This window comes from Fusarium poae, chromosome 2, assembly GCF_019609905.1.
Source record: "Fusarium poae strain DAOMC 252244 chromosome 2, whole genome shotgun sequence".
NCBI classification, from domain to species: Eukaryota; Fungi; Ascomycota; class Sordariomycetes; order Hypocreales; family Nectriaceae; genus Fusarium; species Fusarium poae.
Genome location: NC_058400.1, coordinates 2,535,001 through 2,758,396, shown reverse-complemented (window position 1 = coordinate 2,758,396; position 223,396 = coordinate 2,535,001). Strand labels below are relative to the sequence as shown.

Genomic DNA, 223,396 nt, shown 5'->3' with positions numbered 1-223,396 from the left:
CATGAAAGCTAGTCTAACGTCTTCACAAAACGACCAAAGATAGTTAGGTCACCTAGCCCAAGAGAAGCTTGATGATGAAACGCCACCAGGAACGATCGACGCAGGGATTCATTTTGCAGATCTGTACCGTTTGCGGCGCGTTGGTGTTGGAAAAGACGCTGGTACTTGCAATGATGGCCAGGATTTCAGATATAGATCCTGGAGCGGTTTGGAATTCGACGTAGCATAGGTACTCTATATGATCATCAGAGAAAACCTGAGTCCATGGGAACGATCGTCACTTGTGACAACTTATTCCCCCGTTCGTGGACGGAGATTGCCCCAAGGGAAGTGACTTCTACCTAGTAACTAGTGTTATATTCTCAAGATCTTCGTTAAGGTCTGCTGCAAGAATAGTTACTGTTTATAAATGAACCTTTCTTTAGGCACAATCACATACACCAATGTGTTGACAATCCAGGCAGTGTAGCAGAGACCAACGCATGTCGTTCGAGAGGTTCCAATGATGTGGATCGGATCAATATCTCAACAGGTTATCGCTGTGGCATGTCTAAACCCCTGACCGTACAACGGTGACACTACGTGTATAGAGTATAGATGGTTCAGCTGTCCCGACACAGCCTAACAGTTTCCAAATGATTTCGCCTTGCACAAGCGTGAATGTTAATATCGTCACATATCAGATTGTCTTCAGAATCATCTTCGTATCCACTCCTGTCGTGCAAAGTTCGCTTGCCGTGATGACTATGACCAGTCTGGATTGTCTCGGCACGGTAAGTACCTTCGCATGTTCCCTAGAAGAAGCAGAAGCGTGGGTCGAGTTGCTGAGCTCTTGGCCGAACAAGCGTAAGACGCCATCATTGTGATACGTAATAAGTCGGCGATTTTAAATCTCTTGCTACGATTAAATCTCTAGTAGCCTTGGGTATGGTGTAAAGAAACTCTCTGCATCCGTGCAATATGGAGGAATGGGATCCATCACGTTCCGTACTACCGGGATGGGCGAGGAATTCAGTCTGATAGACCAGTGGGATGGGGGGATGAATGGTCTCGATCTCTGGTTGCTCCGCCTTATGGCACGATTCCCGTTGCGTCAGTGCTCAGGCTAGACAGCCAGACAGCTTGCATTGGCGTGACGTTTATGTTAGCCTTATCATCAACCTGCCTGGCACGCCCGGCGAGAGGCGCAAGGGTAGGGCTCCACCAGCAGTAGACGCCATCGACCTGCGGCCCACCGATTAATTTGGCACACGGATGGCTTGCGGTTAGTCTGTTGGTGCCCCTGGCTTTTGAGGATCTCGTTTTCCAGCACATGGCACCAGGTTTCGCATCGACGGGGACATATTGCCACAGTAGAAGATCGTCAGCTCACTCGCTCGTTCTGCATGACCAAACTAATAGTTGTGATGGCTATCCTCTGCATAGATCCATGGTTTTGTCTAAATAGATGTATAATGTTTGTCAATTCGGCAATGGTGTGATGATGTTCTGTTGAGGGTGGGGTTGTGCTGACTGTGAGGTTATTGGCTGCTTGTGTAGTTGGTCGGCCATCAAAAACATTGATTTGACCAACTTGATCATACCGACTGCTCGAAGGCTTGTTTAGAGACAGACTGGAAAGTACTGTAGATTTTTTGGTGCATAGCATCTGCCGCTCTCCCCCTTCGTGTTCGAATACTGAGTCCGCAACCGTCTGCCGGGTGGTTGTCCTCTCCGGCTTCGTTTGTGAAAGTATTAGCAAGCAGACAGGCTTAGACCCAGGTTTTGGTAACCGACACACTTAACGACAGATCCATGGTCAGGTAGAGTTTGAATCGACAAAATCGATTCTCTTTTTTCGATTCTGCGATGGTCCAGACGGGCTAACTGTGTCATAGCACATGGGTCAAGTATAGATGGTGCCATCCCCGCACACCCCAGAAAGGGGCTCTTGTGAAAAGCTTTTAGCTTTGACTGTGGCGGCAGGATTCCGCAGCCTCTCGACAGTGACAAGCACTTGTAAAAGGAAGATCTGGGTATCCCTATCAGTAAGAGCTGTGCTAATTGCACACAATATTATTGCTAATTATATATAAGAAAGTTATATAGGTAAGATTCTTTAGTTAAGGCTATTAATCTTTATAACTTTTCCTATTAATATATATAATTTAACTATAATTAATAGAGTTTATTAAAAAGTAATTAAAAAGCTAGATTTAATTATAATTTATTACTAAAATAAAGGTATTATAATAACTTCTTATATAAAAAATATAGGTATACTTATATAAGCCTAGCCTTTTCTTTTTTCTTTATAGTTTTTATAGCTTTATCTTTATATAATTAATCTTTATATATAATTTATAATAGTATTTAAATAATCTTATAATAAGAATAAAGTTAATTTTTATATATCTTTTTTTATTAATTTTAGCTTATATAAAAGAGTAGTATATACTTAAGGCTAAAGGCCTTTATAATAATAATAACTATAAAGATAATATATTTATATTATATATTAAATAATATATATATAGAGATATTTTTTCTTTTATATTATATACTTATTAAGGCTAACTATATATATTAATAATAATATAAGAATTAAAAAGACTTAAAATAAGCTATTTTAAAGTCTATAATATAAAAAGTTAATTAAATTACTTATAAAAAAAGCAGATTTTATATTAAAGGCTTATTAAGCTATTACCTTATATATATTTTACTTATTTATAGGCTCTTACTATAGGTAATAACCTCTTAAATATAGTATATATAGGGTAAATTATACTATAGGTAGAAAGTATAAAAGTCTTTTATATAAAGTAGTAAATATATAGGATTAATATATAAAAGAGATATCTCTATATAATAATACTAATATATAAGTAAAATAAGAGTAATATATAATACCTATATAATAATATTTTAAAGCTATTAGTAATTAATAAATAGCTATAATTACTATATATTATTATTAATAGCTTTTTAAATATAAATATACTTTTTATCTTTAAATATTTCCTTAATTATATAATATAAATATAATAAATTGCCTATATTAATTATAAGATATAATTTTAATACCTTATAAGCAGTCTTAATAAGGCTATTAACCTTTTAATTAAAATTCCTATAATACTTTATAAAGTAAAAAGCCTATTATTAATTCTATTAAAAATATTTATTAATAATATATATAAGAGTATTATATTAAAGAAAGAATTTCTTATATAGCTTTTACTAATAGTAATTAAATATCTCTTTAATTACTATATAAATAATATATTTCTAATATATTATTATACCTTTATAGCTATACCTAGGCTTATTAAATATAGAGGTAAAAGTAATTAGGTAAGAAAATAAAGCTATAGTAATAGCTTATAAAAGTAAACTCTCTTTAAGTATTAAAAGTTTATTCTTAAGAATAGAAATATTATTATTATTATCTTTATTAAGGTTTTTAAGATTCTATTTACTTTTAATTTTAATAATAATATTAATATTTATATATTAAATATAGACTTATTATTATAACGTACATGATAAGCGGGTGCAACAGACAAGCGAGTGCAACACAACATCACAACATCTCAGATAGAAATAGCAATAAAAACACAACAGACTATTAATTAAGTAAAATTAATCGCTATATTCTTCCATAGACATAGCGACAAGTATCTGACAGGTCCTTGCATTATGTCCTGTCTTGCCGCACGCTCCACAGCGCCTTTCCTTCATTCGCGGAGGCCCTCCTTGACCACCACTTCTCGATGGTCCAGCCACCGCCTGCGCATCAACATCCGTTTGATCAATTACTTGCCTTCCTTCCTCTACTGTCATCACCCCTCCTTTCTGTAGCCGGGTTCTTTTTGCCCTCCGCCGCCGGCTTAGTATCTTATTTGCCTGTTCAAGATCTTGGACCCTGGCCTCTAATAAGGCAACCTTATGCATAACTATCTTTGTTCCCTTGGAAGAAGACCTCAATGCTTCTAGAATTGACTCTGGAGAGCTACTTTTATGCCTTTTGATTCTCTTTTCAAGATATTCAAGCTGAGAGTCGGCTTCAAGGATAGTCTTTGGGGTCTTTGAGACCCAAGGGGTCGAGGGGCTAACTACCTCCTCCACAGGCGTTGGAGTCCGCAGCTGCACATCGAGCTTCGAGATTACACTTTCTGGGTCGAGAGGAGCAAGTCCGGCTCCTCTAAAGGCTGCTTTAATATTTTTCTCTGTCATTGTGGCCTGGTAGGCGGTGTAAAAAGCCGGCAAGAACTCGGTTTTGGAAATGTGGGTTACGGAGCATCTGATCAAATGCTCGATTTCTCGCCCGTAAGCCTTCTTAAGCAGGCCAAAGCACCCGACATCAAGAGGCTGCAGCAGATGAGACGAATGAGGCGGTATACAAAGCGTGATGATTTTATTTGCCTTGCAATATCTCTCAAAGTCGACCGAGTGGTGACTTTGGTGTCCGTCGAGGATCAGGAGACGATAGCGATTCTTTGATTGCTTGGTAGTACACCGGTCGAAGTGCTTTAGCCACTCGAGGACTATCTCGTTATCTGTCCAGCCATTAGGACTCGTCGCAATAGCCCAATCGCCCGGGAGGTTGCTTTCTCGGTACCAGTGGGCGAGGTGATATTGGCCCGCACCTATGATGAACGGCGGGATCGCTTGGCCCTCGGCATTGATCGCCTGAATGACTGTAATCCATTCCCGGTTTCCAGGCTGCACTGATTTTGGTCTTCCACGCCTTTCAGCACCTGTGACGACCATTCCGCTCGCAATAACGCCCATCATAAAGCCAGTCTCGTCAAAGTTGTAGATTTCATCAGGTCGGATGCCATACTTCGCAATTACATTTGCTACGAGCCTAAACCAGTTGCGAATAATGGTCGGATCTTCACATTTGGCTCTCTGGTAGTCATATTTACGGGGGAAATGCGTCTTGAGGTCTTTGTGTCGCTTGACGAAGTTAGAGGCCCAGCGCTTGCCGACAGGCGGCGTCTCGCGGTCGGCGAGCAATCGGTTAGCCATCTCCTCAACACAACGCAGTCGCGGGGGAAACCCTCGCGAATCCAGATCGAGAATGAACTGAACTATGATCTGTTCTTCTAGATCAGATAGTTTGCGTGATTTTGGGATAGAATCACGCGTAGAAAGGATACCCTTCTGTCGGCGATATAAAGTCCAATAACGGACCTGGTAGATGCCTGCGGCGCGTCGGAGACTTAATTTTGGGTCATTTTGAAGGGCACGAAGTGCAAGAAGAATCCTAGCCTCAATATTTGGGTCTGGCATATTTGGTGGTTGAAAATTAATTGATTAAGTTGAGAAGATGTAAATTGCGGGATTTTTTGTTGCACTCGCTTGTCTGTTGCACCCGCTTATCATGTACGTTATAGCTAGAAATATACTTTTTAATATATTCTTTAATATTATTTCTTTATTTATAATAATAACTTTAAATACTAGGATATTAAGGCCTTCTTATAATATATTAAAGTTATTATAAAGCTATTAATATAACTTTTCTTATTTATTATAAGTAATATTAAATATAAATATAATAATTAACTGCTAATTTATAATCTTAATAATTTAAAATAAAGGTATTTTAAACTAGTTAATTTTATATATATTATTAATACTTAAAATATAAGAAAATTACTTTTATTAAGTTATATACTAAGAATAAATTTAAAATATACTTTAAATATAGTTTTAATCTTTATTATTATAATTTATATAATATAGAAAATTTAAAGCTCTTAAGATTATAATTTAATATTATATTAATAATAAACTATATAGTATAATATATTATATTTACTAATAATTATTATATATATCTTTCTTTATAAAAAATATATTATTTATATTAAAACTATATATAATATTAACTACTATATATATAAGGAGTTCTTAGTTTATTATAAAGCCTTTAATAATATTATTTTATTATTTTATATATTTATAATATATTAGATAAATTAAAAGGTTAAGACTTAAAAGATAATTATAAATACTATTAATTATATAGATTTAATTAAAGATAATTTTATATATTAATTTAATTATAATTTTAAATAGGTAATTAATTTATCTTATTTTTAATTTCTATAGCCTAGTAGCTATAGATTTATATTAAGCTTTATAGTTATATATATTTTATATATAACTATAAGTTATAATACTATTAATAATATACTTTTCTATAAATAATCTCTTTATAAGTATAATATTATTATTATAATAAAAGCTTTAAAGGAAATTAAAAAGTATATTATATAAAAAAAAGAATATTAAAGATAGTAATAAAGAAATTATATAGCTTAATTATAAGACCTCTTATTATTATATAGAAAGTAATAAGCTTTTATTATATAAATTAATTACTAAGGCTATTTAAATTAATAAGAAAAATTTAATTAATTTAAGATTAATATTATTAATAAATAAAGTATTAATATTTATAATTTTTAATTTATTTTAGTATTTTATAATATATAAATATTAATTAATTAATTAGAAATAATATCTATAGACTAAATATTATAAGAAGCTAAGTATAGTAAAGTAGGGCAAAAAAAATCAGCTTATATAAGCTCTTTGTATGCAATTAGTAATGTTGTTATGTGCGATTAGCATAGCTTATCAGTAATACCTGGGTATTGTATGGAGGTAAATAGATTTGTCATGTGGTGGGCACCTACAGAGGCAAGGTGCAGTGAGAGTGCATCAAGAGTTCCCTCCTTTCGTGTTAAATAAGAGCCTTAAGATAATAAGTATCTACGGCTCTCATGACCACGACATGGTTTTTCTCTTCCTTGACTGAAACGAACGGTGCTATCGCTTAAACCCGTTAACCCATACTGATGGAATGCATCTGCACACACTACCTAGCATCATCTCCAATAACTATAGTGCCACTTGTTTGTAGTTCCCGTCCATTTGAGTCGTCCATCATCTTGATCCACCGCAAGTGAGTAACGGTCCCTTGAAGATCAGTTCATTTTCGAACCAGATCTCATCACTTTTACCCCGCACACCCCGAAGTGTAAATTCGCAGATGACTCTCAATTGCGCATGATGTCCCAATAATCAATAGTGATAGATAGCCTCGCCATTGTAAAGAAGGTTTCTTACAAGAGGACACAGACAATTGCAACTACAGTAGGAGACCTACCTTAGTAGGTATCTAGGCTTGAGAGGACTTTGCTATTCTGAAATGTACCCAGATGTCCGCTCGGCACGAACACACGGCCTTCCAGTCTAAACCACGCTCCATCAATGACAGGCATCCCAACCGATGAATAGAGTCTAGAGAAAGCGGCTTTCTGAAAGTCTCAAGATAGTAACATACTGATTAACATTGCTTAATTGAAGCTCATATCGCTATTTTGGACATTATGACTCCAGCATCAAAACGCTATTTCATCCCCGAAACTCGCCCCCCTTCAATCGGGTTTGCGCATCTTGTTCCGCGATGGGGCGACCCAGCCTAGACTCTGTCTGCTATTCGCGAGTAACACAAAAACCGACGCCTCTAGAGCCTCATCTCCCGCACTAACTAGTCTAGAAATAGATTAATGTCAAGACATCGACTTCTCCGCCTTGTCTAAATTTGGGGATGTTAGACGAGTACAACCATGTGAGGGAGTTGCTACGTAGCCAAGCTCCTGTCGTCTTGCCGAGTTGGTCATATTTTCCTATTCTATCATCCAGCGACCGTAAAATCTTCAAGCCAAGACAATGATGGCCCAGCATTATTTGTCTTGCTCAGGGCCGCCCTGGCAGAAAGTTATGTGCGGCATCAATGATGAGAAGGTAGCCTGATAGAGTTGTATAGCATATTAAGATTAGGAAGTACGGGGAGGTATTGAGTTAGTACTTGGTGGCTACCAAACAACGAGCATGGATGGACATGGCGGATTGAGGGTGTTATACTATCTTACAGGTGTTGAAACAGTCTCCCTGGTAGGTAGATTCATAATCCTGCCGGAAATCATGGTATATGATAGGTTCGTTCGCCATCCTGGTCCCAGCGTCCAACTTACCAAAGTTACCTGAACTTGCGGGCGGCCCAAAGTATGGATCTGAGCTGAGTCTGGGCCGTGTTCTACGACCGAAGCACTCTCTGCATCCAAGTACTTCGGCACCAGTGGTTTGTTGTTGTCGACGTACGCATTTGGTCATGGTTTTGTGTTTTGCTTGGCAGCCTAAAGCAAGGCCTTGCATGAGTGTGAAGACAATAAATGCAACGGGAGAAAACCGAACAAATAATGACAGGCAATGGAGCAAGCATACGTACCAGTAACGACAAAGCGGTTAATCAATAAATACTAAACCACATACGCATGTTCAAAGGGATGATTGTGGTGTATCGCTAAACTCAATTGCTCAAGATGACTGGCTGCATCATCAACTCAGGGATTAACATGGGTCAGCTCACGGCAGAGTTGGGGGGTTTAATTACATTGGAAACATGAGACAGTCATTTCCTCGCAGCAGAGCGAGTAGTCGTTCCTACCAATCCAGCACATCGTTATCCTCTCGACGAAGTTTTTGCTAACGAGAATCTCTCGGGGCTTGTTTATGCATCTCCTTCATGGAGTGTAGACAAACTGGTCAAAATCACATCTACGAAACCGTTGTGATAAGCTAATAAAAAAACAGCAAGCTGGAGCTGCCTCCACCAACAACATGCATGGTAATGAGACATACTGTATTCGCGTAAGGTATCCGTAAGGTACGTCTTTTCTAGTTACATGCAGTATGTAGTTTTAGGGCAGGGCTTTGCTCGTGCAGAGTCGTAGACCTAATATCCTTGTCTCAAGCGGCCTACTGGGTCCGAAATTGAGACTTACATCTGAGACCACGATTCAACATGAGAATCCTGTACCGTTGCATCACCATGTATCCAGATGGATAGACTATGCGAGGGGATGCTGTAGCTAGCCCGTGTAGAAGCTAGCTTGCTATTTGATAGACATCCTTATTTCCTGCCAACTACCATGACGACTCTAGCGCGAAGCAGAACGTTGATCCAAGACATGGAGAACCGTTCGAAGCAGTAGAGTTGCGTCAATGCCAATCACGTTCCATTCTTTTTTTTTTCTTTTTTTTTTCTTGGCAACATACTGACCGAAAGACATCTAGTTGGTTAAGGGCGGGCGACTTTTCCACTTATCGTGAGGATGGAAAATTGATGTACTTAGTATTGTGAGGCCTTGTACATATCAGGATATGATCGTCGATTTGTGAGGATCTCAATGCAGCTCGACTCTCGAGATAATAGATATAAAACGATATTCGCCTATGGATAGGCGATCGACTGGACCGGCACCTACATATGGTGCCTTGGCAGCTCTGGACGTGAGTTATACTTTCCATTTCTTTCTTCCTCTTTTTAACCCAGCCGGGGATGACGCTCAGCTAACCGAGGTTGAGATACAGTACACAGCGTGTGAAAATGACATTCATATATTTTTCACCCCTTGATATCATTGTCAATCATGATAGTCTACTCCCAAATGCTGCATATAGACTAGAATACGTACTGTACTGTACTGCGTCTAATCTAGCGAAACTTGATGGGGCGTCTGCTAACATTGTGAACCTAAAAACATTCATGTCGAGGACTGGCTTGGCATTCCAACCCATTTTCATTCCAACCTGTTGGTTCACTTGATACTTACTTACCCAGGACGTGTATATGGCTTGGCCGCCTTACCCGATAAGCATGATGAAGCAAACAGATCAATAACAAAACAGTGGCAGCGCCGCAAAGCCCAATGCCCAAAAAGGAACAAAGTCGGGGAAAGGGCTACTGCTAACAAAGTTTACCAGTGATGACTTGCGTCGTTTGCCGGCGGGAGTTGAGCGCCTCTTTTTCTTGATGCGTTCCCAGGAGCTTGGTTGGCATGGCTGAACCTATCCGTTGATGGCGGCGGAAGCGCGAAAGGAGCGAGGGACAAAGGACAAGGGCAGGACAGGGCGAGGTGTTTGCGTTTGCGTTGGTGTTGGTGTTGGCGTCGGCGTCACGCCCGGGATCCACGATGGTCTCAGAAACTAAGCATTCTCCCCGGTCGCTCGACCAGCATTAGCCCCTCTTGTCGGTACGAGTGTCAGAAGAGAAGGGGCGTGCATCTGAGACTAGGACAGGGGTTGCGATGGAACTGTGGACAAGGGGGGGGACATGGAACAGCGATCCGGTGGAGAGACGCCCAATCTCTTTCCATAGCCTTGTTCACTAGTGTAATATGTTCAACGACTTTTGGCTCTAGGGAAAATGGAAATGAATACGGCTTCTTGCCAGCTGAATGTTGTCAGCTAGGCCGTCTCTGGATGGAAGAAGTGTAGAACAGGAAAATGACAATGCGGGAACGCAGATGAGTAGAGACTTTTGCTTATGCCAACCCGCTTACTGAGAATCAATCACTCTCAGTCTCCGGCCATTACAAAGTTCTATTTTCCTAATACAGGACAGGATCAAATAATCAAACCTGGGGAATGCTCAAGGGGTCCATGACGGTGGGTGGTTACTATTAGAAGGCACGGACAGGTGAAGGGCATTCTCTGTACATCAATCAATGGGTCACAGTGCAGTAACGTAACTGACAGGGGTATCGGAGCAATCAAATACCTCTGCGGCATGTTGTGTAATGATTGTTATTGGGTAACCCGCTTCATGTATCTCTCTCACCTTAGGTACCCACGACCTGTAGGCATCGTTAATCGTAAAGAATTGAAAATAATGGCAATTGTGCTTTGTCTTGCACTTCGCAGGCCCAGTACTCAAACTCCATAACGCTCTGCCATCGCTGATGTTAGGCAACACCAAGCAAATTCCCAATATTTTTTTTGATCTGCACTGCAACTCGAACCATGGACACGGGAGTGTAGCAGGGGGACCCTGACATCCCAAGTGGACACGCTGACACGGAATTAACATGCTTGGCAATAGTGCTTCACATTACAGCTGTTGTTGATATTAATTCAATCGATAAATAGATATGTATGTATGTATGCATCTGTACCCTGCAGAACGGTCATGTTCAATTAAAGCTGACGAACAAGCAATTTACCCTACAATACGAGCGCAGTGCAGTTTAGTACTACTGATAGCGCGCACGCACTTGCACAGGAATTGCAGGTGAGATCAGCGGTTTCCTTCCCTCAAGTTATCTTCTTTTCCTGGAACAAATCTCAGGACGACGAATGTATTTCAGATCAGCCATGCCGTTAAGCCGGGTCTTGACATGTCGGGATAGCAGAACACTACAAATCTTGGCAGGGGAGAAGCTGGATGTGGCTTTTGAGGCTCCTCTGTTGGTGCCTGCCCCCCTGCTGACAGTTGAAAGTCAGAACATATCGCCAGCAAGTGTATTTATATTGGATTTGCAGAGCAATACGCGGACAATATCAGAAAAGAGACAGACTGCATGCCCATCCCCTTTAGCGGAAGCCTCAGTGCCGACGCTGCGTCAAAGACAGACACCCTTCATGCTTCTTCTTCCTTTTTTTCTACGTCTCTTTTGCTTTTCTCGGTTAATTTTTTCCCTTTCTTTCTCGTGAGATAGGCCTGTCGATCAACGAACTACCTACCATAGACTTGAACGCATCGAGCCATCAGATGAGGGACGATGTTCTAGACCATGGCGACCGAACCTCTATCGGGACTGACCATTCCCATGCTGGAGGTTCCCTCCGTCAAGTTGTAGGTAGGCTTTTCTTGTTCGGCGGATTGGGTAAATCCAACGTGGACCCGGCATATTGGGTTTGTCAACAATGGTCTCTGTTTTGTCAACGACGGGTTATTCTCACTTTCGTTGTTATCAAGGGTGTCAAGTTCAGGGTCCAACTTTAGACTAAAGCCTTTTCCTCTCCCCCTTCTTTACTTTTCTCCACGCATTTTCGAAAGTCTTGGTCCGGCCTTGAGTCCTTAACAACCTTTATTTTACTTAGCAGCTCTTTGGTAACCCAAGGCCCGTGTGTACCTGGTCGCTAGCGGGTCCCATCTGCAAAGGCGCCTGAACTGTCTGACTGTCTCTTCTGTTGGAACTCAGTGAATAAGCGAGCGAGCAAACGTAAGAAGGAAAGAGGTGTTCACCTGCCACGTTGTATGCGTCCACTCACACGATTAATATTAGCAGGCACAGTTTCCTTATTTCACTGTTTTATTAGCCGTTTTTCTTTTCTTTTCTTTTTCCTTTTATGACGACTGCCAAAGTACTAAGACAGTCAAAGAAATTGGTCGCAACCCTCTACCACGTACAATAAAATGTACTTCTACTGTAGGTGGTACTGTGCATCATCGACATAACCATCAACACCACCACCATTTCTGACAAGCATCATCTGCACTCCATCTTGGTACCATCAGGGACGCCTTCCGGACGCCGTCCCCGTTGTGCTCGACGCCTTCAGGGGTCACAAAAGAAACAGAGTCCAGCTGGTCGGTTTCCGCCACTGCCACAGCCGGGGGTACTAGTTAGGGTCAAAGACAACCTCTCCCGAACAGCCAACAAAAGCAGCCGCCAGCCCGCAGTCGGGACTGCATTTCTTTGCACCCCAAGAAAAACCATAATAAATTGTTTTACTTGGAGAGGCACGGACTGCCATGCAAGCCCGGCGGCTCGACAGTCTAGCCATTCCCGGACTTGGGAGACGACACCTGTTTTCATCATGATGAGGCAGGGCCCGTCATCTAACGGAATAACCCGAGGGTAAAGACCATCTAGAAACAGAGCCACCAATGTAAGTAGTGAGGAGGGAATCAAGAAAGGAGTAGTGATTGAATAGCGAATTAATCGTTCCGAGTGTACAAAGGTATTCTGTGAGGGCGATTTGCGTGCCATTCGCCCAGGGCGGGCGTCAGCCGCTTTCCCACCCCTGGTTCCCGATCTGGCCCAAGCCACGCAGTGAAAAGTAGGGACGGGGATGGAGATCCCGTGTGCCAGAGCACAGTAGACGAAGATCAACAAGGCCAGACAGCCAGCTAGATCCAACCGAAGAGAAGGCTGGGAGCTTGATCCATGGTTATCTTTGATGCTGATGAGCGAGGCCGACCCGGGCGAACCGTCAAGTCATGGCAAAACTCCAATTCACATGCCTGTGATTTCAGCGAATGGCGCTTCTATATCGAGGTTGTTGCTGGGCAGCTGAATAACATATTTGCAGAGTTCTCGGCAGTACTCGCCTACTTTTCGATTGCAGCAGGTCGTGAGAACATCTGTCTTTTCAGCTCACCTCTTACCTCAGCGGATACAGTACTTGCAAGTACTTCGGCCAGTATTATTTTGTACAGCAGCTTCGTTGCCTCTTTTCTCCACAGCCGAGCAGAATAACCTTACTACCTAGCACAATTGCTTCTGAAGACGTGGTTTGTGTCTTCAATTGAATGTCTCGCACCCCAACTCATCCTGATCCACACCTACAGAATGCAGACACATTACACCCCTCTCCCCATGTCAATCTAGGTGCCACCCCTGTTCTTCTTTCCGGCTCCAGCTCCGGCCTACTGGTGGTGGTGGTACAGTGCCAGGGCCTGCACCTGTATACCTAGGCCTCTGCATACTGCACTAGACTTACCCAGATCAATTTGTTGGTAGGTCTCCTCTCCTGCATTGTCAGTGAGTCTTCCAGCTGCCAATACGTAAAGTGGTGGGCATCCTCGTTTAGAGAAATGATTGTGGTTAGTACTAATGTTGTGCTAATAGAAACTATTAATGTACGAGAATCGTGATGTTATCTAACTGCTGTTATTGTCATTGGCTATCTCAGCAGTCCCGCCTCCGACTTTTTGGATTTTAGACTTTGGTACGGTAAAAAATGGCACTCTTGTTCTCGACATGGCTCCTTGGGATACGCAAGTCCTCCCGCTTCGTCAGAGACCTTGGAGTCTGTCTTGGAACCAACAACTGGGCCCATGATTCTCTTTCAGCCCTCCCACGCTAGTCGTTTTTAGTGTCTGGTGTCCTGTCCTGAGAGATCCCGTCTCAAGAGAAGAACTAGCAAGGATACTAACGCAGAAGGATGCCAAGGCGAGAAGCTGTTCAGAGCAGTCGGGAGGGGCCTGTCTAGCTCTGTTGGGGAGAGTACGTAGTCTACTCTAGAGCTCTGATGGTGCTTTAGTCTCACTCCGTTTTAGCTGGGTTTGCTTCCCAGAGTTGGCCTTACCTCGACCCAGCACTGACTGGTCTCTGCGCTCATTCATTTTCATCTCGTTCTCTTCGTCTGATTCTGCCCGTACTGGGGGTGCAAGTAGTAGAGCCGAGAAAATGCTTCGTGTATCGGGGTTGGAGGCACACGCCACTCTGTGCAAAGAAACCTTATTGATAGTCTGGTTGTATGTAAGTAAGTACCTCTTTCCCATTGATGACACCCCAGTCGACCCCATTATCCCGATCCAAACTCTACATATGTACATATCGTGACTGCCTTACTCTAAGGCTCTTCATTCATCTACCTTGATCCTCCTCCATTTTTCAGCTCTCCCCTTCTCCCCTTCTCCCCTTCTCCTCCTTTCAAACCCAACTACCCAACCCAGCTTCAAGTCATTCTATCACATCTCGACGTCGCTGTTATACTTCTGTTTCCGTCTTACCGTTTGTTGGCGCCGTCCATTAGATCACCCTACTTGCACAAAACTGCCGTATCATCTACACACTATTGCATATCAACGAGGAGTTACAAACTTCTCCTAGCAGCCATATAGTACATGACCACGATATCTTTCTGAAAGTTCCAAAGAAGCGCCCCCTCACACGACAACATAGCCAGGCTTAAGCTTCGCCAAACTAAACTTTATTTCTGTCGACTGGGCTGCGACCAAACCCCAGCGAAAATCATTTTCGCCATTGACTTCGTTTATTATCAGGGACGCCTTGCAGAAAACGTCGCAGTCCCCTTTTCAACGCCAGCAAGCCCCGGACCTGCGAGGGAAACTACCGGACTAAGCCTCCCCAAATTGACTTTAGAGCTGCTGTAAGGCATACAGCTCCCGGGGAATAATGTCAGGGGATCCCGAAAGCTTCACATCGCGGCGTCCTGCTGCAAATTCACTGCCGGCTTTCTCTCTGCCGCCTCCGAATGTTGATGTACCAAGTATGGCCAGACAGCCCCTCTACCCTCTTCCTGCAGGCAACCAGTCAGACTCGTTTCACAACCCTCGGGATACCGACTCGGTTGGCTATTCCTATCATACGTCTTATTCTTCCCAGCACGGTTCCTTCCCTGATCGCCGCGTTTCGTCTTCGCCCAGTATTCTGACCCCTTCGCCAGGAGCCAGTGAAGATCTGAGCCCTAGTATCTCCAGCGTCAACACGGGCAGTTCTCAGGGTTCTCAAGCACCAGGCGGAATATATTCGTATGGCGGTCTTCAAGGCAACTGGTCGGCGGCGAACAGCTCTGCCTATACCGTTAGTTCTGCGACCCAGGCCCCGCCCGCCCTCGGCCAGCAGCATTTCGCTCTTCGAGGTCAGCCCTTGTATAGCCAAGGCCCCGGAATACATCAGTACAACCATCCGCGAAGCTCACAGTCGCCAGCTACTGGAGCTGAAGGCCTGCCGGCGCCTCCCTACGATCAGGTGCACCATCCTTTCCAAACTCCCATCTCAGGGGGAGGCGGCCAGGCCACTTCACCAGGATTATCGACAACCCATCATACTCAGAATACGATTCTCGCCTCACAAAACTCGGTTTCTACACAATCCCCCGCTCCTTCGAACGTATCGACTCATGCAGACTCTTATACACATTCAAGACCCCCGAGTACGTCGAATTACTACACAGCTTCCTCTACGCCCCAGCAGCCAAGCTTCTCGTCCTACCATGCTCAGCCTTCGCCGACTCAGCACTCACCTCCAGGTCATGGGCCTGTTCCCAGAGGCATGGGATCAGCTGGTATGGCGCCCCCTGGCACCTTTCGACATTATCCTCCCTACCAATCGCTTCCCAACATGGGCGGATCAGCTATCATGTCCAACATCCACCAGCCCGGTAGTCAAATGTCGATGATTCCAGGAATGGGCGTACCTCCGTATGGCCCTATGATTTACGGCGGACACGGCGCACCTCCTGCTCAATCTGAGCGTCCTTTCAAGTGTGATCAGTGCACTCAATCGTTCAGTCGCAACCATGATCTGAAGCGTCACAAACGAATCCATCTGGCCGTGAAGCCCTTCCCTTGCACATTCTGTAGCAAGAGCTTCTCTCGCAAGGACGCCTTGAAGGTAAGAAACACATCATGCTTGCGGAGTTAATTTCTCCGGTTAACGATTGTGTCTTGACATGATTACTAACTCTGATATAGAGGCACCGACTCGTCAAGGGTTGCGAGAACAAGGCCAACGAGGCCATCAACGCAGACAGCAATGCGACAGATCGAAGTGGAGAGGAAAACGACAGTCCCATCAAGCGTGAACAGTAAAGAAAGAGTTCCTCTATCGCGAGATGGCAACTACGCCAAATTCCATGGTCTACAGAGGGCCTTGATATACTTTGGCCATAGACTGCGTACAACGATGCCTATTTAGAGGCAATAATCGACACCACTGGCCAAGGCCAGAGCGTTCGACATCCATCGGGAGTTTTGTCTTTTCTTTTCCTTTTGCATGTGTTACGGAGGACGGGAATGTTTTGGAAACGGCGTCAAGGAATGAAGCAACCAACGTGAGCTGGAACCAAGGCCTCACAAGGGGTTTGCGGACAGGAAAGCTTTAGAAATTCAGGGACCAGGCCAAAACTAGGACGGTATTCCGTCTTTGTATCGTTTTTCAGCGATGGGTGTTTAAGGAACAGGATAGGTTTGGCTGGGTATAACGGAAAGGGCAACGGTTAGCTATGGCAGGTATGAATTTGTAAAATCAGGGTAATTCTGAAATCCATGACATGTGTGTATTCAAAAGCAATTCGATTGATTCTGACTTGTTGGAAACCTAACGATGCTATCCATTCTCTAATGAGTTAATCGTCTCTTCCACTATTGCCAGATTGTTGTACAACTGAACGACAGCCCCGACACAACAGCGCACGAGGATCATGCCAAAAGCGGGCCTGGCCGATTCTGGCCATGGTCCGTCCCTCTTCGCAAGTAAGTAAAGCTATTGAAGATGGGTTCCGGAGTGGGAATAGTTTGGTCGAGTAACTAGGTATGTACTATGGGGGTTTTAGAGCGCACGGAAATTTGGCCAGCCAGCCAGCCACAAAAGACTACTGTTATGCCTATCAAAGACGTGCAGTAGCGGAAATCGAGTGTTCCTCTGGCCAATCACCAAGCGCAAATAAAACAGCTACCATCATAGAATCTTTCTCTAGTTTAAAATCTGAGTGTTGAGTGATTGGGTAATGCAAGGAGATAACCGAGAGCTCCCAATGAACCTGGATTCAGCAAACACTTTGGGTACCATACCGCGTACTATGGTGCTATATCTTTGTGTTGATATCAATGATGACCAAGAATTTGAATTGAGTTACAGCCTCAAAAGCTCATCTCGTTTATCGAGGTGGTTGGTGGCCGAAGAGAGCTTGGTGACGGACTGTCACTCGGAGTCTCGTTCAAAGATGACCAACACCACTTACAAACAATGTGCAATAACTACCGTGTTCATTTCTTGTATTAAAAATAAGAAGAAGAATCAAAACAAAAACAACAGGATCAGGTATGTCGATGTTGCAGAGCTATTCTTCCAATTTGCTTCAAAAGCGCACCACTCGTACGAAGACATGAAACAAATGCCTTGAACCTTATCATCCCGCTGTCTGTCAGCACTGGATTCAGTCAGCATGTGCTGATGGGCAAGGCGAGACTATTCCGTTTAGGGGTCTGCCCTCCCTGTCTATGGTGCCCTTGTCCTTTTGGGGATCAAATCCCTGGAGCCTGGCGTCTTCCAATGCTGAGACCAGTGCTTTGACTTTCTGGCCTCAACGGATTCGGGGCTGAGTCTGACTGTCTTGCAAAGAAAGGGGATGAGCGAAGCGAGATGCTCCAGAGGAAGTTATGCAAACTTATGCCGAAGCTGAAGCAGGCGTATTTGTCTCAATGTATGTACAGGGACGTTGATCATGAGGTAGTGGTACCTAGAGCAGCGAGACTAGCAATAAAGAATTAAGAATATGCACAGGCATACATGACCAATGGCATGAAGGTGGGAGCGATAAAAAAACCATGTTTTGGACTGGTATTACTGGGATTGTGGTCGTTCCTTTTCCGTCCACATGTCCTGTACAAGGCTCAATGAGCTGGGAACCCCTTCAACCCCCCCAAGCTCTCATCAACGTCATGCCATTGAACCATGTTCTTCTCGATTATATCCTTTGATGTAGAGAACAGAAGGGTACTACATGGCTTAGTACCCCTTTAGCCAGGTAGGCTTCGCTAGGTTTGGGGCGTCAGATAAGGCAGAAACGTCAAACCTGCTGGCCGGGACAGGCGCCGTATCAAGCATCTTCTAACTGCAGCCCATGGGGCGTGTGGCTTCTGGACTGACCTGAGGTAGGTACTTGAACACATTCAATACCAGGGCTATCTAGATGACAGCTTGCCACCAAAGTTTCAACATCAAGAGAGAGTGGGCGCGTATCACCATCATTTCTCTTTTCCGGATCCGACCAGTTCCCCGATTTCCTAGTGATTCTCATCTACGGTAAGAGTTCATGCTACGGCGTTTGAGTATTACGGGGAAGTGCACAAGTGTGAAGCTGAAGAGGGTGGTCACGCAAGTCCTGGAACTGAACTGGTCTAGAGCCTGGAACGGCGCGTAAAGAAAGGGAATTAAAGTATGTGGGAGGCGAAAGTCCAGTCTATAAGTTGCAAGGGTGAGTAAAAGAGGCGTCCGCCAGCGGGAGTGGATGGGTTTTGTGGAAGCGTAGAGGTACAGTACAGACTGCACATGCAACAGGTCACGTAGTAGGTGGCTTCCCCCTCACTTCATTGCCTTTTCTCTAGAAGGCGAAACGAAATGTAGCCAAGGGCCGAACTTGAGTTCGGCTTGTGAATCAGGGCGTGGTCTTACCGCTGAGATCATGAATGAGACGATGTGGTTCTAAACAGCCAGCCACGGATCTGATCTGGCATCAAGGCTGAAAGTTCAGTATAGGATTTGGACTCTATCCATCCATTCATATTGTATGCCACTGTATGTACAAGATCTTCAGAAGAGTCCATACCGGAATACCAACACCAGCACTGCAGACAGGGTTCTGTATACCCAAGAACAGACTCTAGCCATCATGTTCATTCATACAAGACCCGGCAGCCCGGACACGGGGCCTGGAGAGACAAAAACCACCAGATTCGCCTTCAGTGACATGCTCACTAAGGACGACAACCAACAAAGCGGGGAGTGCAAAGATGTTGAGGACCTTCTCTCGAGGATGACGATCCAACTATCGGCTTGTAACTTTACATTGACCCCCTAAGGGAATCTGGACTCGAGTCCAACTCTCTGTGTTGCACTATTGAGGTTTGATCGTCTCATCAACATAGCACTACTGTAACTTGATGTATTTCGTTCTCAATGATTAACATGAACCGCCGTTCACTTACCTTGGCTTTTTTCAGCCTATACACTCCCAAGGAGCCCTCTCGTCCACATGCCTGAGTTGAGGATGAGGTCAGGTTATGGGTGTGCCTCAGTCGACCCGCACATAGACGGAATTTGACATATAAAAGACATAATTTTCGCTTGAACCACATAGTAAACCGTCACATCTCCACCTCTGCATCCTTTCTGACTAGGCAGCAGGTGTTCTCGAGCTGAACTTCGTAGGTTCTCAGCAGACGCTTCTTCGTCGCCGATCCGTATACTCCATGTTATCTTGATAATTTTGCAACAGGGTGAGTACGACCCCCATTTTATGCCCCTCGCGTATTTCCGATTGGTTTACGCATCAGCTGCCGTTCTTCCCAAACATATATGGCAATCTGCATATGTGATGAGGGACAGTAACTCACTTGTAGCTGATCCATCTTGCAGCGAGCTTCATGCTTATGACGGCTAGGAGTAACCAAAAAAAGTTGTCTGGTCAATCAAGCGACTTCTATTTTGATGCTACTTTAAGTGCATGACTTGGCTCAGCCTTGATCTTATTGTGTTCCTACCTTACTCTTGGTAACGTCACTACCTTTAACTCCGGAACTTCTCTCCATTATCCTGATATGATTTATATCTAATTTACATATATTATCATCGGAACAACCGACAGATATCGCCATGTCGTCTTCAATCGGTCCAAATTCCCGGTCGATTCCGAGCGCTGCCGTCTGCAGCCTCCCGCCAAGTTCTATATCAAGTTCAGAAGCTAGACCAGATCATAAGGCCCATGCAGTCTGCCGAGAATTTATTGCCCGCACGCTGTGCTCCGTCTTCAGGGAAACAAATGTGCCGCTCTTGTGCATCGCAGAAGCTGAGCAATGACGACGAGTAGCTGTGTAACACAACGGTCGAGTCCACGGGAAGAGGCATCCAAGAGGGGGTGTAGATCTTCCAGGCAACATGCTATGAGGCCACTGTGAAAAGAAACCAATTGTGTTGTTCAAGGGTATTTGTGCTGCCTACCTTGCTTCATAAGTACAGTTCGGCTGTCGACCTGAGTATCGACAAGTACATGCATTGTGTGACCGCCACCAAATTATGCCATGAGGCCGGACCACAATATTAAGGAATAAGTATGCTGTTTATTGAAATTTGGCTGATGGTATTGCAACTCATCACTAGATTTATTGCACGAGTGTATATTCATCGTACAATTGGATACGTTCATGGGATGAGAAGGTATATGGGATGAAGGCAAATTTCAACTCAGACTACCTTGAAAGTACCTACTGTTATAAACCATGGTCTAAATATAAACATTCCTATTTGTACTCCATATAGACACATATGGAAGTTAATGGTAAGCATCCCTTAGGTTATACAACAGCTTTAACACAAACCTGACTGGTATTACCTCCTTGCCTAGGTAATTTTGCTATCTGCTTCATGTGTCCCTTGATGCTCTATAAGCCAGGGAGAACTTTATGGGACCTATTGATAGATCTTGGGTCTTATAACATCTCTGACTCTTTCCAATGTTGTGGTGATTTGCCGTGTGGAGGGGAATGTTGAGTTCCGATTAAACCTCTGTAGCATTGTTGATATTTGGCGACCTTGACGAGCAGCGAGCGGCAGCTAACATGGCGTTTGTATAGTAACTCATATGCTATATGACATCCTCATTAGTATCTGTGAGTATATAAGTGATGGCTCCATGTTCTGTGTCATTACTAGGCAGCATGGAACACTTACACTTGTTCATCACGGGTGCCGGAGTTATTCACCATTCGTTCTGTTGGAAGCTACTTCGCAGTCTTAGTGTCGTATGTTACTGTACAATTAGAATTCCTGTAGATATATGGAAGTGGCCGGAATCTTGAGCTGCCAGTTTGATCGAGGTTTCATGGGTAGTTACAGGATGGTCACGGATTCCAACTTCCGAGTTAATATCCCATCCGTTGTATAAATTGCTTCTTAACCAGACCAGGAAAATAAGCATATATTAGCCTTCTAAAGTTTCGCGTCGTAATGGGGCGTCGATGAAACCGATCGGGTTCTGTACGGTTCACCTGTGCCAGGAATTCATGAGTGAAGGCATTCCCATGAGGCATACGCCGTGCTGGAATGTGGGCTGGGATCTGACTTTTTGGTGGCATGTTCTGCTGATAATTACCTCGATATAAACTTACCAAATATACAAAGATGATGAATCCTCCTGGTTTATTTTGTGATGTATTTTATTTGGACACGAGTATGTCGAGCATCTATCTGTTTGCTGTTTGTTGTCAAAACGGTCTGTGGAGTAATATGTACTGGTACTTCTACCGCACGGGCTGCTTACACGGATACCCGTGGATTCGACCTAACGGAGACCCCACTCATAGAGTGGGCGGCAAAATTCTGGGACAAGGGCAAAATTCTGGGACAGCCGGATACCCCGCCCTGTCGGAACTTCATTAGAATCACCCGCCAAATCCAATGAATTCCAATACACACATACGTATAATTCAGTCGACTCTCATTTATGAAGCTGCCTTTTTGATCTAGCCGATAAAATGCCGTATCCGTATCGCGTCAACGATGCTGTACGAGCCGCCCGGGAGGTCCTTGTATCACAAAACCGCCCCAAGCGTAACGGAAGAAAGCCTATCACTATAAGGGATGCCGCCGTCAAGCATCACACCTCCAAGAGCGCTGTAGGGAGGCATCTTCGATCGCTGAAGCTCGCTGGAAAGCCGGCTTTTAGTGATACAAGCGTTGGAAGGCCAAGGAATCTCGATGAAAGTGAGGAGCGCGCGGTCGTTGCATACGTTATGTGGCTCGAGAGATGTGGATTTCCTGCAAATCAGTCAGTTATTGAAGCAGCCGCAAACGAGTTGAGGGCATCACGAACTCCTCCATTGCACCCAGTTGGAGAAGGATGGTATAAACGCTTTCTTGAGGATAATCCGCAGCTACAGAAGAAGAAGTTAGTACGGGCATTTGATCGTGAGAGAGCAGAATTCGAAGCACGCGAAGTTCAGGAGGTTGAGGATTTCTATACTAACCTTGCTGATGTTGTGCAGAGAAGAGATATCGGGCCATCTCAGATCCTGAACGCCGATGAATGCGGCATACGAATAGGCGTTGTGCGTGAGCGGCTTGAGGTGGTCATCGTGAGGAAAAAACGCAACACAAAACACGAGATTGTTGCTTTTTCGAACCGCGAGTCGGCTACGATGATCGGGGCTGTAAATGCTGAAGGATGTGAGTATTCTCTTGATTCTGCAGTTTATTCTAATAGTACTTAATAGATACTATCCCTCCGTTTATGATCTTCAAATCGTGGCCAACAGAAGGGTGGGATGTTAATGATTTGGATAAGAATATTCGCTTTGCACGCTCTGAGACCGGCTTTTCTAATGCAGAAATCTCAATGGATTGGATTCGTCATTTCAACCTGCATTCCTTCTCAGCAACAGCAAAGGCAAGAGCTCTTGGTATAAACTTTACTGATTGGTACGGCTGTGATGAGTTTATGAGAGATATCGATAATCCTGATTTCATTTGGGAAAGGCCTTACTTTGAGCGGCCTGAGAAGGAAAAGATTTGGCGACTTCTTGTTATCGATGGCTTTACAGGCAAGACTTCCTTGGAATTTATGAAATATTGCCTGCGCTTTGATATCGAGATCTTCGTGCTTCCGCCTCACTCAACGCATCTCACACAGCCGCTTGATGTAGGAGTCTTTCAGCTTCTCAAGCTTGCACATCAGAAGGCACTTCGCAAGCACATCCGCGAGGGATTTCTGAACTTCAAGCGCTCGGATCTTGTTGCTCGCTTGCAGAAGATCATCGATGAAAGCTTCACAAAGCACAATATCATTAACGGGTTTGAGAGAAGTGGAATATTTCCTCCTGACGGCACAGAAGTCATACAAAAGCTAAAGGAAAAGCAGAAGTCTATCCTCTCTCAAGCCTCCCCTGCAATCCAATCCCTACTTCCCCAAGAATCACGATTCCGAGATGCTCGGGAGATTTCTCGTCACATCAGGCACAACTATCGTGAACGATTCAGCTCGCCTACTCGCGAGGCATACAGCACTATTGACGACGTTCTCAACGAAGCAATAGTACTAAATTCCTTTGCCGAAAGTCATATCAAGAACCGCCTTGACCGCATTTCCGCTGCAAATAGTCGAAAGATGCGTAGAAGAAGAGTTCATCCCACCGGCCTCTACGTGAACAGCACAACGGTGCAGCAGATAGAAGAGCAAGTTGCCACTACAACGCAAAAGAGCAAGCAGAAGAGCTTCGCCGGCAACATCGCACTTGGAGGCAACTGCAGAAAGAAGAGGATGATCGCCTGAAAATCGAGTGGAAGAAGCAACACAAATACGATATCAATAACAACGGGAAGCCGATTCATATTAGCTTCAAGCGGTGGAAGGAGTGGAAGAACAAGGATATACAGGATGATGTTATTACTATTGCTCCGGCATCACGAGAAGCTTCGCCTGCAACGCCTGGGAACGGATTTTACTATGATACGAGCGGTTCCTCTGCTCAGCAGCGTTTCTACGAGCGCCTTCGTGGTGCAACAGCTGCTGGTGTTTATCGCAGCCCGTTGCAAGATATGCCTGCACTTCCTTCGAGCGATGGAGTTGAATTTAAACTCAGCAACACACAAGAAGATGGGTTACTTGAAAACCTCGTCACAGGAGAATCAGATGACTCCGATTTCAATGAGGAAGTCATCGAGGTAGTTCGATCTTACGCAAGAAGAGCCCAACCTTCCTCCTCTCCCTCCTCCGCCTGTTGAATTTGAAAGGAATTTCTCCTCCACATATCACAGAATCATGGATACGCTTCGCCCGCGAAATACACAGTAAATTATATCGTCGGCACTTTCCCTGTTGGGAGGGAGGCCGGGCAGGTAAGTCACAAGACCTTATGCCGAAGGAAGCAAGTCTGACGGTTCCTCAGTAATCACATCAACTTTCGGCCGCAACACAGCGAGAAATATACATCGCATAATAAAATGCTCTTGGATATAGCTTTAAATCAATCCAATACTATCATTTTAGCAATCTCTATTTAATTCGGACCAAAAGTGACGAAGACTGAATGAAAATACCAATCTTTTGCACCTATTTACACCTATTTGGCTGTCCCAGAATTTTGCCCTTGTCCCAGAATTTTGCCGCCCACTCTATGAGTGGGGTCTCCGTTAGGTCGAATCCACGGGTAGCCCCAGACCGTGTTTGAGTAGGAAACTCTCTCAAAACACCTACTAACTATACCTTAATTGCTTTTCCCAGCGGCCGTTAAAACGTTGCATTACTTAATCCTCAAGAGCTTCGTATTTGAATGTGCCGGTTTCCGCTGTTCTTTCTTAGTACCTTTCACTCTGTGCAACCCCTCCAATATTCTCTGTCCTTCACTACCTCTTCTGGATCTCTGGTTCACCAAGCCTACATCGACGCTCCTGTATCCGCCAAATCACGATTTCGGTTGCCCGTCTGGTCGTATAATACGCGCGCCCGTATCGAACATAATCCGTATCAACTACCACCACCAATATGAACTTTCCAAGACACGGCGGTATGGACATGGGCGGCGACTCGTCTGGCTCCTCCTCGCACTCTGACTCTCACAGTTCGAGCAACATGATGACAATGGTCTTCCAAACCGAAACCCGCACACCTCTCTACGCAAATGCCTGGACACCAAACAACGCCGGCGCCTATGCAGGGACATGCATCTTTCTTGCTGTCCTTGCCATCATTGCACGAGTCCTTGTTGCTTTGAAGGCCGTCCAAGAAGCCCGCTGGCTTGACCGCGAAGCTGCACGCCGCTACGTCGCTGTCAATGGCAAAATTCCTCTATCGGAACAGATAGCCTCTAGCCCGGACGCACGCCGCATGACCCTCACGGAGAACGGAGTTGAGGAGACGGTTGTCGTTGTTGAGAGGAAGAGAGCTGCGGCAAGACCATGGCGTTTCAGCGTTGACCCTATTCGCGCATGTCTTGATACTGTGATTGTCGGTATTGGGTATCTACTGTATGTCCATCTATCTATCTATCCCTGTCTGATTTGCATAGTCTTTTTTTTTTTTTTTTTTTTTTTTTGCTTCAGTGCTAATTCGCTTTCGCAGTATGCTGGCTGTCATGACAATGAATGTCGGCTACTTTCTTTCAGTGCTTGCTGGTGTCTTTGTCGGCAGCCTAGCAGTTGGCCGATACACGTCAGGAGTTGAGCATTAAATATACCCACATCAGTTCTTCCACACAATTACTGGAATTCGAAATATGGTATTACGAGCGATGTTTATTTGGCGTTTGAGGGTTTGGTTGTCATTATACATGAAATCATCTAGGTCATACGTTATCACATTGGCGTCTACTCATCGAATAGAGGGTATTTAATGGGTCTAGGTCATTGATTTATCATCGCCGTGATTTCCTTTGTCATCTTTCTTTGCGTAGGTAGGTTAGTAGGTACTAATTCGATGATTCTGATGAGATTCGAGGTTCAGGCAGATACCATTTTTCTCAAGTAGCGATACCTACCTACCTAGCGGGGTCTGGCATGAAAACCTTCTCAAACCTGCTCACTTGCGCGAATGTCCAGGCTATGCCAAAATGGTATTAGCGATGTTGTCAGCATAAGATATCTATCTATCTATACCTAGGCACCTTCCTTGTCGATCAGCATATGTAGATGGAACTTACCAAGGTACTGTACCTCATTAGTAACCCTCTATCTACTAACTACCTACTAACCTACTAGGTAAGGTAATTCTATGCCTTAGTACCTTATCAATATGTTTCTGACAGGACGTCGCCATTGCTTAATGATTTTAGTGCACAGCTTAGTAGCTGGCGGTCTTATCACAACGCATTGGATTGTAAAGCTTTCAACACTGTCATATTGCCTTCGACAACAGGACACATCAAATTTCTATTACTCCTTCTGGCTTTCTTCAGCTATCAGCAGGTCTTTCTGTGTGTGTTGCGTGTGTCAATGGGACCCTCTTCTGTTCTGTCTAGTCTATCGTCTCCTATACCCTCTGATGTTAAAACGAAGCCCAAATGTGAGTAAAGCCTAACAACAGCTGAAGAGTTTATTCGAATTCCTCAAAATAATCAAGTCTATATTGTGTTGTTTCTTCTGTCGCTGCCTTAGAGGTTGGTAATTGGCGAAAACGGCCTATACAAAATGTGCAAGTGTTAGTGCTGGCAGTACGAGAGTATGAAGACAATGTGAGCAGCTATGACTCTGGACGCTTCTGAGCGGTTTACAACGGCGTATAGCAGCAGTAATAAAGATGATATCCCATTTAAACCATACTTTGCATGTCCTGCTTGTGGTGGTGCCATGGCCAGATCCAAAGGTTGCTAAGGTTGAGACTTCGGCAAAGTGTCAAGATTATGCATATTGACAGATCTAAATGGGGACTCAAAATACGGAGCCGCTACTGCCCAGGAAATGTGAACATCTTGCACTCCTTTCCTTCCATATTTCACATCATCAAGACAAAAGTGGTGAGCTCTCCTCAACGACAAACTCCGCTACCAACAAAGACTCAATAAGGATACAAACATTGAAGTGAATGCGAGAGGTATTCAGGGCAACATTAGAATATAATTTACTTCTTAGCATTGACGGATTCATCCATGGGATCGAGTGTCAAGTTGCTTCTACTATATGCACTTGACATTGTTAGTATGCACAGTGGACTACATATATTGGGCAATAACGGTGAACCGACAGCTTTGGATAGTCGGTCAAAACGTACCAGTGGATCGTCCTTTGAGTGATACTGATCAGCAGAATAGTCGGGGCTTTTGAAAGATCATCATGTTATCACGTTGTAGCCGCCGTTTAGGGATCGGCGAGTGGGTGGCTTAGAAGCAACAATAAACCTACAACTTCACTGCGAATCTACTACCTGGCTGCGTCAGCATTGACATATCCTACCATTAACTAACAATATTTGAGCTTAACAACAGCTTGTCCAAAATCATAGTCACGTTTGCACCTCATTCTCATCCCAACTAAACCCACCTGATCCCTCATCCCCACCTCACCTCCAAAGAAGGAAAAGGCCGACCCCAAACCCCTTCGGTCGTAGGTGATGTGCTCACTTTTCTCTAACCAGACGTCATCTCGTCTCGATCCATCCACGTACAAATTACGTGCAGGAGGAATAAGAAAATAAATTATGACAAAAACAGTAAAGCCTCTCCGCCCACAGTCAGGCACAGATGATTTCCCCTCTCCACGAAACCTCCCAATCATGAGCGACCAAGTCACCTAATGCGGTAAGAGATCCATCGCGATACGCGTTCACAACATGAGCTTTCCTTCTTTCTGTTCTAGTCGCGAAAGAGAACCCTGAAGTTTTAAAAGAACATCGCAATTGACGTCGGTAGTGCCGATTTGTAGTTTAAAAAATTTCCTTATTTGGCAGCCAAGCAAAGTCGATTAAAGTGACCCAACTTGCATTTTGGCTGCTTAAAACTCTGGGGTATTTTACAAGTGGAATAGCCGCCTTGGGCAGGTCCGTCGTCAACTAAGAACTCCGCGAACGATGTTATTGCGTTCGTCGTGCCAGACTAGTTCCTGATTTACACTCATGATCGCTTCCAAGATTTACAAAAGATCATTAATGTTGATCTGCAGAACCGGCACGTACACTACGCAACAGTCATGCGAATAAAACATCCAGGTATCGAAACCTCTCGTGTAGAAGCATCCTTTTGTCTCTTTATGGCCCATGATAGACGTCAAATCTGCATAAGGTTCCCATTCCATAATGTTCGTGCCTTCATCCCATCCATTTCAGTGCCATCCCAAACACTCTGCAGTAATTCACAAGCCAGAATCGCGCCCCTTATACTCTTCAGTGACAACATGTGTATGCTCAAACATGCCTGAACCACGTGCGAACGCCCTACGAGGATATGTCCGCTGCCACAAAGTCTTTGGCCGCAAGAAACAATGATATGTAAGGCGAGCCGCAACAGGCTTCCCCAACGTGGGCTGTATGCCGGTGGTTTCAAGCCTGAAGCGTGGAGCTGTCTGGGCCACCAAGAACAAGCACTATAGCCCACAAGCACACCGCTACCAGATGCTATTATTATAATCCAGTGAAGCGTCTCGTCAGACTTCGCTGTGGCTTAAAAGCCATGTAAATTGGAGATAAAAGAAAAATCAAAGAGAAAATGCAGGTGGCAAATCAACACCAACCAACGCCTTTTCACCAGGTCCTCATAGAACAATTCTCATGCCTAGGAGGGGCGTGCAAGGTCGAGAGGCAATGTCTCGAAAAAGCATTAAGCGCCGGGTATCAGTGACCAAAGACCATCTTTGGAGTCGAGCGTCATTACGACTGGTGGTGGCTGTTGGCGGGCATACCTGGCTGAGGAGGTATGCCGGAGCCGTAAGCCTGATTTCGTTGCACGTAGCTTTGGTAAGCCAAAGCTTGCTGGGGATCCATGGGCATGTTGGGCATATAGTTGTTGGGCGGCATGTGAGGGTTCTGGGGCATACCAGGTCGGCTGCCCTGGGGAGGAAGGTGTTGGTTTGGGGGCTCTTCGGGAGACTCGACTTGGTCGCCGCCGTCAACACCGTTCTCGTTGCCTGGGGTGGGCTCGGGTGCATTAAGGCATGCCTGATAAGAGTCAGTATATATTGCACAGTACATCTGGGGTTTCTAAATCGCAAAACGCGACACGAATAAGAAAGCAGCCGTCGCGTACCTGAATCAAGTTCTTGCCTTCAGACTTGGTCACAAGAGGCTGAAGCTTAGGTGTGGTAAAGGTATAGACGAGACCAGTTTCGGACACGACAAGAAGTAACACCTGAGTGCCTGTAAGAACAGAAAGCTCGTAAGCCTAGGGAGTAAGCAACGTTAGTGATCTGTGCATTGAACGATGGTCTGCGACGAGCATAAGTGAATTGACGCGGAAGCTTGAAGAGCTCGATTTGGACGCGACAGAGGAGTTAAGACGCCATAATCTGTTTCGCGCAGGCTGTTCGTGCTCAAATCACGTCGGCAATTGCGCGTGGTTGGTTTGATGCGCATTGTGCCGTGATTTGCGGTATCTCGGTCGTTGCAGCGACTTCTTTCTTTATTGGGTTGGGAGAACATCAAAGTGCAAACATACCTTCTTCATGATTCCAGCCTTACGCTTGGAGAATGTAATATGGCGGCGAGACTTGTCGCTGATGAACTTGATCTCAATCTTGCGACGCTCACGGCTGCCCTTCTCATCATCATCGTCGTCGTCGTCGCCAGCTGAAGGACGCTGGCGCTTGATACCGCGAGACTCTGTGGCGTTGCCATTGCCAACGTTCTGCTCATCGAGCTCGGTAGGAGAGGTTTGGTCGTGCTGATCTGTGATGTCGGCCATGGCGTCTGAGAGTTGATAATCGTCTCAAATGGGCTTGGATTGAATTATCTCAAAAAAGGAAGAGCTCTTGTTTGTATTACCACGAACAACCGCGACAGAAAGAACAAAAAAAGAGTGGTGGAGATACTGCTTTGAGCGTGGTGCCGATGGATCTATACTGTATCTGGAGTGGGAGCGGAGAGAAAATGGAGGGAGCTGCGGTGCTCTGCGTTTATTGTCGCAGAAACCTGGTTGGGTATTGCTCTTGCTTGTTTGCTGCTTCGAGTCTGGTCTGGGTGTGTCTGGGTTCAGGTCGGGGGGGCCTTTCCTTTTTCTGAGTGCGGGCTGTGGAGAACGTGGGTGGCGCGGACGGGAAAGAAGCGAGGCCAGGCGAGGCAAGTGCAAGTGCGCGTGTTCTAAGGGTCAGTGTGAGAGTGCAGGGGGCAGGAGCAGAATGACAGGGGAGAGATTGCTGTATGCAGACGAAGACGAGGGAATTTACCTTAAGCAAAAGGTTCCCCAACGTTGATTGGCAGAGCTAAATGCAACCGCTGGACACCGCATGCAACTGACGAGGCGCTTGGCCGGAAGCGGAGATGACAGGGTGTGGGGCGGGTTCAAAAGCTTACAGCGACAAGAGTCTAGCCAGGCTAAAAGTCCCAGCAGCTGCCAGGGTTCAAGCCGATGGGGGAACATGGAGCGGGGGAATCTGAGCAGATGGGCCTTCATTTCGTTCACTGTGTGAGTTTGTGCTAGCGACGTGTGGACAGGGGATGATAAATTACAGATACAGATAAAACAACAAGGTATGTATTCCAGTTTTTAGCTACATATATCCGACAGTGCATCGCTACTGCCCGGGATGGTGGGGGCAAGACTTGCTGTGCTTTGCTGAATTACGAGGGCTCTGCAACGTCTCAGCAGGTAGCAAGCTTTCTGGGTGCTGTAGCGGGACGGCGTGCAGTCTCCACGAGCGGAATGGGTACAAGATGAGAGCAAGGTGGAAGGGATGTGAGGTCCAGCCTTGACCAACCACAGTCTTCAAATTAGCCTGTTCGTTGCTGAGTTAGGGAGTCACGATTGAATTGTCTGGTGGGTTGCTACGTGCAGCGCGCCATTGCTGGTGCGACTAGGATTGCATGAGTGGACTGTGGCACGCGTATGGTGAATATTGATGAGAGCATGCGTGAGAATTTACATGGGCTCTTCCACTTGGAGCCCAAAGTGTCGGCGAATGCAAGTGTTTTTCCTGAGAGACCTGAATTGTTGGAATGAGGTTGGCGAACAAACATGTCTGTCATACAATGGCTGATATGTTTGTCACCTGTGCATCATCTTGACCAAAAGTCGATGATACCGTGTCATTGGAACAAATGTAAACAACGAAGTATACAGTGGGTAATCTAGATGAGCTATCGCTATTTGAGACTCCTTGTCTTTGCCTTTTTTTTTTCGCTTGCGCGCATTTGCCCTTTTCGTTTGGATTGAGAATCGACAATTGGCTCATAGCCGCCCGTCGAATCTGGGGAGAGCAACCGTGATCACCAACGTCATCAAGATCCGACGATGAAACGAGGATAGTGATGTTGTAGCCGTCCTGCACACGGACTATCCTGTGGACAATGGAAAGATCGTCGTGCCCTGGCAGAAATCCTCGCTGATGTTGTTGATTTCGTCAATCGACGCATTCATCACTGATCGAATGGAGCCATTTGCAAACCGCTGTTATCAGCAGGGTTCTTCCGTTTCGATCTTGCTTGGTCAACGAATTTAACTGTCCATCCGTCATCTCGACCAAATTCGCACCGGCCAACCTCCGTGCCAGGCAGAAGAATCTCAGGTTGATGACAATAAAACAGCAGGGTGGACGTCAGTGATGACATACAGCACAACTTGTACCTAGTAGTGTCTTGTTTCGGCTTCTCAACCGTTGCCCAAAGTGTTCTGTTCAAGCGGAGCGTGGGAACGACGACCGTTACAGCTTGTGCAAGGACATTCATTATTGACTTGCCTTTCTGGGATGGCATTTCGACCTTTACTGGAGTCTCAACTGCAATCTTGACACAAAGCTTCAACAACGTACATAGTGGACAGAGAGAGGTCTGTCTGGCTTGCTGTGGAGACAGAGGTCCGCGACTCGGCCCATCAGGTAGAACACTCCACTGTTACTAGGAGTAATCCTCTCCGGTCATCCATCTTTCAAGCGAGTGACACAGTGTTGCCCTACCGCAAAGAGTGCCGATGCACGTACCTCTCTACACTTCGCGGAAAGATCCTGTCGACCTCACGCGTTGACATTGCTTCAGAGGAAAAGGCCTCGGCCTTATCCAGGATATCCCAAGCCGTTGAACGCGGTGGGCCATTCTGCGCCGCACGCATGCTCCCGCGTGACGAACCATACAACAGCTGCAAGCGCGGAAGGCTTTCGCACTTTGTACTCGCGTAAGCTATGCAATTTAGAAAGGGTCTTGCTTGACTAGAGGTAGTATTCCTGAAGTTCCTTAACCAAAATGTCCGGTGCTGGAAATACGAAAACATCAAGGCTTGTCCCTGATGTTTGTTTCCTATTCAGCCGCCAACCTCCAGTTTGCAATCAAATCTCGACTAGTGCAGATCTGTCGCACAGTGTACCCCGTCCTCACAATCCTGGGGACCAAACTGAACACGAACAGCACGAATTGTTGGACTTCGATGGACACATGGTGCTACTCCCCTGTAGCGCGTGCGTCTGCACAAGGCCTCGACCTGTCGCATCATCCACTTTAGTGAGTGGGGCTATCTAATCAGTACTGGGATTAATTGATCATGATGAGAACGCTCAATGGTATATTAAGTACGTGCTTCACCAAGCACTCGTAATAGCAGATGTTGTCAAGAATCGACGACACTTATCCTATCTCAAATGCACAATGTCTCTTTCTTTCCCATTGGCATACATCAACGAGCTTGAGAGGCAAAGACGAGCTATGGGTGTCTGTGTGCGTATCGCATATTGATGAGGCAGATGGGGATCTCAGGATGGACGGCCCTAATTCCTCGGCTCTGAACCCCTGGCTGCCAGGGATACTTGCAGAGTCGCAGTGCCACTGATCGAGACCATTAGCATTGTAGTCCTTACTCAACCCCATCTGCAAATATGCCTCACAGTTTAAAAGACGTGATTGGCGGGAAGCCTCGAAAACAGTCTCTAAATCTCAATTTCTAATACTAGTCTTGCTGGAATAGCTAATGCGCTTGCACGAAACTACCGTCAGGATGGTGGGGCCGAGTCTAGCAAGAGGTTGAGGACGCCTAGAAGCATTCATGTCATCCATCCCATTATTCCCTGGTTGAAGGAGGGTACAGAGACTGTGGAGTAATTGTGCCAAACAAATTAACGGCTTGTTATTACTTGTTGGCCATGAAGGGGAAATCCTGAAAACATCACAGAAATGGCCCGGGGATTGGTGGACGAAGTCCTCGGCTCCGTCGGAGGGTGGCGGGAACGGCTTCAGGGTTTGTTTGTTCCGTGATAAGGGGCGACATTTAGGCCGGAACCGTGCTCGACATGACGAGATGCTGTAACTCGAGTCGAGTCGCGCTGAGCTCGGATTCGGCAAGATGGCAACAGTACTGCACAAACAAATGTTGATTGATCGTTCTTCAGGCTCATCCCAGTATCAGCATCTCACATGTCAGACAAATTCGAGTCCAGCCTCGCATTTAAGGCTGGGGACACATATGGAACCAGCAAGGCTTCATTCTGCAGTGGGAAAGGTGCAGCAAAGCAACTCTCGAATAGCCATGAACCCAATGTCCGAGATGGGACTTCCAGCGAGCCCTGCAGGCTGAGTCTCCGGCGACTCAGGCGCACGGTCTCGAGATACAGTACGACAGGCGGGGAAGCTCATGCCTCGGAGCTACCCAGCCATCCATGCAAATGACAACGGCGAGTAGCAATTAGCCCAGGTCAAAGCTTGCTGGCTAGTAAGCTAAGGTTCTGAACGGCCCCTCCATCATAAGAGACCACGCTTAGCTAAAATAGGAAGCTCACCAAGAATGGCACAGTGTCAGCGTGGAGTTTGTCTTTCTCGCGTTAACAATATTATACGTACTCTGTATCTTGAGCACGATTGCACCATACCAAGTGTGAACATGAATCAAGCAATGAGTTGAACGGATTCGTGTAGACGTTGGAGTTGAATCATGCCAAAAATGAATGCATGGATCTCGCTTGACGAAAAGCTCATTGCTGATTTTGCCGAAGCCAATATTACCTGGGTACCTACCTAGGTAGGTAGTATTTTACGGTGCTTATCGGGGTATTATCTTAACGAGCTATTAAGACAGCATCGTTAGTTGCATAGTCCTCCGATGTGGAGACTACCTACCTACCATGTAGGTAGGTATAGACGCTTGGGCCTCCTCACAGTCACAAAGCAGAATTTATCAAAGGAAATCGATAGTTACGTTCCCTCCCTCCTTTCGAAATCTGTTTGACTCACCTACTATGTCTCCATTCTCACGTGCAGTATGACAGCATCAGGTATCCCTCTTTTTTTTTTGTCTTTAGAAATGCCTTGATCCTCACAGTCGCTCACTACACGACCAAACCAAAGAGTGAGATCGTTCGATCGCTCACATCTAGAGGATCTATGACAGCATAGCATCCTGGATACCCTCCATTACTAAAACTCGATGTCACCCAGTAGTAACGTAATGGTTCGCCTGATTAACTCTGACGTTGAAGCTGCAGGGCGAGTAAAAGTCAGAGTGCTCTCATGACATGTCTTCTGCACGTAATCGAAGATGAAGCAGGTTATCGGATCTTGCTGTGTTGTAGAGAGGGCCCGGGGACATAACATTAGCATGAGAGAAAACGAATAGTGAAGCGAGTCCCTGGGAAGTAGCAAGTTGCCGTCAGAGCAACGGTCGATGGATGTATGGCAATGATATGGCTTTATATCAATTTTCTATCAAATTGATATGTGGCTCATTGTCAACCAACCAGTATGACAACACCATCCCCCAAGGGGTTGGCTTTCTATCACCATGGTTAACAGAATTAAGCTCGTCTGATCTAGCGGCAAGCTAGGGTTTGCACCCGCACATTGTATGTAACAGTGAAGGCATCCCTCAGTGAACCTTTCCTCAAATCCCCTAGCCTCAGGGAGTTGAGCCTCCCTCTTCAACTACCGAAATGACTGATTGACCGTTGTATATCCGTAGAGATGGATCATGTAGAATTCCACGACCTGGGCTAGGGCAGCGTCGAAACGTGCCAGTGATTTGAGACGTCGCAGATCTTGTGAAAAGAAACAAAGTCACGCCATAAATCATCCGAGAATTATAACTTGGGCGTCTGCTGCCACGAGTTTTCTTGCAATTCTACTCCTTTCAAGTGGTTCTGCCATGAACTTGAGCCACGCTCGCCACCTGTTGCCGAGTCTCAAGTTTCTTGGCTCCAACGGCCAGTGTCCCGAAGAGGGTATTCAACCACGGATCTCGGGTCTCTGATTGGCCACCGCCCCAACAAGGGGCCACAGCACAAGGGGACCGTTGACTTTGGCCGCTCAAAAACCACCTCCTGAAACGTCAATTGGTAGAGAATTTGTCCGTTATCAGCTGTTTTCCGAGACGTTTGGGTTGACGTCCAGTTTCATGGTACGGTCTCGGTTTGGTTTGGTTTTTGCTCTTTCTTCGTGACTCTTTGGCAAAGGGGTGGTCTGTTTCTCTTGTTTGGTACAGCTTTCTCATAGTGGTTATTCGTCATCTTTTGATCTTCAACTCTCTTTAATACTATACGACTTTCTCTTTGGCCGGATCTTCTTTCCGTGCTCGCTTCGGCGTTAACCAGTCCTCTCTTTCTTTGAACATATTCGTTGAGCACTTCTCAAGGGTTGATCTCTTGGGGCCGCTCCCTTCATTCATTCATTCATTTCCATCTCTCAACGAGATCTCAATATCCCAGACGCTGGCCGTCTAGAAACAGCACCTCCCAGTAATACGACTTGGAGTGCTTTCAGTACAACACTGAAAAAGAAAAAAAAAAGAAAATACACATCGATTCTTCGCTACCGATTTCATTTACTCGTAATTATCGCATATCAAACACGGCATCGTCAACATGGTCGACAAAATCTTTCTCACGACGGTCTGCGCCGATATTCTCTTTCTAGCATCGGGTGTGATGGAGTTGGTTTTCTCGCTGGTCGTAAAGAGCCAAATGAACGACATGGCAACCGATGGAGAGTCTATCACGAGGAATCTGTTGTATCAGAGGTTCCCTTTGACTGCGGGTATCGTCAATGCCATATTTATTCTCGTCACTTTCGCCGCAACCTTGCCAGGACTCGTCATGCCCGCTCGCAGTTTTCTCAAGGTTTCAGGATACATGGTGACGGTGTGCTCGATATTCACCATGTGTGTGGCTGTATTTCTCTGGGTCATGACGTTAAGGATGAAGGAGCAGTTTTTCGACATCTACGTTGATCAGGAGCCGGAAGTGCAGAGCCTGATCCAAAACTCTGTACGTCGTCTCACCAGGAAGCCACAGAATGATACCATGTACTGACTCGCGATTCGCAGTTTCAATGCTGCGGTTACAACAACAGCACATCGCCCGCCTTTGTCATGGACTCAACATGTACCAGCCCTGCTAGTTCAGCTCTATTACGCGGGTGTGCCACGTCCATCTCCAGTTTTGCCAATCTGCATATCGATGGTATCTTTACTGTCCTCTTTGGTCTTGTTGGTAAGTTCTTAAACTACTCCTGGTCTCAAATGCAATATCTGACTTTCTCCATAGGCATCGACGCTATCTTTGTTCTATGCATTGCTTGTCTACTCAAGGACCGCAAGGAGCGTGAGCGTTACCGACATATCGACGAAAAGTCAGGCTACCGACAGATCTAAGACAAAGCACGGCACAGCTTCACCATTGACTGGTGTGCTGAGTTGTGACAATCTTAGAGAACTCATTAACTTGCCCATTTTCTATACCTCTACGCTCACATGTAACGAATACAAGCGATTGATTTATAATTTTAATAATTCATTATTTCGTTAAGGATGTGGATTCGATATGCTTTGTTCATTATACAGAACTTCAGATCGTATCAACATCCTGAATTCAAGATTTTTTGGCATTGGCCATGTGGCAAGCGGTTATCTATCTATTCTGTGACATTTTACACGATCGACAATGCCATCAAATGACTCCAAATGTTGTCAAGCCTCCACTGTTGTTCTTCTCTCGTCGAATCTCGACCTCTTCGAGTTCAAGGCCTTCGCCCTCTTCCATGATTCTCTCCCGGTGCCAAGGTCCAACAAACATGCCCTGGGGATCAGCATCACTGCGCACTGCTCGGAAGGCCTCCAAGCTTTTGCCGTAGAATGCTTCGATTTCGGCCCGTGACGTTTCGAAATTTTTAGCCCAGTGAGGTCGACCTCCAAGATCCTTCATCAGCCACTCAAATCCCTCGTAGTATCGTTCGTGGCATGGGGGATCCATCAGGTAGGGCCGGTAGAGCGTTGCGTTGAGGTACAGGGTCGGCCCATCATCAACAGTGATGTCAAGGTACGGTCGTACGTTGGATGTGAGCGAGGTGTCGCTTACACGGACCTCGACAGGTGCGTGTACGTAGAGTCCATCGGCAGAGAAGGGGATGTTGTGAGGGACGTAATCAGGGTCGTTGGGTGTCAAGTGGTTGATCCATGAGCTGAGACGTCTAAGAGCTTCCGGTCCCTTGTGAAGAGGAATGGCCCACTCGTTGACAAACTGAGAATATAGGCAGTTCATGAGTAGAGCCTTGCCACTGGGCTGAACAGCAGATGAGGTAGTGCCATTGCGGAAGCCGTACTGCATCCCAAAGACAAACCACTCGACCCAGGGCAAGATTCGTGGAACATACTGTGCGAGATACAGTAGGTTGTGGTATACATAGTAACCGATTGAGCCATCGTAGCCACTTTGAGGGGGGTCACGAAGTTCCTCTTCGGTCTTTTCGGCGTTCCAGATGACCGCACGTCTTGTGTAAGGAAACCACCAGACCCTAACGAATTCACTTTGTGTCCAAAGATCACCGTTCCAAGACTTTAACATCTTGTAATCTGTGTCCACGCTTTGCTGCCACCTCAGAGTGAAAGACGGAACTGCTTGGAAAGTGACTTCTGTGATGATACCAACAGCACCAAGAGAAAGGAGAGCAGCCCTGAAAAGGTCTGTCTTTGTATCTTTAGAACAAGATACATTTTTTCCATTGGCCAGTGTCACCTTGAGAGAGATGATATTCTCGGACATGAGGCCGTGACGCAAACTGCTACCATGGGTACCTGTGGAAATAGCACCGCTAATAGACTGCTCGTTGATGCTTCCAAGGTTGGGCATTGTGAGTCCGTGTTTCTCAAGCTCTCCACAAAGAGCATATAGCCTTATTCCCCCTTCCATAGCAACGACGCCAGTCTGTCTGTTGACTGAGATGATCTTGTTGAAGTTGTCCAGATTGATAAGCCAGCTGGATGTGCAAGTGATATTGGAAGGCGAGTGGCCACACCCAGTCGTCACTAGACGCCGGCGACATTTCCTTGCCAGATTCACAATCTTTTCGATTTCGGCCAGAGATTCTGGCTGGATAAATAGTTCTGGGAGGGACGAAAATGTGCGCGCCCAGGTGTGGTGAACATGTTGTGGCCGTGCGCGGAATGGCACGCCGTCGTCCAGCTTTTCCAACTCCGAGGCCACAAGAGGATCCATTGCAAGGTGTAAATCACGAACGATCACGAGTTGACTTTGGGGAAAGAAGATCAAGAAAGTGGCAGGATTAAGCTAGTATATCAAAAAGACGAGTGAAATATAATTGCTTGATGCCGAAGTGGGCGTAGTCACATCGAAGTTTCCGGCGGGTGAGTGGGTCAGTATCGGAGTCACAAAGTTGAGCCTCGCTGTTTTGGCAAAACCCATTTGCATGGGGGTTTTAATGAGTGAGTATTAACCACCTCTGTAGGTAGCGATGCAAGAAACTGTGTGCATCACAGGAACGAAATCCGGAGGGACCGAAGCAACCCATTTTGCAGAGTGGTGTAGGTCGTTGGCGGCATGAAGCGGAATAGGATCACAATCGAGAAATTAAATAAAATTAATGGCCGATCGCAGGTCCCTGGATTGTTCTGACAGGGTGCTGTTGATCGAACATTCAGCTTTGATTGGTCGCACATGCAGCATTCTAGACGTCTAGTCGTCAACGATATTTATCGGATCAGGCCGAGACGATAATGCTTTCTTAACGATTGCAGGGATAATCGGTGGTGTCATTAGGTCTCAAGCCACCGTCATTTGAACGTTCAGAGCGACCTACCCTACGACAATGTTGAAACTTTTTTTTTGGTCATTAGTTTGTATGTGATGGAAGACGGCCAAGAATCTCAACGTGCTAGAGAGTAAGGGAAACAATATTTTTAGGCTTTGAAAACCATGCCAAGCCACGAGATCTTGCGTATACATGTATGGACTGTGACCAACTCACTAACAAACCTGATGATTGAAAAAGATAAAACCCTCAACGTCTAGCGGTTGCCGAATCGCGTTATGAATGAACGAAAGCAAATAAAGAAATCAAAAGCAAATAGACAGTTGGTCAATACGAGGAGACTTTCTTGTGGAGGTTCTTCGCTTTTTTCTAATGATACCACTTGATGTGTTATTCTCTTAACGTTTTTGTGATAAGTGAGTGTAGGGTGGAAGCGACCTGAGATTGAATACTGCGACAGCAAGTAACTTGATAATCACGTTCCTGGTGGTCAGATTAACTACCTGCCCAAACCATGATAGTTGATATGCTTGTTTCATCACTTATGCTATTATCAGTCAAGTTCTTTGCCTCTTCGAGCAAGTCTAAGCTGTGTATATCGGTATTAAAATAGCTGTATATCGTCTTCTCGAAGGTATCTTTTCTATATGGTGGCACGGCGAAGCTCAGTGCTTGCTTCACCGTCAACATCCCTCTTCTTCTCATCCACTAATCCTTCGTCAAACATCTCCGCCCATCTGGCTGCCAGAGACACCATATCCCAATCATCCAATCGTGATATATCGCCTCTCTCTCTCAACTCGGCGGCCACGGATGTTACGAGCTTGCCTTCAAGGCCACATGGAACGAAACGAGCCCAAGGGTTTACATTTTCAGGCCCTTCCACAGGAACATCTATATTCACGGCGATACCAAGTGCCGTGACGTGTCGCCGATGATGGACGCCCATAGCCGCTATCTTGCGCTCCGGTTGACCAGCAGAGGTGTAGACCCAAACTCCAGGCTCATCCCGTGTTGTGTACGTTTTTAACCCGAATGTATCGGCGAGGAGGCGACGCGTAGTAGCCTCAAGATGACTCGCATAGGACATGACCGAGTAGTGGGAAAACAATGGCGAATGCATATCTAACACAGGCCAGAGCACAAGTTGCCCCGGGCCGTGGTATGTCGTTAAACCGCCACGACTGGTTTGCCTAACATCAGGAGTAAAGGTCCGCTCCGGGACGGGGCTACGTCGGTTGGGGAGAGTGACAGAAAGGGGCGCCTGAAAACGGGACGTCTGGGCCGGAGTCAGAGGCGGTTGACGACGCCCCAGGGTAAGAGTTGGTGTAGGCTCAAAAGAAACAAGATGAGGACGAGGTACTTGGCCCCTTTGCTCTTCATCAGTCAAACCCTTCCATCGGAGAAACCGAGAGCGTAGGTCCTCCTGAGCAGCGTGGGCAGCGTCATAAGAGACAAAAGTATCAGATCCTGTTTCCGTGAGATGTTGATGAGCAATAAGCTTGAGAGAGGTTTGGCCAACAGCACGTGTAGATGACCATCGACCGGACGTTGGCCCGGCCCCGGAGCGGAACAGGGTGGATAGAATGCCGGAAGACGGAACGGCATTGAGCCGCATACTGGGCGACATTCTATATCCTGGCGTCCAGGCAACCAGACAAGCCTGGAACGAGCCGGTGGAAGCACGAGCACTTTAGAAATGACGATGAGTTGGTTGGTCGATGGGATCCAAGCAAGCGTGGGTAGTGATAGTCAGGATCACACGGGGACAGCCTATCCAATGCGTCACGACCAACAAAAGACAATGGTTGTTAGCAAAAGTGAGTTTCTGCTCCTGGACGATCCCGTGGGGCTAAAGGGAGACGGTTGACGGTGACGTCGGTCAATCAGGGCCGAAGATTAACGGAGGCAGCCCGAGAGTCAATTTACAGTCGTGGACTCTGCCGTCTCTGGGACGCATGTGAATATGAAGCGGCTCTTTAATCCCTATCAAATTGATGGTGTTTCGATAATGAACCGAAATTTTTGTTGTTGTGCTACAGGCGTTACAGTTTCACAAGTGGCTCAGCATTGATGTGGTAAAAGCTTGCAAAATTCCTCATGTACAACAGCTGTCAAGTGATGGTGACTAGTAGAGTATGTAACATCGGCTCACTAGGTACCTACCACTTACTGCGCGATGGCACAACAAAGTACACGGTGCTAGCTGAAACTAATTCAACCAAGACACAGATCGAGAGAACCGAGAGCTGAAATGCGAAAAATGCCCACCAAACAAGCGATGGCTATGTAACAAGCAATGGAAGTTACTTGGAAAGTTCCGTCAAGAGCAAGTCTGCGGCAAAGACCCTGTCTCAACAGCACATCACAGCGCGAAACAACGCAGCATTGTGGACTTACAAACCCATTACATAGCTAAAAGACTGAGGAGGACCCATGGTTGGCGAGTCTTGGCTGATCGTAGTGTTGTCGCCCCATTCATCATCGACAATCACTTCCTTTTCACGAGGATCGCTGTCGCATCATTCATTTTTGTGTCTCATGACATCAGAGGAGACGTGCGCTAAACCCCAACAGAGGACAGATGGTTGCTGCAGCTTTTCCCCATTGGGTAAGATGTTATTGGTGCTTTGGTGCTTAACTTTCATTTTCTCCATTACCGCCAAGCGTCGTCATAGCCGAGCTGCTGTGCACTCGGAACATTTCTTGGTCTCTATCTCTATGTACCTCTTTAGCGACCACTTGGGAGGGAGATTGGATTGCAGGCTAGACCCGTTGGACGATGGTAGAGAGCATCGTCTGCTGCAACTTGGGCATCCAATCTCCACTTGGGGGTCACTGGACTGTAATGGATGGATGGAAAATCCGGGATCAAGATGCCCTGGGACCTGGGCGATTGAATGCCTGAATGCCATGGAGGGCAGCCACAGACACTGGTACCCTGGGGTTGCCATGCATGTGCAATGTATGTGCCGTGACTACGTAACACCCTCTATGAATGTGAATTTACGTGTGAATGAGGGCCAAGTTGAGTCTCTTTGGATCATAAGCAAGAACCCAAGCCGTAATACAAGCTATTTCTAGGGTTGCTACGTTTATCCCACTCTCCCTTCTATCCTCTCAGAAACTTATTGTTACCCATTTTAACCAGAAACTCGGTGTCTCTCTTCGCCAAAGGGAGACGAAATATCTCTGTCGTCGTCGTACAATTTGACAAAGACAGAGACATACTCCACACCGACAGGCCGTCTCCCGAGCGAGCGAGCAAGCAAGCATCAGTCCATCACATCACCCCTAGCTCTTAGCTAGAAACTACCATCCGTAGTCGACGCTAAGAAAAAAAGCTCCAGAAACAAAAACAAGAAAACCCTCCACAAGAGCTAAACAAGGTTCATAAGGATCGTCAATCTCCCCGTCTCAAATTTCCCTTTTCTTTTTGGTTCCCTCCTCCCATCTCTGTTTGACCTTGATATAAGATCATTCACCTTGTCACCCTATCGCACCACCTGGTCTGTATAATACAGGACTTGGTTTGGACGAGATAACACCCGACGCATAATCCCATTACCAGTACAGTAGTGGCCTTTTTTTTAGCTGCAGCCTTTGGCTCCCCTGACAGTGATCCTGGGCGTGACGACACCCAATTCCCGGGCTCCATCACAACGACTTAATCCCTACTACCTACTCATTTTTTTGGGGGGGGGGCGACAGTGCTTGCATCAACAACTAAGTTTTCCGTGATTGAAACCACCAAATATCATCATGGCGAAGAGTAAGTTCTCCTATCATGCTCGTGATTCGTTGCCAAGCATAGGAACGAAGATCATTCCCATTGCTGCGTTGCTTTTCATCATATCATCTCGGCAATCTTAGACTAACATGCTGTAGACGCACCTCTCGGCCTTGCAGGCCTGGTCCTCATGGCAGTTTCACTGCTCCTCCTCTGGTTCATTGTTCTGTCTGGACTGACCTCAACCACTCCATTTGACAAGACGTATTTCCTCCGCGCCGACACGAGCGATATCACCGGAGCTCGCGACACCACGCAATGGAACTTCTTCTACATTTGTGGCGCCGGTAACAACGACTGCGATGGTGCTCGCGCTGCTCCTGTCATCGGTCGAGCTTGGGACTCTAACCCTCGCAATGCGCCCAGCTCCCTCGTCGGCGGTCGCGCTGGCGACACTACCTCCAACCGTCAGTTCTTCCTCTGGAGGTTCGGCTGGGTCTTCATTCTCATCACCCTGTTCTTCGAAACCATTGCCTTCTTCACCGGCTTCATTGCCTGCTGTGGTCGCCTCGGCGCTGGTATCTCTGGCTTCGCGTCCATGTTCGCCTTGTTCTGCTCCTCTGTCGCCATGTCCCTGATGACGTATGTTACCTCACATCACACAAATTCAATGACTTTATTTATTAACAATTTGGCGCAGTGCTACTTGGGTTCTCGCCCGTAACGCTTTCAAGAGTGCTGGCCGTTCGGCCTCAATCGGTCGCTACGCATTTGGTTTTGCCTGGGCCTCCTGGGCTGCCCTTTTCATCGCCACCGTTCTATTTTGCCTCGGCATGCGTGGTGACAAGGGCTCCAGCGGCGGTTACAGCGGTCGCCCATGGCGCCGCAGACGTAGCGTTCGCAGCACCAACGGTTACGAAGGACGCCGTGTTAAGGACGACTACTCCTAAACTATCACTCGTCAATTGCCACTTAGGACTTGTTTAAGCGAGCGGTTTTTGGGGGCGTTGGCAATGCGTTAATTAGGAACGAGAAAGTTCAACGTCAATTTTGCAGAATCGAATTGTCATCTAGCCGACCAACTGCAATGCCGCAAATGCGGCTGCTCAAGTATTTTCGACAGCTTGATTTTGTCTGTTCATATTTGATTTAGTCACTGGCCTGTCGTATTTGGCAGGCTTGTACACATGAAACCTTTTGGGGTGAAGCATTGGAATGCTCCAAATAATGTTGAAGCGAAAGTTACGGCGAGTTCTACGAGAAGCTTGTCCGTCAATCGCGTAATAGTTATGAATATATGATACTGCACCAATACAAGTATTTTCAAATTATATCTCGTCTCGATATACAAATTGTCCCCAATACACTTCTGCAATTCCAACTAAGCTACCTCCACGGTGTTTCGTTGGTTTGATGTTTCACAAACTCACAACGCCTGTGCTACCTATTCAACACAAAGGTAGATGATACCGTTGTTGCCGATACGTTGCCAAAACATAGGATGAAGCAAAATCCGGCATGTGAATGTCATGTTTTCGTTGATTGTTCGTTCGCTAACCCCTCGAAACACGCCTCCCTTGCCTCGGCTTTCCAACGATTGAAGCCTGAAGTCGCTTTCGTAACCGTCTCTCCATCCTACCTCACTCCGCCACCTTCATTTTCGGCCGTACATGCTTGAAAACCCAAAATGCTGTCCTGATGCGTCTCCCCCAAGAGTTCTCACCCCGTTTTGTTCTTCCGTAATACAATGCCAAAATCTGATCCAGGTTTATCTAAAGCCATCCTAAAGCGTGTACAGGAGTGTTCTCAAAAGAAAGAAATCGCAGAAAAGAGCGATAAAAAACAGTACAGATAATACATGCTAGTCGAAAGACTTCGCAACGTACCACCATGTGGTAAGAAAAGACTCGTTGTTAGCAGCCATCGTAGCAATTTAACAGATGCCTGTAAATGTCTTGGTTCTGTAGCCAACTAGATACCTGCTCTGTTGACTGATTGTCGCGTCCAGTCAGCCTTGCCTTTGAGAAAAATGTGCGATTCATTCATTCCCAAATTTCGGCCTCTAGACGTCATTCGGGCTTGATATAGGGCTGACGCTGTCGAGCGGAGCAGTGTGTAATGCTGGCCTTAGAGGACCATCCACCTTCAGACCGTCTCTCTCCTTCTGCAACACACCGTTTACCCAGTCAGCCACTTCTGCATCTTCCGTTGTGGAGTTGAGGGCAATTTTGCCGACAGCTTCCGCCACCTTGTCAGCCTCATCACCGTCCTCAGCTTCTTCTGCGATGGTCTGGGGTTTTGTGAAATCAATAAGCCAGGGGTGTTTCAACAGCATTGCGTAGGTTGGTCGCTGTTTGGGAATCTTGTGAAGACAGCTTCTGACAAAATCCGTGGCTGTATCCGAGTAGCCCTCCTCGGGCATAGCAGGTGGTTCACCCTCGACAATAGCCTGTTCTCAGTTAGTAAACCGCACTCACATCTTTGATAAAAAGAAGGCCGCCTTACACTTAACTGACTAAAAATGGTAGATGATACCTCTGGCGGGTAAGGGTATGCACCTTTGGCACACTCGATGACCGTTAGGCCCAGACTCCAGACGTCACTCTGAACACTGTAAGATCCATCGGAGTTTCCTGCTTGTGCGTATCCACCGCCTGAAATTCTTTCGGGTGCCATGTAGCTCTGACAGCCGATGTTGGTTCGGGCTATACTGGCGACCAAATTACCACTGACGCCAAAATCACAGATTTTGACTTGACCTCGTGTGTTAACTAGAATGTTTGTTGGTTTGACATCGCGGTGGATAATACTGTGCTCCTCCTTCAGCGACTTCAGACCCATCACTGTGGAATAGGTGATCTTCCGCAACACGTTTTCGGGGATTCCTCCAGTATATAGCTTATCAATGGAACCTCCATCCATATACTCAATGCACATGTAGACAGCTCCCTCCTGGAAGAAAGCACCGTAAAAGTCAATGATGTAGGGCGAAATACACTCGTGTAATATGACAAGCTCCTTCAGAATAGTTGTAAACTTGGCATCATCGAGTTCCAGTCGCATTTCCTTCATTGCCATAACCGTGCCTGTGGTGCCATCACCCGAGTTTGATTGACTATCAGTTGAGTCTTCGATCGGCCTGACTGGTGAAGGGTCTGACTGCGAATACTGGACAGGGGGCAGCTTTCTTGACAAGCCTTGTCCAAACCGAGGGAGACTCCTCTTGGCATGCTTAACCTTGTAGACGGTTCCATAATTTCCCTTGCCCAGCTCGGTCATTACTTCCACTTCATCGAGGGATATGCTGAAGGTCTGACCGTTGGCAAAGTTGACTCCCGTGCGTGTGATGGTGGCAGCGCCATCAAATGTGACCCATCCCTTCTCCGTATCGATGTATTTCTTGAAATCGTCCATTTTTGACCCGTGGCCACTTCCTGTCCCGTTCGATTCTTCATTACTTGGTGCGTCGCCTGTGATGTCCGATAGTTTTCCGGGAGGCCCACGCTTCTTAACCGTGGTTGCGGCAGCGACGGGTCCCCCCATGTCGGATAGCTTCATACCCATATTGGCCCTTCTCGCGCTTAAAGAAGGCTTTGTGATCGCAGGAGCTGAGTTGGCGTGCGGAGCCTGTGGTCTTTGCATGTTCTGGGGCATTCGTAAGTTGGCAGGGAATCCGTTTGATACACTGGACGTTGGTGACTGCCCAGCAGGTGATGCTGGGTTGCCTTTTTGCAGGCGTTGCTGGTGCAGTGCCCGCGCCTTGGCCATAATACTATTTTCTACCGAAGCACTACTGTTTCCAGCAAAACTGGAGGATGTTTGCACGGGACGTCTGGCCATGCCCAAAACTCCCATCGCAGTTGAGTTCGGATTCATATTGCGAGGATCAGAAACGGACCGCAGGGACGGGACTCTTCGAGGGGGCTCATTGGGACTGTCATGATTGGGAGACTCGAGTGGCGTGCTGGGTTCAGACGAATCTTCAGAACCAGGAGATCCGGGCGTCGAGAGGTCTTTCCAGTCCTCCGGTGTGGCCGGAACCGAGTCGGAGGCGGACATCTAGTCTTACGGTACGTTGATAGTAACGAGGCAAGGTATGGCGGTAAGAGTTGTGTCGTGAAAAGACTTGGAAATTTTGATTGTGAGATATGCTCGGTACAAATTCTGGGAGGCGTAAGGATCGAGATAGGTACTGACAGGACCGCGGGGAGCTGTCGATCGGGAGACGGGACGCGATCGATTAGACGGGTACAAGAAGGAGCGATGGAGGGGAAGAAGATGGTGCGATTGTGTCGGGGCTAAAAGAGTCAAGCAGCGGGCGGTCTAGGCTTTTAGAACGTCTCTAGTACAGCAACAACCGGAACCCTCCTTCTAATCGAGGAAGAAGACTGTAGAATCTTAGGGACGGTAAATAAGTTTGACGTCCTGATAGATAACGTTCCGTATGTAATAAAACCTTTCGTGAGGTGTCTATTCTCTTTCGTTGTTCTGGGTGACACGAAGCGACCAGACTTGTCCGTTGTACTACTCAAGCGAGTTCAATTGCCCTGATGGACAGTTGGGCAGACAAAGTTCCAAACGGTGGTGATAAAACGTAGCGGCGTTGAGGGGGCTTAAAAAAAATCGGTGGACTGAGGAAAAGTTGTAGTTAGAATAAATTATTCTTGGGCCTGGCGATGAAAAATATGCGGCGTTGATGGTGTAATCAAAGCTATGTGCGCACCCGAAAGCAAGGGCCTGGTCGTAAATGAATAAAGAAGGGTAACGAATTGATTCGGCTCTTAATTCGATCCCATGTGTATCCGTATCCGTAGAGTCAAGCAAGATATAGATGGCTGGGTGCGGGGTTAAAGACTAAGTTGCCAGGCGAACTCGACAGCGATGCAAGAAGAGAGGTGATCGAATCTTGTTAAGCAACAGTCTAGGCCTGCGTAAGTCGTGTGTAAGACAGGAAAGGGTCCCAAGAAACACGGACAAGTAGCAGTGACGAAGCAGAGGGAAAAACAAGATGAGGCTGAATATGTTGGTGATAGTTTTTGATGGAACGCTGATGTGTGGCGGTTCACGCACCTACCTGATAACCTACTAAGCAAAACCAGGCTCAGAGCATGGCACAGGCAATGGGTACCTAAAAACGGACCGCTGGCACGCGTCAATAGGTACCTATCTCCAGGGGTTGACCCAGCCCACTAGGACCCGACGTGATGGACTATAGTGGCAGGAGGGATTCCCCGTGGCGGGCCATAAGGATGGGTCCATCTTGCGAGAATATACGCTAACATTGAACGATTTGGGCTAATATTCTATCATGATGAGAATGGGATTCTGTCAAAATTGGAAGGATTCGAGTTAGCTGTCGTCATGATGAACTCATTCCACGGCTTTTCTTGTAATGTTGGGCGCATGATAATATTACGGAGCTATAGCAATATCGGTATTTATGAAATAAGCAATATGCACTATTTAAAGGAGATGATTGCTTTCAGGCTTCATTTACAGTTCGTCCTTGATTTTTTCTTAATCTGCAACGCCATCGTCGATGGAGAGCTGTACTGATGACGTTAACGCGGCCAGTGTCAAGTGCACTTGATGTCAAACCTTGATTCGAGGTGGGGACTTGCATGTGTATGTACTACCCATGAGCGATATGGTTGACATAAATACGGCTGCAGATATCGCGCGTAAAAGTGTGTGACATGTCTGTTGGATTTCGTAGTTAATGTCGACTGTTTATCCAGGAGGGCCAACCATACCTAGGTAGGTAATCAGGCTCTACAATAATAAATACCAACTCCACTGGTCATAGGAGAAATGAGTTATCCGCATCCACAGATACCTATATACCTATTTGGTGATTTCTGGCTTCCAAGATCTACCTTGTAGTGACTTTTCCCCTTGTCTTGCAGCTTTACCTACCTACCCACCTAGGCATATCATTGATAACATTCCCTAGTTATTGGATTGCGCAGACGTGTGGGCACTTGTTTATCAAGATGCAAACTTCTCATAGGCAGAGACAACCAGACTATTAGAGCATGTATGAATGACACGACTGTTGCTCTAAACTGGCAGATCTGAAATAAAGAAGGACGGTTCTAAGATCATCATTCATGACCGGATCATCTGGAGGGGCGGGTAGTTGTTTGTTCTGCAAATGCAATCTGATAGCAAGTAGAACACAACTACCCTACCCCAGATACATCACATAACACTCTTGAATCCTTGATCTCAATGATCAAACCCGTGAAATGTTATGTATATAGCCGCTTACTGAAAAGCCATGGCAATAAATGAAGAATATCGGCCAATGATAAGCTGTCCTTTGTTAGGTGCTCATGACTGAGGGGGAGAGATTACGCTAGATCTGTGTGTACAAACAACATCCCATGAGGTATCTTATGATCAAGCATCAAGTACAATACAGAGGGATGCCATGCCCTACAGATATTGCGTCGTTATCAGGGACCAGACTATTTACTCCGCGTGGCATATCATATACTTGTTATTTCTTATTGTGACAGGCTTCAACCCATTGAAGTTTAAGGCCTGAAGATGGACATGGTGCACAAAAGTCGTCGTAGGGATTGTTATCACACCCTGAAATAGTCACTGCAAGCTTTTTTCCTTGACGACTCTGTCCCTCACAGTATCATGGAAGGGGCACTAAGGGCACAACTGACGATGTTTCTATTCCCATCACAGTTGAATTTACCCTTCTGTAATGTCTTACACGCCAGCGGCGATCCCTGCAGGCTATCTATCTTAAACTCTAAAGCTCCCAACGCAGAGTCGATCCCTTTGGGGGTAATGCAGAATGCAGGGTACTTCGAAACCATCATGATACATGTCTTATCCATAGTGACTCCTATCAATGTGACAGTGGGATCGGAGGCCAAGCACGAAACGTAACTGAGAACATTCTCTAAAACAAAGTTGCCAAGACTTCGGAGGATTGTCAATTGGAGTTCTATGTATCACATTCATCCAGAAGTGGGTATTTGGATAAGTCAGCGGACTTCGGAATGCCAGCAACATTGATGGTCAAGGCGAATAAGCATATGCTGCACATTATTGAATGCAACTTCTTAACAACTGTTGCTAATATAGGTATGTAGTATTGTCCAGTCCTACATAGACGGTAAATATTATTATCAGTAAATGGATTCACAATGCTCTGTCGGAGTAGCCATTGGAAATCCCAACACGAAACATCGCTTGTCTGCTCGATAATACGATGGTAATTCATTTGTGCTATGATATGGGCTATTATCTATCAGAAAGAATAGCAAGGAACATTTGGCTATGTCATACCCAAATTGAAAAGCATCGCGTGACAAGCTACGCAAATTGATAGACCTCGCCTCATACAAACATCAGCATTGCCCAATAACGGTGCACACTGCCTCGCTATTCGAGGAGTACAAAATGCGTAATGACGGCTTGCGTGGCTCATCACAGAGAGGCCTAACTCCTCCAGCCTCTGAGCGTGAAGCACCAGGCAACGTGCCAGATAACACCATGACGAAAGTTGGCGCCACACCTAAATGCAATAGTGCGTCGTGTCGGAACATCACTATACTACCCGACCCCTGTACGGATAGACAGGACAGGATCAACATTCCCAACTTGGCATTCTTGAACGATTTTGAGACAGTAGGGCACCTTGATAATGGACTGTCTTCTAGAACTATGTTTCGATACATCATCGTTAAAGAAGAAGAAAAGTGATTTGTTTCTGTTTGTTTGATGATACAAAGGAGGTGTCTGGCCAACGTGGCCCTGTGGAAGGATGTTTCTGGATGAGTCCAATAGGAGTTTACTAGTGAGTATTTGGTTGTGGCGTCACCAAGAAAGTCTGGTCTCGTCCCCATTGGAAACCCCTGCTTGGAGGACGCCGCCCTGGCGCCACGGCACACATGGGCGTGTTTCAATGGTTAAGTTTGTTGTGAGGCAAGGATCCAGATTAAATAGTTTGGTTACCTCATTCAGGCCGCTGGTGCATTACTGAAGCAGCCAGTGACGAGGATAGATGATTCTCCAAGGAGCTGAAGGCCCGGATTGAGGTAACCCAACAGGTGAGAACAGGACAGCCAAATGTAGCCTAAACAAGGAAGCTTATGGGGCCGTTGTCATAGTTCAAACTACTAGCTCAAGGTTATCAATCGGGAATTGGGGACGTACATCGCCATCTTGTAACTTGTTCCAGTTCCAGTTCCAGGTCCCAGCCTAGGAGGCACCGCCGCCTTTGGCCCCAGAAAAGAACCCACCCGCGCGGCGTTCTGTATCATTTCGCACTCGCTATCCTTTGACTCTATTTTCTTTAAATACTATTCAACGACGCAATTCTTCGGCACAATTAAAAAGCCTCAATTTCGTATAGTTCAACTGAGTCCCCTGTTGGCTTTTCTGCGCACCCGATCTCCACACAAGCCGGACAGGATCCTTATCAGTCGTATCGCCACGAACGCGCGCCCAGAGATATAAGCATTTGATAATCCTCCGATTCGCGCCGATCGTTGAATTTTACCTTACAACGAACAACAATCTGAAGCAGTTCAACTACTTGATGGCTTCTTGGCAGTCCTTTTCGGTCCCGTCTTTTCGACTGACGCAACTTGCTCAAGATGCATCCGAGTTGCCCCTACAAACATTCGCCAACACCCATGATACGCATCCCTCGATAGCGCACCTATGTCTCCTGGTGTTTGAAGCTGTACTCGAAGTAGTATGTGTTAGTTTGCCTGGCTACATCGTCGCGCGGCTCGGCCACTTCGATGCTGAGAAGCAGAAGTTCTTGGCTAATCTCAACGTGATGCTATTCACGCCATGCCTGAGTATGTTGTAGTTCAGCACCAACTGTACTCCGGTATACTAACATTATGATCGCAGTCTTCACTAAGCTCGCCTCTCAGCTTACTGCAGAGAAACTTTCCGACCTCGCCATTATCCCTGTCATTTTCATTATCCAGACATTCGTATCATGGGTCGTATCCTTCGTTGTCGGAAAGTTGTTCGGATTCAACAGGCGAGCATCCAACTTTGTTACGGCAATGGGTGTTTTCGGAAACTCAAACTCGTTGCCCATCTCCCTCGTTCTCTCGCTTTCCCAGACACTGAAAGGCCTGCACTGGGATAAGGTTCCTGGAGACAACGACGACGAGGTTGGCGCGCGTGGTATTCTCTATCTCCTTATCTTCCAGCAGCTCGGCCAGCTTGTCCGTTGGAGCTGGGGTTACCATGTCCTCCTTGCTCCTAAGGAAAAGTACCCCGAGTACCGCGAGGAGATCGCCGAAGAAGGACAGCGCTACCGTGACGATGAAAACCACGAGAATGCGTCCTTGATTGATGGCCTCGATGGCGAGACGGAGGATGAGGGAGACCGCCTGAGTATCGACTCGCAAAACTATGATCCTGCTGGTCGAACCCCTATCGCGAGTGCCTCCCGTGTCTCGCTCGCGGTTTCTAGCGACGACGATATGCCCAAGAAGTCTATGCCAAAGAGTAAGCAGGGACAAACTGATATTGCTGCTCCCCTTAATGGTAATGCGGGCAGCATGGATTCTTTCCCACCTGTCCCATCGCTTGAGGATGATGAGGGACCTGCCGGTATCGCAGCGAGAACCAAATCCGCTGTCAAATCACCCTTCATCCGCCTACACCAGGGGACATCCAAGACACTTTGCAACTGGTACCAGAAGTCTCCCGCCCCTGTCAAGGCCACCCTGAGATTTACCAAGCGTGCGGCTGGAAAGTTCAACAACTTTATATGGGAATTCATGAATCCCCCCCTCTGGGCCATGCTGATTGCCATCCTTGTTGCTTCTATCCCATCGCTTCAGCGACTTTTCTTCGAAGAGGGCTCTTTCGTTCAGAACAGTGTGACCAACGCCATTCGCTCAAGCGGAAATGTTGCCGTTCCATTGATTCTGGTTGTTCTTGGTGCCAATCTGGCCCGTAACACCATGGCCAAGGATGAAGCACTAGACCCTGAGGAGGAGCGCATTGGAACCAAGCTCTTAGTTGCCTCTCTGCTTTGTCGTATGGTTCTACCGACTGCTATCATGGCTCCCATGCTTGCTCTCATTGCCAAGTATGTGAATGTTAGCATTCTCGATGATCCCATTTTTGTCATCGTTTGTTTCTTGCTCACTGGAGCACCCAGCGCGCTTCAGCTTGCTCAGATTTGCCAAATCAACAACGTCTTTGAGAAGACGATGGGCAGAATCTTGTTCCAGAGCTATGTCATCTGGTAAGTCACCAATTCTTCGCCTCGGTATGATATGACCCGAACCACGCTAACTTATGCAGGATCCTTCCCTCAACCCTGATCCTTGTCATGATGGCTCTCGAAGTCGTCGAATGGGCTCGATAATTCATGACTTAAACGTGGATTTGAAAAGCAAACAAGTGGAGTTTTAATATGTCAGTTTCTTTCGGGAATTGTTGAACTGTCTCTACATCTGTAGGTCTCTATTGGCGTTAGGTTGAGTCAGTTATTGCCCGGGAAACATGTACCGGCAAGGTTTTTACGGAAACTTGGAGTTTGATCACGTCGAAAGAAAATGGCCAATGCTTGGTTGACTTGCGCACACTGTTTTATTTACAGGGTATTGCTATAAGCGGGAGTTTCTTGGTTCTGGCTTATAATAGTGCAAATGAGTAATGGAAAAATAAACGATTTTTTTTTTGGTTCCTATCAACCGTATGATTGAAGCACCATGTTGTGCTTGACTACTATCTGCCAACCGTAATGAATATTGAACAGAGAACTGCTAGCTGCAACATACCCTTTTCATTAGGTTCCGTTAACCATGTTTTCCTCAGGCACAATCTCCCAGTCTCTTACAGTGCCCTTCCAGTCACTGATGCGCACGTCCTTAATATCAACCGATACGACTCTGACCTCTTCGCCAGCTACGAAGCAGCCGCGGCCTCCATCCTCAACAAGTCCGTTCTCGCGTTGAAACGACTCGGTCGTGGACTCGTCAAAGGTGTTGTTCTCGAGATGCTGCTCGCGATAATACTTCTCCTCTTCAGTCCCACTAGGCACCAAGCGAGCGGCACCTCCTATGGTCGCGCTGATACTAGAGAGTGCTGCAGTGTTGATATTTAGAAGGAGTGAGGCAAGACTTGAGCGGTGCTCGGGACCAGGAGAACCGCCTGACGGTCGGCGGCCGTGAGTCGGCGGTCGGTGGGAGACCCCTAGACTTGTTGTTAGTATTGAAATATCTTTATTCGGAAGTGGTGTAAGGAATGCGTACAGTCGTGGACAAGCAACGATACGTTGGGGTTAGTCACCAGGTTGGATGTCTTTTTAGAAGCCGGGTTTGTTGTCATGATGATGACTGGGTAATTGGAGTAAGGTGAAGATGGGAGGTATGTATAGTTCATAAGGGAAACATGAGGAATGTTCTCTGTGCATGTTGCCAAGTGAAGCTATATTGATTGTCAGTAACTGATCTGTGGTGATCGTTTGTTGAACGCGATGTCAATGTGGGGGAGGGGCAGAGCGTACAAAGCGAGCATTGTCAAGACATTGAACGACATCCGGAGGTAGTGTCGATGTTGTCTGCTTGTGGGTATCACCCACAGAAGCTTCAGAGTTGAGAGGTATTTGTTCCATCTTGAGTTATGTATCCTAACAATTTGGTGGTTGAAGATGCATGAGATAGGCTCTGCAGGAGCTTCAGCCCAGCTTTGCTATACGGCACATTCCGCAAGTCCCGACGCACTCATTTGGGCTTAGTCATTTGTCAATTGAGGGGCAGGTGACGTAGGATATGTCGTGGGTAAGTGCAACTGCGGATTGTCCCATGAAATTAGGTAGGTAGGGACTCAGTCAGAATCGGGACCAGTATTAACAACAAAATCAGAGCTTTAGCTAGGTACTAAGTGTTCATTGAATACCCACATCTAAACCGAATGGACATGGTTTTGAATTGGAAACGGCGACTATACACTATTTTCTACAAGGTATGTATTCATGTTTTATTCTGTTCCTTTAGGTTGTTTTCCCCAGAGTTCAAGAGCTAAGCTTCTAAAATTGCCGTCTGGGGAAGGTACCTAAGTACCGGCTACTTGCGGTTCCATACGGTCACGGTTGTTGTTGCCGCGTTGAACCTTCAGAGCCGTCGGCATAGCACATTCACGGCATTAGGATCGAGGATAATATTCCGAGGCAGATATTTGTAGACAGTCGTCGTCTTATTTATGCTCCAGGACTTCTTTCTGAAGTTTTGTCAAGCTGCATACTGCTCCCAGACACTGAATTGGGTGCTTCTATAACTTAATCGCCCATCATGCGTTCTACACTTCGCGCTAACCGACGTCTTCCTTTGAAGCCTCTCCCTCGGTTTCTATCTACCACTACCCCTTCAAGCGCTTCCACCTCTTCTATAGCATCTTCGTCGCCCACACCAAAGCATACACCCATCAGTTCGGTCCTTATTGCTAACCGTGGTGAAATCGTAATTCGCATTAACCGGACTGCTGAGCGCCTCGGTATCCGGGCCACTACTGTTTATACCGACATTGATGCTGGCTCTTGGCATGCCTCTTCAGGATTCCAATCTCTGGGCTTGGGTCCCGCAAACGCTTATTTAGACGGCGAGAAGATTATATCTTTAGCGAAGCAGAATGGCATCCAGGCACTCCATCCTGGTTATGGCTTTTTGTCGGAAAACTCCAAGTTCGCGGAACGCTGCGAGGAAGAGGGTATCGTATTTGTCGGGCCACCCGCTACTGCCATGGCCGATATGGGACACAAGGCTCGCAGTAAAGAGATCATGACAGCTGCCAACGTTCCCTGCGTTCCAGGATATCACGGCGCAGATCAAGGCGAGCAAGAGCTCCTAGAACACGCCAAGAAGATCACATTCCCGGTACTTCTCAAAAGTGTTCGTGGTGGCGGAGGTAAAGGAATGCGTATCGTATTGACCGAGGAAGAGTTCTTGACACAGCTCAGAAGTGCTCGAGCTGAGGCTAAAGCTTCATTTGGTGAAGGCGGCGAGGTCATGTTGGTGGAAAAGTACATTATTCGCCCACGGCACGTTGAAGTGCAAGTCTTTGCCGATAAATGGGGCAATACCGTCGCTCTAGGCGAACGAGACTGCAGTATTCAGCGCCGACACCAGAAGATCCTTGAGGAATCTCCTGCTCCTGATCTGGATCTGGCAACTCGGCACGATCTTTGGGACAAGGCCCGGAAAGCAGCTTCAGCGGTCGGCTACGTCGGTGCTGGCACCGTTGAGTTTATTCTCGACAAGGATACCAACAAGTTCTACTTCATGGAGATGAACACCCGACTTCAAGTAGAACATCCTGTCACCGAGATGGTCACTGGTCTAGATTTGGTGGAGTGGCAGTTCCGAGTTGCTGCAGGCGAGAAGCTTCCTCTGTCCCAGGAGGAGGTGGAAACCCAGATGAACGCGAGAGGTGCCGCCATTGAGGCAAGAATCTACGCCGAGAATCCCGAAAAGGGTTTTATTCCCGACTCTGGCAAGCTAGTAAGGGCGTACCTCCCAGTCGAGCTGCAGAACGAGGACGTTCGTCTGGACTGGGGCTTCCGTTCTGGAAACACCATTTCCGAGGCTTATGATGGTATGATCGCGAAGCTTATCGTACGGGGCGATACAAGAGAACGCGCTATTGCTAAGATGGAGAGCGTCCTAAGATCCTATGAGATCGTCGGTGTTGCTACAAACATCGAATTCCTGAAGCGCCTTTGCGAGACTGATGCTTTTGTGGAGGGCGACGTAGAGACCGGCTTTATCGACAAATGGCGAGAGCAGCTATTTAAGCCTCGAGCTATTAAGAGCGAAGTCTTTGCACAAGCAGCCCTTGGTATGGTCAACTTCGAACTCCAAAACTCTGGGCCTCATGGTCTTACGCTTGGGTTTGGCGAGGCCAACAACATTGGCGAACGGAAACTTTCTTTCAAGATCCAGGACGGATACAGTCAAGAAGAAGGAGAAGTTGTTGAAGCCAGCGTGACGCAGGTATCCCATAACCTGTACAACGTTTCTATCTCCCGAAAAGGCGACGAAACGCCTCAAGTATTCACCAACATTGCTTGCAAGCCAGAGCCAGAAGGCGAGGTTATGAAGCTTGAGTCATATTTCCCACTCGAACGAATTCAGTCTTCGGTTGTACCCCAACACACAGATAACGATACAAAAGTCACTGTCTTTCAGCATGGCGTGAAGACGGATCTTGTCCTACTACCGCCCAAGTGGTATGAGAAGGCACTTGGCCTTAAGGAATCAAGTGCCTCAGTGGCAGCACCCATGCCCTGTAAGATCCTGAAGAATGAAGTTGAAGAGGGCCAAACGGTACAGAAAGGTGCCCCCCTGGTAGTGTAGGTCATCCACTTGTGTCCTTTCTGATAGAAAGACTAATATACTCCTAGGATCGAATCAATGAAGATGGAGACTATTATCCGATCGCCGCAAGACGGTGTGATCAAGAAGCTGGCACACAAGGAAGGAGTGAGTCAATACAACAAACTTTCATAGGAATCATCACTAACACGGGTCAGGATATTTGCAAAGCAGGCACAGTGCTTGTGATGTTTGAAGAAGCCGACGGAAAGGATGGAGATGCATAATCGATTTGAATACAACGATATAATGAATTCTGGCGTTAAATAAAGGATGTATGAAAAGATCTATTTATATGGCTTGATCATAGGTTTGGAAACCTCTATCAGCTCAAACTCTCACTTGATGGGTGCGCAGGTATTTATCCCTCCCTGTTTATCGTTGAATAGTGTCTCTCCGCCCAATGCACAAACTCCACCAACTCCAGCAATGCAATCTTAGATAGAAAGAAACCTTGAAATAAAACCAAAACAATAGCAAAAGAATATTTGCCTTGACCCTGATGTTTCTGGGGCTAGTCTGTTGTAGATGAAGAATTGGTGCTACCCGATTATCGGGTATGCATTGCAGTATACTCCGAAGGGAGATATCGGCTAAGTTTGGATGCCTTGGCCGATGAGCGAATCCGTTTCCACCAGCTTTCAATACGTGCTTGGAACTTTGGATCATCAGATGTTGTGAAGATAGTAAACTTGTTGATGAGATCCTAGATTTTTTTTGTCAGAAAGGGCGAGCCTTGTGGGTGTACGTTTAAACTCACCTCCTCTATAGCCAACGTGATGAAACCCATCACAAATGCCACCCAGGCAAGGGTTCCGGTTGTGTTCAGGAATTGGTTACCACCTCGGAATTCCACCGTGCCAGTGCATTTTCCGGTCTTGGGACTTGGGAAGATGTTCTGGAAATTCCAGAGCACGTATCTGTTTCCTTGCATGTAGTAGCACAAGTCAATCTCTGATGTTGCAGCCTTGATTGATGCCGCTACTTTCATCAGTGAGCTCTTGTTCCTCCCAAACATCAACAGCGTGTCGCGCAGTCCAGAACCCATACTCTGACTATTGGGGCGACAGTACTGGTTCTCACGACGGACCCTAGGAAGCATGGCCGCGACGAAATCTTCATAGAGGACCGTTGCAAAAGCAATCTTCTTGAGACTGCGCAATGAGAACTTGTTGTGACTGGAGACGGGAGTAATGTGGACGTGGCCTCCACAGGAGATGTCGCGCTGAGGACTGAAGTGCACTCGCATGGCTTCCCAGAAGTCACCGAGGATTTGACTGACGGGTTGCTTGGTATCCAAACGAGGGGAGACGACTTCCATGCAGACTGGGGTCCCATGTTAGTGAGCTGACTAGCTAGGTTCGGTTGGTGCCGTGTTGGACGGAATTACATACCCATAGGACGCTCTCTCTTCAGAGAACCATCTCTAGTGACAAACCACTTGCCACCGTAGTACTCTGGGTGTTTGCTGTACTTTGAGCAGTCATCGTGTACTGCTGCAATGTCTCGGTTCCTTAGTTTCTGGGCAAGTTGTCGATACCAGTCAACGTTGGTAAAACTTTCCACAGGACCATAAGGCTTCACAACAGCTTCGATCTCAACACCAAAGTTGTAATGTTTAAGCTTTGTAACCGTCATGATCGACATTGCTTGATGTAAAGGCGGGACTCGAAAAAGAAAAAGTTGGCCGAGTCGATAAGTTCAGGGTTAAAGGTGGCGGATTGGGCGTGCAGATGTATGTCGAGATGACGGTCCTTGATTTCTGTACAGGTATCGAAGTGCTTTTTAGTAGGAATGGTGTTGTTCCACATGCATGAAGCTGATTGACTGTCGTTTGATATCCCTTTTTTCTTGCAAGGTATATGAACAATTGGCTCTGAGCTGTCCAGATAATAAGTGATGATAGTTGCTCGCCTGACACGAGCTGTACAATATCGTCACATCCCAAGAAAAGCGTTGTCTTTTCGCGCTGTTAAATACAGCAAACGTCTCTCTCATCGAATAGGCGGTGCGGACGGATGCTCTGGCAGAGGATGCCGGTGTGGAACCTCGCCGGGGGGTACGGTGGTCTGCCGAGAGGCCGGGGTGCCAACGTCCAACATGGAAAAGGAGCGGGCTGGGCCGCCTCGTAGCGTCTCAATCTTTAAGGCTGTAGTATCAGACGACAGCTGGTTCCTTTGCCTGCCATTGAGGCTCGCCAAACAGTCGGTATTCTGGGGGGTACCTGCACATACCCTGCAATACCCGCTCACTAGCTGTTTAACAAGTCGTCTTAACGTGGACCTCAGCAATTGGTCGTGAGTTGTTGTCAAAATCTGACTCAGTTGCTGCCCAATGTGACAGCGAGCTCCAGGCCCGGGCAGCAGTCCACTCCGCCTGTCGACCGCTGTTGGCGCCGAGTGCGACTACCTACTGTGCGTAAGTGAGTTTTATGCTTTGGCAAAGTTGACGTGGACGCTGCTTGTTTGACCGGCTTCCTGTTTTTTCTTTCATGTGAGGGAGCCGATTCCCATCACATCTTAATCGACATTAGCAACCCACTATCACACTCTTCTGCTGTACCAAAAACGAAACATAACGCAACATACCATACGTTTCTCTCCGTACCTGCACCGCACCGTACCATACCAGATCATACAGTCCAGATTACCGGATGCTCGGAATCTGATGCCCCCGAAAGATTTTCAAAATGAACCCGCATACAGATGACGAAGGCCAGTCTACCAAATACTATTTTGCCTATGGAAGCAACCTCCATCTACAGCAGATGAAAAAAAGATGTCCTGGAAGCAAGTTCATCGGTTCTGCAAAGCTTGTAGACTACAGATGGCAGATCAATGAGCGCGGATACGCAAATGTCGTTGAGGCGCAAGGCCACTGGGTTGAAGGCTTGGTCTACGAGATCAATTCTCGAGACGAAGCTCGTCTCGATATCAATGAAGGCGTTTCCAAGGACGCATACAGAAAACAGTACATGTCGGTCTTGTTACGGCGTGCTGATGCTTCATTGTACCGCCGGCCTGTGCCTTGGATTGTGAACAACGGCGGCCCAGACCAGGCGAGAATTGTAGCTCAGCAAAGCACCGGACAGAGCAGACTCATCGTCTACAAGCCTCATTTGGAACACGACATATTGGTATATATCAGTCCAAGATACATTGTCGACAGTGATCCCAAGGAAGAATATATCGACCGAATCAACTTGGGGATTGCCGATGCCAGAGCTCTGGGGGTCAGTCACGACTACATCAGCAACTGCGTTCGACCCTTTATCCCAGTGACATCCACCCAGAACCCGGGACCGTCTGGGACAACCACTAACACAACGGCAGGCAATAAGCCAAAAGTTGTGAGAAAGGCTCCCGCTCCTGCTTCCGCTCCCGCTCCAGCTCCGGCCAAAAAAGCCAAGCAACCTGCCGCCCTTGAAGTCAAACGCACAGCCCCTCCCAGAGGTAGAGACCCGTCGCCAAACAAGACAACCAGCCGAAGACCATCACCGCAACAGCAACAACCTCAGTCACCAGGGGCTTATAATCAACGTTTCCCGAGAAACTCTGCACCCGGTGGTCTGGACCGGCTTATGCGACCTTCGCAGTCACGTTCTCATGCAGCATCAGTGCCACCGCTTCCCCAACGGCCAGCTTACCCTGGAGTTACTCTACGAGTTCCTGCTTCGAACCGGCCCAGGCCTGTGTCAGATGTTGGTGCGCCGGCGCCTCCTTTGCCTCCTCGACCTCGTCGAGTACGGAGCATACCAGTCATTGTTGTACAGGAAAGCTATAGTGGTTATTGGTATCGATAAAAAGTTCAGATCTAGCACAAAGTTCCCTTAAATACCCAAAATCGTTATCCTGCATAAGCACTCAGTCGAAATTTCCGTTCATTCAATCATTTCCCTGTTGTGTGTCTCGCCTTCTTAGTGCTGTGCCCTGCATTTGGCTGACTTTCTGTATTTCATAAAAAAAGCATTCTTTCCATGCATGCTAATATCTCGATCTGCCCGATGATGATACGACGGATCCAGCTGGCCCTTGAGACACGTCAGAGCTTGAAGAATTATTATAGATACGCATACTTACTTCTTGCACTTGATGCCCTTGATGTGCTTCGGCTAGAACCCTGGGAAGATGGTATACCATCCCATAGCCATCTCATTACCGTTGGGCCCTGAGATATATCCCCCCCTGCATTTGTAACGAGAACGGTAGGCTTGACGATTGCCTTCAGTCCGAGTTTTCTCCCCTCCTCAATCCTCTCGACAAACAGACCAGGAGCTATATCAAATAAATACATGACATTGCGCCTTGCTGGCGAAGAGGACTTAGTCCCAGATAAGTCAAGAAGTGTCCCCCCATTTGCAAGGTTGAAGCATTGGTAAACTTCAAGTCGTGTTGAGGCTGACCGAGCTGGCCACTTCAAGGAATAGATACTGGGTGCCAGATGAAGTTGGTGGACGAGGTCTGCCGCAGGCTCCACGATACTCCGTCGAACAGAAGCCTGAAGATCTGTGGGAGGTGTCCTTGGCACAATGATCGATAGCAAAGAAGTCAGATCATCGACAACAAAATTGATATACCGTTGCCGTCGAGCTTTGAAGGCAGGTTGGTGTGTCAGCGCCGTCAGCGTTTCACTTCTCCATTCCCTACACTGAGTTATATCTCAAGACAAGTTAGCCACTTGCCAGATGACCATCCATGGGAACGAGACAAACCTCTTTGCAGCCCGGACATAGTGTTTTCAAGCTCATCAATCCATACAGCGGTTCCGCCGTCGTCGTTATCATCCAAAGGACAATAGAATGACTTGGAAAACATGGTAATGTGAAGATAGTTCATGATGGCCCCCATGATTTGGAACTCATCAGATTGGCTCACATTAATGCACCGCCTGGATTGTTCTCTGAGAAGTGTGACAAGTCGTGAACCTTCTGGAGGAACTAGTCTACTCGTGAGACGGCCCGTTTCCAATTCATCAATGATATGCCCGGCACGGTTTTCAACCCATCGTTGAACATTCCCAACAAGAGTCTTGTAGGCATCCTTTGCCTCTGATTCTGTAATGTCCTTTCTGCTAGGTTGTAGACGAAAAACCTGGTCCTGAGTCTCCTCGAGCTGCTGTTGGGTGCTAGCAAGCTGTTTTTCGAGTGCTTCCACACGGAGTATCAGTTCGTCTTTCTCCATTTCACGGTCCTCAATTTCCTGTTGCCGCGAGTCCAGTACAGTCTCGGTGAAGCGACGCAAATGGGTCTCGCTAGTTAACCTGTCTTCAAGTCCGTGTGCGTGTGAAGATGCTTGCTCTGTTGTCGTACCACTTTCCTCTCTGTTTCTGTGATGGCGCGCCGTTCCCGAGTTTGCGGCATCGGTGCCTTGCGTTAGAAGTTGAAGATAGCGAAGCATCAGTGAGAAAATCAAATCATCTAGCCTTGCATTTGCGACTCTGTGACTGCCGGAGATTGGCTCTAAGTCTGGTTGATTAAGTCTGGTAAATCAAAACGAAGCCACATGTGGCACGGCTGGGTCACTCTGCAGGAAGACCGCCAATGGTTATCGAGGTTGCCCAACAAGGACCTAACTGCAGCCTCATGTTGTGGTTGGACACTTTTGTTGTTGGCATTAGGCGTCAGCTAATGGGTACCTAATCATTTGCTGAGTTGTGCGACAGCAAAAAGTCGGTCTCGTCTTGAGCGGTCACTGTGAGCTCCACTACATGTTGCCGGGGTCAAAATGGCCTTCAATTATGCCGGTTTCCCATCGAGGGCCAAGACGACAGTGCTTAGGAAATGACAATCCACTCGATTCGAAGCCTTGGAAGAGGTCAAAGTTGGAGACCAACGTGGTCGCTGCTCCATGACTGATCGGTGAGGGTTGGACGAGGCCCAATGAACCCCGGTCACACCGCGATGAGGCCTGAAAGAACCACAATGAGTGGCTGAATGCGCTCGAACTGCAGAACAGCTCATCGGCGGGTTAATAGAGAACGTTCCGGTAACGTACTTATTTCAGATGTATCCAATTGGGGGTTGACATGAACGAAATCTGGGGCAAGTTGCTGTTCACGAATGAGCTGTTGACAGAGTTTCCATACCTCATACATCACAGGACCATACCTGGCCGTCCCACCACAAATAGTTGACATAGTAATGAAACACCATATCGTACCTCCAGTGAACAAAATTTAGCCATGACCGGTCGCAGAATTGTTGTTTCCATAGACTTTGGAACGACCTACTCAGGCGTCGCCTGGGCCGACACGAGCCGGGTAAGCGTTATTGCCCTTACATCTCCTCAAATACGAGACCGCTAACTCCAGTAGCCTGATGTTCAGCATGTCGTGACAGAATGGCCCGCAGTCGGCTCTTTCAAGAGCAGCGCAAAGGTGCCTACAGAACTCCGAAAGGTGGCAGCTGGATGGCAGTGGGGGTTCCAGATCCCCGAAACGGCGAAAAGAAGTAAATACTTCAAGTTGTTAGTCTCTGCGTTCTTTATTTACTGCCTTGGTTGACAAAAATCCTTTGTAGGAAGTTGGACGATCCATCTGGGCTCACGAAAGATGGAGAGTCAGCAAAGGACCTTACCAAGGTCTATCTTTCGTGTCTTCAGTCGCATTTCGTCAGTGTTCTCGGAAAGCGCCTGTCACCGAGTGTAGTAAGATCAACGCCTATGGATTTTGTCGTGACGGTCCCGGCTATTTGGTCACCCAAGGCAAAGCAGATGACGGAACAAGCCGCAGCTATGGCAGGATTCTGTGGCAACCAGCGCATCATGCTCATCTCAGAGCCCGTAGGTCGACGGCTCAAAGGATAGTGAAGTTACAACGCTGACAACGTGCAGGAAGCCGCAGCGCTATATACCCTCAATACTCTCAGCCCTGCAACGTTGCAAGTAGGCCGCAAGTTTGTTGTCTGCGATGCAGGCGGTGGTACCGTTGACTTGATTTCCTACCAAGTAACGCGGACAGGCAGTGTTGAAGTGAGAGAAGTCACCGAGGGCACAGGCGGGAAATGTGGTTCATCTATGCTGAACATGCGTTTTCGTCGGCATTTGAAGCAGACCCATGGTGAAAAGTACTGGACCGACGAGAGACTTGTTCCAGCCTTAAATGAGTTTGAGACGGTAGGCATCTCCAAGGCGTTACTTGAGGTCAGCTCGCTCACGACATACAGTTCAAGAAGACATTTTCACCAAAAGGTGAACCTCTAACTCTCAAAGTCGATCCAAGTCTTGGTCTGAAACGAAATCGTTATACAATGTCACAGGACGATATGAAGACCAAGATATTTGATCCCATCATGAAGGATGTCATGTGCCTCATTAAGGAACAAATCAGGATGGCTGGAGAGGGGGTTGCTGCTGTGATTCTGGTTGGAGGGTTCGGTCAGAGCAAGTATCTGAAGTCCCGCGTCAAGGAATCCATCTCGAATCGCACGGAAGTCCTTCAACCAGAAGATGGCTGGACAGCTGTGGTCAAAGGTGCCGCAATGCATGGGCTCAGTCGATACCAGTCCTCGTCGACCCGAGTTGAAGTTGCGTCTCGAATCGCCAGACGATCATATGGAACATGCTTGATGACGAAATATGATAGGATGAAACATAACCCGAAAGAAGCGTGAGTAACCAGTGTTATCTCTTGTGGCCGCTTTTGCTGACTGCTTGCAGGTTTTGGTCTGAGAAAGAACAAGAGCATGTCGTTTCCGAAATGTGTTGGTTCATTCAAAAGGTATCCCGAACTTATACGACGGCACTTTCTTCATGCTAACTCGAGTAGGGCGAATCCTATCCTGAGGGCAGGCCATCGCGGATAGAGTACCAATGTGATCTTCCTGTAACGGTTGGCCATGAACCCCAAACCGAGGTCGATATTTATAGCAACAACACTGATGGCAAGGCTCCGGTACATCGCGATTCAACCACTCAACGGATCGGAACACTCTCAATTGACCTTAGGAAGATTCCTGAAGGGGTCAAAAGGGCGTCGAGAGTCAGACGCATGGGAATGCACCAATACTATTGCTTGAAAGGTGCTATTGAAGCAGTGTACGGATCAGCAGAAATCACATACACGGTTAAACTTGGAGGTGGGAAATTTCTGGTGATTACGAGTATGACCGTGACTAACTCGTCCTCAAATAGGAATTACACACGATATGATCAGTGTACGATATGAACGCTAGACTCGATCGCCGACTGAGAGCAGGCATCAATGTAAAAGGAGTGTGGGAGAGCATAGTTCGATATTGCGGCCAACTTGTATCGAATTGGGCGTTTTTTCGAACATGGACTTTTTCTTAAGGAAGATATTGGATGCTGCATCCTGGTATCACGAAATAAAATTATAAACTTATTCTCTGCCAACTGATGTTTGTGTTACCTCTAGGTTAGTAAAGATAATTTGATCACGTGATAGCGCGTCGCCCCCACATTGCTGGTCGCGCCCTTCTCACTTGGCATCACAAAGGCCCTGGTGCATCATCGTGTGTTTAGGCAGTATTCATGATGCTTCATACATTATGGCCCACAACCTTCATCCAAGAGCGGCTGTTTCCGATCATGGGCAAATGGCGGGTGGATATGCCAATGAACCTCCTCCATCGACCCTAGCTGCACAGCTCGTGGAGAACATTTCGGCATCCACGAAATCCTCCAAATCAGATGAGAATAGTGAACTGAAGGGCTTTTTTGCCATCATTCAGCGTGTCAAAGACGATCCTACGCTTTTAAAGACCCCGGAAGATCGAGTCGAGCATAATCACATGCTCATATACGTCTATTCGAGAGCCGTCCTCGAAAGTATTCGATTAGATGATCCTTTCCTTGACCGGGCACAAGTACGAACAGAAGCTCTAAAAGCAATCAATTTCTTGAGATTCTCCATCAAAGAGACACCTGCTGTGCTCAACCATAAAGTGAACAGCCAAGAGTACATGTTCCGTGGGCAGGAGCCACTATGGATTTGGCTTCTTCCTCAGTTGCTCAGGCTTCTCGGCCATGCTCAATGCCTTGAACTTACAGAAGCCATTGAGAGCTTCCTTCAATATACGATGCTCATCATAGCGCAAAACTGGAATTTGTGGGATATGGCCCCTGCCTTTCTGTTCTATCTTCGTACAGTTACCTCTCGTAAGTGGCGTCCCCAAAGGTGGAGATGCAGTAACTCACGGGTATACAATAGACATACTCAATCGACTCCAAGATCCCCTTGTCGTACCCGATGTGGAGGGAAGCTTTGGGATAATATCTCTACCCTCAGAACTTGCTCTCTGTCGATACATCGACAAAACCTCGTCCTTGACCGGCCAATTGACGTATTCCGTTGACCGGATGCCACATGCTTTACAACAACTCATTAGCTTCTGCAACGTAGTAGCCCGCCCTATTATATCGACGGATGAGACATTTCATACTGTGGTATTTTTCTCGGAGAGTGCAGTATGGTTGATTGATGTTCTGGGAGATATGCAAGCTGTCAGGAACCGCTACAGCCATGCATTTCCCGCCTCTTCACTTTACATTCTACAGAAAACCATCGAAATCGAAAGAGCACTGTCGAGAAAGACAGGAGTTGGCGCTTCAGCTCACAAAAAAGCTATCACTCTCTTGATCCTTCTCTGTGGTGATATAGTAGCAAGCTTGGATGCTTCATCTATGCTAGACCCTAATGATGAGGAAACACGTCGCTCATACGTCCTGGCTCTTGCTATAATTACAGCAGCATCGGTTGAGGACAGGTCGATCGGACGACTGGCGATGTCTAGCCTTGTAGACGAATCCTCGATGTTCTATTCCGCTATGCCTGAAGGAACAGATATATGGGTATGGTATTATCTGCATCTTCTTGTTCTATTGACCACTAACATTTGAAAAGAGAATTACACAGATGTTGAGGCAAGTGAACGCCAATTCCGAACCAGAGCTGCTCAGCTCAAATACGCACCCATCCAAGTTTGAGGATACAGAAGTGCGCGGGATCCTCCAGGCGCTGACTTTAACATACGATGCGCCTGATGAGAATTCACAAGATCGCTCTAAACGACGCAAAGTATCGCAAGCGGATTCTAGCCCTATGGCTGTTCTGATGAGCTCCTTGGGGGCCACCCTGGGATTAGAAAGCGTTGATGATGGCTTCCCGAACCTTGAACAAAAATTTGTGTAAGTCACTTTCCTGCCTCTAATTTGCAAATTCTTATTGGTACAGGAATATATTCCCATCACTTGATGAACCACGTCAATGCCTCGCGCTTGATCTACTCTCTCGGGTATCATGTCTGGCTGATAGGAAGGTCCCGCCGTCCAATGACGAGAAAACATCTGATACTAAGGCACGCTGCTCTATTTGCGAGACAAATGAATTCCCGAGTCGTCCAAACCTCTATGCGAAAACTGCTCAGAAGTCTCGAGTCGAGGCACTTTTTACCCAGTTGATCCGACTTCCAATTGTGGCTGACTCTCGGCGCCTGAGGGTTGCTGCCATGATGGCATTAAGGAAGGTAATTTTGCACTGCGACGACGCTGAGATACTCAATCTCGAAACCTCTGCTTTGGGCCAGTGGTGTCTTCAGTCTTTGAATAGCTCGATAAGAGAGCTTCGGATAGCTGCGGGAAGAGTTCTGGCTACTTTTTCTTTGACCAGGCCAGAGACTGTCCTCTCGAGTATTGCTTTACCAGCTCGCCCAGCAGAGGGAAATGGTGCTAAAAACTTAGGAGTGAACCAACTTCAGGAGCACCCTGTTCACGCTAATATGCATTTGAGTACAGCAGATAGAGCCTCCTCGATGAAGCGCCAGGATTTGGTATCGCGCAACAGAAAGAACTCGATCGCGTTATTGAAATCAATCTCGGACAAGGACCAGCCAAACCTGACCGAAACACTCATTATGGCATGGGGTCAACTAGGCACAGTTGTTTGGGAGCACGAACTCAACTTGGTACTGATTAAACTCCTGGAGTACCTGGGAAGCAGTAACAACGTAGTTTCAGCTTTTGCTTTCAACGAGCTCTTGAACCTTGCAGATGCCCGTCGAGTGACCCCAAGACGTCTGTTTGAGCCCTTTTGGCCAAATCTGGCATACATGGCTACTAAGGACATGGTTCAGCGCCCTCAAATGAGCCGGACGATTGCTGAGCTTCTTCAGGTTTCTGTCAACGACCTTCTTCTCCTAATCCAAACCCACGCATTGCCGTGGCTTGTACTCGATAAACAAAAAGACGTCATCCGAAAGATTGCCGAGGCCCGACAAGAGTCGGAGGTTTGGCTGCCGCTGATTGACCCTGCGAATCTGGCTGCTACTCTCGCATTGCTTCTGATACAGGATACAGAAGATATCGCGGCCTTTGCAAAGTCACGCCTGGACGAGCTATCGGCGCATTTTGAAACTGAGTCACTTGCCGACCTTCTTCAAGTGGAGCCAGTGCTCACTGTGATGGAATTGCTAAAGGCTGCCGGCGATTCAGACGAGACCAGAAAGGCGCCAGTAAGTCGTCCTTTGCGTGTGCTTGACATTTCGATGAGCTGATTCATCCCTAGATTCGGAAAGCTTTAGATACAATGGCCGAGATGCTATTGCCTTCCAGTAAAGGAACTCGATCTAAGAAAGGAGATCATACTGCTCGGTTTATTCATTCCTCGCTTCTTGGGCTTATGGCACGTCTCTTCGATGTAATTAATGATCAGAACCTTCCAGACCCAGAGCGCCGGTGCTACATTCGAGCCATGGAAGAAATGATCAGAGTGTCAAGGGGTTATGCAAGCACCGCCAGACCTCAGGTAGGTACAGAAACACATGGCATGAACCAAATTACTAAGTTGTGTCTAGATTTCTGCTTGTTTGCTGTCCACGCTCACGCAAGATGCTTTAAGGGAGGCCAGCTTTTCTTGCTGGGTGTCAATGCTCACCCATCTTGGCTCTGAAGATGTTGAGGCATTGCTAGAAACGACATTCTTTGTTGTTACTCGCTACTGGCCTTCGATGAACGAGTCAACAACTGTTCTTGCTCGGCGAACCCTTCAACAGCTGGTCGATAAATTCGAAGGTCTTGTTGTAAAGTACATCGTCAAATTGCCTTCACTTCGACATATTCCCGAGCTCAAGGATGTCGAGTTAAAATTGGAACAACACAGGCCAGCAGCACTGGCAGTTGAAGAAGTGCTGGAAGCCTTTGCTGAGAGAATCCGCCATGAGAACTCGGGCGTCACGATTCAAGCACTGACTGAGTTGATTCCGTATCTTCGTGGAAACCAGGCAGCTCTACATACATCCGATGCCAGTCTGCAATCAGACACTGGTGTTGTGGTCCTCGTGCGATCTCTCCTTGATTGTGCTTGCAAATACAATGGTCTCCTGAGAGACATCGCGCGGCTATGTACAGAAGCCCTGGGCTTGATAGGCTGTCTGGATCCCAGCAAGACCGAAACTGTAAAGGAACAGAAATCCATCGTGATTCTAAACAACTTCGTGGATACTGAAGAAACCACTGACTTTGTCATTTTTCTTCTGGAGGAAGCCCTCGTGCCGGCCTTCCTATCCACAACCGATGTCAAGTTCCAGGGATTTCTGTCCTTCGTTATGCAGGAGCTCACGAGTAGGTGTGACCTCAGTGCTGCATGTGCCATGGCGACCAGCGGGATGTCAGGTGGCAACGATATTTATCGCAAGTGGATCACGATGCCAGAAGCTGTCCGAGAGGTGGTCAGTCCTTTCCTGACTTCCAAGTACGTTGTTGCCCCAATGGCGCACTCGGAAATAAATTATCCTATTTTCCGACCTGAAAGGTCATATGGGAATTGGCTGAGGCATTACGTTATAGATCTTCTTCGGAAAGGACAGACCGCATTTGCTGATCTGATATTCGAGCCTTTGGCGCGTGTCATCCGTGTCCGGGACCTTGCCATTGCCGAATTCATTCTACCCTACATAGTACTGCATACCCTGCTAGGCTCTCGTGCTACTCAAAAGGATAGGGAGAACGTCCTTGGCGAGCTTCTGGCCATCTTGGAACATCAGCCTGGCGAAGGGGCGTCCTATTTGGAGAAAGAGGATATGAAGAGATTTTGTCACGTAAGTCTTGGCTTTCGTTGTTTTCGGTCACGAACTAATTAGCTTAGGCTGTTTTTCGCATCGTGGACTATGCAATGAGATGGATGCAAACGAAGCGAGCAGCTGGTCGCCTCACAGAATCCGATAAGGAAAGGTTGACCCAAGTACAGGAAGCTCTCGACAAGATTCCAGCCGAGCTAATCGCACAAAGGGCTGTCGATTGTAATGATTACGCACGGGCGCTTTTCCATCTTGAACAGCACGCTCAGAAGATGGAGCAACGAAAGAGGGAGCCAGGAGAACGCGTACGGCTGTTGCAAAAGCTGCAAGATATTTATGCCAATGTTGATGAGCCTGACGGACTTGACGGAATTTCAGCTCACCTACAAGTTCTTGACATCAACCAGCAGATTCTGAGTCATCGCAAAGCTGGTAGATGGACCGCTGTACAGAACTGGTACGAGATAAAGCTGGCAAAAGAACCCGCCAACATAGATGCACGGATAGACTTGCTGCATTGTCTGAAGCAAGCTGGCCAACACGGTAAGAACATATGGTTGGCCGATTCAGATCAGTGGCTAATAAGAAACAGAAGCGCTTTTGAATCATGTCAAGGGCATGCGAACTGATACATCCATAGACAACAAGATTATGCCGTATGCAGTGGAAGCAGCATGGGTAACAGGGAGGTGGGAGAGCCTCGTCAAATTCACCAAGCGATTTCATGGAGACATCATTGAGGACTTCAATGTATCGGTTGCGACTGTTCTCGATAAGCTCATGGCCAAAAACAAGCCCAAAGAGATATCTGCGATAATGAACGACATAAGAGTCAAAATTTCATCGTCAATGAATGCGGCATCTACATCATCACTCCAAGCGTGTCACGACCTTCTCCTTAAGGCTCATATTCTCACAGACTTGGAGATCATCATTGAGACGAAGGCGGGAGACGATGCGGCTCGACAAAACACAATGGCGCTGTTAGACAGACGACTTGAGATTATAGGTGCTTATATGAGCGACAAGCAATATCTACTTGGTATCCGACGCGCAGCCATGGAGTTGAACAGGTATGTTTATTCCAGCTAGTGTCTGAATGATTCTTGTGCTGACCAACATAGGCCAAGCTTTACCGACCTGGACATTTCTGGATTGTGGTTATCGAGTGCACGACTCGCCCGAAAGTCGAACTCTCTACATCAATCTTTCAACGCAGTCCTGCATGCCTCGCAACTGGGTGACGATGCGGCGACTATTGAGAATGCCAAGCTTCTCTGGAGACAAGACCAGCACCGAAAGGCAATTCAAGTCCTGCAGGGAGCAATCAAGAGCAACAAGTTCATGACACAGACTGGAACGGCCACCAGCACTAACACCAACAAGCTAAACCCGCAGCAGAAGCTCTTGACAGCTCGAGCACAACTGCTCCTCGCCAAGTGGCTGGATAGCGCTGGACAGACACACGCGGGTGCTTTGCGTGAGAAGTACCAACAGCCACCAAAAACATTTGCGAGCTGGGAGAAGGGCCACTACTATCTCGGCCGGCACTACAAAAAGATCCTCGAAGCTGAAAAGCCTCTTAAAGCTGAGGACCAAAGCGATAACTATATAACCGGTGAGGTTGCAAGGCTTGTCATCGAGAATTATGTGCGATCCCTCAACTCGGGTACTAAATATCTCTATCAAACTCTTCCAAGAATATTGACTCTCTGGCTTGATCTTGGAGCACAGGTGGACAAGGCACCAGAAGGCAAGGCCTCACTTTCTCGTGAGCTTCACCGACGACGCGTGGAGCAGCTCAACCTGCTGCACTCATTCCTCGACAAGTACATCCACAGGCTGCCGGCGTATATCTTTTACACTGCTTTGCCACAGATTGTTGCCCGTATCGCCCATCCCAATCCGCAAGTATTCGACCGGTTGACTCATATAATTGTCAAGGTCGTGGAAGCTCATCCTCGACAGGCACTTTGGAGCTTGATCGGAATTATGACAACCAGACAGGTGTCGGAACGAAAAGCGCGGGGAACCCAAATTCTTCAGACACTCAGGAACATATCAAAGAAGGTGGAAGGCTCTTCGACTGACTTCAAACACTTACTCAGGATGGGGGAGAAATTAGCTGAGCAGTTGCTGTTGGCGTGTCAAAACGGAGACTTCCGCAGCAACAAGACTGTCCATGCCAGCCTAAGCAGAGATCTTCGATTCCATCACAAGTGCACTCCCTGTCCATTGGTAGTGCCTGTCGAGAACTCTTTGACAGCAACATTGCCAGCGGTGTCGGAGTACGTCAAGAAGCACAAAGCATTCTCCAGAGATGTGGTTACAATCGATTCTTTCCTCGACGACGTTTTGGTACTGAGCTCATTGGCCAAACCGAGGCGTCTTACAGCGCGTGGTAGTGATGGAAAAAACTACATGCTTCTCATCAAACCCAAAGACGATTTACGAACGGATCAGCGCCTCATGGAGTTCAACGGCTTAATCAATCGATCGCTGAAGCGGGACGTAGAGTCCAGTCGAAGACAATTGTATATCCGAACGTATGCTGTGACACCACTCAACGAAGAATGTGGTATTATCGAATGGGTGCCAGGGATCAAAACCATGCGAGATATCCTTATCAACCTATATGCTTCTCGAAAGATTTATCCCGACTATACAGTTCTGAAGCAGCTTATGGATGAAGCATGTCTTTCCGATGGCAAAATCAGAATTTTTACTGATGAGGTTCTGGGAAGATTTCCCCCAGTTCTTCAGCTCTGGTTCACACAACAATTTCCCAATCCGTCAGCATGGTTTGCTGCACGACTGAAGTACACGCGATCATGTGCTGTCATGTCTATGGTAGGCACCATTCTGGGACTTGGCGACAGGCATGGTGAGAACGTGAACTTGGAGGAGGGCAACGGTGGAGTATTCCACGTTGATTTCAACTGTCTATTTGACAAAGGCTTGACGTTTGCGAAACCTGAGCGGGTCCCGTTCCGACTCACTCACAACATGGTAGCTGCAATGGGCATTTACGGCTATGAAGGGCCTTTCCGCAAGTCTTGCGAACTGACTCTTAGCATTCTTCGCCAACAAGAGGAAACGTTGATGACTATTCTTGAGGCATTCATATACGACCCAACGTTGGACCTGCAAAAAGAAAAACGTACGCATCGGAGAGGAGATGTGGGCGTCAAGCTTCAGCCTCAGAGCGTTGTGGACAGCATCAAACGCAAGGTTAGGGGGTTGCTTCCGACTGAAAGCATTCCTCTAGGAGTTGAAGGCCAGGTGGAAGAACTGATCAAACAAGCGGTCGATCCAAGAAACTTGGCTGCAATGTACATAGGCTGGTGCCCATTCCTGTGAGAAAGGACAAAGCTAGAAAAAAGAACGGCGTTGAGTTGAATGTATGCAAGCAAGAAAAGGGCTGGGTTATTTACAACACAATGAATTTTTATTATGCTGATTTTAATTAAATGGACCCCTCTTTGAACTCGCCTCGTTAATATTCTTTGTGTCAGTACATAAATTCAATGATTTTATTGTCTCTAGATTGGCCGCCTTGAATGTGCTGACGTTTCAGGCGGCAATTTGTTGGCAGTGAGTGGTAAACGAGGGATAGCAAGCACTGCTCAGGTGCTGAGTTGGGACGCGTTGGTCGCGTCGGATCACTCCTTCCCCAAAACTGCCCGACTGAGCTTGAGCTGCGCACCTCCCACCTTCACCCATCGCATCTCACCCTTTCACCCTTTTTCTGCCTGTTTTTCTTCACTGGCAAGAGGAAGAGTATATAATCTCTCTGTCGCTTTGAGTTAAGCGATATTTTCTTATTCTTTCTACTCAACGTGCGAATTTTATCCAGTCTCTTCAATCACAGCCCACACCACAGTCAGCCAAAAAAACCAAAGCTTTGCCTGCGAATCGACCTTTCCAGCATTGTATCTCTGTTCGACGTTTGGTATTCTACAGGTGTCTTGTATCATCGCAAGAATGGGCGAATATCGTATTGGTAAGTTGTAAGATGTCAATATCTTTTTCACAGTCAAGTTACCACTTCGTACCTTGGCTGCGATTCTACTAGGAGTAGTCCGCTCACAGCACACTAGAGGTGTCCCCCAACAACCGCGCTGGTTGCAAGGACTCCCACTGCAAAAAGAACTCCGCGAAATGCACCAAGGGAACTCTTCGCTTCGGATCCTGGTTCGAATTCGAGGAACATGGAAGCTGGGCATGGAAACATTGGTAAGCATTTGTCTGTCGTTAGAAAAACACATATCAGGTAACTAATTCATCGCTATTTTTCTTAGGGGTTGTGTCTCTGGTCAACAGCTAGAGAATGTCCGTGCAATGTGCCAGCAAGACGATGGTAACTTCGATTGTACCATGATCGACGGCTACGATGAGCTTAGGTGAGTTGTAGTTACAGGTTTAAGTCTACATGTTGCTGACAATAGCAGCGAGTACCCAGAACTGCAGGAGAAGGTCCGCCGCTGCGTTACGCAGGGCTTTATTGACCCCGAAGATTTCAATGGGGTATGTCTTGGAACATGTCCGTTTGTCTACTGCAGCTAACTTGTCATATAGGACCCCGAGAAGAACAAGCTCGGTGTTATAGGTATTCACTTGACTGCTGTTCAGAAGAGGAAGAAGGAGGAGGCTGAGGCTGTAAGTGCTAAACTGATATCATGGCACATGTTTCTAACGTTTTACAGGCTGCCGCAGGCGGTGAGGATAAGCCCAAGGCCAAGGGCAAACGTGGACGAAAGAAGACTACCGGTGATGATGGTGGTGAGGAGGATGAGCCGCAGGCCAAGAAAGCCCGAAAGACCGAGTCTGTCAAGGTTGAAGAGGACAAGGGGAAGAAGCCTGCCCGTGGCCGCAAGGCCGCTCAAGTCAAGAACGAGAGTGAGGATGAGGCCCCCGCACCTACCGCCACTAAGAAAGGACGTCGAGCTTCAGCTCAGAAAGTCAAGGATGAATCCGATGCCGAGGAGAAACCAGTACCTGCCAAGAAGGGACGAAAGGCGGCTACGAAAAAAGTCAAGGACGAAGATGAAGACGAAGCCTCCGCTCCCGCTCCCGCCAAACGAGGACGCAAAGTTGCAGCTGCGAAGGCCGATGAGAATGAGAAGCCTGCCCCTGCCAAGCGAGGACGGAAGGCGGCCACCAATAAGGCAGCTGTTGCTGAGGAGGAGGACGCTACTGAAGAAGAACAGCAGGATGTGAAGCTGGCTTCGAAGACCAATCTCCGTCGAGGCCGTTCCGCCAAGGCTTGAACACCCATCGTTGGAGTCAAGGGCGAGGCTTATAGTCCCTTGATCGTCAGGAGGCTGGCCATGTTTTTTTGTCATTGTTGAGGCGCGGATGAATACATTCTCCTGGGAGCGTTCTGTAAAGGCTACAAAGTGCCGATATGTTTGTTTCATGGCATGATGGTCATTTAGATGACATTTCATGACATGCAGTAGCGAGGAACAGTAGGAAGAAGCACTACAATAAGAATTTGACTTGAGCGGGCTTAAACTGATATAATGTTGACCGGTAATACAACATGCCTCCCTGGTAGCCAGCCATGAAAGCAATCTGGTGAGCCAATGGGTGGATGACTTTGGAATTCGATGAAAATGGAACTGACAATTAGAAGGCTGACATGGACCTCATCCCGCCAGGTTTTATGAATTGAACAGATAACTAAAATAGCGGTTGTGGAGAAGGCATGATGCCGTTGAAACATGAGTCGTGGAGGAGACGGTGATGACCGAAAACGACGGCTGGCGGTTCAACCCAATGGAGATTGAGAGAATGCAGGTCCATTCAAGGAGCATTTGCTCAGCTCGTGCTTTGTTTTGTTCCCCACAGACAGCTGCGGAGACGAGAGAACAGAGGAGAATGGAGGGGCATCCAGGGCAATCATCAGAATGACGTTGTCAAAATGACGTCGTTGATTCATCGCATCACGATGTTAAACATGGGGCTGCCAAAAGGCAAAAAAAGCCCGACCGCAGTGACATATAAATAAATGACTTTGTTTGCACTCGCTATAGTAGAACTCTTACTTCTTCACTCACACTCATCAACAACAAATCCATTCTCTTCAAACCAACACAAACCCTTCACCACCACAAACAAACCATCATCATGCCTCGCAACGGAGACGGTTCTTCTGACAACGGCCCCTTTGAGGAGGCCAAGCACGACATCACCCACGGCACTGGCAAGGTCGAGGTGAGTTTATCTGCGCACTACATCCCGATACAAACACTTTGCTAACTACTGATTTCAGTCTAACCACGTCGACCGTGCCGACAAGACCGCCGACCTCCCTGAGGGCAAGGACGAGCAGGGCTTGGCTATCAAGGACCTCAACGCCAGTGGTGGCCAGAGCCAGGGTCTCGCCCAGGGCAAGGATGTTGGACAGGGCAACTAAAGAAATTTTATGCTTGGGAGAGGGGATGAGAGAACAGAGGATGAACAATACCTAATGCTATCTGGGCGGGGAGGCGCATCATGATGACAACGAAATGAATACAAAGAAATGACCAACAACAGTGGTTAATACCATATTTTGATGTGATTGATATAGACAAGGTGGTACAGTATTGGTGGTGAGTTGTTCATCAATGTTTTTCTTGGGGATATTGACGATTGGCTATGAAGTGGTAAAAGGCTTAAAGCTAGACGTCACGATGGTCGCGTGCTGTCAAGATGCACCCTCGTCAGGACAGTTAATAATCAATCCCTAATGATGTGTAAGTAACCAATTGGGTTTCGGGAGAGCAGAATCTTATTCCCTGAGGAGCCGAAAGGGACATGGATGGATGCACGACATCGAGATCCGTTGCTGGCTACCCCGCCAAAGCCGAATCAAAGTCAACATTGGTCCGGAGAATATAAGTTTAAACAACATGTCGATCTCTAACAATAACACAGAACGAATCTCAAGGTTCGTTTGACCAGGTCTGGTGGTCTAGTGGTATGATTCTCGCTTAGGGAAAACCCTATAGCATTGCTTGCGAGAGGTCCCGGGTTCAATCCCCGGCCAGACCCTTTCCTTTTGTCTATTTTGTCTATTACTTAACACACAGGACACACACAGGCTTCCTTTTTTGTATCTGGCGCACGGAAACTGTTGTTCTTCCTTGATAGTCACGATTTGCTGGGGTTTCCTGTGCAATTGTACAGTTGGTGGGAGTACCGCTCAACGCCCGATTGGTCGAGCTTAAATCAGCCTCGTTCAACCACATTTATAACTTTCAAGTTTGACAACAGTTCGGATCCATAGTTGAATTAAAATACAGTGGTTGTATAGAGTGCTTATTTTGTTTCTACATTTGCTAGCCATGGTCTATATAGAAGATGTTCTGTCTACTCTGTGTGTCTATATCAACGCCCACTTTGTCACTTACACTAACGACCTGAAATATGCAGCACATATTCTCTATTCACATCATACAGCTATTAGACTTTGAGAAACACTCATATCAACTATTCACATCATATGTAACCTCAACTTCACTCCTTGGTAACCCTTGATTTAATTAATTACGTCCCATACTCTATCGCCTAGTCTTCCTTCTGTTCTTCTTCTCTGCCTCTTGCTTTTGCTTGTGTTTCTTCTCCTTACCAGCACTCCGCGCTTCTTGCTTTCTTTCCTTTTTACAACCCTTGCAGTGACACTTTTCGGTCCTTTGTTCTGTTTCTTGAGCCGTGTTGTCGCTAACAAGTCCAGGCATGATCTTAATCCAATCTTGTATCCTTCTTCGAGCGTCATCCAGGTGACGTTGTTGTTTAGCGGTCTGGTATATGAGATCTTCCATGGACGAAAGGTCTTGTTTATCATACTGGAGTGCTTCTCTGTCTGAAAACTGTCGCATGTAGTGTTGAGCGTTGGGCTTGCCGCCGACATTCAAGGACGGCAATAGCTCGCGGGTGGCTCCATAGTTCCGGGCATTGGTAGTGCCGGGCTATACCCAAAGTCAGTGGCATCCTGAAATCACGGATAAAAGAGTTACTCACAAGGTCGCGCTTATTATACTCTCTTCGTTCACGTTGATCTCCCAAATTCATGTCCTTTATCTTAGGACGACAATTGCAGTCGCACTCGCAGCAAGGACTGTCGCGATCGCAACTCCATTCTGACCAAGAGCTTAAGGTTTCCGTTTCCCAGACTACGGTCGCTGGGTTGTATAGCTGGCAATATCCAGCGGGTAATGGGTAGCTTGTGTAGTAAGGTTGCTGTGATATTCTGGGATCGGGAGCGCTAATCCAGTCGTCAACGACTGCAATCCCGTTAGCCATATTGAACAGAAGCCCCTCGGGATCATAAGATATCTATAGAAGAAAGATGGATAGAAAAAACAGAAGGCCTAGATACGAAAATTGCACGTCTAGAAATGTCAATGTCGGACAGCACGCGGCAAGAGTGTGCTTGCGTCGTGTATACTTTCATCCTTTATCGCCAGGATAGGGGCATGAAATGTATGACACAAATCATCGTCCTTTGACGCAGTTTTGCTATCCATTCAAGCGCAAATTATATTCATTGGATCCCGGACTATCGTAAGGTCAGTAGCCGTCCGTGATATGATGGTCGATTTGACCGCTTTATGCAAGTTTCCAATTCTCAACCATAGCAAATAAGAACTTCGAATGAAATGTCCTCGGATATCGCCGATGGTTTCTTTGTATAATGCGCTAGAACCCACAGAAGAAAGACTATGCACCATCCCGAAATAAACAACGCCCGATTGTACGCCGCCAATGCTGCCTGTGGTTGTACCACCAACCATGTTTGCCATCAACCCTTCCGTTCCGCCTGACATTGAACGAGGTGCCGTCAGTCTTTGTACATGTTTTTGAAGCTCTTTTGGAACAAATTTCTATGGCTCGTCCGTCATCTTCTTAGACCTATGATGTACTGGAGCTGGGTGCCCCATCGCGAAGATTCCTCCTCAACTCAGCAATGTCATCCATACCCTCAAGGCTGCCCTTTCGACCCCAGTTCTTCGGCTTCCTTTTGAGAAAGGCGCCTACTGAGCCAAGATAACCCTCATGTCTGAGGAAGTACGCCTGCTTCCCTCCCTTACTCCAAAATTTGATGGCGTAACTCAGCGTGTTAATGGTTTGTCGGTGGCCTCTAATGAAGGATCCACCAAAGTAAATGTTGGATAGGTTGTGAATTTGCGACTGGAGATAGGCGATTTGCCCAATGTTGTTTGATATCGCGTAAAGCAGAGAACGTGAAACATCGGCACTATTAAAGGATGCATCTTCTGGTGTCGCCGACCTGCCATCTTCAGCTGCTGATTCGGCTTCTCTCTTCATACGAAAGACCTTGCCAAAAGATGAGGCAATGGTCGTGCTCTTCAATCCTATCTTGCCATAGTCTGTTCCATAAATGTCACCAACCAACATGTCGACATTAGCGTTGTCGCCATGCGCGGCTTGTTCAAGCATCTCGTCAAAGGTTCGGGCACCTGTCAATAGCGACAATAGACCCCAGAGGGTACCACCACCAAGTGATGTACCGCCGACTCGCTGATATGATCGTGGTCCAGTAACTTTTAGGAATGAAACTCCCGAACCGATGTTGACAAGGAGATAGGGATAGATATTTTCTTGCGGCACAACGAAGTGCATGGGGTCCGTTTCAGAGTAGGTAAAGACCTCGCGGGGGATTTCGGTGATGAAGAAGTCAAGGCCTAGGAGATATAGTTAGTTGTAGAACGAGCGATCGTGAGTCGGGCTACTGACCAATAATTAGACACTCCATTTCGTCCTCTTGCGACACATCCACTTCCAAAGCCGCCCGAATCTTGTCATAATACTTGTATGCGCCACCACCTGTAGCCATCACGCACAGCTCTCCCGGTTGTGAGCCATTGACAAGCTGGTTATCGCGCAAATGGCGCATAAACTCGACACAATCATCGATGCGATCCGTTTCGAAGCTCTGAAAGTTCAACCGGCCACCAGGATCTGTGGAATCAGCCTCACGCGAAAAGTAAACAACTTTTATAAGTGAACCGCCAATCTGCAGCGCCATCCCTGTCAGTCTTCGCCTTTCTCTAGGGATATATTTCCGGCGAGAGTATACGTACGTCAATCGCAATATGGCTCACAATGGCAGTGTGATATGGAAGTCGGATGTCGCTCGTCTCAGGGTGCGTCGGACTCGTTCGGCCGTTAATCGAACTGACAGCACCAGCGCTTGCGCCCGAAGTCGATGCTGGCGTCGCAGTATCGGGATCGACGATGAAAGCGCCCTTGACATTGATCTTGACGCTGCCGGGTCGGATAATGGTGCTGTCTATCTCGTCGGTCGATGTCATGGTTCTGCGATGCTTGTGGCTTGAAGGATGCGCCGCCGATTGAGGTTCCTGCGAAATGGCATCCTCGTGTTCCAAGGCGGGCGTCATGGCGTGACTATTTCTCTCGTGCCGCGCACGAGGACACTGAAGAGAATAGAAGGGGGGGTTAAATGGATAGTGGAGATACTGGAGTTGAAGGGTCTTAGACACGAGAGTTTGATGGACGCTTTGGCGCAAAGTCAATCACAAAGCTCTGCGATAATGATGGTCTTGTCTGGATATGAGGATTAAATCGAATATTACGTTGCAGGATATTGATGAACAGACAAACTTGAGATAAGGAGTCATATAGGAGATGAGCTAGGTAAGCTAATACCTACCTAGGTAAATCGGTATAATAAACGACTGTGGAGGGGTTGTCTCTCAATCGGATGGGGAGACTTGACATTACAATGGGGTCGACCCTTTTTCGACAGCGCTTGCTCCTTCAAAAAAGCCGGTGGGCCGAGGTCTTTGGGGAAGAACTCTATTAGTACCTAGGTACGGATACCTACTAAGTTATGCACAGTACGTATTATTTACTCAACAAAGATCAACAAAGATTGATCCTAGGAAATTGGCTCCCTTCCCCCGGCCTTTGATAACTTTGGTAGATACCTAGGTAAGTACCTACGTAATATGTATTTCCATGCATTGCGGCTTGTTTGACAACCCCGATGGCCCGGATAAACTACCTAGGTAGGTATCCGTACCTACCTAACCACTACAAGGAGGGGTTCAAGGTTGATGCCGAGCTTGGCTTTTAATGCCGTCGGCTCTCCATGTTTAGCGGCATTGAACGGCTTTCAAGAGAGTGATCCTAATTTGCAAGGCCTCTTGACACTTGATTCTTCATATAATCAACCTACGGGTCGACTGAACAACTTGTGTCGATACATAAATGTAGGTAATTAATACTAATGAGTCTGTGGGCAGCTCCCCCGTGTTACTAAACTCCATCAAGACGCGCTTTTATCAATAATTGGGTATCCGCGACTAATTCAAAGAGGTTTAAAGGAAGGTCTGACCAGGCATTGTATCCCGAGTGTGCGACGGTCTATCCTTTTCATCGCCAAGGAAGAATATTTATCAAAAGAACCGACCACCTGGAACGGCCACAAAAATTGCTGTGATGATACCACCCATAAGGATGGAAGCAAGCATCGCCTGGACGAAAATAGTGTCTTGAATCTGACGCAGCGCTGGCTCCTGGATCCAGACTTCTCGATCAAACACCTTGCGGACAATGTTGCGCTTCTCGTACTTGACCACCCAAGGTTCATCCTCGTAGCTGTTCTTAGATCCGAAAGAATCAAAGCTTCGCTTAGCCAAGTCATCCATGTTCTCACTGTCGACGAACAATTCCCACGGCCTGATGTGGCGGTGATGCATTCCGTGAAGAACAACACACATACCCTTGTAAGCCGCAACAAGTGTGCTAATACCAAGAACAAGGGAGATTGCTGCCAGAGCCCGGTATCCTCGACCTGCGCTGCTGAGAGTAAGGATGAGGCCAACGACAATACCAACCATGATGAGGCCAAGTCCGAGCGAGCGCGCGAAGAACACGCGAGCAGGGTTGCCGTTACAGATTGACCATCTGACAAAGTTGGGATGGGCCTGGTGACGAAGACTTGAGTCAGCCGTCTTGAAGATGCTGCGGAATGCACTCGGGTGTGTTGTCTGAGAAAGTGCCACGATAGCCGTCTTTTGTTCAGCAGATGAGAGATTCAGTTGTCGGGGAGCTCCATCCATTATGTACGTCACAATCACTCTGTTAACCTCTTCTCGGAATGGTTGGATAGTGACTGGTTCCTGATTAGTGTCTGTGGAATAACGGAATGTTGGAAGCATATCGACTTACAAGGCTGTTGAGTGCCAGCGGCCTGGAAAGCGTCGGAGGCTTGGCTCATATAGCTCGTTGCATCGAGCGAAGGCATAGTGTTTGTCGCTGTAAATATTGACGCCACATCCCCTCCGCTACTCTGGGGAGGCGTTGTGAAGGGATCGATGGTGGCACTCATGCTCCGGTCCTGAGCGGTAGGATTTTTCTCAAAGTCGGTACCTTTGAAGATTGCGGCAGCCTTGGGCTCTTTGCGCATCTTATCTGCCTGTTCTTTTCGGATCTTGATAATGGCCTCATCCTGCATAGCCCTGGTCCACTCTGGAGCAAGCTTGGCATCGGTCGTAGGGTTTGAGTTGAACCGTTTCTCGTAGTCTTTAAACCAGAGGTAGAACTGGAGGTTCTCGGCAGCGTGTTCTACATAAATAAGATAGGACATGAAATCCCGGACTGTCATAGGCTATGATAAAAACAAGTAAGTGGCAGTTCATGTGGCGATCTGGTCAGGGTGTGCAAACTCACAGGACATGTTCCTCCGTCAATGATCCTGTCAAAAGCCAAGGAGTCAGGTATACCACTCGAGTACCCAGAGAATCCAGAGTTGACTGAGCCATCAGTCTTTTCTCCATCAGATAGAGACTCCCCACTGCTGCTGGCGCTGTTGCTACGATATGACCTCTGGTCCACATGCTTTGGACGTGTGTAAGTGAGTGGAAGCAGACCCATGGTGATGATATGAAGTAAAAGGCAGTTGAGTAAAGAAATGTAAAGAGAAGTAGATAGAACGCTGTGATCTCAGCTAGTCTTCCAGTCCCGCATGAGGGTGGAGAGATGGGGATAGTCTGCTGCTTAAATAACTTACTGGCATATGATGAAAGATCCCAAGCGCTGAAGCCGCCTCCCAGTCATCGAAGGCACCCATACCGATCTCATATTGGGCTAAAAGCATACTACACGTTGGGGTTGGTTCGAATATTGGCCAGGGGTGTCCAGTTTGCTGGGTAGTTTAATACTAGAAGCGTTAGACTTGTTGATTTAAGCCTCTCTAACGTAGAACGACGCAGTGCATTCAAAGAAGTCATCATCCCGAGATGGCTGAGTGGATCTTGGAAAAGCCTTTGGCAACGAACTTTATCACCCACAAACTTAATATGTTTGGAACCAGCCACAGCCCACGGACCCAGGTACACAATCGAAAACTAGATTGCACACACCACAAACAAATCGTAGGCAAGGCCGGGTAGAGGCATATGATTGGGTTGTACGGCGGCTTGGGAGTTGTTCAGCCGTCCTCGTTTAGCTACACTGGCCTTAAAAACATCCATCATCTAGTCGTGCAGCACACTGACAAGCTGACCTGGTCGGGTATGCACAATGACAGGAGCTGATGTGAAAAGCAATTTCCCAAATCCATCCCAGTCCAGCTCGGTCTCCAGCTCAAGCTCTGACGGGCTTCTCTCTGTCTGTGACTAAATCTGGTACTGTGTCTTCTCAAGCTAGGATCAACCTGGCGTTGATTTTTTTTTTTTTTTTTTTTTTTTTTTTTTTTTTTTTTTTTTGGCTTGGATTCTAGTTTAGTTGCCGCCGGGGCCTCAGTCCGAAGGACATCACTGGCACCAGAAGTTCGAGCCCAAAGATTGGAGGCATAAAATCCTTCCTAGGTTAGTTGTGGCTGCTTCTTCATAGCTCGAGGCTGGGCCAGAACTGATTACTGGAAGAATGAACGAAACGTCCATAGCTTGTATCCTCGTCCGGTTGATCAACTGTGCTTGGACAGTCCAGAAGGGGAATCGAGTGGCGGCAGGGGCCCTTGTCGTTCCTGTGATCTACCGATAGGAATGTGTGAGCTGAAGTTTATTGCTTGCGGCTGGCACCGCATCCCAATTGTCGGGCAGCCCGTATAAACGGTCGATGGAAATTCGCGTCTGGGAATGAAGTGTTATGGTGATAAAGACTCGAGCGCGTGAATGTTGCTCCAGTCTAGACACTCTCGTAGACTAGTTTCAATAGGCTGAAAACCATCACCTTTGAACTTCTATTTTGGTTATAGGTAAAGAGCAACCAATGGAATGGGCCTTGTGTGTGTTTGACAAGTTAATTCCGTTGTTCACTGCTGGTGTTAATCGATGCGATGAGATGCGAGATGTGAGATGTGAGTGGAGTAGAGATTCAGACTCGAGCAAGGGAGGGCCTTGTTCCTTGTTGCCAATGCTTCGGCAATCTGGGAGATCAGCTTTAGCAAAAAGGCGCCAAACCAAATGAGCGTTTTCGTCCCGAGACCCTCTTACAATTAGTAATTCTTGCTGTGCAAACGCAATGTCTCGTTCGGAATGCAGCTACTCAGTAGTGCTGTAACTACGGAGTCGCCGTGTTACTGTAATTGCTTTTTCGGAGTCAAAGACAGATTGAAGCATTGAGTTGCGATTGCTGAATTTGAAGAATCTCGAAACTTCTTGGTTGATTTTAGAAGCAATATGAATATGCGCCAGTGAATTGCATTTTTCTGATCAGCACCTAGAGGTTTTTGTCATAGTGACGTGCTAATATAAGAAAGCCGGTGAAAAAGAGGTTACCGGGTTACTTTGGCTCAAGCTCAGATACCAGCCATACATACACCTATGTGTCTCTTCTCCTACATAGTATAATTACTAAGGTAGGTTAGTAGTCATGCTCAAAAGCAAACACGCCTGCTAAGTAGAAACCCAGAAAAGAAAACACTCAACCACGTATCGTGTGAGCTGGTGAGGTAGGATAATAGAGAAAGTTTCAATATTGCTTTTGTGCGAGTTATAACGCATAACATAAAGCTTGGCGGTACTGTAATTCAATGCATCCATGGTGGATAGTTTGAAGACAAGAGTAAATTAATGTTGAAGAGGAAAGGGGGGTGGAATCATGTTGTCGAAGTCTCTTGTTCCGGCAAGATTGATCCTCTCGATAGGTACATTAGTATCGAAAATCCCAACCCCATCCTGTTTCGTGTCAGCCTTGGGTACTAGACATTGTGTTTGCGTTGCTCTCACAATCCAAGATGAGTTTAGAACCTCGGCTCAGATATCACCAAAATTGAGTAATTTGGGTAAAGGTTTGGATATATGTGACACGTTACCAATAATCATCCATAGTATGCATCGTGTGCCTTTGTCATCTCCTCTGTGAGACCTCCCTTCTCAGCATGTTCTCCCCTCAAATGCTGCGTTCCCTCCCAAAATTTCTCCCTGTCAGCCAGGATCTCATCCGCCCATGCCTTGCCAGCTTCAGATCGCAGTTTGCGCGCTACTCCCATGAACTCGCCCAGGTCTTTTTTGTTCTCGGTGTTCCTTTCATACTCCACTGCCTGCAGCAGAAGCTCAATCTTGTCGATGTCTTGGGCAAACTGAGCTTCTGGGGTCTCTGCAGCCTCAAACTCGTGCCAAAGCTCCTTTATCTCGGCAGTATACGGTCCAGACCAACGGTTGGCTATGTACTCGATAGTTGCAGACTCTCTTCTGCCCTTCTCTTCTCTAGACACTCCACTAAACGGGGTGATATCACCCACAACAGATTCGGCGATGTCGTGAACAAGGCACATTTTCATGCACTTAATCTGGTTGAGACCTTGGGGGGCGAACATAGCTATCATGCCCATTCGATAAGAGTGGTCGGCAACTGACTCGGGGCTAGCATCCCATAAGCCTCTATCACGTCTCGCTCGCGGGCGAGGCAACTCACTCAATTCCATGTCTCTTCCATCCCTCACGCTTCGTTGTCTTTAGACCACCCAGAAGGTGGAAAAATGAGATGGGCGAGTTTGATGATTGAACCAGATTGTTGCCGCTCAAAACATTCTCTACAGTCCACGTCTCTGGCATGCCAATTAGTACTGGAGGATAAGCCGTATATGGGGGTATACCTGAGCCGGCAACTGGTTGTTCAGAACTTGTTTCTGGCATTATATCATGTGTTTTGTTGAATAAATAAACGTTGGCTGGGTCAACTCATGCACAAAAGGCCTTCCCCCGCTTCGGAACGGTTCGGTCCGTATATCCTACAGGAATCTTTATTTTTTAAAACAGGCAAATAGGTATGTGAATCATTATCACTCATGATTAGCAGGCGAGTGGCATTGTCACAAACAACATCAAGTGAAGCTATCCACTCTTCGTATTGAGAGAAATGTTCGGGAAATTGTACGGACATCGCGCAAGGTGAGAAAAACCACCAATCATCCTAGACATGTGGTGGTTGAACATAGTTTCACTGCGATTATCGTGTTACTATGGGGGTAGCAAAGGGACGGGACGTCGTGATTACCGCTAACACTTGTCATGCACGTTGGCAAAAAAAAAACTTCCACATCGGTCAAACTCGACAAAGAACTTAGAACTTATCCCCAATTCAAAGGCTTGCACCGCTGTGGTAAATATACAAATAGAAAAGAAACATGTGTGATCCAGGGTAATCGGATAATTAGGAGATCGTCGAAATATCACCAGCCAGCTATCTATTCAAAACATTCTGCAAAGCCAATCCACAAAACGATCGGCAACCAAAATTATACTCATTGTTGTACTATGAAATAACCAGCCGATACCATTGTTGCCCCCATGCTGCAAGGCCCGAGCCTCCGACTCGAGAATGAACTTGAATGACAGACTAGAACATGAGTCATTGTTACTGGCCTTGAAGCAGAGGAAGCAACCTCAGTGGAATAGTAGTATCGATAAATTATACGGTTTATCTACTATGACTTGATCATTCGGAACCAAACAACATGTCCTATCGATTGGGTAGCAAAAATGTTGGCCTCCTAAGTCTTAGGATACAAAAATAAACAGCCTAATAGGTCTGATCTAAGTAGCATAAGCTGACATACTGATTTCGTCCCTTATGCTTCTAGCAGCCGATTCTGATGCCCTAAGGCCTAATAGCTACCTGCCCTCCATTTTGGAACCAGTCGGCGATACTGCTGGCAATGATAATCTAGTCTAGAGGTATCTACGTAATCAGATTATGGTCGGATGACAAATACTCAGCCGAATGCAACTCGCATACCGAACCTGAAGCCGAGCCTCATCCAACAGTATCGTGACGGGTTTGATATTGTTAGAAAAGACATGCCGACTTGAATCATTGCGGAGCATGCAGCATCAGAAATGATTCCAAACAGGACCCTTGTAAGAAAAGGGCCCTGTAGTGACCTGTTCCTATCAAGGTGCTCCGCGTCTACCTAGGTAAACACTACGTTAGACAAGTGCGCCTTGAGCGGTACATAGATGGCGGTTCCGCCAAGGCCGCGTCGACTGCCTTCCGAACATCCCCACAGCCCTTTACTGACCTCATGAGTGACCCTCATTGCGCCAGCCAGTGCCGAACCTGATTCTCCGATGGCTCTCCGAAAAGGTAGAGAGAGAATGGAGGCCAGGTAGCGGGGCGGAGAATCCCACGTTGGCTTTCCCTCAGGGTATCAGAAAAATTGGCCGCTAGAAGTATAAGAGACGAAATTAGTAGAACACTTTATGCTCTTAGACCACAGTTCTTAGACTAGTTATTTTTATACCCCAAGACCTAAAATGTCATTTTTTTCTGCTACCTACTAGGTTCTAGAGTGCCTTGAGGAAAGAGCGGCATACCTACCTGGTAGTTTAGACACGGGGGACTACCTAGAACGAGAAGCTGCTACCAACCTAATATTCTATATATTTCCACATATCTCCTCTCGCATCTTGATACAAATCAAACTCTGGCCCTTTCCAGAAAAGAAACCCAATACCAACATCACCACCCTCCCCAACACAGTCAAAATGTCTGAACTCAAGGTCGGCACCGACTTCCCCGAAGGTGTCTTCTTCAGCTACATCAAGCCCACTCCTGAGATCGCTGAATTCTCTACCTGCGGCGCTCCTACTAACTACAACGCCAGTCACGGTAAGCGATGTCCTTCATATCTTACTTGAGTTCCATACTGACATCATACTGTAGAGTTCAAGGACAAGAAGGTCGTCGTTGTCTCCGTCCCTGGTGCTTTCACTCCTACTTGCAGTGGCTCGCACGTTCCTTCCTACGTCGAGAACATTGACAAGATTAAGGCCAAGGGCGTTGACCAGGTCATCGTCATTGCTGTCAACGACGCATTTGTCATGCACGGTTGGGCCAAGGCCAACGGTATCACCGATGACAAGATTGTAAGTCTTTCGGAACATCTCCATTACCAAGATACAATGCTAACATGGCCAGCTCTTCATGTCCGACCACAATGCCAAGTTCTCCACCAGCATCGGCTGGAACCTGGGCGAGCGAACTGGTCGTTTCGCCGTGATTGTCGACCACGGCAAGATCGTTTACGCCTCCAATGATGAGCCCGGTAGCATCGAGAAGTCCGGTGCCCTTGGCGTCCTCGCTCACTTGTAATTCAGTTTACATGCACGAGAGATTCTGAAGACAGAATATAGACGAACGTATGAGAAACAGCAATAGAATAGAGACAAACTACATGAATACCATTGAACACAATCTGATTGGAGCGATTCCTGTGACGTCTGGTCTTGTATCGTAAGGCATTGTGTCGTTATCTAACAAGCTAAGTTGCTAGTTTCCTGAATAACGCCGCGAGGTATTTACCCAGCCACCGCACAACTGCACATCCCTTGTTCATCACGACAAGAATCAGATGCGTTGTCTGTTTGTTTGTTTGACCATTTTGCATTGCTCAACTATCAATGCACCCTATTGGCATTCCATGCACCCGAGATTGTAGAAGAACCGGCCGGACAAAGACACAAGAACCACGGACTCCACTCTCCCATTTTCATCCTCACTCAAGTTCCATTCCTAATTTAACGGGTCTTGGCCTGGACCTTGGGAGCAGAGCCCTTGGCACCCTGCTTGCTGACCTGTCGGACAGCCTGGCCCTTGGAGGCCTGGGCAGCGAGCTTAGCCTTCTCGGACTTCTTGGTAGCAGCCTCAGCCTGCTTCTTCTCCTTGCTCTCCTTGATGGCCTGGGCGCGGGCAGCGGAGCGGGCCTCGGGTCGGATGTTGCGCTTCTCCTTGATCACGTCGAGAGAAGCACCGACGATACCACGCTGAGCCTTGACAGTGCGGCGGGTTCGCTTCTTGGCAACCTCCTGTAGAATATGTCAGTTCTGTCATGTAGCAAAGGCAGGACCAGTTTCGCGTGGAGTGCTGCGGGCTTTCAATCGTTGCATACCTCAGAGATACCCTTGCGGTGCTGTCGGCGGTAGAGGACGGTCCATGCGATACGGCGGGGGTTCTTCCTTTGGAGGAAGAGAGACTCCGACTTTCCGTTCTGGAATCGGAAGATCTTGCTGTCGCCACGGACGTAGAGCTTACCCTGTGAAGCGATATCCGTTAGCCTTTGTCCATATCATGTTCAGCACCAAGTGTGCCTCGTCCATGCGATCCATCATCGTCATCATCCATCTCCAGCGACTTGGAACTTCGCATTTCGATAATCGACCGGATCGCATCAACGGGGTAAATGGCAGAAGGAGCGTACCTTGCCAGGGTAGATTCTCGCGCCGGAGAAGGTGTCCTCGTAGGTTCGCATCTTGTCGCTGGTTGTGCGTTAAAGGCGACAAGGTGTTGTGTAGTTGACCGTGGATTTGGCGATGGCAAATGGAAGTTGAGGGGGGTCGATTGTCTACGGGCAGTCAATTTCGCTCGGATTGTGTGCTAAATGACTAAGCGACCTAGGGCAGGCGAATCGCTAGATGATTGGCGGCTTCAGGGCACTCCACCTAACCGGAGAATCGTCGGTGCAACATCCTGGAAGAGGAGGCTCAGCTTCACTTATACCATCGGTTGTCACAACCTAACCACTCGTTTTGCTAATACATTTATTCAGGCCTTGGACCAAATCGGGCCTTGAATAATCTGGACATGGATGCTTAGATGACTTCACAGGCTGATCTGATTGCGCGAGCAGTATTGCAGCAATTCCACAATTTACCTGCAAAACGGAAACCTGCTGTTCGCGATAATGGTTTACATGAATGGGTTCCTCTGAGTGGCATCGTTGCTGAACAGGACGGTGTTTTGACCTGTCTTGCTCTGGCGTAAGATATTCCAGGCTCTCATGGTTTGCTTTCATTCTAAATTTGATTACGTAGAACTGGCATGAAATGCCTTCCGGTGTCGAAAATAGCACAGTCGAACGGTGTTGGCATCCATGACTGGCATGCCGAGATCCTGGCCATCAGGACTTTTAATCGCTTTCTGCTTGACGAATGTCAAAGTCTCCTGGAAAATGAAGACAAATTGAGCATTTTGGAAAGAAAAAAACATATATCCGGCGGCAATGGAATGTGTCCACAGGCTTTCCAGATGAAAGACAATGTAAGACTCCATATGTACTGCTCAGAAGCGCCATGTATGACTTTCCCAAATCGCCTTCAATTTTATCTCTGACTCAAATAGGTGGCGATGCCAGCATGGAGCTGACAATGGCCGCCCAAGAAGACGCTTCAGCATGGGAAGCCCCAATACCCACAACCAGGGCTCCTGATCCAAATGCCGACACCTCTCTGTTAGGGCGAGCTTGCTTCTCTCGAACCGGTATTGTTAGGCGAAAGCCTGCTCGAGGAGATGCACCGCCAACGCTCTCCAAGTCCTGCTCCGACAAACTAGCACTCAAGCAGTGCACTTCACTCCTTTCAGCTCTATCGTCGCTTTTTATTGACACAACCAACGTATATATTCATAGCATCGTATTGCCAGAATCCCAACATTCTGAAGTCGCTTGTAGGCGAGCTTTCTCAGAAGAAGGTAGATTGAAACCTTTGGCTGGCAAGATGTGGTTGGGAGGATATTCTTTCAAGCAATTCTCAATTCTGACAACTGGTCTGGAGTTTGAATTCTCAAGAATAGCCGTGAAAGCTCGGGCTGACAGGATATCGGCAAGCAATCTTGCAGCAACATGGTCATCTTCAGGGTTTGAAGAGAACATAATCGGGGGAGTTATCCAAGGCCGCAAAGCTTTCAACACAAATGCAGCAAGTTGCATGTCGAGACTACGCATGTGGGAGGCAGCCAGGGACCTTGCCGATAGACTCGGTACCGGGTGCTCTGTCACAGCACTATATCTCAAGTCTGGTACTTATCGGGATGTCAAGCAAGGCCAGCTAACAGCTCATAGAAAAAGGGTCAAGGAAGAGGTGCGCAAGACAGCACTTGTAGGGTGGATCAGGAACGACGGAGGATCAGATTTTCAACTAGAAAAGCGTAGCAATCATTGACATCATTAGAGATTGGTATTTCTCCCGATGTAAGTCGTATTTTTTGTTTGTTTGTACAGATCAATAAATCTCAGCCAGCATAAATCGCCATCCCACCGCGACCGTTCCCAAGCTGTGACCTTTTGCATACCCGTACCTACTCCTCAGCTACTCGAAACAGAGAGCCGGGGAGTGATTGTTACGACTATCCACCCATAAGGGGGAAAACATAAAACCCGCCTCGCAGGAGAAACTAGCCAGCCTCTTGGCCGGACATGCCTACGATCTCACTGCCCCGTCGCCCTCGAGTTTTTGTGGAGGAAATTTACTCGACCTTGGGCTCGCCCTCGAAGTTCTCACCCTCGACAAGGTCGGGGATCTCGTCGTCGTCCTCACCCTTCTCCTTCTGGAGGTTCTGGTAGCTCTCAGCGAGCTTGCGGAGAGAAGCAAGGGAGTCGGGGCCGAGCTGGTTAAGGATGCCGGGGACAAGCTCAGTGAGCTCCTTGTCTTCACCGTTACCGTAGATGGCGAAGGTGTTGGAGGGGACGGCGGCGTGGACTGTCGGGGTGGAAGGGGACATGTCAGTATACACCAAAGCCCCGCGCACAATAACAAAGTGAGATGACTAACCCTTGGGGGCAGCAAAGTGGATGACGTTTCCGTCCTGCTTGAACATGTTGACCTCCTCAATGGCCTGGATGGGCTGGGTGTTCAGCTTCTTAAGGGCGAGCTGAAGCTTCTTGTCGTCGGCACCGGAGCGGGCAGGTGCGCGCTTGACCTTTCGTCGGGGGGTACCCTTTCCACTAAGTCGTTCCGTTAGCTGCGATGTTCGGCTGTGACGGCGTATAAGCCTCCTTATGCGCAAACATACCCTGTATTATAGATCAGCTTTTTGCTCTCACCTCAGAGATAATTTCAAAATTGCGCAAAAATCACGTACCAGTTCGGGCACCGAGGCCGAGCTTCTTGAGGCGTTCTTGGACGTCGGACATGATGGGCGAAATTCGATTGCGGGGGATCGGGGGACTCGATCGAAACTGGAACAAAACTCGTCAGTCGGGGTCGAATTCCAACGGTGTAATCGATTATTCGGAGAAGAATTGATCGTGAATTCGTGCATGCGCGGATCGGGCAACGTACCAGTAGTTAGGCTTGGTTAATTAGCTGTTTGTCGCCGTCGGCTTCGAATCAGTGGTGATAAGTCAAAGTAGATTTTGTGCGTGCCAAGAGTTTTCGCCTGTGGAACTACCATTTCGCCGAGGATGAGGAGGGGCTCTGGGCGCTCCGCCCTTAGGCTCGGTAGGGGTGCTTTGCTTAAAACCATCAAGAGCTAAAGGCAGGTCGTGACGTTACAGGCTCAATCAGCTCGTGGGGTAACTCAGAGCTTCAGTTCTTTTGCTTGAGCGGCAAACAACTGAATTAAAGCAGTGAAATTATGCTAGAACCAACTTTGAGTATAATTGACACTAAATAAAGGTAAACATGCATTCCCTAGATTCGACTTTCTTATGCACCTGAAAATCATTGTAACAGAGTCTGCATTCATATTTGATTTGATGTAAGACATTAGGATTGAATCGAAGAAAAAGAATGAAAACATTTTCTGATTCGACGAATTACCAGGCAATATATCTACTAACTCCAAGTGATTTCCTAACCCTGGCTTCCCAAGTTACCCAGCAGTTTTACACGAGTCGTCCTTGATCATTCTTCATATTCTTACAAGTAAAGATGGTGTTCAATATATACAGCCATTGACGAACTTATTTTGTACCCAGGCCAGCCTCTCTTCTCATCTCTTCTCGTCGAGTCTCGGTCTCGACTTTCGACGCCTTTGCAGCGGCGGCGGCGTTCTTTCGCTTTCGCTCCTCTTCCTCCTTCACAACGACCCAGACTAGGTACCAACCGATTAGTCATTGAAGTCAAGGCAACAAAGCAAACGTACTCGGCTTGTCAGACTTTGAGTACTCCTTCAATCGGGTCACAAAGTCATCGAAATCTTGTTGTCGCTCTTCGCGGTTCTCCAGACTCTTCTTGCGCAGTTCGGGGTTATATCTCGATCGAAGTTCTTCCTCAGTAGGCGTCAACCACATGGTGAAGGCTGGTCCGCCAACAGCGACGGCAGCACCACTGCATCAATGTGTTAGTCTGTGATTTCGCGGGTATGCTATGATCATAAAATCCGTACCCCATAATGACCTTGGTCCAAAACCACCACCTTGAAGACGGCTGCTTAGTTGCCATTGCAATGGGAAGATATAATAAATTTCGCAAAGATTAAATTCGCATAGAGTAGTCCGTAAGACGGTCGAATTGAACTGGGCGCCGGTTGTTCCAATGATGATTTTCACGATTCTGCATCCGTCATTGATTTGGCAGTATTCCCTCATTGGCGGGCGGTTCGATTGGGAAAGCGGTCACGGAGCCAACCTTCACCCGGGTCCGACTAGTCTTGACATACATGCCAAGCTACCTAGGTAACTAATCTGTAATTGAGAGTATCTGAGGTTACGATACCAATAGATATCTTGGCCGTAGTCCTTTGCATAGTATTGCAAAAACGGATGTATCCTCTGTGAAATATGGGAATGGTTGCAAATGTGCAAACGGACCTATGAATCGTCGACCGTTTTATGTAGGTTCTTCATTCCTCCATCAACAATCTTTGAATGGGGATACGAATTGTAGCATCGATTGGACAGGCCTTTGTTACGCGGCTTATACCATGTCTCAGCTTTCCGCAGCGTGTCTACACAGTACAATCTCGTACCGAACGAGTCGCTGGGGGGGTGGCGAAGAGCCCTCTTCCCGAATAAGACGTTTCGGAGCTTCTTACTGGCTAGTAGACAATTTCAGCTTGGATGCTCACTTGACAAATCGTGTCGCAGGAAACCAAAGCGGATGGACAAATCTCCGGCTTCGTCGGTTATACATACCCGCTCAGATACTTGCCTCAACCTTTACATACCTAGCGTCAAGCTTAAGAGTTCACAGCTTCAGCCAAGACTGCACGAGGAAATCTCTCCTGACGTCAACACATCCAGAGTGGCAAGCGCGAACATGGATACCAGGTTCTGTCTACAAAACTACGCACAGGTACTGAGAAAATGTCTCCTAGCAGCCTACAGCAGGTATCTAGCGCCAATTAGCCGCCACAAGGCTCCTCCAACTCTCCGGAGACGCTACCTATGAATCGTTTGTTGACAGGAAACCATGTGCCTTGGTCAGATCCACAGATGATGATATGCGACGAACCGTGCTTAGGGCTACCAGGGGTCAGTCAAGAAAATAATATGCAGACACGGCTTTCAAAGGATCATTCGTTTTAATGATTTGTTTCGACTTTGATGCCAGCCCTCTCGGCAAAGGGGTCTTCAGCAATTCTTATTCGCATGGTCGATGGTATTATTAGTTTTCATAACACCATTGGGTCACTGAGTTATAATGACCAGCATTGTGATACACAACAAAGCTTTGTCTCAGCCAGGCATTGACACGTCGAATCCTACTGTACAGCGCGGCGATGGTAAGAGGGCGTGGTAGAACCGGTCAACGTCGCCGTTGAACAGTCAGGGGCTGGTAAGCCACAATTAGTTATGCGCCAGCAGCGGCGAAGCGCCCAATCTCTCGTCTTGTTGGAATGCGGAAAACTTTCACAGCCCGTTTAACCCATTCATAATTGTGGAAAACCGAAATACTACCTAGGTGCCTACTACAGTATGTACCTATCTGTACTTGGGAAGGTATATGAGGATACGATTTACCCATGCGTCCTCTCATCGGCATGTCCTTGATACCGAGTCGCTTAATTATCTTGCGACAGGCCTAACGCTACTTCAGTACACCTGACACATAAAATAAGTAAGGCCCCGGGGGTAGGTATTAACATATGATGCGATGCCCCCGGAGCCTTTCATCGCGCAGTCTCAGAACTTCTTCCGACCTGGCTAACAGGGGTTAAACGTCAAGTAAGGTACCACCCGCATGCAGGACAGTATCCACTCAAGGTAACCTCCATGGAAAACGGGCATAAACGACCCGAAAAGCCACTGTAGATTTAGCGCCCTCGCTCCACATGCTCTAGGTCCCATTGAAGAAGTTGGACGGGTTCTAACTACTAACTGTGCTGTCCATAGCTAATATGGACCTGACTTCTGGCAACAAACCCGGGGGCAGGTCACGTTGGAGGTTGGAGGCAACCTGACCTCTAAGGTACTTATCCACGAGCCTTGCCGTTTCGGATGACCAAACATAAAGGGATTCCCCCATCCTCTTTTAATTTACATCGTTTGAAAGGCATTTCTACCTGCCCATCAGTGACATATTGATCCCAACTACGGCTGTCCTTATTTCTCATAGCATTCACTTATCGCTATCATCCTCTTTCATTTCTGATACAGCGAACAATCGTTGCTTTTCTCGCATTTACCTAATAACTGCTGGCAGAGTCAAGAGCATTGCCGCCTTTTTACATTCTTTTGACCACCTTTTGTGGTGAGATCGCCATCGACTCTTTACACTAGGTAGTTCCACGATCCGGACTGCCGATCCCACGCCTACTGGGAACCCAGTTGCCGTAGCTGCGGCACGCCATGCGACAGTGGTTGAAACCGATTTTGCGCCAGCCGACCTATGACTCTTGTTACCTTCTTCATAGCCCATAGACATAACCGACGAGGCAAAACTTAAGCTCTTCTATTCTTTAGCCATCGAACCGTGACCATGGCATCTCTGTACGAAGGTGGTTACGGTGGCCAACAGCAACAAGGGCCGCCCAGACCTGCCCCGCGACAACATGTTGGTGCGACGCCGCAGCAATACGGAACACAACCAAACTACGATCGGCATCAAAGAGGCCATGGCTATGATGAATACGACGGAGGTCCTAACCAGGGATATGGAGGGCAGTATCAAGATCAGAGCTACGGCAGAAGGCCACCTCCCCACGACCTGTATGGACGAGGCGGACGCCCAATGCCTGGTCCGCATGGAGAGCCAATTCCTCGTTCACAAACGGCTGATCCGCATCGTGGTCCACAGCGCCATCCCCCTCCTCGAGGAGGTCCAGGTCTAGGCATGTCAAATGGACATCCTGCGCAGAATGGTATGCGCCCAGGGCCGTATGCTGCGAATTCAGATCCTGCAGGTGAGTCCCCTTCATATCACAACTTGCTACTTGACTCACCAAAGAGAAAAAAGCCCGCCGAAATCAGATGAATACTCCTCCCATGAGTCCTCGAGACGGCCAATTGGGACAACAGTATCCGCCGCAAGACAGACAAAGACCGGACAGGGGTTATGAACAACAACTGGTCGATCAAATGTCGAAAATAGACATGAATCAGAGGCAAATGATGGCAACAAGTGGACGCGCAAGTTCAGACACCCATCGCGGCCAAGGAGAGTACGGACGACATCCAGCAAATGGGGGTCGCGGGCCTCCTCCCAGAGGATATCCCCAAGGGCCTCTCCCAAGACAAAATGCAGGCTATGAGTCTCAAGGTGGTTATGGTGATTATGATAATGGGTATCATAGTTCACAAGAACCTCCCGTGGGTGGGTTTGGACCCCCGGCGCGAAGCCGTACCATGCCAGTGGACGACATGAGGCAGACGTCGAACATGCCACCCCCTCAACGGATGGAGTCAATGCAATACAGCACCCCTGCCGGTCGAGGGATACCCCAACGCCCTTCGACTGCTGGCGGTCACAGGGCACCCCCTCAGAGATCATATACGGCCGCCCCCCAGGGAGGCCAGGCTGCTCCGTATAACGGCGGCTATAATGACGAAAGCGCATATCAAACCCCACCAAGGGCTTCATACGAAGAAGTATACGACGTCTACCTCGACCCACAACGCAATAGCAACCCAGATTACGAACAGAACCCTCAGCAGAACCGAATTAGCCTTCCTGATTTCGATGCGGCACCTGGCCCAGGACAACGCGATTCTTTCGAACAGTCGATGCGCCCTACCAATGAACAGACTCAGCGTGTAGCCCATCAAACCGCGGTACTTAACCACGCAAAATCTCAGCCAATGCTCCGTCAACCTCAAACAGCCATCTTTGAAATGGCTGGGGATGTACCAGACGTCCCTGCGGTTCCCCCCATGCCACCTATGAGCAAGTACCAGGTGGGTTATGATCAAGAATCCAGCCAGCTCCCACCCAGGGGACCGAGCGCACCAGCAGCAATGAACGGTGCTCATGCTAGAGAGCCAGTGACCATGGACGGCCTCCCTACACACCCTACGCCCATCCGCCCGGGCTTGATGCACGACACCATGGTTCACATGGGTAGCAAGCCGGCACCAATCCGGAACTATGGGGCTTCTACACCAGCACCTCGACCGCAGCCCCAGCTCCAGACACAGCGACAGCCCCAGTATCAGCAGCAGCAACATCAATCACCGCCTCATAACAACAGTTCGCAGCCACCCATTAGAGACGAGGGCCCCGTCACAACTCAAGAACTGGAGCATCTCCGAATGCTTATTAAAAGCAACGCGAACGATCAGGACTCGGCCTTGAAACTAGCCAAGAAGCTGGTTGAAGCTGCCGATGTGCTGGCACCCAAGATGCCAGACCCCAAGCAACGTTCTAGGGCCCGTGAACGTTACTTGATCGATTGTCACAAAATTCTCAAGAAGCTTGCAAACGCCCAGAACCCAGATGCTATGTTTTTGCTAGCCGATTGCCTCGGAAGAGGTCTCTTCGGTGAGGCTGATTACAAGGAGGCTTTCACCCAGTACCAGTCCGCCGCCAAACTTGGACATGCTGCAGCAGCTTACCGAACTGCGGTATGTTGTGAAATCGGTCACGAAGATGGTGGTGGCACGCGCAAGGATCCAATGAAGGCAATTCAGTGGTATAAGCGAGCTGCAACTCTGGGTGACCCTCCGGCGATGTATAAGGTTGGAATGATATTGTTAAAGGGGCTTCTTGGTCAGCCCAGAAACCCGAGAGAAGCCGTAGGGTGGTTGAAGCGAGCAGCAGAACGAGCCGACAAGGATAATCCCCATGCTCTGCACGAGTTAGGGTTACTGTACGAGTCAGCGCAACCAAATGATGTTATCATTCGAGACGAGGCATACGCCTATAGTTTGTTCCTTCAATCTGCCAATTTGGGGTACAAATTCTCTCAGTACCGACTTGGCTGTGCCTTTGAGTATGGATTGTTAGGTTGCCCGATTGACCCTCGGCAGTCCATTCAGTGGTATTCGAAAGCGGCAACACAGGAGGAGCACCAAGCAGAGCTCGCTCTAAGCGGCTGGTACTTAACAGGCAGTGAAGGTGTATTGGGACAAAGTGACACAGAAGCATACCTATGGGCCCGAAAAGCTGCCATTGCAGGTCTGGCCAAGGCGGAGTATGCTATGGGATACTTCACAGAGGTAGGCATTGGTGCCGCGCCTAACCTCGAGGACGCAAAACGTTGGTATTGGCGAGCAGCCGGTGAGTGCAGTGGCATTGACAAAAAAGACATATAACTAACAATTGTTTGTAGCCCAAGACTTCCCTAAAGCTCGCGAGCGACTAGAGGATTTGAAACGGGGCGCAGGCAAGAATGGCGCACGCCAGCGTGAGCGCATCTCTCGAAGCAAGATGGATCAGAAGCAGGAGGGCGACTGTATTCTCATGTAAGCCACCATCGTCTCTTCGACTTCTGACGATAAACTACGGATGACCTTTACGCAACTGTCGTGACACAATCGTTTATAGAAGATGTATGAACTATGAGGCAGTCAGGATACGGACCGTGTTTTGTAAGTATGGGGAAAGAAGAACAAACTCTGGCCTGTATATAAAAGAGAAAAGAAAGGGGCGTTGAGTCTTGTAACTTTGAATGGCCTGGGCAGGTCTTGCATATGGCGCATATATACCATTACAGCAGAGCGATTTCACAATATGACAAAACTTTTACTAACAATTGTTGATTCACAAGCCTTTCGTGATTTTTGAGAATGCCTGTCTATTCATAGGAATGAAAACCAAAATCTTTTGTATCTAGGGGTCAATCGGGCTTCCTGCGACCTAGTCACGTAGTTTTCGTTAGCATTAGACCGTGTTGACAAAACTTGGGCAACAAACATCTGATAGACAAATACTCCTTGAACCGAGCGACTCGACTTCATCGGAGGGAAGTTGTATTTATCATGAAACCCGATGAAAAGAGATACATGCATTCTCAATTCAACCTTGCAACAAAAACATGAGGACTACGATGGAGCATGTATGATGTTGTTTATTTGCCGGATCCAAATCATGGAGGTGCATTTTTTTACACGCGTTAGAGCACACATCTGTATAACGTCATTCCGTTGCGATGTCACTTGACAGCACGCAACAAGGCGTCGTGTGTCGTCCCGTGAGGCATATGATGATATCTCGGATCGATCGGATATGTCACAGGCTTTCAGCGTTGGCACGTTGCCGTAGAACGGGTAAGCTGAGAAAACATGGCTTAAAGTAAATTTCCGATGAACGATTTTCATAAACAAGATACCGATGGATATGTTCAAAAATTTAGCGGTGATAGTTTGGTGTACCAATGAATAGTTTACGGTAGGCGCTCACATTGCACTCTCGCGTGGACAGATGTATGTAGGAATGAAACTTCAGTGGTCATTCTGAGCGCTATCATTATATCAAATACGAATATGCAAATCATGCCGTACTATAGCACTTGCGTGCTACCCCGTGGGATGCAAGTAATAAAGAAATCCAAAACTCCTCCTATGTGTCGTACCAATGAGTGCGAAAGCAAAACACCTTTATCGGAATGCATATGATGCGTCGAAACAAGGCAATAATAACGTGCTACAATCAGAACTTCTCCATCAAGTTGGCCCGGACGGTCCACATGCGAGCCCTCTTGCCATAAATGTACATAGGAATCGTGAAAAGCATCAAGGCCAGCTGGATTATACCGATCCAGATATAGACCATCTTGGGACCATCTCCGTGGAGCCAGTGGGTAACAAAGAGACTGAAGACAAGGCCGTGCAAGATATTCTTTGAGAAATTGAGAGTCACCAAAGCCTCTCCTGCGTATTGACGGTAACTGTCGACGCAGAACGTGATGGCTGTTGTCGAGCCAAGCGAACATCCAAACGAAACAACACCAAAGAAGAAGGTAGGGACCATCCAATGGTCTTTCTCCTCGGCCGACCACCCAAATCCCATAAGACCAATACATGTAGTAATCAGGATAGGGATGGCCATGACAAGACGGAACTCGGGCTCGTAAAGTCCGCCATTACGGCGAGACATCATCTTGACAATGATATCGCTGACCTTGCCTGCAACACCTGTTCCTAGGATGCCGCCGATGAACGGCGAGATATACACCAGACCCGTCTGGAGAGCAGTGAAGTTATAAGACTCTCGGTCGCGGTAAATCATGGCAATCGACTCAGAGATGACAATCAGCCAGCCGACAGAGCAAGCATACACGGCAGATGACCACAGAACAGCAGGATAGGCAAAGAGTACGAATGGGCGTACCATAACCTTGAACCAATTGTCGCCGTTGAGTCTTCCATGCCAAGGCTTCAGAGTTTGAGTGAATGACTTTGGGGGTTGTTGGCGAAGGTTATGCGTGTATGCCTGGACTTTCGGTGGGCCCTCAAAGTCCGAAGCGTTCAACTTTTCGTTCTCGAGGCTCGGGCCCAGCTTGAACGAGTTGTTGATGGAACCGCTTCCAGTTGCGGTATCAGCACCCGAAGGCGAGGTCGAATCTTTATCAGAAGAATCCGCCAATGCCTTGGGCGACCCAGAGTCGAGTCCGGAGGCTGAGGTCTCTTTGTCAGTAGCGTCAGGCCCGGCGAAGCCCACATGGAGGTTTCTGGCTCGGTGGTGGTGGGAGTGATGGGATGGAACAGGCGATTGTCGTCCATCTTGGGCGGGAGGCACTTCAACTGAATGTTCTCCAAGCTCAGGCTCCAGTACCTTTTCTTCTGTGGGTTGTTGAACCTGCTGATGACGAGATGAGAGTCGGCGGAGGAAGCTCGGCCTCTTCGCAGGATGTTTGGGTCTTGCGTGAGGTGTTCGATCCCAAAATGTCTCGGGAACGAATAAGAAGAGCAGTACAGCACCCAACCCAATGATCATAGCTAAGATCCAGAAGGTCCAGCGCCATCCGAGACTGCCAATAATGACTGCGCTAACAAGAGGGACCAAGTTCTTGCCACCAAGCAAAAGGAGGGTGTAGATGCCGATACGATATGCTCGCTCGTGAAGGAAAAAGATCTCAGCGATTGTAGCTGACGGGAGACATTCGACTGGAGCGACGGCGAAGCCTTGAAAGACTCTGGCGGCCAGTAGAGAGTTGAAGCTTGGAGACCATGCAGACCAAAGCGATGTGCCAATGAACATGACGGCGCTGGCCAAGTATACTGGGCGCTTACCATAAAGAATGGCAGTTGGTGAGAACACGACTGAACCAAGGCCCATGCCCATCATGTAAAGTCCAGTGGTTAGGGCTACTCTCTCGACGTCGACGTTGTACTCTTCGGCAACATCCGTGAAGCCAGCAGCAATCAAAGGGGTGGTGCCACCACCAATCATGCAGTAAAAGCCAAGTGACAAAAGAGCAGAATCTCGTTTCCAGGATGGCCAATTCAAGGGGTCATTCCCTGAGTCCTCGGGCTGGGGTTCCAGGATGATAGCACCGTCACTTGTCTTCTTCTTGTCTTCATTTGCACTAGCCGGGCGACTTGAACTTGCTGGCCGATGACTTTCCGCCGCAACTGATGTTGCCGCGGCTGCCGCGGCTGCTGATGAGGCTGACGCTCTCCGCTCATCGACAACAAAGCCGGTAGGAATAGAAGAATGGGAGTTTCTCGCATGAACGTTTCGCAAACCAAGCGGTTCGTTGCGATGGGATGCAAGGAGAAGAACAGAGCCTGCGGCGCGTTAGCATTCCCATGTTTACCAGAATAAGAATTTGTACTTACCTGGAACCTCAATGGTCTTTTTATCGTTCAAAACTCCCATGCTCCATTTCGACGGCCCGTAAGAATTCTGAGGGGAAGCTTCGGTAGAGCCGGCGCCAGAGCTGGCGCCTAGAAAGCGCCGCCATCTGGGCACATTGGTGTTTTCTGACATGATGAAAGTCTTTACAAGTCAATGATTTGAAGACACAAAGAATTTTCTGATATTGTAAATTTTCTCTGGGGCAAAGAGCGGGCTAGGCGCAATGCCTGTGGACCGAGTGAGACGACCTTGATAAACGGAAACTTGGTGTGGTCGATTTCAGGAGTTGAACATATTTCGTCTATAGGTCTGCCAAGCTGGATGAAGACTAGAAGAAATAATAGGATGAAGGATGAAGAATTTCTAGGTAATTTCAGGGCATATGCAGATGAAGATGGAGGTGAAGGATTTATGGTAGGAAGGATATGGAAAGGTTGGGAGGCAGGTTGTTAGTGAAAGGAAGCAATGGAAGGCATAAAGGTCCAATAAATTGTGGAGTGCCGTGTGAAGATCGCTTGTGTATGCTGGCTGTCGTCAAATCCTTCAGGAACAAAGACAGTAAGAATCCTGGCAATATGATAGCTAGAAAACAAGGAAATCGAAGGGGAGAGGCCGCTCGAGTCTTGGTATACACACGGAGAGAGGGAGATGGTACGACAACAAAGGGAGGGCACGATGATCTAGATATATGTGTATTAGACAGGTACCTAGTAGGCAGATACGGTACTTGAGATAGATGAACAAGGGGTCCGTCCATCTTCCTTGATAGGTAAGGGCGCTGGGCAGACCCAAGCAAAAGCCAAGCATGAAAGGTTAATTTTCAACAGCTCGTCCAGCCTGCCATTCTAACACGAGTAAGGTTAACGTTGGATCACCGGGGCCCAACTCCACTCCCACGCATCCAATATGGTAGGATTCGAGGCCTGGTGACAATAACAATAGCGATAGTCACAAGCGGGAGCGGCGGCAGAGTCATTAAACACGATCGATTCCAGGTTAAACCAAGTTTCGTTTATTGTAGATGCTGCACGCGTGACCGACTTATGGCGTTTAAACGGTGTCCCGTGCGTCCTATTACTGGCTTATCTTACTGTGAACTGTCCCCAGTGGGTTCTGCAACCCCCGCCTATCGAAGGGTCCTGGAGCCACTGGACCAAGGGTCGCTGCGGGAGATATGGTATGCCAGAAGCAGTATTACATCATTGCTGAGGCTGGGCAGCTACCTAACCATGTCTCACCTCGAGAATCTGCTCACATTCCATGGTTTCATCCCGTTCACCCATTGTTGAGGCTCAATCAATTGTACTGCACTGTTAGATTGTTGTGTTTTGACACTTTTTTTTCTTGTATCCTTGTATCCTTGAAATCAACACAGACCGTACCAAAATGCACACATTTTCTCTACGCGCCGGACTACGTCCGTTGTATGGCAAAACATCCTCTTTGCGGGCTGTCTCAATTCAGCGAGCCTCAATCTCATCAAGCACACCGCGACAGGCCAAGAACCAAATATATGCCCCGTAAGTCGAATCGCGTCGCTTTGACAGATCACATGTCTCCGCACATGTTCCCTCGTTTGCAACCCTTATTTGCCGATCGCTGTCTGTGTCTTCGTACGCCGAGAAATAGCTTGTTTGTTGACCGCCAGCTAGTGTCCGCAACAATGACTCTTTCTCGACCTACCTTTCACTTTCAACATCGTCCCGCACACCCCTGTTGACTTTCTGGTCCGCTTCGTGGTGCTCGACATGCAAAGCTGTCAGTCCCCTCCTTCACGACCTCGTCAGGTCTGGTGTTGGCGAGGAGGAAGGTGGAGTATCTCTTGCTACTGTCGAGTTTGACTCACCAGATATCATGTCGGGAGATCCCAACCTGGCCATGACTTACATGATTACCAGCATCCCCACGCTTCTGAGCTTTGATGGCGGGGAAGCTCAGACGGCTACCAAGCTTTCTGATGCCAGAAAGCTTGCTGATCGAGATTTCCTAAAGGAATGGATCAAAATCGAAGCGAGGAGACATGGAGGCCGTGGAGGAGGCGGAGGAGGATCATCGCTCTTTGGAGGTTTGTTCAGCAAGTCATGACAATCATAACTTGATTATGTACAAACCACTATCTATAATGTCACCAAGTACCTATGACAATTCCATATGAGTCTTGTTGAGAAGTTATGCTATAGCATCTGATTATTGGGATTATATTTTAGCCCCCAGCATATCTCCAGTGAACATTTCTCAGTTGGGAACACAATGGTAGAAACAAACAGCAGTAGCTCCCCGTCGTCCATTAGTAAAACCTTTGTTTGATGCATCACATTACACCACAGGCATCTTGCAATTTGGACAATCAATAATACAGCCGAGGAGACTTGGCCCACACACATTTTGTGTTAAACCTCAGGACCGCATAATAGCAATTGTATACCAGACATTAATCAATGAAGGGAACACGAAATTATATTCTTTTTCAAAACGCAATGCTTTATGCGAATCTCGAGAAAGTAGACTACATTCGTAAATCCGATAAGTTCAACAATTCGATAAGAGTTCTGGGAGGTAGTCTACCTACTAAGGTACTAAGGTATGCCTGGTAGCAGTGTTGAGCTAGGTCATTTCTCCCGCAACGCTCCACTATGACACTTCTCGCACAGTACAATCGAACCTCAAAATCTTTAATATCGACCAAACAACCTAGGTACATTGATATAACCCACAATATGGCTTCTGTGTCACGGATACCTCATATAATAGAGCCATATCTTGCTCTTCCCACAGAAGGCTCACTCAATCTTGTCACAAGTGTACTCGGCGCAAGTTCAAATTGGCTGCTTCTACGACATGTGTACTCATACCTGAGAGGAAGCACAGATGGCGACGAGAGCACCAAAGACACAGGTGTGGTGCTGGTCAGTTTTATGAGAGATGGCACTTTCTGGAGAGAGGGTTCTACGAAGCTGGTGAGTTCCCCTGTCTTACAGCAATTCTTCATAAATACATGAGAAAAGATACTCATACTACTCCAGGGATTGGATCTAGATGCCCACAGCAGAACAGGACGCTTCGCTTTCGTAGATGGACTCACAGGAATCTACGGTGACAGCAAGCCCCAAGCACCAGGTGCACGCAAAGAGAGAGTGCTACGGGGTACCAATCTTGCGGACATCAAGAAGGAAATCGAAGGTGCTATTGGGGACTTGAAAGCCTCACGCAAAGTTCTCATCATCGACCAACTTGATGCCTTACTTGCTGTTACTGATGAGTCAACCACAAGCCTCGCATTACAAAACCTTGTTCTCGGCCTTCGCAGTGTGAGTTTATATCAGCTCGTAAAGGTCAATGACAATATCTAACTCAAATCTCTCAGCTTGTTCACAGCACTCTCCTCACACTCTCTGCTGACACACCCCTGGTTGCTGCCCAAGCTACTACCCTCGAACGAGAGCACGGCAGCCTTGTGCTCTCGATCGCTCATACGTCTGACGCTATTTTGTCTCTGCGCATGCTAGACACAGGAACAGCGAGGGATGTCAGTGGTGTCGTCCGTATTACGGGACCTGATATCGAAGGAACGGGAGGTGCTGCTGAATATCTTTACCATGTTGTTGCGGACGGTGGTGTCAAAGTCTTCGAGAGGGGGACATGAAAATCTAGATACGACGAAACACAAATACTGAGAATGGCATAACAGTCGTGAATATGCTGCAAAAATCAAGCTTGATCACCGTAAATGACAGCTTATCGCCGAGTTGGTTTTGAGTTCTACCAGATTGTAAGGGTATCATGCACAAATGCGTCAATTGCCAGGGCAAGTGTTTTCTCACGCACATCCTGTCCGAGAGCTATGGGTATGTTCATGCAGAATCAAGATGCCATTTCAGAACCTCGTAACCGAAACCCTATGGAATCTCAGAAGAGCAAAGGGGTTCTTTTTTTTTTTACTTCCTTGCTCAAACATGTAAAACACCGTGCCCATGCTCCAAGCCGTCCCTTTAGAGGTCCTTCATCCACGAACCAACAAACACAACCGCCCCAGTCACCACCTTACTCCAGTTCCAACCAGATTCCCCTGTGGTCTCAGCTCACGCTATGAGAGAACCGTCATTGTTGATACGTGCGTGCTCGAGAATGGGTGTTTCGAACGTCCGTGATAGAAGAGGGATAGGGCCGGAGAGTGGTGGAGGGGGTCAGAAGGGATGCAGTCCCCGTCTAGGCCTTCTCGGCAGTAACGCCACGGGCGCCCTTGGGTGTGCCAGTCTGGAAACCGTTCTTGAATCGTCGGGACACATCCTTGAGGTAGCGAGTGCGGCCGGTACCGACGGTCTTTCTTCGCTTAGCCTTCTCGGACCAGTTGTCTGTAAAGCTAGGTCAGTACTGCAGTTCAACAGTATTGGGTGTTTGTTCGATATCGAATTTGTCGGCCAATATCTGAGGTGTTCACGTACACTTGCGGATCTTGGCAGCAGGGTAACCGCAAGAAGAGCACTCATGCTTCTGGACGTGAAGAGAGCGGCGACCTAGAGATATCGCATCAGTTTCCCGATCCATTTTTAATAATTTTCAAGCCCCTCCGCCCAGACATTCTTCAACACTCGCAACCGTCCAATTTTCGATGTCGTTCTTCTTTGTCGGGTATTTCATTATCGAGGGATGCCTGAACGGAGAGACCAGAGGACATAAGAACTAACCGCATCGTCGGCACAGGGTGTGCGTCTTGTTGTGACGCTTACCGAAGCTGGAGGTACCCTTCGCTGTTGAGACGCATTAGCAAAACTGCGGAATTGCTTTCGAGAGAATCATCTGCTGTCGTTTCGCGAGCAGCAGCTGACAGACGGCGACGTACTCATCTTGGCTGTGGTGTTTGGGCGGTTAGTTGGATGGCGATCGAGAAATTCTCAATTTGGGACCTTTTTTGGCTGAGTGCGAATTTGGAACCCTAAGAAACGGAAGGTGTGGCAGTATTCGATCGTCATGTGATGTGACAGCACGTGACTGGGGCAAGAGCGACTGGGTCGTGCCTTCCATCTTGCGAGTGGGTTGATCAAAGCTGTTCGTTTATTGGTCAATATTTAAGTACCTATAGACAGTTAGGTACCTATGAATTACCTAAAGTGGAATGTACCTATGATTGGACTGGGTGTTTTTCGATTGAATTGTTGGTTTCCTTATATCATTAGACTGAATCTTTCTTAACATCAATTAACGTCAATAAATATCAACCGTCATTGAGGTATCTCGCACATGTAACCAAAAAAAATCATCATGAAAATAACACACAGCCTAGACCATAACGCCTATATACCATCAATCGCCAAAAGCCTCGCTTTCCAAGCACATATAGCAGATGCTCATAACTGATACTCTTATAAAGTCGGAAACTTCAGTTCCATGTTGAGGGTCCAATAATGGTTCCTTCAGGCACCGATTTTGAAATAGCATGCGTCTTCCAATCCATTGTCTCCATGGCACCATAATTTCCCCACCAGTTTGGAGGAGATGCACTCGTCAAGTACAGTGTGAAGAAGATTACCATGGTCGACATGATAAGACCACAGTCCAGAGCTGCCGATGTGACGTAGTTGTACTGCAGCCACCAGCCAGTGTATCTCCTCTTGACAAACCGGTTGAAGAAAGCACCGACAATACCCCAACAGAGATAAATGTAGACAGAGGCTGGAGGCAGCATACCAGCACCTCCATAAATCAGAGGGGTGCTGACATAGCGCCAGATTGAACGCGGCCACTTGCGAGCGAGAAGCCATGTAATGATAGGTGTGACAGCACCCACCAGCCAGAACCACTGAAGAGATGAGTAAATGGCACCGTGGCTGAAGATACGGGCTGGGCCAATGGCTCCCCAAATAACAGAGGCTGTGTAAAAGACACGACCTCCTGGGCAGGTGTAATTGTTGGGTTGGTCAATGGAGCAAACATCGGGAATGTGGCCAAGAGCCCAGTTCATCACACAAATCTGCACAATAGCCGACCAAATAGACGCGACGAGCTGCGAAGAAAACATAACACGAGGAGGGACCTTCATGTAATGACCGAGCTTGAGGTCCTGGGCAAAGTAGAGTGCCTGGCCCATACAGATGTAGCCGTAGTTCTTGAACATCATCATAGCCATGGGACGGCCAGGAACCATGTAACCAATGATAAACTCTGTCAAAACGTTGAGACCGAGCTGAATGTTAGTGATGGCCTGAACAACACCAATGGGGATAAGCCACAACACGGGGATGAGAAGGCAGATGAAGTAAGCCCAGACAGGAAAACCAGTCGGCCAGCCAGCAATGACACCAATCGAGATGGCTACCATGACGATGAAAAGGGCTATTTACCATCAGTATCACTCATTGATGATGAAATATCAAGGATTTAAACTTACCAGCATACCACCAATCCTCTGCGTCTCGGTACTTCTTCATTAGGCGCATGTGGACATCATCCTCCTGGTTACGGGCGAGCTTGAATTGTCTCCAGATTTCGTGCCCGTGGTAGAGTACAACGTGCACGACGACGGCTGTCACAGCTGCAAAAGACAATCCATACGAAAGAGCAAATTGTGTCGGCAAAAAGAGCGGCGAGTACTCCTTGTACGCTGTCTCGTTGAAGTGGAAGTTGCTGTCAAGGATCCTCGAGACATTGTAGATGGCGCCTGTATTATCGTAGGACTCAGATGACTGGACAGGGAAGTAATCCGCATACCATGTACCTGTAAAGTGGATTCCCATTGATATGCAGATGAAGAAAACGACAATACCCACAAGAACGTTGGCAATGGCGTGGAATGGCGGGATCAAAGGAGACTGAAGGTAGCCGCTGTATACGGTCCAGTCGAAGGATGTGGGCATCAAGCCATAACCAGTCATGCCACCGAAGAGCTTGTTCACGGTAACGTTGTGAGGCGCGATCCAGCAAACCCAAGTGAAGTAAGACAGTCCCTTGAAGATCCAGCCGGGGAACCAATACCAAACGAAGCCTCCACATCCCACAATCAGGAACCATCTATAACGGCCCATCTTCCAACCATTGGTTTTGGTGGGGTCGGAACCAGAGTGGTCGTGAAGCGTGTAAAACAAGGCGCAGTTGACTAGATCAGTAGGCCAGATCATGGCAGCTGGCCACACCAAGAAACGACGGGCAAGACCGGCCAGTCCATAACCAGTGCAAAGAGTAGTTATGCCGAACAGGATCTGGAACGCCCAGCCAAACTCCTGACCATAGAAAATCTGTTGGGCAAGAAGTACATCGGTTGCGTAGAGGACACCGCCACCATAGGCAGCCTTAATGTGGAATTAGTGAATGCTGAGATGTATCAAGAAGCTGTGCTTACATTTGACATGGCGACAATCACCACATGCTCCTTGTAGTTGAATTTACCAGGCTTCAGGTTGAATTTGAGGCCAAATAAGTTCCATTCACGATCGGGCATGATCAAGTCCCAGCCGAGACCAAAAGGGTATGCGACAAGCTGGACAACATAGGTAGTGACCGTGACACTAGGATTTCGCAGCGAGAAGAGCATGTTAACGCCAGAGCCGATAGTGCACAGAACCAGGCCAATGACCCAAGCACGGATGGTGTTGGCGGGGACGTCAACATCGTAGTTTCGGACGACAGATCGGACTTCAGGATAGGGACTGTTATCTTCCATGAGCGCATGCTCAATCTCAATTCCCTTCTCAGCGTTTCCTGTCGCGATAGCGGCGTCAACATCGGTGAGGTCGTCGATGGGCAAGTTGGGATCGAACTTGTGCGACTTTTCGAATTGTTGAAGGTTCTCGAGATAATCGCGACCGGAGGCGGAGACAGTCTCGAGGGGGCCGGGGATAGGAATAATATCCTCGGCCTCGTGGCGCTTGCGAAAGAGAGAGGGCGCCATGGCGATTGATAGATATCCTTTGCAGATAGCAACGGACAGCTACAGCGAAAGCGACAGCAGACCGACAGCAGTGCGTGGGTTTAAACCCGCTATGACAGCGACAACAACAGCCTGGGCTTGATATTATGGTGTCGTGAGGTGATGTTGAAGCAGGCAAAAGACGATGCCGACAGCGGCTGCTGCTTTGCGGGTGTGGTTATACAGACTGAGACTGACTGGGACTGGAACTGGGGGGGATTCTCAGCCCCAAGGGACAAGGAGGGTCGCTCCCCGCGAAGAAAAGATTGGCACCCCATGTTGTGCTCTTGAGAACTCCCATCAGAACCTGGTACTAGACGACTTGGGCCGTAGTGTCGTTCTCAATGCATTGGCTATCACGGACAACGGCATGGTTCAATCTAGGCCACCTTCTTGATTAGGGATAGAACAAGCTTAGACCATGTCAACTGCAGAGCTCCGATGGTCCTTCTGTGGCCTTTCAGTTTTCTATTTTTTTTGGACCTTTTGTTGAAAACACAGCTGGAGACTTGTTCACGTTTTCTGTTTGGTCAATTCTTTGAATCGGAAAATGGGAGACATTTCGAGCATGCAAACGCTTCAGTTTGAAGAACAAGAAGCCATGCAACGTCTATCTCCTCTCGGGAGATAGCGCATCTTGACAACAGCCCAGTCCAGCCCAGTCCAGTCATGTTCCTCTAAGGTCACATCCAAATGTTGGCACGCCATTTGAGAGATCTTATTCTATTCATCCAATAAACCCTGGTTCAGATGGTGCTCAAACCTCCAGAACAAACGGCTTATCTCCAGCCCCTCTAGGACTAGCCTCGGCCCATAAGATAACCGTCAGGTAAGTGAAAATTCACTTGATGGTGCGTGTTAGCTTTAAAACACTCAACCCCAGCCTGGCACTTTTGTCTACATAAACGGCACACCCGGCTGTAAATCATGCTGAGAGAGAAACAAAAATCATCTGCTGAATGATTCCTGATCGGTTCAGGGTCCAGCCAACTATCGGACTAACAGTGCTGAGAGCTTGCCTTCTCGCCATAATGTCGGGTTTGAGACTAATTCAGCGCGCTTCTGGAACACAGACTAGGAGTGGCTACTAAGGTCGAGGTTGGCTGAATCTCGCTAACGTTCTTGACTGATGTCTTGTCAGAGTTCGCACTGATAAAATCCCTCTTCTTCCATCGGTAGATAGAGCAAGAATGAGAATGTCTTGGTTTAATCGTCCCACGATCAATATGGAAAACTCATCCAACTCAGCAAAAGGTCCCTCGTTAAACAAGATGGTTCCATTTGTCTCCAGCCAATCTTCATCACGTGGCGAACTTTTGTTCAGCTCGGCTCACATCGTAACCAAAAGGTGTTGGAACCTTTGACCAACCCACTCATAGCCATGGAATTTCTGCCAAAATGTCAAACATGATCTTCGCAATTGTCAACGGGCGATCGGCAAGTTTCGTAAGAAATGTCCATTGACTGCGATCTCTTATGATCGCAATACTACTACTACAGAGTATTGGACTACCTAAGTAATAGTTGTGGCTTTGATCCGTGTAATACTGCTCAGTGGTTCCTGGACCTAACTGGATGACGGTGTAGTACGTCAGGTCATTCGTGTAAGTGACGCTCAAATACAACGACTCTTCGAAAACATTGGCTGCTTCACCAGTACAACCTTTTACGTGTGGTTATATGGGTGGGATGCTACTTCAAGATAACTCTTCGAAGTATAGTTCTATATCTCCCCATTGTTAAGAATAGTGTGAGTCCTCCTGGCCACACATATGGATTTTTCTTGTGCCCTACTGTCTGAGGGCTTCCAAGTCAGTAACAACATGTATGAATTGGCAACGACAAATATAGCCAAAGGTATCGCCGATGAGACATTATGCCCTATTACTAACTCCTGTATTATCAGTAGAATTTACATTAAAAAATGTGTATTCAAAAAGGTATGGTGAAGTATATTACGCGGCTTGCATAATTTGCTTTGCAGGATAATGATGATAACTTCGTTTCAGGAACAGCCCGGTTGCTCGATTTAAACATTATTCGATGCTTTTGGAATTTAATCTCTGCAGGTTTTTTTGTAGCACGTTCGTTTACTTCGCAGATATGTTTGTAAGTAAGTAGTAGTTCTGAGAATCTGTGCCTACAAACATACACCCTTATTAGTAGGTTTGGAGGCATGAGGGTGACGCAACGAGTGTTGCCTGCCTAACATGACTAACGCGACGAACACTTATTCTGTGTTGTTGCCTTTAACTCCAACCAGCAGAGTTCTTGAGGATCAGTGAACATCAAGCGCGGGGTAAAGGAACATTCCCGCTTATTACTCTGATCTGAACATTGTCAGCCATCATCATGTCGACCACTCCAGGAGTGACTTTCCGCAAGGACGGAACGAAAACATTCATCCCGCTCGAGAACAACCCAGAAGTGTTCACCAAGCTCATTCACAACCTAGGCATCTCCAAGAAACTCGGCTTCTACGATGTCTACAGCGTTGACGAGCCTGCGTTGCTGGCCATGATTCCTCGCCCCGTCCACGCCCTCATCTTCATCACTCCTGCGCCTATGTGGGCTCGCGTTCGGGAAAGCGATCCTGGTTCAAAAGAGTTAACATACGATGGCTCTGGCCCAGATGAGCCTGTCATGTGGTATAGACAGACTATCGGACACGCCTGTGGGCTGATCGCTCTCCTACACAGTGTAAGCAACGGTACGGCCAAGGATTTTATCAACCCAGACTCGCTCCTGGACAATATCATCAAGAAAACACAGGACCTTAAGCCCCTTGCACGTGCCGATTTCCTCTACAATTCCGTCGAACTGGAAAAGGCCCATATGGACGCAGCTGTGACGGGTGATTCTGCAGCACCTACGAGCCAGGAACCTGTCGGGTATCATTTTATCAGCTTCGTCAAAGGTTCAGACGGTCATCTCTATGACCTGGAGGGAGGTTGGGGCGAGCCAGTCGATTGCGGTATCTTGGATGAAGGGAATGATCTCCTTAGTGAACAAGCCCTTGAGGCAACTGTCAAGAGGTACACCAAAGTTGCCGATGGTAACCTCGAGTTCAGCATCATTGCTCTATCAACGATTACAGAGGAAAACTAGCAAAAGTTGGGTAGCTATAGGGAGGGCTATGGGAAACCCCGGGCATGTAGGAGCACTCTTGCATTTCAAGCCTACTCCTATCGCGTCATCCACGTCACGCTGCTATGGGGGCTTTCACTTGGTATACAGATACTATATCTACACACTATCAAACACACTACACAGTGCACTTTTGTAGAACAGCTTAATGATCACTTGGCTTCTGGTATGGTGGTGAGACGAGAACGCCTTCATCTATTTCACACAAAAGACTCGAGCAATGGCCCCAGTATACCAAAGCGAGCATTCGCCAAAATATGATTGACGCCATAATGCATCAGCATACGCTCTATGTAACACAGCTTCGTTTATTGTAGGACAGCCATGCCTCGAGCAGCTTCTTTCACTCTCCAGTAATGGCCTTCTGTATATATCACTGCAGGATTGAGTTGTACTACAGCAATTGCAGACTCAAAACGGTGTGGACTCTCAGGTGGTGCTCAATGTATGTCGGTAGTTATCAGCCTCGGTCTATATTCAATCCTGCAACCTATAATTCATGATGTCTACTTGACTTCGTAGCTATTTGCTGTCATGGCATCTACAGCAAAATGTAAAACCAATATGACTTTAAGGTCGACAAGTTTTCCTGCTGAACCCTTGTTCATTCTGAATATTCCCCTATCCTGGATAGCCCTGGTCTTCCCAACCTTGATCAAGTCATGAGAAGTTAATCCTCCTGCACTAGATTTCGGAACGCGGCAGTACACCTGTTACATGCATCATCGGGTATGCAGCTGGCCGCTTGCCACGTTGTGAAGCATATGTACAAGCGGACCTCCAAGCATTCGAACTTTGTACAACAGTCGAGCTCCAGTGTTCTCTAGAAGTTCATTCTCACTGTTGTGCTGCGACTTTCTTCTGCATATACTGATAATGCATCCCGTTCATTCTCTATGGCTAACTGGATTCGAGTCTTTGTTAATTGCCCAGCACTGCTACGTAACCTCTATCCTGAGTAGTTTCGTTTCTTCATAGGCGAACAGCTCAGTCGAAGAATGCAAAGATAAATTGAGTATCTCTCGATATGCCGAATTCAGGTTTCTGTGTTATTGTGATAGACACTGGTTAATGACCGTGAACATATATCGCGAATGCTTAGCAGAGACTTCTTGAGAGATACAGCTCACATGCACTCAATATTGAAAATGTGCCTAACTAAATACGGATAAGATTGAATCCTGTATATCATTTTATTTTAGGCATTGCTATATGAGAATAAATCATTTGAGATGTCTCTGTTGACACCATATCCATCAATCGTTATGTGCCTACCCTATACAAAAGCGAATGCTCGTGTTATCACAGCTTTTAACGCAATCCCATCATTTCAATTGCAGCTAATTGTACAACAGACAGAAGGTCCTTATTTCAATCCAGTATCGGCACTGCAATGTAGTCAGTCACAATCTGATATGGAACAATGACCTTATGAAAATCACTCGAACGTGAGTAGATCAACAGTGTGTGAAGTCATTTTGTTTCAGTATGTTTATCTTGTATATAATTAGTGACATTAGCTACGAAATGGATATCTTCTCTCCCAACTCTACTACGTACTCTGTACAATTCCTGGACATGTCGATCTCTGCATGCCTCATCAAACTGCTTGTTTTATCATGGTGTCCTAATTAGACATCAGAACACATCGCGGATTAGTATCCTGTTGTCGCAGGGATACGTGGAAAGTAACCAAGACATGCATGATCAGCGCCGGAGTATCCGTAGGTACTGAAGTTCTGAACCGTGCTATAAGCGGATGATGAGGTACGGTAGACTATGTACACTCCGTACAGTCCTTTAGTCTATGATGTGCTGACGCCTGACAAGCACATGCAATATTCTAGAAATCCCATGGAGAGACCCGCTTGGGTACCTGGGTTGAAGATCCCCCTGTGATGTCAAATTTAGCACGCGCCCCATTTCACTTAACTACTGGGTCCAGCGTAACACCGTTCAGGCCACGACCGTTTTTTTGTTTTTATTTTCAGCTTAGACGGGATGATCAATATTATCCTGGAAAGCCAATATCGACGCAGTTCAGCCTTGTACACTTACTTACTTGTGTAGGCGGAAGAGAAGATGAGAATGCCATACTTACACTGCCCGGAGATAAAGGCCCGTCAAAACCCATACTCGAATACCAGCCACTGCACCAAATGACCGAGCATGAAATAATCATCATTTTATTGCCGAGGATAAACATGAAAAATGCGAGTCGATGGGTGGGATGACAACCAATAGTGTCGAGGGAATCTGTGTTTCCAGCACCAAACGATTAAGCGATGCCTAAGCGAGGATGAAGCGATGGTTGCCCATCTCTTGTAGATCATACTAAACAACGGTGACCCGTAGGTGGTTCAAGATCATGATGGGAGATCTGGTAGGGTCCCTTTGTCGGATTCTCATCTGTTTATTGACTGGCATGTCCACATATTGATGAGCGGATCGTCAACAACTGTAGCTACTCATAGCTGAGCCCATGTGTGATTGGAGAACTCTCCAACACCCTTGGTCTGGGCACAGAAAGTTCTGATATTTCAGCCTCACTTTGTCTACTCAGACGTGGAGCGGACACAGCGGGAAGAAACAGATATGTCACATATGCGTCGAGCTTCAGGCCAATTTGTGATATGAATGAGCAGCGGCAGATAAACAAGTATGGGAGGGATACGTGAACACCCAGACCTAGACACAGACACAGACAGGCCCAAGCCTACCTGGTCTCCGGTGGAACCGAACCCGAAAGAAAGGATGGATCCATCAACACAGGGAGGCGAGAGTTTTTGGTTCATTCCTTCCAAGGATTAATATTGACTGCCTAAGTTCCTAATATTTATGACTACAGCTTCTCTGCCAAGTTTCGGTGTAGATGTGATATTGGTGATGCTGACCAGCTCATCGCCTGGGGTTTGTTATCGGTGCATACAGAAGCAGTGAAGCGTGCTACAGTGCAGCGCAGTACATTCTGCAGCCAGTCGATAACTTCAATTACAGGGCCAGGTAGCCGGCAGCAGACAAAGAGCAAGGTCGGCAGATCGACGATGCAAAAGAGAGAAAGCAACGTAACTGGCCGGACCAGAGCGGATCAAGCAACGCCTAAGGACGGCTAGTCTGAACGGTCTATCCCGGGGCATGGAAGTGTATTTTTGCAGCGTAGCCTCATTGGGCTCAGCGTTGAGCCTCGCTCACTAAAATAGGAGTGGTTTCGTAGACCTCACCCACGTTGGAAAAACGCCAACACTCGGTCCTTATCCCTGACCCTGGCCTTTTTAGCTGGCAAGAAATCGAAACTCGTCCCATGTCCATTTCATCGTCCTGCCAAAATTGTCTAAAGAAGTTTGGCCCTGTCCGATCATACGTCATTGACTGCGCCGTTGGACATAAACTACTGCCGGACCATCCGGAAGACGAATATTCACCTCACAGCTTTCATAGCAAAACAACATATTCCGAAGAGGAAGAACAATAAGCAGTGACTGCAAGGAAATAGGGGCTTACAAGTAGGGAGGTGTCCAGGAGGGAACATAAACAACAACAGAAAAAAAGCTTGTTTTACTCCCTCTGCCAGTAGGTACGCGTCCATACATACTTGGACCACCCACACTGGGAGACGCGTACTCGTAACTACTAAATTAGTGGATGGTGACGGAATGTGGGTTTGGCCTGCAAGGTACAGCGCGACAAGACAGGGATTATGCCCAGGATCCACGATCGATCTAGTAAGTACCTCAAAGGTACATGAGCGATACTTTGTTGTTGTCTCTAGTCTATCATCGGGCTCTTTTCTATTCTGTTCTGCTCTGAGACGAAGAGATTGATTCAAGGAACTGTGTACTGGCTGCTACAGAGTACTCCGTACCTGGTCAAAAAACCTCACAAGTTCCAACAGTGATATTGTGAAATCGTTAAAGAAGTTTAAACAGTCTGCCAAGTAACTGGCACACACTATCCAGTTTGGCGTTGGGTAAAGACAAGTTTACCCCCTGGTAGCCCTGATAATCGTGCTATGGCAGCGGAGTAAACGTTAGGACTCTAGGCATGGGATTTACTGCCAAAGCTCCATACGTGCCTGGAGAAGAGGAAATTCGATGCCGTAATATTCGTAGCTCTTCATGCATACCTAACTATGTTCTTTTAAGAGGAGAACAGAACCAAAGTCTGTAACTTTAATTATACTCTAGGCCATGTAGTATAGACGGGGATGTAGATTCCGGTTTTTGGGTGTAACGATGGACGGAAGCTAGCAGCTTGAATCTTGATTTCCATCTATTCACCGTAGAGATAGGATGCTATTATAGGCATCTACGGAGTAGGAGTGGGACAAGTAGATCCTCTCTACTGTCAATGTATTGTGCAATGTTTGCTGGGTTGAGAGCATTCTCAGATGGGAAAAAAAATCAAAAAGTCGCGAATTTGCTGACAAGCTACTAGTCTAGCCCAATCAAGAAGTGGCCGTTGAAACGAACCAGCCATACCTACTAGGTTAGTAGTCAAGGCTGTTGGGGTTCTAAAATAGAGTCTACCTAGAGCAGGGCACGACCCCACTGAAGCAACTGACAATTGGTAACTACCTAGGTACCTATGTATTGTTTCAAAACTTTAACACCAGATGAATGTTTTGCATATCGTCTTCTTCGACTCGATATAGCTTCGACAAGTTACACTTGCGTTTATGGTCGTCAGAAGCAATTGGGTGCATACATCAAAGTCCTTTCATGTGAAAAAGGGTGGTAGATAAGAAACCGCTTTCTTTGCCCGCACAACCCAAAGCGGAGGAGGTTTATTAATCCCCGGTTGGTGGAAGGTGGGAATTATTCCGTTTATCCACTGATTATACTTGGTCGGTGGTCTTTCTATTCTGCGTCTGCTGTTGTCCTCTTCGTGGCGCAGCATTGTGGGATGCCTGCGTGTGCTGTGCAATGCTCCACGGCGTCGAACTCTACACGAGGTTTTGGTCTCCCTGCATCTTGGCTAGAGCGGATAAGTCATGGATGTATGTTATCTTTGGCATGTGGTCGCTTCGCTTTCTTGATAATAATGCGATGCTACTATATGTCGTGACGAATTTGGATACAGGAACCCATGTCAAAAACCCATTGAAATGATCCAAACCGACATTATACTTAGAGGAACACCCACATCAATACACATGTATGTATACAATCGCTATTAACTACCTATACTATAGCAAAATCTCCGTTGTTGATGCATCCATGTCAGCAAGGCAAAACCAGTCGTAATAGTAGAGAATTTTATTGAAGATTGGGACAAGGTCATACTGTTGAGGGGTTTCAGAAACTGGTTATCTGCATGTTGACTATATTTTCAATAGAAGACATCCGGATGGCGACATCACATCATTCTGCTCGTTACATTGGCGTGTTGTACTGTAGTTTGCTTCTTTAACATCAGCGCAGCCCCGTGCCGCATGTGGATGTGAGAACGGAATGCTGCTTGTGGGGATCACGATAGCAAATCTGGTCTCTCCTTGTGTGTGTGTGTGGATGGTGAGGCCGTTTGGGTTTGGGCTTAGATGGGCTGAGGCAATCGAGTCAGGGTGCCATTGATTTACTGTTGGAAGATTCTCGCTTCTGGGGTTTGCTTCGTATCCATTAGTTGGTAGAATGTTCGTATGTATGAAGGTAGACCGTGCCTCATTGATTCCCCTTGTTTCCTTCTCCCTTGACTGAACAGCAATTCCTCCTCTCCTCCCTCGTTCCTTTCTTTTCACTTTTTTACTTTCTTGAATCCTGTAGACTTCGGTTTTGCTGCATCAACGATCGACCACTCGCAGCTTGACGTCTTTTTTCTTTCTTTCTTTCTCCCCTCTTTGGATATTTCGGGCAGTGTGGTGGCGTCTGGGGAAATAATCTACCTACCGACACAAGTGGAAAAGAAATCAAGAGCGGAGTCCAGCCGAAACGCAAAGCAAAGACGAAGCGAGCAACTCGACTGAAACGAAACCATTGACAAGGCGGACAGCGAAATAACGATCGAGCTATTCGAAAACAATAACGAACGACAAACAACATTGAGTTATCATTCTCAAACTTCTGGTCGTTCTGGACGTTTGAGGTGATTAATTAATTAATTTCGAATTATTCGACAGAACAGGCGTCTGTCTCGGGCGAACGAAACAACTGCACACTAAGACAGCTTGGGATTGACTTGTTCGAGTATCGGCGGATATCCTTCTTTAAGCCTCAACAGCAGGAACAGTTCAGTTCTTGGTCTGTATAATCTTGTAATCAAGCTTAAGCTCCCGTACATTCTCTTGTTGTGGGAACACTCGATTCATTGGGTCCTCTCAAGAACCGCCCGCTCCGCCCACAGTTCGCACCAACCGATCCTTCCTCGCCAGGGCATCTCTGCAGTACAGTATTGGTACATACGACCTATCCATGCTACGGCGCTTCGTGGACTAACAGCAAATCTCGAAACGAACAAAGGCCTTCCGTGTCCCCGTCCTCGTCAATATTCGTCACTGCTCCCACGCCACTGGTTTTTATTTTATTTTTTTGTTATTGGGTTAAGAAATAATTCAATTGAAGGAAATCACTGGACTGATTTAGGGAGCAAGGAAATCACCAGAATTGTAAGTTGATCAAATTTTACTGTGAAACAAACTGTCAGAGGGCGAAGCATTACCAACTCGTATCAATTAAGTTTATGTAGCATGCAGACAAGTATCTGCTGCTCATCATGACTTGAAAGTCTATCCGTCACCCCATTCTCCATCCCTTCCTTCACACAAGTCACGACCTAGCCCACCCCTCTCTCTGTTAATTGCTCATCGCCAATCCCTTGTCTTGTCTCCCGTTGGCATTTCTGGCCACAGCAGAATCAAATACGGGTTTTTTGCATTTCTTCGGGTGGCATTGGTTTTCTTCTTCTTCTTCCACTTCTTTACAAAATCACAACCGCAATCATATACATTCTTCCTCTCATCTCATTTCATCACCCATCCATCCTCTGTCATCCAATTTGATCCTCCCAACCACTGACAGCTCATGATATCCATCTTCACTTGTTCGGACTGAGCCACTCCCGCAAATCGCACATGCCGCTACCTTGTCGAGGCCGGGGTCCCCTTGTCTTATTATTCCTGTATCTAAGCCTCTCTGCACATACCTACCTCGTCGCTACATAGTGTGTACAGCACGTACTTATTGCTTGTTGTTCAGACTGGCCCCTTGTCAAGCTTGGTCCCCGGTACCTACTCTGTTGGCCTATCTTTGTCCACTCGCATTTTCCCTTTCTCCCACACGCCTCCTCTAACTTTCCTTCTTGTCAAGATTGCCTAGCCTCCCCTCCCCGGAGCATCGCATTGCATAGCTTCTTGAATACCCCCGGTACCCAGAGAGAGATTGCAGTGGTTGTCTTGCCAAGTACACTCTAGGTAGGCACTACGCTTCTTCGTTCTCGGCGGCGCCTTACCCCCCCTGCCACCTCAATCCAAATTGAGACCCAATCATTCACGGGCCATATCATCATTTACACAGCCAACACGCACTGCACCGTACAGAGTACTGTTGCTCAGATCAGAAACCGAGAGGGACCCTCTATTTTTCATCAAACCGAAGCTGATTGATTCAAGGCAGTTTTCGTCTGTAGTACGTACGACTACGAAAGAGAAATCGGAGGCCCGCCGTTCCCGCACCGATACCTACCCAGCCAAATCCGCGCAACTTGATCCGCGCCCGCTGTGAGATTTCTAAGCCTGCTTGATCGAGCTCCAATTCTCTTGTTGCAGCTTCTCAGCTCAACCCACTCTCGCTCCTATAATCTGTCCGACTGCGATCCCCAGATAATCTCCCACCCCCCATTTGGTGCAGCGTCCACCGAGACCATCTCAGCTCTCGTCCCACTCGTCACACTCACTACTTACCGACCGTCGACTTCTCGTTGCTTCATTACCTATCGCGAATTGACGCACGAAACAACACTACAGAACACCCCTGGCACGCCATCCTGCCGGTTACGCCACGATTTTTGAACCTGTCGCTCGTTGTTTCTACAGCTGGCTGTCACTTCTACCGCCATCATCTATCGCCTGCGACGCCTTCCTGGCACCGTTCCTATTCGACAATCACCTTCTTCCGAGCCGCTACATGCACACTTGAGCTGGACTATCGCCTTGGATTCTCGTATCATTCTCGTCGCTCACATTATCACTCTCAGAAAACGACAATCATCGTCACTAGAAGCTTATCCCTACCCTGCCATCCACTAGGGAGGTACTCCGGATCTCATTGCGTTGTGTCGTGGTACCCAATATACGCCCCGAGGCTACGGGTCCGTCGTTAGAAACCGCTCCGCTACACCATCACTGGCCTAGGCCACTATTCCACATCTGGACCCGCCAGACACTATGGCGCCTGTATCGCCCCGGCTCAAGATTCTATCAGGTTTGTCGTTTCTTTTCTTACAATTCTCCCTTCAAATCTAGGGCTAGTTCACGCAGAAACCAGCTGGCCTACCATTCCTTCATTAGTTCAATACTGCCTCTTGTCATCTTCCCTACCTCCCTCGTTTCTATTCACTCGTTTGCGTTCATAATCTCACGGCAACCGTCAGGACGGTTGTTAGTGTGGCGACCCGCCTTTGCTGCCCATCATGGCGAACCGCGAGCTAATGTCTGTTTGTTCAGTGGGAGGAAATCCAGTTTCAGCGTTCTTATCATGGCGACTCCAGGCCACCAATGCGTGTGATGTGACACTCGTTTGGAAGTCTGGCTACGACCATGTGGCACAATATGGAATCTCGTTCAAGTAAGTGAATCAGATTGATTCAATTTCCTACCACATGCTAACCAAGGCCTCAAGGTCCCCGACATTTGGTAACGAAAGATTCAAGCCTCGACATGGTATGTCTTTCCCTGCTATCGAGCTTCTCTTTGCAGTATGTTGACATGTCATTCGCAGTTGTTCGAAATCCCGAAGATGCCGCCACCGCACGAGACGGTCCCTTCGACTATGTAGTACTATGCGTCAAGGCGTTACCTGATGTATACGACCTCGCCTCCGTCATCGACTCGGTCGTAACTCCTCAACATACATGCATCCTCGTTAACACAACACACACACTTGGTGTTGAAGCCGCCTTGGAAGAGAGGTTTCCTACCAATGTAGTCCTGTCACTCGTTTCAGGTGCCGAACTCACACAACTCGGCCAGAGTGAATTCGAACACAAGGGCCCAACCGATATCTGGATTGGTCCAGCCAGTACCCCCAACAACATCCCCAAAACTATACAGGAGGATATGGCACAGGCTTTGGCGATGACACTCAGCTCCGGCCAGGTAGAGTGCAAGGTCTCGCCAAACATTCGTCAACAGCAATACGAGAGAGTCATCGGGTATGTCTTGTGCATCGTTGAGTATAACCTAGCTAATCGCAAAACAGCCCTATAGCATTCCATCCCATCAGTGTTATCTTTGAGACGCCCAATCATGCCCTGCTTTTGGAAAAGGTTGGTGTTAAAGACATGGTCTCGGACGTCATTGATGAACTGCTTCGTCTAGCCAACGCCAGTGGGTGCAAATTTGAACACGACTTCAAGCAGAAGACAATGGATGAGATGACCAAGACTTCAGGAGAGAGCATTATGTGGCAAGACTATGTTGCTCGAAGACCGATGGAAGTCGAGACTTACCTAGGCTCGCCCATCAAGTTGGCCAGGGACGCGAACATGACACTTCCCAGGATTGAGACGCTCTACTCAATTCTCCATAACCTCAATCTTGTCAACCGCAACAGACCCAAGCCTGGCGACCCGAGCGCGAACATAATGCCGCCAGCGTCCCCATCGGCGCAGACAGTTCCCCGAATGCCCTCTCAGAACAGCCACCGCCCTATGATGAACGGAATGCCTAACGGCAACGGAATGCCACCTCGTCAGCCCAGACCCCGAAACTCGTCAAATTTCAGCCAAGGGGGTATGCGCCGTGGCCCACCACCCATGAACGGTGGACCACCCAACGGCTATGGCCGAGGCCCTCCTTCTATTAATGGAGGTGGATCGCGTCAGCCTTCAAGGAGAGGCTCGCTGGAAGAGACCAACTTGGAGGAATTCTCTCACCTGGTGCTTTACGACGATATTCCTGAAGGCTCTGAACCATCCGTTACCGGCGATCTCTCAGATATCAACATTAGGGAGCGAGAAATGGCTCTACGGCAGCGAGAAATGGCTCTCCGCGAGCAGGAGATGCGAATGCGCCGTGGGCCACCCCCATCCGGCCCCCCATCCGGCCCCGGTCCCCGTCGTGGTCCTCATCCTATGCGCAACAGCAAGCAGGTGTTTGACGACGACGATGATGACGATGACGATTACTTTGATCCTACAGCCAACACTGGCGCCCCAATGATTGACCCAGACAATTTTGACATGATGAGTGTTACGTCAAGAAAGAACCGAAAGGCCCCAGGACCTACTCCTGGCCAATTCCGCCGTAACCCAGATGACATGCCACCTCCCACCAGGGGTGGTCGGTTCAGACCAAACTTCGGACGCAATCGATCCAGTCAGGTCGGCCACAGCTCTATGACCACTGAGAACATCCTTGAAGATCCTCTCATGAGCTGCTCTTCGGATCGATATGGATCAGTCGATCGCGGAGCTATGAATGCAGGCTCTCGAGCAAATTCGCTGACAGCCTCAAGGCTAGACGACATGCAGTACGGCCCCGGTCCTGGCGGACCTCCCGGGATGAATGGTGCTTTCCCTCGACGCGTGAGCCAATCCCCCGGGCAGCCCTACCCTCCATCGATGCGTGGTGGTAGCCGCCGGGGATCGCCACCAGGTGGCTATGGTCCTGGCCCCGGTATGAATGGACGGCCATCACCTCCTGATGGTGTCCGCCAACCTGTTCCCCGACACCCTCCCGGGCAAGGAAATTCAGTAGCACCACAACAAGTTGAACAGCACATAGGGGTGAGCGCCCTCCATCAAACTAAGCCTAGGAATGTTCGCAGTCTGACGGGTAGTGCGAGCGCCAGCGCGGGCAGTGGTGAATTTGACTCCGAACAGTCTGCAAACAGCAGCCAGGGCAGCTTGCCTCCACGACCCCCGATCGGTGTGCGTTAGGACACGCCTTGTCGGTGGTGATGTTGGGGCAGCTGTTGCACAGCTTTGGACGAACGAGGCTTCGAGGTTCTGATATTCGCAGTTATGGAGTTCCGGTTATGCTTTTTATGCCGCCAACAGAGGGCCATGTATTGGTTTACTCGTTGGACCTGTTGAGGCCATTTGTACTACATCTATTCATCTGGCTTGAACAACTATACGACACGCCACTCGGCGAAGACGACCCTTTTTCTTTTTGTTTTTATTATACGCCGCAGCTCCATCGAAAAAAACGCAACGACACGACAAAAGTCACAGTCACTTTGGACTATTCTCAGACTCGACGTCTTTTTAATTATTCCGTTCCCAACACATTCCGTACATACACACTGAACGATCAAACAGAATAGCCTGTCTTTGGTAATACTGCATTGGAATCATGGATCACGTTCTGGTGCTTTTCAGCATATAATCAACCCTCTGTTGTTGCAAGCTCTGTCGAGATAAGCTTGTACCAATGGATTGGGATCCCAACGACGACTGAAGCCCATCTTTGCGAGGACGGTTTGGGAATAAGCGATTGGGTGGAATGAAGGCATTGCAGAAGCCAAGCATATCTTTGTTTCTCTTGATTGTTGAAGTGCCCTCCCGATTGTTTGCATGGAAATGTCATGAAAAAAAGGTCGGATGGAGGTAGCAAACAGGGAGGGACTTTGAGCCATTGCTCTTGATGGGTTTACACAAGCAAATTAGATTAGGATGGTTGTTTCTTTTTCTGGTTAATCTGTTCATTGCGAGAAGTCGTGGGATGCGAGTAGGAAACTTGTCCATGAGGCTCGAGAGTTTCTGTTGGAAACTTACATAGATACAAAACATTAGTAGGCGCTGATGAAATGCATTGAAAGAAGTTCTACATCCAAAGCAGATCCCGTTTTGAAGTGACCCATGTCTGCTTCGGAATGTTTAACAACGTATCCGCTGGTATCATCAAGTGCGTGGCCAAAAGAAGCGCTGCAGCCGGTCGGATTTCGCCTGGAGCCCGTGACATTATTAATTTATTCGTTGTTTGCGCTTATCAGATGCCTCTCTTCCTGAGTCGGCCTTGACATTAGCATTGGCTCTCCCGGTCATGCACGGTAACTGGCTTTGATCAAGATGGATCAGTATTGGAGAAAGTGTATACTATAATGATTACTAATTATCGCAGACAACGACTTGTTATCTTACAGTTCCTAATATGCTAACATGATTGTAGCCAGCGTGGATACGAACAGCGCCATAGGCACGTAGGCTACTGTTCTCGAGCCAGCATTGGGATCCTCGCTTCCTTCTGTGATATTTCTCGTACGCAAGCACAACACTGTTGGCTGCAACACATCACCAGGACTATAAGAAAACGAGGAACGGCGACCCCAGTTAATTATGACAGTCCAAACGCCACGAACAGCTTCTTCGTAAGCCTCCTCCTCAGTCTTCGTGTGCTCACTTGATCCTATGAGCTGTGGACGCTCGGAGAAAAGGGTGCTGCCGTTGAAGCGCCTACTAAAGTTCCCAACTATATCAAAGTTAAGACCACGTTTCGGAAAGAAAGAAGAAATAAGAAAAGACAATGCTCAAAAGTTAGACTTACTGCTGCCACTACCTGTGGTCCCCAACCCCCCATACCACTTCTCACACGAAGAAGGGATACTGGCGATGTTTGTACATCTCCCTCCATTGCCAATATAGCCATTTGCTGAAGCCTTGATGGCTCCAATGCATTCTTGAGAAAGAAAAGAGCTACAGTCTCCATCATCGTGTTGAGCATCACTCGTTGCCCCAGAAGTGAGAAGGTCAGGAGGCCAGAAAGTCGCACAGGCCTGCCACCCGGTAGAGTTGGACTCCGGTAGCTTCATCCCATCTGGAGCTTTGATACTGATGTCGGTGCCTGGATAGGGAATGCTCTCTGGGTCAGGATCATCAGTGATATTAGCCACGCGAATGGTAGCCGACCAGCCGCTGGTGGTTTTGTTAGGCGGGAAACTTTCTGATACATTGTAGGCGTCGAAATAATATGTTCCCGTTGCGTTGGCGTCTTCGAAACGAGCTTGCCATTGGTTGGTGGTCATGTTTTCAAAAGCTCCGCCGACACCATAACCACCACGAAACGCAGCGGTTGAGGAGGCCAAGGCTGGTAGTAAAATTGCTGTCTTCATGATGGATTAGCGATGCAAGTAGAAGAGAGGCACAACACGCATGAACTAATCACCTATGTCTGTGGGATACTTAAGCATTATTATAGTATCCAGCATTTTGATCGACATCAGTCAGCCTGGGCCTCCAAGAGGATGCTCAATGCCAAGCCTTGGCGTTGAAATATCGTTCGAGCTGATTTGATGCTTTGGAAGGCTGAAGGTCGTGTTGGTCCTGGATTCAGATCCTTCATGTTTGGGCCAAGCTGGGCTGAACAATTCACTGCTGCAGTCTGCCTGGGCAAGCTGTGACGTCTAAGCCGAAGAAGCAACAGGAATCGTATGACCCAGGTGACATCATTCTACCCAGGCATAGAGGGCAGCATTAAGATTTGTTGTTCTGCAACTTGTTGTTCTTCAATTTGTTCCTTCTCGGCCTCTTCAAAACTTCTTATATAATCTTGGCCATTACAAGAGTGCAGTGCCACAACTGCACTCCGTTCCTACAAACAACACAGAGGTCTTGAAGAATAGTGACCTACGATTCTATGGATTCTCAAATTAAATTTAGTAAGCGGTTTGTATCTTATGACAGTTTGTTTATTACTACAAATCGTCAGAAAAAGAGAAAACGCGCGCTTACACGATGTGCCTTTTTGCCAAGATGCAGTAGTTTGCTTGACATCATAACTTGGTCAGCTGATGATTCAAAGTCGCTGATTTGTAGTTATCTGTGTTCAACTACATAGGTAGTCAGTTAGATCCCAGGCTGACTGCTGGTTCCTTGAAGGTGGTTCTGGGGATTCTTATATTTAGGAAGAAGTCTCTCCTCAATATCGGCGTATATATTATCAGCACGCATGTACTACAAATGGTGACAATGCTTTATCCGCGAAGATAGGTCCACAAACCCTGATATGACCCGATCCCCTACAAGAAACCGTATTACATATTTTATTTGCCGGAAAAGTTGGAATCTTGACTTTAGCTACCTACTAGGTACTAAGGTATGTGATTCAATAATTGAACCAATGAGATTGTCAAGTGCACGGGTCGGCCAAGTCAACTCAATTGGCCCCGCCTGTCTGTAAACAAACCACCATTAATATCAATCTCTCAAGTTGTTTACAAGTTTTGTTACTTTCATGATTCCTGCACATACGAGCTGATACATAACTCATATTGCGAGCTCAACCTCCGATCGCGTTAACTTGAGACACCGCATATCCTTCTGAACGGTTCACCAGTCCTGGCAAGCACTCGATTAGAAGTGTGTCGGTCCATTCTGTTACCCTTTCTAACATTCATTGAAAACGCCTGCAAAAGGACGCAAACTAAAGATCAATATGGCTACGCGTAATGTGACGGGATCTCACGTGCGACAGAGCATGGTGGCCAGTGGAGGTGCCGTCAAGGCCAGACAACTCGTGAGTTCTTCAAAGCCTTGTTTTGAACTATCTTGCCTGCTGTTATATCCTCAGTACAGTACCGCATTCGAATCCCACAGTCTCTATTCTTGCTACGAAGTCATTGTTCTAATGTTCTTGTGCTTTCACTAGGCCCAACTTAATTCACAACTTGCCCAACTATCATCCAATCTCTCTGACACAGAAAACTTGTTACGTATGACAAGCGTTCAGGCGGAAGCAATGCGAGGACTAGGCAGCTGGCACGGCGGGCTGTAAGTAATACTATCAAAGTCTTGTGTGATTCCATATGAGTGGTATAGCTTATTAGAGACAGGTTCATGGCAGCAAGCAAGGTGTTAGGAGAGGAAAGCGTGAAGGAAGCTGGACAGCCTGGAAAATAAACCACCCTGGTATTGGTAGCAGAAGGGTATTGGTTTTATATTCAAATGTCAATATGCGAGGATAGATCCCAGGCCTTGTTGTCTTCAATGATCCTGCGTCTTCCCAATAGTATCCCATCTACGATGGCTTGAGCTACTGAGCATTGAACACCATACCCTGGTTTTAATATCCTAGTTCTGATTTTGAATACCACAGAGCTTTAGAGGGCCGCATGATACTGCTCTTTTAACCGACAGTATCGTGCGTTAAGGTCGGTGAGCCATCTCGACAATGCGCCTCATCCAGAAACTTTCAGTGTTGAGAGCTTGCAGGCCAATCCTGTATCGTTGGGTTTGATCAATAAGACCTTTTTTGTTTCCAGCTCAGGGTCCTGGGGTTTGGCGCGGCGTCTGACTCGGCGTTTGATATGGCGTATCATTTGGTGTCGTCTGCGTCGTTGATTTACATCCCCCTGTCTCGTGGATACTATCTTCTGTACCATCTTGTCGTTCCAGCCTGCGCAAAGCTTTCCGCTTCTGTCTCGGTGCACTCACAGGGTACCTTTTTACATGGCCGCACGTCCCGCACTTAACAGTCAAAACATCGGCCCATGGCTTCCTGCCTTCCTTGCTAGCATTCTCCACGGTTGATATGCAGGTATCACCCTCAATCTGTAAGGTGTCGCAAAACTTGCACATAGTTTGTTTCATAGCCGGGCTTTGTCGGATCTGTGCTTTTTGTGTCACAGCCCGTAAGTCTGCCACAGCTTGACGAGACAGGTTTTGCAGGGCTTTTTGTTCGTTCTTCGTTCTTACAGAAGCACTGTGCCCCTGGCCTGAGGTTGAGGATTTTGATAGATCATCTTGCCCAGCTGAAGATTGTTGCTGAGCGAGGTACGAAGCTGCTTGGTAGAGATAAGATGCTCTTGAGTATATGATGCGGTTTTGAACGCTCTTGCTCTCCTTGGTCTTCGCCATTAGGACTAACAATTTAAGATATTTCGTCGAGAGCGGGTAGAGGGATCGTGAACGAATTCTCAGTTAAGCTAATTGATTCTCAGGTGCCAGTGCATGCTGCAGAACTTAACACTGTATCAGGCTTGGTCACGTGATGTCGAGCACGGGCCTCGTGCCAGCAGCGACCTTGCACTGCTCCTGCCTGTTTCTGGCACCTCCCTTCTCAGCCTCAACAAAGACTCCTTCAAGTCATCCTTGGAACGAGACTGGGTTCGATCTATCCTTTTCCCATCTCATCTCAAATCCGCTTCATTCATCGTTTTTCTAATTCAGTGGCACACCCAAGCCATATCTTCGACTTTCTACGGTGACGCGACTAAAACGTATTCGCGTCAGACTCGTCAACGCAGTTCCCCTACAGAGAACAACATTCGCGATAGCTTCTACATCAACAGTCTAACAGCTCGTATATCACAATCAACATGTCTCACGAGGAAGATCTCATCGATTACTCCGACGAGGAGATCGGTGGCAACGAGACCACCGCGACTGCCTCCAATGGCAAGAAGGGCGAGCTCGCCGCCGGTAACAATGTCGACAAGAAGGGCAGCTACGTCGGTATCCATTCGACTGGTTTCCGCGATTTCCTCCTGAAGGCTGAGTTGCTTCGCGCCATCGCCGACTGCGGTTTCGAGCATCCATCGGAGGGTCAGTCCTGATATTCTAATACCCTAAGTCATCATATCCCCTTCCTTAAAGCGTTCGTCCATCTCGCAAGCAAGAACAAGTGGCCAATTCTTCTCCGCAATCGTTATCGTCGTCGTCATAAGTGGTCCAGGAAAGTTTTGAGGTGGTTCCGAGCATCCGGGTGATTAGCCCATGGTTGAGAAACGTGGCTCTCCGCGAAACCACAACTTTGATGTCAGGATTATCGCGCGGAAGCGGATAAGACATCATTCGTTGTTGCGAACGGATTTCCTGGGAGAAGACGAGCGAAACGAGAAAATCTTTAAAGACATCAAGGAGCTCTTGGTTCTCCTCCGCCACGGTTGCTTGCGCGACCATCCGGCCTTCAGGTGTCGACCTTCGGGTTATTATCACGCCCTTCTGTAGCACCACATCAGTGGAAAGTGCGAGAATTCATTATGGCTGAGCTGCGACGATGGACGGACACTTGACATTACACCCGTCGTTCGTTGCTTCTTAGAAACCCACTCTAACATCGATTCGATCGACAGTCCAACAAACCTGTATCCCCCAGGCGCTCCTCGGTGGTGACATTATCTGCCAGGCCAAGTCCGGTCTGGGTAAGACTGCTGTCTTTGTTCTTGCTACCCTTCAGCAAGTCGAGCCCGTGAACGGAGAGGTCTCCGTGGTTGTCATGTGCCATACTCGTGAGCTGGCCTACCAGATCCGTGACGAGTACAACCGCTTCAGCAAGTACATGCCTGACATCAAGACCGGTGTCTTCTATGGTGGTACTCCCATCAAGACCGACATGGAGACGCTCAAGAACAAGGAGACATGCCCTCACATCATTGTTGGTACTCCTGGTCGTCTCAAGGCTCTTGTCCGTGACAAGGCTCTGCGTCTTGGCAGTGTTCGCATCTTTGTTCTCGATGAGTGTGACAAGATGCTCGATCAGCCTGGTGAGCACTGCTTCCTACGTTTCTGACAGCAAAATGCTAACCAATCAGACATGCGCACTGATGTACAGGACGTTTTCCGTGCTACTCCTCAGCAGAAGCAGGTTATGATGTTCTCAGCCACCCTTTCCGAGGAAGTCAAGCCTATCTGCCGAAAGTTCATGCAGAACCCTACTGAGCACTACGTCGACGAGGACACCAAGCTCACCCTCCACGGTCTTCAGCAGTACTACATCAAGCTAGAAGAGAAGGAAAAGAACCGCAAGCTCAATGAGCTCCTAGATGATCTCCAATTCAACCAGGTCATCATCTTTGTACGCAGCACCGTTCGTGCTACTGAGCTTGACAAGCTTCTCCGCGAGTGCAACTTCCCTTCGATCGCCGTTCACTCTGGTGTCAGTCAGGAAGAGCGGTAAGTTGCCATCAATTCTGCATATATCAAACTATTTCTAACTTTGCACAGTATCCGTCGTTACAAGGAGTTCAAGGAGTTCAAGAAGAGAATTTGTGTTGCCACTGACGTTTTCGGACGAGGTATCGACATTGAGCGTATCAACCTGGCGATCAACTACGATCTGTCCAACGATGCTAGCTCTTACCTGCACCGTGTGGGTCGTGCTGGACGATTCGGTACCAAGGGTTTGGCCATCTCGTTTGTCAGTACCGATCAAGACCAGGAGGTTCTTAAGGAGATTGAGAAGCGATTTGAGGTCGCTCTGCCGTAAGTTGACTTAGTCTTTCGTACCGTTTTCCTTACTAACAATTTTCAGTGAATTCCCCAAGGAGGGCGTCGACGCCAGCACTTACATGGCTTCCTAAAGGCCTGACAACACTACGGTGGGTACCACCACGACAAAAGTCAACTTCTTTCGCTGCTACAGGCCGACATTAACAAGCTGGGAAATTGGAATTGAGATATTAAGTCAGCGAAGGGCAAAAGTTGCAAACGTTTTAGTCTTAGTCAAACGTATTGATTGTGTTTTAAATGGACTCGTACTACGCTATGGTAGGCTCCAGCGAGCCAAGGCCATCCACTGTTGAACAAGTGTGTGATGTATCTGCCAGTTCCCGAGTCTCACCATCCATAAAGTTTCAAGGATACCTGCTTGTGTATTACCCTTAAACCACCACTATTGTTGTATGAATTGTGGCCGGGTGTATCGTTCGCGGCGGAACTGTGACTACTTTTCTTTGTCGTGATATACCTAGGTCAGATCGGCTATGTCACACAACAAGACAAGATCGGAAAATTCCTTCTGCCGCCTGAGCTACGATTTCTCCCATCAGCCCAAATGACACTCGATTTTGCCGTGTGCATCGTTGATGGCGTGTTCCTGGCACGGAATCAACCTTGTGCTTTGCAAGCGCTTATCCTGCCCAGGATGTTTCCACGCAGATGGGTGTCCAGGTTGAGACATCGGGCGTAAGCTAGTTACTCAATTGTATAGAGGTTATGGGTTCTAGTGGTTATGTAGTTGCTTCAATGGACTTATCCACGTTGAATTCTGCGAGGCAAGACTGACGATCTTGTGGATGGATTCAAGACATTCAGCGTGTCAACTACTTCAACCACGACTGTATCATAGACTGTCCCCCTAACCTCCTTGTCTACGTCTTCGTTTTGGGGAAAAGTATATCAGTTGGAGAATTCTAGTTATTGCCTTCATACTCTGATTCACTCCTTCGCATCTTTGCCCTTGGTATAAGCTTCTTCGCCTGATCAACACTTGTGATTGCCTGACGGGGTAGCTAGCCAACACCCCTGCCTTGAAGCCATGCGCTTTGAGAGAATATTCGATATGTTTCTACGAGGCCTTCTTTACATTTTGCCCTACAAAGCCGATCAAGATCCTGTGACTTGCTCGAGTCTAAGCGATATCGGCTTGTGACTTCTGACGTTTTTTGGTTTTCGCAGAAGCCTTGTTCTCCATCGCTTCTGGAATGGTGCCTAATCCGACAAGGTTTTGCTTGTCATTCACGATCCGTCACCACGATGACGATTGCCTACAGGTTCAGTAAACAGGTAGGATCAGTTTGATTTGGCCTGCTTCATGTGTCCATTTGGAAATAGCAGAACAGAGCGAGAGAGACATGCATGCGCAAGGTGTGCCTAGCCTTGTCAAGGCTAGGCAGCCACGTTTTCGAGTATGTATAATATATGCAGCTGTCTTGGAATCTGACGGTGAAGATGTCGAGAGCCAGGGTATGGATGGGGGGGTCCATCTTGATGGGACTTTGGAACCCTGAGGGCCATCGCAGATAATACATAAGGTATCCCAGTCCAAGAATTCATCCACAGCAGATCGATACCACCTGGACTCTAACTTCTGACAACTTTTAGATACGTAAGCTACTGGAGGTATTTTGCGAAAGAATCACTGCATAAACAGTCGTAACCTCGCACCACATAATAGGAAACCTTGGTGGAAGCGATTGGGGCCCCGAAGCTGCCGGCCGGGGTCCGGAATGTGGGGGGATATCTGGAAGAAGGGTTCACCGAAGTTTGAGTAGAGGAGGTAAGGCTCGAACATAATGGATCCAATCCAACTCGTGAGTGACAACGCACTTGGTTCGACGATAAATGACTGGTAGTTCTCGTGAATTTTACGGAATCTTCAAGGTCCCGTGAGAAGTTTCTCTATGCGGTGCGTCATGGCATCCATCATACGGAACCGAGTGCTCAGCCATCTGCCTGTAGCTAAGCTCCCAAGCGGGCGGTGCAACAGGCGACGTATACGACTTCGCCTTAATAGATAGTACATACGCGGTACGTAACTATAGAAAACAAATAACATGTCAAAAGTATTATTTGGCAGTGGAGCAATATCACCAGTAACTAAAATATCCAATTATCCCACTCGATTATCGAAAACCCAAGCAGTAACGAAACAGACAGGGCGATTGCTGTCATCCAGGGTAAGTTCAAGTAGTTGGTGGAGCATCATGATTCAAAGGCATAAAACGCGTGCGTGTGGCAGTAAATAATAACTCCCCATCACATGGATCTTTTTATTGCTTACTATTTTGGCTATGAGATCTGGCTTCTGCACAGAGGCAACATGTTAGATCCTGTTGTAGTCAACCTGACACATAAACTAACCGAACCCAAGTGTTCAGGTTAAAGACCACTATCACTAACTCATCCAATCTTTGCATGAATCAACCAGAGTACATATTTGCAAGCGGGGTTTCGGCAATGGAGTGTAACACAGTCAACGCACAAAGAAGGTCGAGAAAGATGCTGTAATATCGAGGTTGACCTTCAAAACAGGAGAGCACAATCTAGCGTTCCGAGTACAACAACCCGTGATACAATACGAAAGCGCATGAATACATAGGCGAGTTATTGGGGAACACTGAGTCAATCTACAAGTCCATCCGTACTCTGCTGTTTGTCAAGGGTCCACGGACTGAATGGGGGTCCCTGCTGAGGTAATGATTTGTACAGCTTGGACAATGCGCAATGAAATGAACAGCACAACATGATAGTGGGGACTTTGTACGGTGAGCCATAGCGAAGGGTACATGCAGTTCGACGTAGCGACTTTTGGTCAATCACAGGGAGATTGGATTCTGTTAAGGGGCCGGAGACTGGTAGCGCTGCCGCCACACAATGGTGGGCGCACGAGCCAGATGAAGGGGTGGTTATCATGTTTACGAAATTGAGATGCGTGATGAAGAAAGCGCTCATGTTTCACCATTATTAGATAAAAAGTAAAAGAGATCAAATAAAGGCAGAGAACAAGTGAGTTCTCGCACATCATGCACAACTAAGGAGACGCCGTGCGTGTATGCGCGGTGGAATCAAAGTCATGATGGCGCCCGCAATGTCATTCTCATGATGTGAGTTCAAACAGAGAGTGCTGGTCGGCGCACAGGTGTAACGAGAATGATCAACGTGGTACACTACTGTGAAGCGACGCTACACGGAAAGTCTGTGACTTTGATGATCGAACTTGTTATAAATCACAGGACTCATGAAATAATCAATAATGCGGACAGCATCAAGCGTTCAACCATATACGGAAGCTCGAATGAATCCGCATCAGACACATGTAACATCGCCTCCAACAAGTGACAATTTCAAGATGAAGGAGGGACTTCTCATTGCTAGAAAAACCTCCTAGCCCACCAGAAGAGGCTCCAAACTCTCAACGATATTCACGGGCCATACTCTTGAGGACACTTGACTAATATGAAGCAACTCTATGTATAAGATACTATTGTTTATCAGACGGGCTGCATCGGAACAGTTCAATTGCCATGAGGTCATTGTGGGACGGCCGGGTTCCCCGTGGACATTAGATTAGCAACACTTCAGGGCGAAATGGCGAGATCTCTCAGAAACCTCTGTATCAATGAGGGCACCAGCAGGGTGCTGGATGGCTTGTTAGCTAGAACCATACTACGGCGGCATCGGACTTCAACAAGCGCTTCTGAATGGTATCAGCTCAAATTCCGAGGCATTTATGAAAAGCTTGTCAAAGCCGGTATTAGACTTTAGAAATCGTGTAGAACCTTCAAATAAAAAGCTTGTATTGAGACAAGCTCAACGTTTTCTTGCCCTGGAGTCTTGTGGGTTAGTAACCAGAAGGCTGAGACTCCCAGCAAAGAAACAGGCTGATGCCGCCTGATTCAAGCTCAGATAAAATGGACAATACTATTTTTTTTGTATTGTACGCTACCGATTATCAAGCCAGTTGCTCTGAGTTTGACTTATCTGCCTGACCTGCTTGAAAGAGGTCGAGCGAGCCTGTGTGTGGACAGCATGGTTGCGTCTGAGACGAGACAAGTCCAAACCCCAAAACCATTTTATCATACCCACAAGGCACAAGGGCATTGGATGGTTTCATTAGTGTCGAGTCGTCGCCTCATCATTGGACAGACTATCAGTACCACAGAGTATGTACACATGACTGATTGTCAGGAAAGGAGAGATGATCGTGAGGTTTCGAAGTACAAGGCAAAGACATCGACATATGACCGATCATGCACAGAACCAACACCGGATGTTAGGAGAAACCCCCTCTTCATGTCAAGTCATCATGAAGATATCAGGTCTAAAAGCTCACCAAATGATGGTGGAAAGGTGGAGGCGGAGAAGGACAGGCTACACTACCAAGAACTGAAGAAGAGTCATCGTACATCAGCAGCCAAGTTTTGGAGGGCCATGCTCACCCCAAAATGGTCAAGTCTGGAGGATAGTCAGCACCAGTTGAAGTTTTCTGGCAGTCTGAAATCACCGCACAGCGGTTATCAACCTATTCCAAAAAGGAAGTTATTATAGTGTTTCCAGGGTCGTTCCAGACCTTGAAGACATGGGATTTTTGTGATCTGCATTATCGGGCCAGATCATGCACATATACATTGAACCTAAATTCGGCATTAGGTATTATGCGCAAGCCGGGGGCAGACATGAAGCAAGAAGCTGTTTCCTGAAGCGAGGATGAGGGCGAGGATGAAGAGAACCTAAAACGAGGGCGGCTTCATTTCGAGATCAGACAACTCAGTGAAGCCAGAAAGGGTTGGGAGGGTGACCAGGGTGGTCGGGACGGCAGGGATACGCGAGATGCACGAGCCAGGCAGGACCAGGCCAGGCCAGGCTGGGTTGGCGTGCTAGTAAAGGGCTAGCCAGCCAGTCAGCCAAGTGAAGTGTTCAAAAATGAGGTGAGTCGAAGACATGTACATGTATACCACCCAGTCGTTGTTGTTGGTCATCGTCACTCATTTTCCTCGCCCAGGTAAACACCAGTCTTTTTTCATGATGCCGCATCATGTGAGGTAGCCGAGGCATTCTATAATGAAAAAGGCATTCTTGACACAGACTCAAATGCAGCAGAGACAACTTCCAGGCTTTTACACAGGTAGGCAGATAAGTCATCCAGGGCGGCTGTTAATGCGTAATTCATCTCCTCACCGTATGTACAGCACAGAATGGAACAGCAAAGCAAGTGACTCCTCGATGCCAGGGAAACATTAAATTCGTGGAAGCCTTGAGGCCTTGCAAGACAGAGAGAGGCCCGGGAAGTGGAAGGGCATGAAAGGTGGAGGTGGAGGCGTCGTGGGCAAAAGTGGAGGGGGCGGCCAGAAGAAACACACGCGCTTTACAGATTGGAGAACCAATGGGGAGATGCCAAAAGGCAGACACGCTTCCAGGTCCATCGAGGAAGGCCGCAACCATGTACAGACTGCGCGATCTAGACACGGTATCGCACGGAGCTACAAAAAGAGGGGCAACATGTAGTCCAGTGGAAGGCAACAGCGCGAGATTCAGCGCTTTACTGACTGGCTGGGCCACTTACAAGGGCTCAATTATACAGTGCTGATAACGCGTACCCCAACTGTCATCAAGTACTGTACCTCGCGCCGTAGGCACTCTTTGCAGCGCGCCGTAGGTACCGACGTTAAACTCGTCGTCTCCTCCTGGTCTTGCTCACGCTGTCACTGTCCCAGGCATTCAAAACTATGCCATAGCCCGCCGCTGCCACCTCCTGCCTTTTCCCCCTCCCCCCATCGAACAGACATCGTCGCCATCATGTTCGATTTCGCCCTCTAAATCCGTCCCAAGCGACTCTCTGAAGTCTGCTCTGGATCGTGTACATCTCCACTCTCCACGGCGTCTTGTCTTGAATTCTTGTTGTTTTCATTTTGGTAATATCAAATCTCATCCCAGAACAAACAAACAATCAACGACCCTCAGTCAGGCCGCAGCGGCATTCACTTGCACCTTGCGACTTTTCGCTCCAAAAAAGGAAAAAAAAAAAAAAACAGACTCATTCTCTTTTGCCGCCTGACGGTGCAAAAAATAAGAGTCACAGTTTTGAACTCTCCCACGAATTCCTCCACACAACACACAGCACAACACTGCCTGGGTCCAGTCCAGCCCAGTCGAGCCCAGCCAGGCCGAGCCGACCTAGAGCCCAAGCCCGAAAGTACCAACCTTGCCTCCCACCCCGGCTTTTGCCCGCCTGTCCTTGGCCCTGACCCGGAAAGATCGCCTTCTCACTGAGGTGACTTTACGGAGAAGTGTCCTGTCCTTCCTACCCTGAGTGACTCTTCGTGTCAGTCAGTACAGTCAGTCAATCAGTCTCCGGACCTCGCTGTATACTCATCCTTCATCAACATTACCCATCTCCTTGCCGTCTGATTCAGTCCCTTTTTTGTCTCTTTCGTCTATCTGTCTACCTACCTATTACACTTTTACTTTGTTCAAATTCTATTTCTGTCACTGATACTGTACCTACTACTACACTACTGTATATTCTCTCATTGTCAACTGCTCCCCCCTGCCAGTCCAGGCTACAGCCCGTTACAGCCCTCTATCAGCTCCTTCGCCACACTCACTCACTCACTGTGCGTGCCTGTGACGAACCGGCTGTTAGTCATCCTTGCCTTGCTTTGCATTGCAATCCCACCAAATCAGGCACAGGCTACCGCCGCGCGCACACTCTCTCACGCTCTCTCCGAGATCGCCAGTTGGCTCCCGCCTATTACACGCCCCCACCGAACTTGCTCGGGCTCGCCACCGTGCAAATCGAAAAGAGTCACATCCCACCACGCCAGGCTGTCACTCACCATCTCGACGCCTCACGCCTCGCCCCTTAGGCCACATTGAACAAACTCACTTTCTTTCGGCCATCTAATAAACCCTTCCATCACCTCTTCCAGGTCGCTTCATCACTTTTCAGCCACGACTTCCAATCTCACCAACCGTTGTACCTTGCATATCAACCAGTCAATCAACTCGACAAGACAACACCGGCTTGATCCCCATCTTCAATCCTCGATCTCGACTTCCGACTTCCGACCCCCCGAACCCCATCTATCATTCGCCAACCCGCTCCGATGGTAGCCTTGTTCTAAGACTACCACTCGCTTCCAACCTCACTTTCGAGATTTGAAGCATTGTCGCAATGCCTGTTGAAAAAACAAATCTTATTCCTGTCGCCGTCTCTGCTTCGTCTTCCGGTCTTATCACTTGTGTTTTTAAGTCGCTTCTCGACTTCTTTGTCTAGACGCCCCTTGTCACCACACCTGCGGATTTACTTTGAGACAGCACTCACACGCTGTTACGAAGTATATTTACTCGATTTTGACCTCGCGAACTATTACTGGTTAACCACAATTTGATTGGTTGACTTAGCCGTTGACGGCGACTGGATAATCACACTGGCTTGAATTCACCCTTCAGGCCTGTTATAAACGACCATCCAAAATGACGTGCGACGCGATCATCTCGCCCGCTTCCATTCATACCACACGATATGCTCCCTACAACACATCTCTAGCCTCTTCCGCCTCAAGCTCACTTTCTTCTGTTTGGTCCGACACCACCTCACAGACTTCCGATGATACCTCTATTTCCGCCCATTCTTCCGACTCGGATTCTTGCGACTCCTACTTTTCAAGGAAGGCTGCTGTCGCCGAAAGCGCATTAAACTTCCGACGTCGAGCTCAGAGGACACAGACAGAGGCGCTTCCTGCCGAGCTGCGCCAAAATCCTCGAAGAACTTCGAGTGCTCGTGGTCCTTGCCCGCCTGCTCTGGTCCGACAGTCTGAGCGAAAAGTTAACTTTGTCGATAGCCTAGTTGGTATGTTGTGACTAGATCCTTCGTTCTCCTTTGTTTGTTTAACCATTGTCCTTCTAGATTCGTCGACGCAGATCGTCGAAGCCATTTGGCCTCTGTCATCTATCGCCTGTCGAAATGTTACCTCGGACAACCCAGTCTTGCCGCTGCGCAACTTCATCCAGGAGACCTTGCGCCGTTCACGGACGAGTTACTCCACTTTACAAGTTGCCCTGTATTACTTGATTCTCATTAAGCCTCATGTGCCCAAACACAACTTCACAATGGAACAACCTGTGGACCGACACGCTGATCGCGCACTTCAGTGTGGCCGCCGCATGTTTCTTGCCGCTTTGATCCTGGCCTCCAAGTACCTTCAGGACAGAAATTATTCTGCCCGTGCCTGGAGCAAGATCTCGGGACTTAGAACTGAAGAGATCAACCAGAACGAAATTGCTTTCCTGCTTGCTGTTAACTGGAAGATGCACATTGCCGATGAAGTCTTTCAGCGATGGACCGACATCGTTCTCAAGTATACACCACCTCCGTCTGGCCCATCATCCCCTGGAGGAGTGTCTCAGACTGTGTCTCAACAGGTCTTGGACTGGAAACGAATTATTTTGGGTCTTAACCCTGAATTGACCAACCTCGCGTTGTTGATTCCTGCTGCTCCCGCTATGCCTAGGTCAAGTGACCTTTGTGCACTGTCTCCTCGCAGCATCCTCAACCTTCCTCAAGAGGCTCAGCCTACAATTGGTTATGAATCAGCAGAGGCGACCCCTACTCCTAAGTCGTACAAAACTCCAACTGTTATGGAGCCTGCGTCTGCAGGATTTGCTGCTGGTCGCGTGGCTCCCTCCATGGGAAAGCTGCCAACTCCCCGATTTACTCCCCAGAGCAATGGACTCTGCACTCCTGCCGCGAGTGCCGCTTCTCACATGCTCAGTAAGAGTTCAATGGGTATGGCTATGGCCCAGGCTAGCAACATGGCTACTGTTCAGTATCTTGATCGTCTTCCTTCCTCTTCACCTCAAAACTTCTGTCCTGTTCGTCGATCCTCTCTTGCCAATTCAGTGTCAACAGCTTCCTCACCTGAATCCATGATTTCGGATACTTCGCGCTCCTCGCGCTCCTCCTCAATTTCTTCCACTTCAACGCTTGCTAGCGCGACCCTTGGCCCCTCCAGGCTGGGTGTTCCGTCGCGATTCCGAGCGCAGAAGTTTTGCAATGAGAGGTTGAGCCAGAAGCCGACCGTTTCTTCGGTTCCTGAGGATTATGATGCACACTGCTACACGTCATCTCCTGAGAATTGCAACGGTCCAGTTGGCAAACTCGGAGACTTGTCGTTGGATACCCCATTGGCAAGAAGACAAAAAGAACTTGACGACATGGCTCGTGACTCTGATGCTGCGCGTGCCCTGCAAGAGCTTCAGAACTACAACGCCCCAGCCCCTAGAAGTGGCACAAAGCGAAGCCGAACTGCCTCTATGGACAACTGTCTGCAGGAGAATGTTCGCGAGATGCTCGGTGGTCGTTACTCTACTCAGAGACCTACCTGGCCTGATACGTTGGTTCGTACTCGAGGTATTACCTCCGAGTCCAACCTTCAGGTCCCCGTCCGACCCAGCCTGCCAGGCACTGGCAAGCGAGTGTGTTGTTCTGCTGAAGCCGCACAGGGATACGAATTTTCGTCTGTCCATCCTGCCCTCGGCATTCGGGGACCTGGTATGTGGGAGGGTATCTTGAACTAAGCCCATCATACCTCGTTGGTCACCTAATTTTCTTGATCAACTCGATACCCCCCGTCGACTACCGACAAACTACGTTCTTCCCACAATGTGAAGAATTAATGTTGAATCAATAACATTTTCTATGTCAATTATTGAACTGGGTTGCTGGCAAGCAAGGAGTCTTTTGCTAAAAGGCCTTGGATACCACATATCTTGATGACTTGGCAATTTGCCCGGAAAGCACTTTGCAGGTGTTCAAAGATTGGGCCAAAAAGCGTGTTCATTTGCGTACATCTCTAGGATCGAGCATGATGGAGAGGGAGACGACGGCGAACGTCTTGTTTTGTCAGGAGAAGTGAAGAGATGACGATTGCAACTTTTGTATGACTAGGACGTCACTGCATTTTCGTTTTGTTTTGCTTGTACATTGTGCTTTTATATAGCGTTGTTTGCTCGTTTCGTCACTGCAGTCTCGTAAGAGATGACTGACGATTCAGAGAGTCATGGCGCGGTGGTGAGGAGAAACGGATAGCACAAGGGGAGTAATAGGTTTAATTTGCTGTCAAAACCGAGCAGACGAACACCACTGACGACAACTTGGTGTTCAGTGTTGGACCTGTGAGGGAATGGGTTTTGCATCAAATGGAGCCCGATCTGCCCTTTCTACAATCAAGATAACCAAAGCACCGCATGATGTCTAAGAGACACAGCCAAAGCTTGAATCCACTCGACCTCGTCAAAGGTAGATTTTGGGGACTTCAAAGGCAAACAAACCAGTCGATTTCGGACGCGGACTCGAGCAGAGGAGTCCCAAGAATAAGCTCAATTGAGGAGAGCGATGACGCTATGGCGAAATCTAATAGCTAGCTTGAAACAGTCCTCGCGATAGTGGACTCGTGCCAGTCGTTTCCGATCCCTTATGGAACCAATTTTCGGATAGGAGAAAGACACACGAGCATACCAAGACAAGCACCAGATCAAAAAAAAAAAAAAAGAAGCATTATGCTGCAACACTTTGACTTTTTTCGTTTATGCTGACTATTTTACACGCAACTAAAGCGAATACCGTGACAACGTGATACGCCAATAATCGAAGTTGGGCAAAGAAGCTCTAAACACAAGACCGAAGCTATCTCCAAATTGCGATATTGCCACGCACAAACAACCATCGACGTTGTGTGATCTGTTGCATAACCGAACCATACGCACATCAGTCACACGCACCTTCTTGCAAAGGCCTTCCTTTTTCGGGACGACCAGGAAAGGTATAAACCAAGGCCGTGAATTCCCGGCATCGCGTGGTTTACTGGGCATGGTGTGCTCACGGTGTGTGAGTCATCCTCTCCCTCCCATCCCCCGTCCGCTTGGCGCAAACTTGACAGGATGTTACCTTTCATTTCTGTACCTTCTTTGTTCCGAGAAGCCGGAAACTATCTTCATTGGGCAATCGCAGGCAAAGACACAGAGTTGTGTGTGTGGGCTGTGAGAAAGGGCTGGGTTCTGGTTGGTGTCGCCGTACGAACATCGTGAAAATGAGTTGAGGCAAGTTGTTGACCCAGGTGGAGATGAAGAAGATTTTTCATGGTAAGCGAGAACGGAGGTGAGTTGAATGACGAGGGCCTTCTCGCTTATGAGGGTGACTGTTCGTACATAGTAGCTTTGCTGTAACCCGTGATGCTGAGGGTCTCACGATGCTCCCTATCCACACCAAATCTAAATATACATGGCGTAGTAGTAAAAGTACCCATACTGCCCACTCTAGGCAGAAGTCTATAAACAATATAAAGATATACTTCTAATCACCCTTGACACTTTTCCTTGTTTTTCCACGAGATGTGACATGTGACCTTGAGATAAGTTGCAACCTATTTGTTCATGCAAGTATTGTGATGTGGTACATGATGAGCCATAATGATTACAAGTGATCTTCAACAAAGACCGATGCACTAATCCTTCACCCCGGGGAGTGGGAGTCGGTCGATCTCGTAAAATCCTAGGGCCGTTCATCTTCGAGTGTTTAGAACGGCAGAGCCGGCGAGCTGCATTGGGTAGACCGACAGGAAGTGCTTTGTTTGCCTTCCTATCAATGTGTTGCCGGAGACCACGCTACTGACAGGGAGGAGGTGGTGTCAGGATGGATTACGCTGGTGAGCCAGGGGCCCCAAATCCGTCGTGATACATGCCAATGGTGCTGTAGACTTCCCGAAGGATCTCTTTGGCAACAACGCCATCAGCGCCCCATTTTAGCCGCTGGTCGATGCGACGTCTTTCTTCCCGAGCAATGTCTCTGGGCAAGCCGCGACAGAGCGAAGTGAGATCGATCAAGTTTGTGATGAGAACACTGGGCTCGGAGGCGTCGATGAACGCGTTTCGAAGACAGTCCAGCTGTATCTCCCATGATGACTCGTTTTCTTCAAGACCATATAATCTCCCAGCTCGTCGGAGCCAGAACAGGAGGCGCAGTCTCTTCTCGTCCCATGGACCAGTAATGAGGAGTGTAGGTATGCGTACCCTTGGGTGAATATCACGTCCACCCCATTTCCCGACCTTCTCGAAGGGCTTCCAGGATGAGACCTCCTGATAATCAGCCTCGAAGCATTCTTTAGAGTTGAAGTGCCCGACACCGCCTTCGAATTGGTGGCTGTGGCTATACATAAAGGGGTCACCTTCTGCGTCTAGCCGGGGAAGACAATGTCTATAATGAAGATCTCTGGAATAAGTGTCTGCCCATATTTGTTGTGCTTGGACTATCAAGTCTACGCTAACCCATGGTAGATTTAATATAGTTGACTATACTTTGTTAGACGCTCGAGAACAATACGCAGTTTGAGAGGGTGTTGGCGTACCTGAAGCTGCCGATCACCACCCACGTCGCTCTTGTCTTTCGCAGGACCTGTCGAAAGATTACCGAAACACTGGTTCCAGGTATCATGAAATGCCCACATGAGGAATCTGATAAGAGTCACACGTCCAGATAGCTTTGCGCCGATGACTGGCGAGGCGCGAGGCAAGTCAACATTGGCGCTGTAGAGAAAGATACTTTCGATAATCTCTGCCGGAAGAGCTTGTAGAACAGGTTTCCAGCGAGTTGCCCGGGAGGCGAGAACATTGGATAGAGAGCGTTTCATCCTTTGGAGAGGACGGGTTTCTGTGGTGACTGGCGTAGTTGTGGAAATGCCTCGAGGTGATGGCTTGCATGCAGATTGATGTTTTCGTTTGCCTCGAATTCGAACAGGCGTGAGAGTCATTGTTTGAAGCCTGTGATTAGAACTCGAAGCATATATCGCTGCTCAAGACCGCGTATAAATAGGAGCGTAGAGGCGCGCCAGCATGGACTGAGAAATTTTGAAGCCCATGTGTAAATGTAGAGAGCGTGTCCTTCGAAGATTCAATGGTGTCATGCTCCTAAGAAGAGATTTTCCATTATCTGAAGACCCATTGATGTGGCCGTCAAGAGAGTTTAGAAAGACTTATTCGAGGAAGTCTGGAAGTTTGGCGAAGAGAAAAGCTGGCATAGAAAAGCTAATCTTATGGATTGCTGATTACCTACCTACCTAGGTAGGTAGGTAGTAGTTACTAGGTGGAAAGATAAGTTATGGTTCAGGCATTAATTCAAGATACGCATGGCATATTCAAGAGATAAATGAAAACACGATTTTCATGTGTATCGAGGTCTTGCATATTCTATCTCATTTATTAATCTAGTTATAAATCCTGTATATTTGTGTCGGGTATTTTAGATGGATGCGGCGTAGGATCACCTAGATACCTACCTTAGTAGTAGGTATTCCTAGGTATAATTTACGGGCCTTTTTGTACAACCCACCCGATATCCGCCGCCGCGGAACCAAAGGCTTGGGCCCGATGACTAAGGCATTTTTTGTGACATCGACTTTTCCTAGATATCGTCAACGATTGATAAGAGTTTATTTTCTCTAAGCGACCTCGAATTATATTCAACTCCAATGCCTGTGTAATACGACTACCCAGTGATGCAGTCAACTCTGTGTCTTCCGGTTCCGTCTCGAAACCTTCTAAGATTTCTTCGGTGTCAGTCCAAGAGGGCTTTCGCGAGCGCAAACCATGGCCGAGACACAATAACTACTTCAGCTATACGCTGTCACGCTCGACCATTGAATACTGTAGCGATACGGAAACAGCCTTTAGAATTGACTACGGTATGCGAAAGACGAGTCACAAATTTGGAGCCGTCGCTCTTCGATAGAGACCCCGTTACCCGAAAGCTTCTACATCGAAGCCAACCTTTGACATCACAAAACTATTTCAGCACGAGCCAAAATGCGCGCGGGTTCTGGAGTGGACGGAAGTCGAGCTCGAGTTATATGCCAACCTGGAACAACCTTTTTAAATTGACAGGGAAGAAGAATGACAAGGCTCTGAAGCCAGACGACCTGCCGAATCATGACGAGTTTGGTGACAACTCGTCTATTTTCAACAATCGGCGAACACTTGCAGCCAAGGCGGCGTCTGAACCTCGATTGCGCTGTACGGAAGTCGACGAGCATGGGAACGTAATCCTAGTGGACGGGGAATTTAAAAAGACCGAACTCATTGCCAAGGTATGGGCGAATATACAAACTTTGCGCAGAACGATACTCACACTGCTTTTCTTCTAGTTTGGCTTGCTGCCCCGAGATTTGCGAAAGATTGATTCATCAAACCTACCGCACATACTCATTCGTCCTTCGGCCATCTTGCTCAATCTGCTTCATCTCAAGGTCTTGATCAAGCATGACAGAGTTCTTCTCTTCGATATCTACGGCTCCAAGACGTCATATCCTCAATCGGCATTCATGTACGATCTGCAGGGAAAACTACAGCAGAAGACGGCACCAGGAAATGCCTCTTTACCTTACGAGTTTCGTGCGCTGGAAGCCGTACTGACGTCGGTCACGTCTGAGCTGGAGGCCGACTTTGAGGCAGTGCGCGAGCCCGTCATGCATATTCTCAGCGAACTTGAGGACGACATTGACAGACACAAGCTGCGCATGCTCCTCATCCTGTCCAAGAGGGTAAGCACTTTTGAACAAAAGGCCAAGCTTGTCAGGGATGCTATCGAAGACCTCCTTGAAGCGGACGATGATCTCGCAGACATGTATCTGACAGAGAAAACGCATGATCTGTATCGAGGAGAGGATGACCATACGGAAGTTGAAATGCTCCTAGAGTCGTACCACAAGTTGACGGACGAAATCGTGCAGGAGGCTGGCAACCTTGTTTCTGGCATCCGAAACACGGAAGAGATGTAAGGACACCCTTGGCTTAGTATCGCTCACATATCTAACAAGCGCAGTGTTCGTGCTATTCTAGATGCCAACCGCAACGCCCTCATGCTGCTTGACCTCAAGTTCAGCGTTGGAACATTGGGTTTGGCAATGGGTACATTCCTTGCTGGTCTCTACGGCATGAACCTGGAGAACTTTATCGAAGAGACTAACTGGGGCTTCGCTGGTGTCACCGGGGTCTCGGTTGTCTTCTCGCTTATCGTATGTTGGTACGGCCTCACCAAGCTCCGCCGCGTACAGCGTATCAAGATGATGGACGACGAACGACCGGCGATCGCTCGTGGACAGTCTTATTTCCCTGATGATCGCTCGGCGCTGGGACTCCTTGATAACAGAAACCGAGAGATGCTACGACGAATCAATATGCAGAAAGCCGTATCACAACAGAAAAAGAAGTGGTTGTAGGTGATGAGCTGGCAAAGCAGAGACAAAGACGTGTCTGGAATACAAGTTCCAACAATAGATTTGGGTATCCCTGACTACCTATTCCGTGGCACAAATCAAGCCACCTACCTGTATGAACTAGAGCATATTTACTAGAAGCTAGATACCTACTCATCTCAATGAGGCTGGAGTTGAAGAGAAAGATACCCTAAAGCGGACAGCATATATCTTTTGACAGGCATCATCCATCGAGATATCCAAAAGCCTAATGCTACACTACGAGAATGACGACCAACGAGATACCCCAAATAAATTTTACGAACATCCTGTTTTTGCTCCGATGTCCGGGCTGGGGTCTGATCGCCGTGGTGACACAAATCTTTGTGTAAATTGATTTCATCATGACATAGTGATGTCAGACGTTATTTCCTTTTTCGAGCCCTCCTTCAAACTCGTTTAACCAAATTTACACAATTGGATGAGAGGTGACAAACGCAAGGTGGTGTCGCACCATCTGTAGGGGTAAGGGCGGGAAAATCAGCGGAGTCATTGCAGGGAATCATCGCGAAAGATCGATTTGCCTGACGTCGCGGCTGCAACCTTTTAATCAGAGCCGCAAAGGGCTACAGCGGCAGCGAATATTTCAGACCTTGTTTTTCTTGGTGGATCAGCCACAAGCTGAACGTCATAATTCGTGACATGACCAATCAGTGGCCAGGCATCACTGTAGCCACAGCATTTGAGGCGCGGGTCATGGGGGAATCTAAGATCGCAAACTGACGTCAGGGAATAATATGATGGAGGAAAAGTCACAATAGGTATGATCCAAGAAAACCACCCCTGCAAAATCCCGATTGACAAGCAACAGTTTTTCAGATATATAAGGCTACGAGAACGTTGGAGGAGACAAAACTTTATTCCAACACATTAACAACAACAAACAACCAATCCTCCTACAACATCCTACAGTATCTCATTAGTCTTTTAAGACTATCTCGTGCAGCTACACAACCACCTAAACTCAACACTACACAAATCATCCAAAATGGGCGGTATTATGTCTTGCGTAGGTCACCACAGCCACACCGATTCTTCAACAACACAAACTAACACTGTTTCACAGATCCGATCTTGCCTCCAAACTATTGGAGATGCAATCATGGCTGTTATCGGCGGTATCGGTCGCATCCTCCAGGCCATCATCGGCGCCGTTGTCCGCTTCTGCGGTATCATTGTCAGCTTCCTCACCTGCGGCTACTGCGGCAGCAAGGGCGGACGCACCAAGCGACGAACGGGCAACCATATGAGGTCGACGAGAGTATAGAAGCTCCAACACTCCCTCTGAACGACGTCAAGGAATAGATAAGCGCTTTATGATACCAATTTGAGAAGAGAGGAATAGGGAAGGGGAAGAAGTGCAGATAATGATACACTGAGACGTGGTGGAGGAGTTTTGCGACTGTCACGATAACGACCGTATCTGGTTTCTTTTGTGATTCCCTTTATATTCCTGCGATAGCATTAGGATACCCAATCCAGAAGTATTTCTGCGAATACTGGTACCGACCACTCTTTCGAAGTGACTGTTTTGACCATGGTATAGCAATCCACCCAGTGACCCGATTAATTGAGTTAAGCATAATGCTAGGGTCGAATTGTCATATGCACGAACGTTATCTATCATCGTAAACGCCACAGTTTCAGCAAAAGATAGGTATTCAAAATATATGGCAACAGTAAAATACGACGATGCGTGGACGATGCAAAAACTTTGTTAATTTTATGTGAGCAGAAAATGATCTAGCGCCTATCTCATTAATTCAGTCATCCTCTTCCATTACATTACGAGTAAAGAACCCATGGATCTGACGCCCAGATGTCGCGCCTACCAAAGGTGTTAATTCTTGTACGGACATATTAGCAACCTCGCGAATACTCTCGGTTTTGACAACCAAGTTTTTGATGTTTTGTGGCGTGACACCTGGCACAATGGCAAGCATATCTTGTGGTTCTTGGTTGAAAGCCTGCTCCTCAGCCCGGGCGTCCTTATCAAGACCGGCTCTGACAGCGGCGATCGGATCTGGCTCCTCTTCTTGGGTCTTGAGAGTCTCAAAGATCTCGGCGGTTTGATAAGGAGAAGAGGACCAGATGATGCGCAACTTGGGAAATGCTATAGTGAGTAGCACTAGTTTGGATTGAAGATCGGATGACATGTTAGTCGGGGCAACACTGCTTAGGCTCCCAGAAAGATCGGCAAATGGCTCCAAAGTAAAGGACTTGTTCTGGTCAAACTCGATCAGAAGCATCACATTCTTGTAGTACTGGAACATGGTCTCGGCCTGGCTGTAGAGCCTCCCATCCTTGAACGATGAGATCAGATCACTGATGGACTTACGCTCCACACAGATATTCGGTGACAGGATGTAATCTCCAACCGTGAGCATACATGGGACTATGACCATGGAGCGGCCGTGAAGGAGTGAGGGTAAAGAAGAACGGAATTCTCGTACGTCTACCACTACACGCGGTGGTTCAGCTGTTGCAGCCAGCCTTCCACCACCAGCAATTCGGGTATTAACGGTGCGGAGGAACGCCTCTTCAGGATCCTCTGTTGGGTCGACTGTCATGACAAGCGACATGCTTGCTCTTTCTTTGATGAGTTTGGTGAATGAATCTTTTTCTCGGCGGACAGATGACAAGTACTTCTGTTCTTCAACTGAGCCACCGTAATACATAAAGTATACCCTCACGTTCCTGTCATTGTGGGAGGATCGGTATACTTCAACTCGACGAATGAAAGCAGCATCAGGCTCGTACATGATGATGTAACGGGGCTTGGTTTCCTCGAGAACATGCTCGTCCTGATCTCCGTCATAGGCATGAACAACGACGAGATCTTGCATGTCGTACATCTTGAAGTACTCTTCCATATTGTCAAGAGGATCGGATACAACATCTTCTTTCTGTTGTGCTTCCTCTTCTGTGACCTGTACTTCTGCCATGAGATCGGCGACCTCTCCTGGCTTTTCGATATACTGCATGATGCTGCCGTTTTCAGCGCGGCCCATGCTTGTACCGGCGTTGCCTCCACCGCGTACTCGCCGCCTCTTATTTGCAGGAGCCTTCCCGCCCCTCAATCCCCCAAAACCCGGGCGGGTGTCAGTAGCACCATTAAGAGCCTTTTGGTTTTCAGAAAAGAGAGTGGCGCTGACCTGAGCAAACTGCCTTTTCCATTTAAGGTAGTTTCGCAAGCGCCTTCGCATCATGAAAGCTGCAGAGGGCTTATTTTCATCTTCTACGTCCTCTCCAGCTCGCTTCTCCGTCTTGGGCTTAACGTGCATTGTCTGCAAGAAGTCTCGTAACTGGCGGCATGTATCGGTATTTGAACACATCACGAGAATGGTGCCATTAGAATCGTCTCGAACAGGAGGCTCAAAATATAAGTCGCGATCGATCTCCTCCAGGACTTCGGCTAGTAGTGCCCATTTAGGAAGCTCCTCAAGGACAGGTCTCAAGGAGTCGATGTTATCTTCCCGAGCCGCATCCCTGGCGCTAGCAGAATAAACTCGTCGTCTTGCGGTGTCAAAAATGGTTTGGGCAGCGTCCAGAAAAAGCCATGGTGACTGGTTTTGCCGAGTCGACCCTGGTGGTGGAGAGTGAGCTGCATGTATGGTGTCAAGGTGTTGGAGGAAGGAAACAGCATCATACGATAAAATCGAATTGAGCATGCCCCTCAGTACCGTTAGATCGTTGACAATTTGTTTGGTTTTCCAGCTCACACGATGCCAATTGGGATCCAGCTGTCGTCGTACGATGACGTCAAAGTTCTTGAGAAGAGCACTGTCGAGGTTCCAGTCGTCCATTTCCAGACCACTGTTACCTTTCTTGAGCTCGTGAATGCTGACTTCAACACACTCCATGATGGCGGTCTGGATATCACGCATGGAGTCTGTCATGGGGACTTCGAGTTCTATAACCTCGGCCTTCTTCTTTCCTTCCAACGATTGCGCAACTGTGACATGAAATCGGGGCCATAGCGAGGCTTTTCGAAGAAAAAGATTTCTCATCATAGTAGCTAGAGGGGAGAAACCGGTCGTGAAAGGATCAGGATTATCAGAAAAGGCTTTCAGAAAACCAATCTTGTTCTTTTGGCGGTAAACTCTTAGGATGAAAGCTTCAAGAGATGTTGCAATGACACGATCGGCGTGAAGCACAACAAGACCAGTGATGGACTCGGGGTTGAGTAAACTTGTGAGGAGATCAACGACCAAGATGCGCGATGTGATGCTGAATATTCCACCCTTGGTGTACATCTTTTCTCTTGCACTGACGGTCTGGGAATCCGTGTTGACGACCGTCAAGCCACGCGCCTTGGGCGACATGCTGATGGCCGCATGCTCAGCCAATGCTTCTCCAATCCAACCATTTTCTCGATCATCAGCACCGACCACGACAATCAAATTGCTGCCAGCCGCGTCGTATGAATGAAGGAGATTATTGACAAGACGCATTAGCCCAAGGCCGCGGGCGATCACGACAAGCTCATCTTCGGCGCGAAGCTCCTGGAATAAGCTCTGCTGGTATTCCTAGAATCAATTAGATAGATGCGATAGTAGGAAACCGTTGGCCAACATACAAGCGGAAGTGAAAGCTTCACTGGCTGGGGAGCATTGCTTGCAGACATGCGGGCCACCCAAGTATTGGTGCTGGCAGAGAAAGTGTTGTAAAGGAAGGAATGATGACCGTGAATGATGCATTGAAGATCTTAGTGCGTAACCCAAGCCATGGCGGGGAATGTCTAAGTCGCAGCCATGAGATAGAGTAATCATGATATGCATGGAACGAATACTACTAAATGATCATGATACCAATATTAAACGAGTAAAATCAATGATTGACAAATTAAGAATATGTCATGCCAAAGACTGCCCATTCATTCATCAAGCTCCGGTGGTAAGTTTTATCCAGGCTGCCAAGGTATCAGCCACCCTACTGGCGCAGCAGTGTGTATTGTTACGGTCACCTTTCCATTTGTTCCATGGTAGTACCACATCTGGATAATGCTGGTGGAAACTACTGCAGAACATTTTGCGATGTTGTGCAGCTTGTCGTCGCGTGGAATGTTGCTATATACTACGACTGTTGATGATAGCCTTGAGTTCATGGTGGCTATCATGCCTATCTATCTATGCCCACTTGGACATACAATCACCATCACCACGTCATTCCCAAGATCCTGCAGAGTCCTACACAGTAGTGGTCTCGACACCGGCGGTTTTTGCAACACGAGAACCAATTAGAAACTGTACTTGATCTCTTGTGACACTTCCTCAAAGAGCTTGCGTTTCTACCCGTCGCAGATTGCGCCACAGAATAGTCTTACGTAGGGCGACGACGTCATCGGTCATGATAGGGCTGGTGACTACAAAAGGACGTTGACAACCCCGACTGGAGTACCTATCGATTACGATCCCAGATCAGATTAAATCAATCAAGAAAGCCTAACTCCAACAAACCATTTCTCTTTTACCAAAAACAACCTACAAAAACAAATTACCAAAATGACTGGCACTGAGCAACAGAAGGACGTAAGTCAGCCCAGCTACGTGCGAGTTTCAATACTGCGTCGTGTAATACGGTACTGACCGTCTCTTTAACAGGGCGAGAAGCAGTTCTCCATTCAGCCCATCAAGGATGAAGCCAAGGACAAGGTCTCTGCCTTTAACGCTCACCCCGGACCCGCCATGCCTAAGGATATGCCTCAAGAAGAGGGTACTAAGGAGGAGCGCAAGGCCAAGATGGAGGCTCTCAACAAGAAATAAGCAGGTGACTTCTGCAGCAGAAGCTATTTCGCCGACATGATTGTATGAATAGATATGGGAACGGATTACTTTACGACCTTAATACAACACAGCTATCTGTAATTCGCATATGAACGTGTCGATTGTTGTTAAGTCGTGATTTCATGCTCACATCATGGCACTGACCAACGGTAGCTTCAGAGGCCCCCGCTGACAGGTAGCCCGACACGCAGCTAGTTGATTTCTAGTTGATTTCTATACCACTGCGGCCTAGGTAGTTATACCCCTCCTATACCTCAGATCCGAGACAATGGTCTCTATGCAGTGAGACATTATCCAAACGTTGAGAGTACTTTGCTTGCTGTAACAGCTCATGGACTGATGCACTTGCTGCAGCTACCCCAAGTTCTTGTATTCATTACATACTAGGTAGCAGTCAGTACCTTTGTACCTACGGAGTAGTAGGCAGTTAATCAATGAACAGCCGGGCAGACAGCCAACTTTCTGCCCCCAACACACACCCACTAAGCCGTGCCCCTTATGAGCTCCACCAAAAGACAGCGGTTGACTTGCTAACCTCTGGCTGCCCAACAGCCCGTCTACTGCTGCCCTGCGAAATTTCTAGAACCTGGTAAGGTGGCTGGAGCGGTGAACAGTTCGATCGATACCTGAAGCTTTGAGAGTTGACCGCTGCATTACGCAGGGCACCTTGGTCAGGTAGTGATAGAATGTCACAAGCACAGTCATATTCACAGTTGTAGAACTGGTGATTGTCGCCATAAAGTCAACGCTGCCCATTCCAACCAAGAGAACAAACCAAACCTGTCGTCTTTGTCATCTGCACAAAGACGTAGTTTGCCCCGCTTCGATTTGTGGCTGCGGTCAGCTTCTGCAAGTGCTACCTATCTAGTAGTTAGACCATTGTGGCTGGCCCTCGTCCGTCTTGGCCTGGAGTGGTCTCTTTACACATCATTCTAACCGACCGACCGCTGGCCCAGTCTGGTTCCGTTCCCCACGGACGAACACCTTTTGACGTGCGTGCGACGACTATCCGTGCTCACTCACCTACGCCATTCGAGAGGGATCCCTTACCACTCAAGCCCGGAAGCTCGGGCGCTCATACGCTCTCTTGGTAGAATACCTGCGAAACCTCTTAAGCATTGCATTGCATTCTCCCAGAGTTCGGCTGCCTCACGCGAGCGCCAAGCGATTCTGAAGACACTGAAAGAGGAGAGACTTGCTTGACAAGCGCCACTCCACGCGTTCAGCCGAGGCGACGACTGGCGAATTCGTCTTACCCTTCGTTCGTATCCTTCGCTACGACATCTTCGACACACTTGACATTACGACTCCGATCCGTTCCACCTCTATTCGATTGCGACGCAACAATGCCGTCCATTCTCAACGACGACGACAAGGATACCGTCAAACGGTTCATTCCTAAACAGTCCAACAAGATCCAGGCCGTCGCTGTTGCTAGACTCTATGTCGCCTACCCCAATCGCTCAAAATGGACCTATACCGGGATTCAGGGAGCCGTTGCGCTCGTCAATGATCTAGTTGGAAATACGTACTGGATCAAGATGGTCGATATCTCGGTATGCTCATGATGCAGTCTCTTGTGGCTACCATGCCACTCCTAACCATTGCTTGCTAACTCGCCCAGCCCACCAACCGAGGAGTGATTTGGGACCAGGAGATCTTCGACACATGGAACTACAACCAGGATCGAACTTTCTTTCATACCTTCGAACTCGAGGAATGCTTGGCTGGCCTGAGCTTTGTCGATGAGAAGGAGGCCAAACAATTCAAAAAGAAGATGGACGAGCGAGAAAAGAACGCAAGTCGAGCCACAAAGGCAACACCCTTCGGAGGAGGAGCACAACCGTCTCATAAGCATGGATTGCTGGGAGGATTGTTCAGCCATCGCCATTCCACCCACCATCCTACAGGCCCGACACCTCCGGAGTCTCCACGAATGCCCGCAAATTCCATTCAACATCACATCATTAACTCAACGCCCAATCTCAACGGCCACAGACATTCGGAGTTCTCTCTTTTGGATGCCTTTGACCCCCTTTGGCGTGAGCACTTTGGAGCGGATCTTCAGGACAAGGGTTTGACGGATGACTTCATTAAAGAGAACCAGGAGTTCATCGTAGACTTCTTGAGGGAGGAGCAGCAGAAGGCTTCTCAACCTCACTCAACACCTCCACCTCCACCAGCACCAGCTTCACCTGCCAACGGCAACGATGGACGAAGCTCTCGAGCTCCACCACCGCCCCCTCCTCCGCCGCCTGCTGGCCGTTCTCAAGATGGACCTCCTGCGCCACCGGCCCCGAGAAAAGGCGGACCCCCACCTCCTCCGGCCCCGAGACGATCTGGCAAAGCCGAGACAGCGCCGGAGCGAGCACCGTCACCTCCTCGACCAAAGTTTGGCGTTCCTCCGCCATTGGCAGATGCAGGCAAGTTCGCTCACTCTGAACCCCCCCGAGCTGTTCCCGCAACATCCAATCCTGGACCCCCTCCTCCTCCTCGACCAGCAAAGACTCCAATGGACTCGACGAAGAACGAGAGTCACAGGTTTGGAGTCCCTCCTCCTTTCCCTGGCTCAAGGGTACCCCCGCCAACACCCAGCCGTGGATCGGTTCCTCCTCCACCTCCTCCGCGCAGCGACCTCCCGCAGCTCTTCCTCCGCCTCTGCCCCCAAAGGTACCAACAAGTTCAGCTCCACCACTGCCGCCTCCAAGCACTCGGCCTATACCTCCTCCTCCGGCCGCAAGCTTTCATCCTCCAGCTCCTCCACCGTTGCCTCCAATAGCAAATGGCGCACCTCCTCCACCACCGCCTCCACCACCTGGAGGTCCTGCTGCTCCTCCTCCACCACCTCCTATGCCACCAAGCGGCGGTGCTCCTCCACCACCACCCCCGCCACCCCCAGGAGGTCCTGGTGCACCACCTCCTCCACCACCACCGATGCCTCCCGGTGGCGGTGCCCCTGCTCTCCCCGCTGCAGGAGCCCCTGGGCGATCTGCTGTGTTAGCAGGCATTCAACAAGCTGGCGGTATTCACTCTCTCAAAAAAGGTTGATCGCTCACAGATCCGCGATCGCAGTGGTGCTCAAGTTGGCGGTAGCGACGTTGGCGGAAACAGTGCCACAGCCTCAGCTGTTAGTGCTTCAGGTGGTGGCGGTGGCATGGCTGATGCTCTTGCGGCGGCGCTGCAGAAGAGAAAGGAAAAGGTCTCGAAGAGTGGTAAGTTTCGATGCCAGTCTTATACTGATCAAGAAGACAGTGCTGACCCCAGTCTAGATGATGAAAGCGATAACGACGATTGGTAAGGCAGGTTATAAAGCCGCAAACCTCAAGAGAAGGAAGAAGAGAACTAGCAAGCGAAGCCCACAAGAGCTCCTTGATCCAGCGTTGATAACGCACGCGCGTTTGGACAATGGTGGTGATTTCAGATCATTCAGCTGCAGGCGTTTTCTCGGCCGCGGACTGACGCAGTTTTTCAATCCGCTCTACGTGTTCAAAAAGCCAATGTGCGTTTATACCCATCGTAAATACTGGCACGGCAAGGTGCGGCGGTTATGGTTGCAAGGAAAAGCTTGCATGGTGCTGGGTAGTTGTCCAATATCACCAGAATGAGAAAATAAAGAACACAGCAGACAATGTTAGTCGTTGTTTTGATTACAGCCTGGATGTAGCGAAAGCATGAAAAAAAAAAAAATGAAAGAATTGTATGCATTTTCTTGTCTTGTCTAAGTAACCCTGTGCTTTTGAGACGAATGCGATGATCATGACGCGTTAAGAAAAAAACCATGTTCGTCCAGTAAAACTACCTTAATAACAGACCAAGACAGAAAACTTGAACGTGATATTGTAAATCGACAAGAGAGCGACACGCCATGACGTCCCTCCCACCATGGCTGTCTATGACTCCACAGCAACTACTGTCGTGTGACCCGACGCACAGAGTTTTAGTGCTCGGCTCCGGGTTTGAGAGAGAAGACAGTATCAACAACGCCAGCCGAGGAACTCGAAAAGCATCCGGGACCAGGTCGGGGGCTCGGTGGAGAGAGAATGGGATTTGGTGATTCCAGGAAGGAGCTTAAATGTCGTCAATGTCGACTTCCTTCTTACCGGCAGCGCCATCGTCAGAGTCTTCGTCTGAGTCAGCGTCGCCGAACTCGAAGTAGGCCTCGCCATCCTCGCCCTGTCCGAACGAATCGGTCTCGTTGATCTTGGCGTTCTCGGGAAGCTCGCCATAGGACTTAAGGGTACGGGCTTCGTCGGCAGTGTACTTGAGAATAACATCGCCCTTGTTGTCCTGGAAGTCTCGGAGAGAAAGGAGGATAATATCACCCTGATTAATCCAGACCTTCTTTCGCATCTTTCCACGAATCTACAATAGAGGTTAGCATGGTACAGCAAGGAAGGAGTGCCAGTCAAGAGTCTCTTGCGGAACATTTTGGCGGGGCGGAGATTCGGGGGTTGCTCACGTTGGCGAGACGCTTGCTGCCGTCAAAGCACAGAGCCTCGAGACGACCGTTTCCAAGCATCTTAATCACTTGGGCGTACTCCTGACCATCCTCCTTGAAGGTGAGCTCTCGGCGCTGGTCATCGTTCTCCTTGGTACCACGTCTGCGGTTCTTTCCACCCTGTAGAATTGTTAGCGATAGTTCCTTTGTTATTTGCGGTAGAACTTGGGCAACGATAGTGGGGGCGGGGCAGCGATCGCAAGCGTGGAAATGCGACTCAGGAAAGGAGAGAGGAAGCGAGAATAGCGAGGACGATATGAGTGAGGATGGGTTGCTTACCTTTCCCTTGTTCTTAGGCATGTTGGCGGTTTATGCTTTATGGGTTTGGTGAAGGAGAGAGGTTTTGGTGGGGAGAGAAGAAAGCTGGTGATGATGTTGTAGTGCCGTTGATGGGCCTTGGACAGAAAGTGGATTTTTCCTCGAGTTACTCTGCTGACTGAGGAAGATTGGGTTGGCTGCAAGAGAAAATGGGGCGACTGGCTTGTGATTTATATACTAGTCCACTATGAGTCAAAGTGTGGCGGCTGAGTGGTTTAGCGATTGATAGGTACCTACTTTAAGAACACGGCTAATAAGCTCAAGAAAAAAGGTATCGTTACCACGTATCAATCAGAAAAGTCGGCCACTAGAAGTATAAGACCTGTTAATGTCAATTTGAGTCGAACAGCTGGATATCGAGATGGTAAAAACGAATGCACAAGAACCACTTCCTATAATATCAGTTAGATCTCAACCACTTTACTGAGTTCACTCTGAGTCACTGCTGATCACAGGCGCTCAAGAAATTTCCGGAACTGAACACTGGCCTCGTCCTATGGATGCTTCCGCACCAATTTTCTGATACTCTGTTGTGGACTTAATGCACTGCCACATGTGGCGTCATTGGCAGATACCCATCTGGAAATCGTAAAGACAAATCCTCACGTACCTTAGTAGGTTGCGATAGTTCATCTTGTAGACTTCCACTCTGCTGGCGCATTACCTTACGACTTAATATCGACGCCTCTCCGAGAGTTCTGTTTTATCAGAGCGACCACAATCGGAACACAATCAAAAACTCTGCTTTCCCGCAATTATCATGCCAATAGCACGAACGTCTTCAGTCTGCACGCATCTGCGGTCGATGCCCTTACACATATGCCGTTCCTACTCTTCCGCAACGAAAGATGCGCCCAATAAACGGAAACCGAAATCTCACCAGGCCCAATCGACCGTAAATATACGAACGCATCCACAAAAACATGGGCAAGAAAAGAAACGAATCAAAATGTTTGTACCAAACCCAGCATCCCAGTCTCATATCTCATCTTCAAATCAATTATACACCACACCAGAAGTATGGTCATTTCTTCAGGAGACAGGCATCGAGTACGATAATTCCAAGGCTGAACACCTGGACTTGGGCCCTGATGCCCAGCAAGTCCGCGTTCTCTTCGGCTGCCAAATCCAGTATTCGCCTTTGTACATATTGCATCCATTCGACCTACAACATCTAAGGCCTGGAGGGTCCTCAATGCTACCCGTGGTCATGTCGAAGTACCGACAAAGGCTGGAAGAGGAGCCCCTGTGGGTATACACGACATCCCACGGCGACCATGCTATCGTGAGAAGCTTAACAACGAAGAGGATATCAGGAGCTGTTTGGAGGGCAGCAAAAGACTTGGGGTTTTCCATGGATGGACCAAAAGGGACTGTCATGATACGGATACTCGACGTATTGCGTGTCAGTCGAGCTCCAGCCCACATTCTCGGGGAGGCAGTAGCAAAGGCAGTGCGGAGAAGGTGGCAGCAACACTTGCGCGAAATCGCCAAGAAGAAAAGACCGCCGACGACTTCGGAGAAAAAACGGTAGGTATTTTTTCATGTCGAAAGTTCGAGCCTTCTTCTACCCAGGACTTGTTGAGTTGAGCCCTGGATATGGACCCGATGTATTGAAGGGAACAATGACTGTTACGAAGGGCTTGCTTGTTGGAGTTATGGTTGAGAAGCTCAGTGTATATTATGGAAACTTTGATACCAATGCCTTTTGCTACGCTGTGAGAGATACAGCAGATCTCCGTTTATGTTTAGAACATTTCCACTGACCATATTGGATTATTCAATTGAAATTCATTCCTTTGATCTTAGGGGATGCAATAATGGCTTCAAGCATCTAATATACCATGTCTGGGCTAAATTGATAATACGTACTGTAGCTTGACAAGGGGCGCACACTTGATACAAACAACACTTCCATGCAAGTGTGTATGCACGACAAAAGCTTTCTTCTAACGTAGCTAGCTCCAGGTCCCTGGGGTAGCCAAAAGCTTGACTGTTGGTAGCTCGCGGAAGAGACGAAATTATTGAGTTAAATTGCTGGTATCAAGACCTGTCTTTTGTTCATCTATTTCCTACACCACATTTTAAATTACCTAGCGATAGATCAACCCATCTAGCCCCCTACCTGCTAGGGAGCCTCACAAGGGGTGTAAGCTTTATTAGAGACCTAAAATACAGGGGCTATTCACCCCTCAGGAGTCGTTCCTGCTTGGCCACACGCGGTTCCGTGCCTAAGCCCACCCCAAACCCCTCGAGCTCTTTGTTCTTGGTTTGAGTGGCTTGCATTGGATGTACCTACCTACCCCAGAGATTCCACGTCAACGTTCTTACCATTATCACCAACCTCCCTTGCTTCTCCTCTGCAGCATCTTCCTCAGCGTAGGAAGACAGCGAAGACATACTTTACACTTGTCTATCTCTGCAATTCCTCCCAATCGAATATACCTTGTTTCACTTTCCATTGCGCTCGTGTGTTCTCCCAGAACCTGTCCCTGTCACTACTCTCATTCGTCCCCTGCGATTTGAGCTGCCATGCTTGTTTCTCTCACTGTCGGCAAGGTCGATGCCGGCGTTACTGTCCTTCTGACGCCGGACAAGCGCCTGGTAAGCTGCACTCGAAAGGCTCACTCGGGTATCTGCTAATATGACATGTCTTGTTCTCGCAGATCGAGTTTCCTTCCATCCTTCTCCCTCCTAACATCTCCTCTGGTAGCATCGTTGACATCAACGTCTCGCAAAACGCTACCAAAGAAGCAACCGCCGATCGTGCATTCCGTACTCTTCAAGACAACATTTACAATTCATTTGGTGCTTCCGAGCCTGCGACCCCCGTGCTGCGCTGCCGCAATGCTACTCAGACTTCGGTTGTCCTGGAATGGGACCCTATCCAACTTGCTACCGCCGACCTCATCTCTCTGAGCCTCTACCGAAATGGCCAGAAGGCCGGAAACATTCCTCGCCCATTGCAAATGCATAGCACAAAGATCAGTGGCCTTGCTGTCGATACCGAGTACACCTTCCACCTAGTTCTACGCACGAGCGCAGGCACCTATGTTAGCGAGCGCGTACCGGTGCGCACGCACAAGATGACAGACTTGAGAGGTATCACCATTACCACTGGTATACTACCAAGCTCTATCAGGGATAATCTGACAAAGGCGGTCGAGCGCATTGGAGCCAAGCTTGTGGATGGAGTCCGCATTGATACGACGCATTTCGTCACAACTGAGGGTCGCGGGCAGCAATGGGAGAAGGCTGTCGAGAGTAACATACCTGTTGTACGTCCCGAATGGGTAGAGGCTTGTGAAAAGGGCGGTCGTATTCTGGGCGTCACAAAGTTCTACCTTGATGCAATGAAACCTGGCCCCCCAGCAGAGGAGTCTACACCACCGCCACCCCCCGAGAAGGAGGAGAAGAGCTTGCCCGTGCCACCCAGTCAGAACGGCGAATCGGCTTCGCGATCAGAGGAGAAGCTGGACGACAAGATACAGGATAAGGAAGAAAATGAAAAGAAGGAAGTCGAGGCACCCCAGGGGAACGGCGAGAAGAAGAGCTCAAGCGACAGCAGCAGTGAAGACGATGAAGATGTTGAGGTCGAACAAAAGGCTATGAAGTCGCCGCAAGAGGAACAAAAGGTACGGTTCGAGGACAAAGAAGAACAAAAGGTTGCTCTGCGGCCAGCCAGTAATGGGGAGTCGGTCAAAGCTGAGCAGGATAATAAGCAAGAAAAGTCAGAGGATGAGTCAGAGGACGAAACGACCGCAAAGACTACACCGACACCTGATGGAGCATCCTTCCAAGAAGTCGAGCTATAGACGAAGAGGCTTGGTGGTTTATTGATGTGACTTGACTTTCGGTTTTGAATGTATACTCTATCAGGCAGCAGGCGGTTGTGTCTGGCTGTTTATTGTCTCATATATGACTATGTTCGGTAATGTAGGTCGGTCAGGGCTAGGGGTAAGCACAGCAGATACTGATTCAATCTATTTTTATTCTCACGACTGTTTCAAGTCCTCTTGTCTACTTGATTCCGTCGAAACCGCGGGTCTACTGTTATATTTCATCTATGGGAGAATCTCTTTGTGGTCCCAATCCCAGCATTTCCCTCGTCCATCCAATGTCGTGCCTGTCGCGACACTAACAAGCCTATCTACTGCAAACTCTGGGCTGAATAGCTTATCTTCTTTGGTGCTACTCCAGAAGTCTTTGCTCAGATCTGTCTTGACTGTTCCTGGGTGGTAAGCAATAGAGATTGCGCTGTCACCACTTCGCCCCTTTAAGAAAATATCATAACTCTTACCCAGACTGATGACGCCTGCTTTGCTTGCCCGGTACGAGAACCAACCTCCAGCTCTGTTGTCCGATATAGAACCCACGCGAGCAGCCATGCTGAGCCATACAGAGTGTGGTGGCATCTTGACCTCGTCACTCTCGGGACTCTGCTCCAGCTTGGTGGACCGTCTGGGGAGGAATTGATCAAAGTGCTTGATGAGAAGAAGAGGGCCAACGGTGTTGACGCGGAACTGCTCCAGACTGGCATTGGCGTCGATCTGACTGGGGTTTTTCTCGGGTCTAAGAATACCAGGGACGGCGCATGCAAGGCGAAGGTGGTGTTTGTCGGTAGGGAACAGCTCCGCGGCTCTCGACGCAGCGTCGTTTAGAGATTTGTCGTTTGTGACATCTGCATGGACTATTGAGAGGCGTTTGGCAAGGCCGTCTTTCTCGGTAAGGCCCTCAAGAAGTGATTTTTTTACATCTTCTGGGTCGTGGTGGAGACGGGCTGTTGCAAGAATAGGAAGGGACGTCTTTTGAAGGAGATGGCGAGTAAGAGCATGGCCAATTCCCCTGGTTGAAGGTGACACAAATATCCATGGTTTGCTCATTTTGTGTTTAGGTATGAATACGTGTGTATGATCTGGATCCCTTCAAAGAATGATTACAGAAAGTATATGAGGCTGAGTAATTTATTTATTGGGTAATTCACAGTTCTGTTCCGATCGTACAACTACTTGGCAGCTCATCTTTTCAATGATGCATAGACCTATTAACGAGACGTCCCTGAAAGGTTGAGAATATCCCCGAATACGCCAAATACGTCATGCAATATCAAGATGCCAGTTGAGTGGGCCCCGATCTACGTGCAGATTGCTTAATACCCAACCGGGCATAACCAAGTAGAGAACGCGGCTGTTTGAGGCGTTAAGTTCTTGAGTATCTGAGCTTGTTGTGTGTTGACCGTTGGAAATGTAGTTGGTTCCTGATCAAATACTACAATTTACCAGTTCAAATGGGGCACGATTGATTATATAAATAAGACAAATAAATAAGACAAATAAATAATAGCAAAAATGATGCTCTAGAGTGGTTCGTAAAAGGCGTTAACTAGGAAAGCGCACGTCGAGTGCATAACAAGTAGGTATACTATATAAAGTGTTGAAAGGTTTCCAAGTCCAAACGCTTCGCTCCGTTGTATTTGAACAGACCAAATACATCACACGGCAAATAAAAATGCAAAATCTTAAGACCCGTCCCATAAAATTAACCCTTATTCTTTCGTCTGACGTTTGATTAATGGGAGAGCGATTGTAGCAGTCCCTCGTCGTCCATTCCCAATGATCGTGCTTCAAAGCTAAGTCGAGATCGTCCAGCCAATTCTCTCATGAGAGGCTCAATGGTATCGAATCCGCTCATGTCGTCACTGATGCTCCCTGCTTCAAGCTCCTCCCTTGTCCTCACGAGTTGCTCCAGGAATTCTCGCTCTGATGTGCCTGCCCTGGTCATCATCCGACCTCGACTCGATGGTCTATTCGGCGAAGGCTTCGGCAATTTTGATTTGTCGTCGTCGTCAGAGACCCATCCCTGTGCTTTGCTGGTCTTCTCATCCTGAGAGCTGGCAAGTGTGCGGTTGAGGTTGTCTAGTACTGGCACGAGCGCTCGTAGCCACACGTCTCCGTTGCGCTCTAGTCGTCGAACGCGGCGTTCCATCTCCCTGATACGGTACTCTCGGTATGCTTCGTATCGTCGAAGAACCTCTGCACCAGTTGTCTTGTCTTCGTTCTCGTCTCGGCCCGTAGTCGCTCTTCTCGCTCTAGGTTGGGGGCTGCTGCTAGATGCCGCTTCTTTACGTTTGCGTTCAATGTCTCGTGCGGCGTTCCATTCCCGACGACGAGAGAGAGAGGTTCGATCTTGAGACCTGTGCTCGTGGGTTGGCGATGATCGAGCTGACTGGGGCGGTGTTGGAGATCCGTTCATGTAAGAAACGGGAGAGGGTGAAATTGGCCGGCTGGTTGTGTCTTCGTCTCCAATTAGGAAGCTGACCCCGCCCGATTTGGATTTCGAGAGAGGCTTGATGATTTCGGAATCCGCGCTACCTCTCTTCTCGGGAAAGGTGCTGATGCTAGTTGATGGAGGAGGCGATGGCTTAACGTTTGCGACGACCATAATAGGGCAGATACTCTGTCTCTGGGGTGATTTTAAAGGGACGGGTGGGGGCTCATCCGCATCATCCTCCGGCATCTCCTTAATGATATCTCTGTCAGATTCCTGCTTGGGTTCTGGCGTATTGACTAGCATGCTGCGTCGCTTCAAAGAAGCAACTTCAAGATCCCTCTTCTTCTTGTCCCTTACTTTGTCACGACGATTTTGGGGTGATTTGGACGACGAAGACGGTGACTCCTCGCTACTTTTTTGGGCAGAATAGTCCCGAGATATACGCAGTGGGCTTTTTGTGATGATAGTAACATGATGTTCACCAGACTGCTTGGTTGGTGGTCGTATACATGACTCTCTGGCTGCAACAGACTTCGCCTCGACTGGCCTGGCCTCTCCAACCACAGGGTCGTTGTCGCTTGTAGTCATGATGCTTTTAGAAAGTGAATGCTGGTAGGATCCGTCTCGAGAGACAGGACGGGCAGATAAAGTAGATTCTGACTTTATATCTGTCATTACTGGCTGAGACATCATGGTATCGATCGACAGGTCACCGAGATGCACGAAGCGACCCGCTGCTGAGTTCGAGTTTCGTGGCGGAGCTCGCTCGTGCTGAGTTGGGTTCGCTGCGGACGTATTGCCCTGATCATGGTTTTGAAATCCTCGGGACTGCTCGTTAGCTTGTCTGACCTGTTCCGAGGATACGACCCTTGGAGGAGGTGTCGCCATAACGTTCGAGTGCTCTGGTGACCTTGCGTGTTTGCGGCTATTAATAGTCCCCGGATGAAATCGTCCCTCAGTCGCAGTATTCGGAGATCCTTGGGGTACTGAAGACAGAAGGAGCTGAGAATTTGCTGGACTCACTGAAGGGCTCGTCTCCCGATCCTCCTTGACGGTGCGCAATACTGTTACGACACCCTTGTCGTTCACGACGGCTCTCGTGGGACCGTACTGGGAACTAAGGGGTCTGGCGTTCCGTTGCTGGTAAACAGGATACTGAGACCTAGGTGTTCGACCAAATGGCGAGGCGTCCAAGGGGATAGATATTGCGATATGCCTGTGTCCCCCTATCGTGGTGCCTGAGACAGCTGAGTCTGGGAGGCGAATTGTCTGAGGCGACTTGGAAAATGATTTGCTTCTCTTGCCTAGCTTCCGCAGCCTGTACCATCGCCCCCTGTCTTCGGGGGAAATGTCATCAGGGATAGACATGAAGTTACCAGACGGCGGGCTGTGATTCCTCAGGAAGTCAATTAGCTCTGCAATGCCATCATGCGGTTCGCCGTCGTCTTCCTTCTGGCCGATGAAGGTGTCGTCGTTGAATCGTACGTCCTGGTCCTGGTCCTGGTCCTGGTCCTGGTCCTGGCCCTGGCTGGGTCGGGCAGACAGGTTTGACGCAGACTTTGCTCTTGGCCGGGTACGTGCTTGTGCTTGAAACTGGAAGTTCGAGCGCGGCAGATTCTGGTACGAACGTCGATTCAGCCTCTTGGAACCAGATGCAGACGCAAAAGAAGATGCAGATGGAGAAGAAAAACCCGGGGGGGCTGTGCGAGGATAGGAAGCGCCATTGCCCGACGTGACAGAGGCCTCAGGATCGAGGCCAGTAACTTGAGCCATGCCGGGCCAACAATCAATGAAACATGGGTCTAGTTAATCAATTGGTTGATTGCTTGTTTGTCTAGACGCTCTTGCCAAACGATGCACTCGCATCCATGGAGAGACAAGACGATGGCCTATAGTATTGTGTTAGCATGGATATGTGCAAAAGAATGAGGAAGAAAAAGAAAAGATGCTGGTTCAGCTGACCCTGCGTACGTACAGTATGGTCTCTGCTATTGGGGCTTTGTCGTGTTCTTCCTCCTCTGGGGGATAGGGAGACGGGATGTTGCAGACGGGAGAATGCGTGATAGTGGAGATGGGCTGTTAATCTGTGTCACTTGGAGATCGTATAATGGACAGACGAGGGTGAACTAGAAAGCCACGGCGAGGTATTTTGGTACTCTGTGACTAGCAGTAGATGGCCAAGCTTATGACAAAGATGAAGAAGTTGAGAGGTGATTGTGTTGCAAAAAGAAAAGAAAGAGGTTACCTACCTAGTAGTTAATTAACTACAAAACTGGGGGAGTGACGCCTCGTTCTGCCCACGTCCCATAACTCAATCCCATCTTTGTTAGTCTCTCACATCCATATCCATGTCACAGCTCAGCCCAGCATAACGCAGTCCACTCTAGTCCAGCCCAATTCAGAATCAGGGCCCTTCTTTTCTTATTCCCTCCCCTCTCAGGCCCCTCACAAGACAAGCAGAAAAATGCCGTCACTCTGCGTAGAACCCTGGGCAGCTCCCCAAAGGCCAAGATTGCCGCTATCATCTCTAGCTCTGGGACCAATGTTAATGGATGGGAGGCAGAAACCCTTTAGTCACATTGCCCAATCAGGGTCTCTCTGTCAGAAGGGAGATCGTCTCCTTTGTTCTAAGCCCAGCTAATCTCTGTCATTATTATTCGCGTCCCTTTTTCTGTCCCTTTCCTTTCCAAGGTTGCAATGGCGAAGGAAACGAAGCCAATTTGCCCGGCTATTCGGGCTACGACCATGATCAACGTCTGTACAGTACCAGGATTGATTACTTCTGCTATACATAGGTACAAATCCACTCAACGTAAACTACCTAGTCGTATTTGCTTTGGAGATCTCATTTTCCAGCCCCATGTCTAGCTCCATTCCTATCACATTTGCTTCTTTTTGCTTTTTCTCTGCCCCTCGATGAATTACAGATCTCTATACATTAATGTTTCTTTATCCCATCACTGCAAAACATTACTGTTAAAGCAAAGTCTTAGACCCCAGCCTCTTCCACAAACTTTACCTATCAAGAAAAAGCAAGGTGAAATCAGTACTGTCGTCACCGCTGAACTGTGAGTAATATCGTGGTGGAACTGCCGGGTCGTGTGAACAGACACAATATGACAAAGATTGGTCAGTGCGGAAACAATAACAACTTGATTGGGATCATTATATCATATGACTGTCTTATTTTGTCCTATACCCATGGTGTATGTATTATTCGTTACACCACCTGAACGTGTAACTTAACATCGTACGCGAACGCAACAGTAGTTTTCCCCCATTTCAACCACATATTGAAGTCCCAAGAGAGTGAGGGAGGGGAGGGAAACATTTCTTTTCAGCTCTTCTCATCATGGTCCCGGAAAAGCCACCGCCGATCTCATCTGCGGGAAACCGTTAGCGCCTTCGCTTTGCCAAGTTACCGGGGGGAAGCAAATTGTGTGCCTGGGTGGTCTTTTCAGGTGCAGCTGCACCATAGCGTCATGGCTGTTGTTGCTAATCTACCTATCTTGGCCTGCCCGCCCTCTCTAACAAAAAAGCCACAGGGAGACTAATAAAAAAGCCCGCACTCTGTCGTCAGCGCCTGAGATCACGGGCCCTTTACATCATTATTGTTGTATCCGTACGCACGCCTCGAATTTGTTGTCATGTTGCACCGACCATGATAGTGTAAGTGCACAACTTTGTTCTTGTGATGGATGACTGGGACTGGGATCGGACATTACATTACCTGACCTAACCCTGTCCTCTGCTAGGGCCCCTTGCAACTTGCCCCTGCTAAGTGAGATGACAAAATCCTGGCTCTTGGAGATCGTCTTCACTAACGGATGGTTAGGCGAGCTGAACCATGCTCATTTGCGTAAGCACCCAAACCTTGGTGTTTTGCTTCATGTCACGTGACATATTACAACTTCATCAGGCTTGATTTGGGGGAACATCGGGCTTGATTCAAGTCTCAAGACGTGCAGAGATTTTCTACGCACCGACTTTACGTGTGTGGGCGAGAATAGAATACTACCATAGTTCACCTCACCATCGAGCCACGTTGTGATATACGCCTTCCACCTTTGGAGATGTTCGGGTTGCTCAACCACCCGTTATCCAGAGGAGTCCCTTGCATATTTAATCACCCTAAAACCCACCCGCACATGTACTCGCCAGACTATCTTGTAGCTTGGCTTCGAATCATGCTCCCGAGCCAAGAGTAGAGCAATTATTTAAAGCATCTTCAGTTGTTTGAAGGGTGCAACCTTTGCAGCTTCTTCCAATACCAATCATGAATGTCCTTTCATACGAAGGGAAAATGATGCCCATCTTCCTCCAACGCCCATAAAATGCTTCGATTATCTATAACCCCTCTATTTTAATAAACAATTTGTCCCTCTTTACCGTTTCTTCGGTACGAAGAGACTTGGCTTGGCCTTCTTCCGCGATGGCGGTAGTGGTCCAGGTGGACGTCGAGCTTGCTAAATCTGATGTAAGTAAAATGTCTAATCAAGTCTTTGAAGTTTGTTTCTCCACGTACCTGTCGATTTGCATCCAATGACTGTCGGCGAACTTGATTCGAAGACTCAGTCGGGCCAGTCGGTATGGAAGCAGGAGGTGGCCTTTCGGGAGGCACCAATCCCATCACCGACATTGCTGAAGGATCTGTGGGGGGCTTGGGCGGCCGAGGCGGCTTCTGCCCAAATTTGCTCATGAGACCGCTGCTTCGAACTTTAGTGTCACTCGCTATCTGCATCACCGTTAGTTGATAGACGAACGAATTGTTAGGCTTTTTGATAATGTTAACGTACCCTCTTGGACACTGGCTGATTTGTCTCCTGCCCCTCGTGTGGCCGCTTCTTTATTTCTCTCTCAGATGCGCTTGGCGTATGAATGACAGGGGGTCCAGCAGACCGCGGTACAATTTCTGTTTCTTTACTTCCTCCAATGCCAGGTATATGTGGTACGGGTGTTGCTGTCTGAGCTGCGACGCTATTCGGCGAATTCGACCGAGAAGAAGGCACCGATGGCATTGTGTGTGATACATCTCGGATCACGACCTCTCGGTCTTGGATTTTAGGTGGTAGCGGTGGAAGGTAAGTGCCAGGCTTGGCCTTTTCCAAAGGTTTCCTGAACATTGACAAGATGTCACCCTTCGTGTACCGGTCTCTGGACTGAGCGTCTTCGATAAGCTTTTTCCAGAACTCTCCTTGAACAAGTGCTCTCGAGTCTCCAAGAATCCAAAGAGACGACTTAGCACGAGTCAGGCCGACGTTCATACGCCGAATATCAGTCATGAAACCAATACCACCTGTAGAACTGGCACGAACACATGAGAAGATGATAATCTCACATTCACGACCCTGGAATGCATCTGTCGTGTTGAACTCGATAATATCCGTGATGCTCTCACCATATCGCGATCGGAAACGGTTCCTCAGCTCATAGAGCTGGGCTTTATAGGGTGTGATGATACCAATTTTGCCTGTCAGGTCGCACTCGCCGTATTCGTTGCTGAAGCGATCGTACATTTGCATGGCGACATCCAGCTCCTTGGTGTTGACTAGAGATTGTCCCTTGTGACCTCGCGCCTGGACACCTTGGACATCAAAGAAGCGGTAAGGTCCAAGTAGCGCACTCTGATGCCATGGTTGCTGCCGGAGTTCATGCATGTTTTGGCCATCAGCAAGTTGCCCCTCGTAGAACTCACGACTAGGAAACATGCTAATTTCAGGGTGCATACGGTATTGCATGTCCAGCAGGTGAACCCAGTCGGGGTGGTTTTGTTGCATCCGGACGAACAAACTTTGGTCGTAACCAAATTTCGCTGCGGACTGGGAGAGGACTGTGGGGGGTAACTGTTTGGGGTCACCGACAAGAATACATCTGTAGCAACCATACTTGAGGGGGATCAAGGCACTCAGCTCTACACACTGGGCAGCTTCGTCAATAATGACCGTTTCAAATTCGACATCCAGGTTTCGGAACATTTCGTGGCCGCTACCACTCAGAGTAGCGCATAGTACTTGGGCATTGTTCAAGATTTCTTGCTGGACTTGTCGGCGGCGCAGCTCCATTTCTCGAGCTACCGAGTTGCCACTGCTCTTGTCGGCATCGATTTGCTTTCCGATGTCCATCTGACGTCGTTTCAACGCATCAAACTCTCGGGAGTGCTTGTTGTAAATTGTTCGGTCCTCATGCTCTTTTGATGCTTCCATGAGAGGTCGAAGGACTGCTAGTTGCTCTTTGATCTTTCCGGCATCCTCATGAAGCTTATCACGGTTGGCCTTGGCCTTGTCTTTGGTTTGGTCACTCTCCATGCGGGCCTTAACAAGCTCGTCCAGAGTCACATCTCTTACAGCGGCATTGATAGCGTCGCTGCGACCAAGTCGTAACACGTTGATGTTCTTGGTCTTGCCTGATATTGTCTTAACTCCAGCCTTCAGTCGCAACACTAGTTCGTCTACAGCTGCGTTGCTTGGCGCGCAAACAAGAAGCTTTTTGGATCGCTTTTGATTGATTGCCGCCTGTGGGCCAGTTGGTCGTAGGGGGACACCCACAGGAATACCTTGGTTGCCAACTTGGCTAAGCTGTTCAGAGAGCAAAGTGCCAACCATGGCAACAATGGTCTTGGTTTTTCCAGTACCGGGTGGACTGCTTGCGTTAGCTTTGAAAACGATTGTAATAGAGCAACTCACCCCTGAATAAGAGTGAAACCATCATTGTCGTGCGCACCTAGAACAGCCATAGCTTGTCCATGGTTCAGGGAATAGTTTTGCATGCAGTTATTGACCTTCGCCTCATCATATCGAAGAATGGGGGACGGCTTTGCATTCAGAATCTCGTCCATCAGATCGTAGTACTGCAAGCTTTCCAGAGCAGCATACTCTCGCTCGATCGTCGTCATGTTGGTAATTTTCACTCCAAAAACGTTTACGTTAGGGGTCAGCACCTGTGTCATAGGGTTGTTTCGAGAAGCCACACGGTATGTGATCTCGATCAACTCTTTTTTGTATGTAATACGATGAACTCTGGCCAAACAATGCCGAGCTGTCTGATCTCCCAACGGATTTTCAGATTCGGAAACGAGGAGAATATCCCCCTCAGAAACACCACGCTCCCGATTTTGAACCACGGGCATCGTGAACGTCGCTTCCAGGTAGCTGTCAACGCTGGCACGACTTGCAATCTTCATGCCGAAGGCTTGGGATGTTATCTCATCCTTGGCTGTGACGAATGACCGCCAGGCCTCTGAGGCTAGTAGTGGAAAGAAGGTGTCTTGATACGTTTTGGGGTTCGAATACTTGGTAGCAACCTCGGATGCAACTGGACCCTTCGGGGGGTCGTTACCGCCATGAAAGATATCCCAAGATAGGATGGTGTTGTGCAGTCGATCCATGGGCGGAATCAGTCTGGCTCTCATCTCTTTGACTGAGCGTTGTTGTCTAACCTTCTTAACCGGTCTACGAATCATATCTTGCATGGCTTTTGAAAGGCGTTTCTCGGCCTCGTCCATGGTCTTCAGACCTCCGGTGCTTAGGGCAGCGAGTTCGTTATCGGCATCTTCTTCGTCGTCCTCTTCGTCCTCGTCAGATTCTTCATCCGAACTGTTGACCATTATCTCGCTCTTGCCGTGGTCTTTACCGCTAAGGCCGAGACCAAGCAAGCCCGAACCCTCGCCAGGCACAGTCTCTCCTCTGAGAGCCTTGGCCTTCGCAATGGCTGCAGCATCACGCTTCTGCTTTTCAAGCTTCTCCTTCTGTCTACTCTCTTTCAGAGCGGAGATAGCTTTCTGATCAGGTACCTTCGACTTGGACTTAAGCATAGCGTTGGTCTTTGATTTGGCTCTTGCCTGTTCTCTGGCTTTCTGGGCGTCCAGCTGCTTGAGGATAGGACTGTCAATAGATCTACTGAGGTCATGGACATCATCGCGGTTAGATCTGGATGACGGTGTTGTGATGATACCGCTGGATGAGGTGCCAGATTTTGACCAAGCATCGATTTTGCTCTGCTTCTTAACAGTATCTCTGGGTTTCGACGATGGCGGACCCCTCTCGGCGAATCCTAGCTGGAAGATTTGCACCTCCTCGTCCGATTGTCCAAGAGCTTGAAGGAGCTCTGCTCGTTGTTGGTCGGTCATATTGGTCGATCTGACATACTTTCCAGGGATATTAGTGGGCAAACAAGCATCGGTGATGAGTTTGCGGGATGCTGGGGCAATTTCAAGCTTGTTTTCTCGGAGCCGGGTCAGGATTTTGCAGATGACTCTTACGGTAACATCGACAAGCCACTTGTCCTTCAGGCGGATCATGATTTCCATGCCAGAAAAGTACTGTTTCGGTGCACCAAGGATTGAAGTCATGGTGTCCTCCTCACTCTTGCTCAGCGCTTTGGAAATGGCAGAGGTGATCAAGCCGTCTTCCGCAACCAAAGCTTCAGCAAGTTCCATGATCTCTCGACAAAACTCTGTCATAACAGCGTTCTGGATGTACCGAGACCATCCATCGATATTCCTACATGCGGTAGACACAAACCGCCATTGTTCGTTCCACCACCGCAAGACTTTGGCAGCAGACATAGGTTCAAGAGTTTTGACTCGCAAAACTCCAGAGATCGGATCGGTCAATCCGCGAAGAATGTCTCTACTCATGTTGAGAATAGGCCGAATAGGGCCCCAAGGGTAAGGCGGTTTCAGAACTCGTTCCAAGGCCCATACTATAGACGACAGCGTTTGGTCAGGGTGAAGCTGGGACATCTGCTCAAAAGCGCCACTCTGGGATAACTCTCCAGTCCAACTTTTGAGCAATTCAGAAGCTGCTTCAGCGAGCGCCGGTTCTCCGTGAGTCGATAGCGCTATAGTTCCCTGAAACGCCATACGGTCATTGAAAAGAGTATTCAAGTCCGTGGCATCTAATTCTGATACTCGGCCGAGGAGATTTCCAAGGATATCCACCGTTTCATGTAGGGACTTGTTGAAGTTCTTGCTCGAGTCACTCAATTGATCGTTGCCCTTCAGAGCTCTGACCTGCTCAACGCCAACTAGTGGCTCCAAGGACAAAATGATGTCTTTAGCGAGGTCGATCTGCTCACTTGATACATCGAACATCTCAACAACACCTTGCCAGAAAACCTTGGAGTCCCTGATTACGGCTGACTGAAGCTGCTTGCCATCGAGACATGCTGAGTACTCCTCTGCAAATATCTTCATATCTAGTTTCATAGCAGTTTGCATGGCCTTCCTGGCCGCGTTTGCGACTTGGAAGGTCTGCCAACCCTCCCGTTCTTGCCCAGGTGCACGCAGGTTTCGGAGAATGAGGTCTTTGTACTTCATAGGTAGGTTAAAAGCGCAACAAGCATACAGGTGAGTGGTACCGGCGCCGATTTTGGTCTCATGGTCAACAAATGTAGACATAGTGAGCTGCAATGCATCGAACCCAGCTCGAACGCAGGCCGCACGGCCTGGCTCTCCTATAGTCTGATCCTTGGCAAGCGTCTCTAGTAAAGTGTGCATAAAGCCATCACAAGCGTCATATCTATGATCGCGTTGGATAGACTGTAGCCATGGATTAACCCAAGAGGTAGGGAACGGTGCGTCGGATGCGCCACTGTCAAAGCCAGTCCAGCAGTTGTCAAGTGATTGACGGAGTAGGTTCTTGTAGACTCGGCTTTTCAAGACTAGATCAGGGATAACGGTAGGCCGAGCATCGCCAATGACGTCCCAAAAGGCCCTGGGCGCTTTCTTAAAGAAATTTGTCAAGACAATGATGTTGCTAACCAAGACGCTTTCTGCCGGACAATCTTGAATATGACGAAAGAGAAGGTCGTATATACTTAAACTGCCGGGCTTGAGCTCTAGGTTTCGTAGGCGTTGAAGGATGACATCTGCACTCAGAGTCCTCATTATTTCTGTGAAGCTTTGCCAGAATTGCTCAATGTCTGGCCATGACTCCGGAGCGAGCGAATCTCTTCTGCTGATATCGTCGATGGCTCTTGAGAGGCCACCACTAACAGCCCAGTCGAATTGGTCGAGCTTCATGGAGTTGCTGTCGAGATTCTGATAGTTATTTATTGCCCATATGCGTCGGTCTTGGTTCCTGAGATCGAAAATGAAGTATGTCATTCCCGGCAGGGGCTCCTTGGTTCCAAGTTTGAGACCACTCTTCCCTTGGAGACGCTGGAAAACAAATTGAAACGTAGTTCGTCGCTCTGGATCCTCCATGTAAGGCATGCAGCACAACGCCTCATAAACAGCAATGTGGACTTCTGACAAATGATCACCAAGTTGTGACTTCTTGAAGGTAGAACAGGTTGCTATGATATTCTCGATAGATTTCTTGGCCCATTGCAGACTCAGGTCAATCCGCGTGATATCTTTACCTTCAAGCATGGACTTGATTTCGGCGGCAACATCTTCACTCCACCGATCCTGGAACTGTTGCAGATGAGGTCGGCGGTTCATGTGCCAGTTGTAAACACAGTCAGCGCAGTGTTTTAGGCAGGTGTTGAGCCGGTCTCCAAGCTGCTTCCCCCATTTTCCTTGGCTGTCTAAATCAAATCCAAAGATCAAGCAGTTCCAGTATGTAATTTCCAGGCGTACTCGTCCTTGTTCGATTCGTTTCGTCTTTTCCTCTTCCGAGATTGCCGATTCAGGGTCATGTTGGATCCTGTAATTCTCGTTGTCGTCGTCGTTGATACGAGGGCACAGCAGATGGCATTCATCGTCAATTGCTTGGATTTTCTCGTACCACTGAGTGAGTTCTTCGTGAAGATTCATTGTGAAGTTTCGAATTTAGTGACGCATTTGCGCATCTCTCGGGATCGTGTCGGGAACAAGGTCTCAGGGTTTCGATGGAATACCAGTAGGGTAATGGGTTTCGTAGGTGCGATGCGACACAGACTATGCGAGAAAAGGTTTTTAGGTCGACTCTGGATTCTGGCTTATGGGCGGTGCCGTGGATTTGATGGTAGTGGGAATGGTTGTTAAATAGTTGGGAATGAAAATCTACGTCGGCATTGAACGGTGGTTGTTGCTAGGGGGGCAGTTCCAATTTTGAAATCGAACAACCCGTTGGAAGGTTACTTAGTACCTAGCCGATGGCGTTGAGAAACAAAGGAGTGATGAACTGGAGAGAAATGAGCCAGTGTAATTGAATGGAAACTGCAATGCCCTCCCTGCCAATACCTTTGTTAGCCGGCAAATAATGAGGTTGCAATATGTGATGAAAGAAAATGAATGGGACTGAAAAACAGTAGCACAGTCGAAGCTTAGGTCGAGTTGAGCGCAAATGGAGACCTACTTCCTTGGTCCCAGTTTCCAAGCTTCGACGCGCTTGGCTTGCCGCGTCTCTGCAGGGGGTTTAATGAATGGGGTGGGGTGTCTTGGTCGCTGAGCAGCCACTTAGATAGGTGCTAATGGGGGCCCGTTGCCGGGTTGTCCGAGTCTGGGTATTGGATCCCTTCTCTCTCCTTGCCCTCACGTCTTTGTTGGGCACATTTAAAAAGTCGGGCAACTACCTACACGGAGAAGTTTTGCATAAAGTGTATGGAGAAGGTTGTTTAAGAAAAATTAATGAAAAAAGACGAAAGATATGTAACACAGGCTCGTTATACGCATCTGCGTCATGCAGTTAATCACTATCCTCTACCTTTGACTGCTTCTTTGATCCTCCTTTGCCTCCATACTGCCGTTTGCCTGTTCTTTCCATGAGCTCATCAAGCGGACATCCCGATTTATTCCATTCCTCACTTCCCTCGCTTGTGTTTGCTCTGCAGCGGATGCAGCTTCGCCCATGTTGAACAAACAGCTTGTGTAGCCCATACTTCAAATGGTCAGGTATGCGAACTTCCAAGTGGCTAAACGTTTGATCCCGGGTGGCTTTCGGTGGTATCCATTTTAGCCATCCGCTAATGCGGTGCACATGGGTATCAACTGCGAAGCTAGGCTGTTGCAGACAGAAGAGAATAACGCAAGATGCTGTCTTGACACCAATGCCGGGGAACTTGGTGAGGGTCTGCATAGCTTCATCGGGGGCCATCCCGTGTATATGGTCCAAGGAAAGAACCTCCTGGTCTGTCTTCAAAATCTCCAGGTCTTTTTGACCCTGTGTCTTACCATCTGCCCCAGTGATTCCCAATGCTTTACCTCCGCTCTTCTCTTCCAAGAAAGCCTCTCGTCGCTTTATATTCTCTTCATATACCAGCTCCAAGATTGCTTTGATATCTTTGCCTTTGACCTGAGCTAGGCCGCCGGTTTTGATAGACTCAACAATGGTGGGCAGGGGAGCAATTCTGACTTTGTTCCAGTCCACACTGCCCTTTCCGATGCCTTTGTCGACAGTTCCGAATGTGCTCACCAGTCCACGAAATGCTGCGCTGGAATTGCGATTGGACGTGTTTGCGCTCAGGCGGGTTCTAATCAAAGCGTCTAGGACAGATGGAACTTCTCCGCAGCCTGAGACTTCAAGAGATGGCGCTGGTATCATCTCGGGAGCATTTGCCTCTCCGTGGATCTTGGCCAGTCGACAATAGACTTCTTCACAATCTTCTTCCGATGGAGCTTCCCACTCAGGAAAAGGTGTGATACCGGGAGTAAGCCCATATGGGTTTTCCTTTGTCTTCTTAACCGTTTTACGGACTGGTGCTTCCATCGCCACATTGGCGTCTTCGTCCTCATCTTTGATTTCCTTCTTAATAGAAGAAGACTTACGCGACTTCTTGGCCTGTGGTTTCGTGCTGGACTCCTCATCCGACTCAAAATATGAGGATTTGGTGGCTGTGTGCCGCGGTCGCATTGACCGCCGAGTTACAGGCTTTGTTTCCTGTGGCGAAGGTGGATTCAGAACTTCGGAGGAAGCATCTTCTGCCTTGATACCCTTGACTGGCTCCGGTGACTCCCTTGGAGGAGTAGGAATTTTCCGGGCATTCTTATGAGTAGCACGAGTAGGTCCGAGATTGTGTGGAAGTTCTTCTGGAGGCTCGTCCTTGACCTGGCTTTCGGCATTCTTCTGCTTCTTCGCTGGAGTGGCATTTTGGCTTTCGACTCCACGCTTACGCAATGTCCGGGCAGCCATGGTTAATTTTGCTGACTGGGTATAGATATTTAAATGTTGATAGACTTGGTGTGGTGTATATTGACTGTAAGGAGTATTCGATAGTACGAAAAGCCTGGCGGTATATGGCAGACTTCTTATCATCACCAAGAACCAAGCGAATTCCGTGTAATCAATAACATAAGGTCGCTCGTTCTGCTATATAGTGCAATTTCAACACCTTTGTAGTTGGTTTTACAATCATGATCAATGACCTCAACAGTTGAAACAGGGATCGCTGGTGTTGTGTCCACTCTGTAGGTCACTAGTACCTAGGTACTAAGGTAGCCACTCCGCCACGTTGCCCTGACTAACTTCATTAGGTACCAAGGTAGAGGTCGTGTTAGAGTACCAATCCGTGTAAGCCATTTTACCCTGTACCAGATCGCATCAAGTGTTAGAATCACCAGTAACTAGGTAGGTAGACAATCTTTGATTATTCCTGAAATAATGGTAGGAGCCCCATATTGACCCATGCTGAGGTATTTTGACACTTATAGTTAGTTATCTTGTAGTGATGACTGCCATTGACAAAATAAAAAGAAACAAAAACCAAACGGAACCGGAACCAAATGACGCATGGACGGTCGCGATCTAAATTAGTGGCTGCATGAACTATTTCCTCCTTGCATCAACTTGATGATGATGTCGCTCTATGGCGGCAGCTTATTCATTTCTATATTCAGTAAAAAGATGATACAGGACAACGCCACGCGCGAAGTAGCCCGGGCAACAGCTTCACAATAAATTGACAGGAAAACTCTTTCGAGGAAAAAGTGAATGTTTACAAAGTCTGAAGCAAACACGCCAGCAGGATGGTGACGTCGAATGTTGACCTTCACCCATTATGCCAAAGCTCATCACGGCTTTGAGTAGATGATAGATGCTACACAAATGCATATCATAACGAAACTTCAGCATAATAAGCATTCAATAACTGATATCCACACCTACAGCGGGGTTTTACGAATCGCGGGGCCTGCGTTGCAGTGCCAGCGAGTGCTACAGACGTTTACCTCTGCATGGAGTAAACCACTGTCTAGTACTCAGCTGTGATACTGGAAGCGAACCAATAGTCCATGTTGAGGATCGTAAGAAGGAGGGATCCGTCTTGGAACAAAGAGGTTGCTTGTTGTTTCCCTCGTATGAGTCGAAAGAGTCAAGTCCAGAGATCCTATACCTGTACATCGCAATACCTAAGAACTATGCACAGGACTAGACTTCTTCAGCCGAAAATGAAGAGTATCAGAGCATCCGTGGAAAAGTATTTCGTTGTCTGCACTTATGGACGGTGTTTGCATGCTACTACATCGTAATTATTGCAACATAAACCTCACGTTTAAGCCGCAGTGTTTGACTTATAGTCTTATGACAATTTCAAGCAATCTGAGTAAGAACAGTCCATGGTCCATACCGCACGAGCCATATAGTTAGAGGTATCAATAATAAGCTACTCTTGGTGGGGGGGAGAGCTTTTGTATACCTGCATGCACGTAGAGTTCACTTCTCTCAACCTCTTTCTCCGACCTCACTTCACCACCTTGCCCCTGCACCAACATATTTTCTTTTGAGGCTTCGCCAGAAATTTGCTGCTCTCAATATCACCCACTGAAGGTACGAAGCCACGAGATCTGTCCCTAGCTACAATCACACGCGGCTCACACAATAACACAGACATTCTTTGCTCTACCTTGGGTTAGCTTACCTCGCACAACATGGTGGTTACACATATTGACCTCGAACAGCGAGAAGTGATGGAGGAGGTGATATTTTTGACCGACAAACCCACAGGGTTTCCAGAACGGAGGAGGCGTTTATCTTCATGCACGCTCGATGGCGATGAAGCTGACGAAGTCGTTGAGACTGCCGAAGCCGTTGATTACGAGGAGATCATTGATCTCACTGCAGATCTCACAGGCCTGCCAATTTCTCGTCAAGGCGAGCTTCATTTGGAGAAAATACAACTGCTCAGTGCTACAGTACAAAAAGGGTCATTTATCCGGGTCAGAAAATCTCTCTTTGGTAAATACCATATCAAGTTTGTTCTGGTCAAAGCAGTAATCCGATGTCTGTCCACAAACACGATCAAAATCCGCGGCGTTCCCTTCATCAAGGCCAGCGAAGGATACTCAAAACCATGCAACATGATGGCGAATGAAGTTTGTATGCTCATTCACCTAGATGAAGCAAAACATCAGGAATTCGTGGACATCAACCTCTCCGATGTTCTCCAATCGCACCATCTTATCACCACAAACGCCGAATTTCCCGAATTCAACTCTCATTACCCAGAAGAAAGGGACCACCCAAACAACTGCTACACACATCTGATCTGCCGCTAGAAGCTGGAGGTTTGCTTTGTCGGACAAGGGAGCCGCAAGAGGCAGGTCGAAGAGGCATTCATCCGCATACATTCGAGTGAAGCGGACACACAGTTCAAGGCTTCCGATGAAACGCTGCGGAAGCGATGGCGAGGCAAAACGAATAAAGGAGGGTCTTGGATCCCATCCAACGTGGCCATCGGTGTAGAGTCCGACACTGAAGATAACCAGACTCGACTCGACGGACAACGATACACAATGTTCGACTCATGCTCCGGCGCAGGGGGGGTATCGCGAGGCGCCCTCATGGCTGGATTTAAGATCCAGTATGCTATTGACAAAGCATCGGAAGTATGGGATACCTATGAGACCAACTTCCCTGATACTGAATTATTCCGAATGCCCCTTGACGAGTTCATTTCGGAGCCTAATGTTGGCCAGAAGAGAGTAGATGTTCTGCATTTTTCTCCACCATGCCAATTTTTTTCTCCAGCACACACCCATGCATCTATACATGACGAAGACAACATTGCCGCGCTCTTTGGGTGCAATGAATTGCTACAGAAGCTGCGGCCGCGCATTGTTACAGTAGAGCAGACGTTTGGTCTTACCCATGACCGCCACGGAGATTATTTCAACGGCCTCCTTCATGACTTCACGCAGTGGAACTACTCATTTCGCTGGAAAGTGGTAAAGCTCTGTACCTGGGGTGCAGCGCAAGATCGGAAGAGACTGATCATAATTGCCTCTGCACCTGGGGAAAGATTGCCACCATTACCAATGCCGACACATGGAGAAGAACCTGGTTTGCTGCCATACAACACCATCGGCAAAGCTCTTAGGGGAGTTCGACTCGGAGACGATCTTCATAATCCTGATAGGGTCCAACACTTTAACCCCCCACGTGCCCCATACAACTCTGAACGCCTTGCGGGAACGATCACCACTAGAGGAGGCGACGTTTACTATCCGGATGGGTCCAGAAAGCTGACTCTACGGGAGTTTGCAAGCCTTCAAGGGTTCCCTAGGTGGCACTTGTTCTTAGGGAATATCACATCCATCAAGCGGCAGATTGGCAATGCCTTCCCGCCAGTCACTGTCCGTGTGCTATACAAGCACATAGAACAGTGGCTCCTAAAAGAAGACGGCATAATGCCCTGTCATGACCGAAGCATCATTGCCATTGAAGAGGACTCCGAGGACGAGTCACCCCGCTCCCCAGAGATGATGGAGCTAGATATCGAGGGCAGAAGCAACTACGACCACTGTGTATCGGAGACAATGGTGATTGATTTGACATAACGACTAGGATACAGACATTGAGGTGGTAGGATGGTTTCTGGATGATTGAGAGACGGAATACCTGTGACGACGCGCAAATGACTTCATTTAGAGAAGAATGGTCGATGAGATGATTGACTTAAGAGCCAAGTACTGTAGCAAACAATGGTTTGCTTTTGTTGAGCGGGATGTAGGGAGTCGACTATACAGATTCGCAGTTGTTATGAATTAAACTCTTGATTGTGCTGGCATATTCTCGTTGACATGGATGGGAATACCTGGAATATGACGACCAATCAACTGGTAATTAGGCCAATAACGTCAATCAATACGCCGTACCTGAATTACACTCTGTTAGATGCTTGAGGTTACTCTTGTGACGAGTGAAGACGCCCCTTTGCATCGAAGTAGGGTGGGCCTAGTTTGTGTAGGTATTTTATGTGACCGCTGTTCTTCGGCTTCTCAGCCACGAATTTTACAATGCAAAGACTAAATACCTATAGGTAGGTATGTAATACTCTCATAGTATGTGTCCGAGAGCACCTCAGTTTACATGGCACCCCTTTGTTAGGTGCAGGTGACTCTTTGATAGTGAATCACTGTCGAATCGTGGAACGCGGCTACAACACATCACCTTAAATCCCGTACGCCGCCTTCTCTTCCCCCTTCTCCCCTCTCTTTTTATCATCAAACAAACTTGGCTCCTGTAGCTTTCAGGGAGTTAGCAACAAAGACCGCGAGCAGTGGCGGCAGTGTTGACGGCTGGCAGCCCGCAACAAACGGCAGGCGCAAACGCTCCTCCACTCCCTCACAGCACGGCTGCTGCCTACCTAAGTTGTTACCTGCCCGCACACTTCTGCCTTCTCAATATATTTCTCTGCGTTTGTCTCCTCCATGGTTCATCTGCAGAATTTGAGAGATTCCTCCCCCAACACTTTGCTGGAGACTGGCATGGTGCTTTATGCGAGTGACAGTTTGAGCTATCTTTTTCAAAAGACCCTCCAGAGCTATCCTTTTCGCTCAATATTTATCGCAAATATTATACCTCTTTTTCGCGATTAACCCAGGTCCACTCAAGCTCTGTGAGGCCCATCCGCCACAGCCTCCTGTGCTCGCCCGTCACACACTGAAAACACGATTGGTGTTCGCACAGTCGCACAGGTACTTCATGATGCCCGCTGCAATAATACCCAGCCATATTGTGCTCCAGAAGGTAAGTGAGAATAACTCCCGATGACCTTGCGTCCAGTACTTTTTCTGATTCCAAATAGCCGCTCCCACCGCTCTGCATTTTATCGGAGTCGACTTACGTGCACCGCCATGAGCAGGGGACACTCATAGAACAGAGAAATGAGTTGGGTATCTTGGTACGCTTCAATGAGCGACGAACACCATTCAAGGCTTGGCCCATTGCCCCTATCCCTGGACTCGCTACCTCCTTCCACACCTCATGGCTAGTTCTCGTGGTGGTTCCGCAGCCATCAGAAGACCTCATATTTCCGAGCCTTGATGACAACTTCCACGTCGATTTCGAGAGCAGAATTCAACTGCCAGATGGAACATACTCTCTGGTCAATTTGCCTGCAACACGTATCGGTAACCCTTACGAAAATGCAGAATATCTGGTCAGCAAGGGAGCTGCAAAGTGTGCGGCCTTCAAGGTGGACGTGTGTAGATCGTGGAAGAACGAGGACGGTGAACAGGTTAGCCTTGATCTGATGTCATCGATACAAACTGCTTCGTCCCTGGACGATTTTGAAAACCTCTCCCTGGACGAGTCGAAACATCAGACAATCACTATCACGTGGGACACCTACTCGAACACATTTGAGGCTGAGCTTTCAGCACTACGTCTACTTACGCAAGGGTGCCAACTGGAAAGTCGCCAGGTCGGACAAAAGTCCAAGGCAGCTTTTGAGATGATCCTTGATCTGAAAGGTTGCGACAAGACCTACTTGGATCTTCATAGTCTATTCCCTCATCTGAAGAATCCCGACGCTTTAGAGCACAGGATCAGGTACACGATTCTCCGAAAGTTTCGTTCCTTCAACAACGACCACCGTGCCGCCTTTATAGGATTGAAGAAAATCCCAAACGGCCTCTACTTTGTCAACGGGTGTCCCGGTGCAGGCAAGACGGAATGGAACATGGTTGTTTCTGCCCTTCTTCAATCAAAGCGACGCCCTGGAGCCAAAAGGAGAAGCCCGATCCTTTTCTTGGTTGATCTAAACAAAACGGTTGATGATGCAGCTGACCGCTATTACAATCTCTGCAAAGAGGCTGGGCTGAAACTGCGGATTGTTCGAATGCATGGTTGGCCATATGAAATCAGAAATAGCTCGAAGCTGAATACCGGCACTCCCGAAGACGATGGCGGCCATGATGCAGACTTTACTAAAAAGTTTCTTGCTACAATGAGCATCAACAAAAGCGTTCACGTAGGACGCAACCCCAATAAGGCGCCGACCTTGGATGAAGCGGCGTGGGAGTACTACGAGAAGCACAAGAACGACGGCTTTCTGGTACTGAACCGAGTCCTGACACGAATGGACACCGGAGAAATACTTGGCAACGATAACTGGAAGACCCTAAGAAGCCAAGTCACGAAATTGTACACGGCAGTCCTTCGACAAACCGATTTCATTGCGACAACGCCCGTTGCGGCGTATGGTGGATTCGCAAAACATTTCAAGCCGGAGATCATTTTTGTTGACGAAGCTCCACATGCACGCGAGCTCACTACGCTGATACCCATTGCTTATTTCGAGCCTCTTGCTTGGGTTTTCACTGGGGATGTTAACCAGACCCGCCCCTTTGTCAAAAGCGGCGATTCACGGGATACCATTAAACAAGGTCTCGAGTACAATCCGTATGCGGAGCAAATGCGACTCAGTCTGATGGCCAGAGCGGCAAAGGTTGGAGCGATCAACAGCTCGCTGTTGATTAACAAGCGGGCATACGGCAACTTGCAAAAGTTGCCATCAACGCTCTTTTATCACGGACGGATGATCTCTGGATATTCAGCAGCGAAGCAGTTCCCAGCAACAGTTGGTTATTTACGTACCTACCTCGAAAGGCTTGGTGGTGGAAGGAAGCTGAAAGAGAACAGAGCCGTCATTGCTCTCACGAAGAGCAAGGAGGAGACACAATGCCGCAGTTTCTGGAATCCCGTCAATCACCAATGGGTCGTAGGAGAGGTTCAAAAGTTGCTTCGAGATCCAGATTTCAGATGTGTCACAGACGTCGAACAGCCGGGGAGAATAATGATACAGACTCCATACAGTGTTGCAATGCGTCAGTACGCTTGTTCGGTCAAGCAGTGGCCCGTCGAGTGGCAGGACAGGGTCGAAGTTTTGACTGTGGACAGGGCCCAGGGGAACCAGGCGGATGTGGTTTTTCTTGACATGGTCCGAACAACCCGACCCGGGTTTATGGATGAACCGCAAAGAATGAATGTGGCCATTACCCGGGCACGACAGGCCGAAGTAATACTAATGCATCCCGAAATGACTTTCAGATTTCGCGCTGGTCTGCGGGTTCCAACCGATTACACTTCAAAAGTATGGAACGACGCAGTACAGGATGACCGTCTGTTTGTGTTATAGGTCTGAGTGAAAAAGGAAGGATATGTTGATGGTCATCGACCTACTCCAGAATGGAGATGGCAGTTGCTGCGATTGTTGAAGCATGCACTTGAGCTAGTTTGGTTGGTTTTCGGATTGGGTGTTTTTGTTTTCGATTCTAGACAGTCAGGAATTCCCAAAGGCATCAGATGTGGAAGCGTTCATGTTTTAGTATCGCCGTATGGCACTCAGTTAAAATGTGAAAACGACAGGAAAACTTGCCCAATTCTTCGTGACATGAAGTTAAAACAAGATACTAGTCCCGCAATTTAGTGTCTTGGAGGCCACCAAGCCACATGTGATCAACGAATGGCAGCAAAAAATATGGCTTGGCAAGCTGTGGGAGCCTTGCAGAGTAGTCTTGAATATGGGTACAGGACCTGAAACATTGGAGTGGAATCGTCAAATGACAATCGACTTGGATGATGAGACTCTAGGAAACAAAAATTATGTTCATGTGTAGAATAAAGACTGGATAACGTTATGAGTTAGTTAGAACATGGGAATTATAGGTAGCTGAGTGGCCGTGCGGGAGCTGGTAGATCGATTCCATTTGTGATTAGAAGCAACTACGTCTCTAAAATCACAGTCACCGTTGTTCATAAATCGCTACACTTGAAGGGTGTAGTTGGTGTTAACCATTGATTGCCTGATCTATTCGCTGTTGCTGAAGTGGAAGTCATCCACCATGGCCCTATCCTGGTTTTAGTTTTAGAATATATTGCTGGCGACAAGAGTCTGACCTAGGTACAGAGTATAATATATATATATCTAAATGTATAACTTGCAGTAAATAAAGCCATAAGCTTAGAAATTTAATAATAATATAATAATATTAATAGTAATAAGAATAATAATACTATAAGGCTTAATATAAATTTAAACCTTATATAAGAATATAAGCTTTAAATAAATAATAAAAAATTCTTTTTTTTTTATAATATAATAATAAAAATAAAAAAATTATTAATATTAATATTTAAAATTAATATAATATATAAATTATTTTAATTAATTATTTATATAATAATAATTAATTATTAATAATTTATATAAATATATTTTATTAAATAAATTTTAATTTTATAAATAATAATCTTAAGGCTTTAATTTATAAAAATAATAATTAATATAATAATAAAAAAAATTAATTATTATATTAATTAATAATAAAAAATAAATTAAAAATCTATATTAATTAACTTTTAATTAAAAAAAGCTTAAAAATATTAAAATTAATAATATATATAATAATAAATTTAATATTATATTAATTTAATTTAATTATTAAATTTTAATCTTTTTATACTTTATTAAATTAGATTATATTAATTAAGTTCTATAGAAAGAAAAATAATTTAATACCTTATATTAGAAACTAGATTAAGAAATTAAACTATTAATATAGAAAGAGGTATTTCTAGAGGTAATATAGTTAGGTAGTTATATGCTCTAGATTATAGACCTAGAGATAATCGTTTACACTGTAAAGATGTTCAGACTATTTGGTGGTCCGTGATGAATGACGATACGTATATATACATAAGTACTACCTACTAGGCAGTCTGCAACTTAAACAGAGGTCAATGTAGCGATATTCAATGTTTCAGCGTACCCCTGCCGTGTCTATCACCATATGTAGTTGGTCTTGTTGATGAAGTAAGCGTCCAATGAATAAAGGTTAATAGGTAACTACCTAGGTAGGTAGTTGTGTTACTCTTGAGTGAGAGGTATTTAAGTACCTCCTATGCATGGTACATGCGGCTTAAGCAGCAACTGCAGCACCACAGTCACCTGTAGATATATACTCGGCTCCTTATCCGTAGCTAGTGTCCTGATTCACTTGATCTTTACAAAGAAAAAACAGGTTCTTTTTATAGCGCTTCTGCAAATTGTCATCTACATAAATGGGTCCTCTAGTTCAGGGACCATCGTCTCCAACGAAGGACATCAGGGGTGAGTGACACTAAGTCGAGATGAGTGTGGCTTAGACTGCGGAGCTTCGGACGGTACGCGGGGACCTAGGTCGCTCTCTTATCCAATCGAATCTCGCTTGTGTGAGCTCTCTCGTTATTGGAAGTTGAAGTCCCTGACGGCGGCCCTGGAAAGGCGCGACAAAAAAGTGATTGTCAGAAGGTGCTTTAGGTAGGTGCGCTGTGCTGACGACCACCCCCGGATTTCTTGGTCGTGTCATGCCGTTGCATCTCACCCGTGCATAGTAGCTCTCATTCTTTCTTTCCTTTGCTCACGATGTCAGTAACAGAAGCTAAAGTGATCATCCCCTGATAATATCTCCATCTTCGATTCTCTCGCTGGACCCTTGAACAACGCACGAGCCTTTGACTGACTCCAGATCGGTTCCTGTCGTGTCTCGCGACTGCGACGGCGGCCTCCCAAGACTCCGGTCTCCAGTACAATACCAGCCGCCCCGCCCCATAACCAAACCATCAAAATACGTCAGAAAAACAATCAACGCCCGAATTGCCGTTCCAAATTCCAGTTTCCATCAGCTCTCGCCAGCTGCTGCTGGCTACTTTCCAACTCGCCACGCAAGTCTTCAAGCCCGGCGGGGTCCAATTCGATGGATATATTGCGACATCCAAGTGTGAGGAAGAGCCATGTGACAGGCCATCTCGAAGCAAGAGGAGTAGTATCCAGGAGGCAGCTGAGTGATGGGGGGATCGCCGGCGTTGTTGTTGGTGTTATCGTCGGCCTTGCGCTTGTAGCGCTCTGTTCCTATCCCTTCATTATCCGTCGAATTAGACGCCGAAAACCAGGCCATTCTCATGAACCAGGCGACGCGAACGACCCTGAGACGGGCGAAGCTCCTACAGCCGTATCTTCGCCAACCGTCGATCACCAACGACGCTTATCGTCCCAGGACTCATTCAAACCCTCTGGAGAGAACACGCGTGGAGGTGTGGACGGATCTGTTAAGGATTTAGATTGGGCCCCCCATGATGCTCTGATACAGCCCAACGGACAAGCTCAAGCATTAAATCAACCTAATACTGGCCACCGACTTGATACCAATTTACCTGCACAAGGCTTCAGCGACGCTCAGCCGGGTTTCGACAACTCGATACCACGTTCGGCGCCATTTAGTCTCGATGGAACATGTCATGAAGAATATATGCCCCAGTCCATTGGCGATGCACACGATGGAACTCTCAATGGAACCAGTGCAGACTACTACAGTCCAGCCGTGCCTTCCGAGGCCTTTGGCATGTTCACAACTGAGGAACCTCGCCCTCAACCCCAACGCTCGTGGTCGCGTGGAAGTTCATTGAAACATAATCTGAAGCAGATGTTCAGTCGAAAGAGCACGCGTGACCAATCCTTCAGTTCACCGACGTCGTTGTCCCTTGCTGAAAGTCCTGAAAACACAAGACCTGCTCCTCACACTACGCAGGACGTGCCTCTTCAGCGGATCACCACAGCTGGAGACCCGACTGAATCTCCCACCGACATCATTGCGCCCGCTATCGACTCATTACCAGTACCTCATCCTGCGCAGGCCCTGGGTTCGCCTATTGTCTTACCATCCACCCTTCCCAAAGACGCCGTGTCAAGTTCTCCAGATTATTCACCAACCACGTTCAACTTCAACGCATCTCAGTCCCCTCCTAGCCACCCCGCTCCCGGTACTGTGAACCCAATGGATATGATGCCTGCTTCAACGGAAAGCGAATTATGGCACAGAACAAACTATCAACTATACGTAGCGCAATCCTCGCCACAGCAACTACACCCATCAATGGATCCTGGGAGAAACGAGGGACCTGTCGATTCACCCTCGCCATTAACACTCGGTCCTAATACTCCCCAGCCTCAGCCTCAACTTCTGCCCGTTATCCAGTCACCTACGCCCACACAGAGCGAAACTACATTTAAGAAGGAAGAGCCCGACGAGAGCCAGGATATCTCCATGTCTGATATTCCATCGAATGACCACTTGAGTCCCTTGCCTGGTAGCAACGTCAGACACCAGAGCTACCCCTCAGATGCATCAACTCCCCAGCCGGGACCTGCATCCACTAACCCTTCATCACTAAACACTCCTGCAACTCAGCTTGATACACCTTCTCCTCATTCTGGTGCATCCTCCGACCATCGTCCGAGCGTATCGCCGGGTAACGGTGCCAGCAATATGTCGCCCAAGAATGGCGTGTACGCGTGTGACGAACCTGGCTGTCACCAGGTCTTTGACCAGGCACACAAGCTCAAGTAAGCCAGTATTCACCAGTGCCAATTGACTTATTGCTAACTGTCTATAGACACCATCAACGCTACCATACAAAGGACCACAAATGTCCTTACCCAAACTGTGGCAAAGGTTTTGGAACCAAAACTCATCTCCAGCGTCATGTCAATGATCGACATGAGAGGAAGAAGAAGTTCCACTGCGCAGTCCCAGGCTGCGACTATTCACGACAGGGTGGGAAGGGATTCCCCCGCAAGGATAATTGGAAGCGACATATGACGAAAATTCACAACATGGACCAAAGATATCTTCCAGACCCCGTGGAAGTTGATCAAGACATGGGAGGCATATAAAGACACGTGTAAGAGGCGAAGGCTGAAGCATTGATTTTGAGCCCTTGTAATATGCGGCCAGTCCCATCTGGCCATCACTCATCTTTTCTCATTTCTTAACAGCGAGCCGGTTTTAACATTCTTTTCGTGTTGGCACATTCGGGTACTAGAAATTTAGGGTTTAACACAAAAAGCGACGTCAACAGACATGCAGGGTTATCGGCGTTTGGTTATGGGAAAGACAAATTCGTCTGACAGGGGACGAGCCAGACGTGTTTGTTCTCGGGTATCTATTAAGTACGACATCGTATACCTGGCTTGATTCAATGAAAAGAGTGCCAAATAGCACGATATTCTCCACCAATGCAGACTCATTAGCTTAGCTCTTTGATGATTTTCCTCACCAGCTTCTTCTGTTCCTCGACGTCTAAGTTCTTCTCGTCCGTCTCTTGTACTGCCCTTCCTACCGCAATAACTGTCTTCACGCTTTCGCTGTCGACCCAAAACTTGCCATTGCGTCCTGTTGCGGTTTCAAACTGAAGACCTGCATTGCCAAGCTCTTCCAACACCACGATACGACCTTCTTGCACGCTCTTGGGCATCATGAGACGTCGGGCCATTCCAAGTGACACGTTATATAGCATACCACCCGTTAAAGGACCTAGGCCCTCAGACTTTCCTGTTGATGCAGACACACATTCTATCTCTGGGTCCATGTGGCGATTAGCGAGAGCGACACGTGCGTACACAAGTGCGCCCGCAGCGAGCTGAGGGCGAGTCTTCTTTGTAGCACCCTCGAAGGAGAGCTGTGGGAGTTGTGCGGGTGCGGTATAGTCGGAAAGAGTAACGAAGAAGAAGTCTGCAGCGCTGCGCTGAATCGTTCCGATGACGAGTTCACCGACACGTGGAGTGTACTGGAATGTGTTAGCATGAAAAAATTGAACAAGGAAATTGAGTACGCACCCTGCCTCGAGCATTCTCTACCCGAATAGCATTCTTTTGTCGGTCGGTTACGAGCTGACCAGCGAGTGTGGGAATGATGTCGTTGGGAGGTACATGTCGCAGACCAGGGCCGAGACGAAGAGGTTTCTTTGGATGCGAAGGAACGAGAGATGGGTCAATGCTATCGCCCGGTAGTACAAATACAGTCTCGGATGACATTCTGTGATATTTCTGTTGTTGAAGTAAGTATTCGTAGCGAACGAGAATCTTACAAGCTTGAAATGTCATGCGACAAGCTTCATTCAACAGCATTGTCGTCAAAAACATTGAGCAGAAGCAGCGTAGTGGGGCACCGATAACGATAAGATGAAATACGTACCGGTTGTCTATCATTGGGTGTCGGAAAAATTGACCGCCAGGAACGTAGGAGATGAAATTGATAGGGCAGTTTGTGCTATCTGAACGGGGCATCACAAGCTCTTTATTTTTGTACCCCAAACTCAGCAGGTCGGTTTTTCTGCTTCCCGCTAGCCGCTCAGAAAAATGTGGGCAATTGAAGATTAGCGGGCAGTTTTTTTCCAGTCTGCGGGAAAAGAAAGAAACCCCCACTACCATCCATCACCAAGTCGCCTTCCAAAACTTGACACTCACCACAACCTTCTTTTTCTCAACTCAGCAAGGACGACGAGTTTTGACCAACCTCCTTCCTATACCCCAATTCAAGAATTCCTCTTCCGACCGACCCTATGAGTGACAACGCTGGCGCTAAGGGCCCCGAGCCTGGTGATCGAGTTGCCATTGGCATCACCTTTGGCAACTCCAACAGTTCTATTGCTTACACCGTTGACGACAAGGCCGAGGTTATTGCCAACGAGGATGGAGGTACGTCTTACAGGAAGAAAGAGGGGGACTTTCTGAAAAGGTCCTCTACGCTTTCCATGGCTTAGTTTGCTAACAAGTCTATCTGATAGATCGACAAATTCCTACTGTTCTCTCCTACGTTGACGGCGACGAGTACTATGGTGGACAAGCTAAGGCTTTCCTTGTTCGAAACCCCGACAACACCATCGCCAACTTCAGGGACTTCCTCGGACAAGAGTATGCGCTGCATTTCCACCTCACATTGACCTCTGTGACCAACATACTAACTAGAAGCTCTCAGATTCAAGTCTATCGATCCTACCCACTCTCACGCCTCTGCTCATCCTCAGGACGTTTCTGGTTCCGTTGCTTTCGCTGTGAAAGATAAGGTCGAGGAGGATGCTTCCAGCATTCCCGTCTCTGAGATCACTACCCGATACCTGCGACGACTTGTCGGTTCCGCTTCCGACTACCTTGGCAAGAAGGTTACCTCTGCCGTTGTCACTGTCCCCACAAACTTTTCTGAGAAGCAGCGAGAGGCCCTGATCAAGTCCGCCAACGAGGCTGGTCTCGAGATTCTCCAGCTCATCTCCGATCCGGTTGCCGCCGTTCTGGCTTACGATGCTCGTCCTGAGGCCAAGATTGAGGACAAGATCGTTGTTGTCGCTGACCTTGGTGGCACCCGATCTGATGTTGCTGTTATCGCTTCGCGAGGTGGTCTCTACACCATCCTGGCCACTGCTCACGACTACGAATTCGCTGGTGTTCACCTGGATAACGCCCTCATGGAGCACTTCGCCAAGGAGTTCCAGAAGAAGCACAGCATCGACCCCCGAAACAACGCCCGCAGTCTCGCCAAGCTCCGACTCGAGTCTGAGGCTACCAAGCGAGCTCTCAGCTTGGGTGCCAACGCTCAGTTCAGCGTTGAGAGCCTGGCTGAAGGCTTTGACTTCTCTGTTACTATCAACAGAACAAGATACGAGATGGTAGCCCGCAAGGTCTTTGAGGGCTTCAACCGACTTATCGAGGGTGTTGTCAAGAAGGCTGGCCTTGACGTTCTCGATATCGACGAGGTTATCCTGTCTGGCGGTACTTCTCACACCCCCCGCATTGCCAACAATCTTCGCACTATCTTCCCTGAGACCACCGAGATCCAGGCTCCCGCCACCAGTGTCTCTGCTGTCAACCCCTCCGAGCTCCTAGCTCGCGGCGCTGCTCTCCAAGCCTCTCTTATCCAGGAGTACGAGGCTTCTGACATCGAGCAGTCTACCCACCCTGCTGTCACCACCGTTAAGCATATCTCCAACGCCATTGGTGTTATCACTGTCGGCACCGACGGCGAGGATGTCTTCACCCCTATCGTTGCCCCCGAGACCGCCGTTCCCGCTCGACGCACCGTTCACATCCCTTCTCCCAAGGATGGTGGTGATGTGCTTATCAAGATTGCTGAGGGTAACACTCACATCAAGGTGACCAAGCCTGAGCCCAAAGTCAAGGAGGAGGCCAAGGATGAAGATGACTCTGAATTCGACGATTCCGATGAGGAGGATGAGGAGACCCGCGAGAAGATTTGGAAGATTGGCAACACACTTGCTGAAGCCGCTGTTAAGGATGTCAAGGCTGGTGGCAAGGTCGAGGTCACAATTAACGTTCTTGCCGACCTAGGTGTCACTGTCACAACCCGTGAAGTTGGTGGCAAGGGTGGTGTGCGAGGAAACATCTAAGAGTCTGGAATTAATAGATTCAAAAGCAAAGACTTGATTCAAAAGCCGCAATGATTTTTATGAGTAGGCATTTAAGGTGGATGGATATCCAAAAGCATGGGTTTATTGGTAGATTCTAGAAGACACTATAGAGGGTCGTCAGGATGAATTAAATGAAACTTTTCAAAGATATAAGATAATGGCTTTGATTAATTATTTGTGTTGATTAGCTCGCATGCGATTGCTTCAAGATAGCGAGCGACCCGTGTTTCCCTAGCTTCTGGCCATTCGAATGATATTTTACATGACCTGATCACCCGGTAGCCGCCACGCAACCAGATCATTCCGCATATCATCCTCCTTGACCTCGCGAGCCCCTTTATAATTGGCTTCCCGCATGGGATCACTGTCGAGCGTCATGGTGGACGTCATACTCGCCATACTGCGTGCATGGTCAAGATGACGCTCGTGAATGCGAACTCCCTTGCGTCGGTTGGACGGTGTGACTGTGACGGTAGAAAAGCTTTTGTCGCTTGAATTACTTGGTGTACGCCTATGTGAGGAGCCATTTGGACCGTTGTTAGACCGGTGGCGTGACGGTGATCGATGGTTATGGCCGTGAATATGAGGATGGAGGAGATTGTGAGTTATGCGACGGACGTCACGGGTTCGAACGGTACCGCGGTGGCCAATATCGTCGTCGTCGTCATCCCCATCCGTGACGGGCGAGGCATTGTGTGGCTTCGTTTTCCAGCCGTTGCCGCCATTAAAGATGTCGTCGATGACTTCCTCTGCGGAATGCTCCTCGGGTTGACGGCACCATGAAGCAGTGAGGACACTCCGGTAGAGGTCCTGAAGCTCGGCAGCGTCGCGTGGTTTTGATAAGTTAGGTACTGCAGCAGCTATGGCTGATTGAACTGTTAGCCGTGGCATGCATGGGGTATGACTGGTTTCACCTACGTCCAGCTTCGTCTTCTATCGCCTCGCCCATGATGCCGCCAATACCACCAAACACAGGGGCTGTCTTGAGAGGCGGCGCTACATAACTGCGTTCACCATCGACTTGAACCATGAGAATGCTGATTTTCAAGGTACTGTTGACTTTACTTTCTTGCATGAGATATCTCCTCACAATGCCATCTTCAACAACGTCTGAATCACGGCGAGGTCGTGATGTCCCGGTGCCATGTGGGTTGACACCAAAACTACCGCTACGCATGCGACCAGGCGACGCGACATCCTTGACAAAGGCCTCGCTCTCTTCGACGTATTCACTAAGATTGAGGCGAACGACACCGAGCGTGACTTTTTCGGCTATACCAAACTCCTGAACAACCTCAAATTCCATAGGACACTCGGCAAGGTGGTTGTTGCGGTCTATTGATATGCGAATGCCGGGGACCGCAGTAACAAAGCTGTAGTCGACCCTGTGGTTGGCGATTGGACACTTCTGAGTGCGACCGCGGTGTTCCGCGGTCATGGAATGGGAAAGGTGCCATTTGACGAATGATTGACCGGAAACGAGTGGTACGTTATTGAGGTCGTATATCTGACAAATATGAGTCGATGTTCCCTGGCCAAATTACAGGTTGTGGACGGGAAAACTTTACCTTGAGATGAAGGTCGAATTTTGGCTATAGAATTCAATTGGTATAACGGTGAGTGATGGCGGGAGGGGAATGCTAACCTTTCGCGCCTTGCCGACTTCAGGTTTGAGAAAGCCCATGTCAGTAGAGTTTCGAGATATTCTCTTGTTCAAGACTCCAACTTGATCGAGATGCAGATGACTGAATGAGTGGTTGCGTTGATAAGGAGCTCGCTTGAGCCTTGTGTGACGACACCAGGTCTTTCGTCAGGACTTTCGTATGTTGTAGTAATATCACCCAAGCTATAATATAGAGGCCACAAGATTGGATCGGGGATATCTTTGGTCATATAACTATGCAGTAAAACTCTAATCTTTTTGGGGTTGCAGCTTACTTAAAGAGACCATTCGTCTTCTGCTGCTCACGCTTTGACTCTGGCGAAGACTTCGGCCTTGGTTTGACAAACGGTTCCAACTCTAGTGGACGCCGCCAGTGGCTGGCCCGAGAATGCGATCCCCTATCGTGCTGTCTGGTGGGCCGTCACTCGTAGTTTGCAATCTGAACTCTGAAGTGTGGAGGGTACGGTATGGGAAATGCAATGATAGGTAGGCAGCTAGTGGTAACAAGAGTATTGCAAATTGTCCGACTTAATTACAGGTAAAGGTATGATGGAGATACCGTCACATGTAATTCTGTAGGTACTAAGGTTGGCAGTGGTTTGGATCACATCCCATGACAGAGGGAAAGATGGATAGCCCCTGTGGTCATGACGCCACAGATGACATGGCTTCTGGAGCTGCATAGCCACACGGGGCTTATGGGTTTTTGGGTTTCGTCTCCCTTGATTTTGAGGAGAAACCAGATCCATTCACATGCAGGTCATTTATGCAAGTTGAACCCGACTTGACGGACAGCCACTGATGCACATGTTTCATGTAGAAAGGGAAGCCTGAGTCGAGTTTCGGGAGATCGATCAATGTCTTGTCTTGGAGTGTCGTAATACATATCTTGAACTGCTCTTAATACCGCTCGTAGCACAGACGTGGCAGGACATGATAGCATTACCATATCATTCTCTTTGCTGTGATAGAAAATTGGCTCTCTGCATATTATGTCTTGGATCCCGTTGAATCTACCAACTAGCTCAATGTGACGATTCAACAACTAGGAACCCATGTTCTTGAGCTGAAGTGGTAAGCGAGGCTAATTACCTGAAACGAATAGACCAGGGTTAAGACGATGGAAGCACGATTGAGAAAAGAGACAATGCTTGAGAATTCGAAGAACCAAAAGTCTATTAGCTCGAAGTGAGGAATCTATGACACAGCGGATAATCCTGCAAGTACGGATTCCTGGCCTGTTTATCTCATGATAACACACATGCTATAACCAGGCATTAGGAAATTCCCCAACCACGTGTGAATCCTTGGGCGGTAACGGTTCCTGGTTTAGACTGAGAGGGATCTCTCTCCTCACGGGAAAAGAGATGACAAAAGAGAAAACTGCCTGCCATGTATGCTCTTTTCGCTCTGTAGTCTAGTTCTAAGCGCACATTGCCCGATTTGTCTCTCGATCCCCTGCCAGGGACTGCAAGTGCCATCGCTTCCAGTAAATGGTTTTTCCGAGAGAAAAAAGCAATGTGATACTTGAAGTATGATACTTTGTTGGTGATGTTCCAAGCATCGGTCATTTCTCATCGGTCACTTTTGAGAGTTCCGCAATAGTACATGACACTGGAATGGGGGGAATGAACGTATTAAGGAGCCGTTCCTGCAGAAAAGGGGATGATCGTTGTTGAACTTTGAACATTTCTTTGTCTGTATTATTTGCGATGTGTAACTACTCTTATGTACGAGTTGCTTTCTTTAATCCACAATATGAGCCTTGGACTCTGCTAATCGGCAATTCAGGTCGAGTTCCGGTGCCAACATCACGCTTGGATTGTACGAAAGTGGTGCCCCAGCTATGAAAGATCCCAGAAACCATGCTCGCCCAAAGTTGTTGACCCCCCAGAGTTTTGGTATGCTTTGTTCCTGATTGAAGTCGTCTCAGAATATCTAGTCAAGACATAACTGACCAGCTTACAGGGGCCACAAGCTGTGCTCCAAATGCCAACCTCCTGGACAGCTGGCTGAAGCTGTGAGAAGGCATTATAGTGTTATTGGTTGACGAGTTGAAATACTGCCATAAAAGCTTTTATTTTTTCGACATTTATCTGCGGTTACAAAGGCTTCTTGTTTTATGAAATGGTCGTGAAAAGTTGATCTTCGCAAATCAACATCAAGGAGAGGGACACGGCGCAACGGATGTTATAGATAGATACCCTTATCAGAGGCGTTTTCATCTTTTCTAAGATATTGCATCATTAGTTAGTGATTTTTGATACCATTTGTTGTCTCTCAACATTTAGCTCCATTGATCGCCTGTCGTCAACCAGATAGCTACTTAGGCTAGAATGTAATATAAACCCGACCAAGACTAAAGACTCGTGTTTTAAACAAAAACCTGCTGGATGTCTAATTTGTATAGAGCTATTACGAAATATGGACTCGGATGCTTCCAGGACAGCTATGATTTTTAGCGTCTGGGTTGGAGATCCATCATTGTCAAGTAACATGATAGCTTATCGATAAAGCTTTATTTTTGCGCCCACCCTGCGCGTCAAAGTCAGTTGACATCAGATCCAATCTCAAAGCTCACAACTTTGAATTCTTGTTATCGACCTTCTTTCACCATGGCTCCGGGATCATCTACCGGAGCCCAATCTGGGACAGATAGCAGAAAGCGAAAGGCCGACACTCCAGCGGCAAATGGTCGCGGCGACAACTTTGCGCAGAGGCGCCAAATGGTCTACGCAGCACGCAGTATTCCTGCACTACCTGCCGACACTGCGCTCAAAGATGGTGAACTCGATCTTCAGGCCTTCGTGGCTGCTCACGAATTCGAAATACGCGCTCTAGAACAAAGTATGGCAACGTCCAAGGCCATAGGTAGCAGTCGTGCCTTTCAGAAAGTTCCCCGGGGCTTACGCCGTCGCACGGCGAGCCACAACCCCAAGCGGGTGCCTCGTCGACTGAGGAAGCGCGCAGTAAAAGAGATGAAGGATGACAACACCCCGGTAGTGGAAGCGAGACGGAGAAAGCCCAGGACAACAAGAGCGAGGATACGAGCCGAGACAGCACGAAAGTTAGGGATCTTGGCGATGAGGAAGCGCAAGGCTAGTCTGGTGAAGGCCAAAAGGGACGGTGACATAGACATGGAAAAATCATTGGCTGTTGTAGGACGGGCACCGAGACCAAAGATCCGGCGAAACGAACTCAACGAACCTCCGAAACCCAAGGCCAAGTTCTACAAGCGACAAATGAACAAGACCTGGTTACCGACTCACTCATGGCATGCGAAAAGGGCAAGAATGACCAATCCATTGGAACCTCTATGGCGGTTCGCCATACCATTGACGCCGAATGAAAAGATTCATCGGCCAACCCATCGAGCACAAGGTGACAGAGGAGCAGTCATCTGGGAGACGAGCTATATGAGCACGATTGGCTTGTTCGGCAATCGTGCTGGAATCGAACGCGTTTTAAAACGAATAGGTGTTGTCCAGGATTCATGTTGGAATAACAAGGGAGCTAAATGGAGGCTTGGAAGTAGGACGTGGACCGGGGTTTTGAGTAGGGCCATGAATGGAGGACAGCCAAATCACGATGATCGACAAGTTATTGGACCATGCACTATATTATGGAATCCCGAGTTATCCACAGCCGAACCAAACCAAGAACCCAAGAAGCAACAGAGACAAGTGTTCTTAAGGATACACCCATCGGCCTTTCTTGAACTTTTTAACGAACTATTGTCATTAACAAGACAGGAAACCCCTCGACTTTATATTGAGGACCTCCGATTTGAAATAGGTAGTATCGATCTGTCCGGTCCGGGTTCAACAGAATCCCTTTTGGCCGTGTTGCATCCCTATATCCAGAAAGACGAGACCGAGAATAAACACGCAGAGATGTTTAAAGGACTGGCAGGGCTAACCAATGCGGCTACCCTACCTGTAGGTACCGTACTGAGTTTGTCAGTGCAGGATCCTCGCTTTCATTATCCCCCGAAGCGCATTGAGGTCCCTGAGGATAACGATGCACAATTGCGATTGCTCGAAAAGATTGCGGCCTGGCCAGCAGAGGAGGGTTTAAAGCCATATGCCATTTTTGATCGAGACGTTCGCCATCGCGCGTCTCTTCTTCCGTCACAGAAACAAGTCGATAGACGGAAAAGGAAAAAGATGCCTGGCACACCTCTAAAACCAATACAAACCGACCCTCCCATCCCTATCACTCTCCTCACCTCACGTACGGGCACCGGTACCCAAACACAAGGCACATGGACCTTACTTGCCCCTTGGAAGTGTATACAGCATATCTGGTACTGCTTAGTGCATTACCCCCTTTCTTCAGGGGGCAACCCGCGCTTTGCAGGTCTGGACGAGATTCGTCAGGTCGCCTTCGAACGAGGTCAGCCTTGGTTTCCAGGAGATTTCCCCGGGACCAAGGCAGGTGCTGATTGGGAGCTTGAAGAGCGGCGCAAAAGGAAGGCGGCTTGGGAGAGGCGGCCAAAGAGTAAGAGAACAGTCTGGGAATCTCTCGATCTGGGTGGAGGGAGGAAAGGTGAGGTTGGAGACGGCTTCGCTAGCGATTTTGAGATGCTGTTTGGTCCTGCGGGTGCACCGAAAAGCGAAGAGAGTCACGGACAAGATGCCATGGATGTTGATAACGACGAGTCAGCGGAGTCAACACAAGCACTTGAGCAGCAAAAAGAGCCGCGCATGTACCAACTCCGTCAGATTTCCAAAGATGCTTTCTCCCAAGCCGTTAGATCTCCTACACCACCTTCAGTACCCACAAACGCCCTTCTAGGTGTCCGCATATCTCTTGTCTCTCGGGGCACAGTCACACCCTGTGCTCGCATCTACCGCCTCCCCTCCCGGCCGGTACCAGCACCTCAATCCTCTGAAACCGAAGTACCAGCCACCATCCCTCCTGAATCATTATCATCTTCTTCTCTCCCACATGATCTTCGTTCACAGTGGCTTTCCCAGGCACCTTCCTCTACTACAAGCAAGGGAAAGCCGTCAAGGACTTCAGGCCCTCACGACTTGGAATCTTTGAAGCGTCAACTTGCTGCTGAACTCCTCGCCAGACCTTCACCTCTCCCATCCCTGGCAGCCAACAAGTCTGATATGAACGGACATCCCCTCGTACCAAATGCCGAGGACCTGATTGGCTTTGTGACTACTGGATCTTTCAGTCTCAGTGAAGGGCATGGCATGGCCATTGGCTCTGTTGCCGTTCAAAATGTCCTAGAAGATGTTAAAAAGGATGCGAGGGAAGGAAGGTATTGCATCGTGCGCAACGCGGGTGAAAGCATTGGATGGCTTGCGAAATGGGAAGTCGTTTGAACGGAACATATTAAGTGCAGGTCAAAATCCCTGCAATCAGAGTTTATTGGTATGAGATCATTGGAAGCATGTGTACAACTACAAAGGTCCGAACCTGATCTGCAGGTACTATTTAGTGCATGTTCGCTTACTGCGCCCTTCGACGCCACGAGTTGAACAGGAAAAATAATGAAATCGACAACAGCCAAGTGCCCAAAAAGCAAGGAAACGAAAGGCGTCTTTGACACTCACGGCTCGTCTATATAAACACATTGGTGATGGGGTCATACACAACCTACAAAATACAACTGAACCACTTATTACAAAATAAACGATTCAATATCCTGGTCCCTCAGCAACGCTATGGCTTCAGAGCAATATCCGACGGCTGTCTCTGGCGGGTGCCTTTGCGGTTCTGTCCGTTATAAGGTGACATTCCCCTCCAGCCATGACTGGGGGAGAGGCGTAACTATCACCTCCCCATCTGGTCTTCACATGCTGATCCACCTGCGAAGTGCTCAACATGTCAATGCTCCCAATGTCGTAAGAATGGCGGGTCACTTATCGCATGGCTACACAAGGTGCCCATATCAAGCGTTACTTTCACCCCTCAGTCAACATTGTCGCGTTACCATGCTACACCAGACGCTGCGCGTGGCTTCTGTACCAAGTGCGGTAGCTGGCTTTTTTGGTGTAATGAACAATCAAACTCGATGAGTATGTCAGTTGGAACTTTTGACCAAGAGGAACTCAAGCAGTGGGGCCAGAAATTGGCGTACTCAGAGGTGCATCTGTGGTACGAGGATGCTATCGAGGGTATATCAGATCAATTGCCCGGGGAGAAGTGGAAGTATCACGACAAAGGAGAGGGTGCCGAGAAAATTGGATAGCGTGCTTCCAAGATTCCACACTTGTCTATGTGGCCGTAGTTCTTGTTCATCTGTCAATATTTATAATGGTATAACTAAATTTCGAAACCAATAAAGAGTCTTGGAGTGTGCTGGTGGTATCGTCAAACATTGTGCCTTCGAAAAGAACCTCTACAACGCCGGGTTGACCAAATAACTGTTGTGCGACAGATGTCGAACCGTCTCCTCGAAAACTCCAAGTAAATCGAAAATCAAACTCCTTTAAAGAATAACCCAGTAATTCACTCTGCCATCTTTTAGTCTTCTTCACTGATCTCACTCTCGTCGCCACCGGGGCTCTCCTGTTGGCTGTTCTCAAAGTTTTCAAATGCATCCTCGAGCTCCTTTGCAAGATCCAACTCGGGCTCTTCCTCTTCAGCTTCCTCTTCTTCATCTACGTCCATAGGGTCGGGTCCCGTTTCATAATGGCTACGGTTGTTGACGGGACTTGGCAACTTGAACTCGTCGGGCTCGTCATCCTCTTCACCATCAGCGTCATCCCCCTCGGATTCGCGCTGGTCCATAAACTCGTCAAATCGGCGGAAAGAAGGAAAGGCCGGGGAGAAGTCGGTTCTACGTGCCGTGTTGGTGTCGGCGCCAGGGTTCTCCACCAAAAGACCACCGTCATCGTCATCATCCTCCTCCTCTTCTTCGGGAACTGGCGTACGCTTCTTAGGTTCGGCAGGCTTCTGCTGCTGAGCGGGCATTGGCACAGGGAGTGAGAGCGCGACATTCTTGGGCGCCTGCTTCTTCTCAGTTTTGCGCTTGACTTCTTTCTTCTGAGTAGATGGTTTGGCGCGTGCCTTTGTCATGGGCTTATCTGTGTCCGTGTTGTTCCTTTCTGCCTTGGCGCTGGTTTTTGACACGCTGCTATCGATGTGTGGGAATTGTCGACGTAGACTTTCGGGATCGCTATTAGGCAGTCGAGTGACGTTCATCTTGAAGGTGGAATCGACGATGTCGAGAATGAAGGCCTCCCGACTAGGATCAAAGTAAAGGACATATTGGCCGCTTTCGGTATTTCTTGTGCCTGTAAAGGCATACTTCTCGTCGTTATCGGTATAGGTGAGGTCGTATGAGGTTGTTTTGCCAGGCACCGAGGGTTTTATGCGGGCCGAATTTGGGGCTTGGTCTGACGAGAGAGTAGGTTTGTGGTTGTCTAAAAGGGATGTGAGTACTAGGAAGTTCAGTTGCGGGAAACAAGTAAACACACATTGTATGCCGGTAAAGATTTCATTTGAGGTTTTACCCAAGAGTGCGTCACCAAGGATAACGGGATAGTTACCCATCTTTGTCGGGTCAATGAGGCCAGACGCTGCCATGATGTGATGCGCGACGGAGCGTGAAAGGGTTCAAGCACGAGGATTTGCGAGTATCTATGTTTAAAGTACAATGAAGGGTGTTGGAATATGATATGTTGGCGGCTGATAATGTCCAAAAGGTAGTGATCGAGTGTTATTCAAGGACTAAGTTGACGCGCAGGTGAAGGAAAGGGAAGTCCGGAGGAGGGTCTGGTCTGGGGTCTAGAATGAAGTAAGTTACAGAGTAACTAAGTGTTAGGTTAGTATGTAGGTAGTTAGGTAGTTACCTTAGTAGTTAGTGGGGATACCCGACGACAACAAGGGGGGCGCAAGAGAGTAAGTGGAGGCATAATACAAAGGAACCTACTGGGTGGATGTAAGGTTAACAAGAATAACCTCACAAAGTTACACAAACAGGTTGTGATTATATGAGTGGTTCATCAGATACTTGGGTCTCGTGATACACAATAACGTCCATGCTATTCATTGATTGGGCTTATTTGCTCTTATTAATAGCCTTAAGCCATGCGACTCAGCCGACAAACTGACAAGGGTTTACACACAAGGCTTACTTACAACAAAGAAGCTGGCGTTTTACCTTATAACAGTCTTTCAGGTTTCTAAACAAGGGTCGCCCGACTTGCCGTTAATCGCACCAACTACTAATCCTTTCAGAAACTCACATCCCTACTTGGCTACTGGGGAGCAGAAAAGTTGGCCTCCTGGGCCTTAAGAGACAAAAATAAACAGCCTAAGAGGCATGGCCTAAGTAGTATAAGCTGACCTACTAATTTCGCCCTTATGCTTCTAGCGGCCAATTCTTCTGACACCCTGAGGCTTGGGTAATATCACAATTGGCCCCGTTTTCAACATCACTTGATAGGGCTTTGGCTTTGACAAGACAATCCTTAAACCTCTCGGTCTTATAATTTATTCTTTCGAGTTTGCTTATGGTACTAAGCTGGGCCCTTTGTCAAATTGAGCGTTCTGAAGCTTTCCAGGTGAACTGGAAGTCATGTGACTTATGTCTAAGACCTTCATGATCCTGATTTTACTCTCACACATAGTTCCAAGAACTTATATAACCCTTTACAAGGGACGGGAATTTGGTTTAATGCAGTCCGAATGAAATTTCATTCTTTATGGCCCTTCTTTGTTGCACGTGCGCCTTATAGGATGGTTGTTTTCAACCATGTTTCGAGGCGTCCTTTCTTCTCAGACCATGACATGGCGGCTCAAAAGAAAGGTCTCCATATGTGACTTTTATGTTTATATGTTGAAAAACGCCCAATGAGGGTCTATTCAATGATCTAAGTCATGTCAATAACTAAATGGAGTCGCATTTGGCCGGCAGCCAGGCACATACACCAGGAGGGGGCTACAGTATCGTTTATGTCTCTCTCCGGCCTGTAGCTGACCATGGAGCTAGCTACTAATGAATAGACGATCTTGCGAACTTGACTTACTGTGATTTGTTTTTGATCAGCAAGCCACTAGATACTACATATTATTATTATTTCGAACGGGCTTTAGGTCATTGATCAGGATGAGACAAGACATAGAACACGATGCAAGGAAGTGCACAACCTTTTCAAGTGTTGATACGGTAACTCGGTCCGAGATACAAGTTCCTAGAACTTTCGGATGGCTCAGGCACTTGACAGCACTACAAGGTTTCAAACTCCCTGCGTTCAATCACCTAACATCCTGCATATTCCTTACCATTGACGAAAGAATAATATCATGGGTAGTGCACTCGGGAGAGAGGGTTGCCCGTTGCCCAGGATCAGGGGTTATATCCTACTGCAAGGCTAAACAAGGTCAGTCTGCATAGCACCTCCTAATGTGTGAAACATTGCAACTGGTGGGGTCAAGTCAGAGGAATAGTTTGACTCTAAAGACGATGCATGTTTCAGACAGTAATCTTGTGATGTTGGTCGGTGAGAAGCATTACACAGACAATATGCAATATAGTCGGCATGATTAACGATGGCTATAGCTTAGTAGCTAGATAGTTGCCTCTCTAATAATGCAAGGCAAGGCAAGGTGAAAAGAGAGTGATGGTATTGTCATACACCGACTTTTTGAATCCATTTCTTCTCTAAGGTCCCTTACCTATCTTTTCGTGTCCCTGTTCATTGTGTTTCTCTTGTCTGTTTACTTACATTGTCATAGTTAGGATGCTCGGTCTCGGGACTTATCGTATCGACAAAGACGCGAATGTCTTTAGCCTATCCCGCCAGACCCCTGAACGATGTCTCAAGTTATGTCAACTGATGGTGGCTGTCAACCAACAGCTGTTGTTAATAATTCAATCTTGTTGGTTATGTTTTGTTTGCACCGACAGCTTGGGTAAAGAAAGGTGTTGATCGCAATTCCCGCCTGAGGTCTTGTATGCTATACAGCGTATTAATTTGAACCTTTCCAGATTGCAAACGGACGAGACGCCATCGACTTAAAAGGTGAGCATGTGTTGAAATACTACATACAGGTAGTTAAAGTCGGCAGTGGGGCTTTCCTTGGTTGTCTGATGCCCCCGCCTGTTGCAAGAGAGGTCAACCGTTATTGATGGCTCGTCTTGGCTTCGGGAATCGTCGATCCGCGTCGATCACTCATGCAGCCCGTTTTCGTTTACCGGCATGCAGACAGTCTGGCGACCTTATATCACGCTTGACTTGGAATCTAAGTTTGGCAAGAACAAGGCATAATATTATTGGGTTATAATGACCACTAAGAACCCTATCTTTCGTGACGAGGCTGCATCTTTTGATTATTAAACTTCGAGGAACACCCACATCAATGGCCACAAATAGTTTAAAACGGCTTGCAGTGAGTGGTAGCCAAGGTTTTGAGGTCTGCGTTATCAGAACGATGCTGGTTTTTTATGCCTTGGCTTTGATACACGCCTAGCTATTGGCTGATGCAGTACGGAAGTTCCAGCTGCTGTCTTTTGGCTTCAAGCTCAGCCCGCATAAACTTGGCCATCGTATCGAAAACATTGGGCGACATTCATCGCTGGAAAGCCAAGTTCGGTGCTCAATTAAGACTCAGCTCAGCCACCCACCCAACGCGCGGAAGCTTTGGCCAAGTTCGAGTTTCTGACTCGATTGTACTATGTAGTCGTTTACTATGAAGTTGGACTAACTCTTAGTTCCCGCGAGCTTGCGCCTGTGAGGAGCACAGCTTCCGCCAATCTGAGGTCGAGGGTCTCCCCTTAGCTGGTGTCGGGTTTATCGAGCGGTTGTAGCTAGTTGGCCATTAAATTGATCAACTGGCTTTATTACATGAGTGATCGGCCGATGCTTCGGCCGGACGGGCGGTTAGAGAGTCAAGTAATAGGCAAAGGTGGACGGCCTCTTGGTGGTATTTTCTAAGTAGGCTACTAGGTAAGTAAGGAGTTTCAGGTGATTCATCAGGTGCATTTAATAGCTGTGTTAATAGGGCACACATTTGCATGATACACATCATACATCATGCGTGTGTGCCCCCTACATAGAATATAGACTTAGGAACAGATTGACTTAAAGACATGAGCAGCTTTGATCACAGGGATAAAGGGCCTGGAACTTGCAGTACAGCTGTCAGCTCTCAACGACTCAGAGCTCCCAACGTCTCCCTTGACGTTACAATTCCAGATCTCTTCCAGACAACCTTGCAGCCGCATACGCTAAACAGTCGAATGAACCGCACGATATCTCGGTTAGAGAACATCAAATGGACCCGATCTTTTACAAATCCCTCCGGGAAGAAAACCCTTGATCAAGGGGCGTGGGGTTTTCCCTTGGCCCAAGTTCTTGTTGAGGCTATCACTCCGAGACATGCGGGTGATCTACCACTGAGGGATATCAAGATCTGCGCAAATCACATTCTAATATGTGATAGACAAGCAAACAATCTTTCATCGATCGGAAAACCTGCAGATTCGTCATGTGAGGCTCCCCCCCCCGTTCATGATATGTACATCATACCTGTACGCTGATCTCGGTGTTGGGAATAATTACTGTATCCTATCATCAATGATATCATCTTTGCTTTTTTCTTTATTCTATTTCTTATCAATACTATTTCAAGGGTGCCCAGTCCGGCATGGAACTCGCCCGAATTTGGGAAATGAAGACGCGATGATCATCGGAAGTGCTTTTTATTATTGAATTTTACAACCCCCAAAGGGTGCGATGGAGGCTGCCACATTGTAACACAAACAAATAGAACTCGCTCACCCGATGCTCGCATTTAATGATGCATTATTAGTGACTACTGCAGCTAGTATATATTGCGCTTTCACTGCAGTACACAGCATCTACCTGCAAATATGTAATGGTATGGCTACGCAACAAACTTGATGTCCTACATATGTACCAAAAGATAGCATTAGTTATTAGGTTGTTCTTAGCGAAGCTATCATGGGTTATTGAGTCAGAGTGGTATGTCTGCTTCCTGATTGGCTACCAAAGTGTATACGGAAAGTGTTTATCGAGATTCATACAAGAGTGAATGGCTATTCCAACCAAGAAGTTAGATAACACATCCACATAGATTATCTTTACTAGCTGTATTCCTGCCGCATCAACTGACACGGCTTGTGCCTATTGATAAATGATCGACACGAATGACAAAGCAAAATTTATAGGTTGATCATAGAGTAATTGGTTAGTCTAGGAGACTACAGAGCTTTCGTTTTACGTCATGATAGACAATCAACATATTGGAATCCGACAGAAATTGCTTGACTTGGCGTGCCATGTAATTGGGTTGGTTAAAGAGCCCGAACTAGACTACTCCTCGAGGTGTGCTTTGTATGAAATAAATTGCTATCGTCAACCTTGAAGAAGAAGCAATTAATTGTTCGACGTATAAGTAGTCTTTTCCTTCATTGTATGGTCCGTGGGTCATAGAAGCAAAACACCGGAGGGGCAAAACACCGGAGGGGGGAAAAAGCAATCGCTGACGAAGTGAAGTCTGAAGAGCAACCAGCAACACAAACAGTTCCGTAACAATAGTGGGATAGTGAAGCTAATGATGTTGGCTTCTTCTTGGCGATGGGCCTCATTCGGTGGACCAGACACCCCCTGTCCAGCCCGTGACGCTTGACCTACCTACTTGACCTGACTGCCGGGGACGAATTCAGGACAGGAACAGGAACGGCTTTTGATGGTTACATCGAATTTGCGGCACGGACAATTCAAGGCAGGGTAACTCCCCGCCGTTGTGAGACGACACGGGACTACTATACGACGGGGGCACATTCGGTGGTCAAGATCACTTGCATCCTCTCGATATGCCTGGTTACAATATAGAGACAGACAACAGGCTACTCGTTACAACACAAAGGGAGAGACTGGAAATGCAGATTTGAATACTTCAAGGGATAAGAAAAGGTATCCCCCTACATTGTGCAAGTTCCTATTATGATTAATATAGCTACACATTCTTCCTGTGACTCTTGTTCCCCATTTATCCTCCCTCTCTCACGCACCAACTTAACACCCCTGTCTCGCTTTTGGTTTGCCGCCCTGCCCTTGTAAGTCATTCGCTCATCCAGTCAGCCGAACCCTGGCATTGGCATTGGCATTGGCATTGACGTTGACGTTTGACCCGTCCCGAGGTGATTGACTGACTGACTGATTGATTGATCGGTTATTTGCTTGGGCCAGGTCATATCTAATTTTCGGGTTGTTGGTGGACTCTTTGCATCTGATGGATGCCCAATGGCCAAGGCCGAATATGAATGAGAATGAGGCGGATGAACAATCATGGATATTCCTATTTCGCATATCGGATACTCCGTCCACTTTTCAATCCCGATGTTGATGACGATGTGGATGGGTTTGTATCGAATCGAGTTGAATGAAACAACGTGTACCATGTAAACAATATTGCTCGATGGTCCCTTGATGCATGTGAATAGGTACCTACCTACTAACCTAGGTACTACCTAGGTACCTAGGTTAGTAGGTAGTTGGTTGAATCGAGTACGGACAGACTACGGATAACATGTTTCGCCATTATAATAGCATCAACAACCCTGTAAGCTATACCGTGAACTCAATTCAATTCAACTCACTCAACTCTAGCCTTGTCTCTGATCTGCTCACCTCATCCCATTACGGTTTGGCCTTGAACTTTTGAATGTTCTCTTTCGGAGCAGATCCCTCTTGCCCTCCCAACTAATAAAGAGGGTCGGGTCGGTCCCCTGCTGTCTGATTCTGGTCAGGCTACTAATTAAATAAGACCTCACCATCCCACCCCATCACATCCCGGCTTCTTGGACTGCACTCGACCTTGGTCTTTTTAAAACTGACGACTCCGTCCGCTTCTATCTCGGGTTTCTTAGTCTTGTTTCCGGCTCATATTTGCGCCCATCGGAATCTTTGTTGCTATATCGAGTACAGAACATTCAATACTTCGGTCTCTCTACTCTTCTCTCTTGGTACGGTACCCGGCTATTTCACACTTGAACTTATACCCAGGCGTATCTCCTTCTCCGCCTCCCACACACATACACACACACACACACTCTCTCTCTCTCTCTCTCTCTTTGTGCGTGTGTGTGTCTTTTATCTCGTCTGCTGCTATCTAGTCTACCTAGTGGCGCAATCTTCAACCATCGAACTTTATCAACTACCTACCTACCCACCTACCTCAACCCATCGTCATTCTTCGATCCGCACTAAACCTACCTCCAACGTTCTGGCCGGAGCTCTTCTCCCAGCAGCTGGCATTAGATCGAATGCGAGCCAAAGATTTGAATTGCCAAAATCTGACTCAAATGCGAGAAAAAGAGGTGTCGCATATTGCCAACTGTCAATCGCCAGCTGAATCACCCTAATCTGGTCTGGTCTGGTCTGATTTGTTCTGCTCCATTATTGATCCAACTTCAAAAGACACGGGAACCACCCAACCCCATATCCGTACATTAGGCAGTACCTGCCTCCTACAGTACTAGTTGTATGCCATACCAAGTCAAGATTCAACCGACTTTCAGTGCCTCACCCCACGACAACATTGTCTCTCTTCTATCTCAGCTTACAACAACCATTTCTCCTACCGATCTTGTCTTTCTCTCTCGACGATGCACTGAGATCATAGCACCATCCGACCCGACTCGACTCGACTACTTCACCGCCACATTTCTCACCACCCCTGGCTAACGAGCCGTTTTCCCAAGCCATGATCGCGACAGCCCTTCGCCAGAGTCCGATCGTCGCTGTCGACATGGCTAACTCCACCACAACCACAACAACGCCTTCCATGACCACAAGCGTTAGCCCTGGCGTCAGCAATGGCGCAGACACTAACACAGGTGCCACAGCTCCCGAGCTAAACGACTTGGATTACTTCGTCAATGTTCTGCAATTACAGGATGGCCGAACAGAGAACCAGATCGAGGATGCTCTTGTGTCTAAAGCAAATGCCCTCGGCATCTCGAGTGCACCAGTCGCTGACAAACGCAACACATCGAGCGTCGAGTCGGCTTCCACGGCCTACCATGCGCGGACGTTCTCCATGCTTTCCGGCGGTTCAACGAGTACCGCCTTGACGGCACACTCGTCATTGTTTGGTCCACCTACACCTGACCCAGCGCCATCGAGTGGTCGTCAATCCAATGATCTAAATTTCGGTCAATACGATCGATATCTGTCCGTGATCGATCCTCATCATAATCACCCAAAAACTACAAGACAATCGCTTTCGCCTGCCGACCCCCCTCCAAGCATTTTTAGCGGTAAGACGAAGCGTAGTCTGTTCAGTGTCAAATCAGGTTTCAAATTGCGATGGAAAAAGAGGTCCCCTCAGCCAATTCAGGTCGTTCTGTGCGTTGTAACCCCGACTCAGATGGATATATATCACAAGTCCAGAACATACTGACTATTGGCGTAGGACCTGCGTGAGCTGCCGTGCCGATTTCAAGAGCTCGAAATCACTACACAGTGTTTCATGCGGCCACACCTATTGCGATAATTGCTTAAGATCACTCATTCATGCGGCCATGTCTGATGAATCTAGCATGCCTCCAAGATGCTGTGCCCAGCCGCTACCCGGCTCAGTGATAAGGGATCTGCTTAGCCGCGATGCTCAACAGGAATTCTTGAAGGCTATCGTCCAGTACAGCACACCCTGGCAAGCGAGGGTATTTTGTTCGAATCCCTCCTGCGGCGAGTTCATTCCACCGCGTCAAAAACTAGACCCCAAATACCCATCCAATGTCACATGCCGCAAATGCAACACTCGAGTTTGTCTTATGTGCAAACGTAACGCTCATCCTACGGGAAAGGACTGCCCTGAGGATTGGGAACTTGATCAGTTTATCAAAACAGGGGACAGGGCCGGTTGGAAAAGGTGCTACAAGTGTCAAAATTTGGTTCCACAAGAAAAGGGGAGCTCACACATGACTTGCAAGTGCAAAGCCCAATTTTGCTATACCTGCGGCGGTGTGTGGGATTCTACTTCCGGATGCCCCAGCAGTTGTGGACAAGAGAAAGAGATGGAGCGAAGGAGAAAGGAGGAGCAGGTTCAGTTGGCTGAGTATGAGGAAGAGAAAGCTATGCAAGAGTCAGCTGCGGCGGCAGCCTCAGCCGAAAGACTCGAGGCCGAGCGACGGACTCACAACAATGAGGACTTCTCTAACATTGCCAAGACGCAAAAGCAAGAGTTGGCCCGTTTCCTCGAATTTTTCGAAGAAGGTAGAGAGCATATGCGGTCCCGATTCGTCGAGCAAAAGAAGGCGATGTTACAACGGCATGTGGAGGACGAGGAACAGATGATGGAAAAGCATGCCAAAGCGATTAGTCAGTTGGAAGACCGGCAAGTGGCTGCTGAGATGGACCTCCGAAATACCTTAGAAGCAAGTGCCCGCAGTGTTAATATTCGACTGAAGCACATGGAAGCTTACTGCGACGGTCTGGGACGCGGCAGTGGAAGTTCAAGCCCAGACTCGGCAAGTACTCAGCCTCAGCGTGTGGTTACAGAACGTGATCTTCGCGAACTGGGCCAACAGTACAACATCCGCGATGGCATGGAAAGGTCACATCAAGCCAAGATCAACGTCATGAGAGACCGCCAGGCCAGACGCATGGAAGAGCTCATCGACCGACAAGAGACCGAGCACGAGAATCTCCTCAACCAGAACCGTGATGAACTCGACGAGTTGGCGGCCCAAGTGGCACACGAGGAAGAAATGCTGGCCAGCACCTTTTCGTCACGGAAGGCTAAGCTTGTACGTCGATGGGAATTGTCTATCGAGATCCTTCGTAAGGAGCTTGAAGCTCAAAACGGCGTCAAGTACGCACCCGTTCCTACACCAACATGGCCTGAAGATAAAGCACAGGTTCCCACCCCACCGAGCGAGAGCAATTGTGGCTTTGTCTTAAACAATGCATAGCAACGCTGTTGCACAATCACATTCACGAAATGATTTACCTGCGTTTACGAATTTCCTTTCCATATCACAGGATACTTATACGTCTTATTCCCTTATAATTCTGTCTGATCGTCGACATTTTTCTTTCACAGCATGATACCAGGTGCCGACGGTCACGGGGAGCGGATGACTCCCTGATGCGTTTCCGTCGGTTCTTCTTCTTTTCTTTTCCTTTCTTGGAGTTATAGGTATCTGTTCAAAAGCATGATGCTATCATTACAACCGCGTGCTTGTTCGTCTCTGTTTCAAACAAGGACAATTATAGAGGACTAGACTCGTTCTGCTATGGCGCTCTATTGGTTATTATCATACCCAGACATTGGTCTCAATAGAGCGGTTTTTATTTTATTTTATCTTTGAGGTATAGAGAGATACGAGCGGGTGACAGACTTGGATCACGCACTGTCTTCTGTTTTGGGAATCTCCACGAGAGATGTGGCGGGCCGGATGATTGTGCACAATTGTTTATACCCAGGGCTCTATCTAGATAGAATTTGAAATGACAATTGAATGATCAGACCACGCTCTTCACGTGCATTGTCCGGCAGCATTTATCACGACTTAACAGTGAATAACATATGGCTTCGGCAAGTAGTCTAGCACCAGATTGATTATCTACAAATAGAGCGAAATCTTTTAATCTGCTGCTTACGACAACTCTGACTGATGGAGGTTTACGAATCGAACCACAAAGGCTCCGAACTTGGCTCTTCCAGATTCTGTGTTGGATTCGGGCGCTACACGCTATGTTCCAGTTAGAGCATCAATGGTAAAAAGGGCTGATTTTGGTGTCCAATCCAGGGTCCTTCATTGCAAGTGAATGGAGTTTTTCGTTATCGTGCAAGGGTGGGCTGATCTTCGCCGTCACCTCCGTTTGATTTGTTTGTCAGGGCTGGAGTCACATTGTCAAACGAAGTGGCAAACACGGCTCGTGTGGAGGAGGATACAGAAATTTCTTTTCTCCTCCTCTATCTTTCCCCTTTTATTGCCTTCTTGTGGGAGCGCATCAATGTGTGTAACGTGGGTGATATGAGGACTCGGTTTGTGGTACGAACCACCCACACACCCACCCATCCCAAAGCAGGTTATCGTTGCTTGTTAACGGCTGTGGCTGTATGCCGTTTCTCTCGTTTTAGAAAGGTGTTTCGGCAATTCAAGTAGACTTTCAATAGTCTCGTGCGTGTATCCTGTGCTAGAACGAATGATGCTGGGGTTGGATATGAAACAAGAATATTAGCTCGAGGATTTTCAACACTAGACTAGTGGGTTTATAAATAGGAGAAGCCATGTCTAAAACAACACTTAGCCTCTTTACAGATTTCGGAGTTTGTATACTTCATTTGCGCGGAAGAGGTTCTTCTCTCGGTTCTCTTCGGAGTATATGCGTACAAATGACAGATCAAACCTCCTTGGAGCCCTCAAAAGCCGAAGGTGTGCTGTAAGCATCAAAGAAAGCATCACCCACTGTTGCAGTCGCTTCTGCAGACATGACTGCATATCGCCGCAGAGAGTAATGCGGCACTGCGCCAGATTGGTGGCCCGTTTGATAGACGAGCTAATGCTGGCGCCCGCAACCAAAGAAGGGCAATGTTTCAACGGCCAAAGAACCCTGAATGGGACGATCCATGGCACGCACACCGGGCTGGCAGGCTGGCAGGATGGTGATCTGACACTACCAGGCAGGCAGGCCAGGCGCCATCAGAGGTAAGAAGTTTTGTGACACTTGATATGTTTATGGAACGAGGAAAGGTAAATCTCGAGGACAACAGATGGCAAAGCGTTTTGAAAGCTGCCGTTTGCCGTTGTGGCTTGTAAACTTGTCCATCCCGTTCCATGGCTACTATCTAGGTACTAAGGTACCTAGGTAGGTAATGAGCGAGCGGGGGACTTGTCTTGGTATTCCCTAGTAGGAAGGAAAGGTTTTCAGGTACAGTCATGGAGAACAGTGAATGATGTTATAGGCACAGCCGGGTCAAGGTAAAAAACAATGACCATGTCATGATGGATTGACGGGATGTCGAGGCTAATATAAGCTACCTGGGCACTAACGTTAGATACTAAGTACCTAAGGTATGTACTGTCTGTCTGCTTTTTGTAGATCTGAAAATTGAATCCTGGGTAATACCTTCATTCTAACTTACAGCGTCCCATCCCCTAACAACATCCTTGAGGTTGAGCGTCAATCAAGAGACCCCTAAAGGCGCTAGATCAAATACCCAGCTGCCCATGCTGCCATGGAGAGAATTTAGTTCCCTGGCAGCTCCCTGGTGGCGTCTGCTCATGAAACCCAACCCGTAAAGACTGGGCTCAGCCACAATCAGCCAGATCCTAGGTATCCAATCCGGTGCCGTGTTACACTATAGCTTCAGTGGAGTGTTTCCTTTTCCATTGCCTCTCTCCACCGACCGACCAGTCGATCTCCATCTCCATTTCATAGTTAGGTCTCCAGTTCCATTTCCACTTGCACCTTTCATTTGATTTGCATCTCGTTTTCCTTCCACAATATTTTATAAACTGTTCGAATCTTTTGGTTGGAACTTGTTTGTTTTGTGTCGTTGTTTGTGTGTAATACGGGTGCGCGCGTATTCATTCATCTATTTTCTTCTGTTCTCTCTCTCTCTCTCTCTCTCTCTCTCTCTTTAACCCCCGCCATCCATCATTTCCGAGAGGCCGTGCTGCCTCGACGACTATCGATCGGCCCAACCAGTCCCTGGCACGAATCAATTGAGACCCCCGCTGCGGATTGCGAAGCTCTCCCCATCAGAACAACACGACCCCTTCTGCCAACAGCTTCACAGCACATCTGTTACTATCATCGCCTCGACTTGACTCGAGCCTCCAAGAGTTTTCATCGCATTCATAGTAGACGTCGGTGTCGTGCTTAATCACAGAGGCTGGTCTATCGCTCCGATACGGCGACACTTCCTGCCCAATCGCTGCTCCACGACCCGAATAGCTCGAGGAATGTGAGCCACCACCTCGACAAGGTCTCACAGTCAGAAACCTCGAACGATTCCTGATAATCTTCAGTATATAAATCCTTCGGAATCTCAAATTGCGCTCGATACCATGAACGACTACAATTCGCCGGCGAACGACGCCTTCTCTCCCCAGCAGGAACGCGGAAGGTCAGGCAGCATGATGTCCTTGGGCTATATTCCAACAAATACTCAGGGTCCTCCGTCAGACAACGGTGGCGCTGCTGTTGACGATGCCATGAACAAATCCCAGAACCCAGATGGCGATAGCACTTCTCCTACACAACCGGCCGGTCCATCTGTTGCGAATTCCGAACAGCTCAAACAAGTTTCAGATGTCTTGTCCTCTGAGGTACAATCAACCTGCGAGAAAGTAGTATAACGAACTCTGAACCATGGACTAACTTGGCTTTGCAGATCGGTATTGTTACTCTGCTAAATCGTCTCAAGCAGAGCATAGCTTCAGCAAAAGTGAGTGGTTATCCAAATTTCCGCCGCAACTCGTTTCGCTGACTGTTTATCGTGTAGGAATTCGCATTGTTTCTCAAGAAGCGATCCAGTCTCGAAGAAGACCATGCCAATGGCATTAGGAAGCTCACGCGTACGACTCAAGAGGTCATGCGCCGACCTGACCACCGCCAAGGCACGTTTGGTAGCGCATACGAAGCAATGGCGAGTACCCACGAACGCATGGCCGAGAACGGAATTGAGTTTTCGAAGGAGTTGCACCAAATGCACGATGAGCTTATGGAGCTCGCCGGTGTTGCGGAACGCAGCCGCAAGTCGTGGAAGCAAAATGGCCTGTCCGCCGAGAATAAGGTTGCGGAGATGGAACAGACTATGCGTAAGAGCAAGGCCAAGTACGACTCTCTCGCCGACGATTACGAGCGAGTTAAGACAGGCGAGTCGCGCCAGAGCGGCAAGATGTTCGGCCTCAAAGGTCACAAATCTGCTCAGCAACACGAGGGCGAGTTGCTGAAGAAGGTTCAGGCGGCCGATTCTACATATCACGGACATGTCCAAGCGTTGCAGGCTGAGAAGGCCCAGCTCGTTTCGACGACACGTCCAGAAGCCATCCGAGCCCTGCAGGACTCCATCAAGGAGATTGACGCTGGTATCTCTTTACAGATGCAGAAGTTTGGTAAGTTTTCCAGTATTGTCAAAATGCGATCTTCACTAACGTTTACTAGCCTCCTTCAACGAACGTTTGCTATTAAGCAACGGTCTGAGCGTGAGCCCTATTCACGGCCCCGGAGGTCAGGGCAGCAGTTCTCAACGTAGCCTACGACAGGCCGCTTCGTCAATCGATAATGAGAAAGACTTGAATGATTATGTCACAGCGCAGCACAGAAGCGTACCCGCCAACACTGGCGAGGTTGAGTACAAGCGCAACCCAGTAAGCAAAATACATCAACGGGTAATCAATTAACCTTGTCGCTTACGCCAGTTCTAGGTTCTCAACCCCCCAAACTCAAGCGGTCATGTGCCAGGTGGTCCCGTTCAGCAACCTGCCACCGTGCAATCGCCTGTATCACAGACACCACCTCAAGGGGGCTTCTCTGGGCCCCAGCCCCTTGGCCCGGGATCAAGAACCAGTACTCTGGGTCTTGGCCCCATAACTGGTATTACTGGTGATTCTTCTTTTTCTTCTGACGACCCGCGCCCATTCTCGCAGCCTCATAACAGGAGCTTCAGCCAAGGAAACATGCCACTGCAGCAGGGCGGCCCCACGCCCACATCTGGACAACAGTTTCCAGGCCGCGGCCCTAATCAGCAAACACCTGGTCAGAGATATGGCAACGGCGGTTCCGTCAGCTCAACTGGTCCACCACAGCTGGGCGCACTACCCTTCCAGCCGAGTGGCTCTCCTTCTCAACAGACTGGCCCTCATCAACCACCTCACGAACGTACGGGTAGTGGTGCGAATATGGGCCATGGACCGCCGGGTGCTGGACGATCACCGCCTCCTTACGGGGCGTCTAGTCACCCCCCACCTGCTTCTGGGCCTTCCGGGCCTTCGAAGCCGGTGTTTGGCCTGCCACTGAGTCGCCTTTATGAGCGGGACAGTCTAGCTGTACCAATGGTGGTCCACCAGTGTATCCAGGCAGTAGATATGTACGGCCTTAATGTGGAGGGTATCTACCGGCAATCTGGATCTATGGCTCACATTCAGAAACTCAAGAACATGTTCGACACAGGTATGTTGTGCTTGATCATTATCAGAGGACACAGTACTAACCATATACCAGAGTCTTCCAGCCCAGCTCTCGACTTTAGGAACCCCGAGAACTTCTATCATGATGTCAACAGTGTCACCGGTCTACTGAAGCAGTTCTTCCGGGATCTCCCTGACCCTCTGCTCACTCTCGAGTATCACGATAGTTTTATCGCTGCTGCCAGTATGTTTCTTGCCCCCCAAGTGAATTACCACAGGAAAGTACTGACTAGTATACGCAGAGCACGAAGACGATACACTTCGCCGTGATTCTCTTCACGCTATTATCAACAGTCTGCCTGATCCCAACTACGCTACTCTCCGCGCCCTTACCCTTCACCTCTGGAGAGTTATGGACAGCAGCCATGTGAACCGTATGAACTGTCATAATCTCGCTGTCATTTTTGGTCCTACACTCATGGGTACTGATCCCAGCACCGCCATTGCCGATGCGGGCTGGCAAATCAAGGCCATCGACACCATCCTGCAGAACACACTGCAGATCTTTGACGAGGATTAGTTAGATTCGTATCTGCGTCAAATTTTGGGTAAAGGTAAGAGGAGCCTAATGGGTAAAGTTTGTTAAGGGGAAAGAAGTGGGAGCTTGGTTCCGTCCATGCTAGCTCTTTTATGTTGCATGGCGTCTCGTATCTAATGCATGTTCGTCTCTTCGTACTTGGAACTTAGTGTAAGATAATTACTGGACATTCATCTTGAGCGCGTCTCTGCAGTTGTATACGTTTTCCGTAATCCGAATCTTGCTTCTTGTGAATTCAGTTTATTGTCATTCTCACTCGTTGGTACGTAGCTTTAGGGTAAGCTCCGTGAAAAATAAAAATAAAACTGACTGGTACGGTTACCAGAAAAGGGTGGATAGCTCAAAAACGTACTTTCTGCCCGAACTTTATTGATCTTCGAACCTTCCGATTTGACAAAAGTAACCATAATTCAATTATTAACGAACATGTCAGATGATGTCCGTTCTGTCACATGATCACTCTTGTCAGTCTTACGGTAAGTTACCGCACTATCGATATCACGGTATCACCGTAACCTTTATAGTTTGCTTCGCTGATACTGACCATCATTCACATGAGTATATTGGTCCAAAATAACAAACATATTCAGAGAGAGATGATGTGATCAAGTAACTTGATTTGACTTCTATGCTATGCACTTCGGCGAGTGATGTAAACAAATGCAGCGAGCCTCGCGGCCTCCCACTCCCCCATCAACACGCGGTAATCCGATGTTTTTCATACATACATGCTAAATGTATCGTGCGTGTTCTGTGCTTGACATATCATCAACCGTTTCACCAGTCCTCTTTGTACGCAGCGCCATGCAAAAAGTCAAAGCCAAGCGATCCCAAAACAAAGATAGGGAAGCAATAAGATGAATCAAAGAAAAAACAAGAAAGAATAAAAAACTGCCCAAGCTGCCGATAAAAAAGAAGAACGATGAGACCTTTCGTTGTACGATGCCCCGTGTAACCCAGATTGAACATTGATAAAAAGAAGAATCCGTCTTGCAGTGCATATTATCGCTGATGCAAACACGCCTGAGTTCCGTAACAGGGGTATAGCCATGATGTTTAAAGAAAAGAGAACTCAGACAGAGTTAGAAGTATGATGGTGTAAGAAATAGTTCGTGCAGTGTTCACGATGCGAAGTGGTGTGCCAAGGGACCTTGGCATCAATAGTAAGGTGGTAATAGTCGTAAGGCGCCTTCTTGACAATCTTACTGAAGTTTGATAGCTTCAAAGAGGCCCAAGCTAAGACTTGTATCATTCTCGCCGACATTCGGAGTTGGCTCACTAAGCACCTCCCAACGACGGAGAACAAAAGGGGTGAGACGTTCCTGAACGGCGGGACCGATGCGGTATTGTGCACCCATGCCACGAGCCACAGCGCTTTGCGGGGTCGCTGCCTTTTCCCGGTGGGATAGCATAATATTATCTGCGACCGACGGCGGCGGCGAGCTGAATAGGTAGTAGAGCCGAGGGTCAGAGGAAGTTCCTTGGTTGGGTAGTCCACCGGAGGTAAGCAAGATGGCCTTGGCACAGTTGGCTCGCAGATCTTCTGGTAGCGCATCCACAAGCAGAATCGCTATGTCGAAGACCTGTTGAGGAAGTGAGCCGACAATGGCAGGCGATAGCGTATCAAGCTCAAGCAGCAAGCCGCAGAGGACAAGAATGATGCGGGCGCGAGTGTCGTGAACAGGTGAGATAGGAGGTCGTGTTGCCGATGCGGTTGGAAGTGGTGCCGAAGGAGGTTCAGATGATAAGCTATGGAGGGTAATAAAGCGAAGCATTGCAGGTAACCAGTGCTGTAGCACAGCGGCGTAGCAGTTAGGACGTTCGTGGGTCCCCGCTGCAATGATTTCCCATAGGTCTGTCAATTTATCTACCATACCTGATGATAGTTGTGCCACTTTCGGAGGAGGTTGCCCAGAGATAATGGCCTCTGCTACTTCCAGCAAGTTCTCGGCCATGCGCAGCGACTGTCTTGACACGGTGTCGGCACATTCGGGTGCCTTAGACGAAGGAATCAACTCAAGAAATACAGATTGAGCCTGGCTCTTGAGGTGATGGGTGATATCGTCGCTCAGGCAAGGTAGGAGGCTAGTCCACATAATATTACCCGCTTCGATGGCTCGATCCATAGCCTTGGCGAAAACCTCAAAGCGGGAAGAGCCTTGATCTTGACCCTCATTTGCGTTGGGCTGTGGTAAAGACAAGTCCAAGTTCAGCTTGAGTTGACAAAACGGTAGGGTCAGTTCGTTGGCAATTTGTAAGATATGATCGAATGAGATTTGGGTGTCGCCAGAATCGCCGGGGATAAGGAGCTTGGTCGTCACCTTCCGAACAAGACCCACGGCCTCAGCTGGTAACGACTTAATACCAAGAGCATTGGAGACGGCGGACGAGTCGACTAGTACAAGAGTTCGCAGGGTTTCGAGAAGACTCTCTTGACATGTGGGATTGTCGAGTGGGAATTCAGGACCGTTGGCATGACTTCTCAAGCCTGAATACTCCAAGAGAGCATTACGGACCAAATTCAAGAGCCCCTTGGACTGCTCGAACTTGGCGCACTTTTGTTCGGTATGGAACCGGTAACCTTCCTCAGCAGAAAGTCCTGTTCCTGAGGGCAATGGCATGATGATAAGCTGCAAGAGTTCTTGTAGGTATGTTGCTGGGCCAAACTTGTTCCCTGAGGAATCCGAAGGTAAATTCTGGAAACTTGCTGATGGCGGGCTCGCCGTACTCATGAGGATCGGCATCGTGAGGCAACCTGTACTGACCAGAAGAGGGAATAGACTGACGAGAGGAGGACGACTTGAAAGAGATCGAACGTGACTTGTCCAGTCTGTCATGAGTTTATCGAAATGATGAGCATCAAAAACCCGTATCCTGGTTAGCAATATTGCAAACACTCGACGTGTATCATCCGTCTTCTCCCAGCCTCGCTCAAGTGCGGGGATGATCCTCCTGAACAATTTGTTCATGGTTGGGGGATCCAGCCGTGTTCCACTAGACAGCTGTTTCTCAATATCTTCTGCCAGCTCGTTTTCGGCGTGTTGAGTAGGAGCTACCACAATATCGGATACCGGAGAGCAAGCATCGACAGCATTGCTGCGGTCACTTTGGAACAATTCTTGTCGTAGATGGGAAGCGATGACTTCATGACCTGTCATCCGCTGGGCGAGGCTTGAAAGGGAAGCGAGCAATGGCCGCGGCACGATTCCTTGCTCTTCGTTCATTGACTTTAGGCGTTCGATCAGTATATTGAACAAATCGTTTGCACTGCCCAGAGCCGAAAAGATTTGAAGATTTGAGTGAACGGTATCGGCAACGGACGCTAGCACATCATAATCGGCAGTTTTTGAGCACGCCCCGAGGACATCTGACAACATAGAGTAGTCTTCAGCTGTTTCCATGATAGCTCGAACCGAGTTGTACATTGTCAAAGGCAGAGATGGTTGGTTATTGTGATTGAACTGACAGGTTAGTACATCACGAAGATGTGCACCAATGCTGCTCCTGAGAGCACCGCTGCTACTACTTAATCTTGGAAGCAGCCTCTTCAAGGAAACGGGTTTTCGTTCTGACAGCGGATCACCTGGTGATAAAGGAAGTCCCACGGTGTGCCTGACAAACTTGATCGCGTTGGAGATATCTTGCTCTTCTTCGGCGATCGAATAGTTTCCAGCTCGCCTTAGCAGGTTTCCTCTCTCGGCTCTCTTTTTATCAGATAAAGCATGGAGCGGCAGCTCAACTAACAATCTGCTAGAACATGGGCCTGAATCGGCGTCAATTTCCGCTCCGCTGTGGTAGCCACCGCGTGCGATAGTCCATTGCATGTACTGAGAGACAGAGAAGTGGCCAGTCCGGACCAATTCAGTGACCAGATGATAAATCAAATTCTTTCGCGTCTTGTCTTCGATGGAAATGCTGTCGAGTGTCTCGAGTATTGGCGTTGTAGGATTCACACGAAATTGGCTCCATTGTCGAATTAATCGAGCCGCAGCATAAACTTTCGCCAAACCGGGGCGGTGGAAGGAAGTAGCCCACTCAACAACTGTCTTCATGATCAGAGGTTTGTTTTCACTCGTAGCCCAACATGTGGCCGCCAGATGATCGTCACTAGATTCCTTAAGAGCGGCATCAAGCAATTTCACCAGCTGACTTCTACCGGCAGGAGGGGAAGCGGTACTGGATACAACCAGTCGCGAGTTTCGTGAGTTAATTATATGTAAAGACTTTTGGGTTGGCTCATGATCCGTACGTAAAAAAGCCTGAAGTGTGTTTTTGTATCGTGGCCAAGCACCGGGATTGATGAAGCTCTCCGGGTTAGACAGGACTAAGGAGCTGAGTAGGGTTGATAGTCTACTTGAAAGTTGTACAAGAAGATCCTGATCAGGATCGTTGTATATCTATTTTTCAGTTAGTCAACACATCAGCCTGAACGAGTGTGCTTTAACGTACTACGTGCAGGTGACTTAGTAGGGCAAAGACAAGCCGTCGGCCGTACTTGCGAAACCTAAGGATATCTTTCCAATAGATCTGAGCTATTAGCAGCCACATTGGGATTCTTGACTGAAGGCTATTTTCGATTCCGGAAACGACCCAATCAAGATAATGATCTCGATCCAGCAACTGCTCAGAATAAAGGTTTGTTGCTAGACGAATCCTGCATCGACTGTTAGCACTCGCAATTGTAAGTCTATTGTAAACAGTCCAAACTTACGCATATGTAACTCTGGCCTTCCAGTCCTTCTCACTGAAGCCAGTTACAACAGAATCAACGAACTGCTCGACAAAGACGGTCCAGTCGCGAGCCCACTTTAGCTCGCCACCCATAACGAAGGCACCGTTGACACCCTTTCGCTTCAGACCTCTGATTTCGTTGGCACCGACGCACTTTGCCAGCCACACAGCTCGCTCGGCAGGAACGTTCTTGTTCAAGCATTGGTCGAGCAGAGTTCTACCACGAATACCATGAGGAATTGTTCGGCTGAGACGTCGTAGAGATATGGCGGGGTTGGCAAGGTCCTTGAGCCAAACTTCCCTCTTCGTATCCGTGAGTGTGACTCGTGGTGGTGGCTTGAAAGTCGAGGGCGCATTGATCTGGCCTCGATGTCTACGTTGAGTCAGAACACCCATGAAAATCGTGGAAAGGGCAGTCAGGCCAGTCAGGCCAGTCTTTTGCTTCAGAGCTGGGAAGATGGCAAGTTTAGCAGATGAGGTTTCAGGAACATTCAAGTTCACCTTATCCCAGGTTCCCTTTGTGATGGCTTCGCTACTCCACTCATCTTCGTGATGCGCTCCGTTCCAAGGGAAGAAATCGGCATATCCAGAGTTAAGACCTTTGCTGAAAGGGTCAACAGGATTCCGAGGGGTAGTTTCAGGCCGGTTTGCGGCGAAATATCTTGGAGCAGCGGAAGGAACCTCAACTGTATATGGCTTTGGCCTGGTGTCTTTCTTGGATAGTGCAGGTGTTGTCGTTGTGGTGACGGGAGGAGCTGACCTCAAGTGTGAAGCGATGGGTCGGCGTGTCGGCATTGGCATCGAAGTTGAGTTGGCGCTATTGATGGGAACAGGACTTCCGACCACGGTTTGGAAAGGGTCGGAGTTGGCAGGTATTCGTGAAGGTGTCAGAGATTGTGGTGATTCGGACGTAGGCAAGGAGCTGGCCGAAGCATTATGGGATAACTCGAGCCGGAGACGTGAGCCACCTCTTCTCGGTGTTGTATTATAGCGGTTAGGGGTGGTATCGCCGGCATCGGCGGTAAGATCGATGAATGAAGAGTCTTTTCGAACTGGTGAGGCGGGTACAAAATGCTGCTGGTGTGATAACGTTCGTTGAGGAGGAGGGCGCTGGACGGGTAACGACGATGAGCTCACGGAACGCTGAGGTGGCCGCGGATGGGCGCCCATTGGGGTCCGCGAGGTCATTTTCGAGTCGGGGGCGGAGGCGCCATTCCGAAAGATCTAGACAAGGGGGTATATTGAATTATGTCGGAGTTTATCGCATACGGTCGCAGTCAACGCGGTCGTGAAAGATCAGACCGCGATGCCGTGCGATACTCCTTAGCGCCTCAAGGGCCGGCCGGATACTCGATATCAAAGTGTCGCCTCAAGTTTGCGTTCTCTCGATCGCGTTATCGTCGCTGAGCTATAAATGTTTGATGGATCTGCCGCGCAATCCGAATGACGAATGGCGAGTCGAGTATTTGACTTGGATCGTGACCGTCGCCCGTGCGTTATATCGTTTCCAAACTATCACCACCGCAGTTGTCGAGTAAACGCCCGTTGTTGTTCAGTTGACCACGCACGCGAATGGCCCTTGCTGATGCGAGAAAAGAGGAGGAAGATGCAAAGAACAAAGAAACAACAATAAGTGTCAAGATAGC

At 47.9% G+C, this 223,396-nt stretch overlaps 66 protein-coding genes and 1 non-coding gene across 67 annotated transcripts; 37 read left to right on the top strand and 30 right to left on the bottom strand.

Moving 5' to 3' along the window:
* Positions 1–14,996: 14,996 nt before the first annotated feature.
* Positions 14,997–16,414, top strand: FPOAC1_004826 (uncharacterized protein; the record flags this gene model as incomplete). The annotated part of the gene is made up of 3 exons (XM_044849364.1): positions 14,997–15,090; positions 15,268–16,217; positions 16,298–16,414. 3 exons carry the CDS (start codon positions 14,997–14,999, stop codon positions 16,412–16,414), a joined length of 1,161 nt encoding a protein of 386 aa, XP_044708074.1.
* Positions 16,415–25,080: 8,666 nt separating this feature from the next.
* FPOAC1_004825 (uncharacterized protein) lies at positions 25,081–25,765 on the top strand (the record flags this gene model as incomplete). The annotated part of the gene is made up of 2 exons (XM_044849363.1): positions 25,081–25,562; positions 25,657–25,765. 2 exons carry the CDS (start codon positions 25,081–25,083, stop codon positions 25,763–25,765), a joined length of 591 nt encoding a protein of 196 aa, XP_044708073.1.
* Positions 25,766–28,890: 3,125 nt separating this feature from the next.
* Positions 28,891–29,920, bottom strand: FPOAC1_004824 (uncharacterized protein; the record flags this gene model as incomplete). Its single annotated transcript, XM_044849362.1, has 3 exons — positions 28,891–29,178; positions 29,267–29,401; positions 29,675–29,920. The coding sequence occupies 3 exons, from the start codon at positions 29,918–29,920 to the stop codon at positions 28,891–28,893; spliced, it is 669 nt and encodes a 222-aa protein (XP_044708072.1).
* A 1,670-nt stretch (positions 29,921–31,590) lies between these two features.
* Positions 31,591–33,027, bottom strand: FPOAC1_004823 (uncharacterized protein; the record flags this gene model as incomplete). Its single annotated transcript, XM_044849361.1, has 2 exons — positions 31,591–32,061; positions 32,836–33,027. The coding sequence occupies 2 exons, from the start codon at positions 33,025–33,027 to the stop codon at positions 31,591–31,593; spliced, it is 663 nt and encodes a 220-aa protein (XP_044708071.1).
* Positions 33,028–36,005: 2,978 nt separating this feature from the next.
* On the top strand, positions 36,006–36,793 carry FPOAC1_004822 (uncharacterized protein; the record flags this gene model as incomplete). Its single annotated transcript, XM_044849360.1, has 3 exons — positions 36,006–36,407; positions 36,467–36,632; positions 36,687–36,793. The coding sequence occupies 3 exons, from the start codon at positions 36,006–36,008 to the stop codon at positions 36,791–36,793; spliced, it is 675 nt and encodes a 224-aa protein (XP_044708070.1).
* A 295-nt stretch (positions 36,794–37,088) lies between these two features.
* FPOAC1_004821 (uncharacterized protein) lies at positions 37,089–38,633 on the bottom strand (the record flags this gene model as incomplete). The annotated part of the gene is made up of 1 exon (XM_044849359.1): positions 37,089–38,633. The coding sequence occupies one exon, from the start codon at positions 38,631–38,633 to the stop codon at positions 37,089–37,091; it is 1,545 nt and encodes a 514-aa protein (XP_044708069.1).
* Positions 38,634–39,829: 1,196 nt separating this feature from the next.
* FPOAC1_004820 (uncharacterized protein) lies at positions 39,830–40,804 on the bottom strand (the record flags this gene model as incomplete). Its single annotated transcript, XM_044849358.1, has 1 exon — positions 39,830–40,804. The coding sequence occupies one exon, from the start codon at positions 40,802–40,804 to the stop codon at positions 39,830–39,832; it is 975 nt and encodes a 324-aa protein (XP_044708068.1).
* A 2,144-nt stretch (positions 40,805–42,948) lies between these two features.
* On the top strand, positions 42,949–43,866 carry FPOAC1_004819 (uncharacterized protein; the record flags this gene model as incomplete). The annotated part of the gene is made up of 3 exons (XM_044849357.1): positions 42,949–42,958; positions 43,075–43,558; positions 43,617–43,866. The coding sequence occupies 3 exons, from the start codon at positions 42,949–42,951 to the stop codon at positions 43,864–43,866; spliced, it is 744 nt and encodes a 247-aa protein (XP_044708067.1).
* A 1,112-nt stretch (positions 43,867–44,978) lies between these two features.
* On the bottom strand, positions 44,979–46,975 carry FPOAC1_004818 (uncharacterized protein; the record flags this gene model as incomplete). Its single annotated transcript, XM_044849356.1, has 2 exons — positions 44,979–45,365; positions 45,422–46,975. The coding sequence occupies 2 exons, from the start codon at positions 46,973–46,975 to the stop codon at positions 44,979–44,981; spliced, it is 1,941 nt and encodes a 646-aa protein (XP_044708066.1).
* Positions 46,976–50,341: 3,366 nt separating this feature from the next.
* On the top strand, positions 50,342–53,288 carry FPOAC1_004817 (uncharacterized protein; the record flags this gene model as incomplete). The annotated part of the gene is made up of 4 exons (XM_044849355.1): positions 50,342–50,468; positions 51,541–51,750; positions 51,806–53,165; positions 53,225–53,288. 4 exons carry the CDS (start codon positions 50,342–50,344, stop codon positions 53,286–53,288), a joined length of 1,761 nt encoding a protein of 586 aa, XP_044708065.1.
* Positions 53,289–53,711: 423 nt separating this feature from the next.
* Positions 53,712–54,539, bottom strand: FPOAC1_004816 (uncharacterized protein; the record flags this gene model as incomplete). Its single annotated transcript, XM_044849354.1, has 3 exons — positions 53,712–54,118; positions 54,178–54,352; positions 54,432–54,539. The coding sequence occupies 3 exons, from the start codon at positions 54,537–54,539 to the stop codon at positions 53,712–53,714; spliced, it is 690 nt and encodes a 229-aa protein (XP_044708064.1).
* A 676-nt stretch (positions 54,540–55,215) lies between these two features.
* FPOAC1_004815 (uncharacterized protein) lies at positions 55,216–57,521 on the top strand (the record flags this gene model as incomplete). Its single annotated transcript, XM_044849353.1, has 3 exons — positions 55,216–57,272; positions 57,324–57,402; positions 57,453–57,521. 3 exons carry the CDS (start codon positions 55,216–55,218, stop codon positions 57,519–57,521), a joined length of 2,205 nt encoding a protein of 734 aa, XP_044708063.1.
* A 323-nt stretch (positions 57,522–57,844) lies between these two features.
* Positions 57,845–58,941, bottom strand: FPOAC1_004814 (uncharacterized protein; the record flags this gene model as incomplete). The annotated part of the gene is made up of 3 exons (XM_044849352.1): positions 57,845–58,000; positions 58,055–58,620; positions 58,689–58,941. 3 exons carry the CDS (start codon positions 58,939–58,941, stop codon positions 57,845–57,847), a joined length of 975 nt encoding a protein of 324 aa, XP_044708062.1.
* A 1,042-nt stretch (positions 58,942–59,983) lies between these two features.
* FPOAC1_004813 (uncharacterized protein) lies at positions 59,984–61,096 on the top strand (the record flags this gene model as incomplete). The annotated part of the gene is made up of 1 exon (XM_044849351.1): positions 59,984–61,096. The coding sequence occupies one exon, from the start codon at positions 59,984–59,986 to the stop codon at positions 61,094–61,096; it is 1,113 nt and encodes a 370-aa protein (XP_044708061.1).
* A 181-nt stretch (positions 61,097–61,277) lies between these two features.
* On the bottom strand, positions 61,278–62,690 carry FPOAC1_004812 (uncharacterized protein; the record flags this gene model as incomplete). The annotated part of the gene is made up of 3 exons (XM_044849350.1): positions 61,278–61,324; positions 61,374–61,799; positions 62,006–62,690. 3 exons carry the CDS (start codon positions 62,688–62,690, stop codon positions 61,278–61,280), a joined length of 1,158 nt encoding a protein of 385 aa, XP_044708060.1.
* A 784-nt stretch (positions 62,691–63,474) lies between these two features.
* On the top strand, positions 63,475–65,464 carry FPOAC1_004811 (uncharacterized protein; the record flags this gene model as incomplete). Its single annotated transcript, XM_044849349.1, has 8 exons — positions 63,475–63,552; positions 63,607–63,758; positions 63,812–64,073; positions 64,125–64,406; positions 64,457–64,899; positions 64,950–65,010; positions 65,059–65,368; positions 65,424–65,464. 8 exons carry the CDS (start codon positions 63,475–63,477, stop codon positions 65,462–65,464), a joined length of 1,629 nt encoding a protein of 542 aa, XP_044708059.1.
* A 336-nt stretch (positions 65,465–65,800) lies between these two features.
* FPOAC1_004810 (uncharacterized protein) lies at positions 65,801–73,684 on the top strand (the record flags this gene model as incomplete). The annotated part of the gene is made up of 9 exons (XM_044849348.1): positions 65,801–66,410; positions 66,463–67,103; positions 67,156–67,439; positions 67,486–68,761; positions 68,815–69,054; positions 69,104–70,345; positions 70,393–70,867; positions 70,917–71,397; positions 71,449–73,684. 9 exons carry the CDS (start codon positions 65,801–65,803, stop codon positions 73,682–73,684), a joined length of 7,485 nt encoding a protein of 2,494 aa, XP_044708058.1.
* Positions 73,685–74,308: 624 nt separating this feature from the next.
* Positions 74,309–75,594, top strand: FPOAC1_004809 (uncharacterized protein; the record flags this gene model as incomplete). Its single annotated transcript, XM_044849347.1, has 6 exons — positions 74,309–74,327; positions 74,425–74,560; positions 74,626–74,727; positions 74,776–74,851; positions 74,903–74,983; positions 75,031–75,594. 6 exons carry the CDS (start codon positions 74,309–74,311, stop codon positions 75,592–75,594), a joined length of 978 nt encoding a protein of 325 aa, XP_044708057.1.
* An 862-nt stretch (positions 75,595–76,456) lies between these two features.
* Positions 76,457–76,745, top strand: FPOAC1_004808 (uncharacterized protein; the record flags this gene model as incomplete). The annotated part of the gene is made up of 2 exons (XM_044849346.1): positions 76,457–76,543; positions 76,602–76,745. 2 exons carry the CDS (start codon positions 76,457–76,459, stop codon positions 76,743–76,745), a joined length of 231 nt encoding a protein of 76 aa, XP_044708056.1.
* A 529-nt stretch (positions 76,746–77,274) lies between these two features.
* On the top strand, positions 77,275–77,365 carry FPOAC1_004807. The gene has a single exon. It is a non-coding gene; the product is annotated as a tRNA-Pro (tRNA).
* Positions 77,366–77,874: 509 nt separating this feature from the next.
* Positions 77,875–78,616, bottom strand: FPOAC1_004806 (uncharacterized protein; the record flags this gene model as incomplete). Its single annotated transcript, XM_044849345.1, has 2 exons — positions 77,875–78,282; positions 78,335–78,616. The coding sequence occupies 2 exons, from the start codon at positions 78,614–78,616 to the stop codon at positions 77,875–77,877; spliced, it is 690 nt and encodes a 229-aa protein (XP_044708055.1).
* Positions 78,617–79,225: 609 nt separating this feature from the next.
* FPOAC1_004805 (uncharacterized protein) lies at positions 79,226–80,736 on the bottom strand (the record flags this gene model as incomplete). The annotated part of the gene is made up of 3 exons (XM_044849344.1): positions 79,226–80,019; positions 80,072–80,351; positions 80,419–80,736. 3 exons carry the CDS (start codon positions 80,734–80,736, stop codon positions 79,226–79,228), a joined length of 1,392 nt encoding a protein of 463 aa, XP_044708054.1.
* Positions 80,737–81,756: 1,020 nt separating this feature from the next.
* Positions 81,757–83,378, bottom strand: FPOAC1_004804 (uncharacterized protein; the record flags this gene model as incomplete). The annotated part of the gene is made up of 4 exons (XM_044849343.1): positions 81,757–82,475; positions 82,532–82,970; positions 83,033–83,200; positions 83,373–83,378. 4 exons carry the CDS (start codon positions 83,376–83,378, stop codon positions 81,757–81,759), a joined length of 1,332 nt encoding a protein of 443 aa, XP_044708053.1.
* A 2,247-nt stretch (positions 83,379–85,625) lies between these two features.
* On the bottom strand, positions 85,626–86,138 carry FPOAC1_004803 (uncharacterized protein; the record flags this gene model as incomplete). Its single annotated transcript, XM_044849342.1, has 1 exon — positions 85,626–86,138. One exon carries the CDS (start codon positions 86,136–86,138, stop codon positions 85,626–85,628), a length of 513 nt encoding a protein of 170 aa, XP_044708052.1.
* Positions 86,139–88,293: 2,155 nt separating this feature from the next.
* Positions 88,294–88,900, top strand: FPOAC1_004802 (uncharacterized protein; the record flags this gene model as incomplete). The annotated part of the gene is made up of 3 exons (XM_044849341.1): positions 88,294–88,417; positions 88,472–88,674; positions 88,727–88,900. The coding sequence occupies 3 exons, from the start codon at positions 88,294–88,296 to the stop codon at positions 88,898–88,900; spliced, it is 501 nt and encodes a 166-aa protein (XP_044708051.1).
* Positions 88,901–89,208: 308 nt separating this feature from the next.
* Positions 89,209–89,619, top strand: FPOAC1_004801 (uncharacterized protein; the record flags this gene model as incomplete). Its single annotated transcript, XM_044849340.1, has 1 exon — positions 89,209–89,619. One exon carries the CDS (start codon positions 89,209–89,211, stop codon positions 89,617–89,619), a length of 411 nt encoding a protein of 136 aa, XP_044708050.1.
* Positions 89,620–89,681: 62 nt separating this feature from the next.
* On the bottom strand, positions 89,682–90,056 carry RPL24 (60S ribosomal protein L24; the record flags this gene model as incomplete). The annotated part of the gene is made up of 2 exons (XM_044849339.1): positions 89,682–89,840; positions 90,006–90,056. 2 exons carry the CDS (start codon positions 90,054–90,056, stop codon positions 89,682–89,684), a joined length of 210 nt encoding a protein of 69 aa, XP_044708049.1.
* A 344-nt stretch (positions 90,057–90,400) lies between these two features.
* FPOAC1_004799 (uncharacterized protein) lies at positions 90,401–91,743 on the top strand (the record flags this gene model as incomplete). The annotated part of the gene is made up of 3 exons (XM_044849338.1): positions 90,401–90,564; positions 90,619–90,878; positions 90,926–91,743. The coding sequence occupies 3 exons, from the start codon at positions 90,401–90,403 to the stop codon at positions 91,741–91,743; spliced, it is 1,242 nt and encodes a 413-aa protein (XP_044708048.1).
* A 304-nt stretch (positions 91,744–92,047) lies between these two features.
* Positions 92,048–92,302, bottom strand: EGD1 (Nascent polypeptide-associated complex subunit beta; the record flags this gene model as incomplete). The annotated part of the gene is made up of 1 exon (XM_044849337.1): positions 92,048–92,302. One exon carries the CDS (start codon positions 92,300–92,302, stop codon positions 92,048–92,050), a length of 255 nt encoding a protein of 84 aa, XP_044708047.1.
* A 45-nt stretch (positions 92,303–92,347) lies between these two features.
* FPOAC1_004797 (uncharacterized protein) lies at positions 92,348–93,966 on the bottom strand (the record flags this gene model as incomplete). The annotated part of the gene is made up of 6 exons (XM_044849336.1): positions 92,348–92,594; positions 92,663–92,759; positions 92,972–93,052; positions 93,497–93,616; positions 93,668–93,852; positions 93,911–93,966. 6 exons carry the CDS (start codon positions 93,964–93,966, stop codon positions 92,348–92,350), a joined length of 786 nt encoding a protein of 261 aa, XP_044708046.1.
* Positions 93,967–96,444: 2,478 nt separating this feature from the next.
* On the top strand, positions 96,445–99,369 carry FPOAC1_004796 (uncharacterized protein; the record flags this gene model as incomplete). The annotated part of the gene is made up of 3 exons (XM_044849335.1): positions 96,445–96,868; positions 96,913–99,180; positions 99,233–99,369. The coding sequence occupies 3 exons, from the start codon at positions 96,445–96,447 to the stop codon at positions 99,367–99,369; spliced, it is 2,829 nt and encodes a 942-aa protein (XP_044708045.1).
* Positions 99,370–100,551: 1,182 nt separating this feature from the next.
* On the bottom strand, positions 100,552–102,834 carry FPOAC1_004795 (uncharacterized protein; the record flags this gene model as incomplete). Its single annotated transcript, XM_044849334.1, has 2 exons — positions 100,552–102,632; positions 102,684–102,834. 2 exons carry the CDS (start codon positions 102,832–102,834, stop codon positions 100,552–100,554), a joined length of 2,232 nt encoding a protein of 743 aa, XP_044708044.1.
* Positions 102,835–104,088: 1,254 nt separating this feature from the next.
* On the top strand, positions 104,089–104,787 carry FPOAC1_004794 (uncharacterized protein; the record flags this gene model as incomplete). The annotated part of the gene is made up of 2 exons (XM_044849333.1): positions 104,089–104,222; positions 104,355–104,787. 2 exons carry the CDS (start codon positions 104,089–104,091, stop codon positions 104,785–104,787), a joined length of 567 nt encoding a protein of 188 aa, XP_044708043.1.
* Positions 104,788–105,419: 632 nt separating this feature from the next.
* FPOAC1_004793 (uncharacterized protein) lies at positions 105,420–106,345 on the top strand (the record flags this gene model as incomplete). Its single annotated transcript, XM_044849332.1, has 3 exons — positions 105,420–105,659; positions 105,726–106,010; positions 106,067–106,345. 3 exons carry the CDS (start codon positions 105,420–105,422, stop codon positions 106,343–106,345), a joined length of 804 nt encoding a protein of 267 aa, XP_044708042.1.
* Positions 106,346–106,908: 563 nt separating this feature from the next.
* On the bottom strand, positions 106,909–107,546 carry RPL37 (60S ribosomal protein L37; the record flags this gene model as incomplete). The annotated part of the gene is made up of 4 exons (XM_044849331.1): positions 106,909–107,054; positions 107,145–107,216; positions 107,388–107,450; positions 107,543–107,546. 4 exons carry the CDS (start codon positions 107,544–107,546, stop codon positions 106,909–106,911), a joined length of 285 nt encoding a protein of 94 aa, XP_044708041.1.
* A 533-nt stretch (positions 107,547–108,079) lies between these two features.
* FPOAC1_004791 (uncharacterized protein) lies at positions 108,080–110,584 on the bottom strand (the record flags this gene model as incomplete). Its single annotated transcript, XM_044849330.1, has 3 exons — positions 108,080–109,032; positions 109,088–109,985; positions 110,036–110,584. 3 exons carry the CDS (start codon positions 110,582–110,584, stop codon positions 108,080–108,082), a joined length of 2,400 nt encoding a protein of 799 aa, XP_044708040.1.
* A 2,370-nt stretch (positions 110,585–112,954) lies between these two features.
* On the top strand, positions 112,955–113,710 carry FPOAC1_004790 (uncharacterized protein; the record flags this gene model as incomplete). The annotated part of the gene is made up of 1 exon (XM_044849329.1): positions 112,955–113,710. The coding sequence occupies one exon, from the start codon at positions 112,955–112,957 to the stop codon at positions 113,708–113,710; it is 756 nt and encodes a 251-aa protein (XP_044708039.1).
* An 8,413-nt stretch (positions 113,711–122,123) lies between these two features.
* FPOAC1_004789 (uncharacterized protein) lies at positions 122,124–124,837 on the top strand (the record flags this gene model as incomplete). Its single annotated transcript, XM_044849328.1, has 5 exons — positions 122,124–122,160; positions 122,403–122,523; positions 122,578–122,618; positions 122,677–123,109; positions 123,157–124,837. 5 exons carry the CDS (start codon positions 122,124–122,126, stop codon positions 124,835–124,837), a joined length of 2,313 nt encoding a protein of 770 aa, XP_044708038.1.
* Positions 124,838–126,048: 1,211 nt separating this feature from the next.
* FPOAC1_004788 (uncharacterized protein) lies at positions 126,049–127,011 on the bottom strand (the record flags this gene model as incomplete). Its single annotated transcript, XM_044849327.1, has 2 exons — positions 126,049–126,371; positions 126,447–127,011. 2 exons carry the CDS (start codon positions 127,009–127,011, stop codon positions 126,049–126,051), a joined length of 888 nt encoding a protein of 295 aa, XP_044708037.1.
* A 2,149-nt stretch (positions 127,012–129,160) lies between these two features.
* Positions 129,161–129,754, bottom strand: FPOAC1_004787 (uncharacterized protein; the record flags this gene model as incomplete). Its single annotated transcript, XM_044849326.1, has 1 exon — positions 129,161–129,754. One exon carries the CDS (start codon positions 129,752–129,754, stop codon positions 129,161–129,163), a length of 594 nt encoding a protein of 197 aa, XP_044708036.1.
* Positions 129,755–130,215: 461 nt separating this feature from the next.
* On the top strand, positions 130,216–132,198 carry SUB2 (Suppressor of the cold-sensitive snRNP biogenesis mutant brr1-1; the record flags this gene model as incomplete). The annotated part of the gene is made up of 5 exons (XM_044849325.1): positions 130,216–130,441; positions 130,972–131,382; positions 131,431–131,791; positions 131,843–132,100; positions 132,150–132,198. 5 exons carry the CDS (start codon positions 130,216–130,218, stop codon positions 132,196–132,198), a joined length of 1,305 nt encoding a protein of 434 aa, XP_044708035.1.
* A 7,396-nt stretch (positions 132,199–139,594) lies between these two features.
* Positions 139,595–141,697, top strand: FPOAC1_004785 (uncharacterized protein; the record flags this gene model as incomplete). Its single annotated transcript, XM_044849324.1, has 2 exons — positions 139,595–139,970; positions 140,028–141,697. 2 exons carry the CDS (start codon positions 139,595–139,597, stop codon positions 141,695–141,697), a joined length of 2,046 nt encoding a protein of 681 aa, XP_044708034.1.
* A 2,118-nt stretch (positions 141,698–143,815) lies between these two features.
* On the bottom strand, positions 143,816–144,924 carry FPOAC1_004784 (uncharacterized protein; the record flags this gene model as incomplete). The annotated part of the gene is made up of 2 exons (XM_044849323.1): positions 143,816–144,466; positions 144,523–144,924. 2 exons carry the CDS (start codon positions 144,922–144,924, stop codon positions 143,816–143,818), a joined length of 1,053 nt encoding a protein of 350 aa, XP_044708033.1.
* A 744-nt stretch (positions 144,925–145,668) lies between these two features.
* Positions 145,669–147,387, top strand: MRS2 (magnesium ion transporter; the record flags this gene model as incomplete). The annotated part of the gene is made up of 3 exons (XM_044849322.1): positions 145,669–146,256; positions 146,314–146,942; positions 146,991–147,387. 3 exons carry the CDS (start codon positions 145,669–145,671, stop codon positions 147,385–147,387), a joined length of 1,614 nt encoding a protein of 537 aa, XP_044708032.1.
* Positions 147,388–148,411: 1,024 nt separating this feature from the next.
* Positions 148,412–148,690, top strand: FPOAC1_004782 (uncharacterized protein; the record flags this gene model as incomplete). Its single annotated transcript, XM_044849321.1, has 2 exons — positions 148,412–148,432; positions 148,490–148,690. 2 exons carry the CDS (start codon positions 148,412–148,414, stop codon positions 148,688–148,690), a joined length of 222 nt encoding a protein of 73 aa, XP_044708031.1.
* A 496-nt stretch (positions 148,691–149,186) lies between these two features.
* On the bottom strand, positions 149,187–152,050 carry FPOAC1_004781 (uncharacterized protein; the record flags this gene model as incomplete). The annotated part of the gene is made up of 2 exons (XM_044849320.1): positions 149,187–151,952; positions 152,003–152,050. 2 exons carry the CDS (start codon positions 152,048–152,050, stop codon positions 149,187–149,189), a joined length of 2,814 nt encoding a protein of 937 aa, XP_044708030.1.
* Positions 152,051–152,927: 877 nt separating this feature from the next.
* Positions 152,928–153,188, top strand: FPOAC1_004780 (uncharacterized protein; the record flags this gene model as incomplete). Its single annotated transcript, XM_044849319.1, has 2 exons — positions 152,928–152,954; positions 153,027–153,188. 2 exons carry the CDS (start codon positions 152,928–152,930, stop codon positions 153,186–153,188), a joined length of 189 nt encoding a protein of 62 aa, XP_044708029.1.
* Positions 153,189–154,555: 1,367 nt separating this feature from the next.
* On the top strand, positions 154,556–156,507 carry FPOAC1_004779 (uncharacterized protein; the record flags this gene model as incomplete). Its single annotated transcript, XM_044849318.1, has 5 exons — positions 154,556–154,765; positions 154,834–155,814; positions 155,880–156,203; positions 156,253–156,421; positions 156,479–156,507. The coding sequence occupies 5 exons, from the start codon at positions 154,556–154,558 to the stop codon at positions 156,505–156,507; spliced, it is 1,713 nt and encodes a 570-aa protein (XP_044708028.1).
* A 770-nt stretch (positions 156,508–157,277) lies between these two features.
* Positions 157,278–158,007, bottom strand: FPOAC1_004778 (uncharacterized protein; the record flags this gene model as incomplete). Its single annotated transcript, XM_044849317.1, has 3 exons — positions 157,278–157,571; positions 157,669–157,827; positions 157,987–158,007. The coding sequence occupies 3 exons, from the start codon at positions 158,005–158,007 to the stop codon at positions 157,278–157,280; spliced, it is 474 nt and encodes a 157-aa protein (XP_044708027.1).
* A 967-nt stretch (positions 158,008–158,974) lies between these two features.
* FPOAC1_004777 (uncharacterized protein) lies at positions 158,975–159,559 on the top strand (the record flags this gene model as incomplete). Its single annotated transcript, XM_044849316.1, has 1 exon — positions 158,975–159,559. The coding sequence occupies one exon, from the start codon at positions 158,975–158,977 to the stop codon at positions 159,557–159,559; it is 585 nt and encodes a 194-aa protein (XP_044708026.1).
* A 998-nt stretch (positions 159,560–160,557) lies between these two features.
* FPOAC1_004776 (uncharacterized protein) lies at positions 160,558–161,840 on the top strand (the record flags this gene model as incomplete). Its single annotated transcript, XM_044849315.1, has 2 exons — positions 160,558–160,629; positions 160,692–161,840. The coding sequence occupies 2 exons, from the start codon at positions 160,558–160,560 to the stop codon at positions 161,838–161,840; spliced, it is 1,221 nt and encodes a 406-aa protein (XP_044708025.1).
* A 249-nt stretch (positions 161,841–162,089) lies between these two features.
* Positions 162,090–162,908, bottom strand: FPOAC1_004775 (uncharacterized protein; the record flags this gene model as incomplete). Its single annotated transcript, XM_044849314.1, has 1 exon — positions 162,090–162,908. One exon carries the CDS (start codon positions 162,906–162,908, stop codon positions 162,090–162,092), a length of 819 nt encoding a protein of 272 aa, XP_044708024.1.
* Positions 162,909–163,593: 685 nt separating this feature from the next.
* FPOAC1_004774 (uncharacterized protein) lies at positions 163,594–166,068 on the bottom strand (the record flags this gene model as incomplete). The annotated part of the gene is made up of 1 exon (XM_044849313.1): positions 163,594–166,068. One exon carries the CDS (start codon positions 166,066–166,068, stop codon positions 163,594–163,596), a length of 2,475 nt encoding a protein of 824 aa, XP_044708023.1.
* A 9,839-nt stretch (positions 166,069–175,907) lies between these two features.
* Positions 175,908–177,350, bottom strand: FPOAC1_004773 (uncharacterized protein; the record flags this gene model as incomplete). The annotated part of the gene is made up of 1 exon (XM_044849312.1): positions 175,908–177,350. The coding sequence occupies one exon, from the start codon at positions 177,348–177,350 to the stop codon at positions 175,908–175,910; it is 1,443 nt and encodes a 480-aa protein (XP_044708022.1).
* Positions 177,351–177,578: 228 nt separating this feature from the next.
* Positions 177,579–180,991, top strand: FPOAC1_004772 (uncharacterized protein; the record flags this gene model as incomplete). The annotated part of the gene is made up of 6 exons (XM_044849311.1): positions 177,579–177,625; positions 177,692–177,699; positions 178,951–178,982; positions 179,043–179,063; positions 179,114–179,527; positions 179,711–180,991. 6 exons carry the CDS (start codon positions 177,579–177,581, stop codon positions 180,989–180,991), a joined length of 1,803 nt encoding a protein of 600 aa, XP_044708021.1.
* Positions 180,992–182,141: 1,150 nt separating this feature from the next.
* On the top strand, positions 182,142–184,575 carry FPOAC1_004771 (uncharacterized protein; the record flags this gene model as incomplete). The annotated part of the gene is made up of 2 exons (XM_044849310.1): positions 182,142–182,183; positions 182,242–184,575. 2 exons carry the CDS (start codon positions 182,142–182,144, stop codon positions 184,573–184,575), a joined length of 2,376 nt encoding a protein of 791 aa, XP_044708020.1.
* Positions 184,576–186,500: 1,925 nt separating this feature from the next.
* Positions 186,501–189,150, top strand: FPOAC1_004770 (uncharacterized protein; the record flags this gene model as incomplete). Its single annotated transcript, XM_044849309.1, has 3 exons — positions 186,501–186,549; positions 187,389–188,820; positions 188,871–189,150. The coding sequence occupies 3 exons, from the start codon at positions 186,501–186,503 to the stop codon at positions 189,148–189,150; spliced, it is 1,761 nt and encodes a 586-aa protein (XP_044708019.1).
* Positions 189,151–189,503: 353 nt separating this feature from the next.
* On the bottom strand, positions 189,504–190,290 carry FPOAC1_004769 (uncharacterized protein; the record flags this gene model as incomplete). The annotated part of the gene is made up of 2 exons (XM_044849308.1): positions 189,504–190,043; positions 190,093–190,290. 2 exons carry the CDS (start codon positions 190,288–190,290, stop codon positions 189,504–189,506), a joined length of 738 nt encoding a protein of 245 aa, XP_044708018.1.
* A 527-nt stretch (positions 190,291–190,817) lies between these two features.
* FPOAC1_004768 (uncharacterized protein) lies at positions 190,818–192,656 on the top strand (the record flags this gene model as incomplete). The annotated part of the gene is made up of 3 exons (XM_044849307.1): positions 190,818–190,953; positions 191,043–191,169; positions 191,234–192,656. The coding sequence occupies 3 exons, from the start codon at positions 190,818–190,820 to the stop codon at positions 192,654–192,656; spliced, it is 1,686 nt and encodes a 561-aa protein (XP_044708017.1).
* Positions 192,657–192,935: 279 nt separating this feature from the next.
* Positions 192,936–194,361, bottom strand: FPOAC1_004767 (uncharacterized protein; the record flags this gene model as incomplete). The annotated part of the gene is made up of 4 exons (XM_044849306.1): positions 192,936–193,543; positions 193,596–194,184; positions 194,246–194,269; positions 194,323–194,361. The coding sequence occupies 4 exons, from the start codon at positions 194,359–194,361 to the stop codon at positions 192,936–192,938; spliced, it is 1,260 nt and encodes a 419-aa protein (XP_044708016.1).
* A 1,691-nt stretch (positions 194,362–196,052) lies between these two features.
* FPOAC1_004766 (uncharacterized protein) lies at positions 196,053–196,390 on the top strand (the record flags this gene model as incomplete). Its single annotated transcript, XM_044849305.1, has 3 exons — positions 196,053–196,070; positions 196,132–196,241; positions 196,309–196,390. 3 exons carry the CDS (start codon positions 196,053–196,055, stop codon positions 196,388–196,390), a joined length of 210 nt encoding a protein of 69 aa, XP_044708015.1.
* Positions 196,391–196,955: 565 nt separating this feature from the next.
* On the top strand, positions 196,956–199,679 carry FPOAC1_004765 (uncharacterized protein; the record flags this gene model as incomplete). The annotated part of the gene is made up of 1 exon (XM_044849304.1): positions 196,956–199,679. The coding sequence occupies one exon, from the start codon at positions 196,956–196,958 to the stop codon at positions 199,677–199,679; it is 2,724 nt and encodes a 907-aa protein (XP_044708014.1).
* Positions 199,680–200,021: 342 nt separating this feature from the next.
* Positions 200,022–200,548, top strand: FPOAC1_004764 (uncharacterized protein; the record flags this gene model as incomplete). Its single annotated transcript, XM_044849303.1, has 2 exons — positions 200,022–200,201; positions 200,273–200,548. The coding sequence occupies 2 exons, from the start codon at positions 200,022–200,024 to the stop codon at positions 200,546–200,548; spliced, it is 456 nt and encodes a 151-aa protein (XP_044708013.1).
* A 275-nt stretch (positions 200,549–200,823) lies between these two features.
* Positions 200,824–201,888, bottom strand: FPOAC1_004763 (uncharacterized protein; the record flags this gene model as incomplete). Its single annotated transcript, XM_044849302.1, has 2 exons — positions 200,824–201,725; positions 201,780–201,888. 2 exons carry the CDS (start codon positions 201,886–201,888, stop codon positions 200,824–200,826), a joined length of 1,011 nt encoding a protein of 336 aa, XP_044708012.1.
* A 7,149-nt stretch (positions 201,889–209,037) lies between these two features.
* FPOAC1_004762 (uncharacterized protein) lies at positions 209,038–211,249 on the top strand (the record flags this gene model as incomplete). Its single annotated transcript, XM_044849301.1, has 2 exons — positions 209,038–209,681; positions 209,749–211,249. 2 exons carry the CDS (start codon positions 209,038–209,040, stop codon positions 211,247–211,249), a joined length of 2,145 nt encoding a protein of 714 aa, XP_044708011.1.
* A 3,108-nt stretch (positions 211,250–214,357) lies between these two features.
* Positions 214,358–217,001, top strand: FPOAC1_004761 (uncharacterized protein; the record flags this gene model as incomplete). The annotated part of the gene is made up of 7 exons (XM_044849300.1): positions 214,358–214,618; positions 214,684–214,737; positions 214,795–215,407; positions 215,457–215,662; positions 215,720–216,464; positions 216,516–216,665; positions 216,724–217,001. 7 exons carry the CDS (start codon positions 214,358–214,360, stop codon positions 216,999–217,001), a joined length of 2,307 nt encoding a protein of 768 aa, XP_044708010.1.
* Positions 217,002–218,221: 1,220 nt separating this feature from the next.
* FPOAC1_004760 (uncharacterized protein) lies at positions 218,222–222,938 on the bottom strand (the record flags this gene model as incomplete). The annotated part of the gene is made up of 3 exons (XM_044849299.1): positions 218,222–221,416; positions 221,469–221,673; positions 221,731–222,938. 3 exons carry the CDS (start codon positions 222,936–222,938, stop codon positions 218,222–218,224), a joined length of 4,608 nt encoding a protein of 1,535 aa, XP_044708009.1.
* Between the last annotated feature and the right edge of the window lie 458 nt (positions 222,939–223,396).